General features: G+C 49.8%; 2 protein-coding genes across 26 annotated transcripts in view; both read right to left on the reverse strand.

The window, feature by feature from the left end:
* EVL (Enah/Vasp-like) overlaps positions 1-75,370 on the reverse strand; it is a 136,843-nt gene extending 61,473 nt beyond the window's left edge. For 8 of the 16 annotated variants that reach the window (XM_077474680.1, XM_077474678.1, XM_077474677.1 and 5 more), the window contains exons 1-3: positions 47,162-47,322; positions 12,522-12,690; positions 10,622-10,799 (exon numbers count right to left, since the gene is read on the reverse strand). In XM_077474680.1, the coding sequence (XP_077330806.1) occupies positions 10,622-10,799; positions 12,522-12,690; positions 47,162-47,184 (370 nt within the window). In that variant the 5' untranslated portion in view covers positions 47,185-47,322. Of the gene's footprint in view, positions 1-7,834; positions 8,020-10,621; positions 10,800-12,521; positions 12,691-23,300; positions 23,448-47,161; positions 47,323-74,285; positions 74,428-74,607; positions 74,837-75,217 lie in introns of those variants that run through there. The other 8 variants (XM_077474685.1, XM_077474684.1, XM_077474683.1 and 5 more) reach the window with 6 other exon arrangements.
* Positions 75,371-86,166: 10,796 nt separating this feature from the next.
* On the reverse strand, positions 86,167-243,284 carry EML1 (EMAP like 1). 10 transcript variants are annotated; one of them, XM_077474694.1, is made up of 24 exons: positions 243,168-243,284; positions 159,045-159,227; positions 146,458-146,590; positions 138,836-138,886; positions 136,223-136,357; positions 132,779-132,807; positions 131,104-131,130; positions 124,931-125,060; positions 122,246-122,395; positions 120,277-120,346; positions 117,234-117,344; positions 116,216-116,311; positions 114,881-115,015; positions 105,582-105,681; positions 102,660-102,811; positions 99,621-99,746; positions 98,380-98,511; positions 98,242-98,309; positions 95,018-95,106; positions 90,996-91,093; positions 90,829-90,916; positions 87,954-88,049; positions 87,502-87,632; positions 86,167-87,148 (listed from the first exon to the last, which is right to left on the reverse strand). In XM_077474694.1, the coding sequence occupies exons 1-24, from the start codon at positions 243,193-243,195 to the stop codon at positions 87,023-87,025; spliced, it is 2,484 nt and encodes an 827-aa protein (XP_077330820.1). In that variant the 5' UTR covers positions 243,196-243,284; the 3' UTR covers positions 86,167-87,022. The 10 variants fall into 10 exon arrangements, with proteins under 10 accessions (XP_077330820.1, XP_077330816.1, XP_077330817.1 ...); XM_077474690.1 differs by lacking the exon at positions 243,168-243,284 and adding an exon at positions 216,554-217,328; XM_077474691.1 differs by lacking the exon at positions 243,168-243,284 and adding an exon at positions 172,005-172,145.
* Between the last annotated feature and the right edge of the window lie 26,181 nt (positions 243,285-269,465).

Here is a 269,465-nt window from a genome sequence, read left to right on the forward strand (position 1 = left end):
GGAGGTATGAGATGTAGGAGGTATGAGATGATGTAGGAGGTATGATATGATGTAGGAGGTATGAGATGTAGGAGGTATGAGATGACGTAGGAGGTATGAGATGACGTAGGAGGTATGAGATGATTTAGGAGATATGAGATATGAGATGTAGGAGGTATGAGATGATGTAGGAGGTATGAGATGTAGGAGGTATGGGATGATGTAGGAGGTATGAGATGTAGGAGGTATGAGATGTAGGAGGTATGGGATGATGTAGGAGGTATGAGATGTAGGAGGTATGGGATGATGTAGGAGGTATGAGATGTAGGAGGTATGGGATGATGTAGAAGGTATGAGATGATGTAGGAGGTATGAGATGATGTAGGAGGTATGAGATGTAGGAGGTATGAGATGATGTAGGAGATACGAGATGATGTAGGAGATACGAGATGATGTAGGAGATACGAGATGATGTAGGAGGTATGAGATGATGTAGGAGATATGAGATATGAGATGATGTAGGAGATATGAGATGATGTAGGAGGTATGAGATGATGTAGGAGGTATGAGATGATGTAGGAGGTATGAGATGATGTAGGAGATATGAGATCATGTAGGAGATATGAGATGATATAGGTGGTATGAGATCATGTAGGAGATATGAGATATGAGATGATGTAGGAGGTATGAGATATGAGATGATGTAGGAGGTATGGGATGATGTAGGAGATACGAGATGATGTAGGTGGTATGAGATGATGTAGGAGGTATGAGATATGAGATGATGTAGGAGATATGAGATGATGTAGGTGGTATGAGATGATGTAGGAGGTATGAGATGATGTAGGAGATACGAGATGATGTAGGTGGTATGAGATGATGTAGGAGGTATGAGATATGAGATGATGTAGGAGATATGAGATGATGTAGGTGGTATGAGATGATGTAGGTGGTATGAGATGATGTAGGAGATACGAGATGATGTAGGTGGTATGAGATGATGTAGGAGGTATGAGATATGAGATGATGTAGGAGATATGAGATGATGTAGGAGGTATGAGATATGAGATGACGTAGGAGGTATGAGATGTAGGAGGTATGAGATGTAGGAGGTATGGGATGATGTAGGAGGTATGGGATGATGTAGGAGGTATGGGATGTAGGAGGTATGGGATGTAGGAGGTATGGGATGATGTAGGAGGTATGAGACATACAATGTTAGGCCGCAGTATACATAAAATCAGGGAATCGCCATCTCATTTTTAGATACAAGTACCATTTGCAGGACGATTCCAATCAGCTGAAACATGTGAACCGCAGCGGTCCGGGTAAAAGGTTGGAAGTTCTGCAGACAGTGGGCCACTGCCCACGCTTCTGACCTGATCTATGGTGAGTGTCCCCAACCCTGGTGACACTGACACCCAGCCCTCCTATAGAATACTCCCCGGCAGTGTCGGGACAAGGTCATCCACCTCCCAGTGCAAAGAAGCCAAACTGCACCCCCTTATTATGTGTGAGCTTAGGGGGTGCTACCCCCAGCAGTCATTCACTTATAAAAATGCCTTGTATCAGAATGAGCTCACTGGTGCCCCCATTCATAAAGCAAACTGCTGAGCCTAAAGGCAGCAACCCCCCCCCCCCTGTACACCTCCTGTCCTGGCCCTGCTCCATGGTGATCCTGCCAGAAGGTCTCTGCTCAGTCAATTCCTCAACCAAATCCACCCCCCCCCCACTACAAATTCTCTTCTCCCCCATCCTTCACGCCAGCTCAATTCTCACCCCTTCTCACCTCCCTCCCGGCAAAAATCCCTCCAATCCTCCCTCCCGGCACAAATCTCTCCAATCATCCTTCTCGGAACAACTCCCTCCAGTCCTCCCTCCTGGCACAAATCCCTCCAATCATCCTTCTTGGAACAACTCCCTCCAGTCCTCCCTCCTGGCACAAATCCCTCCAATCCTCCCTCCTGGCACAACTCCCTCCAATCCTCCCTCCTGGCACAACTCCCTCCAATCCTCCCTCCTGGCACAACTCCCTCCAATCCTCCCTCCTGGCACAACTCCCTCCAATCCTCCCTCCTGGCACAAATCCCTCCAATCCTCCCTCCTGGCACAAATCCCTCCAATCCTCCCTCCTGGCACAACTCCCTCCAATCCTCCCTCCTGGCACAACTCCCTCCAATCCTCCCTCCTGGCACAACTCCCTCCAATCCTCCCTCCTGGCACAACTCCCTCCAATCCTCCCTCCTGGCACAACTCCCTCCAATCCTCCCTCCTGGCACAAATCCCTCCAATCCTCCCTCCTGGCACAAATCCCTCCAATCCTCCCTCCTGGCACAACTCCCTCCAATCCTCCCTCCTGGCACAACTCCCTCCAATCCTCCCTCCTGGCACAAATCCCTCCAATCCTCCCTCCTGGCACAACTCCCTCCAATCCTCCCTCCTGGCACAACTCCCTCCAATCCTCCCTCCTGGCACAACTCCCTCCAATCCTCCCTCCTGGCACAACTCCATTCAATCCTCCCTCCTGGCACAAATCCCTCCAATCCTCCCTCCTGGCACAACTCCCTCCAATCCTCCCTCCTGGCACAAATCCCTTCAATCCTCCCTCCTGGCACAAATCCCTCCAATCCTCCCTCCTGGCACAACTCCCTCCAATCCTCCCTCCTGGCACAACTCCCTTCAATCCTCCCTCCTGGCACAAATCCCTCCAATCCTCCCTCCTGGCACAAATCCCTCCAATCCTCCCTCCTGGCACAACTCCCTCCAATCCTCCCTCCTGGCACAACTCCCTCCAATCCTCCCTCCTGGCACAAATCCCTCCAATCCTCCCTCCTGGCACAACTCCCTCCAATCCTCCCTCCTGGCACAACTCCCTCCAATCCTCCCTCCTGGCACAACTCCCTCCAATCCTCCCTCCTGGCACAAATCCCTCCAATCCTCCCTCCTGGCACAAATCCCTCCAATCCTCCCTCCTGGCACAACTCCCTCCAATCCTCCCTCCTGGCACAACTCCCTCCAATCCTCCCTCCTGGCACAACTCCCTCCAATCCTCCCTCCTGGCACAACTCCCTCCAATCCTCCCTCCTGGCACAACTCCCTCCAATCCTCCCTCCTGGCACAAATCCCTCCAATCCTCCCTCCTGGCACAAATCCCTCCAATCCTCCCTCCTGGCACAACTCCCTCCAATCCTCCCTCCTGGCACAACTCCCTCCAATCCTCCCTCCTGGCACAAATCCCTCCAATCCTCCCTCCTGGCACAACTCCCTCCAATCCTCCCTCCTGGCACAACTCCCTCCAATCCTCCCTCCTGGCACAACTCCCTCCAATCCTCCCTCCTGGCACAACTCCATTCAATCCTCCCTCCTGGCACAAATCCCTCCAATCCTCCCTCCTGGCACAAATCCCTCCAATCCTCCCTCCTGGCACAACTCCCTCCAATCCTCCCTCCTGGCACAACTCCCTCCAATCCTCCCTCCTGGCACAACTCCCTTCAATCCTCCCTCCTGGCACAAATCCCTCCAATCCTCCCTCCTGGCACAACTCCCTCCAATCCTCCCTCCCGACACAAAGCCCTCCAATCCTGCCTCCCGGCACAAAGCCCTCCAATCCTCTCTTCCGGCACAAATCCTTCCAATCACAAATCCCTCCAATCCTCCCTCCCGGCACAACTCTCTCCAATCCTCCCTCCTGGCTTTCGGTGGGATCGTCCTTCATGGTGCTCTCTTGGCAGGATGGAGATCGTCCTTCGGGGTGCTCTCGATGGGATGGAGATTGTTCCTCGTGGTGCTCTCGGTGGGATGGAGATCGTCCTTCGTGGTGCTCTCGGTGGGATGGAGATTGTCCCTTCGTGGTGCTCTCTGTGGGATGGAGATTGTCCCTCGTGGTTCTTTCGGTGGGATGGAGATTGTTCCTCGTGGTGCTCTCGGTGGGATGGAGATTGTTCCTCGTGGTGCTCTCGGTGGGATGGAGATTGACCCTCTTGGTGCTCTCGGTGGGATGGAGATTGTTCCTCGTGGTGCTCTCGTTGGGATGGAGATTGTCCCTCGTGGTTCTCTCGGTGGGATGGAGATTGTCCCTTCATGGTGCTCTCTGTGGGATGGAGATTGTCCCTCGTGGTTCTTTCGGTGGGATGGAGATTGTCCCTCGTGGTTCTCTCTGTGGGATGGAGATTGTCCCTCGTGGTGCTCTCGGTGGGATGGAGATTGTTCCTCGTGGTGCTCTCGGTGGGATGGAGATTGACCCTCTTGGTGCTCTCGTTGGGATGGAGATTGTTCCTCGTGGTGCTCTCGTTGGGATGGAGATTGTTCCTCGTGGTGCTCTCAGTGGGATGGAGATTGTCCCTCGTGGTGCTCTCGGTGGGATGGAGATTGTCCCTCGTGGTGCTCTCGGTGGGATGGAGATTGACCCTCGTGGTGCTCTCGGTGGGATGGAGATTGTCCTTCGTGGTGCTCTCGGTGGGATGGAGATTGTCCCTCGTGGTTCTCTCGGTGGGATGGAGATTGTCCCTTCATGGTGCTCTCTGTGGGATGGAGATTGTCCCTCGTGGTTCTTTCGGTGGGATGGAGATTGTCCCTCGTGGTTCTCTCTGTGGGATGGAGATTGTCCCTCGTGGTGCTCTCGGTGGGATGGAGATCATCCTTTGTGGTGCTCTCGGTGGGATGGAGATCATCCTTTGTGGTGCTCTCGGTGGGATGGAGATTGTCCCTCGTGGTGCTCTCAGTGGGATGGAGATTGTCCCTCGTGGTGCTCTCGGTGGGATGGAGATTGTCCTTCGTGGTACTCTCGGTGGGATGGAGATCATCCTTTGTGGTGCTCTCGGTGGGATGGAGATTGTCCTTCGTGGTGCTCTCGGTGGGATGGAGATTGTCCCTCGTGGTTCTTTCGGTGGGATGGAGATTGTCCCTCGTGGTTCTCTCTGTGGGATGGAGATTGTCCCTCGTGGTGCTCTCGGTGGGATGGAGATCATCCTTTGTGGTGCTCTCGGTGGGATGGAGATCATCCTTTGTGGTGCTCTCGGTGGGATGGAGATTGTCCCTCGTGGTGCTCTCAGTGGGATGGAGATTGTCCCTCGTGGTGCTCTCGGTGGGATGGAGATTGTCCTTCGTGGTGCTCTCGGTGGGATGGAGATCATCCTTTGTGGTGCTCTCGGTGGGATGGAGATTGTCCTTCGTGGTGCTCTCGGTGGGATGGAGATTGTCCCTCGTGGTGCTCTCGTGGGATGGAGATTGTCCCTCGTGGTGCTCTCGGTGGGATGTAGATCGTCCTTCGTATAGCTCTCCGGGCGGAGATCAGGGAATATTCATTACAGGTACAATGTAACCTTTCAGTAAAAGTGACATGTGAGACGCGGCGAGGATCCGCAACTTAGAAACAAATGAATCTCACTCCGAGATCGAATGTCACCGACTTCATGGAGGAACATTCTGTAAACACAGGGATGGGGGAGGGGCTGATTCTAAGCTGCTGGAGGAGTGACTGTTCCGGGCCAAACTCAAATACTTACCGGCTGTGGCTCTTCCCGCTCTCACAGGACACAGAGGCAGCAGGAAAGTCATTGGCTGCTGCCACTGTCAGTCAAATCCTTTGAGGAGGGAGCGGGGGCGGGGCCAAGCTGTGCTGTGTGTCTATGGATGCACACAGCCTGGCTTGAGAGTGTGCCTGCATGTGGGCCACCACAGCACATGGATTTCCATGGGGGCGCCCAGAGAAGTGGAGAGCGCTGTGAAGGGACCCCCAAAGAGGGAGATGGGAACAGCTCTGTGCAATATCATTATATGAAGCAGGTAAGTATAAAAAGTTTGTGTGTGTGTGTGTGTGTGTGTGTGTGTGTGTGTGTGTGTGTGTGTGTGTGTGTGTGTGTGTGTGTGTGGGGGCATGATGTATAAATGTCCACCAAATGTCCCTCTGCAGTCATACTGAAAAGAGCTCCGCCCACCCCATCCTCCAATGACAGTTGTACGAATACAGGAAATGATGAGATTGTATGCTTGTAATGTTTCCCCCGATGGCCGCCATTGGAGGGCGCCCTCCACTAGTGAGTATTTGTAGTGCAGCGCTGATTCCGGGTATATCGCTTATGAAAACGTGAATAAAATGAGAACATTTCTAGGATGGAATTTCCTTTGGTGTATAGAAGACCGACTCTGATTGGATGACATTTACTTTCCTGAACCATCACACAATTACTGATACAGTTGTGCTCATAAGTTTACATACCCCGGTGATTTTGGCCTGATAACATGCACACAAGGTGACACAAAGGGGTTTGAATGGCTATAAAAGGTCCCCATCCTCACCTGTGATCTGTTTGTAATTAGTGTGTGTGTATAAAAGGTCAATGAGTTTCTGGACTCCTGACAGACCCTTGCATCTTCCATCCAGTGCTGCACTGACCTCTCTGGATTCTGAGTCATGGGGGAAAGCAGAAGAATTGTCAAAGGATCTGCGGGAAAAGGTAGTTGGACTGTATAAAACAGGAAAGGGATATAAAAAGATATCCAAGGAATTGATAATTCCAATCAGCAGTGTTCAGACTCTCATCAAGAAGTGGAAAATTAGGGGTTCTGGTGAAACCAAACCACGGTCAGGTAGACCAACTAAAATTTCAGCCACAACTGCCAGGAAAATTGTTTGGGATGCAAAGAGAACCCCACAAATACCTTCAGGTGAAATACAGGACTGTCTGAAAACATGTGGTGGGGATGTTCCAAGATGCACAATAAGGAGGCACTTGAAGAAAGATGGGCTGTATGGTCGAGTCTCCAGAAGAAGCCATTACTACACAAATGCCACAAAGTATCCGTTTACAATACACCAAACAGCACAGAGACAAGACTCCAACCTTCCGCCACAAAGTCATTTGGAGAGATGAGACCAAAATTCAGCTATTTGGCCACAACCATAAACACTACATTTGGAGAGGAGACAACAAGGCCTATGATAGGTCCACCATCCCTACTGTGAAACACGGCGGTGGATCGCTGATGTTTTGGGGATGTGTGAGATACAAAGACGCAGGAAACTTGGTCAATATTGATGACAAGATGAATGCAGAATGTTATCAAATAATACTGGAGGAACATTTCATTCCTCAGCCAGGAAGCTGTGCATGGGAGGTACTTGGACATCCCAACATGACAATGACCCAAAACACAAGACCAAGTCGTCCCGTCATTGGCTACAGCAGAATAAAGTGAAGGTTCTGGATTGGTCATCTGTCTCCTGACCTCGATATCATTGGGCCCCTCTGGGGAGATCTCAGACGTGCCGTTCATGGAAGACAGACCGAGAATTTCCAGGAACTGGAGGACTTTTACCAAGAGGAACATCTGAGAAGATAAAGAGCCTCATCCACAAATACCACAGAAGACTCCAAGGGGGCAACACAGGGTATTAGGAACCGGGGTGTGTAAACTTTTCATCAGGGGCATTTGGGGAGTTTCTGTTGTGATATAAAAAGAGTAAATACAGATGATTGATAAGAAATGGCTTCAGCCAATCACTGACCACGAGTGAGGAAAGATTTTAGCATTCATATTCTCTGAAAAATGGCCAAGAAACCATCAATTCTGCCCCCGGGGTGTGTAAACTTATGAGCACAGCTGTGTACTAGGACTGCTTTTCATCCTCAGAGCTGCTGATCTCCTGCAGCCTCTTTGCAGGCACTTCCTGTCTCCATACACTCCAGTGATAAGTGTGTGGGGGGGGGGGCATACATCAAGTTTAGGAGGGGGGGAGGGGTACTTACAGTTTTTTTGGGGGGGGGGGTATGGCACACATCCAGTTAAGGGGAGATACTTCCAGTTTAGGAGGGGGCAGGGCACACATCCATTTAACAGGGGGGGGGGTACTTACAGTTCAGCCTGATAGCAGTGACTCTTCTTCGGGGGTTGGGCTGGTCCCGGTGGTCCGCCATATTGCGGTCGGAATGGCACCATGGAAAGGCGCGCTCGGTTTGCCACACACATTACCTGGATGACTCCATAGATTGTAAGCTCTGCAGCCTAATCCCAGCATGTGAGAACCTCCATTGAAGCGGAGCCAGGCGGAGACTCCATGGAGGTATTTTGGTTGGGAAGTCATCCAATCAGAGCGGCCGGGGGCTGCACACCATATATGTATAGAGGAAGCCGGGAGCTGAAACCAGATCCCGGCCCGGATCCGGCTCTCCCGGCATCGGGTGTCACCTGTCAGGGAAAATACGGCTCCTCGGGGACAGCAGACTGAAATGTTAAAGATGGACTCCAGACCTACAGATGACATTCATGGAGGGGGGGGGGGATGTGTCTGTCCATCCAGTCCTGAGACTTACACAGCTCTGCCACACAGTACAGCTCTGAGACCAGATCAAAAACACACCCAGGTCTTGTCACTCCCCCGTCCTGTGATTGGTCTCTAACCTCATTGGGATTCCAATGAGTCATTGGGGGCGCTACGTCCTGCCCCCGCTCTGTGACTCCGCTACTTCCCGAACCCAGCTCTGCGACTCCACTACTTCCTGCCCCCCGCTCTGCAACTCCACTACTTCCTGCCCCCCGCTCTGCAACTCCACTACTTCCTGCCGCACCGCTCTGCAACTCCACTACTTCCTGCCCCCCGCTACTTCCTGCCCCCTCTCTGTGACTCCGCTACTTCCCGTCCTCCACTCTGCGACTCCGCTGGTTCCCCCCCTGCGACTCCTCCACTTACTGCCTGCCCCCGCTCCCGCTCTGTGACTCCGCTAATTTCCACCCCCAGCTCAGCGACTCCACTACTTCCCGCCCTCCCCTCTGTGCCTCCGCTACTTCCAGCTCCCCCGCTCTGTGACTCTGCTACTTCCTGCCCCCAGCTCTGCAACTTCCTGCCCCGCTCTGCGACTCCACTACTTCCTGCCCCCTCTCTGTGACTCCGCTACTTCCCGTCCTCCACTCTGCGACTCCGCTGGTTCCCCCCCTGCGACTCCTCCACTTACTGCCTGCCCCCGCTCCCGCTCTGTGACTCTGCTACTTCCTGCCCCCAGCTCTGCAACTTCCTGCCCCGCTCTGCAACTCCACTACTTCCTGCCCCCGCTACTTCGCTACTTCCTGCCCCCCTGCTCTGCGACTCCGCTATTTCCTGCCCTCCGCTCCTACATTCAGCACAAGTCCATATAAACTTGCCTGCGAGTCCGCCCCGTCTCTTCCTCGTGTTATGTGTGTGGAGTGTCGGTCCAATCAATATCAAGAGGCAATATAGAGATCCGGATGGAACATTTCTATATATTATTAATATGGACTTTATATGATAGAAAATATTCACATGGCTGCTTCTGATAAGCTTTTGTCGCAGCTCCCGATCCGATCGTTTTATTCCTCCTCACCACTCAGCGATCGTTTTATTCCTCCTCGCCACTCAGCGATAGTTTTATTCCTCCTCGCCACTCAGCGATCGTTTTATTCCTCCTCGCCACTCAGCGATCGTTTTATTCCTCCTCGCCACTCAGCGATCGTTTTATTCCTCCTCGCCACTCAGCGATCGTTTTATTCCTTCTGACCACTCAACGATCGTTTTATTCCTCCTCGCCACTCAGCGATCGTTTTATTCCTCCTCACCACTCAGCGATCGTTTTATTCCTCCTCACCACTCAGCGATCGTTTTATTCCTCCTCACCACTCAGCGATCGTTTTATTCCTTCTCACCACTCAGCGATCGTTTTATTCCTCCTCACCACTCAGCGATTTTTTTTTTCCATCCTCACCACTCAGCGATCGTTTTTTTCCTCCTCGCCACTCAGCGATCGTTTTATTCCTCCTCGCCACTCAGCGATCGTTTAATTCCTCCTCGCCACTCAGCGATCGTTTTATTCCTCCTCGCCACTCAGCGATCGTTTTATTCCTCCTCGCCACTCAGCGATCGTTTTATTCCTCCTCGCCACTCAGCGATCGTTTTATTCCTCCTCGCCACTCAGCGATCGTTTTATTTCTCCTCAGCACTCAGCGATCGTTTTATTCCTCCTCGCCACTCAGCGATCGTTTTATTCCTCCTCGCCACTCAGCGATCGTTTTATTCCTCCTCGCCACTCAGCGATCGTTTTATTCCTCCTCGCCACTCAGCGATCGTTTTATTCCTCCTCGCCACTCAGCGATCGTTTTATTCCTCCTCGCCACTCAGCGATCGTTTTATTCCTCCTCGCCACTCAGCGATCGTTTGTGTGGCCTGACATAGGCGGTGGATTTGTTGGGATCTGGCGGCGTGTTCATCGATCGTCGATCTCCATGTTGTTTCTGTTGTTGCACTTTTTACATTGTTTTGTCTTCAAAGATAATTCTTTTTGAAAACGTCACGTGAATATTTGCGATTTTCTGCGAGTTGCATTTGGTCACACAATCTGATTATTGATTATTGATATGGTCAGTATACGTCCGTTTCATGTCTCTGACAGGCACAGTGTATACAGCTGATATATCTTCTCTAGTCCATATATATTGCGTCTTTCACCGTGAATTATCATCTAAGGCGATCCGCATTCAGAATCGCATTCTCAGAGGCTTTTTGTGGATTTTATACATTCTTAGCACTACATGTTTAGTTACAAGTGTCTACTGTTACCCTGGCTATCCAGAACTCTGTAATAAAGAGGGAGGCGGCTGAGAAGGACCGCCTTCGGTGGGCGGGGTTTCTTACCTCCATCCTGGGAGTTCATGATGTTGAGGGCGAAGAGCATGGCGTTGGAGAAGGCGGTGGCCTCTTCCTTGCTGGCAAAGTTCAGACCGTACACCTGGCGGGCGTCCCTCCATTGGTGGAAGGTGGGCGTGGCCTGATTGTACTTCAATCCTTTCACCAGCGAATAGTTAATGACGACCTGAAAAGGAAAGAAATGAGAAATCATTACCCAAGAAAGTCACCAAGACCCCCCAGAGACTTCCACAGAACATCGGACCCCAACGCCCCTTCACACCAAGCCCAGAGTGTAGTGCCCCATCATTGGTATCAGTGGGAGGGGGGGGGGAATACTGCCCCATCATTGGTATCAGTGGGAGGAATAGTGCCCCATCATTAGTATCAGTGGGAGGAATAGTGCCCCATCATTGGTGTCAGTGGGGGGAATAGTGCCCCATCATTGGTGTGAGTGGGGGGAATAGTGCCCCATCATTGGTGTCAGTGGGGGGAATAGTGCCCCGTCATTGGTGTGAGTGGGAGGAATAGTGCCCCATCATTGGTGCCAGTGGGAGGAATAGTGCCCCATCATTGGTGTCAGTGGGAGGAATAGTTCCTCATCATTGGTGTCAGTGGGAGGAATAGTGCCCCATCAATGGTTTCAATGGGAGGAATTGTGCCCTATCCTTGGATTCAAAGGGAGGAATATTGCCCCATCATTGGTGTCAGTGGGAGGAATAGTGCCCCATCATTGGTGTCAGTGGGAGGAATAGTTCATCATCATTGGTGTCAGTGGGAGGAATAGTGCCCCATCATTGGTGCCAGTGGGAGGAATAGTGCCCCATCATTGGTGTCAGTGGGAGGAATAGTTCATCATCATTGGTGTCAGTGGGAGGAATAGTGCCCCATCATTGGTGCCAGTGGGAGGAATAGTGCCCCATCATTGGTGCCACTTGGGATGCTCTGTAGAAGTGGATTGTTATACAGACGTGGGACATACATGTGGAAAGGTCGGTCTGTGTGGGTGGCAGAGCTCAGATCTGGGGGAACATTTGGATTTTTTGGGTGAGCGTCGCCCACCATAGAGAGAGATACACCCAGAAGTATTGGGACACCTTTACATTACCTTTAGTGACACCCCAGTCTTAGTCCGGAGGGTTCAATATTGAGTTGGTCCTTTGCAGCTATAACAAGCTTCACCTCTTCTGGGAAGGCCGTCCACAATGTTTAGGAGATGTGTCTATGGGAATGTCTGACCATTCTTCCAGAAGAGCATTTGTGAGGACAGGCACTGATGTTGGATGAGAAGGCCTGGCTCACAGTCCGCACTCTAATTCATCCCAAAGGTGTTCTATGGGGTTGTTTTAGATTGAACATTCACATCAGTCCTGCCATCAAGGAGCTGACAATCGAAGGTCCCCAACTCACTTTCATATAGTGGGGCCAATTTAGACAGGAGACCCACGCATGCACACGGAGAACGGGCAAACTCCAGGCAGTTGGCATCGTGGTCGGGATTTGAACCAGCGATTCTTTTCACTGCTGGGTGAGAGTGCCAACCACTCCTCCACTGTGGGGCCCGATTGGGACCAGTGCACAAAGCGAGGTCCATAAAGACATGGATGAGTGAGTTTGGGGTGAAGGAACTTCACTGGCCTGCACAGAGTCCTGACCTCAACCCCACAGAACACCTTTGGGATGAATTAGTGCAAACTGCGAGCCAGGCCTTCTCATCCAACATCAGTGCCTGATCTCACAAATGCTCTTCTGGAAGAATGGTCAGACATTCCCATAGACACCCTCCTAAACCTTGTGGACGGCCTTCCCAGAAGAAGACTGGAGGGTCATTAAAGGTCATGTGCGTGATACCATCTGGCGGCCCCACCCCCCCCGTCCCCGTCCCCCCAGATCTGTGCTGGGAACTCACTTGCTGATCCTGAAGTTTGACTCCGACGACCCGGAAGGTGTTGTTGGTGGTGTTGTGGTAAATGTTGATGCGGCTGAACCCCTGCTGGCCCGGCTTGATCGGCACCCACTTCTTGCTGGTGTCATCATAGATCATGACGGACGCCCGCGCCTGACAAATACTCTGCTCGCTGCAAAGGAAAAGGAGAGCGGCGTCACACCCAGGAGGCCATACAACACACAGCGACCACCAGTGCTACCTACCTGCCCATTCCTAAATATAGACTGAAATATACAGACCTCATATCAGGAGAAATATACGGACCTCATATCAGGAGAAATATACGGACCTCATAGTGACCCCATATCAGGATAAATATACGGACCTCATAGTGACCTCATATCAGGAGAAATATACGGACCTCATATCAGGAGAAATATACGGACCTCATAGTGACCTCATATCAGGAGAAATATACAGACCTCATAGTGACCTCAGATCAGGAGAAATATACGGACCTCATAGTGACCTCATATCAGGATAAATATACGGACCTCATAGTGACCTCATATCAGGATAAATATACGGACCTCATAGTGACCTCATATCAGGAGAAATATACGGACCTCATATCAGGAGAAATATACGGACCTCATAGTGACCTCATATCAGGAGAAATATACAGACCTCATAGTGACCTCAGATCAGGAGAAATATACGGACCTCATAGTGACCTCATATCAGGAGAAATATACGGACCTCATAGTGACCTCAGATCAGGAGAAATATACGGACCTCATATCAAGAGAAACATACGGACCTCATAGTGACCTCATATCAGGAGAAATATACGGACCTCATAGTGACCTCAGATCAGGAGAAATATACGGACCTCATAGTGACCTCATATCAGGATAAATATACGGACCTCATAGTGACCTCATATCAGGATAAATATACGGACCTCATAGTGACCTCATATCAGGAGAAATATACGGACCTCATATCAGGAGAAATATACGGACCTCATAGTGACCTCATATCAGGAGAAATATACAGACCTCATAGTGACCTCAGATCAGGAGAAATATACGGACCTCATAGTGACCTCATATCAGGAGAAATATACGGACCTCATAGTGACCTCAGATCAGGAGAAATATACGGACCTCATAGTGACCTCATATCAAGAGAAACATACGGACCTCATAGTGACCTCATATCAGGAGAAATATACGGACCTCATAGTGACCTCAGATCAGGAGAAATATACGGACCTCATAGTGACCTCATATCAAGAGAAACATACGGACCTCATAGTGACCTCAGATCAGGAGAAATATACGGACCTCATAGTGACCTCATATCAAGAGAAACATACGGACCTCATAGTGACCTCAGATCAGGAGAAATATACGGACCTCATAGTGACCTCAGATCAGGAGAAATATACGGACCTCATAGTGACCTCATATCAGGAGAAATATACGGACCTCATAGTGACCTCAGATCAGGAGAAATATACGGACCTCATAGTGACCTCATATCAGGAGAAATATACGGACCTCATAGTGACCTCAGATCAGGAGAAATATACGGACCTCATAGTGACCTCATATCAGGAGAAATATACGGACCTCATAGTGACCTCAGATCAGGAGAAATATACGGACCTCATAGTGACCTCATATCAAGAGAAACATACGGACCTCATAGTGACCTCAGATCAGGAGAAATATACGGACCTCATAGTGACCTCATATCAAGAGAAACATACGGACCTCATAGTGACCTCAGATCAGGAGAAATATACGGACCTCATAGTGACCTCATATCAGGAGAAATATACGGACCTCATAGTGACCTCAGATCAGGAGAAATATACGGACCTCATAGTGACCTCAGATCAGGAGAAATATACGGACCTCATAGTGACCTCATATCAGGAGAAATATACGGACCTCATAGTGACCTCAGATCAGGAGAAATATACGGACCTCATAGTGACCTCAGATCAGGAGAAATATACGGACCTCATAGTGACCTCAGATCAGGAGAAATATACGGACCTCATAGTGACCTCAGATCAGGAGAAATATACGGACCTCATAGTGACCTCATATCAGGAGAAATATACGGACCTCATAGTGACCTCATATCAGGAGAAATATACGGACCTCATAGTGACCTCAGATCAGGAGAAATATACGGACCTCATAGTGACCTCAGATCAGGAGAAATATATGGACCTCAGATCAGGAGAAATATATGGACCTCATAGTGACCTCATATCAGGAGAAATATACGGACCTCATAGTGACCTCATATCAGGAGAAATATACAGACCTCATAGTGACCTCAGATCAGGAGAAATATACGGACCTCATAGTGACCTCAGATCAGGAGAAATATACGGACCTCATAGTGACCTCATATCAGGAGAAATATACGGACCTCATAGTGACCTCAGATCAGGAGAAATATACGGACCTCATAGTGACCTCAGATCAGGAGAAATATATGGACCTCAGATCAGGAGAAATATATGGACCTCAGATCAGGAGAAATATACAGACCTCATAGTGACCTCAGATCAGGAGAAATATACAGACCTCATAGTGACCTCAGATCAGGAGAAATATACGGACCTCATAGTGACCTCAGATCAGGAGAAATATACGGACCTCATAGTGACCTCATATCAGGAGAAATATACGGACCTCATAGTGACCTCATATCAGGAGAAATATACGGACTTCATAGTGACCTCATATCAGGAGTAATATACGGACCTCAGATCAGGAGAAATATACGGACCTCATAGTGACCTCATATCAGGAGAAATATACGGACCTCATAGTGACCTCAGATCAGGAGAAATATACGGACCTCATAGTGACCTCAGATCAGGAGAAATATACGGACCTCATAGTGACCTCAGATCAGGAGAAATATACGGACCTCATAGTGACCTCAGATCAGGAGAAATATACGGACCTCATAGTGACCTCAGATCAGGAGAAATATATGGACCTCATAGTGATCTCAGATCAGGAGAAATATACGGACCTCATAGTGACCTCAGATCAGGAGAAATATACGGACCTCATAGTGACCTCAGATCAGGAGAAATATACGGACCTCATAGTGACCTCAGATCAGGAGAAATATACGGACCTCATAGTGACCTCAGATCAGGAGAAATATACGGACCTCATAGTGACCTCAGATCAGGAGAAATATACGGACCTCATAGTGACCTCAGATCAGGAGAAATATACGGACCTCATAGTGACCTCAGATCAGGAGAAATATACGGACCTCATAGTGATCTCAGATCAGTGGCTGAGTGGTTGGCACTTCCACCTGACAGCACTGAGGTTGTCGATTCAAATCCCAACCACGGCACTACCTGCCTGGAGTTCAAATGTCCTCCTTGCGCCTGTGTGGGGTTCCTCCTGGGACTCCGGACTCCTCCCACAAAGACATCCTGGGAGGTTAGTGGCCCCGGTATGTGTATTAGATTGTAAGCTCCTTGGGGGAAGGACTGATTACAATATATATGGAAGTCCCTGAAATAAAGATTGGTAAATGTCAGAGTTTTCGGGGAACAGAGTTGATGGAAATCCTCACCGCCCTCTACTGTCCCACCGCAGAGCCGCCAATCCTCTACTGTATACAGTATATATAATCAGAAATGTTGGGCCCCCCGAGCCTGACCACCCCGGGACTTGCCCAAGGCCATCCCACCGAATCCTCACATCGGCCACTTCACCTGTATGCACTCAGCCCCTCCCAATCATGTATACATGTAAGCCCCCCCAATCATGTATACGTGTCACCCCCCAATCCTGTATACGTGTCAGCCCCCCCAATCCTGTATACGTGTCACCCCCCCAATCCTGTATACGTGTCACCCCCCCAATCCTGTATACGTGTCACCCCCCCAATCCTGTATACGTGTCACCCCACCAATCCTGTATAGTGTCACCCCCCCAATCATGTATACGTGTCAGCCCCCCCAATCATGTATACGTGTCAGCACCCCCAATCATGTATACGCGTCACCCCCCCAATCCTGTATACGTGTCACCCCCCCAATCTGTATACGTGTCACCCCCCCGATCATGTATATGTGTCAGCCCCCCGATCATGTATACGTGTCAGCCCCCCCAATCATGTATACGTGTCAGCCCCCCCAATCATGTATACGTGTCACCCCCAATCATGTATACGTGTCACCCCCCAATCATGTATACGTGTCACCCCCCCAATCCTGTATACGTGTCACCCCCCCCAATCATGTATACGTGTCACCCCCCCCAATCATGTATACGTGTCACCCCCCCAATCATGTATACGTGTCACCCCCCCAATCATGTATACGTGTCACCCCCCAATCCTGTATACGTGTCACCCCCAATCATGTATACGTGTCCCCCCAATCCTGTATACGTGTCACCCCCCAATCATGTATATGTGTCACCCCCCAATCATGTATACGTGTCACCCCCCCCAATCATGTATACGTGTCACCCCCCAATCATGTATACGTGTCACCCCCCCAATCCTGTATACGTGTCACCCCCCCAATCATGTATACGTGTCACCCCCCCAATCCTGTATACGTGTCACCCCCACAATCCTGTATACTGTCACCCCCCCAATCCTGTATACGTGTCACCCCCCCAATCATCTATACGTGTCACCCCCCCCAATCCTGTATACGTGCCAGCCCCCTCACTACAAGAAGAACCCCGTACTACAAGAAGAGCACCGCACTACAAGAAGAACCCTGCACTACAAGAAGAGCCCGCACTACAAGAAGAGCCCTGCACTACAAGAAGAGCCCCGCACTACAAGAAGAGCCCCGCACTACAAGAAGAGCCCCGCACTACAAGAAGAGCCCCGTACTACAAGAAGAGCCCCGCGCTACAAGAAGAGCCCTGCGCTACAAGAAGAGCCCCGCGCTACAAGAAGAGCCCCGCGCTACAAGAAGAGCCCCGCGCTACAAGAAGAGCCCCGCGCTACAAGAAGAACCCCGTACTACCCCACTACAAGAAGAGCCCCGCACTACAAGAAGAACCCCGTACTACAAGAAGAGCCCCGCACAACAAGAAGAGCCCCGTACTACAAGAAGAGCCCCGCACTACAAGAAGAACCCCGTACTACCCCACTACAAGAAGAGCCCCGCACTACAAGAAGAACCCCCCCACTACAAGAAGAACCCCCCCCCACTACAAGAAGAACCCCCGCAGTACAAGAAGAACCCCCCCCACTACAAGAAGAACCCCCCCCACTACAAGAAGAACCCGGGCACTACAAGAAGAACCCCGCACTACAAGAAGAACCCCCCCACTACAAGAAGAACCCCCGCACTACAAGAAGAACCCCCGCACTACAAGAAGAACCCCCCCACTACAAGAAGAACCCCGCACTACAAGAAGAACCCCCCCCACTACAAGAAGAACCCCCGCACTACAAGAACCCCGCACTACAAGAAGAGCCCCGCACTACAAGAAGAACCCCCCCACTACAAGAAGAACCCCCCCACTACAAGAAGAACCCCCGCACTACAAGAAGAACCCCGCACTACAAGAAGAGCCCCGCACTACAAGAAGAACCCTGCACTACAAGAAGAGCCCCGCACTACAAGAAGAACCCAGCACTACAAGAAGAACCCCCCACTAAAAGAAGAACCCCCCAGTACAAGAAGAACCCAGCACTACAAGAAGAACCCCCCCCCCCCTACTACAAGAAGAACCCCACACTACAAGAAGAACCCAGCACTACAAGAAGAACCCCCCCCCCCACTACAAGAAGAGCCCCGTACTACAAGAAGAACCCCGCACTACAAGAAGAACCCCGCACTACAAGAAGAACCCCGCACTACAAGAAGACCCCCCCACTACAAGAAGATCCCCCGCACTACAAGAAGAACCCCGTACTACAAGAAGAACCCCGCACTACAAGAAGAGCCCCGCACTACAAGAAGAGCCCCCGCACTACAAGAAGAGCCCCCGCACTACAAGAAGAACCCCGTACTACAAGAAGAGCCCCCGCACTACAAGAAGAACCCCGTACTACAAGAAGAACCCCCGCACTACAAGAAGAGCCCCCGCACTACAAGAAGAGCCCCCGCACTACAAGAAGAGCCCCCGCACTACAAGAAGAACCCCGTACTACAAGAAGAACCCCCGCACTACAAGAAGAGCCCCGCACTACAAGAAGAGCCCCGCACTACAAGAAGAACCCCGCACTACAAGAAGAGCCCTGCACTACAAGAAGAGCCCCGCACTACAAGAAGAACCCCCGCACTACAAGAAGAGCCCCGCACTACAAGAAGAACCCCGCACTACAAGAAGAACCCTGCACTACAAGAAGAACCCCCCCACTACAAGAAGATCCCCGCACTACAAGAAGAGCCCCGCACTACAAGAAGAACCCCCCCCCACTACAAGAAGAACCCCCCCCACTACAAGAAGAACCCCCCACTACAAGAAGAGCCCCGCACTACAAGAAGAACCCAGCACTACAAGAAGAACCCCCCCACTACAAGAAGAACCCCCCCACTACAAGAAGAGCCCCGCACTACAAGAAGAACCCCGCACTACAAGAAGAACCCCGCACTACAAGAAGAACCCCGCACTACAAGAAGAACCCCGTACTACAAGAAGAACCCCCCCACTACAAGAAGATCCCCGCACTACAAGAAGAGCCCCGCACTACAAGAAGAACCCCCCCCACTACAAGAAGAACCCCCCCCACTACAAGAAGAACCCCCCACTACAAGAAGAGCCCCGCACTACAAGAAGAACCCAGCGCTACAAGAAGAACCCAGCGCTACAAGAAGAACCCCGTACTACAAGAAGAACCCCGTGCTACAAGAAGAGCCCCGCGCTACAAGAAGAACCCCGCACTACAAGAAGAACCCCACACTACAAGAAGAACCCCGTGCTACAAGAAGAACCCCGCGCTACAAGAAGAACCCCGCGCTACAAGAAGAACCCCGCGCTACAAGAAGAACCCCGCGCTACAAGAAGAGCCCTGCGCTACAAGAAGAACCCTGCACTACAAGAAGAGCCCCGCACTACAAGAAGAGCCCCGTACTACAAGAAGAGCCCCGCACTACAAGAAGAGCCCGTACTACAAAAAGAGCTCCGCACTACAAGAAGAACCCCGCACTACAAGAAGAACAACCCCCGTACTACAAGAAGAACCCCGTACTACAAGAAGATCCCCGCACTACAAGAAGAACCCCGCACTACAAGAAGAGCCCCGCACTACAAGAAGAACCCCACACTACAAGAAGAGCCCCGCACTACAAGAAGAGCCCGTACTACAAAAAGAGCCCCGCACTACAAGAAGAACCCCGCACTACAAGAAGAAGAACCCCCGTACTACAAGAAGAACCCCGTACTACAAGAAGATCCCCGCACTACAAGAAGAACCCCGCACTACAAGAAGAACCCCGTACTACAAGAAGAGCCCCGCACTACAAGAAGAACCCCGCGCTACAAGAAGAGCCCCGCGCTACAAGAAGAACCCCGCACTACAAGAAGAGCCCCGCACTACAAGAAGAGCCCCGCACTACAAGAAGAGCCCCGCACTACAAGAAGAGCCCCGCACTACAAGAAGAGCCCCGTACTACAAGAAGAACCCTGCACTACCCCACTACAAGAAGAGCCCCGCACTACAAGAAGAACCCCGTACTACCCCACTACAAGAAGAGCCCCGCACTACAAGAAGAACCCCGTACTACAAGAAGAGCCCCACACAACAAGAAGAGCCCCGTACTACAAGAAGAGCCCCGCACTACAAGAAGAACCCCGTACTACCCCACTACAAGAAGAGCCCCGCACTACAAGAAGAACCCCCCCACTACAAGAAGAACCCCCCCACTACAAGAAGAACCCCCGCACTACAAGAAGAACCCCCCCCACTACAAGAAGAACCCCCCCCCACTACAAGAAGAACCCGGGCACTACAAGAAGAACCCCGCACTACAAGAAGAACCCCCCCACTACAAGAAGAACCCCCGCACTACAAGAAGAACCCCCGCACTACAAGAAGAACCCCCCCACTACAAGAAGAACCCCGCACTACAAGAAGAACCCCCCCACTACAAGAAGAACCCCCGCACTACAAGAAGAACCCCGCACTACAAGAAGAGCCCCGCACTACAAGAAGAACCCCCCACTACAAGAAGAACCCCCCCACTACAAGAAGAACCCCCGCACTACAAGAAGAACCCCGCACTACAAGAAGAGCCCCGCACTACAAGAAGAGCCCCGCACTACAAGAAGAGCCCCGCACTACAAGAAGAACCCCGCACTACAAGAAGAGCCCCGCACTACAAGAAGAACCCCCCCACTACAAGAAGAACCCCCCACTACAAGAAGAACCCCCGCACTACAAGAAGAACCCCCGCACTACAAGAAGAACCCCCCCACTACAAGAAGAACCCCGCACTACAAGAAGAACCCCCCCACTACAAGAAGAACCCCCGCACTACAAGAAGAACCCCGCACTACAAGAAGACCCCCGCACTACAAGAAGAACCCCCCCACTACAAGAAGAACCCCCCCACTACAAGAAGAACCCCCGCACTACAAGAAGAACCCCGCACTACAAGAAGAGCCCCGCACTACAAGAAGAACCCCGCACTACAAGAAGAGCCCCGCACTACAAGAAGAACCCCGCACTACAAGAAGAGCCCCGCACTACAAGAAGAACCCCGCGCTACAAGAAGAGCCCCGCACTACAAGAAGAACCCCGCACTACAAGAAGAACCCCGCACTACAAGAAGAGCCCCGCACTACAAGAAGAGCCCCGCACTACAAGAAGAACCCAGCACTACAAGAAGAACCCCCCCACTAAAAGAAGAACCCCCCCAGTACAAGAAGAACCCAGCACTACAAGAAGAACCCCCCCCCCCCTACTACAAGAAGAACCCCACACTACAAGAAGAACCCAGCACTACAAGAAGAACCCCCCCCCCACTACAAGAAGAGCCCCGTACTACAAGAAGAACCCCGCACTACAAGAAGAACCCCGCACTACAAGAAGAACCCCGTACTACAAGAAGAACCCCGTACTACAAGAAGAACCCCCGCACTACAAGAAGAGCCCCCGCACTACAAGAAGAGCCCCCGCACTACAAGAAGAGCCCCCGCACTACAAGAAGAGCCCCCGTACTACAAGAAGAACCCCGCACTACAAGAAGAGCCCCCGCACTACAAGAAGAACCCCGTACTACAAGAAGAACCCCCGCACTACAAGAAGAGCCCCGCACTACAAGAAGAGCCCCGCACTACAAGAAGAGCCCTGCACTACAAGAAGAACCCCGCACTACAAGAAGAACCCCGCACTACAAGAAGAACCCCGTACTACAAGAAGAACCCCGCACTACAAGAAGAGCCCCCGCACTACAAGAAGAACCCCGCACTACAAGAAGAACCCCGCACTACAAGAAGAACCCCCGCACTACAAGAAGAGCCCCGCACTACAAGAAGAACCCCGCACTACAAGAAGAACCCCCCCACTACAAGAAGAACCCCCCCACTACAAGAAGATCCCCGCACTACAAGAAGAGCCCCGCACTACAAGAAGAACCCCCCCCCACTACAAGAAGAACCCCCCCCCACTACAAGAAGAACCCCCCCACCCACTACAAGAAGAACCCCCCACTACAAGAAGAGCCCCGCACTACAAGAAGAACCCAGCACTACAAGAAGAACCCAGCACTACAAGAAGAACCCAGCGCTACAAGAAGAACCCCGTACTACAAGAAGAACCCCGTGCTACAAGAAGAGCCCCGCGCTACAAGAAGAACCCTGCACTACAAGAAGAGCCCCGCACTACAAGAAGAACCCCGTGCTACAAGAAGAGCCCCGCGCTACAAGAAGAACCCCGCACTACAAGAAGAACCCCACACTACAAGAAGAACCCCACGCTACAAGAAGAACCCCGTGCTACAAGAAGAACCCCGCGCTACAAGAAGAACCCCGCGCTACAAGAAGAACCCCGCGCTACAAGAAGAGCCCTGCGCTACAAGAAGAACCCTGCACTACAAGAAGAGCCCCGCACTACAAGAAGAGCCCCGTACTACAAGAAGAGCCCCGCACTACAAGAAGAGCCCGTACTACAAAAAGAGCCCCGCACTACAAGAAGAGCCCGTACTACAAAAAGAGCCCCGCACTACAAGAAGAAGAACCCCGCACTACAAGAAGAAGAACCCCCGTACTACAAGAAGAACCCCGTACTACAAGAAGATCCCCGCACTACAAGAAGAACCCCGCACTACAAGAAGAGCCCCGCACTACAAGAAGAACCCCGCACTACAAGAAGAGCCCCGCACTACAAGAAGAGCCCGTACTACAAAAAGAGCCCCGCACTACAAGAAGAACCCCACACTACAAGAAGAAGAACCCCCGTACTACAAGAAGAACCCCGTACTACAAGAAGATCCCCGCACTACAAGAAGAACCCCGCACTACAAGAAGAACCCGTACTACAAGAAGAGCCCCGCACTACAAGAAGAACCCCGCGCTACAAGAAGAGCCCCGCGCTACAAGAAGAACCCCGCACTACAAGAAGAACCCCGCACTACAAGAAGAACCCCGCACTACAAGAAGAACCCCCCACTACAAGAAGAACCCCCCACTACAAGAAGAGCCCCGCACTACAAGAAGAACCCTCAGGACTACAGAGGAGGAGGAGAATTTCAGAGAAGAGGAACACTCGCACATTTATAGAGAAATAATAATAATAAATGTGGCATGTGAAAGCGGTACGTACCCGGGCGCCATGGCGGTGTGACGGGGCGCTCAGTGCTCGGCGTACATGACAGCTTGGCTCTGGAGGATGCAGATTGTATGAAGCTGAACTACATGTACACAGGAAAAGGAAGTCTTCACAGGAAGCTGGTCTTGGTTAGGTTGTAACTTGTAGCAATGAGAACCGAAACACAGCGGCGCCGAGGTTCACATGTGGGACGCTTCAGTACAAACACAGCTTTAACCCTTTCTGTGCTTCGCAGCATTTACTACCTATGATCTAACTGCCGGGCCCGTTCTGACAGCCCGGGCCCTTCTGACAGACCAGGAGCCCATTTGACAACTCGGGGGCCCTTCTGACAGCCTGGGGGCACGTGTTATATACTAGAAGGCGGTTCTACTTTGTGCAGATTTTCAGGACTGAAACTATTTTCTTTGCTCCTTTGTTTTGTAAAAAGTCTGTTCACAGAACTCAGAAGCTCAAGCTGAAGTTTCCATACAGGGGTGAATGTAGGGAGGCAGCTAAAGCATTGATGACCCGTAAAGCGTGTAATAGAGTGAATGTTGAGTCAAAGGCACTTCTTCTAGTTCTGGATAGAGTAGTGAAGGGTTAGGCCCCTGTCAGGTTTTTACTGCTATCTGAGGCTCCACCACATAAATTTACCATCACTTCCTGTCCTTATAACAACAGTTTCACCAGACAGGAAGTGAAAGGAAAAGGGTCACAATCTAACCGGATTCTAGTCTTTCCCTTCTCCAAGAAATGAATGTTTTCTCAGTCTGTGTTATGCAATGTAACAGTAGTTTAAGCTTACACAGCACTTTGGTGGGATTTGTCAGCAGAGCAGGGTGCCTGATTGGCTCATAGAGCCACCACTCCCTCTTCCAGTCTGAGTGCTGCTGTACAGGAATCACAGGAATTGAATGTTTGATCTGCTTGGAGTTTGACTTTAAAGTAGAACTTCGGGATTTGGTCAGTGCGGTATTATTTTGAGCCCAGGATGCTGAGGACACACCCCCAGACAGCGGGTTCATGACAACCTGGTCTCAGAGGAAGTGGGATGAATGATGCTGGCTGTCAATCAACTGAGAAGAATGGGAAAATCCAATGTAGGAGAGGAATCTTTGCAGGGGGGGGGGGGGGGGCGGCCCCAAATAAAGATACTGCCATTATTTTTGGACTCTATTTTCACACAAGAAGTAGAAAAAAAAGCTTTTAAAAAATATAAAAATGAAGGAACACTAGTGTCATTTAAATGTTACAAGGAATATAACAGAATATGTAAAAAGGAAATCAAGGATGCAAAAATTCAAAATGAAAGACAGATTGCAAAAGATAGTAGGACAAACCCCAAAAAATTCTTCAAATATATTAATAGTAAAAAGGTCAAGTCTGAGCATGTAGGCCCTTTACACAATAATCTGGAGTGGGTGACTGGGGACAAAGAGAAGGCTAACTTATTAAATACTTTTTTCAGCTCTGTGTATACAAAGGAGCATGGGGGAGCTCATGTCTATAATGGGGGTGGTAGTGACGCAGCCCCAAATCCACAATGGCTCAAAAGTGATCTGGTCCAGAAATTTTTGGACAGAATAAAGGTGGATAAAGCGCCTGGACCTGATGGCATCCACCCACGGATCCTAAAAGAATTGAGCTCTGTAATTTCAAAACCATTGTATTAAATTTTTAGGGACTCATTAATGACGGAATAGTACCACTGGATTGGCGCCGGGGCCAATGTGGTGCCTATATTTAAAAAGGGAACAAAGTCTTTACCAAGAAACTATAGACCTGTTCGTCTAACTTCTATAGTTGGGAAGATACTGGAGGGATTAATAAAAGACCACATAGACGAGTTCTTGCAGGAAAAAAATATTTTACGCAACAGACAGCATGGATTCATGAAAGACAGAAGTTGTCAGACAAACCTGATTTCTTTTTATGAGGTGGTAAGTAAAACCTTGGACAGAGGGGTGGATGTGGACGTGGTATACTTGGACAGAGGGGTGAAGGTGGACGTGGTATACTTGGACAGAGGGGTGAAGGTGGACGTGGTATACTTGGACAGAGGGGTGGCGGTGGACGTGGTATACTTGGACAGAGGGGTGGCGGTGGACATGGTATATTTGGACAGAGGGGTGGCGGTGGACGTGGTATACTTGGACAGAGGGGTGGCGGTGGACGTGGTATACTTGGACAGAGGGGTGGCGGTGGACGTGGTATACTTGGACAGAGGGGTGGCGGTGGACGTGGTATACTTAGACAGAGGGGTGGCGGTGGACGTGGTATACTTGGACAGAGGGGTGGCGGTGGACGTGGTATACTTGGGCAGAGGGGGGCGGTGGACGTGGTATACTTGGACACGGATCCACACACAGACACTCATGTGTAAGGTAAAGTCTACAGACTTGGAAATATCAGTTTGTAAATGGATAGAAAACTGGCTAAAAGACGTAATTCAGAGAGTCGTGGTTGATGATTCTTACTCTGAATGGTGTAAGGTTATCAGTAGTGTACCCCGAGGTTCAGTGCTGGGACCCTTACTTTTTAATATCTTTATAAATGATATGGGGTCTGGGATCAAAAGTAACATTTCCGTCTTTGCAGATGACACCGAGCTATGCAGTGGAATAACGTCCTTACAGGGTGTCTCCAATTTACAAGCCGACCTCAATGCTCTGTCTAATTGTGCGACTATATGGCAGATGAGGTTTAATGTTGAGAAATGTAAAGTTCTGCACTTGGGGCTAAGAATATTCATCATACATACTAGGGGGAGTACAACTGGGGGAATCCATAGTGGAGAAGGATCTGGGGGAGTCCATAGTGGAGAAGGATCTGGAGGGCTCCGCAGTGGAGAAGGATCTGGGGGGATCCATAGTGGAGAAGGATCTGGGGGATCCATAGTGGAGAAGGATCTGGGGGGATCCATAGTGGAGAAGGATCTGGGGGGATCCATAGTGGAGAAGGATCTGGGGGGATCCATAGTGGAGAAGGATCTGGGGGGATCCATGGTGGAGAAGGATCTGGGGGGATCCATGGTGGAGAAGGATCTGGGGGGGATCCATGGTGGAGAAGGATCTGGGGGGAGTCCATGGTGGAGAAGGATCTGGGGGGAGTCCATGGTGGAGAAGGATCTGGGGGGAGTCCATAGTGGAGAAGGATCTGGGGGGAGTCCATAGTGGAGAAGGATCTGGGGGGAGTCCATAGTGGAGAAGGATCTGGGGGGAGTCCATAGTGGAGAAGGATCTGGGGGGCTCCGTAGTGGAGAAGGATCTGGGGGGCTCCGTAGTGGAGAAGGATCTGGGGGGCTCCGTAGTGGAGAAGGATCTGGGGGGCTCCGTAGTGGAGAAGGATCTGGGGGGCTCCGTAGTGGAGAAGGATCTGGGGGGATCCATAGTGGAGAAAGAACCGGGGGGATCCTTAGTGGAGAAGGATCTGGGGGGATCCATAGTGGAGAAGGATCTGGGGGGATCCCTAGTGGAGAAGGATCTGGGGGATCCATAGTGGAGAAGGATCTGGGGGGATCCCTAGTGGAGAAGGATCTGGGGGATCCATAGTGGAGAAGGATCTGGGGGGAGTCCATGGTGGAGAAGGATCTGGGGGGATCCATGGTGGAGAAGGATCTGAGGGGAGTCCATAGTAGAGAAGGATCTGGGGGAGTCCATAGTGGAGAAGGATCTGGGGGGAGTCCATATTGGAGAAGGATCTGGGGGATCCATAGTGGAGAAGGATCTGGGGGGCTCCGTAGTGGAGAAGGATCTGGGGGGATCCATAGTGGAGAAGGATCTGGGGGGATCCATAGTGGAGAAGGATCTGGGGGGATCCATAGTGGAGAAGGATCTGGGGGGATCCATAGTGGAGAAGGATCTGGGGGGATCCATAGTGGAGAAGGATCTGGGGGGATCCATAGTGGAGAAGGATCTGGGGGGATCCATAGTGGAGAAGGATCTGGGGGGATCCATAGTGGAGAAGGATCTGGGGGGATCCATAGTGGAGAAGGATCTGGGGGGATCCATAGTGGAGAAGGATCTGGGGGGAGTCCATGGTGGAGAAAGATCTGGGGGAGTCCATGGTGGAGAAGGATCTGGGGGGAGTCCAAAGTGGAGAAGGATCTGGGGGGAGTCCATAGTGGAGAATGATCTGGGGGAATCCATAGTGGGGAAGGATCTGGGGGAATCCATAGTGGGGAAGGATCTGGGGGTTTTGGTAGATCATAAGCTCAATAATAACATGCAATGCCAAGCTGCGGTTTCCAAAGCGAGCAAAGTCCTTTCCTGTATTAAGAGAGGTCTCCAGACAGAGAGATATCATTTTGCCCCTGTTCAAATCATTAGTAAGACCTCATCTGGAATATGCAGTTCAGTTTTGGGCACAAGTTCTCAAAAAGGATATCGGGGAACTGGAGAAAGTGCAGAGAAGGGCAACCAAACTGATAAGAGGCATGGAGGAACTCAGATATGAGGAAAGATTAGAGGAACTGAATTTATTCTCTCTTGATAAGAGGAGATTAAGGGGAGATATGATCACTATGTACAAATATATAAGGGGTCCATATAGTGAACTTGGTGTCGAGTTATTCACTTTACAGTCATCACAGAGGACAAGGGGGACTCTTTACATCTAGAGGAAAAGAGCTGTGAAAATGTAGAATAGACTCCCTGCAGAGGTGGATCTGGCCAGCTCAGTGGATTGCTTTAAGAAGGGCCTGGATTATTTCCTAAATGTACAGAATATAACGGGGTACTGACATTTATAGGGAAAGTTGATCCGGACAAAATCCGATTGCCTCTCGGGGGATCAGGAAGGATTTTTTTCCCCTGATGTAGCAAATTGGATCATGGCTCTGCTGGGGTTTTTTGCCTTCCTCTGGATCAACTGTGGGTATAGAATTGGGTATATGGGATTGTATGATATATATATATATATATATATATATATATATATATTTTTTTTTTTTTTTGTGGTTGAACTGGATGGACTTGTGTCTTTTTTCAACCTGACTATGTAACTATGTAAGTTCTTCTTTAGGTATTGGTCTGGCAGAACGAATGAAATGCGAATGTTAGAAGATGGATGCAACATTTCCACCAAAATGTCTGTAAAGGTCGCTGCGATAAATGAGAGCAACACCAAAAACCACACAGTGAGAGGATATCCTCCCGGGGCCCGAGCTCAGAGCAGGGGAAAAAGTGACCGGGTGATGAGTCAAGGAACCCGGACACATCAGGTAAGCGCCCGGGTGATGGGGATGTCAGGAGGAATGCACTAGACTTGTTAGTGTCCAACAAAAAAGATCTTCATTTATTTCTGTGTTCAGGGGAAAAAAGAAAAATACACTTTGGGGTTCAGGGGGCTTTTATCAGGACTGCAAATTATTGAACTGATTGATCTGCTCCATGTAGTTCTACAATGCTTATCCTGATTGGTCCTTACTAACTAGAGTCCTCCTGAAATCTGCAACCTCCCGGAGCAAAGATCTTCCTGGACAATTTGAGGTCTACATTGAGGAGAGATCAGCCTGTAACTTGTACAAAGTGGCGAATACTTGCCCTCTCTGTGAAGGGGTTATGTGTGCCCAGGGTATGTGCCCCAGGATCTATGCCTCCAGGGTCTGCACCTCTAGGGTCTGCGTCTCCAGGTCTGGACCTTCAGGGTCTGTGTTTCCAGGTCTGGGGTTCAGCAGTCTGCACCTCCAGGGTCTGCATCTCCAGGGTCTGCGCCTCCAGGGTCTGCGTCTTCCCGGGCGTGCACTTCCAGAGTTTGCGTCTCCAGGGTCCATGTCTCCAGGGTTTATGTCCTAAGGGTCTGTGTCACAAGGGTCTGCATCTCCGGGTCTGGGCCTCCAGGGTCTGCATCTCCAGATCTGGGCCTCCAGGATCTGTGTCCAGGTCTGGGCCTCCAGCCTTTGTGTCTCCAGGATCTGTGCCTCCAGGATCTGCGTCTTCAGGGTCTGTGCCTCCAGGATCTGCTTCTCCATGGTCCGTGAAGGTCCGTGCCTCCACAGTCCACATCTCCAGGGTCTGTGCCTCCAGGGTCTGTGCCTCCAGGTCGGTGTCTCCAGGTCGGTGTCTCCAGGTCGGTGTCTCCAGGTCTGGGCCTCCAGGGTCTGTGTCTCCAGGGTCTGTGTCTCCAGGGTCTGCGTCTCCAGGGTCTGGACCTCCCAGGGTCTGCGTCTCCAGGGTCTGCGTCTCCAGGTCTGGGGTTCCACGGCCTGCACCTTCAGGGTCTGCATCTCCAGGCTCTGTGCCTCCAGGGTCTGTGTTTCCAGGTCTGGGGTTCAGCAGTCTGCACCTCCAGGGTCTGCGCCTTCAGGGCCTGTGTTTTCCAGGGTCTGCGTCTTCCCGGGCCTGCGCTTCCAGGGTCCATGTCTCCAGGGTCTGCATCTCCAGGTCTGGGCCTACAGGGTCTGCATCTCCAGCTCTGGGCCTCCAGGGTCTGCATCTCCAGCTCTGGGCCTCCAGGGTCTGCATCTCCAGCTCTGGGCCTCCAGGGTCTGCATCTCCAGCTCTGGGCCTCCAGGGTCTGCATCTCCAGCTCTGGGCCTCCAGGGTCTGCATCTCCAGCTCTGGGCCTCCAGGGTCTGCATCTCCAGCTCTGGGCCTCCAGGGTCTGCATCTCCAGCTCTGGGCCTCCAGGGTCTGCATCTCCAGCTCTGGGCCTCCAGGGTCTGCATCTCCAGCTCTGGGCCTCCAGGATCTGTGTCCAGGTCTGGGCCTCCAGCGATTGTGTCTCCAGGTCTGGGCCTCCTGGGTCTGTGCCTTCAGGGTCTGGACCTCCAGGGTCTGCGTCTCCAGGGTCTGCGCCTCCAGGGTCTGGACCTCCGGGGTCTGCGTCTCCAGGGTCTGCGTCTCCAGGGTCTGCGTCTCCAGGGTCTGGACCTCCAGGATCTGTGTTTCCAGGTCTGGGGTTCAGCAGTCTGCACCTCCAGGGTCTGCATCTCCAGGGTCTGCGTTTTCCAGGGTCTGCGTCTTCCCGGGCGTGCGCTTCCAGGGTCTGCGTCTCCAGGGTCCGTGTCTCCAGGGTTTGTGTCCTAAGGGTCTGTGTCTCAAGGGTCTGCATCTCCAGGTCTGGGCCCCCAGGGTCTGCGTCTCCAGCTCTGGGCCTCCAGGATCTGTGTCCAGGTCTGGGCCTCCAGCCTTTGTGTCTCCAGGATCTGCGCCTCCAGGATCTGCGTCTTCAGGGTCTGTGCCTCCAGGATCTACTTATCCAGGGTCCGTGAAGGTCCGTGCCTCCACGGTCCACGTCTCTAGGGTCTGTGCCTCCAGGGTCTGTGCCTCCAGGTAGGTGTCTCCAGGTCTGGGCCTCCAGGGTCTGTCTCCAGGGTCTGCGTTTCCAGGGTCTGGACCTCCAGGGTCTGCGTCTCCAGGGTCTGCGTCTCCAGGGTCTGTGTTTCCAGGTCTGGGGTTCCACGGCCTGCACCTTCAGGGTCTGCATCTCCAGGCTCTGTGCCTCCAGGGTCTGTGTTTCCAGGTCTGGGGTTCAACAGTCTGCGCCTCCAGGGTCTGCGTCTTCCCGGGCCTGCGCTTCCAGGGTCCATGTCTCCAGGGTCTGCATCTCCAGGTCTGGGCCTCCAGGGTCTGCGTCTCCAGCTCTGGGCCTCCAGGATCTGTGACCAGGTCTGGGCCTCCAGCGATTGTGTCTCCAGGTCTGGGCCTCCAGGGTCTGCGCCTTCAGGGTCTGCGTCTCCAGGGTCTGCGCCTCCAGGGTCTGCGCCTCCAGGGTCTGCGCCTCCAGGGTCTGCGTCTCCAGGGTCTGGACCTCCAGGGGCTACGTCTCCAGGGTCTGGACCTCCAGGGTCTACCTCTCCAGGGTCTGCCTCTCCAGGGTCTGCCTCTCCAGGGTCTGCCTCTCCAGGGTCTGGACCTCCAGGGTCTGTGTCTCCAGGGTCTGCCTCTCCAGGGTCTGCCTCTCCAGGGTCTGCCTCTCCAGGGTCTGCCTCTCCAGGGTCTGCGTCTCCAGGGTCTGCGTCTCCAGGGTCTGCGCCTCCAGGGTCTGCGCCTCCAGGGTCTGCGCCTCCAGGGTCTGCCTCTCCAGGGTCTGCCTCTCCAGGGTCTGCCTCTCCAGGGTTTGTCTCTCCAGGAAATGTGTTGGGGGAAGTGTCCTTAATTTAGAATATTATATTATGTAAATTGTAGCGGGGTGCCTGTGAAACAGATTAAAATGACAGGAAAAGTTATTGATAGGATATATGTTCCCTCACGGATTCTTAGACTTGCAATCTAAGGTAATACCAGCAAATATTTCATGGTAAAGATAATTCCCCACCCTGTGTTAGTAAAATCCGTTCCAGGACTGGTTTTACTGGGAGTCTGATAGAGCTCTGGGTGGGACAGGCGCCCAATTCCGGGGACCGCAGTTTGATGATTTCTCTCTAGGCCTTGATTAAGGCAGCCGGTCCTCGATCTCAGAGAGAGTTTCCATGTGAGGAGGTGACCAGGAGCACGGCTGCTTATCCCTGAACTTGGGTACAATTGTTTGTAAAGGACACTTACCTTCAACCAAGGACTGGCCGAACTACGGACACAGCAAGGCTCGTGGAGCAAGAAGTTTACTTTTGTTTGGCAAGAATCTGATGGAGATCTGATGAGGATCTGATGGGGATCTGATGGGGATAGTGATGGTAATCTGATGAGGATAGTGATGGGGATAGTGATGGGGATCTAATGGAGATAGGGATGGGGATCTGATGGAGATAGTGATGGGGATCTGATGGAGATAGTGATGGGGATCTGATGAGGATAGTGATGGGGATCTGATGAGGATCTGATGGGGATAGTGATGGGAATCTGATGAGGATAGTGATGGGGATCTGATGGGGATAGTGATGGGGATCTGATGGGGATAGTGATGGGGATCTGATGAGGGTAGTGATGGGGATCTGATGGGGATAGGGATCTGATGAAGATAGTGATGGGGATCTGATGGGGATAGTTCTGGGGATCTGATGGGGATAGTTCTGGGGATCTGATGGAGAAAGTGATGGGGATCTGATGGAGATAGTGATGGGGATCTGATGGAGATAGTGATGGGGATCTGATGGAGATAGGGATCTGATGAAGATAGTGATGGGGATCTGATGGGGATAGTTCTGGGGATCTGATGGAGAAAGTGATGGGGATCTGATGGAGATAGGGATGGGGATCTGATGGAGATAAGGATGGGGATCTGATGAGGATAGTGATGGGGATCTGATGAGGATAGTGATGGGGATCTGATGAGGATAGTGATGGGGATAGTGATGAGGATAGTGATGAGGATAGTGATGGGGATCTGATGAGGATAGTGATGGGGATCTGATGAGGATAGTGATGGGGATCTGATGAGGATAGTGATGGGGATCTGATGAGGATAGTGATGGGGATCTGATGAGGATAGTGATGGGGATCTGATGAGGATAGTGATGGGGATCTGATGGAGATAGTGATGGGGATCTGATGGGGATAGGGATCTGATGGAGATAGTGATGGGGATCTGATGGGGATAGTGCTGGGGATCTGATGGGGATAGTGCTGGGGATCTGATGGGGATAGTGCTGGGGATCTGATGGGGATAGTGCTGGGGATAGTGCTGGGGATAGTGATGGGGATCTGATGGAGATAGTGATGGGGATAGTGATGGGGATCTGATGGAGATAGTGATGGGGATCTGATGGAGATAGTGATGGGGATCTGATGAGGGTAGTGATGGGGATCTGATGAGGGTAGTGATGGGGATCTGATGAGGGTAGTGCTGGGGATCTGATGGAGATAGTGCTGGGGATCTGATGGGGATAGTGATGGGGATCTGATGGGGATAGTGATGGGGATCTGATGGAGATAGTGATGGGGATCTGATGGGGATAGTGATGGGGATCTGATGGGGATAGTGATGGGAATCTGATGGAGATAGTGATGGGGATCTGATGGAGATAGGGATGGGGATCTGATGAGGATAGGGATGGGGATCTGATGAGGATAGTGATGGGGATCTGATGAGGATAGTGATGAGGATCTGATGGGGATAGTGCTGGGGATCTGATGGGGATAGTGCTGGGGATCTGATGGAGATAGTGATGGGGATCTGATGAGGGTAGTGCTGGGGATCTGATGAGGGTAGTGCTGGGGATCTGATGGGGATAGTGCTGGGGATCTGATGGGGATAGTGCTGGGGATCTGATGGGGATAGTGCTGGGGATCTGATGGAGATACTGATGGGGATCTGATGAGAATAGTGATGGGGATCTGATGAGGATAGTGATGGGGATCCTGATGGAGATACTGATGGGGATCTGATGGGGATAGTGCTGGGGATCTGATGGGGATAGTGCTGGGGATCTGATGGGGATAGTGCTGGGGATCTGATAGAGATAGTGCTGGGGATCTGATGGAGATAGTGCTGGGGATCTGATGGAGAAAGTGATGGGGATCTGATGGAGATAGGGATGGGGATCTGATGAGGATAGGGATGGGGATCTGATGAGGATAGTGATGGGGATCTGATGGGGATAGTGATGGGGATCTGATGGGGATAGTGATGGGGATCTGAAGGAGATAGGGATCTGTCATATTCAGCTGTTCAGGAATGTGATAGGGCATCACTCTGGGTTGTGGGTGGAGCTCTCCACGGGAAATGGAGGCGAGTTGGGAGGAGATAATCTCTATTAATAGGACAGAGAAGACTCGGAGGACATGTGACCGATGTCCTCTTCACACTTCTATTTCGGGGAGATCCCCGGAGTACGACGCTCAGGATCCATCTGTAGAGGAACTCGGAACCACAACAAGCCGATCACACCAAATTAATCTTCTTGCGTACAATCGCCGATATCTGAACCCGATCACCGAAACCTCCAACAATCCAGAATGTTCTACAGTAAATGTGGTTTTCAATATTTTTAAAATTAATAAAATAATCCCTGGTGATCCCGCCAGGACGGTTCTTGTTCAGGCACTTCCTGTCATAGGGTGACACCCAGTGGTGGCTGGTGTCTGCCAGACAGGCCCCGAACTTACCCCATCTCATGGGAAGCGTGGAGGGCAGCTTCTCTCCGGGCTGCTCTGTATCTTCTCCCTCCTCTCCTCCGTGCTTCTCCTGCCGACCAATCGGGTGACGGGTTGGGCGGGAGGAGATTCAGTGTCACAACAGCGAACATTCATTCACTATTGTAACACAACTGGGCGGGCTCAGGGTGCAATGCTCTGCCCACCCTATTTTGAATCCAATTAGAGCCTGCATAGGGGGATCTGATGGGGCCTATCCAATCACTAGAGAGCGATGACATCACTGAGAATGCAGCCTATCCAATCACTAGAGAGCGGTGACATCACTGAGAATGCAGCCTATCCAATCACTAGAGAGTGGTGACATCACTGAGAATGCAGCCTATCCAATCACTAGAGAGCGGTGACATCACTGAGAATGCGGCCTATCCAATCACTAGAGAGCGATGACATTGCGAGCCCTGGCAGTATCGGCTGACCTGTAGTAACCCTGAGAACACATGCGCAGCCTCGGACACGCCATTAAAAAACAATGGGCCCCCCGGGGGTGGGGGAATTATCGGAATGATGTCACACAGCGAGGATCCCTCACCATTCTAATTATCTCCTTCATCTGCAGAGGAGCTGAGGCCCCGCCCCTGAGGAAGGATAGACAAGCAGGTGCAGGTGAGGAAGGGATACAAACGTTTACATTTTAGTAATGGAGGGACTCCGGACAGAGTTGCTGAAACTGAACACACTACATGAGTCCCTCCACCTACAACTTTCCATAGAACCTCTGCCAGGTTTTTACTGCCATCTTCTCATTACAGAGCTTTGTAAACTTCCTGCTGTGTCCCTAGGACAGGAAATTAAGTAAGAGTCTCTTCGGTAGTTGGACTATTCCCCTCCCCCATCGCCTCCCTGCCCCCCATCTCATATTATTCTTATTCACATGGAGGGGGGGCTTGTTGTCTGAGGGCTGCGTTCACATTGGGGGGAGGGTTAGGCCTGTCTGAGGGCCGCATTCACATGGGGGGGGGGGGATAGGTCTGTCTGAGGGCTGCGTTCACATGGGGGTAGGCCCATCTGAGGGCTGCATTCACATGGGGGGTAAGCCTGTCTGAGGGCCACGTTTACATGGGGGGGTAGGCCCGTCTGAGGGCCGCGTTCACATGGGGGGGTAGGCCCATCTGAGGGCCGCATTCACATGGGGGTAGGTCTGTCTGAGGGCCACGTTCACATGGGGGGGGTAGGCCCATCTGAGGGCCGCGTTCACATGGGGGGGTAGGCCCATCTGAGGGCCGCATTTACATGGGGGTAGGTCTGTCTGAGGGCCGCATTCACATGGGGGTAGGTCTGTCTGAGGGCCGCATTCACATGGGGGGTAGGTCTGTCTGAGGGCCACGTTCACATGGGGGTAGGCCCGTCTGAGGGCCGTATTCACATGGGGGGTAGGTCTCCCTGCCCCCATTGATGGCATTCCTCGGAGTGGGTTCCCCTGTCTGGGTAATGTGTGCTGAGGGGCGCTTGTAGTTTCCAAGTACAGGGTGACAACTGGGGACAGAGCGTTGTCATCCGATAAAAGGAAGTGTCTGGAGAAGAACTTCCATGGCGGGATCACTGAGATTATTATAATGAGAGCCTGCTGGGGGGTGGGGAGGCGCAGAGTAACCGAGTACAATGTGATAACGGGGGATGGAAAGCTCTGCTCACCAGGAAGGAATCTGCAGCATTTGTTTGTCTGGATCTTCGCTGAGCTCCATTCCCAAATATGTCCTCCGACTTCCCTGAGGGGGAAGGGGAGGGAGACTGTATATATGTATACAGGGAGGGGGTGAAGTCAGGATCCAGTCAGACGGGTGTATGGGGTGGGGCAGCACCTGTATACAGTGCCTGGAAAAAGTATTCACACCCCGTGAAAGTCCCCACATTTTGTTACAACCAAAACCATAAATGTATTTTATTGGGATTTTATGTGATGGACCAACACAGGGAACTTCTCATAGTGTAATAAATGGAAATTCTCTTACAAACGTTGGAATAAAAGTGGCATGGATAGCCGGCCGGCTTGTGCATGGCCGCTCGCTCAGAAGATCAGGCGCGATGACGTCAGCACGTCCTGTCCACCCTCGGCCGTTCACCGGCTATCCATGCTACTTTTATTCGTATGTTTGTAGGGGAATTTTTATCACAGACACAGAGCTTCTAGCAGACAGCGCAGAGGTTGTGGGTTCCGATCCCGGTCCTGACAACTAATGACCAAACACACAGAATGTGACCCTCTCAATCCGGAATATTCTCTTCCTTCCTTACATACAGTTCTTTGTATAGACAGCCAGGGAAGCCTCTGCAGTCTGGCCATATAACCAATCCTCGCCAATCCCAGCTACTCCTCAGGGGTGGGTCCATTTGATGAGCTCTGCGCTGGGCTCCACCCCGGGGGTGGGTCCATTGGATGAGCTCTGCGCTGGGCTCCACCCCGGGGGTGGGTCCATTGGATGAGCTCTGCGCTGGGCTCCACCCCGGGGGTGGGTCCATTGGATGAGCTCTGCGCTGGGCTCCACCCCGGGGGTGGGTCCATTGGATGAGCTCTGCGCTGGGCTCCACCCTGGGGGTGGGTCCATTGGATGAGCTCTGCGCTAGGCTCCACCGCGGGGGTGGGTCTATTGGATGAGCTCTGCGCTGGGCTCCACCCCGGGGGTGGGTCCACTGGATGAGCTCTGCGCTGGGCTCTACCGCGGGGGTGGGTCTATTGGATGAGCTCTGCGCTGGGCTCCACCCCGGAGGTGGGTCTATTGGATGAGCTCTGCGCTGGGCTCCACCCCGGAGGTGGGTCTATTGGATGAGCTCTGCGCTGGGCTCCACCCCGGAGGTGGGTCTTTTGGATGAGCTCTGCGCTGGGCTCCACCCCGGGGGTGGGTCTATTGGATGAGCTCTGCGCTGGGCTCCACCTTGGGGGTGGGTCCATTGGATGAGCTCTGCGCTGGGCTCCACCCCGGGAGTGGGTCTATTGGATGAGCTCTGCGCTGGGCTCCACCCCGGGAGTGGGTCCATTGGATGGAGCCCAACACCTCACAAGACTCTCTGTCACTTCTCTGCGATCGCTCTGAGTAGGGAAGTAAACCCGATGGCATTCCGGTTTATAAAGCTTCGGTAACATCGACAACGGCCACCGTATTTGTGTATAAAATAAAGTTTTCTGGGTTTGTTTTTTATTTTTATTTTTTTTCATCCTTTGTTACATCTGCTGATCTCCTGCAGCCTCTGTGCAGACACTTCCTGTCTATATAATGATGGGGACCATGTCTGAGAAACGTGTGTTCAAACGATCACTATAGGCAGCCCATGTGACGGGGTGACAACACTGGAGCACAATTGGGAGACGGGACACAGGGTTGTCACCCGAAAACAGGAAGTTCCCGGACAAGGACCCCCCATGGCGGGATCACCAATGATCGAGTCTGCAGACCTGAAGGTATTGATGATGACGAGTCTAGAAATGAGAAGCGATTGAACTGATCGGGTCACTCCCCACACATTAACACCCGAGCCGGGCGACATCTCCGATCATCACCCCTCCCCCTCACAGATCGTTATCAGCTGATGATTGCCAAGTTCTAATTCCAGTATCATGAGCTACACAACCGACGTACCCGGCATACCTCCAGAGGAGGGCGCGAGTGACCCACGACACCCCCCTCCCCCACCCCGACCACAACACCCCTCCCCCTCACCACAAGACCCCCCCCACCCTGACCACAACACCCCCCCTCACCACGACACCCCCCTCCCCCACCCCGGCCACAACACCCCCTCACCACACCACCCCCCTCACCACGACACCCCCCCTTCCCCACCCCGACCACAACACCCCTCACCACACCATCCCCCCTCACCATGATACACCCCCTCCCCCACCCCTCCCACAACACCCCTCCCCACACCATCCCCCCTCACCACGATACACCCCCTCCCCCACCCCGACCACAACACCCCTCCCCACACCACCCCCCTCACCACGACACCCCCCTCCCCCACCCCGACCATAACACCCCCTCACCACACCACCCCCTCCCCCACCCTGACCACAACACCCCCCCCTCACCACACCACCCCCCTCACCACGACACCCCCCTCACCACGACACCCCCCTCCCCCACCCTGACCACAACACCCCCCCCCCCCCCCCCCTTACCACAAGACCCCCCTCACCACGATACACCCCCCACCCCCACCCTGACCACAACACCCCCCCTCACCACACCACCCCCCTCACCACGACACCCCCCTCCCCCACCCTGACCACAACACCCCCCCTCACCATGATACACCCCCACCCCCACCCTGACCACAACACCCCCCCCCCCCCTCACCACAAGACCCCCCTCACCACGATACATGCCCCACCCTGACCACAACACCCCCCCACCACGACACCCCCCTCCCCCACCCCGACCAGAACACCCCTCACCACACCATCCCCCCACACCACGACACCCCCCTCCCCCACCCTGACCACAACACCCCCCTCTCACCACAAGACCCCCCTCACCACGATACACCCCCCACCCCCACCCTGACCTCAACACCCCCCACCCTCACCACGACACCCCCCTCCCCCCACCCCAACACCCCCTCACCACACCACCCCCCTCACCACGACACCCCCTCCCCCACCCCGACCACAACACCCCTCACCACACCATCCCCCTCACCACGACCACAACACCCCCTCACCACACCACGACACCCCCCTCCCCCACCCAGACCACAACACACCCTCACCACGATACACCCCCCTCCCCCACCCCGACCACAACACCCCTCACCACACCATCCCCCCTCACCACGACACTTCCCTCCCCCACCCTGACCACAACTCCCCCCCCCCTCACCACACCACCCCCCTCACCACACCATCCCCCCCTCACCACGACACCCCCCCGACCACAGCACCACCCTCACCACAAGCCCCCCCTCACCAACACACACCCCTACCACAACACCCCTCTCACCACGACCCCCCCTTCCACCACAAGACCCCCTCACCACACCATCCCCCCTCACCACGACACCCCTCCACAAGACCCCCCCTCACCACAACGCCCCTCCCCCTCGCCACAACATCCCCCACTCCCGACCACAAGACCCCCCCACCACACTATCCTCCCTCACCACGACACCCCCCTCCCCCACCCCGACCACTACACTCCCCACCCCGACCACAAGACCCCCCTCACCACAGCACCCCCGTCACCACAAGAACCCCCCCGACCACAAAACCCCTCCCTCACCACAACACACCCCCCTCACCACAAGACCCCCCTCACCAACACACACCCCCACCACAAGACACCCCCCGACCACAAGACCCCCCCTACCACAAGACTACCCTTCACCACAACACCCCTCTCACCACGACCCCCCCTTCCACCACAAGACCCCCCCACCACACCATTCCCCCTCATCACAAGAACCCCCCCGACCACAACACCCCCCCTCACCACGACACCCCCCCACCCCCGACCACAACATCCCCCCTCTCCACGACACCCACAAGACCGCCCCCTTCCCTCACAGATCGTTATCAGCCGATGATTGCCAAGTTCTAATTCGAGTATCATGAGCTACATAACCGACGTACCCGGCATACCTCCAGAGGGCAGAGGAGGACGAGACCACAGACCACAACCCCCCCTCACCAAAACATCCCCCCACCACAAGACGACCCCCCCCCCCCTGACCACAAGACTACCCTTCACCACAAGACCCCCCCCTCCCCTTCGACCAAAATGGGCAGACCATTCTTGATGACCAGCTGAGGGAAGGCATTAACCCCCCCCCCCATCAGCCTTGCATAGGTGTAGTGGATCCTCCCCTCTGATGTCACCGCACACTGTCAGCTTCTCACCATGTGCATTAGAAGCTGTAGCCAGTCAGAGCCCCGCCTGATTTTGTGGCTGGAGGACGTCCAGCATCATCTAGCACTTTCCTCCCCAGCCTGACTGTCCCTGGCCCCACCCCTTTTATTCATTGGATTTCAGTTCTGTCAATCATGGAGGCTCAGCATCACATGCGGGCGTTACCTATGCAAATACATCCTGCCTAGCACCACCCACTCCTCCAGACTGACAATAAATACAAGTCACCGCCAATCAGCAAGCGTTGCATTTTCCTCTGCGGCCAATCAGCAGTAATCACTCCTGTTACTGGATACATTCTCTCTGGAATCTGGCACAGATCCGGTGATTCCCGTCCAGCCCACATCCGAGCCGCTCTCTGGAATCTGACCGCCACAGATCTGGAGATCCCCATCCAGCCCACATCCGAGCTGCTCTCTGGAATCTGACAGCCACAGATCTGTTGATCCCCGTCCAGCCCACATCCGAGCCGCTCTCTGGAATCTGACCGCCACAGATCCATTGATCCCCGTCCAGCCCACATCCGAGCCGCTCTCTGGAATCTGACCGCCACAGATCCCTTGATCCCCGTCCAGCCCACATCCGAGCCGCTCTCTGGAATCTGACCGCCACAAATCCGTTGATCCCCGTCCAGCCCACATCCGAGCCGCTCTCTGGAATCTGACCACCACAGATCCAGTGATTCCCGTCCAGCCCACATCCGAGCCGCTCTTTGGAATCTGACCGCCATAGATCTGGTGATCCCCGTCCAGCCCACATCCGAGCCGCTCTCTGGAATATGACCGCCACAGATCCGGTGATCCCGGTACAGATCCGGAGATCCCCATCCAGCCCACATCCGAGCCGCTCTCTGGAATCTGACCGCCACAGATCCGGTGATCCCCGTCCAGCCCACATCCGAGCTGCTCTCTGGAATCTGACCACCACAGATCCGGTGATTCCCGTCCAGCCCACATCCGAGCCGCTCTCTGGAATCTGACCTGAATGAGTGTCCCTCTGGTCCTGAACATGAAAGCGAAGATGGGGGATTTCATGGCAGGAGGTTGGTCTTCAGATCAGAGGATCCCGCCACAACAGAAGTGTGCAAATATAAAAAGAGGGTCAGTGTTGGGGTAGAGGGAGGGTCAGCGTTGGGGTAGAGAGAGGGTGGGGTTGATGGAGGGTCAGCATTGGGGCAGATGGAGGGTGGAGTTGGAGGGTCAGCGTTGGGGCAGATGGAGGGTCAGCATTGGGGCAGATGGAGGGTCAGCGTTGGGACAGATGGAGGGTGGAGTTGATGGGGGAGTCAGCGTTGGGGCAGATGGAGGGTCGGGGTTGATGGAGGGTCAGCATTGGGGCAGATGGAGGGTGGAGTTGGAGGGTCAGCGTTGAGGCAGATGGAGGGTCAGCGTTGAGGCAGGTGGAGGGTCAGCGTTGGGGCAGGTGGAGGGTCAGCGTTGGGGCAGGTGGAGGGTCAGCGTTGGGGCAGGTGGAGGGTCAGCGTTGGGGCAGGTGGAGGGTCAGCGTTGGGGCAGGTGGAGGGTCAGCGTTGGGGCAGGTGGAGGGTCAGCGTTGGGGCAGGTGGAGGGTCAGCGTTGGGGCAGAGGGAGGGTCGGGTAGATGGAGGGTCAGCGTTGGGGCAGATGGAGGGTCAGCGTTGGGGCAGAGGGAGGGTGGGGTTGATGGAGGGTCAGCGTTGGGGCAGATGGAGGATGGGGTTGATGGAGGGTCAGCGTTGGGGCCGAGGGAGGGTCAGCGTTGGGGCCGAGGGAGGGTCAGCGTTGGGGCCGAGGGAGGGTCAGCGTTGGGGCCGAGGGAGGGTCAGCGTTGGGGCAGAGAGAGGGTCAAGGTTGGGGCAGAGGGAGGGTCAAGGTTGGGGCAGAGGGAGGGTCAGCGTTGGGCCAGATGGAGGGTCAGCGTTGGGGCAGAGGGAGGGTGGGGTTGATGGAGGGTCAGCGTTGGGGCAGATGGAGGATGGGGTTGATGGAGGGTCAGCGTTGGGGCAGATGGAGGGTTGGGCAGATGGAGGGTCAGCGTTGGGGCAGATGGAGGGTCAGCGTTGGGGCCGAGGGAGGGTCAGCGTTGGGGCCGAGGGAGGGTCAGCGTTGGGGCCGAGGGAGGGTCAGCGTTGGGGCCGAGGGAGGGTCGGGTAGAAGGAGGGTCAGCGTTGGGGCAGAGGGAGGGTGGGGTTGATGGAGGGTCAGCGTTGGGGCAGAAGGAGGGTCAGGCAGAGGGAGGGTCAGCGTTGGGGCAGAGGGAGGGTCAGCGCTGGGGCAGAGGGAGGGTCAGCGCTGGGGCAGAGGGAGGGTCAGCGCTGGGGGCAGAGGGAGGGTCAGCGCTGGGGGCAGAGGGAGGGTCGGGTAGATGGAGGGTCAGCGTTGGGGCAGAGGGAGGGTGAGGTTAATGGAGGGTCAGCGTTGGGGCAGACGGAGGGTCAACGTTGGGGCAGATGGAGGATGGGGTTGATGGAGGGTCAGCGTTGGGGCAGATGGAGGGTCAGCATTGGGGCAAATGGAGGGTCAGCGTTGGGGCAGAGGGAAAGTCGGGTAGATGGAGGGTCAGAGTTGGGGCAGATGGAGGGTGGGGTTGATGGAGGGTCAGCGTTGGGGCAGACAGAGGGTCAGCGTTGGGGAAGAGGGAGGGTGGGGTTGATGGAGGGTCAGCGTAGGGTCAGCGTTGGGGCAGAGGGAGGGTCAGCGGTGGGGCAGAGGGAGGGTCGGGTAGATGGAGAGTCAGCGTTGGGGCAGATGGAGGGTCAGCGTTGGGGCAGAGGGAGGGTCAGCGTTGGGGCAGAGGGAGGGTCAGCGTTGGGGCAGAGGGAGGGTCAGCGTTGGGGCAGAGGGAGGGTCAGCGTTGGGGCAGAGGGAGGGTGGGGTTGATGGAGGGTCAGCATTGGGACAGAGGGAGGGTCAGCGTTGGGGCAGAGGGAGGGTCAGCGCTGGGGCAGAGGGAGGGTCAGCGTTGGGGCAGAGGGAGGGTGGGGTTGATGGAGGGTCAGCGTTGGGGCAGAAGGAGGGTTGGGCAGATGGAGGGTCACGTTGGGGCAGATGGAGGGTGGGGTTGATGGAGGGTCAGCGTTGGGGCAGACGGAGGGTCAGCGTTGGGGCAGATGGAGGGTGGGGTTGATGGAGGGTCAGCGTTGGGGCAGAGGGAAAGTCAGGTAGATGGAGGGTCAGAGTTGGGGCAGATGGAGGGTCAGCGTTGGGGCAGATGGAGGGTGGGGTTGATGGAGGGTCAGCGTTGGGGCAGAGGGAGGGTCGTGTAGATGGAGGGTCAGCGTTGGGGCAGAGGGAGGGTGGGGTTGATGGAGGGTCAGCGTTGGGGCAGAAGGAGGGTCGGGCAGATGGAGGGTCAGCATTGGGGCAGAGGGAGGGTCAGCGTTGGGGCAGATGGAGGGTGGGGTTGATGGAGGGTCAGCGTTGGGGCAGACGGAGGGTCAGCGTTGGGGCAGATGGAGGGTGGGGTTGATGGAGGGTCAGCGTTGGGGCAGACGGAGGGTCAGTGTTGGGGCAGATGGAGGGTGGGGTTGATGGAGGGTCAGCGTTGGGGCAGATGGAGGGTCAGCGTTGGGGCAGACGGAGGGTCAGCGTTGGGGCAGACGGAGGGTCAGCGTTGGGGCAGACGGAGGGTCAGCGTTGGGGCAGACGGAGGGTCAGCGTTGGGGCAGACGGAAAGTCGGGTAGATGGAGGGTCAGAGTTGGGGCAGATGGAGGGTGGGGTTGATGGAGGGTCAGCGTTGGGGCAGACGGAGGGTCGCGTTGGGGCAGACGGAGGTTTGGCATGGTCCATGCCCTTAGTAGATGAAACTCCAGGTTTTTTCCTGAAGAAGCCACATGGTGAAACATGTAGACTGATGAACGTGGATACAGGGAATCAATATTACCAATAAGGTGTCTTCATACACCTATGGATACGGATGTATTGGATGCATTGGTTTTATGATATTGTTCATTTAACCCCTTCAATACTGGGCACTTACCCCCCCCCCCCCCCCACCTTCCTGCCCAGGCCAATTTTCAGCTTTCAGTGCTGTCACTTTTTAAATGACAATTGCGCGGCGGTGCTACAATGTATCCAAACTAAAATGTTATCATTTTTTTCCCCACAAATAGAGATTTCTTTTAGTGGTATTTCATCACCTCTAGGGGGGGGGTTTAGTTTTTTCTAAACTAATAAAAAAAGACCAAAAAAAAGTTGAAAAAAAAGTTTTTGTTTGCTTTGTTATAAAATTTTGTAAATAAATGTTCTCCTTTACTGATGAGCAGTGATAGGCGGCACTGATTGGCACACCTGGCGGCAGTGTTTTCACTGATTGGCACACCTGGCGGCACTGATTTCACTGATTGGCACACTTGGTGGTCCAGTGTGGTGGCTTCTCTCTGCTGGTCCTGGACGGGCATCCGCAGGGGGGGGGGGGCTACTCTGATAAACAATCACCGCAGACCCCCCTGTCAGAGAAGCAGCTGATTGGCTCTCCTCAGACACAAGTGAAGAAAAGCTGATTAATGGCTCTTCCTGTTTACATTGTGATCAGCTGTGATTGGACGCGACTGATCACCTGGTAACAAGTCTGTCAGACGGACACGTCGCAGTGACCATCTCCCGATGCCCGCCCCCAGGGAAGAGACCGGTGTCTGATGGGGAGAATAGATTGTCAGCTCTTCTGGGGAAGAGACCGGTGTCTGATGGGGAGAATAGATTGTCAGCTCTTCCGGAGAGGGGACCGGTGTCTGATGGAGAGAATAGATTGTCAGCTCTTCCGGGGAAGGGACCGGTGTCTGATGGGGAGAATAGATTGTCAGTTCTTCCGGGGAAGGGACCGGTGTCTGGCGGGGGAGAATAGATTGTCAGCTCTTCCGGAGAGGGGACCGGTGTCTGATGGAGAGAATAGATTGTCAGCTCTTCCGGGGAAGGGACCGGTGTCTGATGGGGAGAATAGATTGTCAGTTCTTCCGGGGAAGGGACCGGTGTCTGGCGGGGGAGAATAGATTGTCAGCTCTTCCGGGGAGGGGACCGGTGTCTGATGGAGAGAATAGATTGTCAGCTCTTCCGGGGAAGGGACCGGTGTCTGATGGGGAGAATAGATTGTCAGCTCTTCCGGGGAAGGGACCGGTGTCTGATGGGGAGAATAGATTGTCAGCTCTTCCGGGGAAGGGACCGGTGTCTGGCGGGGGAGAATAGATTGTCAGCTCTTCTGGGGAGGGGACCGGTGTCTGATGGAGGGAATAGATTGTCAGCTCTTCCGAGGAGGGGACCGATGTCTGATGGGGAGAATAGATTGTCAGCTCTTCTGGGGAAGGGACCGGGGTCTGATGCGGAGAATAGATTGTCAGCTCTTCTGGGGAAAGGACCGGTGTCTGATGGGGAGAATAGATTGTCAGCTCTTCCGGGGAAGGGACCGGTGTCTGATGGGGAGAATAGATTGTCAGCTCTTCCGGGGAAGGGATTGGTGTCTGATGGAGAGAATAGATTGTCAGCTCTTCCGGGGAGGGGACCAGTGTCTGATGGAGAGAATAGATTGTCAGCTCTTCCGGGGAAGGGACCGGTGTCTGATGGGGAGAATAGATTGTCAGCTCTTCCGGGGAAGGGACCTGTGTCTGATGGGGAGAATAGATTGTCAGCTCTTCCGGGGAAGGGACCGCTGTCTGATGGAGAGAATAGATTGTCAGCTCTTCCGGGGAGGGGACCAGTGTCTGATGGAGAGAATAGATTGTCAGCTCTTCCGGGGAAGGGACCGGTGTCTGATGGGGAGAATAGATTGTCAGCTCTTCCGGGGAAGGGACCGGTGTCTGATGGGGAGAATAGATTGTCAGCTCTTCCGGGGAAGGGACCGGTGTCTGATGGGGAGAATAGATTGTCAGCTCTTCCTGGGAAGGGACCGGTGTCTGATGGGGAGAATAGATTGTCAGCTCTTCTGGGGAGGGGACCGGTGTCTGATGGGGAGAATAGATTGTCAGCTCTTCCGGGGAAGGGACCGGTGTCTGATGGGGAGAATAGATTGTCAGCTCTTCCGGGGAAGGGACCGGTGTCTGATGGGGAGAATAGATTGTCAGCTCTTCCTGGGAAGGGACCGGTGTCTGATGGGGAGAATAGATTGTCAGCTCTTCCGGGGAGGGGACCGGTGTCTGATGGGGAGAATAGATTGTCAGCTCTTCCGGGGAGGGGACCGGTGTCTGATGGGGAGAATAGATTGTCAGCTCTTCCGGGGAAGGGACCGGTGTCTGATGGGGAGAATAGATTGTCAGCTCTTCCGGGGAAGGGACCGGTGTCTGATGGGGAGAATAGATTGTCAGCTCTTCCGGGGAAGGGACCGGTGTCTGATGGGGAGAATAGATTGTCAGCTCTTCCTGGGAAGGGACCGGTGTCTGATGGGGAGAATAGATTGTCAGCTCTTCCGGGGAGGGGACCGGTGTCTGATGGGGAGAATAGATTGTCAGCTCTTCCGGGGAAGGGACCGGTGTCTGATGGGGAGAATAGATTGTCAGCTCTTCCTGGGAAGGGACCGGTGTCTGATGGGGAGAATAGATTGTCAGCTCTTCCGGGGAAGGGACCGGTGTCTGATGGAGAGAATAGATTGTCAGCTCTTCCGGGGAAGGGACCGGTGTCTGATGGAGAGAATAGATTGTCAGCTCTTCCGGGGAAGGGACCGGTGTCTGATGGGGAGAATAGATTGTCAGCTCTTCCGGGGAAGGGACCGGTGTCTGATGGGGAGAATAGATTGTCAGCTCTTCCGGGGAAGGGACCGGTGTCTGGCGGGGGAGAATAGATTGTCAGCTCTTCCGGGGAAGGGACCGGTGGCGGGGGTTGTGTGAAGAAATGCTCAGCGATGCCCCCTCCCCCACAGATATGATCACCGGCGTTCTTCGACATGAAATCCCGTCTGACCCACAAATGTCAGATCTGCCGGATGAACAATGGATGGCGCTAATTGTATCACCAGCTGCAGCCAATCAGAAGGCTGACATTCCCTGTCTGAAGGACAAGCAGAAAATGCAATCCTGGAGGGTGGGCGACCTACCTGAAATCCTCCACCGCCAACATGGCCTGCTCCCGGCTCTGCTCGCCGCTCCTGGGGGGTCACAGCGAGGATTGCTGCATTGTCAGGAGGAGGATGAGCGAAGAGAGGATGCAGCATGCAGAGCGAGGAGAGACCCAGCTCTACCCAGCTGCAGAGCAACTCGTCATGTGATCAGGGGGGAGGGGGGAGCGAGCCATACAATCCACAGCAATCCAATCACAGCTCAGACAGCCACATGAAACTTCAAGCTGATTGGCTGCCGGGACTGACAGCACTTTATACATTTCACTGCATTACCGAAGAAGTCATCATAGCACCAACATATACCATGGTGCAGTACAAACCCTCATCCGGGGTATTTCCTTGTAAAAAGGATTCATATGGCACCAACATCCGCCATCACGCTGTACAAAATACACATTTACCTGAGCTTTGATTTCTAGAGTGCCAACATCAGCCATGGCGCAGTACAACAATCGCCAACCAACATATCTACAGAGAGGGGAAAGTATTCGATCGGCTGCTGATTTTGTACGTTTGCCCACCGACAAAGAAACGATCGGTCTGTAATTTTATTGGTCGGTTTATTATAACAGTGAGAGACAGAAAAACAATAAATATCCAGAAAAACACATTTCATAAAAGTTATAAATTGATTCGCATTTTAATGAGTGAAATAAGTATGTGAACCCCGATCAATCAGCAAGATTTCTCCCTCCCAGGTGTCTTCTATACAGGTAAAAAGCTGAGATTAGAACTCTCTTAAATGGAGTGCTCCTAATCTCAGCTTGTTACCTGTATAAAAGACACCTGTCCACAGAAGCAACCAATCAGATTCCAATCTCTCCACCATGGAGACCAAAGATCTGTCCAAGGATGTCGGGGAGAAGATTGGAGACCTACACAAGGCTGGAATGGGCTACAAGACCATCGCCAAGCAGCTTGGTGAGAGGTGACAACAGTTGGTGGGATTATTATTTACAAAATAACGATGGATCTCCTCGGTCTGGGGCTCCATGGAAGATCTCACCTCGTGGAGGATCAATGATCAGGAGAACGGTGAGGAATCCGCCCAGAACTACACCGGAGAATCTTCTCCATGATCTCAGCTGGGACCATAGTCACCAAGAGAACAATCGGTAACACACTACACCGGGAGGGACTGAAATCCTGTAGCCCCCGCAAGATCCCCCCGCTCAGGAAATCACATGTACAGGTCCCCCCGCTCAGGAAATCACATGTACAGGTCCGTCTGAAGATCACTAATGAACATTGAATGATTTCTGAGGAGAACCGGGGGAAAGTGTTGTGGTCAGAGGAGACCAAAATCCAGATCTTTGGCATCAACTCAACTCACCGTGTTTGGAGGAGGAGGAGGAATGCTGCCTATGACCCCAAGAACACCATCCCCCACCATCATACATGGAGGACCTATGACCCCAAGAACACCATCCCCCACCGTCATACACGGAGGACCTATGACCCCAAGAACACCATCCCCCACCATCATACATGGAGGACCTATGACCCCAAGAACACCATCCCCCATCGTCATACATGGAGGACCTATGACCCCAAGAACACCATCCCCCACCGTCATACACGGAGGACCTATGACCCCAAGAACACCATCCCCCACCATCATACATGGAGGACCTATGACCCCAAGAACACCATCCCCCACCGTCATACACGGAGGACCTATGACCCCAAGAACACCATCCCCCACCATCATACATGGAGGACCTATGACCCCAAGAACACCATCACCCACCGTCATACATGGAGGTGCTATTACCCCAAGAACACCACCCCCCACTGTCATACATGGAGGACCTATGACCCCAAGAACACCATCCCCCACCGTCATACATGGGAGGTGGAAAACTTATGCTTGGGGGGTGTTTCTCTAAGAGGAGAGGACAACTTCACCACATCAAAGGGATGATGGGCGGGGCCATGTACCATCAAATCTTGGGTGAGAACCTCCTTCCCTCAGCCAGAACATTGAAGATGGGTCATGGATGGATCTTCCAGAATGACACTGACCCAAAACACACAGCCAAGGCAACAAATGAGTGGCTTAAGAAGAAGCACAATAAGGTCCTTGAGTGGCCTAGTCGGTCTCCAGACCTTAATCCCATAGAAAATATGTGGCGGGAGCTGAAGGTTACCAAATGTCAGCCTGGAAACCTTGATGACTTGGAGAGGATCTGCAAAGAGGGCAAAATCCCTCCCGAGATGTGTGCGAACCTGGAGGCCAACTCCAAGAAACGTCTGACCTCTGTGATCCCCAACAAGGGTTTCTCCACCAACTACTAAGTCATGTTCTGTGAAGGGTTCACATACTTATTTCACTCATTAAAATTCAAATCAATTTATAATTTTTTTTTTGGATATTTTTGTTGTTGTTCTCTCACTGTTATAATAAACCGACCAATAAAATTATAGACTGATTGTTTGTCAGTGGGGCGAACCTACAAAATCAGCAGCCAAATACTTTCTTCCTTCACGGTGTGTGTGTGTGTGTGTCATATATATATATATATATATATATATATATATATACACACACTGTATAAATTATTATAGATATGAATCGCCAACATCCGCCATGGCGCAGTACAACACAGCAGAGCAGAACATACGGCGAGCTCCATAGAAGTAATATAGAAAACAGAGCAGACCCCGGATTGGAGGAAATCCTTTCCTGACCGACCACCATCTACAGATATACGATTGTTCTTCACACTAAGCTCCACCCATTATCATGGACCAGCAATCCCTGAGCTAGGCTGGGATGATATCATCAGTCTGCTGCGAGGGCCTAGCATGGTGCAGGTTCATGAATGGACAGAAAAGGGGGCGGTGCCTAGCACTGTGCAGGTTCATGAATGGACAGAAAAGGGGGCGGTGCCTAGCACGGTGCAGGTTCATGAATGGAGAGAAAAGGGGGCGGTGCCTACAACGGTGTAGGTTCATGAATGGACAGAAAAGGGGGCGGTGCCTAGCACAGTGCAGGTTCATGAATGGACAGAAAAGGGGGCGGTGCATAGCACGGTACAGGTTCATGAATGGACAGAAAAGGGGGTGGTGCCTAGCACGGTGCAGGTTCATGAATGGACAGAAAAGGAGGCGGTGCCTAGCACGGTGCCGGTTCATGAATGGATAGAAAAGGAGGCGGTGCCTAGCACGGCGCAGGTTCATGAATGGATAGAAAAGGAGGCGGTGCCTAGCACGGCGCAGGTTCATGAATGGACAGAAAAGGGGGCGGTGCCTAGCACGGCGCAGGTTCATGAATGGACAGAAAAGGAGGCGGTGCCTAGCACAGTGCAGGTTCATGAATGGACAGAAAAGGGGGCGGTGCCTAGCACGGTGCAGGTTCATGAATGGACAGAAAAGGGGGCGGTGCCTAGCACGGTGCAGGTTCATGAATGGACAGAAAAGGGGGCGATGCCCAGCATGGTGCAGGTTCATGAATGGACAGAAAAGGGGGCGGTGCCTAGCACGGTGCCGGTTCATGAATGGACAGAAAAGGAGGCGGTGCCTAGCATGGCACAGGTTCATGAATGGACAGAAAAGGGGGCGGTGCCTAGCATGGCGCAGGTTCATAAATGGACAGAAAAGGTGGCGGTGCCTAGCACGGCGCAGGTTCATGAATGGACAGCAAAGGGGGCGGTGCCTAGCACGGTGCAGGTTCATGAATGGACAGAAAAAGGGGCAGTGCCTAGCATGGTGCAGGTTCATGAATGGACAGAAAAAGGGGCAGTGCCTAGCATGGTGCAGGTTCATGAATGGACAGAAAAAGGGGCAGTGCCTAGCATGGTGCAGGTTCATGAATGGACAGAAAAGGAGGCAGTGCCTAGCATGGTGCAGGTTCATGAATGGACAGAAAAGGGGGCAGTGCTTAGTGCTGTGCTCTTACCTGCCCCATAGGAATGCCCATAAATTGGGCTTCAGTCTGGGGTGGAGCTGGTAGCCAGCAGGAAGAAAAGAAATGTGAATAGGACGAGGTGGGGACAGGAGGACGTGTCCTGGTGGAATCACATCGACTGTTCGGCGCATTCCGTGTGCGATGAGTGGAGGAGCGCAGGTGAGCTCTCCTGGAAGATGACGCCAGCGGCCGCTCCTCAGGACTGCGCCGGAATGTCTGACGCAGAATTTTCCGATTGTCAGGCACAGTGAGAACGGTGCTAATTCATTTGAGATGAAACGCGTCGCTCCACAGACCGACATTCACGTATAACTAAAGGCAAAGGTTTTTCTTGGTATTAGGTGGAGGGGGAGACCCCCTGTCAGTTGTTTATTGCTGTCTGTGTCCCTGGTAAGGAGATTCATCCTCCTCTATTTCTCCTGTTTATTGTTATCACTGGGAGGGAAAGGAAACCCCAAATTTCAGGGTTTTGGCAGAACAGGAATAGAGGGGAATCTTCCGATGGGGACACTAGTAGTGACCTGGGGGGGGGGGGGGTCTGGTAATTTGCAGGGATTTCCTCTCACTTCCTGTTGGGCTTTGGGACAGGAAGTGAAGAGAAATCTCCCCAATGGGACAAGGTGAAAAAAATAAAATCAAACTATCCCCCCCCCTTACTCTATCCAAAATGGAAAAAAAGTTCCCCCTGGAGTTGTACTTGAACAGATCAGCGATTGTCACACAATGACTAAAATCCCATGATTTCCCCGAGCTGCTGAGATCACAAGAAACCCCTTTTATCCCAGAGGATGGGGTGGGAATATTCTGGGATTGGGGACAGGGGTGAGACTATCCCAAGATAGGGGACGGGGAAGATCCCGGGATAGGGGACAGGATGGAAAGATGGTGGAAAGATCCCGGGATAGGGGACGGGCGGGAATATTCCGGCATAGGGGACGGGGCGGGAATATCCCAGGATAGGGGACGGGGAAATATCCCGGGATGGGGCCAGGGCGGGAATATCCAAGGATAGGGGATGGGGGAAGATCCTGGGATAGGGGAAGGGGTGAGAATATCCAAGGATAGGGGATGGGGGAAGATCCTGGAATAGGGGAAGGGGTGAGAATATCCTGAGATAGGGGATAGGGCGGGAATATCCCGTTATAGGGGACAGGGGAAGATCCCAGGATAGGGGACGGGGGAAGATCCCGGGATAGAGGACGGGGGAAGATCCCGGGATAGGGGCGGGAGAGAAATAGCCCGGGAAGATCCCAGAATAGGGGACGGGGCGGGAATATCACGGGATAGGGGACAGAGAAATATCCCGGGATAGGGGCCAGGGCGGGAAGATCCTGGGATAGGGGAAGGGACGGGAATATCCCAGGATAGGGGACAGGGAATATCCCACGATAGGGGACGGGGTGAGAATATCCTGGGATAGGAGATGGGGCGGGAATATCCCAGGATAGGGGACAGGGGAAGATCCTGGGATAGGGGACAGGGGAAGATCCTGGGATAGGGGACGGGGCGGAAATATGCCGGGATAGGGGATGGGGCGGAAATATGCCGGGATAGGGGACGGGGCGGGAATATCCTGGAATAGGGGACGGGGTGGGAATATCTTGGGATAGGGGACGGGGGAAGATCCTGGGATAAGGGATGGGACAGGATTATCCCGGGATAGGGGATGGGTGGGAATATCCCGGGATAGGGGACAGGGGAAGAGCCTGGGATAGGGGATGGGGTGGGAATATCCCGGGATAGGGGAAGGGACAGGAATATCCTAGGATAGGGGATGGGGAAGGAAGGTCCCGAGATAGGGGACGGGGTGGGAATATCCTAGGATAGGGGATGGGGAAGAGCCTGGGATAGGGGACGGGGAGGGAAGATCCCGGGATAGGGGATGGGACGGGAATATCCCAGGATAGGGGACGGGGAGGGAATATCCCGGGATAGGTGATGGGACGGGAATATCCCAGGATAGGGGACAGGGAATATCCCACGATAGGGGACGGGGTGAGAATATCCTGGGATAGGAGATGGGGCGGGAATATCCCGTTATAGGGGACAGGGGAAGATCCCAGGATAGGGGACGGGGGAAGATCCCGGGATAGGGGACGGGGGAAGATCCCGGGATAGGGGCGGGAGAGAAATAGCCCGGGAAGATCCCAGAATAGGGGACGGGGCGGGAAGATCCCGGAATAGGGGACGGGGTGGGAATATCACGGGATAGGGGACAGAGAAATATCCCGGGATAGGGGCCAGGGCGGGAAGATCCTGGGATAGGGGAAGGGACGGGAATATCCCAGGATAGGGGACAGGGAATATCCCACGATAGGGGACGGGGTGAGAATATCCTGGGATAGGAGATGGGGCGGGAATATCCCAGGATAGGGGACAGGGGAAGATCCTGGGATAGGGGACAGGGGAAGATCCTGGGATAGGGGACGGGGCGGAAATATGCCGGGATAGGGGATGGGGCGGAAATATGCCGGGATAGGGGACGGGGCGGGAATATCCTGGAATAGGGGACGGGGTGGGAATATCTTGGGATAGGGGACGGGGGAAGATCCTGGGATAAGGGATGGGACAGGATTATCCCGGGATAGGGGATGGGTGGGAATATCCCGGGATAGGGGATGGGTGGGAATATCCCGGGATAGGGGATGGGTGGGAATATCCCGGAATAGGGGACAGGGGAAGAGCCTGGGATAGGGGATGGGGTGGGAATATCCCGGGATAGGGGAAGGGACAGGAATATCCTAGGATAGGGGATGGGGAAGGAAGGTCCCGAGATAGGGGACGGGGTGGGAATATCCTAGGATAGGGGATGGGGAAGAGCCTGGGATAGGGGACGGGGAGGGAAGATCCCGGGATAGGGGATGGGACGGGAATATCCCAGGATAGGGGACGGGGAGGGAATATCCCGGGATAGGTGATGGGACGGGAATATCCCAGGAAAAGGGATGGGACAGGAATATTCCGGGATAGGGGACGGGGTGGGAATATCTCGGGATAGGTGATGGGACGGGAATATCCCAGGATAGGGGATGGGACAGGAATATCCCGGGATAGGGGAAGGGACGGGAATATCCTGGGATAGGGGACGAGGAAGAGCCCGGGATAGGGGATGGGGAGGGAAGGTCCCGAGATAGGGGACGGGGCGGGAATATCCTAGGATAGGGGATGGGGAAGAGCCTGGGATAGGGGACGGGGCGGGAATATCCTAGGATAGGGGATGGGGAAGAGCCTGGGATAGGGGGCGGAAGATCCCTGGATAGGTGATGGGATGGGAATATCCCAGGATAGGGGATGGGACAGGAATATCCCGGGATAGGGGATGGGGAGGGAATATCCCGGGATAGGGGATGGGGAGGGAATATTCCGGGATAGGGGAGGGAATATCCCGGGATAGGGGACGGGGAGGGAATATCCTGACGGGGAAGAGCCTGGGATTTGGATGGGTGGGAATTTCTCCGGGGTCTCTCAGAGGAGATTTATCATGGCGGTGGTCGCAGTGTAGAGGGAATAAGATGATGAATTGTTGAGAAATGAAACAAGATTTATTTTCGATGACCTCTGCCTGACCCCAGAATATTATTACCCCTCCCCCAACTAATGGCTGGAATGACAAATCATACAGGAAATCCCCCCAGATGCCCTTCCTGGGGTCCTCCTGTAGGTGTCCTCATCATTGCCTGCAGAATGTGGGTACTTCCTATTGGCTCCAGGGGGCGGGGACAGGAGCCCAGGCAGATAAGGAGGCGGGATAAATGTCCGGTCGGCTCATAAAGGAACTGTGACTCCATTACAGGATGGATTTTCGGGGGTATTTGTGGCCCCTGGGCTCTCTATCCCTGTGAGGTGGTCCCACCTTGTCGGGGGAAGGGCGCTGGTTGGGGGACACTCAGCAGGAGTGAAGAAGTGGGGGTTTAGTGATATGTCAGTGGTTGGGAAGGTCCCCCGAGGGCACCTACCATGGGGGGTCCTCATTCTGATGGACTGGACCTGAGACCACTGGGAAGGCCTTGTGAGAAAAGTGTCATTAATGACTACTGGGGGGCCAAAGAGGTGCCGAGAACCTGAGTCACAGCCTAGGGCCACCCCCCCCCCCCCCGGAAAGAGGATGTGTGGGCCCCACCCACCACCCCGGCAACTATGATGTGTGGGTCCCGCCCACCACCCCGCCAACTATCCCATGTGGGCCCCACCCACCATCCCGGCAACTATGACGTGTGGGTCCCGCCCACCACCCCGGCAACTATGACGTGTGGGTCCCGCCCACCACCCCGGCAACTATGACGTGTGGGTCCTGCCCACCACCCCGGCAACTATGACGTGTGGGTCCCGCCCACCACCCCGGCAACTATGACGTGTGGGTCCCGCCCACCACCCCGGCAACTATGACGTGTGGGTCCGGCCGCTCCGCCAACTATGATGTGTGGGTCCGGCCCACCGCCCCGGCAACTACATTTTGGCACTGCCCACCCTGCAACTATGATGTGTGGGCCCCACCCACCACCCCGGCAACTATGATGTGTGGGCCCCGCCCACCACCCCGGCAACTACATTTTGGCCCTGTCCACCCTGCAACTATGACGTGTGGGCCCCACCCAACACCCCGGCAACTATGACGCGTGGGCCCCGCCCAGGATCAGGCTTAAAGTAACTGTGACCCCTCCCCTTGCATAACAATCCATTCAGTATAAAACAGAAATGAAAGGAAAATATTTGTGTATAGAGGTGGAGGGAGGGGGAGAGGAGGGGGGAGGGGGGGGAGGGGAGAGGAGGGGGGAGGGGAGAGGGGGAGGAAGGAGATTAGGGGGGGGAGAAGAGGGGAGCGGAGGGAGGAGGGGGAGAAGAAGGGGGGAGGGGAGCAAGGAGAGGGAGGAGGGGAGGGAGGAGAGGGGGAGAGAGGGGAGGGGGAGAGAGGGGAGGGGGAGAAGAAGGGGGAGAGGAGAGGAGGAGGGGGAGGGAGAGGAGGGGGAGAAGGGAGGGGGAGAAGGAGGGGGAGGGGTGAGGAGGAGGGAGGGGAGAGGAGGGGAGAGGAGGGGAGGGAGGGAGAAGGAGGGGAGGGAGAAGGAGGGGAGGGAGAAGGAGGGGAGGGAGGGAGGGAGAAGGAGGGGAGGGAGGGAGGGAGAAGGAGGGGAGGGAGGGAGGGAGAAGGAGAAGGAGAAGGGGGGAGAGGAGGATGGGAAGAAGAAGGGGGGAGAGGAGGAGGGGGGGAAGAAGAAGGGGGGAGAGGAGGAGGGGGGAAGAAGAAGGGGGGAGAGGAGGAGAGGGAATAAGAAGGGGGGAGAGGAGGAGAGGGAATAAGAAGGGGGGAGAGGAGAGGGGGATGGGAGAAGAAGGGGGGAGAGGAGGAGGAGGGAGAAGAAGGGGGGAGAGGAGGAGGGGGAAGAAGAAGGGGGGAGAGGAGGAGGGGGAAGAAGAAGGGGGGAGAGGAGGAGGAGGAAGAAGAAGGGGGGGGGGAGAGGAGGAGGAGGGAGAGGGGGAGGGGGTAGCACAGACATTAAGCGGCACACCCACCCAGCACACATGTGAAGAGCTCTGGGGAATCTGGCTGCAGTGGATTACGAGATAAAGGTGATCTGATTCCTTTCAGCGATCGATTCCATTGGAAAGCACACGGCATGGTCTCTCCCTGGAAGCGATCGATGTGGGAAGATATCGGAGTCACGGCGGTGATATTGAAGAATTCGCATGGCTGGTTTCCATGGAAACTGATTTTTCTATAGAAGGCGGTGGGCGGAGGGAAGGAATGCTCTCGGTGACGGATTTCAGGATTTGACCTCAGAGAGACCTTCGTCCAAACCCAATAAAAGCGACATTCTAATTGGACGAAAGTTTTTAAGGTTTTATTCAATTCTAATGTGCCGGACTGTCTCAGGGATGGTCTAACACTGGCTACATGCTTGCAGGCAGCTCCTGAGAAGCGTCATGTATGTGTCATGTATGTTGTCGCCCTCTTCTATCTCTAATGTCTGGATCGTTCGTCTTTCTTCGATTGTATGACCGATATACTGGAGGAGAAGGACGGCCAATCAGAGAAGAGGCTTTTCTGGTGATGGAGGGCGTGCTGCGGATCTTTGGGTGATCATACAAGTATTGATCTGTGATCAGTTTAGGTCTGAGCGATCGTAGATGAGACTATAAAATATTGAACACACTTTGTGATCATCTGACATGATCAATACATTAATAAATGTAATCCGATTGTCAATCAACTCATCGCTACAATCGATGGGATAGAACGATCGGTTTCTGATTCTTTTATTCTATCAGTTTAGTGGCATTGAATGATTGATTATTGATCAGACAACGATCCCTGAAAACTCCTCCCTTCAGGGACGCCCATCCCCCCTCCACCTAAAAACTGAACTTTTCCCTCAGCCCATCCCCCGCTGGTATTACCTTTTGTATTAGATTGTCAGCTCTCAGGGCGAGGGCTCGCCTACCCCTTCGGATCTGTACTGTCTGCTGAATATTATTAGGAAGAGCAGCGTCTACAAACGATCGGTGCGGCACATTTTCCTGCATCAGTTCGATGACTTTTATCGTCACATAAATCCTAGATTGAGAATTGATCGAGCCTTTTGGTCAAACGATCGGAATTCTTCTCATCATTCACAAACCAATACAATGGATCATTCTGTGGATAGGGCGGGGGGAGGGCTGGATCCTCTATCAGCACCCCCGCTCAGATATTTCTAATATTCAGTTCATTCCGGTAAGATCGATACATAAAGCCAACGCATTTCGGGTTGTGTATATATATACCTGCGCTGCACCCATACCTCAACTACGTCCGTACCCACGTCGCATTCATTCCTGCACCATACCCGCGCTGCACCCATACCTCAACTATATCCGTACCCGGGCCACATTCATACCTGCGCCGCATTCATACCCACACCGCATCCATACCCGGGCCACATTCACACCCATGCCGCATTCATACCCGCACCATACACACGCTGCGCCCATACACACGCCGCATTCATTTCCGCACCATACCCGCGCTGCACCCATACCCCAACTACGTCTGTACCTGCTCCACATCCATACCTGCGCCGGATTCATACCCGCACCATACCTGCACTGCACCCATACCTCAACTACGTCCGTACCCATGCCGCATTCATTCCCGCACCATACCCGCGCTGCACCCATACCCGCGCCACATTCACACCCGTGCCACATTCATACCCACGCCACATCCATACCCGCACCATACCTGCACTGCACCCATACCCCAACTACGTCCGTACCCATGCCGCATTCATTCCCGCACCATACCCGCGCTGCACCCATACCCCAACTATATCCGTACCCGCGCCGCATCCATACCCGGAACATACCTGCGCTGCACCCATACCCCAACTACGTCTGTACCCGCGCCGTATCCATACCCGTGCCGCATTCATACCCCAACTACGTCCGTACCCGCGGACCCCAATGGAGTCACAAACAGGAATATAAAATAAAAACTTTCCTCACTTATAGGCTTGCCATACACTATACAATCTTCATTTATACAAAGATCTTTACAGAAATAGAACTCAATATACAGATATTATTCATTACCCATATACAGCGTGTGCGGGAAACGCCCAACAAGAGGGACTGTGCGCCCTTCAGACTCCGCACAGATCTACCAACAGGGACTCTTAGGAGGCGAGAGCGTATAAAACGCACAGCGCCCATACGCCAACTACTTCCGTACCCGCGCCGCATCCATACCCACGCTGCACCCATACGTCAACTACTTCCGTATCCGCGCCGCATCCATACCCCAACTACATCCGTACCTGCGCCGCATCCATACCCCAACTACTTCCATACCCGCGCCGCATCCATAACCGCGCTGCACCCATACCCCAACTACATCCGTACCCGCGCCGCATCCATACCCGCGCTGTACCCATACCCCAACTACATCCGTACCCACGCCGCATCCATACCCCAACTACATCCGTACCCGCGCCACATCCATACCCGCGCTGCACCCATACGCCAACTACTTCCGTAACCGCGCCGCATCCATACCCCAACTACTTCCGTACCCGCGCCGCATCCATACCCCAACTACATCCGTACCGGCGCCGCATCCATACCCACGCCGCATCCATACCCCAACTACATCTGTACCCGCGCCGCATCCATACCCCAACTACATCCGTACCGGCGCCGCACCCATACCCGCGCCGCATCCATACACCAACTACATCTGTACCCGTGCCGCATCCATACCCCAACTACATCCATACCCGCGCCGCATCCATACCCCAACTACATCCGTACCCGCGCTGCATCCATACCGGCGCCGCACCCATACCCCAACTACATCCGTACCCGCGCCGCATCCATACCCGCACTGCACCCATACCCCAACTACATCCGTACCCGCGCCGCATCCATACCCCAACTACTTTCGTACCCGTGCCGCATTCATACCCGCGCTGTACCCATACCCCAACCTCTATCCGTACTCACGCCGCATTCATACCTCAACTACGTCTGTACCCGCGGCGCATCCATACCCCAACTACATCCGTACCCGCGGCGCATTCATACCCGCACCATACCTGCGCTGCACCCATACATCAACTACGTCCATACCTGCACCGCATCCATACCCCAACTACGTCCGTACCCGCGCTGCATTCATACCTGCGCTGCACCCATACCCCAACTACTTCCGTACCCGCGCCATACATCAACTACGTCCGTACCCGCGCCGCATCCATACCCACACCATACCTGCGCTGCACCCATACCCCAACTACGTCCGTACCCGCGCTGCATTCATACTCGCACCATACCTGCACTGCACCCATACCCCAACTACGTCCGTACCCGTGCCGCATCCATACCTGCACCGCATTCATACCCACGCCACATCCATACCCGCGCCACATTCACGCCCATGCTGCATTCATACCCACTCCACATTCATACCCACACCATACACACGCCGTATCCATACCCACCCCGCATTCATTCCCGCACCATACCCGCGCTGCACACATACCCCAACTACGTCCGTACCTGCGCCACATCCATACCTGCACCGGATTCATACCCGCACCATACCTGCGCTGCACCCATACCTCAACTACGTCCGTACCCACGTCGCATTCATTCCTGCACCATACCCGCGCTGCACCCATACCCCAACTATATCCGTACCCACGCCGCATCCATACCCGCACCATACCTGTGCTGCACCCATACCCCAACTACGTCCGTACCCGTGCCGCATCCATACCCGCACCATGCCTGCACTGCACCCATAACCCAACTACGTCCGTACCCGCGCCGCATCCATACCCGTGCCACATTCATACCCACTCCGCATTCATACCCTCCCCATACATGCGCTGCACCCATACCCGTACCATACCTGCGCTGCACCCATACCTCAACTATATCCGTACCCGGGCCACATTCATACCTGCGCCGCATTCATACCCACGCCGTATCCATACCCGTACCACATTCACACCCATGCCGCATTCATACCCACTCCGCATTCATACCAGCACCATACACACGCTGCACCCATACCCACGCCGCATCCATTCCCGCACCATACCCGCGCTGCACCCCTACCCCAACTACGACCGTACCTGCGCCACATCCATACCTGCGCCGGATTCATACCCGCACCATACCTCAACTACGTCCGTACCCATGCCGCATTCATTCCCGCACCATACCTGCGCTGCACCCATACCCCAACTATATCCGTACCCGCGCCGCATCCATACCCGGACCATACCTGCGCTGCACCCATACCCCAACTATGTCTGTACCCGCGCCGCATCCATACCCGCACCATACCTGCGCTGCACCCATACCCCAACTATATCCGTACCCGCGCCGCATCCATACCCGGACCATACCTGCGCTGCACCCATACCCCAACTATGTCTGTACCCGCGCCGCATCCATACCCGCACCATACCTGCGCTGCACCCATACCCCAACTACATCCGTACCCATGCCGCATTCATTCCCACACCATACCCGCGCTGCACCCATACCCCAACTATATCCGTACCCGCACCGTATCCATACCCGGACCATACCTGCGCCGCATTCATACCCCAACTATGTCCGTACCCGGGCCGCATCCATACCCGCACCATACCTGCGCTGCACCCATACCCCAACTACGTCCGTACCCGCGTCGTATCCATACCCGCACCATACCTGCGCTGCACCCATACCCCAACTACGTCTGTACCCGCACCGCATCCATAACCGCACCATACCTGCGCTGCACCCATACCCCAACTACGTCCGTACCCGTGCCGTATCCATACCCGCACCACATTCACACCCGTGCCACATTCATACCCACGCCGCATTCATACCTGCACCATACCTGCGCTGCACCCATACCCGTACCATACCTGCGCTGCACCCATACCTCAACTATGTCCGTACCCGGGCCACATTCATACCCGCGCCGCATTCATACCCACGCCGCATTTATACCCGCACCATACCTGCGCTGCACCCATAGCCCAACTATATCCGTACCCGCACCATACCTGCACTGCACGCATACCTCAACTACGTCCGTACCCGCGCCACATCCATACCCGCACCATACCTGCGCTGCACCCATACCCCAACTACGTCCGTACCCGTGCCGCATCCATACCCCAACTACGTCCGTACCCGTGCCGCATCCATACCTGTGCCACATTCATACCCGCACCCATACCCCAACTACATCCATACCCACGCCACATTCACACCCGCGCCACATTCATACCCGCACCATACCTGCGCTGCACCCATACCCGCGCCGCATTCATACTCGCACCATACACGAGCTGCACATATACCCACTCCGCATTCATACTCGCACCATACACGTGCTGCATCCATACCCACGCTGCATTCATTCCCGCACCATACCCACGCTGCACCCATACCCCAACTACGTCCGTACCCGTGCCGCATCCATACCCACGCCACATTCATACCCGAGCCGCATTCATATCCACACCATACACGCACTGCACCCATACCCGCGCCTCATCCATACCCCAACTACTTCCATACCCGCGCCGCATCCATACCCATGCCATATCCATACCTGTGCCGCATTCATTCCTGCAGCACATTCATACCCGCGCCATGCATGTGCTGCACCCATACCCGGACCGCACCCATATCCCATACATTGTCCTGGAGACAAAACTTCTGAGAACTCCTAAAAGTCCAAATAAATCCTTCCAGAAGGACGATAGTCCAGGAAAATTCCAGAACATATGAAGAGAATTTGAAGCAGGAAGGTCACATCTAGAACAAGCAATTCTTGAACCCAATCCCATACGGACCACTTTGGCTGGAGTGTGGGTTAAGTCAGCGGTTCTCACCTCCTGACCTCGGGACCCACTAACAGGCCAGGTTTGCCGGATAACTGAAATCCATCCCAGGTGATCTCATTGGCTGCTCAGTGATTGCCGTATTCTAGTCTGTATCTCCCCCAAGGTAATACAGAAAAACTGGCCTGTCGGTGGGTCCTGAGGACCGGAGACGAGACCACTGGAGGAAGTTGGGACTAAACCTACAATGAATGAACTGATTACATCCTGAAAGCCTCTTCCCAGTCCTCCTCAGAAAGCTCAGGCCATAGCAACAGCCATTTGTGATAAGAATTCAGGAAGGGGTCAGCCCCAGAAAACTGAAGACAACCATAAAAACTTGTTACTAGTTTGGAGACTTCAGGATAAAACAATAGGCCTTCAATGGAAGATTCCATGAGCTCTATCCTCACAGTCCCAAACTGCGTCTGAATGGCATGCCACAATTTATTATCAATGTCACATCTATTTCTTAGGGGTTTCGAAGGGCACAAAAATGTTATCAGGTAAGTAATATACACTATACAATCTGATTGTACAATCTCTGCACAATTTATTTTAAGGTTACCAAAACTAACCCCAATCCAACAATCACTAACCTGAGTGTTCGATATTCTGGTCCATGTCTGCAGCGTTTGAGTTAGTGTTCTGGATTTTTATAACTGAAATTTCCTGTACTGAGCTTCTAACTTCCTGTACTCAGCTCCTAACTTCCTGTACTCAGCTCCTAACTTCCTGTACTCAGCTCCTAACTTCCTGTACTCAGCTCCTAACTTCCCGTACTCAGCTTCTAACTTCCCGTACTCAGCTTCTAACTTCCCGTACTCAGCTTCTAACTTCCCGTACTCAGCTCCTAATTTCCCGTAATCAACGCCTAACTTCCCGTACTCAGCTCCTAACTTCCCGTACTCAGCTCCAAACTACCCGTACTCAGCTCCAAACTACCCGTACTCAGCTCCAAACTTCCCGTAATCAACGCCTAACTTCCCGTACTCAGCTCCTAACTTCCCGTACTCAGCTCCTAACTTCCCGTACTCAGCTCCTAACTTCCCGTACTCAGCTCCTAACTTCCCGTACTCAGCTCCTAACTTCCCGTACTCAGCTCCTAACTTCCTGTACTCAGCTCCTAACTTCCTGTACTCAGCTCCTAACTTTTTGTACTGAGCTCCTTATTGTCTTACGATTGATGGTAGATGTAAACAAAAATTCCTGAAGGGACAAAGTACAAATCATTTTTCGTAGATGAACAGAACGAATGATTTTTGGGTTAATATCGATCGCTTTTGTAGGAAATGAATGACTGCGCATGATCAGAAACCATAAACCACAGAAAAGTCTTTGTCCTACGAGAATTTTCCTACATCATTTCCTTCCTCGGTCCCGACTTGCTGTGAAACAAAGAAAATCAGACGATCGTTCGCCCGATTTTCTCATAGTGTATGACCGGCCTTAATTTAAGCTTTAAAGTCGTTAGAAAAGGGCTCAAATGTCAGTTATATAAATCAAATGCTGCAGATATGGAAAATCCAATGCTCAGGTTGGCAACTGTCGGATCGGCAATAGGCTTCGGGTGGATCTCTGGAAATGTATTCTTTAATATGGTGACAGCAGGACGCCATCATAGGTGTCGCAGTGTGCCATCTCTCCGACGCGTTTTACCCTTGACCTTGCTGTATTCCATTTCTAGAAGGAACACCTCATTGCTGGCAGAGTATTTATACCGGCCCCTCCCCCTCACTGTAAAACATTGGAAAACTCTTGGAGTTCTGCCCGGACGCTCTTGGCCACGAGCTGCACTTCGGGGATTAAATGCGCTCTATAAATCTTCTGAGTAACGGCGCCCTTTGCCACATTATAGTAGCAGCTGCCTGTTTTACCACAGGAGTGCGCCACACAAGTGCCCTGCCACCTGACTGCCAGGTGAGAACATAAAGAGCTTAAAGCTCAATTTCACCCCAAAAAACTAAGTGTATGTCAGGACAGAAAAAATCCCTACAATACATTTCCATTTCCCCATGATGGTCCAGGAGACATCCAGTGTGCTCCTTATTTCCTGCACTCGGCTGCTTACTTCCTGCACTCGGCTCCTCACTTTCTGTGCTGAGCTCCTCACTTCCTGCGCTGAGCTCCTCCCTTCCTGCGCTGAGCCCCTCACTTCCTGCGCTGAGCCCCTCACTTCCTGCGCTGAGCCCCTCACTTCCTGCACTGAGCCCCTCACTTCCTGTACTGCGCTCCTCACTTCCTGTGCTGAGCTCCTCACTTCCTGCGCTGAGCTCCTCCCTTCCTGTGCTGAGCTCCTCTCTTCCTGCGCTGAGCTCCTCACTTCCTGCACTGAGCTCCTCACTTCCTGTACTGAGCTCCTCACTTCCTGCACTGAGCTCCTCACTTCCTGCACTGAGCTCCTCATTTCCTGTTCCGAGCTCCTTGCTTCCTGTACCGAGCTCCTCACTTCCTGTACCGAGCTCCCAACTTCCTGTATGCAGCTCCTAACTTCCTGTACTGAACTCCTCACTTCTTGTGCTCAGCTCCCACCTTCCTGTACCGAGCTCCTCGCTTCCTGTACTGAGCTCCTCGCTTCCTGTACTCAGCTCCTCACTTCCTGTACTCAGCTCCTCACTTCCTGTACTCAGCTCCTCACTTCCTGTACCGAGCTCCCACCTTCCTGTGTACTGAGCTCCTCGCTTCCTGTACTCAGCTCCCAACTTCCTGTACGCAGTTCCTCACTTCCTGTACTGAACTCCTCACTTCCTGTGCCCAGCTCCCACCTTCGTGTACCGAGCTCCCAACTTCCTGTACTGAACTCCTCACTTCATGTACTGCAGGGTTGCCCCATCCTCTTCCTGTGGCTGGACTTCGGGCACACAGAGGGTTAATAGCTTTGGGTTCCAAACTGACCAATGATGGGACTCATCCCCTTCTCCTCCAATGAGGAAAGGTGATGTCCCTGCCTGTAACACAATCTGTGAATGGAGGAGGGAATCCCATGACATGATCAGTAGCTCAGCCTGGAGCCACCCTGTGTGCCAGACAGCCAATCACAGGAAAAGGACGGGGAATCCCCGCAGGGAAGATTCCTCACAGATCCGGCTGTCTGCAGGACGTGGGACAACCTCCCTTACAGATAAGTCCCAGGTAAGTCCCAGAGCAAAAAAACTAGACTTCAGCTTTAATAGCCATAATCATCTCTGTACCTTATTACTTCCATCCGTCATCGCTCTGCACTGCGTTCTTCTCATACAATCCCCCCGATGAAAGACGAACGCAACAGCTGTGCCGCCAGCGAGGAGCTTCCACTGACCCCTCCCCCGCCACAGACTCCCACAATGTTGTTATACAGATCCGTCTATAATACAGCACCGATATAATGTATACAGGAGGGGTATACGGGGCGTGGAGGAGGAGTCACCGACGGGCCCCGGATAACCCTTTTGTAGTAGTGCCACTTCACACCCCATAGTGCTTCTTTTGATGCGTTAGAACCAACAGGCACCCACTTTGAGTAACTTCAGACCAGACTCAGAACGGTTCATACAACTTTTACTGAAGAAAGGTGGCAGAACAGTTCAATATGAGCAATGTCTTTCCTCTAACCCTAACTATAGTAGCGTGGCTGCCCAGGCATACCTCCAAGAGTCCAATATTGCATTGTCTATGGCTGGATGTCTTCTGAAAACCCCGGTACCTTCAACAGCACCAGATAATTCCACTCACAGGTAATACTGGAAGCCCCCAGAACACGGGCACTGTGTTTTTATATTACAGGTGGGCCGGCTAGGGCCAAAAGCCTGGGAACTGAGCTTGCAGCACTTAACCCTTTCCCCAGCCTGGGCCAATCGCTGATTTACTAGAACTAAACACAGTCCAACCTGCCTACAGATTACAGATGCCTGCCCTAGTAAAGCTTGGTAAATCCCGGTCAGGATTCCAGGAGACCGGAGCTTTGCTAAAGCCTAGCCAGGATTCCCAGAGTCGAGAGGTTTTGTAAAACCTGCTCAGGGTTACAGAGCCAGGGGGTTTGTAAAGCCTGGTCAGGATTCCTGAACCCTGGAGGTCGGTCAGGACTGCAAGGGGCCAGAGGTTTGGTAAAGCCTGGTCAGGGTCCCGGAGCTCAGAGGTTTAGAAAAGCATGGTCAGGGTCCCAGAGCTCTGAACGTTTAGAAAAGCCTAGTTAGGGTCCCGGAGCTCGGAACGTTTAGAAAAGCCTAGTTAGGGTCCTGGAGCTCGGAACGTTTAGAAAAGCGTAGTTAGGGTCCCGGAGCTCGGAACATTTAGAAAAGCCTAGTTAGGGTCCTGGAGCTCGGAACGTTTAGAAAAGCGTAGTTAGGGTCCCGGAGCTCGGAACGTTTAGAAAAGCCTAGTCAAGCTCCTGGAGTCTGCGGGCCTAGATAAAGACTTGGGAGAGATGAAGTCTCCAATTCTGAGTCCATGTTTTGGGGGTTCCCAGTACCTTCTGACTTTGCACAGCCCCTCTGGGGTTGGGGGCCGGGGGCCCTCCCTTCTCACCCTCTGACGGGGCAGGATAATGGAGGGTCTGCCGGGGGGGGGGGCAACCTGTCAGGGGTCAATTTTTTCATGGAGTTCAGCTTTAAAGTTCATTCTGCCCAAGCTCAGACAGTGTCGTATTTCAGTCACTGGGGGTGGGAGGTATATATATGTATATGTCAGGGGGCGGGACTGTGACACACAGACTGTCTGCCCCGGAAATGAAAACATTTCATACTTCAGCAACATTGGAACACATTTTGGAAGTGGTCATGTCCCAGTTCCACATACTGAGGATCCCGGCAGATCAGAGCAATGTATATATATATAGCGGCTGCTGCCAGCGAGCCGAATGTAAACCGCTATAAATCAGCGTATAAATACGCGGAAGGTCGCACTTCGTTTTCTGGGTGTTCTGCAAAGCTGAGTTGCCAAAATGATGTTTATGGAAGGAATTGGGTGAGATGTTCCTTCCTTGAAAGGAAAAAGTTTGTAGGAAAAAATTTCAACAAAATATTTCCCAATGATGACTCTGGGAACATTCATAATGGATGAAATATGGAGGCCAGGCTCCGCCCACACAGGGCACACGTTCACCTAACATCCAAATCTGGTTGCTGCGGCTCAATCCCCAAAACCCAGAAGTCCCGGGAACTTGCCTTCCCTCGGTATCACCTAAACTGGGAGAAGCAAAGGGTCACTTTAATGGGACCCCAAAACTGGAAAAGAAGAGACTGAACACTTTTCCGCTGCCCTTCGCCACCTTTGTGCCACTCAGGAGAAATGTCCCCGCAGAGTTCAGTGTCCCTTCAGCCGACCTCCACATCACCGCCACCCCCTGCATGGATGTGGAGGATCTGCTGAACGTTGCTGGGATCAGAGTGATCAACACTCCCAGCAGAAGATTGTTCTAGAATGGGGTGGTGCCCTGGTGGCATGGAACCCCTCTCTCCACCTTCCATGACTATTTGTCAATCACAAGGATAAACCAATAGCAAAGTACGAAAAACAAGAAGAAGCTGAGCCTGACTACAATTCCAGGTTCCTACTTGTATATTAGAGCACCCCTCAGGGTTCCCGAGAGACTCTACAAGATACCCAATCGTTGTCTTATAGAGAGGACCACACACTGCAGACTTAGGAAGGAAAGTCGTTATTTGCATATTGGGGTCACCACCCACTTTAAGGAATATCAGGAGAAGAATTCAGGGAGACGTATAATAATGGTCTTGTCTGCCCCCAGAAGCCTTGGACAGAGGATGGTGGGATTTGAAGACGGATTCCAGGAAATAACAGGAGAAGAATAAACGGTCCTTATTTATAGGGAAGGCAATACATAAACAGTTGGGAAAGATCCCTTTAAATAGAAGTCAACCCAGGAGGGGGCCACAAACAAACCCAGTGTACAAACTAAAGTAGAACTGAAGGGTTGGGTTTTTTTTTCATTTTGGATGGAGCTAAGGGAGGGTTGTAACCCCTGTCAGTTTTTGCTGTCTGTGCCCCATAGAGGAGCTTTCCATTTACTTCCTGCCCCATAGTGAAGACAGGAAGTGAGACGAAATCCCTCCAAAGTGAGGGAATCCTGATTGTCACCAGTGGAAGATGTCCACACTATTCATGTTAACGTGACAACCCAAAATTTGGCATTTTATATTATTTTCACTTTTGATGATAACAGTAAACAGGACAGATAGAGAGGGCAAATCTCTCAAATGGGGGCACAGAAGCCAATAAAAACCTGTATATAGAGCATCTCTGGTCACAGGACTACGTATCCCACGATACCTTGCAGATTCCTGTACTGACTCCACCTCCTGAAACTCCTCCCCCTCAGAAGGCGGGCTCTGTGAAATGTGTGGCACAGCCGTGCCTCCTCACAGGGCTTTCTGACTCGTGTCACAGAATTCCAGGAAGTCCATGTCTGGGGTCTTCACAAGGTAAGTTCTATACACTGAAGATACTCAGAGGTGGATATAGCTTCCACCTGGTGATCCCGCCAGTAACACACTTCCTGTGCTCAGGTAACAACGCTCAGTGTACTGTATCTATGGAGGAGCAGTGTCTCTACTTATCCGAGGCAGAACCCCCAACATCACCTCTTCAGCTGTCAGACATCTGACTGGTGTGACGTGGCCCATCCTACGTCCTGACTGGTGTGACGTGGCCCATCCTACGTCCTGACTGGTGTGACGGGTCCCATCCTACGTCCTGACTGGTGTGACGGGACCCATCCTACGTCCTGACTGGTGTGACGGGACCCATCCTACGTCCTGACTGGTGTGACGGGACCCATCCTACGTCCTGACTGGTGTGACGGGACCCATCCTACGTCCTGACTGGTGTGACGGGACCCATCCTACGTCCTGACTGGTGTGACGGGACCCATCCTACGTCCTGACTGGTGTGACGGGACCCATCCTACGTCCTGACTGGTGTGACGGGACCCATCCTACGTCCTGACTGGTGTGACGGGGCCCATCCTACGTCCTGACTGGTGTGACGGGGCCCATCCTACGTCCTGACTGGTGTGACGGGACCCATCCTACGTCCTGACTGGTGTGACGGGACCCATCCTACGTCCTGACTGGTGTGACGGGGCCCATCCTACGTCCTGACTGGTGTGACGGGGCCCATCCTGCGTCCTGACTGGTGTGACGGGACCCATCCTACGTCCTGACTGGTGTGACGGGACCCATCCTACGTCCTGACTGGTGTGACGGGACCCATCCTACGTCCTGACTGGTGTGACGGGGCCCATCCTACGTCCTGAATGGTGTGACGGGGCCCATCCTACGTCCTGACTGGTGTGACGGGGCCCATCCTACGTCCTGACTGGTGTGACGGGACCCATCCTACGTCCTGACTGGTGTGACGGGACCCATCCTACGTCCTGACTGGTGTGACGGGACCCATCCTACATCTGACTGGTGTGACGGGACCCATCCTACGTCCTGACTGGTGTGACGGGACCCATCCTACGTCCTGACTGGTGTGATGGGGCCCATCCTACGTCCTGACTGGTGTGATGGGGCCCATCCTACGTCCTGACTGGTGTGATGGGGCCCATCCTACGTCCTGACTGGTGTGATGGGGCCCATCCTACGTCCTGACTGGTGTGATGGGGCCCATCCTACATCTGACTGGTGTGATGGGGCCCATCCTACATCTGACTGGTGTGATGGGGCCCATCCTACATCTGACTGGTGTGATGGGACCCATCCTACGTCCTGACTGGTGTGACAGGACCCATCCTACGTCCTGACTGGTGTGACGGGACCCATCCTACGTCCTGACTGGTGTGACGGGACCCATCCTACGTCCTGACTGGTGTGACGGGGCCCATCCTACGTGGCCAGCTCACTCCCGGGGTCTAGGTGTTGCCAGCTCACTCCCGGGGTCTAGGTGTTGCCAGCTCACTCCCCGGGGTCTAGGTGTTGCCAGCTCACTCCCCGGGGTCTAGGTGTTGCCAGCTCACTCCCCGGGGTCTAGGTGTTGCCAGCTCACTCCCCGGGGTCTAGGTGTTGCCAGCTCACTCCCCGGGGTCTAGGTGTTGCCAGCTCACTCCCCGGGGTCTAGGTGTTGCCAGCTCACTCCCCGGGGTCTAAATGTTGCCAGCTCACTCCCCGGGGTCTAGGTGTTGGCAGCTCACTCCTCGGGGTCTAGGTATTGGCAGCTCACTCCCGGGTCTAGGTGTTGGCAGTTTCTCCTCGGGTCTGGGTGTTGGCAGCTCACTCCTCGGAGTCTAGGTGTTGGCCGCTCACTTCCCGGGTCTATGTGTTGGCAGCTCACTCCCGGGTCTAGGTATTGCCAGCTCACTCCCCGGGGTCTAGGTGTTGCCAGCTCACTCCCGGGGTCTAGGTGTTGCCAGCTCACTCCCCGGGGTCTAGGTGTTGCCAGCTCACTCCCCGGGGTCTAGGTGTTGCCAGCTCACTCCCCGGGGTCTAGGTGTTGCCAGCTCACTCCCCGGGGTCTAGGTGTTGCCAGCTCACTCCCCGGGGTCTAGATGTTGCCAGCTCACTCCCAGGGTCTAGGTGTTGGCAGCTCACTCCTCGGGGTCTAGGTATTGGCAGCTCACTCCCGGGTCTAGGTGTTGGCAGTTTCTCCTCGGGTCTGGGTGTTGGCAGCTCACTCCTCGGAGTCTAGGTGTTGGCCGCTCACTCCCCGGGTCTATGTGTTGGCAGCTCACTCCCGGGTCTAGGTGTTGGCAGCTCACTCTCGGGGTCTAGGTGTTGGCAGCTCACTCCCCGGGGTCTAGGTGTTGCCAGCTCACTCCCCGGGGTCTAGGTGTTGCCAGCTCACTCCCCGGGGTCTAGGTGTTGCCAGCTCACTCCCCGGGGTCTAGGTGTTGCCAGCTCACTCCCCGGGGTCTAGGTGTTGCCAGCTCACTCCCCGGGGTCTAAATGTTGCCAGCTCACTCCCCGGGGTCTAGGTGTTGGCAGCTCACTCCTCGGGGTCTAGGTATTGGCAGCTCACTCCCGGGTCTAGGTGTTGGCAGTTTCTCCTCGGGTCTGGGTGTTGGCAGCTCACTCCTCGGAGTCTAGGTGTTGGCCGCTCACTTCCCGGGTCTATGTGTTGGCAGCTCACTCCCGGGTCTAGGTATTGCCAGCTCACTCCCCGGGGTCTAGGTGTTGCCAGCTCACTCCCGGGGTCTAGGTGTTGCCAGCTCACTCCCCGGGGTCTAGGTGTTGCCAGCTCACTCCCCGGGGTCTAGGTGTTGCCAGCTCACTCCCCGGGGTCTAGGTGTTGCCAGCTCACTCCCAGGGTCTAGGTGTTGGCAGCTCACTCCTCGGGGTCTAGGTATTGGCAGCTCACTCCCGGGTCTAGGTTTTGGCAGTTTCTCCTCGGGTCTGGGTGTTGGCAGCACACTCCTCGGAGTCTAGGTGTTGGCCGCTCACTCCCCGGGTCTATGTGTTGGCAGCTCACTCCCGGGTCTAGGTATTGCCAGCTCACTCCCCGGGGTCTAGGTGTTGGCAGCTCACTCCCGGGGTCTAGGTGTTGGCAGCTCACTCCCCGGGGTCTATGTGTTGCCAGCTCACTCTCGGGGTCTAGGTGTTGGCAGCTCACTTCTCGGGGTCTAGGTGTTGCCAGCTCACTCTTCGGGTCTAGGTGTTGGCAGCTCGCTTCTCGGGGTCTAGGTGTTGGCAGCTCACTCCCAGGGTCTAGGTGTTGCCAGCTCACTCCTCAGGGTCTACAGTGACCCCGCAGCTTTAGCGACCCCTGGATCTACAGCGACCCTGCAGCTACAGCGACCATGCAGTTACAGCAAGCCCCAGATCTACAGCAACCCCGGAGCCACAGCAACCCCGCAGCTACAGCAACCCAGATTTACAGTGACCCCCAGATCTACAGTGACCCCTGGATCTACAGTGACCTCCAAATCTACAGTGACAGCAGATCTACAGCGACCCCAAATTTACATTGACCTCTGATCTACAGTAACCCCGGATCTACAGTGAGCCCCGGATCTACAGCGATCCCCCCAAATCTACAGCGACACAGCAGCTAGTGACAGCAGATCTACAGTGACCCTGCATTTGCAGTAACCTCAAATCTACAGTAACCCCAAATCTACAGTGACAGCAGATCTACAGCGACCCCAAATTTACATTGACCCCCGGATTTACAGTGAGCCCCAGATCTACAGTGACCACCGAATCTACAGTGACCCTGGATCTACAGCGACCCAGATTTACAGTGACCCCCGGATCTACAGCGACCCGCAGCTACAGCAACCCAGATTTACAGTGACCCCCAGATCTACAGTGACCCTGGATCTACAGTGACCCCCGGATCTACAGTGACCCCCAAATGTACAGTGACAGCAGATCTACAGCGACCCCAAATTTACATTGACCCCTGATCTACAGTGACCACCGGATCTACAGCTACCCCCCCAAATCTACAGTACCCCCAAATCTACAGTCACAGCAGATCTACAGCGACCCCCGAATTTACATTGACCCCCGGATCTACAGTGAAGCCCAGATCTACAGTGAGCCCCAGATCTACAGTGACCCCCAGATCTACAGTGAGCCCCCGATCTAGAGTGACCACCGGATTTACAGTGACACTTGATCTACAGTGACCCCTGGATCTATGGTGACCCCCGGATCTATAGTGACCCCCAAATCAAACCCCAGATCTACAGTGGCTCTTGGATCTACAGTGACCCCAGATCTACAGTGACCATGGTTCTATAAAAACCACGGATCTAAAGTGACCCCAGATCTAAGTGACCCCGCATTTACAGTGACCCCAGATGTAAGTGGCCCCCGGATCTACAGTGACCTTGGATCTACAGTGACCCCGGTTCTATAGCAACCCCGGCTCTACAGCTCTAACCCCAGATGTAAGTGACCCCGGATCTACAGCGACTCCAGATCTAACCCCAGATCTAAGTGACCCCTGGATCTACAGTGACACTGGTTCTATAGCAACCCTGGATCTACAGTGACCCCGCTTTTACAGTGACCCCAGATCTACAGTGATCTCAGATCTCAGACCTACAGCGACCCTGGATCTACAGTGACCCCAAATTTATAGTGACAGCAGATCTACAGTGACCCCAGATCTAACCCCATATCTATAGACAACAACCCCAAATCTATAGTGACCCCCGGCTCTATAGTGACCCCCAGATCTAGCCCCATATCTACAGACAGCGACCCCAAATCTACAGCAACCCCCAGCTCTATAGTGACCCCGGATCTACAACGACCCCGGTATTATAGCAACACCGGATCTACAGTGACCCACAGCTATAGCAGATCTATAGCTGTAACATAGTGACAATGTGTCCATCCAAGTGCAACATATTCTTGTTAACCAGCTTTTCTAATCTGATCGTCCCCCATCACCCGGTCCTGATACCCTCGGGGCCGGTATTTTATATATATATATGGGCAACCAAGCAACCAATCAGGACATCGCCTGCAAAACTATTTTACTCATCATATTCATTATCCGATCCGTATACTGCAGTTCTATATACATCTCTAATGACAGCCATCTGTACAACCCCAACTGTCTTCTCCTCCGACCTCTTCCCACAAATGTAACATCTTCATCATCATCCTCATCATCAACATCCTCCTCATCATCTTCATGATCAACATCCTCATCATTATCATCATCTTCATCATAATCATCCTCCTTATCATCATCATTATCATCTTCATCATTTTCATCCCCATCATCATCATAACAATAATAATATTTATGTCGCCTTCTGAGTCATAGTAACAGATACAATCCCCCTCCCCCATTCAATGTGTATATACAGTATATATATATATATATATATATATATATATATATAGAGATGATGATGTTGCTGACTTACTGTAAAAGCATATCTGCCGATGTCCTCAGCACTGCACGGCGCCGAATGATGTCATTGTGAGGGCAGCACTACATTGGTTTGCTGGAATGACGTTTTTTTATATTATTAACCCTTTCCCAGCCAGGGAGCCAAGGACAACCCACCGAGCGAGGGGGGGCACATTCTGCTGTCAGAGGGTTAAATCTTCTCCACTCCCCCGCTCACACAGCCTATGGATGGGGCTGATGTGGAAGGGGTTAATGGAGATAATAGCCCCCCTCCCCCTGGTGGTAGTGAGCAGAATCACACCCTGTGTACCCCCCACTTCCCCCTCCTGTCATACCTCATGCTTGCAGGTCTCCTGTGTGTCTCTGGCTGTCAGATTTCAGGCTGATCATTCATGAGCTGCTGCTGCAGGGCGCTGATGATCTCCTGTCCTGCTGATAGACTGGGTGCAGGCTGCTGGGAGGCTCATGTTTGGTCCAGGCTAGAGATGATCCTTCCCTGCTGACAGCTGATCCAGAGGTCCTGCCATCTTCTCCAGGCTGCAGCACTACATACAAAGACAGTTTTAGCTCTGCTGCCCCCAGAGCCAACCACTGGTACTACATACAAAGGCAGCCTGAGCTCTGCTGCCCCCAGGGTCAACCATTGGTACTACATACAAAGACAGCCTGAGCTCTGCTGCCCCCAGAGCCAACCACTGATACTACATACAAAGACAGCCTGAGCTCTGCTGCCCCCAGAGCCAACCACTGGTACTACAGCCTGAGCTCTGCTGCCCCCAGAGCCAACCACTGGTACTACATACAAAGACAGCCTGAGCTCTGCTGCCCCCAGCGACACCCACTGGTACTACATACAAAGACAGCCTAAAGCGGGATTCCGCTGACCTATCGTTTTTTTTTTCCTGTGTCATTGTAATTCGTTTGTCATGTAATTCTAGTACTCACTACTTGTAGTTTTAGTCTTCCTGGCTTGCCGCTTTCTTGCGCAAATGTAAGTTATAAAACTTCCTCCCGGGTGTTTCCATTTTGCTTTTGGGCATTTGAAGCCCACAAGCATTTAGTTCCGAGATGCGGTGAATGCTGTGCTCCCAGCATTCACCACTCGATCCTGCGCATGCTCATTGACACCAGCGAGCAGCGCCATAAGATTTCGGGTTGCCATCACAACGGGCGGCGGTGGCGGAAGTTCCCGCCCTGTTATGATGGCAACCAAATAAATACTTGCCTGTGTAGTGTCATATTTTGCTCCCCATCATAGAATGCTCCGGAAGTGACATTGCGGCCAGAAATTTTGCACTGCGCCTGCGCGATGCGTTCTAAATCCTTGCACCGTGCGTTCCAGAGGATTTCCGACAATGTAGTTCAGTGAAACCGTCAGATAATGTCACGGGAGTGAGGGGAGGTAATCGTGACATTAACTTTAGACAGATCAGAGAGCGGCGGAGAGAAAGCGGGTAACTGTGGCTCAGGGAGGGGATTACCTCCCCTCACTTCTCTGACATTATCTGACGTTTTCACTGGTCTGCATTGTCGCAAATCATTTGGAACGCATGGCGCAAGTGTTTGGAACGCATCGCGCATGCGCAGTGCTAAATTTCTGGCCGCAACGTCACTTCTGGAGCATTCTATGATGGGGAGCAAAATATGACACTACACCTGCCCACTTCTAAAATGGCTTTTTCTGACACGCCCTCGTCACGTGACCGGCGTCTTGGTTCCGAAATCTCACGAGATTTCGGCATGACGCCGTTCCCCACTGATTCCTGGGAAGACTCTAACAAAGCTCCCAGGGGGCTTTGCGAGGCCGGGGAAAGGCGATAAACACGCCTACTCCCACGGGAGGAGAGCCCGGAAGTCAGGAAACTAATTACTACTAAAAGGTAATTACAGCATTATTATTTTTTTTAAAGGTCATTTGAGTATCTATGGTACTAAGGGAATTAAATTATATCAACTTGAAAAATTGAGTACAAGACCGCTGCCCCAGTGCCAACCACTAGTACTACAGCCTGAGCTCTGCTGCCCCCAATGCCAACCACTGGTACTGCAACCTGAGCTCTGCTGCCCCTAGTGACGCCCACTGGTACTACATACAAGGACAGCCTGAGCTCTGCTGCCCCCAGGGCCAACCACTGGTACTACAGCCTGAGCTCTGCTGCCCCCAGCGACGCCCACTGGTACTACATACAAAGACAGCCTGAGCTCTGCTGCCCCCAGGGCCAACCACTGGTACTACATACAAAGACAGCCTGAGCTCTGCTGCCCCCAGTGACACCCACTGGTACTACATACAAAGACAGCCTGAGCTCTGCTGCCCCAAGTGCCAACCACTGGTACTATATACAAAGACAGCATGAGCTCTGCTGCCCCCAGCGCCAACCACTGGTACTACATGCAAAAACAGCCTTAGCTCTGCTGCCCCCAGTGCCAACCACTGGTACTACATACAAATGCAGTCTGTGCTCTGCTGCCCCCAGCGCCAACCACTGGTACTACATACAAAGGCAGCCTGAGCTCTGCTGCCCCCAGCGCCAACCATTGGTACTACATACAAAGACAGCCTGAGCTCTGCTTCTCCCAGCGCCAACCGCTGGTACTACAGCCTGAGCTCTGCTGCCCCCAGCGACGCCCACTGGTACTACATACAAAGACAGCCTGAGCTCTGCTGCCCCCAGGGCCAACCACTGGTACAACAATACAAAGACAGCCTGAGCTCTGCTGCCCCCAGGGCCAACCACTGATACTACATACAAAGACAACCTGAGCTTTGCTGCCACCAGAGCCAACCACTGGTACTACAGCCTGAGCTCTGCTGCCCCCAGCAACACCCACTGGTACTACATACAAAGACAGCCTGAGCTCTGCTGCCCCCAGCGCCAACCACTGGTACTACATACAAAGGCAGCCTGAGCTCTGCTGCCCCCAGGGCCAACCACTAATATTACATACAAAGACAACCTGAGCTTTGCTGCCACCAGAGCCAACCACTGGTACTACATACAAAGACAGCCTGAGCTCTGCTGCCCCCAGGGCCAACCACTGGTACTACATACAAAGACAGCTTGAGCACTGCTGCCCCCAGAGCCACCCATTGGAACTACATACAAAGACAGCCTGAGCTCTGCTGCCCCCAGAGCCAACCACTGGTACTACATACAAAGACAGCCTGAGCTCTGCTTCCCCCAGCGCCAACCACTGGTACTACATACAAAGACAGCCTGAGCTCTGCTGCCCCCAGCGCCACTCACTGGTACTGCATACAAAGACAGCCTGAGCTCTTCTGCCCCAGCGCCAACCACTGGTACTGCATACAAAGAAAGTCTGAGCTCTGCTGCCCCCCGAGCCAACCACTGGTACTGCATACAAAGACAGCCTGAGCTCTGCTGCCACCAGAGCGACACCCACTGGTACTACAGTCGATCGTATCCCCCCTTATGTATTTATACATGGAAATCATATCCCCCTTATGTATTTATACATGGAGACCATATCCCCCCTTATGTATTTATACATGGAGATCATATCTCCCCCTTATGTACTACAGAAGGGGGTGGAGACAAGACCAGTCCCCCTGCACAAGGGGGGAGGGCAGCAGTAGGCGGTCTTTATTACAGGAAGTCTCACACGGGATGACTGCACAGATCTGGGAGGAGTCACATGACAGATTTATTATCCTGGAGATCAGATTTAATGAAAATGTTACCATGGCGTTGGTTGGAGTGCCTCTTTAAGCTTTAAAGCTTTCCACATGAAGTGCGTCTCCAGGAGCTTTAAATAGCGCCCGGCGTTCCCAATCCGGGACAGAAATCTGATTGGAAGGCCTCAGGAAGCAATATTTCCATAGAATAAAAATGTGATCCATAGGACATCATCCTAGCCTGGTGAGGGACGTGTTACCCATAGCAACCACATTCTCTGCTCTCTTTGGCTGCAGCCATATGCAAGATATTTTCAGTGCAGCAGATTCGATTGCAGACCACAACCCCCACCCCTCCCTATATACTTTCCTGGCCCCTCCCTATTTATTCCTCCACCCCTCCCCATCTACTCTCCCGACCCCTCCCTATATACTGCTCCACATCTCCCTATACACTCCCTGACCCCTCCCTATACTCCCCCACCCTCCCTATATACTCTTCCACCCCCTCCCTATATATTCTCCCGACCCCTCCCTATATACTCCTCCGACCCCTCTCTATACCCCTCACCCCTCCCTATATACTCTCCCGACCCCTCCCTACATACTCCCACAACTCCTCCCTATATACTCCCGACCCCTCTCTTTACTCCCCCACCATATACTCCTCCACCCCTCCCTATATACTCTCCCAACCCAACCCTATACTCCCCCAGCCCTCCCTATATACTCCTCCGACCCACTCTCTATACTCCCCCACTTCTCCCTATACTCTCCCACCCCTCACTATATACTCCCCCAACCCCTCCCTATATACTCCTCCGACCACTCTCTTATATACTCTCCCGACCCCTTCCTATACTCTCCGGAACCCCTCCCTATATGCTCCTCCACCCCTCCCTATATAGTCCCTCAACTCCTCCCTATATATTCCCCCCACCCCTCCCTATATACTCCTCCGACCCTCTCTATATACTCCCCCACCCCTCCCTATATACTCTCCTGACCTCTCCATATATACTCCTCTGACCCCTCCCTATATACTCTCCCAACCCCTTCCTTTTATGCTCTTCCAACTCCTCCCTATATACCCCCCCACCCCTCCCTATATACTCCTCCACCCCTCCCTATATACTCTCCCAACTCATCCCTATACTCTCCCACCCCTCCCTATATACTCCAACTCCTCCCTATATACTCTCCCGACCCCTCCCTATACTCCCCCGACCCCTCCCTATACTCCCCACCTCTCCCTATATACTCCCCCGACCCCTCCCTATATACTCTCCGGACCCCTCCCTATATATTCCTCCACCCCTCTATATATACTCCCCTAACTCCTCCAATTCAGCCCTATATTCTCCCTGTCCCCCCTTCAGTCCTATATACTCTGAACCCTCCCCTTCAGTCCTATATACGCCCCCACCCCTCCACTTCAGTCCTATATATTCCCCCAACCCCTCCCCTTTAGTCCTATATACTCCTCACCCACCCCTTCAATCCTATATACTCCCCTGACCCCTCCCTTTGAGTCTTATATACTCCTCCAAAACGCTCCCCTTCAGTCTTCTATACTCCACCACCCCTCCCCTTCAGTCCTATATTCTCCTCCCGCCACCCCTCCCCTTCAGTCCTATATACTGCCCCACACCCCTCCCCTTCAGTCCTATATACTCCCCCACACCCCTCCAGTTCTACATACTCCACCACCCCTCCCCTTTAGTCCTATATACTCCTCCCCACCCCTCCCCTTCAGTTCTATATCCCCCCCCCCCCCATCCCCTCTTCAGCCTTATATCCTCCCACTGTCCCATCCCCCCTCCAGTCTTATATTCTCCCCCTGTTCCATCCCCCTTCCAGTCTTACATCCAGCAGTGCCTATCAGTGCTGACTGGGGGAGGGCCATGACGGGCATATTACAATACAGAGGACGATGCTTCCACTGCTGTTTCATCATAAAATCGGACAGGTCGCCAAATCTAACGGAGGTGACACTCTGTCTCCGCCATCTTGGTACACCCCGCACTCCTCCACAGTAAGGATTTGGAGAAGGGAGCAAGTGGACATCTTACTACACCCACCGGAGTCTTCAAATTTCACACTTATTTACTTACACCTTATATAGTGACATTCAGGATTTTGAAATCCCTCAGACTGTTTTGATGTTGATTTTTCAAAGCAATGTTTTGTGAGATCTGCAAACTCACCACTGCTTTTTAAATTCCACATCTAACAGTCAGATTTCTAAATCCTCCAAAGCACTATATAAGGTCAGTTTAGTGGTAAAAAGAAGTGTGAAATACCAGACTCCGGTGGGTGTAACAACATGTCTGCTTGTCCCCTTCTCACCGTATCCTTACTATAGAGGGTGTAGCAAGATGGCGGTGACGGAACGTCACTTCTGTTACAAATTCTGACGAATTAACGGCCAGCAGGGGGAATTTTCATGTACATTGGCTGTGGATCTGATAAGATCTTATAATAGGCCGGGTGTGGCCCATGGCCCGTAACTTGGAGTTCTTCTTTAACTTGGTGCGGATTCTGCCTTTCCTCCAATCAAACAAGAACACCGAGGACTTCATAGCAAACATGATATTTATTTCTCTCCATAGATTCCAACAAACAATGCATTCAAGACTTTTCTTAACAATCAGATGGAATAAAGTTTTATTGAATACAATCTCTCCTATTAAACATATAAAGCGACCACACCTCCAGAGCGGAATATGGCGAGATTCCAGGACATCTGTCTTCAAGTTCCTTCCATGCAAATGTAATATTAATATTAAAAAAGACCTTACATGCATTTTGTACCTTTTAGAATACAAATATAGAAGATCACAGGAGTAAAAATACAAAGAGGGACAAAGCCGGGCTTTACCCTTCAACATGCTAGATAGAAGCTCGAGAGGAAAGCTCGGGGCGGGGTAAGCTCGGAATAGGGAAAGCTCAGGGCGGGGGAAGCTCAGAATAGTGAAAGCTCGGGGCGGGGGAAGCTCAGAATAGTGAAAGCTCGGGCGGGGGAAAGCTTGTGGAGGGGAAGCTCGGGGCGGGAGAAGCTTGGGGTGGGGGGAAAGCTGGGGGCAGGGGAGGCTCGAGGCGGAGGGAGAAAGCTTGGGGTGGGGTAAGCTCCTAACAGGGGAAGCTTGGGTGGGAGGGAAGGCTCAGGGCGGGGGAAAGCTTGTGGAGGGGAAGCTCGGGGGGTGGGGGTTGGAAGAAGCTCGGGGGTGGGGGAAGGCTTCGGGCAGGGGAAGGCTCGGGGCGGGGGGGGAGAAGCTCGGGGTGGGGTAAGCTCCGAACAGGGGAAGCTCGGGGTGGGGGGAGGCTCGGGGCGGGGAAAGCTCCGAACAGGGGAAGCTTGGGGGCGGGGGAAGGCTCGGGGCGGGGGAAGAAGCTCGGGGTGGGGTAAGCTCCGAACAGGGGAAGCTTGGGGGCGGGGGAAGCTCGGGGCGGGGGAAGGCTCGGGCGGGGATAGGCTCGGGGCGGGGGAAGCTCCGAACAGGGGAAGCTCGGGGGGGGGGGGGGGGGGGGGGCTTGGGGAAGCTCGGAATAGTGAGAGCTTGGGGTGGGGAAAAGCTTGAAACAGTATTAGTAACAAAGTAGCCGTCTTCTAATTACAAGGGTCAGTCCACCCAAATTGGATTTTTCAGGGCTGGGTGAAGGCGGGAATGCTGGATCCAGCCTTCTTCTTCTTTTTCCACCAGATTTGTCATATCTCCTGGCTCCACCCACTTGTATTGACAGATCAGTATGTGGGCGGAGCCAGGATCTCCAGTGTGGATAGTGGACTAGAGGAAATAGTGGATAGTGGACCGACCCTTCAGCAGCGTCATTCCTTCATCAGATTATTGCAATAATTTATTCTTCCAAAGCTTAATTCTCAAAGTGCTGCTGGAGAAGACACAGGAAGACACGGAAGGCACTTGGCTGTAATCTACACGCACATCGTCATTAACAACTCAGTGTAAACTTTGAATAAGCCGCTGACGTCTGCATTGGAAGTCTTTACATAGTAGATCAGAATAGGATGAAAAGACAAGGCTGTGCCGTAACCCGTAGCAACTAGACACCATTTTAGGTTACTCTTGATGACTTCTGGGCAGATCCTGGCAGGCTGAGGCCTTGGTCACACTATGAATCCTCACCCCACGTGAGCACCAGGTTTACCTGCACAGGTGTTCTGCATCCCGCCCCATTGATATCCCATGGGACACACCCACCGCTTCCAATGCGGCATCTCTGCGGGTAAACATGCCCTTCACGTGGGGCACAGGGTCATACTCCCCGTGTGAACACTAAATCACCCACATGATTCTCCTACCGTCACATGACGTGAGGCATTGGATTGCCCACTTATGCAGTAACTGCAGAGTCTTCTTCCATCCTGCATGCATTACATAATGAATTCAAAATTTAACTGGGAAATTAAGACTAATAATGGCTGCAGTGAACCTCAGATGCAAAAGGCCCAGATTAAAATAAGAAACCGCCCATCCAAAGCAGACCTATCAGATTTGTTTAAAGATGGGGACAACTTGGTTAACCGTGCAGCAGCAGGAAGCAGCAGGTGCAATTCCCCCCGAGGAGGAGGAGGGGATGTAGTGTGTGGCTTTCCCTGGGTGAGTCCAAAAACCAGACCGCAGAGAGGCCGGCCATGAAGGTCCATATATGTGACTCCATCATACAAGATCCCTACAGTGGGGGAAATAACGATCGTCTCCCCTGCAGATGGTGTAAGTTTTGCCCACTTACATAGAAATGAAGGTCTATAATTGTTATCAGAGGTGTATTTTATATGATAGAGACAGAATATCAACCAAAATCCAGAAAAATCACATGATACAAATGTAATAAATGGAGTAAAATAAGTATTTGATCCCCAACCAACCAACAATAATCCTCCCCCCACAGACTGGCTCCAGTAGGTGCTCATGTGGTACACAGATTAGTCCTGTCAATGTAAGAAGGTTCTCCTAACGACAACTCGTTATGTGTATAGAAGACGCCTGTCCACAGAATCCCTTCCATCTAAATGATTCAGAGAAGTATCGGGAGAAAGTTCTGTGGTCAGATGAGACCAAAATTCAGCTCTTTTGGCTTGACGCCCCGTGTTTGGAGGAAGAAAATGGTGATTATGACCCTAAGAACACCATCACCTACAGTCACACACGGAGGTGGAAACATGAACACCATCCCCTACAGTCACACACGGAGGTGGAAACATGAACACCATCCCTACAGTCACACACAGAGGTGGAAACATGAACACCATCCTACAGTCACACACGGAGGTGGAAACATGATGCTTTGGGGCTGTTTCTCTGGTACAGGCCGACTTTGCCACATTGAGGGGCCAATGGACGGGCCATGTATTGTAAGATCTTGGATGAGAACCTTCTTCCCTCATCCAGAACACTGAAGATGGGTCATGGATGGGTCTTCCATCATGACAATGACCCAAAACATACCGCCAAGCCAACAAAGGAGTGGCTCAAGAAGAAGCACATTAAGGTCATGGAGTGGCCTAGCCAGTCTCCAGACCTTAATCCTATAGAAAACGTATGCAGGGAGCTGAAACTTTGAGACCTTAAGGATTTAGAGAAGATCTGTAGAGAAGAGAGGACCAAAATCCCTCCTGAGATGTGTAGAAACCTCATCACCACCTACAAAAACGCCTGACCTCTGTGATCACCAACAAGGTTTCTCCACCAAATACTAAGTCATGTTTTGCTTGGAGATCAAATACTTATTTGACTTTTGTATCATTTGTTATTTTTTCTGGATTTTTGGTTGATATTCTGTCTCGATCATATAAAATACACCTATGATAAAAATTATAGACCTTCATCTCTCTGTAAATGTGAAATCTTACACAATCTGTAGGGGAGCAAATACTTATTCCCCCCACTGTGTATCTGACTCCATCCACACATTGTAGCAAACTGGCTTTCTTAAGGGAGAGCTCCAGGGAAAACACAAAGCTGTCAGTTGCCTTGCATATGATTGGATCTGTACTACATGAACCGTTATTGTTAGTTATTTAGGGGTTGTCCGGTGGTCATGATTCCATTCCAGGGAATATTTGTGGCCAGCACACCATGGATCATCATTGACCCATAAGTCATGGGTTCACTTCAATAAATCTCTGGGCTAGATGAGGTGGATGACAGCAGTCTCTGCTGTGTGGATACTTGTTGTAGCTGGGGCCGCCCGCTTCTTCCACCAGGCACTTCCTCCACCCTCTTCTTCCAGGCACTTCCTCCACCCTCTTCTTCCAGGCACTTCCTCCTCCCTCTTCTTCCAGGCACTTCCTCCTCCCTCTTCCTCCATCCTCTTCTTCCAGGCACTTCCTCCACCCTCTTCTTCCAGGCACTTCCTCCAGGCTCTTTCTCTGCCCTCTTCTTCCTCCAGGCTCTTCCCCCACTCTCTTCTTAATCTTCCTCCACCCTTTTCCTCCCAGGAAGGAGAATATTCTGGCGACAGGTTTCCAATCCACTGCAGGTTAAATGGGGGTAAGGGTTTAACTGTCCATCAAAGCTAACATGCGGTTCCCACGGCTGAGGCTCTGGAGGTTGTAAGTAAAACCTTCATTTACAGACTGGAGATTTGGAGAGGAGCATATTCTTCCCAAGTAGGAAGGAGGTGTCAGTAAGTGACTATTTATTGTGCAAAGGTGGAGAACCATCTTGTTTTCCCCGGAGCTCTTCCCTAAGAATCCACTTGCCATTGAACACAACTCAGCACCTTATGAGGTGACACTAACACAGGTACAAGAGCAGCAAGTTCCACTGAGTACGAGCTTAGACGGGACTTCTGCACTTTACTTCCCCTCCTTCTGTCTACTAACACGTTCCTCAATCCTTATGACCTCCAATAAAGCCAGACTCTTCCCCACCTCAGCAACTATAACTAGGCTGACAACAGGGGGCGCCCTCCTGAAATCAAGACAAACCAAGACTCTGATACTTAGAAAGGACCTGTGGGGATGAACCTTTACAATGTTACTCAATGACCCAAGGAGGGACACCCAACTTCCATGGCTGCACACCAGATCTGGTCTGCGAAGTACAAATGCAAAGGTAAAAGCTTGAACCTTTAAACACAAGTCAGTGATGGCAGCCCCCTTAATGCTATGCTTACAGGTCTGCTTTGTAAATAGATTTAATTGTATAACACCAACAAAACAAACTGCTCCCCCTCATGAATTTTACTCCAAATCTATGATTGAGTTCCATGTGGAGTGAAATGCGTTAGCAGAAAGAGCTTGTTCGGTTGGCATGATACAAAGGAAGCTACATGAGAACCCAAGTGTGGTACCTGCTGAATTTGTGCATGTTCGTCCAGAAGGGACAGTGGAGGGCCGACACCCATTGTGGAGGAGGTGTAGCACAGAGGTGTACTGAGCGCCGTTACATCGGGACTTTTTTATCCCCAATATCATTAATTGATAGGATGTTCACTGGTCCCACCCACAAAATGGCTGCCTCCCCTACGGGTGATCTCAGATGTGTACTAATCTTTATTTTTATTTGCACAGGATCTGTAAGGATGAGGTCATGTGACACTGCGAGGTGGGTCTCAGTAGAGCGATTTTCACACCTTCGATGAAAGATGATGAAGAATGTTAGCAAACTTCATATAAAGCATTTAAAGTGCTTTAAAAACACATCATAATGGGCGGGGAACATCAGTTATGCACAATACCTTACAACTGGACTCTATGATGTGGTTCAAAAAAAAAAAAACACCTTTCTAACCTCGCCCCAAAGGTGACCCCCCCCCCCCAGAAGGTGACCACGCCCCAAAGGTGACCCCCTCCCAGAAGGTGTCCTCGCCCCAAAAGGTGACCCCCCTCCCAGCAGGTGACCTCGCCCCAAAGGTGACCCCCCTCCCAGCAGGTGACCTCGCCCCAAAGGTGACCCCCCTCCCAGCAGGTGACCTCGCCCCAAAGGTGACCCCCCTCCCAGCAGGTGACCTCGCCCCAAAGGTGACCCCCCTCCCAGCAGGTGACCTCGCCCCAAAGGTGACCCCCCTCCCAGCAGGTGACCTCGCCCCAAAAGGTGACCCCCCAAAAGGTGACCCCCCTCCCAGAAGGTGACCTCGCCCCAAAGGTGACATTTCACTTCACCAATTACTGTTAGCACCCAGTGAAAAATAAAAAAAAGATTAAAAACATTATTGCAATTTAAACTGCCCTCCCCCAACCGATACAAACAAATGCCTGGAAATACATTCTGTGGAAAGAAAACAGTCACAATGCCCAGATATCTGAATATTATTATGATCTGCAATGTGGATATGACTGACCAAGAAATACGCGAGAAGCTGGAACTGATACAGAACACCAATAGAACATTGACATCGATCGATTCTAGGATGGGTGAGCGCCTGTAATGTACCCATGGATCTTCCCATCCTGGACTGAATACTGTCTGCGGTGAAAGAAGAGGTGTGATTAGGATGCGGGAAAGGTTATAGGGCGTTATAGACGGAGGACGTAACATCTAGATAGAAGACCTTCAAGCTGATCGAGTTATGGTGCAAAGCATGAGACTATACACCGGTGGTGAGCCAACCACCCGGGTTCCTAGATACAGTACACAAGTAGGGCATGAAAATTGAGTGACAGAAAAAAGAAAATTGTTTAGTGTTATTCTTCATCAAATTGTAAGTGAACTGATGAATCTCTAAATGCAACTCTAATAAATGAAGGCCGGGCACCTTCCTGACCGCTGCAAGCCTGTGAACAACGACTGCACTGAATTAGCCAGCAGCACAAATACAACCATTGCAGCTTCTCCTTCCATTCTCTGATCCACCGTCACATCTTTGTGTTACTGGATAGAATAAAAGAAAAACATTAACAAGACTTATTTTCCTACTAGGGCCACAAGGGCCCCCACGGTTGGGCACCACTGGGATGGATCCTTCCCCTTGTGGAAGGTGATGTTGGGGGGGGGGGGGGGGGGGGGAGTCAGGTGACCAGTGGAGGGGGTGTTGGTTTCCTGAGTTCTTTTAGAGGTCCCAACACACAAACAGCCCACATCAAACTCGAGAAGGCAAGCGGTGGTGTGGATCTTCTCCTGGAGCAATCTCCAAGGCTGCCGGTGGCATCAGAGAAGACGCCATTGCATGATACTCATGTCTTTCCCTCCGGTAGAGATCAAGTGGCTGTCCTCATGTAAAAAGGTCACATTTGTGACGTGGCTGCTGTGCCCACCATAAGCGTGGCTGGATGCCTGAGGAGATAAAAGACCGACAATTAGTTGCCACCTTCATCTAGTAATGGGGAATCCTGGGGTTGAAGTCTGAAGTCGAATTCCTACCAGGGATTCTAAGTTAGTTTGGATGTCCTTCATGGGGTCCAGCTTCCTTTCACCACCCAAAAAAATATAGTGGTAGGTCAACTGACTTCTGACCAAACTGGCCCTAAAAGGCATCTATTGTTGTGGAAGTGATGAACTCCTCAGGGGCGGGGCTTGCATAATATGGGAAAATATCACTAGAAATGGGAAATTGCCACCATGTAATTGTAGAGTTCTAATTCCAGACTCACTTTAGACCACAATAGTAGCTAGTATACATAACGTACCCGGAACTGCGAACAAGGATATGAGAAGAGATGGACTTTTCCAAAATCATCCCCTGTGGCCAAGAGCTTCTGATCTCCAGATCTGCAGATGGCATTGAGGTCTGTTCCGTCTGAACCTTCAGGCCACACCCCTGCGGGAGGATAAAACATGGGGGGTCAGAAGGGGAAGAAGCGGGGGGGGGGGTTTGGCTCCCTTTTAAAACTGATATTTTCAAAAGTCATTTTTGTCTGCAGGCAAGCTGAAAATGTTCTGTGTATTCTCTTGGAGATGTTGGAGGGGGAGGGGGGGCTAGACACGCAGTCACATAAGGCGCTGTACTCACCATATGCTACAAATATGGAAGCTTTTTGGAAGGCATTCAATTCATTCAAATCACATTTTAAGTTCCTGGAAGAACTACAAAAGACGGTCTTCAAAAGAAGAAAAAGTTTTGAAAAGAAGGCAGACTTACCGAAAACCTGGAATCCCAGGGTGCAGGTGTAGGTGGCCCATTCCAGATCCCTCGTGGTCTCCACACTCACCACTTGCTTGCAGGCCGTTGGGATCCCTGGAAGGAAAAGCAGCAAGTGAATTGCAATTCAAAAGGCAACTCCAGATGCTGTACATAGAAAGATGGAAGAGCAACCCCCCCAAGAAAGACCAAAAATCGAGGGGGAGAACAATCAGCTAGAATACGTACCCCATTACCTCCCCCCATGGACTTCCCAGATGACTGCCAGATGGCCAAAGTTGCCATGCTTTTCTGCATCTCTGTTTACAGACTTCCTGATGTCATCACACACAATGGAGGACCGGCAGCCCCGCGTTGTATGTGAGGGCATGGAGGACCGGCAGCCCCGCGTTGTATGTGAGGGCATGGAGGACCGGCAGCCCCGCGTTGCATGTGAGGGCATGGAGGACCGGCAGCCCCGCGTTGCATGTGAGGGCATGGAGGACCGGCAGCCCCGCGTTGCATGTGAGGGCATGGAGGACCGGCAGCCCCGCGTTGCATGTGAGGGCATGGAGGACCGGCAGCCCCGCGTTGCATGTGAGGGCATGGAGGACCGGCAGCCCCGCGTTGCATGTGAGGGCATGGAGGACCGGCAGCCCCGCGTTGCATGTGAGGGCATGGAGGACCGGCAGCCCCGCGTTGCATGTGAGGGCATGGAGGACCGGCAGCCCCGCGTTGCATGTGAGGGCATGGAGGACCGGCAGCCCCGCGTTGCATGTGAGGGCATGGAGGACCGGCAGCCCCGCGTTGCATGTGAGGGCATGGAGGACCGGCAGCCCCGCGTTGCATGTGAGGGCATGGAGGACCGGCAGCCCCGCGTTGCATGTGAGGGCATGGAGGACCGGCAGCCCCGCGTTGCATGTGAGGGCATGGAGGACCGGCAGCCCCGCGTTGCATGTGAGGGCATGGAGGACCGGCAGCCCCGCGTTGCATGTGAGGGCATGGAGGACCGGCAGCCCCGCGTTGCATGTGAGGGCATGGAGGACCGGCAGCCCCGCGTTGCATGTGAGGGCATGGAGGACCGGCAGCCCCGCGTTGCATGTGAGGGCATGGAGGACCGGCAGCCCCGCGTTGCATGTGAGGGCATGGAGGACCGGCAGCCCCGCGTTGCATGTGAGGGCATGGAGGACCGGCAGCCCCGCGTTGCATGTGAGGGCATGGAGGACCGGCAGCCCCGCGTTGTATGAGGACATTGAGTCCCTGACCCACCATCCTCTCGAGCATCAGCGCGAAGAATGGAGGCGCTCCGCTAGAGGAAGCAGAGCCGATGCTTCCTGTATAGCGCCGGTTCCGTCACAGGCAGAGTGATACCAAATGTACTGCGCCTGTAACAGGAAGCATCCGCTCTGCTCTCTACTGCAGCCACATGCTTCTGTCACAATTATGCTCGGGGGTGGCAGGTCGGGACACAGGAACCCACAATCTGGGACACCAGCCACCAGTACCAGCCATCCGTACCAACCACCAGTGCAAGCCATCCATACCAGCCACCAGTACCAGCCAGTATTACCCGCCCTCAGTACCAACCAGCAGTACCAGTACCAGCCAGTATTACCCGCCCTCAGTACCAACCAGCAGTACCAGTACCTGCCAGTAGTACCCACCAGCATTACCAGTACATGCCAGCAGTACCAGTACCAACCAGCAGTACCAGTACAAGCTGGCAGTACCAGCCCTGGAGGAGAGCCAGCAGCAGCCACCAGCCAGACCCGCCTGGGGGCAGGAATTAGCGATATCGGTTGAGGTTCAGGTACCGCAGTACATCAGTGGGAAGCAGCCTTAGCCCCCTTCACACGATCGGTGCGATTGGGTCCGCCTGTCTGTTTTTCAGGTGGACTCAAACGGACTCTCCAATCACCTCTATTGGTAGATGTAAATAGGCTTGTGCGCGTTTACATCCGCCTATCTCCAATCCGATCTGATCTGATTAAAAAAAACAGAAGAAGGAGATCTGTCCTCTTCCATCAGGCGGATCGGAGGGCCCTTAGGGTAGAGCGGGCTGCATCCGTGTCTGCGTCCATGTTCATGTCCACGTCCGTGTCTGCGTCCGCTCTACATATGCGGAGGGGACACAGACCTGCCACCCGCCCTTTAGGCTCATTGTGGCCGGCGATCGATTACCAAGTCACTAAAGTGGCCCTCGCTCTTGAGAAGGTTGGACACCCTGCTGGAGATGATAACTTACCCCAACCTAGAACTGTCCTTCACAGCAAGGAGCTCATTAGAGGGCAAAACAAACAAATCCCAGCCAGCCCTCCCCGCACTTCTAATATATAAACAAATAAACTTCCAGACGATATCCACACACATCAGAGCCGATCGATTCCTTCAAAGCCAATGCTCCTTTGCACACTGGTAGTGAGTAGTATTCCACGGTTTCTTCTTCCTCATTGGCTGGCCTCCCTGGTTGCCATAGACACATACATTGTACCGTTATACACATGATAGTAAAGTAGATATCAGTCCTGAGTAGATGACAGGTGGTTTCCTCATTCATGGCGGGCCCTATACAGCCGCCATGTTTTTCCATCAATTTCATTTTGCTGCTGATCTCCTGCAGCCTCTTTCAGACACTTCCATCTCCATTCCCTCTCGCACATCATTGCTCTGGACCAGCTTCCAAACGGTGACACCGGCAGACAATATCAGGGCAATGAGCATCAGTCTCCACCAGGACATCATGTGACAGGGTGACACCACTCACAGCCCGGGGTCACCCTATAACAGGAAGTGCTCAGATATACTCACAGGGTGGGGTCACCCTATAACAGGAAGTGGTCAGATATATTCACAGGGCGGGGTCACCCTATAACAGGAAGTAGTCAGATATACTCACAGTATAAGATTTCATAATCTCCAGAATTGGACATCAGATACTGGGAGGTGACGGACCAGTCCAGGTGGGTGATGAAGCTGGAATGGCCCTGGGTGGGGAAATGACATGTTCACTTAAAGTGGAACTCCAACCCAAGCTAAATCTTCTTCTGTGCCTTTAAAACTCACCGAACATTTACCAATCCGACTGTATTTCCTTCCATTCTCATTAACAGCATAAATATAGATGTAGTTGTCATGGGAACCGATCGCAAGGAAATTTCCATCTATTCAGAGAAAAGAGAAGATTAGTCAGCAAAAACAGAGAGCGATCCGAGAGACGTCACAGCGATCGTCTCCAGATATAACCTTCAATTCACACCAGAGACACACATAATATAACACTACAGGAGATGATCAGAGACTGCAGACATGGTACAGGAGATGATCAGAGACTGCAGACATGGTACAGGAGATGATCAGAGACTGCAGACATGGTACAGGAGATGATCAGAGACTGCAGACATGGTACAGGAGATGATCAGAGACTGCAGACATGGTACAGGAGATGATCAGAGACTGCAGACATAGTACAGGAGATGATCAGAGACTGCAGACATATTATAAGGTGGTATTGAAGAGACAATTCCTTCACCAAATCAATAATTCCACAATTGTTCTTAATACCGACTCCCTAAAAATAATTTGCGGTACATTAAATATTTCTCTCAGCCAATTATAATTAATCCAAAGAAATAAAATACATAAAAATAAAATGGATGGACGGCTCAGAAACAAACTTTTCATGGCTTTGGGAAGGAACACACACAGCAAGGGCCCCTGAGGGCCCCACACTGAGTGCCGAAGGGCTGGCCGGGCCCCGGGGTTCCGAGTGCTTCAGTGATTAGCTGCTCTTTAAATATGTGGATTTTTGGGAGCCATCTGCCGGATTTCTGAAAATTCTCATTATATTTGATGACGTGACAAACACCATTCTAAAGTACTTCTACATTTCTTTCGCTTTTAACATTTGATTTTGGATCATTTACTGTTAGAAACTTTTGCAGAAATCTTCCATCCTTCGGATGTCCTGATCACTGCAGTAGAAAATGAATGTTTATCTGACCACACGAATGATTCAAAAACTGAACGAATGTTCTTAAAACAAACATTTGTGAATGAAAGTTTTTTTTCAGGTGAGGTCAGTGAAAGGGAAGGAGGAAGTCCAGGGCAGTGCAATGAGCCTAGGCTGATAACCATTTTCCTGGCTACCGCCGGTGACACAAAGGCACACGGCATTAATGAGGAAAACCAAATTCAGCATTTATCAGTGCAACAGCCCTAAAGACCTTCCTTTGTGATGAAACATATTGGGCGGAGTTGAGTGGCAGATACCACCACGCTTGCTTGGAGTTCCTATTTGGTGCCGTTTATAATAAAACTGTGTGACCAGATTGTACTGCGAGTGTCCTTGTCCTCTCTCCATCGTCCATTTATGACTTCAGGAGTCTCATCTGACTGTTCTTATGCGTTTATGGCCGTTACTGTATATTGGAGGTCTGATATCTCCGGTCAGAGGCTGTGTGTGGTGTTGGAGGTCTGAAATCTCTGATTGGAGGAGAAGTCTGGGGTTGGAGGTCTGATATGTCTGATTGGAGGTCTGATATCTCTGATTGGAGGCGGAGTCTGGAGTTGGAAGTCTGATATCTCTGATTGGAGGCGGAGTCTGGAGTTGGAGGTCTGATATCGCTGGTTGGAGGCGGAGTCTGGGGTTGGAGGTCTGATATCGCTGGTTGGAGGCAGAGTCTGGGGTTGGAGGTCTGATATCGCTGGTTGGAGGCAGAGTCTGGGGTTGGAGGTCTGATATCGCTGGTTGGAGGCAGAGTCTGGGGTTGGAGGTCTGATATCGCTGGTTGGAGGCAGAGTCTGGGGTTGGAGGTCTGATATCGCTGGTTGGAGGCAGAGTCTGGGGTTGGAGGTCTGATATCGCTGGTTGGAGGCAGAGTCTGGGGTTGGAGGTCTGATATCGCTGGTTGGAGGCAGAGTCTGGGGTTGGAGGTCTGATATCGCTGGTTGGAGGCAGAGTCTGGGGTTGGAGGTCTGATATCGCTGGTTGGAGGCAGAGTCTGGGGTTGGAGGTCTGATATCGCTGGTTGGAGGCAGAGTCTGGGGTTGGAGGTCTGATATCGCTGGTTGGAGGCAGAGTCTGGGGTTGGAGGTCTGATATCGCTGGTTGGAGGCAGAGTCTGGGGTTGGAGGTCTGATATCGCTGGTTGGAGGCAGAGTCTGGGGTTGGAGGTCTGATATCGCTGGTTGGAGGCAGAGTCTGGGGTTGGAGGTCTGATATCGCTGGTTGGAGGCAGAGTCTGGGGTTGGAGGTCTGATATCGCTGGTTGGAGGCAGAGTCTGGGGTTGGAGGTCTGATATCGCTGGTTGGAGGCAGAGTCTGGGGTTGGAGGTCTGATATCGCTGGTTGGAGGCAGAGTCTGGGGTTGGAGGTCTGATATCGCTGGTTGGAGGCAGAGTCTGGGGTTGGAGGTCTGATATTTCTGGGGTTGGAGGTCTGATATCTCTGGTGTTGGAGGTCTGATATCTCTGGGGTTGGAGGTCTGATATCTCTGGTTGGAGGCGGAGTCTGGTGTTGCAGGCGGAGTCTGGTGTTGGACGTCTGATATCTCTGGTTGTAGGCGGAGTCTGGTGTTGGAGGTCTGATATCCCTGGTTGGAGGTCTGATATCCCTGGTTGGAGGTCTGATATCCCTGGTTGGAGGTCTGATATCCCTGGTTGGAGGTCTGATATCCCTGGTTGGAGGTCTGATATCCCTGGTTGGAGGTCTGATATCCCTGGTTGGAGGTCTGATATCTCTGGTTGGAGGCAGAGTCTGGGGTTGGAGGTCTGATATCTCTGGTTGGAGGGGGAGTCTGGGGTTGGAGGTCTGATATCTCTGGTTGGAGGTGGAGTCTGGTGTTGGAGGTGGAGTCTGTTGTTGGAGGTCTGATATCTCTGGTTGGAGGGGGAGTCTGGGGTTGGAGGTCTGATATCTCTGGTTGGAGGGGGAGTCTGGGGTTGGAGGTCTGATATCTCTGGTTGGAGGCAGAGTCTGGGGTTGGAGGTCTGATATCGCTGGTTGGAGCAGAGTTTGATGTTGGAGGTCTGATATCTCTGATTGGAGGGGGAGTCTGGGGTTGGAGGTCTGATATCTCTGGTTGGAGGCAGAGTCTGGGGTTGGAGGTCTGATATCGCTGGTTGGAGCAGAGTTTGGTGTTGGAGGTCTGATATCTCTGATTGGAGGGGGAGTCAGGTGTTGGAGGTCTGATATCTCTAGTTGGAGGGGGAGTCAGGTGTTGGAGGTCTGATATCTTTCGTTGGAGGGGGAGTCAGGTGTTGAAGGTCTGATATCTCTCGTTGGAGGGGGAGTCTGGGGTTGGAGGTCTGATATCTCTGGTTGGAGGCAGAGTCTGGTGTTGGAGGTCTGATATCGCTGGTTGGATGGGGAGTCAGGTGTTGGAGGTCTGATATCTCTCGTTGGAGGGGGAGTCTGGAGTTGGAGGTCTGATATCTCTAGTTGGAGGGGGAGTCAGGGGTTGGAGGTCTGATATCTCTGGTTGGAGGCAGAGTCTGGTGTTGGAGGTCTGATATCTCTGGTTGGAGCAGAGTCTGGTATTGGAGGCCTGATATCTCTGGTTGGAGGGGGAGTCTGGTGTTGGAGGTCTGATATCTCTGCAATGTACTATTGTGAAAGGTTCTTGGTTTGGTTTCCCTTTAAATCGGCAGTGCTAGGAATGTGTAGAGTCAATGTGAGGGACGAAAGGGACACCTACCTGGTGAATATCCCATGGCGGGACGAAAGGGACACCTACCTGGTGAATAGAACATGGCGGGATAAAAGGGACACCTACCTGGTGAATAGCACATGGCGGGATAAAAGGGACACCTACCTGGTGAATAGCAAATGGCACGATAAAAGGGACACCTACCTGGTGAACAGTACATGGCGGAATCAAAGGGACACCTACCTGGTGAATAGCACATGGTGGGATAAAAGGGACACCTACCTGGTGAATAGCAAATGGCGGGATAAAAGGGACACCTACCTGGTGAATAGTACATGATGGGATGAAAGGGGCACCTACCTGGTGAATAGCACATGGCGAGATGAAAGGGGCACCTACCTGGTGAATAGCACATGGCGGGATGAAAGGGGCACCTACCTGGTGAATAGCACATGACGGAAAGCTGCTCGTTGCCGTCTGTATGAACCGTCACCAGATCTTTGGTCTCGGTGTCCAACACAAACCACCTGTCAGAAGAAGAAGATCTCCAATCAGATAAGTGCAGTGTCGAGAACATTCATCACTGCAATGTACAGACGGGGAACATCTGCCATCAGATCTCCTCATCTCTACTCATAGGGAATCACTCACAACAAAAGGCTTAAAAGGGACAGTACACTGTATTTACACCAATGAACTTTGTAACTTTTGTTGATGTGAAAAAAAATGTAAATTTCACAAATTTGCTGTTCCATATTTCCATGATGGCATTACAGATACAGAATTTTGGTAATCATTCCAGCCGACTGCTGAGAGAGACCGTTAAGTCCCAGGATGGAAGAGTAAAGCGCAGTCACCGCAGGAAAGAGAACCAATGGTTGTATGGCTGCTGAATGTTTTTGGACAGCCGACCATCACACCCCTACAGTATACAAGTGTGTTGGACATTCTATTCCAAAACCATGAAAAATAATACGGTGCGCTCTCATTGGATGGCACGGCACTGTGCCCAGTGATGGGGGGATGGAGGCCGATACAGGGTCGGGGGTATAAAGGAGAGATTAGAAAAAAACGATATTAGTGCTCCTCAATTATTCGGTGTTGGAATTTGTTCTGTGTGGAGGTCGGCACTTCTATAATGTCAGTGACACGTCCAGTCCACGTATGACATCATCATGTTGTAATGTGGAAAATATCCACGTATGACATCATCATGTTGTCATGCAAATAATAAAATACAATATGTGAAGAATTGTAGCTGCTAAAGTCACACAGCTCAGCCAAGCCGGTGACACCACCACTTTTTGTAGCTTCCGGTGTCACTTCACATCCTTCGGCAGGTAGGTTTATCTCAGGGTTTGATTTAGGGGTCGACCAAGATCGTTTTCTTCTGCCGCCTTTCAGGCCAATACCCGATAACAGGTGACGATATACATTACATTTCAAGGTTTTACTTTTTCACAGTCCTTTAGGCTGGGCTCACACTGCAGCAGTTTATGAGAACGGATGTGATTCGCACCGCACTGCAGTGCAAATCACATCCGATCTCTGTGCGACGCGAGTTCAGCCATACAGATAGTATGGCCGAATTTGCATCGCACACGGCCCAAACTCGCACAGGACCCTTTTTTTGTCCGCAGCAGAATCGGATCGCATGGGTGTTCACACCATGCGATCCGATTCCTGTCCGAGTTTGCAGATCGCATTGTTATACGCGAACTCATCTGGGGGTGTCATTAACGTTTCACTGACACTCCCAGCAGTTCGCATAGGGCAGTGTGAACTGCCGCCGGGAGGTATGCGATGCGGGAACCCGCCGCGGATTTGCGGCATTCCCGCATCGCTGTAATGTGAACCTAGCCTTAAAAAAATAAAATAATATTCTGATCACTTTTATTACTGTGAGAAGGAATGTAAACATTCCATGTGACAGTAATAGGAGGTGACGGGTCCTCTTTATGGAGAGATCCGGGGTCTATAATGAATGTAAACATCCCATGTGACAGTAATAGGAGGTGACGGGTCCTCTTTATGGAGAGATCCGGGGTCTATAATGAATGTAAACATCCCATATGACAGTAATAGGAGGTGACGGGTCCTCTTTATGGAGAGATCCGGGGTCTATAATGAATGTAAACATCCCATGTGACAGTAATAGAGGGTGACGGGTCCTCTTTATGGAGAGATCCGGGGTCTATAATGAATGTAAACATCCCATGTGACAGTAATAGGGGATGACGGGTCCTCTTTATGGAGAGATCCGGGGTCTATAATGAATGTAAACATCCCATGTGACAGTAATAGAGGGTGACGGGTCCTCTTTATGGAGAGATCCGGGGTCTATAATGAATGTAAACATCCCATGTGACAGTAATAGGAGGTGACGGGTCCTCTTTATGGAGAGATCCGGGGTCTATAATGAATGTAAACATCCCATGTGACAGTAATAGGAGGTGACGGGTCCTCTTTATGGAGAGATCCGGGGTCTATAATGAATGTAAACATCCCATGTGACAGTAATAGAGGGTGACGGGTCCTCTTTATGGAGAGATCCGGGGTCTATAATGAATGTAAACATCCCATGTGACAGTAATAGGGGATGACGGGTCCTCTTTATGGAGAGATCCGGGGTCTATAATGAATGTAAACATCCCATGTGCCAGTAATAGAGGGTGACGGGTCCTCTTTATGGAGAGATCCGGGGTCTATAATGAATGTAAACATCCCATGTGACAGTAATAGGAGGTGACGGGTCCTCTTTATGGAGAGATCCGGGGTCTATAATGAATGTAAACATCCCATGTGACAGTAATAGGAGGTGACGGGTCCTCTTTATGGAGAGATCCGGGGTCTATAATGAATGTAAACATCCCATGTGACAGTAATAGGGGGTGACGGGTCCTCTTTATGGAGAGATCCGGGGTCTATAATGAATGTAAACATCTCGTGTGACAGTAATAGGAGGTGACGGGTCCTCTTTATGGAGGGATCTATAAGACCCCTCCTCTGCACTTCTAAGTATTTAAGACGTCAAAATCGATGTTTAATACTTTGTATTTTCAAAAACTGGCGCCATTTAGGGCGGCACAGTGGTGTAGTGGGGTGGCACAGTGGTGGAGTTTGCATGTTCTCCCTGTGCCTGTGTGGGTTTCCTCCGGGTACTCCGGTTTCCTCTCACACTCCAATGACATGCAGGTAGGTTAATTTGCTTCTGTCCAAAATTGTCCCTAGTATATGAATGGGGACCTTGGATTGTGGCTCCTTGAGGGTAGGGAGCGATGAGAGTGCGATGTACAGGGATAGGGACAATTGTAGACACTCACGCAGGTTGAATTGGATGGACTGGTGTCTTTATTCAACCTTACTAACTATGTAACTATGTAGAATATCCGTAAAGTGGAAGTGATGTCACTAGATCTGAGACTCAATCAAAGCCAATCGGCTGCTTTAGTCGCATCGATTGTTTCAGTAGAAGAAAGCCGCCCGCCGGCTCTACAGATACAACCGCTTGGAGCAAGATCCGCAATATGAGTACGTTTTGGACCGATTATTTGAAATATTGTGAATATCGGCCCTAATAATGGGCCGCTCCGATAATCGGTCGATTCTTAGTATCATCACTGTATAATACACTGGGGTACTAACCTCAGGAGGTCACCTACCTCCCTGTAAGAGTCCCAACTGCTACCACAGACCCATTAGGATGAAATCCAGCAGACTGGGCCGGGTCCTGAAAGAGAACCGATCCCATTACAATCGTCTGAATCAAACCAATCACCCCATAGGAAATGGCTACTTACCTCTAGAACTTTGTTCCAGACTGGGCGATGGCTTGTCGAATCCCATAACATGATCTGCTTGTCATGGCCACAGGTCAGGAACTGGGACTTCTGGGAATGCGCACTCAACCCCCACAGTTCATCGGTATGGCCCTGAATAATAAAACATGGACAATGGTAGGTGGATGGAGCAGAGAGGAGCCCAGGTCCCTGGCATGACCCTCTGTGGGGTCCCTGGCATCACCCTCTGTGGAGTCCCTTTCTAGAAGACCTGCTGAATATCGTGTGGCTCTCGCACGACCCCCATGGTAGCCATAAAGCTGAAGTGTGATTTATCCATATAATACCCATTATACCCAGTGGTGGCTGGTGCTCAAACAAATTTTTTTTTTGGGGGGGGGCAAACAGAGTGAAAAATTCAGAAAAAAAAAACATCAATTGCAGCCTCACTGTGCCTATCAAACGCAGCCACTGGGCCCATTATGAGGGGTTCCCACCATCCCTGTGCCGAGTTCCCGGGTCTTTACACCCGCTGTGCCCATTATGAGGGGTTCTCACCATCCCTGTGCTGAGTTCCCGGGTCTGTACCGCCGCTGTGCCCATTACGAGGGGTTCCCACCATCCCTGTGCTCAGTTCCAGGGTCTGTACACCCGATGTGCCCATTATGAGGGGTTCCCACCATCCCTGTGCTCAGTTCCCGGGTCTGTACACCCGCTGTGCCCAATATGAGGGGTTCCCACCATCCCTGTGCCGAGTTCCTGGGTCTGTACACCCGCTGTGCCCATTATGAGGGGTTCTCACCATCCCTGTGCCGAGTTCCCGGGTCTGTACACCCGCTGTGCCCATTATGAGGGGTTCCCACCATCCCTGTGCTGAGTTCCCGTGTCTGTACACCCGCTGTGCCCATTATGAGGGGTTCTCACCATCCCTGTGCTGAGTTCCCGGGTCTGTACACCCGCTGTGCCCATTATGAGGGGTTCCCACCATCCCTGTGCTGAGTTCCCGGGTCTGTACACCCGCTGTGCCCATTATGAGGGGTTCCCACCATCCCAGTAGCAGGTTATACATTCTATGATGTAGAGGCGACAGTCGGGGATTGTGACAGACATTTTCAGGTGGACTGCTCCTTTAATTTTACAAGGTAGCAGCGGTTGTATCTCTGCCCCTTGCTAGTAGGTCAGAGGGAGATTTCATTACTCTTCTTCTGACAATTTCTCTCTGTTACCCGCATCGTCACCAATGAAACCTCAGAAGTACCTACCTGGGTGATGGTGGTGAAGTTTCCGGATAAAGTACCCTGAAGGACAAAGTTTCTTGTGGTACCAATTAACACAACGTCCCCTTTTCCTTCCGCCACCGTCCGCACGGGTCCAAACTGTTCCGGAATCTTATGGGGTAAAAATTGAACATAGTGAGTGTCGGAAATGCTGTGACTGACCACAGCACCCCAACCACATTCATATCTACAGCACCCGACCCCTGACTCTACAAACACCCCAACATTCATATCTACAGCACCCCAATCCCTGACTCTACAAACACCCCAACATTCATATCTACAGCACCCCAATCCCTGACTCTACAAACACCCCAACATTCATATCTACAGCACCCCTGACTCTACAAACACCCCAACATTCATATCTACAGAACCCCTGACTCTACAAACACCCCAACATTCATATCTACAGCACCCCGACCCCTGACTCTACAAACACCCCAACATTCATATCTATAGAACCCCAACCCCTTACTCTACAAACACCCCAACATTCATATCTATAGAACCCCAACCCCTGACTCTACAAACACCCCAACATTCATATCTACCGCACCCTGATGCTACAAACACCCCAACATTCATATCTACAGCACCCCGGCCCCCGACTCTACAAACACCCCAACATTCATATCTACAACAATAAATATTTCTGTAAAAATTAACGTTAAAAGAAGGGTTTTGGATTATAAAAAACAAACCTTTATACTCGCCTAGATGGCTGCAGCACTGACCTGAAACCAACCCGTGATTGCAGGAAAGAAATTTGTCTATGGCCTGCATAAGAACTGAACGATTAAACACTGCTAATTGTTCAACCTGCAGAGAGAAGAGACTGTTGGTTTCCGGCTCTCTGCTCTCCCCTCCAGCACTCTCTGGATCTCTGGGCTGTGAAGGGGGTGGGAGGGGCTGGTTCAGTCTTCCAGCTGCTGGTCCAGGCATCTGGGTGGATCTTTTCTGGGCCTGGACCGGCTGAGTAACATTGCGACAGAACCAACCAGGACAGCAGGGCAGCCTCTTGCCCAATGACGATGGTCCCTGGCTTTTTAGGGGTCTCTATCCATTGGAAGGTGTGTGCTTGGGGGAACTTAGGCGTGATCTTACTTTGGATTCGGGTCCATGTCTCCCCAAAACACACAGACTCTGGGAACATAGGACCTGGATACAGATTTGGGGCCTCTATGCCCCAACCAGCATTGATCTAGAATCAGGGTAAATGTTAATATAGTCGGCTCATACGGACCCTGATGCTGGGGGAGAGAAATGTGGAAAATTTCAAGGGGTGCGAATACTCAAGGCACTGTAAGTAACACTGCATGTGATCACCCTGAGGCCCTACAGACCAGAGCTTCAGGGAGAGAAGGGCCGTGCCAGAGCCAGCTGCAGCAAGGAATGTAGACCAATATGGAGCAAAGAACCATTTTGTGGGGGTTTATATACAGTGGGGAGAACAAGTATTTGATACACGGCCACTTCTGCAGGTTTTCCTCCTTACAAAGCATGTACAAAAGCAAAACTTGGTGCAGAGACCTTGTTTGGCATTACAGAGATCAGACGTTTCCTGTAGTTCTTGGCCTGGTTTGCACACTCCAGCGGGGATTTTGGACCTCTCCTCCATACAGACCTTCTCCAGATCCTTCAGGTTTCGGGGCTTTGAGACTGTGGTTGGTCCCAGATCTCTTCAGGTCATTGACCAGGTCCTGCCGTGTAGTTCTGGGCTGATCCCTCACCTTCCTCATGATCATTGATGCCCCACGAGGTGAGATCTTGTATAGAGCCCAAGACCGAGGGAGACTGACCGTCATCTTCAACTACTTCCATTTTCTAATAATTGTTTCAACATTTGTTGTCTTCTTACCAAGTTGCTTGCCTATTGTTCTGTAGCCCATCCCAGCCTTGTGCAGGTCTACAATCTTATCCCTGATGACCTTACACGGCTCTCTGGTCTTGGCCCTTGTGGAGAGGTTGGCGTCTGAGTGTGTGGACAGGTGTCTTTTATACAGGTAACGAGTTCAAACAGGTGATGAGTGGAGAACAGGAGGGGCTTCTTAAAGATAAAATAACAGAGTCGGAATTCTTACTAGTTGGTAGGTGATCAAATACTTATCTCATCCAATAAAATTTGAATGGTTTAAAAATCATACAATGTGATTGGTTTAGATTCCGTCTCTTACAGTTGGAGAACCTGTGATAAAAATGACAGATATCTACATGCTTTGTAAGGAGGAAAACCTGCAAAATCCTCCCTGTATCAAACACTTGTTCTCCCCACTGTGTATATATTGGGGGTGCAACGGATCGTCGCCGATCCGTGATCCGAACGGGTCACGCCGCTCAGATCGGTACAAGCCGCGATCCGCGGTCTCAGCCTTAGGAAAGGCCGCAGCTTCGGCCTAGCTCAGAAGCGGCGGCCATCTTTCTACACCCAGGCCGTTTACAATGTGATCGCTCCGTCAAATGACGGAGCAATCACTTGTAAACAAACCGGCGTCATGTGATGATGCCGGTTCCTCTCTCCCCTCTCTGGAATGATCTGTACAGTGGAGGGAAGAGATCAGATGGAAGCAGCTCTGTTCTGTGACAGCCATCCCGCCATACTCTGCAGTACCCTGCCAATACCCAGCAATACCCAGCCATAACCTGCCAATACCCAGCAATACCCAGCCATAACCTGCCAATACCCAGCCATAACCTGCCAATACCCAGCCATGCTCAGCCGTACCCAGCCAATATTACAGTGGGGATTATATGGCGGTGGAATTTTCACAGGTTTTTGCAAATTCAATTATTATTTTCTGATCTGAAAAATGATCCGTGACTCTGAAACGAGGAACGATCCGTGAGTTTTTTGATCTGTTGCACCCCTATTGTATATATAAATATATATACACATACACACTAGACTGACTATATATCTCCAATACTTGTTCTCCCCATTGTACCAGTTAAACTGAAGACGGTGATGAAAATGGCACACTTTTTGCTGTGTATGATATATGTATGTATGCTACGATCTCTCACCTCCACCATGCTGAGTCTCTGATAATTTCCATCCCAGGATAGAAGTTTGCGATCTTTTCCTCCAGAAACCAGCGTTCCGTCTCTCTGCATGCACAGCGCGAATATCCCGCCCTCGTGGGCTCCCTGCACAGCGTGGCTGATCCTATTCATCCCTATAGAAATACAAGACCTCATCACCACATTGAAATGCTCTCCCCCCACTGCGCACCCTACAATGTCTTCCCCACCACTCACATACCGATCCCAGCGCACACTAGAATGTCTTCCCCCACCATTCACATACCGATCCCAGCGCACCCTAGAATGTCTTCCCCGCCACTCACCTACCAATCCCAGCGCACACTAGAATGTCTTCCCCCACCACATACCAATCCCAGCGCACCCTAGAATGTCTTTCCCCACCACTCACGTACCGATCCCAGCGCACCCTAGAATGTCTTCCCCCGCCATTCACATACCGATCCCAGCGCACCCTAGAATGTCTTCCCCGCCATTCACATACCGATCCCAGCGCACCCTAGAATGTCTTCCCCGCCACTCGCATACAGCGCACCTTAGAATGCCTTCCCCCACCACTCACCTACCAATCCCAGCGCACACTAGAATGTCTTCCCCCACCACATACCAATCCCAGCGCACCCTAGAATGTCTTTCCCCACCACTCACGTACCGATCCCAGCGCACCCTAGAATGTCTTCCCCCACCATTCACATACCGATCCCAGCGCACCCTAGAATGTCTTCCCCGCCACTCACATACAGCTCACCCTAGAATGTCTTCCCCCACCACTCACATACCGATCCCAGCGCACACTAGAATGTCTTCCCCCACCAATCATATACCGATCCCAGCGCACACTAGAATGTCTTCCCCCACCACTCACATACCGATCCCAGCGCACACTAGAATGTCTTCCCCCACCACTCACATATGATTTCACATCAGTGCAGCTTATCTCCCATTACCCACTTTGTCCTCTACCTCTTCTGTGCACGTTTATATATCATAAACGGTAAATTAAACCGTCATTCACCATCACCACAATTAACGTGTAATTAAATATCCTCCACCATGCTGAAAAATATTTAAAATTAAACCGCTGGAATGGATCTATCTGGCCGGGTTCACACTGGTATGAGAAATGCTCAGACATTGGGCGCTCATGTCACATGACGTGTGTAAATCAAGGATTCCCTATGGGAGCCGTCTTAAGCGGTCCGACTTTGAAAATGCTCCCTGCACTACTTTGATCTGACTTCAACCCTTTGAATATCACAGAAGTCAGATCGCGATCTTAACTGATCTGACTCTGGCATGCGACTTGTACTCCGATGATCTTGAAGGGGAACCCCACACCAAAATTTAAAAAAAAAAAAAAAAAAAAAAAAAAAAAACACAAAAAAAATGGCAAGACCATACCAGACCCTTCGGCCTGGCATTCATTTTAAGGGTTCCTCCCCCCAAAGTCCATACCAGACCCCTATCCGAGCACGCAGCCCAGAAGGTCAAGAAAAGGGGGTGGGGACGAGCGAGCACCCCCCCCAACCGTACCAGGTTGCATGTCCGCAACATAGGGGGTGGGTGCTTTGGGACAGGGGAGCCTCGCGCCCCCCACCCTAAAGCACCTTGTCCCCATGTTGATGAGGACAAGGGCCTCTTGCCGACAACCTTGGCCGTCACGGTCTGCAGGCGGGGGGCTTAGCTGAATCTGGAAGCCCCTTTAATAAGGGGGCCCCCAGATCCCGGCCCCCACCCTATGTAAAGGAGTATGGGGTACATCGTATCCCTACCCATTCACCAAAAGAAAAGTGTTAAAAATAAAATCGCAGTACACAGGTTTTTAAAGTAATTTATTAAGACAGCTCCGGGATTTCTTCCAACTTCTTCTCCCTTCTCTGTTGACGTCTTCTGCCTCTGCCGGTTCTTCTCCCTCTGTCGGGTCTTCTCCGCTGTCTTCTCCCTCTGTTTTTCCGATTTTGACTCAGCGCACCCCCCCTCTTTAATGCCGGGTACGCGGTGTGCCACTACTTATATTGGCATGGGGAAGGGGTCACAGGTGACGTCATGCGGAGGCCCTGGCCCCTTATGTCACTGCCCCATCATGCCCTGGGCAGAGACGTCACCCGTGACTCCTTTCCCATGCCAATATAAGTAGTGGCACACCGCGTACCTGGCATTAAAGAGGGAGGGAGTGCTGAGTCAACATCGGAAGAAGAACAGAGGGAGAAGACAGTGGAGGAGACCCGGCCAAAGAGTGAGAAGACAGCAGAGAAGACCCGGCAAAGGGAGAAGACAGAGGGAGAAGAACCGGAGAGGGAAGAAGAAAATCGGAAGAGACGCCGGAGCGGTCTTAATAAGTTACTTTAAAAACCTGTGTACTGCGTTTTATTTTTGACACTTTTTTTTGATGAGGGTCTAGTATGGATTTTGAGGGGGGGCCCATGCCGTTTTTTTTTTGGTGTGGGGGGTTTCCCTTAAAATCAATGCCAGTCCGAAGGGCTTGGCATGGTCCTGGAGGGGGAACCCATGCAGATTTGATTTTTTTCCCATTTGCCATGGAGTTCCCCCTAAACATTCATACCAGACACAAAGTGCCTGCATTGTGGGGATCAAAGTCGTATCCCCGTTTATTGAAGTCGGACTTCAAGTCGCAGGGCAAAGTCAGATCCTCATTCATACGACTGTCCCGCTGTACCAGTGTGAACCCGGCTTCATGAAAACAGCACAGGGAACCAGAATATAAAACAATTGGCAGCAATCAGCATTCGCTTTAACAGTCAGTTATTACAGGTTTTGACACATCTAGAAAAGATCCGTATTCCAGCTTTTATAGCATTTTTAATTGTAGTTTTTTTTAACCTTTTCAAGATTCTACAGCACACAACAATAATAATAATAATAATAATAATAAAAAGTTTTGACCTTTTCCCCAAACCAGAAGGTTCCCGCTCGAGTCTCCTGTGATGGTGTCCCCATTCTCAGAGAAGGTGACGCACAACACAAACTTTGGTTTTTCTTGTTTCTGTGGAATGATAAAAAACGCTTCAGACATCATCCTTATACAAAGTGCATAAAAAAAAAAAAAAAAGAGGACAGTTCAGGCCACAGGCTGGATATTCACAGGTTATAGACTTGTACTTTCATCTGATTGGACATGTCCCCCCTGGGCGTACCCCTACAACTCTACCCACTACTTTAGTGCTATAGCCAACAGCACCGATCGATCAGGAAAAACCTGACATGGTGGTTGTACAAAAGTTTGGAAGACCGACTGCCCATACATAAATCAAAATTTGTCCGGTCCCTGCTGAAACAGCTGAATTTTGATCAATGTATGGATGGCTTTAAAGTGCTGGAGATGTCGTATTAGAGTGTAAGCTCTTAAGAATTGTCTCATCAACCTGGCAATCATGGATTTTGAGGAAGGATGTCCTTTGTGGGGCTACGATGACAAAAGAGAATCCGACTGTCTTAGAGAGTCCCGTGCCTTTTAGATAAATGCTGCTATGTCTGACAATGCCCAGACAACGAAGAACAATCTCATAAGGGGGTTCAAAGCAGGACAGGGGAGGAAGGGCCAGGACAGGGGAGGAAGGGCCAGGACAGGGGAGGAAGGGCCAGGTAGAGGGAAGGACCGGGTAGAGTGAAGGACCGGGTAGAGTGAAGGACCGGGTAGAGTGAAGGACTGGGTCTTCATTAAGGAGGAAGTTGGATACCACCTTGGGAGGACGATAGACTACTTTGTTGGAATGGCTCCTCATTACTACTAAGACCACTTTGCAGAAAAGATCATCTAAAGAGTTCCCAGATGGGTTCAAAAGGCAGTTTCTACAGAGAACTATATCAGGATCCCAAGGAAGCACAGCGTGCTGCAAGAGTGGCCTGATCTGAGAAACAAATTAAATTAAGGTTTTATAAGGGAAAATCAAGCTAGAGATTTTGTAACGTGATAGACAAGGCCAGAACCTGCCCCTTAGGGGTGCTTAAAGTGTTAACCTCATCATGCAGGTCTATGCCAGTCCCTCTATTAGAGCCTGGCGTAGCACACTGTACATGTCCTTTTATAAAAGCAAGCCTTGTAAATGCCTGTGTTGAGCAGTCTTCAGGCCGGTCACATGACTTGCGGCCACTGTACAGCTCCGATGGATGGCTTCTGCAGGAGGGGCCGTGATCTTCCTCTGACATCAGCCAGTGAGATCACATGGCCGCTCAGCCCCTCCTGCAGTAGCCATGGAAAATGTTAAAGAGTAATGTGAGCGGCCTGAAGATCGCGCTACACAGGTATTTATAACATTTGTTTTTATAAAAGAATAACACAGTGTGCCATGTCTACCTATAATACAGAGCTGGCAGTAATATTTTTTTATTTTACAAATAGTGGTGGGGGTGGGGGTGGTGGGCGGAGACCCGAGACACACAACAAAGTTGCTGACAGGCAGAGAGGAGGGGTGAGGGGGAGAGAGGAGAGCTGCGTATGATGGAGGGATGCAAACTGACCACGGTGGTCAGGGTTCAGCAGTCCTGATTATTGTGGTCAGTACAGTGAGGGGGGTACAGGAAGTGGCAGGATCAGCCAGGTTTTTTACAGTTTAGAGAGGGGCAGATTACACAGAACAAGCACTGTGCTGTTTAATCTGCTTTAAGGCACCAGTATCTGTATTTTTTATTTTTTGGTTAACAAACATAATAAGGCCAAATGCTGGTCAAGTCTTGATTGTTGGAAGGAAAGAATGCAAGGCACAGAGAATTCTCTGGGATTGAATTGCCCGTGTTCACACCAGGCAAAGAAAGATTTCCAGGTATGATAACACATTTCTCTGAAAGTCACTTATTAATCTGGAGTTCCCCATTTCTGACATAGGTGATTGAACCGGTCAGGATGAACAGCTCATCAGTCCCCTTGGTCCAGGTGGTGACAGCTGAGGGAAGTCAATTGTCTACTCCTGGAATGAGCAGCAGAGAAGGCAGCACAGGGTTTCTCCTCCCATGCATAGATCAGACTTACTTTCATTAGGCTGCATGACTTCAGGTACTCCCTTGGTGGTTAATAAAGGGCCACATCTGTGATGTTGTCTGATTGAACCCTGAAGAAGAGGGGCCCAGTGATTCAGAGTTGGCTTTATTGCTTTGAGCTCCAGGATGTTGATAGGGAGCGTAGCTTCCCTGTGTGTTCATATTCCCTAAACTGTGCAGGATTGGAACACTCCTCCCCAACCTGAGAGGCTGGCATGTCTCATTATCACCCTCAATTTAGTGTTAGAAATGACTTCTCCATTGTCAAGGCTGGATTGGAAATTCATCAAGCTATTGAGTTCCTTGCTTGGCTAGAGGCAAACAGAGAATGAGAAAAGAGAGCAAGCTCGTTTCAGGCCAAGAAAATATTGCACTGGAAAGGCCTTAAAAGGAATTAAGAAAGGGGTAGGTCCTCGAATGAGGCTACCATAAGGCCCAGAACTCTTCTAAAGAATCACTGAGGGATGTCTCTTGGATCTCAAGGCTGGAGCCTGAAATCCTAGAGAGGTTTTATTTTCTGGAAGAAAAACCTTGGCCTGGGCTGTGTCCAGAATGAGGCCCATGTGTTATTTGGAGAAGTGAAGGCTGGAAGGTAGACTTTTGAAAGTTGATTACCCAACTGAAGGTCTGAAGCATCTGAGTAGTCCATAGAATACTTATAGACAGATCAAGGGGAGAGAAGTTCGTCTTGTTACCCCATTGCCAGAATGCCCTCCGTTCATACGAGGGCAAAAAGTAGTAGATGTCCCTTTACTCTGGGTGCAGGGGCACGGCAGGATGGTAGAGCGACAAGGTGAAAGTGTAGAACGTTCTGGTGAGGTGAGTAGATAATATATAGATAAGTGTCTGTCTACTAATGCAAAGTATCCCCTTGTCTCAGAGAGTTAATAACTGACCTTGCAGATTCAATATTTCAAAAGTGAAAAGTACTTGTTTTGGGATTTTAGGTCCAGGATAGCACAAATATCCCCGTTTGAGATTTGACACTAAACAGATTTGAATAGAACCATTTGAACCTGTCCTCCGGAGGACCAGAACAGTCACCTCCTGGCACAAAAGATGGTTCAAGACCGTCTGCAGATCTGACTGTTCGAGAAGATTTCTGTTGGTTTCAAAGAAGAAAATGATGAAGTGATCGTGTTTTGAACTCTATTTTGTATGCCTTTGAAGCCACCGACTGAACCCACAAATCTGGGACATCTTAGACCCACAGAAAGGCAAACGGTTACAATACGTCCCTCCAACTCTTAGAAGTAAGGGTACCCCTTCATCGTGAAGAGGCTGTTGGGGTGGACTTGGTAGGTTTTGTGTTCCAAGTCTTGCACAGAAAGGAATGGACTGGGTTTTGGCTTTGAAGATGAAGCCAGAGGAGAGCGATGGGCACTCTTCTTTCTCAGGAGGTAGAAGCCCTCGGAAATTGGGTTTAGGAACCTTCCCTATGTGGAAGAAGTATGTCTCTTCCTGTGACATCTTTGATGAATTGGTCGTGGGCCTCACCAAACAGATGTCCTCCTTCAAAGGGCATGTGAGGCTATGTTGGTAAACACCTTTTGGCTTTTTACCATAACATTCTGTGAAAATGGATAGAAATAAGAGCTATTTTCTGGAGAAGTGGGATTACTTGTTCTATCTATGCCATCAACAAGCGTAAGGCAGAGGGCAGTGTTGGTAAGTGCTCTGGCAAGGTTCAATCCTGGAACATGGGATCCTGCTGGTTGTTGCCCTTAGTTCAATTGGCTTCATTCTGGCAAACAGAAATTGCAGCAATCTCTGGTTGCAGAGCTGGGCCTGTAAAGTTAAAGAGAACTTTTACAAGCGCCTCTAATATTTTGGCAGCAGAATCCCTAAACAAAGGAGCATCTTATATAGGCACAATAAGATGAACAGTCTACTACCAGAACAGACTACCTTTTAGTGGATTCTTCCAAGGCATACCCTCAAACTTGGGACTCTGATCTTCTGAGCTTGTTTTTTTGGAGCAGAGCATACACTTTACCTACACTTTAACCACTTGAAGGAGAAGTTCAGCCTGAGCGTTTTTAGTCCGGGCTTCTCCTCTGGGTCACAGGAGTGCAATTAGTTTGGTACTCCTGTGAACCGTTTTCAGCGGAGAGCAGTTTTAAGTCCGCTCTCCGCTGATGTCGCCAAGTTCATTCGAGGCATCGCATCATCCCGACTTCCGAAGTTTGGATCCACCAGCTGCCTTGATTGATGGCAGTCTCAGCATGCCGATCCCCACCCCTCCACAGCTCACTGCTCCAATGAGTAGAGAAGCAGAGAGGAGAGACGCTGACTTACAGTCTGCAGCTCTCCTCTCAGTGATCTATGAGAACCAAACCATCGGCAATGTTTAGTGGCTCGGTTCTCAGTGCATAGATACGATATAAAGAGTAAACCGCGCTATTCAAAAAAAATTAAAAAATATAAATAAATAGATTCCCTACAAGCAGCAACCCTAATCGTAATACTCCGATATTAGACTAAATAGGTGAAAACAGTGAGCTGCACTTAAACTCTAATCAAACAAAATGTATCTAATCACAAAAATTCATCAGTAATCACAAGGAAAAAATAGTGACAAAAAGGGATACAAACAATTAACTTAAAAAATTAAAGAAAATGAATTATATCAGTGAGTAATATCTTTTAAACATATAAGTGACAAAAAAATGTAATCAGTGCCCATAATATAGTTAGCATAAATTGCATACCCCTTATATATAAATCACATAAATTGTCAGTATTAAAGAAAATAAACCGACACACCCCCCAAATTAGTTGTAATAAATGAACAAAAAAACCCAACAAAAAAAATTATTTTGTTAAAGAAAAAAAATCAGAAAGAGTCCCAGAAATAATATCCAAAGGATAGTGTTGATTCTTCCAAAGTGAAAATATGGAATTAGCACCCACAATGTTCTGTGTTAAAGAGAATCCAAGCAATCACCTCCACCAGTGAGAAGGGGGGCCGCTTACCAGAATTATAGATCTCAGTGTCAATGAGATCAACAGGGCAAAAGCACAGGAGTTCTGGATGAACTGTCACATGAGCCACACAGCCTTTATCCTTGATGCAAAGCCTCCAGACGAGGAACGAGGATATCGTGGATCATATAAAAAATCTGAAAGGCACTCGCATAGCGTAAAACCTCTTATTTTAATGGAAATTAAAAAATAAACAATATTGCACTCACATGTACACAGAAGAATACGATCGTATAATACAGAAAAACGAGCCGGCCGGGTCTCGTATGCCGCCCACACTTCCTAGTTGGGGCGTAGAACGCGGTGACGTCAGAACGCCTACCTCCCTATGCGCGTTTCGTGACGAACGGACCCGTGAACACGTCCGTTCGTGACGAAACGCATGTGAGTGCAATATTGTTTATTTTTTAATTTCCATTAAAATAAGAGGTTTTACGCTATGCGAGTGCCTTTCTGATTTTTTTCTTTAACAAAATAATTTTTTTTGTTGGGTTTTTTTGTTCATTTATTACAACTAATTTGGGGGTGTGTCAGTTTATTTTCTTTAATACTGACAATTTATGTGATTTATATATAAGGGGTATGCAATTTATGCTAACTATATTATGGGCACTGATTAAATTTTTTTTGTCACTTATATGTTTAAAAGATATTACTCACTGATATAATTCATTTTCTTTAATTTTTTAAGTTAACTGTTTGTATCCCTTTTTGTCACTATTTTTCCTCAGTGCATAGATGGCAGGGGACAGCTGCAGCATCAGTCTGATGCTCCATCCACATAGGTAAGTATGAATAAAAAAATAAACTCATACTTCTCTTTTAAGGACTGTTCCACGTATATTTACTGAGGCAGGGTGGCTCTTAAAGTGTTACTAAACCCAGTAATATGAAAATAGTTCACCCCCCCCCAGCTTATAAATCTTCTTTTTACATTAAGATAACTGTCACTATATACCTTTTTGGCGGCTGATCTGTGTACCACAGTCACAGTGCTGAGAGTTCAGGAGGGAGGAGATTTTCACTTCAGCCTGTATACACGCCCACATGTATGATGATGTCAACATCATGTGACCTGACTAGCTCAGAGAACAAGTAAATGTTCTCTCCAGAAAAAAAAAAAAAAAAAAAAGACACAACTGAGCATGTGCTACCCTGCCTGTGTTAGCTGGCCTTCCCCAGATAGACAGTGCAGGAGGAGGAGGATCTGTGCATACAGAATCAAACAGCCTTTTTACACAATGCAGAGGATTAACCCTTAAGTTCCACATTGAGTATAACAAGCATGTTGTGCTGCATATACAGACTGATTTTACTGTTGTGGGTTTAGTAACACTTTAAGCCCAAAATCACTAGCCTGCACGTGATTCCATTTGTTGGCTCTGGGATGCGCGTGCGCCGACAGAGCCGCACTCCCTCTGCGATTGGACACAGCAGAAGCTAATCAGCGGATCTGGCAGCCGCAATGGCCGCCGGACACGCTAATTGTTCAGAGAGGCAGAACGGTGGTCTGCCTATGAAAACAAGGCAGACCGCAGTTCTGTCACAGAGTAAGAGATAGATCTTGTGTTCCTGCTAATCAGCAACAGTGGTCACTCTTCCTTTAGTCAGCCCATCCCCCACACAGTTAGAAAGCATTCCCTAAGACCACACTTAACCCTTTAATTGCCCCTGATGTTAACTCCTTCCCTACCAGTGTCATTTATACAGTTAGAGTGCATTTATTTTTTATTTTTTTTTAGCACTGACTGCATTAGGGCTCATTTACACTCGCTTCGGCATCAACACACATTAAGGGCTAGTTTACACTGGCTTCAAAACAAGGCTTTGGACATGCTTTGTTAAAGCTCTCTGAATGCCGTCACTAAATAAAATGGTTAGCTTACAGTCCTGTTTACACCTTGCTTCAAAAATGATCCCCCATGTTGCTTTAGTGATGCTTCAACATGCCTTCAAAGCCTCCATAGAAGTCTATGGCGAAGCCCCACGAAGCCTCACCAGAGGCTCATTGAAGCCACACCAAAACACCAAAGGCTCATCGAAGCCACACCAAAGGCTCATCGAAGCCACACCAAAGGCTCATCGAAGCCACACCAAAGGCTCATCGAAGCCCCACCAAAGGCTCATCGAAGCCCCACCAAAGGCTCATCGAAGCCCCACCAAAGGCTCATCGAAGCCCCAAAGGCTCATCGAAGCCACACCAAAGGCTCATTGAAGCCACACCAAAGGACCAAGCAAACACAAGATGTAAACAGGACTGTAAGCCAATCATTGTATTTAGTGACAGGAGCTTTGATTGGCATTCAGAGAGCTGTAACAAAGCCTGTCCAAAGCCTTATTGAAGCAAAGTGTGAACTACCCCTCAGTAACAGTGGTCCTCAAAAAAATGTCACTTAGGCTCAGATTTGTCTACTGCAATGTCGCAGTCCCGCTAAAAATTGCTGATCGGCGCCATTACTAATAAAAACAATAAAAAATATATAATAATTAGTCCATAAATATATCCCATAGTTTGTAGATGCGATAACTTTTGTGCAAACCAATCAATATACATGCTTTTTAGGATTTTGTTCACCAAAAATATGTAGCAGAATGCATATATTGGGATAAATTGATGAAAAATTTTTTCTTTAAAAAGAAATAAATGTATTGGATGTTTTATAGCAGAAAATAATAAAAAAAATATTTTTTTTTTTCAAAATTGTCGGTCTTTTTTTGTTTATAACGTAAAAAAATTAAAAACTACACGTACGTCACACAACTGCGCAATTGTCAGTTAAAGCAACGCAGTGGCGTATTGCCAAAAATGGGGGTAAAACTTTCCGGTGTTGAAGTGGTTAAAGGGCTTGACATACTCCTACCACAGTCTGTATAGCCAGTCCTCCCAAAGAGAAAGATGCCCTAAAGAGGGCCTCTAACCTTCATTTGTCAAGTAGGGAATATCCGGGTCAACATGCGAGGAAGCCCGTTATTTGCTGAATTCCTCCTCCATGGTGAAGAAAATGGTTCGGAAGGGAAAACCCTTTTCTGGGTGAGCCCAACTAGCATACATCCCTTCTCCCAATGGAAAGGATTTAGGATTATTGGCAGCAGAGATTCAGAAGGAATCTGACTCTTTTGGGAGCCAATGAACTTTGCAGGGGCTCCTCCGTACCCCATCGTCCCTTCCCCCCATCTCTCTGCTTGCGTTAGGTATGGGGCGGTGTCAGTAGTTTACTTTTATGTATTTATTTTTTTGCAATAACATTTTTTTTTCACTGTTTTTTGGGGGGAGGAGTTGGGGCAGTGTTGGTAGGGCATGGGGGAGTGGTGTCAGTAGTTGCATTGTATTGCATTTTTTTTATCAGCCCTGTTGGGGGGCTTTGGTGAGATATCAGCGTCTGAACAGACCCCTGACATCTCTCCTTTGAGACAGAGAAAGAGACTGAGGACACAGATTCCCCAATCCTTTTACCTGCAGCCTCAGCATTGAAGATCAATAAACAGGAGACAGCGGCTGCTCCCCATTCATAAACTGAAGCAGAATAAACCATTTCCTCTGCTCACTTATCACAGGACACACGAGTGATCGGTAGCGATTCAGAAAGGGAAAGTGCTGGTAAATCAGATTTCTTGGCCACTTGCTCCACTCTCCCGGCTGCGGGGGACAAGGGGGAGGACAGTGGGCAGAAGGAGCACATGGGGGGGGAGACAACGGATGTGTGCAGTGAGGGTCACACTGAACACATGGATGATACTGCCACGGTCTCCAATGCTTCAGAGGCACTCACTATCCACAGCTACAATACCAGAATTGGGGGGGTTGGAGTGCACCCTGCAAGCCCTTCAGGGACATAACTCCCTCCAAGGGGGATCACTGCCAGGACCTGTAGGGACCTCTATTAGTGAGGTCACTGGATACACCGTACCCCAGAGATTCCAGCACCAAGTGCCGGTCATTACAGGCTTTCCCTGCTCTTGCATGCAGGGTCCGGGTACAGGACCTCCTGGCTGTAATGACCAATCCGGGTCTAGAACACCTCTGCCCACCAGGGGGGATAAGGACCAGGCCAGGAGCTATGGGAAAAGCTCTTCAGAGAGAATCCTCCATCAACTAAGGAACAGCTGTGGCCACTTGCTGATTGGCTGTTCGATTGTTCCACAATGAGACACTTTTCAGGTTACATAGAAAAGTTTTCTCCTAAAAGAAAAGTAACTTTTCAGAAAACGATGAGCGATCGTACTTCAAACAATCCTTGCTTCTTAATCAGAGAGTTTCCTTCCAGCGTCCAGAAGTAAAGGTGAGATTTTCCGCAGGTCACGATAATGTTTGTGTCAGTCGGATGGAAGTCTGCTACAAAAACCGCTTCATTGGAACACTGCAAAGGACAAGAGGAAAGCGCTGAAATAAAACGCAACCAAAAACTGGATTTTCCTAAATAAACTCCTATAGAGAAATAAAACCATCACAAAGAACAGGAATACATCGGTTACCCAACGACATCCAATGTAAGGGGAGATTTCCCACCCCATGTAAGGGGGAGATTTCCCACCGACATCCAATGTAAGGGGGAGATTTCCCACCGACATCCAATGTAAGGGGGAGATTTCCCGCCGACATCCAATGTAAGGGGGAGATTTCCTTCCGACATCCAACGTAAGGGGCAGATTTCCCGCCGACATCCAACGTAAGGGGCAGATTTCCCGCCGACATCCAACGTAAGGGGCAGATTTCCCGCCGACATCCAACGTAAGGGGCAGATTTCCCGCCGACATCCAACGCAAGGGGCAGATTTCCCGCCGACATCCAACGCAAGGGGCAGATTTCCCGCCGACATCCAACGTAAGGGGGAGATTTCCCGCCGACATCCAACGTAAGGGGGAGATTTCCCGCCGACATCCAACGCAAGGGGCAGATTTCCCGCCGACATCCAACGCAAGGGGCAGATTTCCCGCCGACATCCAACGTAAGGGGGAGATTTCCCGCCGACATCCAACGTAAGGGGGAGATTTCCCGCCGACATCCAACGTAAGGGGGAGATTTCCCGCCGACATCCAACGCAAGGGGCAGATTTCCCGCCGACATCCAACGCAAGGGGCAGATTTCCCGCCGACATCCAACGTAAGGGGGAGATTTCCCGCCGACATCCAACGTAAGGGGGAGATTTCCCGCCGACATCCAACGTAAGGGGGAGATTTCCCGCCGACATCCAACGTAAGGGGGAGATTTCCCGCCGACATCCAACGTAAGGGGGAGATTTCCCGCCGACATCCAACGTAAGGGGGAGATTTCCCGCCGACATCCAACGTAAGGGGGAGATTTCCCGCCGACATCCAACGTAAGGGGGAGATTTCCCGCCGACAGCAAACTCAAGGGGGAGATTTCCCGCCGACAGCAAACTCAAGGGGGAGATTTCCCGCCGACAGCAAACTCAAGGGGGAGATTTCCCGCCGACATCCAATGTAAGGCTTCTTTAATGCTAATTATAATATATCTATGATGTCATAGTGCACAGGCCTCAGATTCTACACTTGGAGCATCTTGAGGTTTGCTTTCACAGATAAAGAGAAGCTGTTACCTTCACATCGGCTAGCTTCTCCTCCTTCTGCCAGTCCCACATGGACAGCACGTGGTCATTGGAGTCATCCACCGCACACAGGCTTCCTCCACCATTCTAAACAAAGAAGAATATTATCTGAAGTCCCGGCCACAAAAGAAGGAGAGCATTAGATACCCGGTGCAGGTCATCAGTGAGGGTGTCATATTGCAGCTTGCCTGTCCTTAGATATGGTGGCTGTATTTGTTTTCCCTTTTTTAGGCTATTATCATCTGGTGATCCTGCCAGTAACACACTTGCAATCGTAGGGTGACAACACTCACCATATTGTATCTATGGAGGAGCAGCATTATCACCATAGTGCAGGAAGTGTGGTAGGACTATGGAACACCTCCCTCGCTGCATAATGTGAAGGGGATGTTCTGTAGTTCTAAGGGATGACCTGGGCAGAGCTGATAACACTTCACTCGCTCACTAAATTACTGGCAGAATCAACAGATTTTTGGGGTTTTCTTTCCATCATGTCACACAAATCTACAAATGGTCTTCTGTACGGACAGAAAGCGATAGGAACTCCGCACACAATCTCCTTCCTGGATTCCAGCAGGAGCCGCTTCTGTTCAGAGGAAGTCCTGTGCCTAGTAGGAAACATGTCAGGACAGAACCGGCCCCTGAGGGCCCCTATAATAAAGGGAGGTTATTATTCTGCACCCCTCATGTTACGGATACAATTGATGGATTCAGAGTGTGGAGTCCGATCTCTCTGGGAGATCCATGTCAAATACAAGCCTGTTATCTGGGGATTTACATGGCCACGCCCACTTCTCTATGCTGCATAAAGAGACCTTTATTATTATATGGATCTGCATTAGAAGAGATGAGGGATAAAGGAAGAGACAAAGTATACAAGATCTTTTGTAAAGACATTTAAGGTGTTCCACAGGAAACCATTACAAACACCATTAGTGTGATCAGTCATCACACGCGGCCTTCAAGAAAAAAAAAACACAACAAGACATCAGCTTCTTCCATAACTTACAGATTTGGAAAACGCCACACAGGTGACAGCGCGATCAAAGTAACCCATGCCGATGACGTGTAACGTGTTGAGGGTTACAGAATCCCAAACGCGGACATGTGGCGGCAATTGCTGGAAAAAAAAAATGATGATAATGACTCCCCTGATCAAAACCAATTCATAAAGGAGCATCATGGAAACATTTATGGTTAATCTATACATATTCTTCCCTATGCACAGAGGAAGTATTTTCACCATGTTACATTATCAGCAGGAATGGGCACCAGCTGGAAGGGCCATGCAAAATAGAATTCCTTCTATTAATGGGCGGCTGAAGAACTCATCAATCCCATCCCAGAAGAAACCCGACCATTCCCTCCAAATACCACCACCATGAATCCTTCCATTCCCTCCAAATACCGCCACCATGAAGCCTTCCATTCCCTCCATGTACCAGCACCATGAAGCCTTCCATTCCCTCCACATACCGCCACCAGGAAGCCTTCCAATCCCTCCACATACCGGCACCATGAATCCTTCCATTTCCTCCACATACCGGAGGGAATGGAGGGTATCCTTCCATTCCATTCCCCCCATTGGAGGGAATCCTTCCATTCCCTCCACATGCCGGCACCATGAATCCTTCCATTCCCTTCACATACTGGCACCATGAATCCTTCCATTCCCTCCACATACCGCCACCATGAAGCCTTCCATTCCCTCCACATACCGACACCATGAAGCCTTCCATTCCCTCCACATACCGACACCATGAAGCCTTCCATTCCCTCCACATACCGACACCATGAATCCTTCCATTCCCTTCACATACCGGCACCATGAATCCTTCCATTCCCTCCACATACCGCCACCATGAAGCCTTCCATTCCCTCCACATACCGACACCATGAAGCCTTCCATTCCCTCCACCTACCGCCACCATGAAGCCTTCCATTCCCTCCACATACCGACACCATGAAGCCTTCCATTCCCTCCACATACCGGCACCATGAATCCTTCCATTCCCTCCACATACCGGCACAATGAATTCTTCCATTCCTTCCACATACTGGCACCATGAATCCTACCATTCCCTCCACCGCCTGGCACCATGAATCCTTGCATTCCCACCACATACTGGCACCATGAATCCTACCATTCCCTCCACCGCCTGGCACCATGAATCCTTCCATTCCCTCCACATACCGGCACCATGAATCCTTCCATTCCCTCCACCTACCGACAGCATGGAGCCTTGCATTCCCTCCACCTACCGGCACCATGGAGCCTTCCATTCCCTCCACATATCGGCCCCATGAATCCCTTCATTCCCTCCACACACCAGTGCCATGAATCCTTCCATTTCCTGAAGCTTCCAAACTTTCCAGATTCAAATCCCGGCACCAATTCATCTCCCTCCAGACCCCCCACCCCACTGTACTCTTCTAATTTAATCATTCCATGGACCCCCTGGGCTCCCTTTACCCCCCCCCCCCCCAAATTCTGAAAGAAGATCAATTTTTCAGACACATTTCTGGGATCTGCATTGTACTGAATGACGATTCTTTGTATAGGAGGAAGCTGCCATATGATGTACCGATGTCTCCTAAAAACTCACACTGTCCCCTCTTTTCTTATTTTTCTATCACTATCAACACGTGTACTCTACTGTCAGCTGTCCCTCTGCCCCATCGCCCGCGCCTCAGCTGCCCCATCGCCCGCGCCTCAGCCACCCCTCCACCCCATCACCTGCGCCTCAGCCGCCCCTCCACCCCATCACCCGCGCCTCACCCGCCCCTCCACCCCATCACCCGTGCCTCACCCGCCCCTCCACCCCATCACCCGTGCCTCACCCGCCCCTCCACCCCATCACCCGCGCCTCAGCCGCCCCTCCACCCCATCACCCGCGCCTCAGCCGCCCCTCCACCCCATCACCCGCGCCTCAGCCGCCCCTCCACCCCATCACGCAAGAACAGATTGTGTCTGGAAAAGAATGCACAAAGCAGACGCATGAACCTCTAGGAGCCGCATTCACAGAACGTCTAATAAAAAATATCACTCTAAAATGTTTGTTGATAATATTTTAATGAACAGATAGAAATGTAAATCTCTGCACAGTAGTTGTCTGGCAAGAAATGTGTATAGAATCGCATGGGCCCCAGCTCCCTACAAATACAGCACCACCGCCTGTGATCACAACCTACCTCCATGAAGTGTGGTATGAGGGGTGATCAATTGGGGACACTTCCTATAGACATTCCCTATAATCCTGAGACGCTCCCTATGAACCTGGGACATACTATTCTGCAGAACACTTGAGCACTCACCCCCAAGGGTCCTCTTTGAATACAAGGCTGCTGCAGAATCGGACTGTAAACACCCCCCCCCTCCCAGAATCGGTCAGCAACCCCTCCTCCCAGAATCGGTCAGCAACTCCACCCACCCAGAATCGGTCAGCAACCCCTCCCACCCAGAATCGGTCAGCAGCCCCTCCCACCCAGAATGGGTCAGCAGCCCCTCCCACCCAGAATGGGTCAGCAGCCCCTCCCACCCAGAATTGGTCAGCAGCCCCTCCCACCCAGAATTGGTCAGCAGCCCCTCCCACCCAGAATGGGTCAGCAGCCCTTCCCACCCAGAATCAGTCAGCAACCCCTCCCACCCAGAATCGGTCAGCAACCCCTCCCACCCAGAATCGGTCAGCAACCCCTCCCACCCAGAATCGGTCAGCAACCCCTCCCACCCAGAATCGGTCAGCAACCCCTCCCACCCAGAATCGGTCAGCAACCCCTCCTACCTAGAATCGGTCAGCAACCCCTCCTACCCAGAATCGGTCAGTAACCCCTCCTACCCAGAATCGGTCAGTAACCCCTCCTACCCAGAACCGGTCAGTAACCCCACCCACCCAGAATCGGTCAGTAACCCCACCCACCCAGATCGGTCAGTAACCCCTCCTCCCAGAATCGGTCAGTAACCCCTCCTCCCAGAATCGGTCAGCCTCCGGGTCTCTGCAGGAAGAGGAGGTAATGCCAGGGAGAGCTGATCTCACTTTATTGGAATCACTTACTTTGCCATCCTTGGATGTCCCGGCAACCTGGCCTGTTGCTATGGTAATTTTATCAGGATGGACCGCAAGGCTAAAAGAGAAAAGAAAAAAAAAAAAAAAAAAACTTCTGCAGACTTCAGCGAGGTTATTAATAATGAATGTAGAGAAGATGGCAGGCGGGCGGGCGAGTCACTGTCTGCCTGGCGCGGAGCCCTTTCTTCTCCGCTCCATAGAGGAATATTAACCCTTTCCCACCATGTGAACAGTGACCAATGTTTGCAGAGAACTACTACCCCCAGCATGATCTACCAGCTGGAAGTTGCCATTGTTTTTGGTAAATCTTTATTACGTGCCGAGCTAAAGATTATCATTTTACTTTTAGACAATTATAAAATATTAACAAGAAAGTCAAAAAAAAATGAAAAAGCTCCCCCATCTATACATACGATATGTGCTTCTCATCTATGACAACCAGAGGCTATCAAATATTGCCTTAAATTATACAATTTTCCTTTAGATTTACCAAAATCATATCATATCATATGAGGTCACACCCAATCACTTAATATATATACAATCAGGCTGGCTCTTACACTACATAGTCAAAGAGGTAAATCTGAAGAAAATTGTATAATGTATGACACCTAAGGTCTGACACCCTCGTGACTCAGCAGGGAGCAGGAGCTTTGCACAATGGAGGGTTGTGACTCACAGCTGACATCCAGGACCACAGCAGAGAGGACACTGCTTACTCAGAGAGCACAGTGGCCTGGCTCTGCTGTGACTTTGAGCTGCTTTACCATCTATTGGAACAAGAAGGTTCTGCTCATTTACTATTAAAATGCAATATGTGGCTATGGGAAGCTAAGGGTAGTATGAGCGGCTATTGGCAGTATGGGCCAGCTATGGACGGCTATGAGCAGAATGGGCAGCTATAGGCAGTATGGATGGCTATAGGTGGCTATGGGCAGTACAGGCAGCTATGGGCAGTATGGGCAGCTATAGGCAGTATAGGCAGCTATAGGTGGCTATGGGCAGGACGGGTGGCTATAGGTGGCTATGGTCACTATGGGCAGCTATAGGTGGCTATGGGCAGTATAGGCGGCTATGGGTAGTATGTGTGGCTATGGGTGGCTATGGGCAGTACGAGCAACATAGCTGGCTATAGGCCAGCTATGGGCAGTATGGGTGGCTATGGGCAGTACAGGCAGCTATATGTGACTATGGCCAGTACGGGCAGCTATAGGTGACTATGGGCCTGCTATGAGCAGTATGGGAGACTATAGGCAGTATGGGTGGCTTTAGGCGGCTATGGGCCTTCTATGAGCAGTATGGGCGGCTATAGGTGGCTATGGGTAGTATGGGCGGCTATGGGTAGTATGGGCGGCTATGGGCAGTATAGCCAGCTATAGGTGTCTATGGGCAGGCTATGGGCAGTATGGGTGTCTATGGGGAGTGGATCTTTGACAGTGGTGGGCTTTAGGGGTTTATACATTTTTAAGACCTCTCTGACCATCTTTTTTTATACTTGCCAGTCTTCTGGCTACGCTCTCTTCTCCGGTCTGGACGCTCCTTGATAAAGTGTTGATATAATGATGTCAGCGCCACTCTCACTGAATCACTGTACTATGAGTGCACATCGCCATGGAAACACACTTCCAGGGGAGGGGCCATGACACCCTGCATTCACAGGAAGTGTTCTGAATGACTCTGGGTGTCATTCAACCATACAGAGGAGTTAGTCTGGATCGCAGAGCAGCCAGCCCACAAAGGTCGGCACCGGAGAAGAGAGGAGTATCGCAGCGAGAGCGGCTTTACCAGTTTTTATATTTGCTGAGCAACTAATTATAAAAACAAACTAGAATGGGGCTTTAAACTGACGGCAAAGATTTATTTTACTATATATAAATCTTTCCTGCACTTGATCTACATTTTCTTGAGATCAATCCCCGGTGATACCAAGCTCGGAGGGGAGTAATGGCGGACTCACCACTTGACGTCATCGTTGTGACCCGTGTAATGGCGTTGCAGCTGTTCTTCTACATTATACAACACAACAACAGAAGCTATAAAGTAAACCGTTTCTCCGGTGGGTAAAAGGTACAGATTGGTGCGGCAGTCTCGCCCGCGATAGCCGTAGCTGGAATATTGGTTAAGGAAGCTCCAAGTCTCACAGAACATTTTCTAAAGAATATCGGAGGTTGGGGAGGTGGCACCTGCAGGGCCAAGCTCGCCATGCACAGAACACCTGACTGGGCCGAATGTGCCCATTCATGCTAATGGAGAAGAGGAGATGAGCAGCATGGCGGGCACTGCCAAGACTACTTACCCTACAGGAAGAACAGCTTAGAAACGTACCTCTCATTTCTGCCCCAGACAGCGGCTGACCAGCTTGTAACATTCCTAGGAAAGAACTAGAACGCACTGCCAGTGGAAACATGTGTGGCCTTCTTGTGGAATATATTGAGAACTTCATGCAGTGACACCAGAAGCTCACGTGTGTCACAGGACAGGAGACCCTGAAGAGCTACAAAGTCCTTCAGGGGGAGCAAAATAAAATAGCTTGTTTTCCACTACAATGAAATCATCTGCCCAATTCCGAGTGTGAATAACAAACTGGGAAACTGATGAAGGACCAAAACACCCTTCCATGACATTCCAGGAAGGTAGCAAGTAATGTATGTAAAGCGCTGTGTATACAGTCTGTGCTACATAAATAATAGGGCAGAGCTAGGGTGGTGGTGGTGGTGGGTGGGATCTGAGAAGAGGGTGGCAACCTCCTCTGTATGAAATGCGGCGATAGGCCGGGTATGTTAGGTGGGGAAGGTATCTGTCCCCATAGACTGCATCAATCTCCTGGGCATTGGGGGAGTTAGTAGGTGGAGGTGGTGGGCACACGGTGGAAGATGTGAAAAAGAGGTGGGGGCAGATCTGTGTAGGGTGAAGTCTTGCAGGAATTTGGTTTTATGTCACAGTCGCTCATCAGCACAGCTACCTCGTCCACCCCAAACTCGCTCATCCATGTCTTTATGGACCTTGCTTTGTGCGCTGGTGAGCAGTCATGTTGGAACAGGAAGGGGCCGTCCCCAAACTGTTCCCACAAAGTTGGGAGCATGAAATTGTCCGAAATGTCTTGGTATGCCCACGCCTTAAGAGTTCCCTTCACTGGAACCAAGGGGCCAAGCCCAACCTCTGAATAACAACCCCCACACCATAATCCCCCCTCCCCCCACACCATAATCCCCCCTCCACCAAATTATTTGGACTAGTGCCCAAAGCAAGGTCCATAAAAACATGGATGAGTGAGTTTGGGGTGGAAGAACTTGACTGGCCTGAATGGAGTCCTGACCGCAACCTGATAGAACACTTTTGGGTTGAATAGAGCAGACTGCGAGCCAGGCATTCTCGTCCAACATCAGTGCCTGATCTCACAAATGCTCTTCTGGAAGAATGGTCAAACACTCCCCATAGACACCCTCCTAAACCTTGTGGATGGCCTTCCCAGAGGAGGTGAAGCTGTTATAGCTGCAAAGGGCCAACTCAATATTGAACCCTCCGGACTAAAGCCTTGTACAAACGATAGGATTTTCCGACAACAAAATCCATGTTTTTTTTCCTGACGGATGTCGGCTCAAACTTGTCTTGCATACACACGGTCACACAAAGTTGGTCGGAAATGCCGAATGTCAAGAACGTGGTGATGTACAACACGTACGAGGAGCCGAGAAAAATTAAGTTCAATAGCCAGTGCAGCTCTTCTGCTTGATTCTGAGCATGCGTGGCACTCTGTGCATCGAAATTGTGCACACACGATCGGAATTTCCGACAACGGATTTTGGTGTCGGAAAATTTGAGAACCAGCTCTCAAATTTTGTGTGACGGAAATTCCGATTGAAAATGTCCGATGGAGCCTACACATGGTCGGAATTTCCGACAACAAGCTCCTATCATTTTCCGTCTGAAAATCCTATTGTGTTGTGGCATTAGACCGGGATGCCATTAAAAAGTTCATGTGGAGTAATGGCAGGTGTCCCAATACTTGTGGCAATATAGTGTATGTATATATACTATTGATTTATACATTTTATAAATTCCCTGCATCCTTGTATTATAGAAAATAAGGAGTCCAAGCTGTACTCACCCTTTCCAGGCTCTAGCGAAGTCCTCAGCTCAGTCGGCCCTCTTTGGACAGAACGCCAATCATGTTATTCTATCCATTTCCGATGGGCGGAGCTTGTTGTTCACACATGCTATGAGGGTACATCATCACGCGGGCTCACAGTACTTCAGGACCGAGTGGCACTTCCGTGTCATTCCATGAGCATCGCTCAGTCCAGACGGAAAGCCCACCACACCACCACCCAGGAAGGAGAGGGTGGTGACACCTTGATGTCTTGGGGGAGGGGCTATCAAAGGCGGGGTGTTGGCATGGGGCGGTGTGTTTTGTGAATGGAGAGACAGGCATGATCATAGCGCTAGGGTTTATGAGACCTGCAGAGCTTACATCCAAGTATGGAGAGAGCTATGCTAAACCCCGCGGGTGAAGAGGATTTGTAGAAGGTAAGACTCCTCTCGGGAAGATGCTGGATTGTTGACCTGATTTAACCAAAGTAAGAATATTGTGGCCTGGGGGCCAGACTTGAAGTTCATGGTGGACGCCATCAGTAAAGGATACACCCATTCCAGTTTGAGCCGCTTGGTCGGGAGCTCCACCTTGGCCTCCAGGTTATAGGATTCCACTTGGTCTTTGGGCATGTACATGGTGACCGGCCGCCCCCTCAGGAACATCTTCACATATCCTTCCTCTAGAAAAAAGGAAAGAGAAAAATTTTCTTCCAGAATCAAGAACAAAGGTGAAACGCGCCAACTTGTGAGATGAAGTGTTAGAGGAATAAGCGTGAAAAAGGAAAAAAGAAAGAAAACACGAGACCAGGTCAGCAAGTTTAGTAATTCTTTAATAAAATGAGTGACAACATGCAGAGATCACAACGTTCTCCTACAGATGAAGAAAGATACAAAGAAAAAGATGAAGAAATGGGAAGCATACAATCTCTGTCATACGATCGCTCCATGGAGGTGTGTGGGTGGAGCACTGGACCATGGAGAAGACCAGATCTGTAGTTAGGCTTCAACGTCTAGAGGGATCTCTCTGTCCCTGGGGTGTCCCATGGGGTCCCTGAAGTATTAGGGTGAGAGCCGGCACAAAGCTAGAAAAAGTCCAAAAAATCCAACACATTTCAGGGCTCAGAAGTCCCTCTTCATGAGGGCCAAGTAACAAGATACTATAAATGAATGAGCTGAGGACCTCACTGGACTCTCATCCCTCTACGTGTCTCCATACAAGCTCTCAATGGCCCCCCAGTAAGAAGGTGCCCCCCTGGCAATACAAGCTGGATGCCTCATTCCAGGAGCCTTAGCCCTCCATAGGATTGCAGGCAATTAGTGATTTCATGATATGCAATCCCTGTTCACTTGGATAAGAGTGGTGTCAAGTGTCCCAGCTGTTCACCATGCATGCTCATAGGACCTGCTGCTATCTGTATTCGGGTCGGGTTAGCACTTGGGAAATACGGGACACAATACTACATCTATTCTGTACCAATGAAGCAGAGCTGGAGAATCATTAGAAGGGTAGTTCTTTAATCAGAAGTCCATCTACACCCACAGTTCTCTCCCCGTGAAGATCCTGCCAGTGAAGTCCTCCTAATGCAGATTCCTGGGGTGGGGGTGACAACTCTGTTCCTCCAACACAATTTTCACCCACATGTAGTCTGAGTTCTTCAGCTACAATGGGAGGGGGCGTGGCTGCATCTGGTCACACCCAGCACCACCTCTTTTATTGAACCCCTCCCACTTTGAGCTGCAGTGTCTGGGTGGGGGAGTGTGTGAGACCCATGGGGGGAGGGGGGGCGTATATAAGTGACGGGATTGGTTTAGAGGGCGATCTAATGTGAAGTATGGGAGGATTCTGGTGGACGTGTTCATCGATAAGGTGACCTGTCTGTGTGGAGCATATAGGTGGCATGACAGAGATTGTACAAACCCGCTAAAAGAAGCCATACACAATACATGAGAAATCAGGAGAGGTTACCATGCAGAAAAAGAAAACAGTTAATAGCAAAGCTGGAAGTAGCTGCTGGGGGACTTGGGGTTTCTGAAGCTGGGCGATCGGGGGAAGGGCACGCTTGGACTGTTAGTCAGCGGCAGTGACATGTTCTTGTCCAATGAGAACTGCCCGCTCTCGGGACTGGGCAGTTCCTGTGTCAGCTGGTCAATGGATTCAGCCTGGCTCTTATAGGCGTCAAGCAGTTGCGAAGCCATCAACACCTGAACGGTTACTACAGAACACGGCACATACCAAAGAAAACACAAAAAAAGGAGGGGGAGGCGTGAGGTCCATGGTAATAGAATAAACAAAAAGAAATAAAAGGGTTTTCTCTTTATTGTGTGGGGGAGATATTATGTGCTGCACCAATATTTCTCTAAATAAACCTGAATGTCTAATGGGTCAGTCCACCCAAAACTGATATTCAATTTTCCATTCCTGTTAAGGAAGCAAACCAATCAATAGTTTCTTCTGTTTTTTGGGGACTCCCAAGTTTCCGGGTCTGTGCGCAGCCACTGTGCCCATTATGAGGGGTTCTCACCATCCCTGTGCTGAGTTCCCGGGTCTGTACACCCACTGTGCCCATCATGAGGGGTTCCCACCATCCCTGTGCCAAGTTCCCGGGTCTGTATACCCGCTGTGCTCATTATGAGGGGTTCCCACCATCCCTGTGCCGAGTTCGCGGGTCTGTACACCCGCTGTGCCCATTATGAGGGGTTCCCACCATCCCTGTGCTGAGTTCCCGGGTCTGTAAACCTGCTGTGCCCATTATGAGGGGTTCCCACCATCCCTGTGCTGAGTTCCCAGGTCTTTACACCCGCTGTGCCCACTATGAGGGTTTCCCTCATCCCTGTGCTGAGTTCCCAGGTCTGTAGACCTGCTGGGATGATTAGGGGTCCTGTCTTTGCTGATGAGGCCACCCACCAGGCTCTGCCTAAAAACGATAATACCACTTTTGGATGGATTGACCCCTTCAAGGACAACTCCTCAGAGGCTACACCAGTGGAAAGTTGTGATGAGTTCAGTCAGCAGTTGCTTTCTGACATTAAAATCCAACAAGTTTGGGGACTCATCAGGCGGGATCTCATACAGAATGTGTAGGGAAAGCAGACAAGCTGTGCCATTGGACCACTGACGGGTAGAACAGCGACGAGTCTAATGCAACGTTTATCCTCATCACCAACACATTCTATGGGGAGTTGTCCTTTAAAATGCTACAAAGCTGCCAAAAAAACTTTTATCCTAAAACTCCCCTGAAGAGACATGCAAAGAGAAGTAACCAAATGTGGGCGTACACCGCGGACATCCCGCCACGGCTTCATCGGTAATTGGATGTTTGAGACTATGGCAATATGTAGCATTAGCCCATTCTGGGCTGATATTTCACCAATACAATGCAGAGAAGACTGAACCATTCCCATCAGTAGAAGGATCTGGACTTCAAAGTCACAATCATGGCCACACACACACACACACACACACACACACACACCAAAGCTTATGTAAAAACATGACAAAAAAAGTTTAATACTGTAACTGTATCAGACATTACAGTATTAAAGAGATAAACTGCCAACTTCAGGCTGAATAAAGCCTGCATATGGCCACTATGCCACAGTTGACAGTGATCACATGATCAGGAACCTCTCCGATTGGTTCTGATTGTTAGAGCAAGTAAAAAGCATCATATTGGACCGTGTGCTAGTAGAAAAGGAACGTTCACCCGTTTCCATCCAAGTCTTCTATAAGATGCCCAGACTCCATTTTTACTAACAGAGGGCCTTCTATTTAATATGAAGCCGGTTTATCTTTACCAGTCAGTGATTGGTTGAAGTAGTACGGAGTCTCATCTTCCGGGGGAGGAGGAGGAGGTGGAGGTCACCACCAGAGACATCACATGGTTTGTAGATTCTCCTTTACGATGGCTTCCTCCCTCCATCCACCCAGATACCAGTGGGCCAAAGGCCTTTACTGAGTGTGACTGGTAGAAACATTAGAACGTAAGCTCCTGTGGCCACAAGGACTGCTGTGAATGGTTCAGTCTCTGCTGTGAAGTGTCAGCACCATAGAAATGAATGGGTGTCGCAGATGGAAACTTCTTTCTTCATACAGAGAGGAGTTTTAAAATAATTGAGGTTTTAGCAGCGCCTTCAGGTGTCACCATTAAAATAATTATTTACAACATAAAATCTTTATTACAAATCTAACCAAGATGACCGGTTGGTGTATAAAATCCTACAATTAGAACTATAATAATGCAACAAGCCGACATACAGCATTTCAACTTTGTGGGGGTTGGAGCTCCAAGAGCCGGCCAATCAGGAACACAGAACTGACCCCTCCTAGGGAGGGAAATGTCATGAATGTACTAAGAAAGGAATTCTAAAGTCTGGAACTACAGAGCGGCCAATAGATTTTCAGCAATGAGTTGGATGTGCACCTAGTGACAGTGAGGGGGATGGGTGGGCGACTCATAGCGGAATTCTGCGATACATTTGGATAAAACATTTTTCTAGGTTTCTCTTTTTTTTCCTAGTTAACTTTTTGTATATAAGAGAACCTCTGAGTTCTCCAATTCGGACATCTCAGTCCTGGTTTGTTCCTCCGCTAACCCTGTAACTATTCAGAGACATCCAGGCCATTCCTTTTCCTGGAGCTGGAAAGCTTCTTCACCACTACGAGAGGTCCAATCCATTCCAACAATTCCCTTTCCCTAGAAAGCTTCCCCACCACTACGAGAGGTCCAATCCATTCCAACAATTCCCTTTCCCTAGAAAGCTTCCCCACCACTACGAGAGGTCCAATCCATTCCAACAAGTCCCTTTTCCTAGAAAGCTTCCTCGCCACTACGAGAGGTCCAATCCACTCCAACAAGTCCCTTTTCCTAGAAAGCTTCCTCGCCACTACGAGAGGTCCAATCCATTCCAACAATTCCCTTTTCCTGGAAAGCTTCCCCACACTACGAGAGGTCCAATCCATTCCAACAATTCCCTTTCCCTGGAAAGCTTCCCCACCACGAGAGGTCCAATCCATTCCAACAATTCCCTTTCCCTGGAAAGCTTCCCCACCACTACGAGAGGTCCAATCCATTCCAACAAGTCCCTTTCCCTAGAAAGCTTCCTCACCACTACGACAGGTCCAATCTAGTCCAACAAGTCCCTTTCCTGGAAAGCTTCCTCACCGCTATGAGAGGTCCAATCCATTCCAAGTCCCTTTCCCTGGAAAGCTTCCTCACCACTACGAGAGGTCCAATCTATTCCAACACATCCCTTTCCTGGAAAGCTTCCTCCCCACTACGAGAGGTCAAATCCATTTACTTCAAGTCCCTTTCCCCAGAAAGCTTCCTCACCACTATGAGGAGGTCCAATCCATTCCAAAAAGTCCCTTTCCTGGAAAGCTTCCTCACCAGTACGAGAGGTCCAATCCATTCCAACAAGTCCCTTTCCTGGAAAGCTTCCTCACCACTACGAGAGGTCCAATCTAGTCCAACACGGAACCAACTGTGTTCTCACAAGGAGCCAATAAGATCTATTGTATTGTACAGAAAATTTTCCACCATAAGAAAATGTACTGAAAATTCTGACGCTTTCTTTGAAGGAACATCATGGCTATGTCCCAACACCGGAATGCCGAACACTTGGTCGTGAAATTAATTTTGTTATGGGATTTTTGATATCGGCTGAACGTTCCATTTCAAATTTTATGAATCTTACCCCTTCAAAGTTAATGTGCCCCCAATATATCTAAACAACATATAATCTTCAATCTGGGCCCCCCTGTTTTAAGGAACACCCCACTTTTGTTGGGAGCAGCCTTAGTGCAATTTGATTTGTCTACTGAACCGAATCCAGCTCTTCGTTCTACGTTCCATATTTTCCATTGCTGTCTGGGCCCCTGGATGGGAGTATAAATTAAATTTCCTTGGCAACGGTGGTCAGAGTGACAGAAAGTATGGGGGGCTCCCTACAACTGGGACATAAAACAATATTTAGTATAGGAGGATTAGAACCTCTGTCAGGTGTTTACTATTTCCATCCCCACTGATGGTGGTGAAAGCAGAATCTTACCCAAGAGGGAAACAGTAATAACTGACCAGGGTTCTAACCCCTTCCCCCACGCCATACAAAACACCAATTGGCTGGAGGGACACTCAATGAGAGAGAGACAGAAAATTAGCCCATTCTGGAGGTTAGCAATGGCAGCTCCCCGATGGTCTCCTAGAGGCCACCATATTAGAGATTCATAGGGAGATGACAATGAAAAGGTTGAGTGGTGAAATGCTGTATGCTGGCCAGACATTGGTGAGAATCAAGCCTTGTGAGGTCAGTGTGGATTATAACATAATTTACTGAGCAAAATCAAAAGCAGCAGATGCTAAACGCTAGCTAACGGCTACAAGCGCTAAGCTACGGGTCTACACACGAGACGTCACACAAACAACGTGGCTGCACAAGCAACATCTCTCCAGTGCCAAGATATTCCAGGATTTGATTTCTGGATGGCAGGCTTTATTCACATACTGGAAACAACGTACATGAAGAAACTCGCCATAGTCTCGCTTTTCCACAAAAAACAAGGTCACCATTCTGTCACCAAAAACCCCACGACAGGGTCATGGTTATCAACCATCCAATGCCTCGATTTGGGGCTGAGTGACAGTAATGGCGCCGAGCGAAAACTCCTGATCACCTTGGCAACAGTGTGGTTTACAGCGTGCACCAAGCCTAACGTAGCAATCATACCTTTGCAGTGTGTCACTCTCCGCTTCCCTTGTGATTACAGAAACAGAAAGAGAATTCTGGGTAAAGATGTGTTTACAGCACCGTGGTCACATACTGACTGCCCCACCCCCAAGGTGGTCACATACTGGCTGCCCCACCCCCAAGGACCTCACATACTGGCTGCCCCACCCCCAAGGACCTCACATACTGGCTGCCCCACCCCCAAGGACCTCACATACTGGCTGCCCCACCCCCCGTGTACAAAGCCATCTCCATAAATAAATGACTGTGCCCCGCCCCCATTGTACAAAGCCAGCTCCATAAAGACATGACTGTGCCCCCCCCCAGGTACAAAGCCAGCTCCATAAATAAAATGACTGTGCCCTCCCCCATTGTACAAAGCCAGCTCCATGAAGACATGACTGTGCCCCCCATGTACAAAGCCAGCTCCATAAAGACATCACTGTACCCCCCCCCCCAGTGTACAAAGCCAGCTCCATAAAGACATGACTGTGCCCCCCCGGGTACAAAGCCAGCTCCATAAAGACATGACTGTGCCCCCCCCTTGTACAAAGCCAGCTCCATAAAGACATGACTGTGCCCCCCCCAGTGTACAAAGCCAGCTCCATAAAGACATGACTGTGCCCCCCCCGTGTACAAAGCCAGCTCCATAAAGACATGACTGTGCCCCCCCAAGTACAAAGCCAGCTCCATAAAAACATGACTGTGCCCCCCCCCCCCCAGTGTACAAAGCCAGCTCCATAAAGACATGACTGTGCCCCCCCCCCCCCAGTGTACAAAGCCAGCTCCATAAAGACATGACTGTGCCCCCCCCTCCCCCCCCCCATGTACAAAGCCAGCTCCATAAAGAAATGACTGTGCCCCCCCCCCCCGTGTACAAAGCCAGATCCATAAAGACATGACTGTGCCCCCCCCCAGTGTACAAAGCCAGCTCCATAAAGACATGACTGTGCCCCCCCCCCCATGTACAAAGCCAGCTCCATTAAGACATGACTGTTCCCCCCCTGTGTACAAAGCCAACTCCATAATAACAGGACTGTGCCGCCCCCCCCCCCCCCCTCGTACAAAGCCACCGCCATACATAAAGACATGGTGTGACCAGCTTGGTGTGGAGAACTCAAGTGTCCTGTACAGAGTCCTGACCTCATCCCTACTTTTATAATACCTTTGGTATAATGTCTTCTCATTCAACATCAGTACCTGCCCTTAACCCTATGGAACACTTTTGGAATGAGATCTTCTCACCTAAAGGTGTTCAGTAGGTTTGAGGTCATGAAGGAACTAGAGTGTCCTGTACAGAGTCCTGACCTCAACTCTATTGAACACCTTTGGGATGGATTGGAACGTTGAAAGCAATTCAGGTCTCTTTTTCGTGCCCAATGTGTGAGCCAGGTCTTCTCATCCAACATCAGTACCTGATGTCCTCCTGAGAGTGGACACTGATATAGCCACATAAAGAGGGGCAACTCCATATTGATGACCATGGGGGGAGGGGGGGGGGGGGCAGCTCCATGATAATGGCCATGGGGGGAGGGGGAGACAGCTCCGTAATAACAGCCATAGTTTTGGAACAGAATGGCCAACAAGTCATATGGGTTGAAGTGGGAACACAGTGTAGGAGACTCCCAAGAATTGGGAATATACGAGACATAAAGGAAGGGAAGTCCGTACTCACCAGCACTGAAGACGGGATCTTTGGGTTTGCTGAAAAACAATGGAAGACGAGTTATTGTGGAACATGGAATGTGACATTTCTGTAGAGGAGATGTGAGCGCCCCCTCGAGGAACGGAACATATCCTCACACCTCAGGAAATGTTGGGGGACATATTCTGTCACCTTGGTTGGGTTCCCTCACCCTACATCAATGGATTTCTATGGGAGATCATATCAGTGTGGGGGCGGGTGCAACATGAAAAACGTACAACCAGCCTGCCCATACATGGATGGAAATTGGGGCGATCATGTATCATGCGACCTCCTCCCTTCCCCCATTGCACGGTGTATTCACAGCCAACAGCCGGCATCTGTCATCCCACACAGAGCCGACTTCCTGAAGAGATCCGACCAAAACAATCTCCGAAGCCGGAAACATCCGACTAAAAATAATATTCAGGAATTCATAAACATTCTACAAGAATCCTGCGCAACGTCTCTGCGTGGCGGCTCCTCATACAGATCAAATAACTCCAGATCAAGAGAGGTCGCGCATCGGGGGGAGGCCGCGGATCAGAGGGGAGGCTGCGGATCATGAGGGGCCATGGATCGGGGTGAGGCCCCGCAACAGGGGGGGTGCGCATTGGGAGGGCCATGAATTGGGGAGGCCATGCTTCGGGGGGCCCATGCATTGGGGGGCCATGGATCGAGGAGGCCGCAGATCAGGGGGGTCATGGAGCGAGGAGGCCGTACATGGGGGGGGGGGGGGGGGATGGATCGGAGGAGGCCACGCGTTGGGTGGGCCATGGATCGGGGGGAGGCCACGCGTTGGGTGGGCCATGGATCGGGGAGGCCACGCGTTGGGTGGGCCATGGATCGGGGAGGCCACGCGTTGGGGGACCCATGGATCGGGGAGGCCACGCGTTGGGGGACCCATGGATCGGGGAGGCCACGCGTTGGGGGACCCATGGATCGGGGAGGCCACGCGTTGGGGGACCCATGGATCGGGGAGGCCACGCGTTGGGGGACCCATGAATCGGGGAGGCCACGCGTTGGGTGGGCCATGGATCGGGGAGGCCACGCGTTGGGTGGGCCATGGATCGGGGAGGCCATGGATAGGGGAGGCCACGCGTTGGGTGGGCCATGGATCGGGGAGGCCACGCATTGGGGGGCATGGAGTGGGGAGGCATGGAGTGGGGAGGCCGTACATTGGGGGGGGACCATGGATCGGAGGAAGCTGCGCTTCGGGGGAGGCCATGGATCAGGGAGGCCCGGGGATCAGGGGGGACCATGGATCAATGAGGCCGTGGATAAGGGGGAGCCATTGATTGGGGTGAGGCTGCGGATCAGGGGGGCCATGGATCAGGGGGAGGTCATGGATCAGAGGGGAGGGGCCATGGATCAGGGGGAGGTCATGGATCAGAGGGGAGGGGCCATGGATCCGGGGGCCGTGCATGGGGGGGGGGCATGGATTGGGGGGGAGGCTGCAGCCACTGCAGGAGATATAAACCCACCTGGAAGTAATTTCTCCAGTCACAGCGCTGTATATAATGACAGCTGGATCGGTTCACCTTCAGTAACCAGCTACACCCGGATTTGGGGTGCAACATGATCCTATACAGCCCCCACTCACCCCCCACCCCCCTGCAGTGGCTGTGCGGGGATTTCGGACGTTCTCCAGCTATAAACCTCCTCTGGGGACCCCGATATTAGAACTGTGGGGTCTCCTGACACACAGTGTTTGATTCTATTGAGTGGCCCAAATTATTTCCTGGGTAATAACTCGGCTCAGAACGCTTTTTACTCAACCAACTGCTGGGTCATCATCCATATGGGGGCATCTTTCCATGTATGGCGGTACTAGGAGGGGTGCCCTCCCCCGCCAGAACGCCAATGTCAGAGGGTGTATGTCCTCCCCCGCCAGAACCCAGATGTCAGAGGTTGTATGTCCTTCCCCCTCCAGAACCCGATGTCAGAGGTTGTATGTCCTCCCCCTCCAGAACCCGATGTCAGAGGTTGTATGTCCTCCCCCTCCAGAACCCGATGTCAGAGGTTGTATGTCCCCACCCTCCAGAACCCGAGGTCAGAGGTTGTATGTCCTCCCACTCCAAAACCCGATGTCAGAGGTTGTATGTCCCCCCCCTCCAGAACCCAATGTCAGAGGTTGTATGTCCTCCCCCTCCAGAACCCAATGTCAGAGGTTGTATGACCCCCCTACCCCGTCCAGAACCCCGAGGTCAGAGGTTGCATGTCCTCCCTCCCCCTCCAGAACCCCGAGGTCAGAGGTTGCATGCAGACCATAGGCTTCAGTACTTAGACTCAGGCACTCCCTTATTGCTGGGGTTCGGGTTCTCTCTGGTTTTGGAGATTTCTTCGGGTTTCGAGTCAGTTGGAATAAATCCGGTGCTTCCCCTCGGCAGTTTCTCTGCAGGCGGTTCCCAAATTCCGCTCCCTTTGCACACTTCAATTGCCAATAAAGTTTTTCCTCTTATACAGAGACTGAAAGACTGTCTGGGGACTTGGAAGACCTTACCCCCTGACCGGAGAGCCCGCCCCTTCCTGGCAGATCCACCATTCACAGAGGCCATTGTACAGCTTGAATGACACAGGATCCCTGAATGCATGGGTGGAGCTATCACCCGCCCATCCCCCCACTGTGTGTCATTCATAGAAGGCATAGTACGGCCATCATGAATGGTGGATCTGCCAGGAAGGGGCGGGCATAGTTGGGTTCCCTTGATAACAACTCCTGACACACCAGAAGATTGCATGGAGGGGGTGGGGTAGGACAGAGGAACATTTCTACAGAAACAAGAAGAATCAGCACAAGGGACACATACTGACTGGAAGACAAACCGCTGTCCCTTGTGCTGATTTTTCTGTTATTCATTTTTAGTCACAGCTGTGTTCTCATCCAAACAAACAAAGTGACAGAATGACAGAAACCGCTCAGCTTCACTCAGCAAAAGGAATGAGGCCAAATACCAGACAATTCCTGAACCCAAACTCCTACTGGTGCCCAACCCCCTACGAGTGCCCCACCGGCCCCAACCTCCTACTATTGCCCAACCTCCAACCGGCCCCAACCTCCTACTAGTGCCCAACCCCCTACAAGTGCCCAACCTCCAACCGGCCCCAACCTCCTACTAGTGCCCAACCCCCTACAAGTGCCCAACCTCCAACCGGCCCCAACCTCCTACTAGTGCCCAACCTCCAACCGGCCCCAACCTCCTACTAGTGCCCAACCCCCTACGAGCGCCCAACCTCCAACCGGCCCCAACCTCCTACTAGTGCCCAACCCCCTACAAGTGCCCAACCTCCAACCGGCCCCAACCTCCTACTAGTGCCCAACCTCCTACTAGTGCCCAACCTCCAACCGGCCCCAACCTCCTACTAGTGCCAAACCCCCTACGAGCGCCCAACCTCCAACCGGCCCCAACCTCCTGCGAGTGCCCAACCTCTTACCTTTCACTGTTTTTCTTGCTGCTGGAAGAGCTGCTGGTAGATCCGGCACGATTCCGGCTACTTTTGGCATCACCAGTGCTTTCTCTTCGGCCTCCAGGTGAAACCCGTTCAGTAGAGTTTGTTCTTTTAACATTACTAAAAGAAGGTAATAAATAGCCTGAAATCAAAAGGGGGGTGAGGGCAGCACGATCTATAGACAGTATTATATACATACACAGTGCTATCTGTATACAGTATATATACACACACACACACACACACACACACACACACACACACACACACACACACACAGTGCTATCTATACACACATACACAGTACTATCAATATACAGTATATATACACACAGTGCTATCTATATACATATAGATGCATCTCAGAAGATGAAACGATTACATAAGAGCAATAAAAAAAAAAAAAAAAAAAAAAAAAAAAAGGATATTCAATACAGAAATGTTGGCTTAGTGAAAAGTATGTCATGTACAGTATAGTACAGCATGTCCTTGTACAGTATAGTACAGCATGTCCATGTACAGTACAGCATGTACAGTATAGTACAGTCTGTCCATGTACAGTATAGTACAGCATGTCCATGTACAGCATGTCCATGTATAGTATAGTACAGCATGTCCGTGTACAGTATAGTACAGCATGTCCGTGTACAGTATAGTATGCATTCAATACTTGGTCAGTGTTCCTTTGGCAACAATTATGGCATCAATGAGCGTGGCATGGAGGAGATCAGCCTATGGCACTGCTAAGGTGTTATGGAAGCCTAGGTCCTTCAGCTGGTCAGCATTGTTGGGTCTGGTGTCTGATCTTCCACAGATTCTCTATGGGGTTTAGGTGAGGCACGTTTGCTGGCTAATCAAGCACAGTGATTCCATGATCATGTGACCAGGTATTGGTAGTTTTGGCAGGGTAGGTGCCAAGTCCTGCTGGAAAATGAAACCAGCATCTCCATAAAGCTGGTCAGCAGAGAGAAGCATGAAGAGCTCTAGAATGTCCTGCTAAAGGGCTGCGCTGACTTTGGACTTCATAAACCACAGAGGACCAACACCAGAGGACACAGCTCCCCAAATCATCACTGACTGTGGAAACTTCACACTGGACCTCATGCAACTTGTATTCTGTGCCTCTCCACTCCTCCTTCAGGCTTTGGGACCGCGATTTTCAAATGAAACATTTTCCCTGCAGTCCGTGATGATGCATGGATGGAGACATGGAGCAATGGATGGAGACATGGATGGAAGGATAGCTGGAGGGAGGGATGAAGGGCTGGAGACATGGATGGAGGGCTGGAGACATGGATGAGGGATGGAGGGCTGGAGACATGGATGGATGGCTGGATGGATGGAGGGCTGGAGACATGGATGGATGGAGGGCTGGAGGGATGGATGGAGGGCTGGAGACATGGATGGATGGATGGAGGGCTGGAGACATGGATGGAGGGATGGATGAAGACATGAAGGGATAGGTGGAGGGATGGACACATGAATGGAGACATGAATGGAGGGATGAATGGACACATATGGAGACATGGAGGGATGGATGAAGACATGAACGGATGGATGGAGGGATAGACACACAGATGGAGGGATGGAGACATGGATGGATGGACACATATATGGAGACATGGATGGATAGATGGAGACACGGATGGAGGGATGAGTTTGCTTTGAATATTAGTTTGGTTGGTGGTGCTCAGATACAGTACAGTGGCACTTTAAGGACAGCAGTACGCTTTCTGGTATGTGAGGTGTCTAGACACTCGTGTAGCACTACATCTGCAGTGTGAGATCATCTAAAGCAGTGTTTCTCAACCCTGTCCTTAAGTAACCCCAACACAGGCCATGTTTTGGGAATTTCTCTTAGTTAAAATAGCTGTCCAAAATACCAAACCATTGACTGATTTAAAGCACCTGTGCAAGATAAAGGAAAACCTGCAAACATGGCCTGTTGGGAGTACTTGAGGACTGAGAACCAGTGATCTAAGGCACTACCACCTCTGACTGCTGGTCTCAGGAGATTTGGTGATTTCACTTCTGTTCTGCTCACGGTTCTCCTTGCTGGAGGATTTGACATAAGGAAGAAAAGCCCCACCTCTACCAAGATGGCCGCCCCATACAGACACATCAAGGAAAATAGCGAAAAGATCTTCTGCAGAGAGACCGCTGACTACACTGGGGACCAGTACTTTGTGTGCACAGTTCAGTGCGGAGAATGTAACGAGCAGTCTGGAGGATTGTGTTTAGTGAACTCAGGATGTATTGAGATCCAATTGGCCGTATCCGCTGTCCAATGAGGTCACCTGCTGAGAATCCATCATGGAGTCCCAGTGCATTTTCAGTTTTGTAGAAACACCCTACAGTCCATCTAACCTGGTTTCCTATGGGTCTTTTTCACATCTGTGGAAAAGAAAGGTTATGAAAAGGGCCAAGGACTTTTTTCTGGCTTTTGGTTCCATAGACTTCAATGGATCAAAAATGTGAATTGAAAAAAGCAAAATGCACCCGGAATATGCAACCTGCATAGGTGTGACTGGCCTCAGATGATGAACATCGGTAAAGAGTCACAATTATGGAAAGGAAAGTAATGAAAAAGGCATTTACCTGGACGTGGCTTTAGTTATTTTACATGTATTCACGAGACGCACAGACTTGCTAGAGCCAGAATGATGCAGGAAAGAAGCAAAGTGTAAATGAGTGCAAAGACAGATCAGCAGACGAGACAGAAGGACACACAGAGCTATCCCAACATTACAAGAGATCTACAAAACAATACAATGACCAGTCTGAAGACAAGAGGACAGAAACACAGCTACAAATATATAACAAAACAACATTATAAAAATCCTATTTATCAGGACTTTTTTAAAACAGCTTACCTGTAAAATCCTTTTCTTGGGGTACATCATCTGACACAGGGCCTTAAGTAATTACTTAATGGGTTATAAGCCACCTTCAGGTGATGGACACTGGTTACACCCAATCCAGGAATTCACTCCCTATATAACCCCTCCTCCTTCCAGAAGCACATCAGTTTTTGTAGCAAAGCAATATACTTAAATCCCCAAAAAAAGAGGGGAGGGACCTCTGTGTTCCCTGATGTACTCCAAGAAAAGGATTTTACAGGTAAGCTTCTATAAAAATCCTATTTTCTTTATTGTACATTACGGAACACCGAGCCTTAATAACTTAATGGGATGTCCCATAGAAATGCTACTGGAAGGGAGGGAGACAACCTGCGGGGTACCCCCAGACTTGAGGACTTATACTGCTGCCTGCAGCACACTGCGCCTGAAGGAGATATTCTCATACCTCCTTACATTCACCTCATAAAATGTTGTGAATGTATGCCCTGAAGACCAAGCTGTGGCCTTACAGATCTGAGCCATGGAGGCCTGGTGACACACTGTCCAAGAAGCACTAACCGCCCTGGTAGAGTGCGCCTTAACTTGACACGGGGGAATCTTACCCCTTAAATCATAAGTTTTCACTTGCCAAATCCACTTAGCGACAGTGGATTTAGACACTGCCTGTCCTTTCTTAGGCCGCGTACACACGGGCGGACTGTTCGCCCAACTTTGTCTGCTGAACAGTGTTTCAGCGGACAGTCCGCTCGTGTGTGGGCTTCAGCGGACAGTTTCAGCGGACAGTCTGACGAACAAAGTTTTTCGGAATTTCCGTAAGACAGTCCGCCGAAACTTGGTTTTGTCCGTCCAAACTTGGTTTCAGCGGACAGTCCGCTCGTGTGTAGGCAAGTTGGACGGACTAAGTATCGCGCATACTCAGAAAGGGTTTACACGGCCGAAGGTTGCATTGCAGTGTATAGGACGTCGTTTTTCTAGTCCCGTCGTACGTGCTGTACACGTCATCACGCTCGTTTTCAGCGGACTGTTCGTTCATCGTGAGTGGTCAAGTCCGTTCATGCAAATTTTGAGCGGACTGTTTGTCGGATTGTTTGACGAACAAAGTTGGGCGAATAGTCCGCCCGTGTGTACGCGGCCGTAGGATCCTCTGGAAGAATAAAAAAGGCATCAGTCTTACGAATCTGAGCAGTTTTCTTTAAATAGATTTTCACTGCTCTCACCACATCAAGACAATGTAGTGACTTTTCTTACCTGGAACATGGTTTGGGGAAAATGATGGCAGGACAATATCTTGTTCAGGTGAAAACCTGAAACCACTTTTGGTAAAAAGTCTGGAGGAGGTCATAACACCACTCTGTCCTCATGAAAAATCAAATATGGCTCTTTGCAAGAATAAGCAGCCAATTCCAAAACCCTCCTTGCTGAGGATATAGCAACCACAAATACCAACTTCCTTGTCAGAAGGACTAAGGAAATATGTTGTATTGGTTCAAATGGCTGTTTTTGTAACAGACAAAACTAAATTCAAGTCCCAAGGGTTCAAGGGAGGTTTGACGGGTGGTTTAAGCTGCGTTACCCTTTGTATAAAACCACAGACTAAAGAATGAGTAGCAAGTGGTCTTTGAAATAAGACCGATAAAGCTGAGACTTGGCCTTTAATAGTACTCAAGGCCTATTAAATTTCTACCCCTAATTGTAGAAAGGCAAGAATTCTGCCTATGATATATCTCCGAGTGTGTCAACCCTTGGATTCACACCAGGAAACATAAGCCTTCCAGACCCTATAATATATAGTTCTGGAAGATGGCTTCCTTGCATTAATCAGGATAGAGATAACTGACTCGGAAAGCCCCTGTTTCTTCAGAACGTGGGTTTCAATAGCCGAGCCGTTAAATTTAGAGACCGCAAGGAAGAATCGAATATTGGTCCCTGTGAAAGCAGATCTGGTCATAGTGGGAGGGACGATGGGCCCTCCACTGCCATATTTACGATTTCTGCATACCATGACCTTCTGGGCCATGCTAGTGCTATCAGAATTACCAGATTCTTTCCAGCTTGATCCTGCCAAGAATTTGAGGAGCAACTGGATAGGGGGGGAATGGCGTTGTCGGATTGGATCCTGACAGGACAATCCCGTAACCTGAAAGTCCAGGCCTTTAGAGTGAGACATACTGCCCAAATCGCTAGGGTATTGATGGGCAATGGTTCTTTCGGTTCTTGACCACTGTCCCATGGACAGTTGTCTCTTCTAGTACCGCTCTCCAGCTTCAAAGGCTGGCATCTGTCGTTACCACTTTCCAGATAACTGAACTAAAGCATTTTCCTTTCAGCAGATTCTGGGTTAGTAAACACCAAGTGAGGCTTTGGGACACTCTTGGGGACAGCCACATTGGCAAGTCTAAAGCTTGAATTGTTTTGTTCCAAGCAGACAGGATACCCTTTTCCAACAGTCTTGAATGAAACTGGGCCTAGGGAACTGATTCGAATTAAGCCACCAGGGTTCCTAGCAACCTCATGCAAAGGCGAATGGAGGGATCGCCATTTGACCTGACCCTCCTCACCATCTCTCTTATGGAGTTAATCTTTGCTGAGGCTAGAACACCCTTTCTTGGGCTGTGTCTATGATCAGACCCAAGTACTCCAGCCTTTTTAGCGGTATTCAGGAAGATTTCTCTAGGTTGAGAATTCAACCCAAACTTTTCAGATAGTCTGTTGTAGTGCGTACGCTTTGCTCCAAACGAGCCACCGACTGATCCTTTAGTAACAAGTCATCTAGGTACGCTACACCTGTTATGCCCTGTGCCCTTAACGTGGCTAGAGGTGGGGCGAGCACCTTGGTGAACACCTGGGGTGCTGTGGCTAGCCCGAAGGGCAGGGCTACAAAATGAAAATGCTGCTGTTCTACTTCGAACTGCACAAACTTTTGGTGAGCGGGAAATCTAGGGACAGGTAGATATGCATCCCTGATGGCAACGGATGCCAGGAGTTCTCCTACTAGAAGGATAGAAACTACTGACCTGATCGTCTTCATGCGAAAGGAGCAGATCTTCAGGAACGGATTTCGATTTTTTTTAGACCTAGAATGGGTCTGACATCTCCATTTGGTTTCGGTACCATAAAAAGGTTTGAATAAAACCCCAGAACTTGTTCTTTTGCGGGGATCTGTATGATCACCCCTTGAGAAATGAATGGTCTAGTGCCTGAAAGAGATTGTCTTTTCTCTGGATCTTTGGGAACGCTTGACTTCAGAAAACGAGACGGTGGAAAGTCCCGAAATTCCAGCTTGTACCCCAGTTTTACCGGGGAGATGACCCATCTGTCCAGAATTTCCTCTTGCCAGACTTCTGAAAACTGCAGAAGTCTTCCCCCTACTTTGGTGAGGGGGGTTGCCTCTTCATGATGAGTCTTTAGGATTCTGCTTTGCAAGTTTCCAACCCCAGGACTTCTTTTCAGCTTGGGTCTGACTGACTTTCCTCTAAAGTCTGACTGCCGTCGATACTGCCTAGAGGAAGAAGCCCCTAGCGTAGGAGAAAGAGCCCGTTTAAATGAAGGGCGTTTATACTTTCTTTTGACTGGCAAAATAGTACTTTTCCTACTAGAAATTGTTTGGATATATTTTTCCTAGTCTTCTCCAAATAGTTGCTCACCATGAAAAGGGACTCCGGTTAGGAAGTTTTTACATGGTGCTTCAGCTGACCAATTTTTTAACCACGGGATTCTACACATATGTACAAGCGTAAGGCGGGACACCTGGTGAATAGAGTTCTTTAATGGCATCTATGGCAAAGCATTTTGCTTTTGGTAGTTCAGCCAATTCCCGGCTTGTTGTGCAGGAACCTCTTTAAGGGCCTGTCTAAATTGGTTCTTTAGGGATTGACAGATGCCTGTTGCACCGACTGTAGGCTCAGTAACTGCACCTGCCATGGAAAAGGCAGATTTTAACAGGGATTCAAACTTTTTATCTGTTGGATCCTTAAACATCTGTGCATTGTCTACAGGACAAGTTAGGTTATTATTCACATTGGAAAATCGCATAAACTGCTGGTATTTTCCATCTTTTGGAGAATTTCTCCTCCAGGGGATAGAGAACTGAGAATCTCTTAGGGGGGAGAAAATGCTCATCCGGGCGATTCCATTCAGCAAAAATAAGCTGTTCTAGTAATGCATGGACAGGAAACTCATGCAAAGGCTGAAAAGGTTTTAAGGAACCCAAGGAAGAAACCAAGCTTTCAGGAGACTCCATTATTGGTAGCATGAAAGTGGAACGAACCATCTCTGTAAGAGATTGTATCAGCAATTGCTCAGATCGTGAGGCTGAAAAAGTTTTATCCACCGTTGTTTCCTCCACAGAAGAATCATCGGTTTGTTTTTCCTCCTGATCGCCTGAGGGTAACACCTCACCCTGAGCCCACTGTTCCCCTTGCAAAGGTTCTGAAGTGGGGGAGGGTGATCTAGCACACTCCCAATCCATTTGAATGGAGGATGCGATTAAAGCCACTAATCTTTCTTCCAGACCCTGCAGGGAAGAGAAAAGGACAGGAAAGGACATCTTCAGTCACGTATACAGGGGCTGAGATGTGAGAAGCAGTTGCACCATCAGTTTGTTCCAATGGCTCACCCTGGGCTGCCATAACTGGTAATTCAGGCGAGGATAACAGCGTGGAAATGCGACTCAGGATCCTAGCGCCTCGGGTGAAACCTTTACTTTTTTGTGGTGTCTTTTTTGGTAGGCATAGTCCCAAGTACAAAAACAGACGCACTTTACAAATTGCACTTAATCGCTGAATATAGTCATTATAAATAAAGCCGATATAAAGTTCAGCCTAGTGCTGGCAAAAAGGTGTCCTTCCTGTTATCAGGAATGCCAGTTAGCAACCCTCACGTGTCCCACAGCTCCTGTGACCGTGTGTGCAGACTGCTTGCTTCCTCCTCTTCAGCCGAGTAAAGACTGTCACAGCTGTAGCTTTATCTGTTTTTAGCCTGCCGTGCGTCCTCGTGGACGTTCACGGAACCGCGCTTAGGCCCTGCCCCTACGAGAAAAATTCCGCCCCTTTTACATTTAAAATGTTCCCACGTTTGTGCGCAGCGTTTTCAGGTCCACAGATCCAAAGGGGGGGGGGGAGGCAGAGACCCGTCCAGCGGCAGGCACAAACAGTAAAATCAGCCAGCAGTAATAAGTTTACTGGTAATAGCGGGACCTCCGCACCCCCTCCGGTGGGGGTAATGTAAGCGGGTACAGCGCTGATGTCCCCCTAACCCTCCGATTCCTTCAGGGGGGAGAAAGAAAACATTTTGCAGATTTCTTTTACCTTGAAAAAACCTCCCTGCACAAGCTGCTGCAACCGCACACAGACTGAGCTTTACAGTGAAGACAAGAGAGTAAGGTATGTGCATAGACTCCCTCTAGTGGAGAATTAAGGCATGACAACATGTTTTCACTAATGGAAGAATACATAGGTGTTTTTAATACCCAAGTTTCTTGCCTTACCTTAACCCCGCTGCAGGATTTGCTGAATTAATAGACAATCCAACCTTCACCCATCAAGGCGGGCTGCGTTTAGCAAACCTACCAAAGACCAGGTCCCTAGATATTGGGGTTCCAACTCCCTTGGACCTGTAAAGCACCCCACCAGGAAAGCTAGGTAATGTAGAATAACATGGAGAGGCGTTTTTAAGTAAGACCAAAGCCCTGGGTTCCTGGGGTCCAGCTCTGCAAAGAGAGGAGTTACATGCAAAACCACGTGCTTCGGATATGAGGCCCCAGGTACCATCCTTTTAGGCCCTAGTGGCACTTTGGATGGATCTGGTCTTTATAGAGGCTATTTAAATCCAGCCTGGATTCCTCCAGTGGAGCTCCTTACAGCACATTTTTGCTCATGACCAACACCTTAGACACCGGTGAAAAAACTGATGTGTTCCCGAAAGGAGGAGGGGTTATATAGGGAGTGAACGTCCTCGATTGGGTTTAATCAGTGTCCATCACCTGAAGGTGGCCTATAACCCATTAAGTCATTACTTAAGGCTCTGAGTCAGATGATGTACCCCATCCCATGATGTACAATAAAGAAAAAAATATTTTAGACAGTAATAGGCAAAACTGGACTCCTCCACTCATTACTCCCACCCACGAGGAAGTCAGAAGAGCCTCTCGTAACCCCCTAAATGCTGCACTACCCTGCCACAACCCCATGCACTGAGTGCTTGCAGTACAGTCTCATGTTCGGCAGACAATAGTGCCCACCAAACGTGACAGGGGATAGAATGCCCACATTGAAGCAAAGCATCACACCCCCAGCACACCATGCCCTCAGCACGTCTACACCCCCAGCCGCCACCTTTCCAGTGAAAGGTGGAGCAGTTAAAAAGGAACTTTATTTTCTGACAGACTGAGGCCGGCCCCTTCTGCAGGTATAGATAGGGAAAACAAGGAGTGTCTACACTGTGTAAAATCCGGCAAACAACACACCACTTTGTTTTTTTGTTTTTTTTTCCCCATTTTGGCATGGGGGTCCTTTTCAAGATCCATTCCAGACTCAAAAGGGCCTGGTTGGGTCGGGGGGGGGGGGGGGACCCCATGCAGTTTTTTTTCTTAATTTTAGCATGGGATTCATTTTCAAGATCCTCGGTGCACAAGTTGGATCAATTCATTCAAATCAATAGGCTGAAAGTCGGATCAGTTAAGACGGCTCTCATAGGGAACCATTGATTTTGACATGCCAAAAAACAATTGAAGCGTCAGATGTTTATACAGCTGTAATGCCAGTCCTGAGAACGTGCTGGCCCTGGGGGGGGGGGGGTTCAGATTATAGACACCTCTACCACTTACAGCTCCTGAAAGCCTTTGTGTACATGGACACATAGAATAACATGGAGAGGTGTTTTTAAGCTGAAAAAAAAAAAAAAAAAAACCATCTGGCGCTAGCAGAAGTGGCTGTAAAAACACTGTGTGCATGAGGCCTTATGATTTACTCCTGCTCAGGGGCTCTGGGATTCAGCAAAATGGTCCCCTCTGACAAGGAGGAACAGGAGCAATGCTGGAGGCAATGTACCGCATACACTAGTGTCGGTAGCAGAATTATTAATGTGGAATGGATGTTCTTTGCTAGAGAACATTATTTTTATTAAGTTGTTATGGGTAAAGTTCAGCTTTAAGGGGTAGTAATAACGAGGCTCAACTGCATGGTTCCTTCCGCCCCCCCTTCGGTACTATAAACGAGCCTTTATACAGCAGTATCTGGATGACAAGTTTGCCATCACAGTCCCAACCAAGGAAACACAATGAGTTTGGGGTGAATAGTGCTGGAGCCTCAGAGATGACAAAGCTGAGGCCATGGATCAGGATCTCCAGCCTCGGACACTTACCTTTTGGATGTTAGCGGAACAATGTCTTTCCGGGTCCCCGAAGGTGAAGGGAGAGAGCCAGTAGGTTTCTTTGGTAAGATGGTCTCGCTGTTTACGGCAGTCCTCATTGGCAGTCCCTGGCCCAATGGGCGAGCTGTAGAATCAAACAAATAGATCAAATGTTCCGTCTGCCTCTAGATTCAGAATGACAAGCATGCGGTTAGCTGGCTTCACAGAATGCAAATATTAGGGGTGGCACAGATACCACGTCTTTAGGACCGAGTATCAGTCGTTTTTTATTTTTATATTTTTTTCTTTTCACAATTTTATTTTTTACAATTTATATTTTTTCTGTTTTTTTTTTTACGTTTTCTTCTTTTTGTCATTTTGTTTTTTTTATTTTAATTAGTTCACAATTTACTCTTTAAAACATTTTAAAAAAAATTTTTTTATCAGCCCTGTTGGGGGGCTTTGGTGAGATGTCGGGGGTCTTAATAGACTCCTGACATTTTCCCTTTGAGACATGAAAAGGGACTGAGATTCCCCAGTCCCTTTCTCAGCAGCCTCAGCTTCACTGAAGACAAATGGACAGGAGACAGAGGCTCCTCTTCATTCATAAACTGAAGCAGAGGAAACAGTTTACGATGCTCAGTTATGATTGGACAGTCAGTGATCACAGACTGTGCATTCAGAAAGGGAAGGAGCCGGTAAATGACAGATATACCAGCCCCTTCCTCCACTCTCCATCCTGACAGATCCTGGACAAAGGAGGGGGACCGAAGGACGACACGGAGAGCCAGACAGACAGAGGAGGACACGGAGAGCCAGACAGACAGAGGAGGACACGGAGAGCCAGACAGACAGAGGAGGACACGGAGAGCCAGACAGACAGAGGAGGACACGGAGAGCCAGACAGAGGACCTGGGAGCCAGGAGGACACAGAGGAGGGCACAAAGAGACGGACGGAGGAGACGGGCACAAAGAGACGGACGGAGGAGACGGGCACAAAGAGACGGACGGAGGAGACGGGCACAAAGAGACGGACGGAGGAGACGGGCACAAAGAGACGGACGGAGGAGACGGGCACAAAGAGACGGACGGAGGAGACGGGCACAAAGAGACGGACGGAGGAGACGGGCACAAAGAGACGGAGGAGACGGAGAGCCATAAAGATGGAGCAGGAGACGGAAAGCCGGGAGGAGGATACGGAGAATATAGAGGAGAGTATTTCTCCCCATATAGAGTATATTTCTGCACATATAAAGGAGAGTATTTCTCCCCATATTAGAGGAGTGTATTTCTCCCCATATTAGAGGAGTGTATTTCTCCCCATATTAGAGGAGTGTATTTCTCCCCATATTAGAGGAGTGTATTTCTCCCCATATTAGAGGAGTGTATTTCTCACCATATTAGAGGAGTGTATTTCTCCCCATATAGAGGAGAGTATTTCTCCCATGGTTCAGAGAAGAAGGATCTTCCATTCTTTGGATAGTGGAGGACCCCCTGATAGTGGGGTACTTTGACGCAGTAAGTGGGCTTAGCACCATATAGTAATATAACGTGACCAAATCCCCATATTTTTTGATAATGTTCTGGTGTTTTAAATAGCCTTGCAGGAGGTAAATGTTTTGTGTGTGCGCTGTAATATTTTGTCCCCTTTAATATGCAAGTTCAAAAACAGACAGACATTCTAAAAAGGCACAAAAGTGATTTTTTTTTTTTTTGGACCAAGAAGCAGCAAGAACGATCCAAAAATTATTTAGAATTATCCCAAAAAAAAAAAAAAAAAAAAAACAAACAAACACACACACACACACACACACACACAACACTGTCGGGACTCTCGGGACTCATGCAATATGGGAGCCATTCTGTTAGTGCTGCACAACACAAGAAGAATTTAATCGATGACGATGATGAAGCATTACCTTTTTGTTTCTCTTTCCCAGCAAAGGGCGCTGTATACAGAACAGAGAACACCTGACATTTCTATTGGGTTTACAATTCTCATTTCAATTAAAAAGAAGAGACTGAATATGAGAGAAAATTACTGCCGCTGCCCCCATTGTGGGAACAGCCCTCACTTCCTGTTCCAGAACACAAAAGGTGACAACAGGGTCAAAAAAACAAAAAAAAAAACAAACACACACACTTCCCCTCCCTCCATGGCATGGGCTGATATGTCGTCTTTGCGGTGGTGGGCCGATCCCTCCCTTCCCTTCCCTGGCGGTAGGCCGATCCCTCCCCTCCCCTCAGCGGCGGTGGGCCCGATCCCTCCCCTCCCCTCAGCGGCGGTGGGCCGATCCCTCCCCTCAGCGGCTGTGGGTCGATCCCTCCCTTCCCCTCAGCGGCTGTGGGCCGATCCCTCCCCTCCCCTCAGCGGCTGTGGGCCGATCCCTCCCCTCCCCTCAGCGGCTGTGGGCCGATCCCTCCCCTCCCCTCAGCGGCTGTGGGCCGATCCCTCCCCTCCCCTCAGCGGCTGTGGGCCGATCCCTCCCCTCCCCTCAGCGGCTGTGGGCCGATCCCTCCCCTCCCCTCCCCTCAGCGGCTGTGGGCCGATCCCTCCCCTCCCCTCCCCTCAGCGGCTGTGGGCCGATCCCTCCCCTCCCCTCCCCTCAGCGGCTGTGGGCCGATCCCTCTCCTCCCCTCCCCTCAGCGGCTGTGGGCCGATCCCTCTCCTCCCCTCAGCGGCTGTGGGCCGATCCCTCCCCTCCCCTCAGCGGCTGTGGGCCGATCCCTCCCCTCAGCGGCTGTGGGCCGATCCCTCCCCTCCCCTCAGCGGCGGTGGGCCGATCCCTCCCCTCAGCGGCGGTGGGCCGATCCCTCCCCTCCCCTCAGCGGCGGTGGGCCGATCCCTCCCCTCCCCTCAGCGGTGGTGGGCCGATCCCCTCCCCTCCCCTCAGCGGCGGTGGGCCCGATCCCTCCCCTCCCCTCCCCTCAGCGGCGGTGGGCCGATCCCTCCCCTCCCCTCAGCGGCGGTGGGCCGATCCCTCCCCTCCCCTCAGAGGCTGTGGGCCGATCCCTCCCCTCCCCTCAGCGGCTGTGGGCCGATCCCTCCCCTCCCCTCCCCTCAGCGGCTGTGGGCCGATCCCTCCCCTCCCCTCAGCGGCTGTGGGCCGATCCCTCCCCTCCCCTCCCCTCAGCGGCTGTGGGCCGATCCCTCCCCTCCCCTCCCCTCAGCAGCTGTGGGCCGATCCCTCTCCTCCCCTCAGCGGCTGTGGGCCGATCCCTCCCCTCCCCTCAGCGGCTGTGGGCCGATCCCTCCCCTCCCCTCAGCGACTGTGGGCCGATCCCTCCCCTCAGCGACTGTGGGCCGATCCCTCCCCTCCCCTCAGCGGCGGTGGGCCGATCCCTCCCCTCAGCGGCGGTGGGCCGATCCCTCCCCTCCCCTCAGCGGCGGTGGGCCGATCCCTCCCCTCCCCTCAGCGGTGGTGGGCCGATCCCCTCCCCTCCCCTCAGCGGCGGTGGGCCCGATCCCTCCCCTCCCCTCAGCGGCGGTGGGCCGATCCCTCCCCTCCCCTCAGCGGCGGTGGGCCGATCCCTCCCCTCCCCTCAGAGGCTGTGGGCCGATCCCTCCCCTCCCCTCAGCGGCTGTGGGCCGATCCCTCCCCTCAGCGGCTGTGTACAACACAATCTAGTTTACATTTTTAACTGCAATGTGTTTTGGCGTCATTCCCCCGGTTATCACAGGGCACAGTCCATATACATGGGACGCTCTACAGCCGTCCATCAGGGATGGTTCCGGACTGCGTATCCATACCTTTAACATCACCGCATCCATTTCCTCATTGAAATATCTGTTTTTTCATCCATTACCTTCTATTATATACCGACATTATCCTCTGGGTTTTTTTCAAACGCAGCCAGTTAACGTCTCACACTGTTCATCAGTCAATCCCATCCCCCTCTTTCCATCAGAGCCTTGTGGACTGGAGCCTTCCAGAGACCTCTGAGCAGATGCCCATGCCATATTTTCTACATTATTATAAAACAAATCTTTAAACAATGCATTAGTCGTGGCATGGACATCCACGCATAGAATTTTGGCACCCGGACGATCGTTTATGTGTTTTATTTGTAGTGTTTGTCTTGTGTTGTGTGTTGCCACATTTGACGCAGTGGCCTTTGGATATATGTCATGTTTTTGTGTCTCAACTACTACCTCCCACTGGGGAGTTTAATGAATTTTTAACTTATTAATAAATGTCATATTTTCTACCTATCCCTACATTGTATATTGTGTCTCTCATTTGGTCCTCTGGTTCCCTTCAGTCTTGAGGAGGACAAACCCATAAAATAGAGAAAAATACTTATTAATGAACTACAAATATAGTGCGCTCCTACCTGACGAAAATCCAGAGCACGCCCACCTTCAACATAAAGTCCCTCAACACAGGTGACAGGAAGAAGAAAGGCCACCTTGCAAGTCATGCCCAAAACATGTCCTTACAATGGTACAAAAGCGGCTTTTGAAGACTCAAGAAAACCAGAATAGGGTCCCAAAGAGACACAAGAGAAACGTGGGACCCTAAATAAGGTCTCAGCTAGGGAGTGGGAGGCCAAGTGTTACTCAATCACAATGGTCAGGACCGAGATTTATCCTTTGATGCATCTGGTTTTGCATACCATCAACGGACAAATCCTGGTCGTTCTATACTGGTACACAGCAGCCTGGAGACAGGACCGAATACATCCCATGGAGTATGACGGTAGACTGCAACAAAGTCCAAATCCAAAAGCCCCGTCGCTCAGGATTGTCAGCCATGCCCAAAGGTTTTGAAAATGACACAAATAATAATTTCCACAAATTCTGCTGCTTAAAGCGGGAGTTCCGCCGTTTTTTTTTTTTAAAGCCAGCAGCTACAAATACTGCAGCTGCAGCTTTTAAAATAAGGACACTTACCCGCCCAGCGCGCCCGCGATGTCGGCACCCAAAGCCGATCTCTCGATCGTCTCTCGGGTGCTGCCGCCGCCATCTTGGGTATGGGAATCAGGAAGTGGAGCCTTGCGGCTTCATTTGCCGGTTCCCTACTGCGCATGCGCGAGTCGCGCTGCGCATTAAGGATGGTCCCCGCTGTCTCTGGGATCCGTGTGTTTCCCAGCAGACAGCTGGGGACCTGCGGAAAGGGGCGTAGATTCTGCGGAAAGGGGCGTATATTCTGCAGATATCTATGCCGGAAGTGGGTGCAGATACCTGTACTGTACAGGTACCTGCACCCCCCTCCCCCCTTAAAGGTGCCAATTGTGGCGCCGGAGGGGCGGGGTTCCAATGAGCGGAAGCTCCACTTTAGGGTGGAGCTCCGCTTTAATCTTTTTCTCAAATAGTTCTGTGGGTTACTGAAGTATAATTACAAGCATTTTATAAGGGTCAGAGGATCTTATTGACAATTACGTTAAAGTAGAAGTCCACTCTAACAATAAAATCTATCCCTGCAAAGAAGAAATCCATATACATACCTTTTTTGAAGGTGCTCCAGGCCCGCCTCCAGCGGGGGAAGCTCTGCAGAGGAGACAACGGTTAGGAAATGAATGGGGAGTGACGTCATCCATAGACTTAGAAGGGGCTCCCATTGTCGGCTGCCTCTTCTGCACCCACCTTCACCGAGAAGCCGCCACTGACAGCTCAGCGCGGGACCGAAGCGGCTTCAAAAAATGTATGTATAGCAATTTCTTCTTTACAGGGCTAGACAGGTTAGTCTTAGATCGTGGATGCCCGGAGATTTCGAGATTTTAGTGTTAAGGTGGACTTCTATTTTAAGTTTATGCTAAGAGTCAATATTTGCAGTGTTGACCATTCATTTTCAAGACCTCTGCCATCCGCCCCGGCATGCTGTCAATCAACGTCTGGGCCACATTCTAACTGTTGGCCGCCCTCCATTCTGGCATAATCAATGCTTAGAGTTTGAAAGAATTTGTGGATTTTTTTTGTTCACCCGTCTCTTGGTGATTGATCACAAGTTCTCAAAAGGGATTAAGGTCTGGAGAGTTTCCTGGCCATGGACCCAAAATTTCCATGAATGGTCTCTGGATGCTTTACTGTTGGCATGACACAGGACTGATGGTAGTGCTCACCTTTTCTTCTCTGGAAAAGGCTTTTTCCAGATGCCCCAAACAATGGGAAAGAGAGAAAATGACTTTATCCCAGTCCTCAGCAGTCCAATCCCTGTATCTTTTGCAGAATATCAGTCAGTCCCTGATGTTTTTCCTGGAGAGAAGTGGCTTCTTTGCTGCCCTTCTTAGTACAAGGTCATCCTCCAAAAGTCTTCTCACTGGGCATGCAGATGTACTCACACCTGCCATTTCTGATCCTCCCATCCCCCTGCACTGATGATGCCCCGATCCCGCAGCTGAATCAACTGTAGAAGATGGTCCTGGCACTTTCTGGACTTTCTTGGGTGCCCTGAAGCCTTCTTCACAACAATTGATCCTCTCTCCTTTAAGTTCTTGATGATCTGATAAATGGTTGATTTAGGTGCAATCTTAATAGCAGCAAAATCCTTGCCTGTAAATTCCTTTTTGCGCAAAGCAATGATGACTGCATGCGTTTCCTTGCAGATAACTGTGGATAAAAGCAGGAACAATGATTTCAAGCACTACCCTCATTTTAAAGTTTCCCGTCTGATATTCTAACTCAATCAGAATTATAGAGTGATTTCCAGCCTTGTCCTTGTCAACACTGACACCTGTGTTACCGAGCGAATCACTGACATGATCTCAGCTGGTCCTTTTGTGGCGGGGCGGCAGTGGAAATGTGTTTTGTTTTTTTTGATCGAGTTAATTTTCATGGCAAAGAGGGACTTCATTCATCTGATCACTCTTCATAGCATTCTAAAGTATATGCAAATTGCCATCATAAAAACTGAGGCAGCAGACTTTGTGAAAATTAATATGCATGTCATTCTCAAAACTTTTGGCCACCGTTGTAGCATCAACAGCTAATTGACCTGTTAAGACCAGGAAGCAAGCTGGAACACTGGCCCTTGGGCAGAAGATACAGACAGACAACCCGGAAGAGCCCACAGAGTCTGCAAAGAGCTTGAATATGTCCAACTACAACCTTGTTTTTTCGGCGTAGGGATTCCCCTTTAAGTCCATACCAGGTGACGGGGCCAGCGATGCCTCCTTCGCTGGTTCTGGCTACCTGAAGCCACGCTCAAAATAAGTGGACTTTCCTCCGTGTGTGTGGGCGAGTCCATTCATTTCACTTTAGGCCACTTTAGGCAGAATTCCCGGGTCCATTTTAAAGACTATGCGGTCCAAGAAAATCTGACAGAAAGGGGTTCCGATTGATAGGGCCTCTATCTCGCAGACCCTTTTGGCTGTAGTAATTGCTACAAAGATTGCTTTAAGGGTCAGCATCTTCAAGCTGCAATTTTTTTTAATGGTTCAAAGGGGGTCTGCTGTCATAGTTTGCAACACTAATGACAGGTCCCACTTTGGAAAGGCTGTACTCTGTGTCGGCCTCTGTCTGCTCACAGATTTAAAGAGTCTGATTATCCATGGATTTGAAGCTACACTTCTTTCCTGGTAAACCGACAGTGCTGACACTTGACTCCAACGTACTGAGACTTAGTCCTTTATCTACCCCACTCTGTAGAAACTCTAAAACTGACAGTGAGCTTTGTGTTTTGAAGTTGTTTTCTGTGCGCCATCTGCCAAAACATTTCCATACTTTCTGGTAGATAGTACATGTCTCGACCTTCCTGCTTTTCAGCAGTGTTTCTATTAAACGGCTTGAGAACCCTTTTGCTTTTAGCAGCTGCTCCTCAGATACCAGGCAGCTAAGTTCCACCTGGGGGCAGTACACCGAGCCCTGGGAGAGTAGATCTTCCTGGATTGGTAGCAGCCGGGGGGGGGGTTCTATGGCGAGTTATTTGAGCATAGAGAACCACAGTCTCCTGGGCCAGTGAGGTGCTATGAGAATCAGTGATGTGTTCTCTGTACGCAGTTTTCTTATCACCGCTGGTAGTAGTACTGCTTTCCTGCTTTCTTTCGAAGCAAATAAGTCCACCTGAGGCGTTCCCCACGTTTGTGTAATCTGGTCGAACATCTCCTGTTTTAGTACCCAATCGCCTTCTCTCACTTTCTTCCTGCTAAGTAAATCTGCCACTTTGTTTAAATCCCCTTTTATATGGACTGCTGACAAAGAGTACGTTTTCTCTGCCCATTTCAAGATTTCTTCTGCTAAAGACCAGAGCTCCGCTTCTGGTTCCCCCTTGTCTGTTTATGTAGGCAATTACCGACAAGTTGTCAGACCTGATCTGTACATGATTTCCTCTCAACTCTCTCTGGAAGGACTGAAGCGCAAACTATACTGCCTTCAACTCCTTCCAATTGGACGACCTCATCCTCTCCTCCTTCTCCCAAGTCCCTTGTGTTATCTGGGAATCTAAATGTGCTCCCCACCCTACACCGCTTGTGCCTGTGGTTAGGATTTGGGAAATGGGTAGGATCCATAGCCGTCCTTTGTTTATATTTTCTGCTCTTCACCACCATAGGGTCCCTTTTACCCTTGCTGGTATTAATACGTGTGTATCCAGAGACTTCTGCCTGTGATCCCATATCTGTAATAGGAACATCTGCAGTGGCCGAAAATGTAGGCTTGGCCATTGTACCGCTGGGATTGCAGATGTTAGCAACCCCAGCGTGGACATTCATTTTTCCTATTGAACATGGTATATTGGCCTGTATTGTTTTTATTTCTTTTTGAATTTTTCCTATTTTCTCCTTGGGTAGGAGCACTCTTTGTTGGACTGAGTCTATTACATATCCTAAATACTTTATCTGTTGCGTGGGTTGTAGGTTGGATTTTTCTGCATTTACCAACCAACCTAGATTTTCTAAGAATGTTCGTGTGTATTTGAGGTTTTCTAACAATCTCCCGGGAGATTTTGCAAAAAGGAAAAGATCGTCTAGATAGGCAATGATGGATATGCCTTTTAGTCGCAATGGTGCCAGAGCTGCAGTCAGGATTTTTGTAAAATTTCTCGGCGAAGATGATAGGCCGAAGGGTAGAGCTCGGAATTTAAGGTGTATGGTTGACAAATTTGATGTATCGATATGTGTAGGTACTCGTCTTTTAAATCTAGTGAAGTCATATAACAGTTTGGGGGATAACAGAGCCTTCACTGAGTATATGGAATCCATTCTGAATCTCTTGTAAGTTATGGATAGATTTAAGGGTTTGAGGTTGATTATTGGCCTGACCTTTCCCGAGGGTTTTTGTACTCCGAATGTGTGGGAGTAGAAGCCCTGCCCTCTTTCTTCCTTTGGTACCTTGAGGATTACACCTTGTTTTCGGAGATCCTTTATGGACCTCATTAACCCTCTGGCCTTTTCTCTGTTCTTTGGAAGCTTGGTGGTGTAAAGCCCGCTTGGGGGTGATTTTTGAGAACTCTAGAAAAAACCCATCTCTTATTGTACTCAAAATAAACTCATTAGAGGATATCCTCCTTTCCCATTGAGAGAGGAAGGCCCCCAGTCTTCCTCCCAATGAGACTACTTTGTTTATTGCGGGTTTGCTCAGGAGGGCAAAAAAAAAAAAAAAAAATCGCTCCTCCCTTCTTTTTCCCTCTCTGGATCCAAGGTTTTTTCTGGTTATCCGCCTTGGGAGCTGAAAAACTGGATTTTGTGCCCCCTCTTTGCCACCTTTTATTTTGCTGAGGCTGACTCCAGGTTATTTTGTGTTTCAGCGGAAAAGCCTTCTTTTTGTACGGTCCAGCACTTTCTCTAATCCTGGCCTGAACAGCAGGTCCCCTGTAAAAGGGATCCCGCAAAGTTTTTCTTTAGATGCGTAGTCCCCCTGCCATGTCTTTAGCCATAGGGCCCTTCTTGTAGAGTTGGCTAGAGCCAAGGATCTAGCTGCCACACGTACCAGCTCTGCTGATGACTTCCACAATATAGGCAATGCCTCGCAGAAGAGTGGGAAAAAGAGGATAAAATCTGCTCTTTTGCAGTTCCTTCCTCAATATGTGCCTGAATCCAGTTCAACCAGAACTCTACATTTCTGTGGAGTCCCATGACTTTTAGTAGAGGGTCCATCTTCTTATCCATTGCTTCAGATAAGACCCCCATATCCTCAGAAACAAAATCCGTGTGCCTCGAAACTTGCGAGAAGGCCACATCTAGCTTTGGGGTTTTGTTCCATACTGATGAAAATGGAAACCATCTTTTTAAGACCTTAGAAAATAATGGTTTTCTTTCTGGTTCCTGCCATTCGTTTTTAATTGCTTCTATTAGAACCTTATGGACAGGAAAAATTTTATTTTCCTGTTCTCCTAAACCCTCATACATTTGATCATGTAGGGATAGAGGTTTCTTTTCAGTTTGTATACCTAATGTGGTACGAATGGCTCCCAAGAGCTGGTCGACCTCTTCTAATGAGAGCTTGTATCGGGAAGATTTTCTGGAATCCCCTTCCAGAGCTTCACCCTCTGGTTCTTGGGAGCCGGACGCTGCGCTGTCGGGCTCCTCTTCTGCCTCCTCCTCCTGCACTAGTGGAGGGTAGTGCTTGTGTTTTTGGTAGTGCCAGCTGTATTGAGGGAGGAGCAGTCTGCAGCTGTGGGATCTGAAACCCTTCAAAGAAGGTCTTAAAATGATTCAAAGGTACTGGATAGTTCCTTAACAGATGGCGCCAAGTCACGGCCCTGCTCAGTGGAATGTTCCTGTACTAGTTTGTTAATACATTCCTTACACAATGCTGAATCTTTAAGTGTATTTTTACAAGGACACCTCCTCTTTGAGTTGTAAGAGGGCCTGGTTTTGTCTGTTTTCTGAAAAGACAAAAAAGAAACCCCACAATATTAACACTACCATAAACCTTCCCCGCAAAGTGCAGGTGCACAGCCCCTCTCATGTGGCCTTACCTCACCAGGGGCCCCATGAACCACCCTCTGACACCAGAGGGACCTTGCCTACCCCCCTCCCCCCCTTCCATGTACTCCCTGGGGGGGGGGGCAGGGGAGTTCCACCCTAGGTTGCCCCTTACCTTAACATGGCTGGTGCTGGTCTCTGCTGGAGCAGTCTGGTCCCTTCCTTCTGCTTCCGACATGATGTTGTCACCACCGGAGCCTTTGTGCCTGGCTCCTTTTCAAGATTCGTGGCGGGAACGCCACCGGTGCCGTGCGGTCCCAATACCCAGCGTGGTTTACACTGCTGAGGGTATGGGACGGCTGGACGTGCACCTCTTGCTACCGCACTCAGAGCTGAAAAGGAGCCCCCCCCCCCCCGACCTCCGCCTGCACGCAGAGATGTGGGGGTGACAAACCTTCCAGGTTAGTCTTTTCCCTGGTCTGCCCAAGGAGTCTCTTCTGCCTTTTAGGACATCTGCCTGAGCCTCCTGACTCTCCTGGCTTGGTTCCACTGGTGTCTCCCCTCTGGAGGAAACACAAATAACCCAAGAGCCAGCAGAGGAGGAGGAAATTTATAAAAGGCTGGTGTGATGTTTCCTACAGAGGGGAGGAGCCAAGGTCTCTTAGGTGGCTATCCTGAAAGACGATAAGGGGAAAAGGGGTTTAACCTTAAACTACGTAGAGGATTCTTTACTGTAAGAGTGGCAAAGATGTGGAATTCCCTTCCACAGGTGGTGGTCTCAGCAGGGGGAATCGATCGTTTCAAGAAACGATTAGATAATCACCTGAACAACCACAGGGATATACAATGTAATACTGACATATAAACACGCACATGGGTTGGACTTGTGTCTTTTTTCAACCTCACCTACTATGAATATGTAACTGGCTGAGGACTGGGAAATCAGTGAGGCTGGAAGGAGGAGGAAATGTGTGCAATCCTGATCCCATTCCTTAGAAGCAGAACGTTCATCCATCTCCTCCTCAGGTAATGTGTCTACCTGAAGGGCAAAGTCTCAACTGTGGCGTACTGGGCATGCAGCCATAGTGACACAACTGAAGGTGAGGAGGTGCGGGCACAGCGAGCGTCTAAGGAATGCAGCTGCAGTAAACACTTGGGTACTAGGGGCCACAAGTGCGAGGGTGCGCAGATGCACCAATACAAAATATTATGCCAAGGAACCTTGGCGCTCTCAGATCACAGGCACAACCACCAGAAGAGTGGTCACCACACAACCTAAGGAGGTATGGATCCTCACATGCAGGATAAACAATGGGAATACCCCATGCTGGCTTTGATGGGCATCCCTCCCGCAGGGTTCTTCAGGGGCTCTACTACTGGCAGACGAAGCATTGGGCTGTAAAGCAAGATCACTCCATGCCAAGGGAAATGCCTACAGCAGCACTGAATGCATGTCCACAATATTGCAGGCCAGCCCCATTCCTAGAATCTGGTGGGCTTGGGGTACAGCCCCCCAAAGATCTGCTGAGCAGTCAATCAATGGAACCCCAATGGAGCAGGAAGGGAGAGAAGCTTCTCTAGAGAAAAGAACGCAGGCTGGCTGGGAGTAGGAGGGGTTATAAAGCTGGGAGTGGGAGGGGTTATATAGTGGTATGTCTCTGCAGCCTTCTCAGTGCCCAATCACCAAGAAGTAGCTACATATAACCCAACAGCAATAATTAAAAATCCAAAAACACACAGGCAGGGGCTGGGCTACACCTGGTGACCACAATGGATACACAGTGACACTAACGCACCTTTGGTGGGTCCCTTCCGGTTCTGTAGTGCCTGCTGCTCCTCCGACGCATTCAGCCTCCTCACTACATCAGCCAAGGCTGACTTCAACAGCTGGATCTCATCCTCCTGGATCTGCACCCGCTGCTCCAGGGACGCGATGCGGTCCGTCACCTCCATGCTGCTGGACGCCGAGGCGCTGTCATCTGAAACAGAAGCATTCAGGACAGAGTCAGGCAATGAATTCTCTCCACCCAAAACTCACATTATAAAAGACATCCTGGGAGAGATTTACTGGAGAGTCCAGCCAATCAGCTTCTAACTCGACAAGAAATCCTGGAAGCTGATTGGCTCCCACACAGAGCTGCACCACATTCTACACTCTCCAGTAAATCTCCCCCTCAGTTCTGGACAACCGTCTTCCCTAGCAATGGCTCAGAGTCAGAAGAACACGTATAGTTTATGAGGGTGTCAGGAAAAGGAGGTCTATATTGTATATGGAGACCCACAGATGTTCCTTTACCAGCGGGTATAGAAGGAGAGAGGGAAGGGTCACTGGCGGGTATAGAAGGAGAGAGGCGACAGGTCACCGGCGGGTATAGAAGGAGAGAGGTGACAGGTCACCGGCGGGTATAGAAGGAGAGGGGAAGGGTCACCGGCGGGTATAGAAGGAGAGGGGAAGGGTCACCGGCGGGTATAGAAGGAGAGGTGACGGGTCACCGGCGGGTATAGAAGGAGAGGGGGAAGGGTCACCGGCGGGTATAGAAGGAGAGGGGAAGGGTCACCGGCGGGTATAGAAGGAGAGGGGGAAGGGTCACCGGCGGGTATAGAAGGAGAGGGGGAAGGGTCACCGGCGGGTATAGAAGGAGAGAGGTGACGGGTCACCGGCGGGTATAGAAGGAGAGGGGAAGGGTCACCGGCGGGTATAGAAGGAGAGGGGGAAGGGTCACCGGCGGGTATAGAAGGAGAGGGGAAGGGTCACCGGCGGGTATAGAAAGATTTATTGGAGGAAAGGAGACACAAAGGCAGGACTCTTCACACATGGACTTTATTCTGATTGGTGGATGAAGAGGTGCTGGTTTTATTTGGTGAAGATCATTGGCAGAAAGTTTTCTAGGTGCTGGCTGTATATATTACATAGTTAGGTTGAATAAAGACACCAGTCCATCCAGTTCATCCTGAGTGTCTACAATTGTCCCTATCCCTGTACATTGCACTCACATCGGTCCCTACCCTCAAGGAGCCACAATCCAAGGTCCCCATTCATATACTAGGGACAATTTTGGACAGAAGCCAATTAACCTACCTGCATGTCTTTTAATGTCTTTGTGACTTATAAAAGTAGAGAAGTCGCAGATTTGCAGCCAATTGGTGACCAGCAATGACCCCTCCCCTGGGTTTCCTGGGATCTCTCCTCTGTGGGCTCATACTAGGAGTTTGGATCGCACAGAATCGCACAAAGCTTTGTTTTCAATGATGTCCATCATATCAATGCGACTTTGGGGAAGGCTCCTGTGCTACTTTGTGGCTCATAGAGTGGAGTTAAAACTTATAAAAAATGCATGCGATTTTGGTGGATTTTTGGCTGAACTAGTCTAGTAGTAATCATAGTCCCATGAACATCGCATAAATCGCAAAGCACCTGAAATCGCATTCAGAACTCATCGTACACCTGGGAGCCGGGCCAATTATCGCAGTCTTACACTTAGGAAAGTATCTGTTTGCTTCTCCATATTTTTCTCTTACTGTAATATTTGATATATATTTGTATATTAGCCACTAGAGGGAGCTGGTAATGTCCCCTTCCTGTATAATAAATGTGGAGACATTCAGGGCTGGAATTGTAGGAAGGCACAACTATTGTGCAGCACGGCCTCGTAGAAGGGCTCAGGAGATGTGATCAGCAACGGCCGCCATGTACAACGATCACTAGAAACAACGAGAAGAAAAGTGCGACATCATCCGATCGATAACACCCAGAAATAACTGGAGTGACTGGAAGTGTGATGGAGGAACGAGGCGCGGCAAAGGAGGAGATGAATAAATTATGATAATCATGAAATCAGACCGAGAATGAAACTCCAGCCTCTGCGAGTATATAATCCAGTCTATCATACATTGTATATACAGTGTCTGGAAAAAGTATTCACACCCCTTGAAATTCCCCACATTTTGGCACAACCAAAACTATAAATGTATTTTATGTGATGGACCAACACAAAGTGTCACATAATTTAGAAGTGGAAGGAAAATGATACAAATAAAATGTGTGTGTGTGTGTGTGTGTGTGTGTGTGTGTACGCATTTGTATGGCGCCGCCTGGAGTCAATACTTTGTAGAACCCCCTTTCTCTACAATTACAGCTGCAAGTCTTTTGCAGGCTCTAATGCCACGTACACACGACTGGACTTTTTCACAGCAAAGGTCCGTTGGACAATTCGATCTTGTGTGGGCTCCATCGGACCTTTGCTTGCCAAAAATCCAGCGGACTTTACAAATAGAACATGTTTAAAATTTTTCCACCGGAACTCCGCCGGACCAAGAAATCCGTTTGTGTGTGTGCTAGTCCAACAGATGAAAACCGGCGCGAGGGCAGCTATTGGCTACTGGCTATGAACTTCCTTATTCTAGTCCGGTCATACGTCATCACGTTCGAATCCGTCGGGCTTTGGTGCGATTGTGTGTGGCCGAGTCCGTTCATTCAGAAAGTCCGTCGGAACTCCACCGAAAGTCTGTCGGAAATACCGTCGGACCTAGTCCCTCGAAAAGTCCGGTCGTGTGTACGCGGCATTACAGGTTTTCTTGTAAGATTGTCCTGTATTTGTCTTCATCCATCTTCCCATCAACTCTGACCAGCTTCCCTGTCCCTGCTGAAGAAAACCATCCCCACCACATGATGCTGCCACCACCATGTCTCACGGTGGGGATGGTGTGTTCGGGGGATGGGCGGTGTTAGTTTTCCCCACACATAGCGTTTTACTTTTAGGCCATAAAGTTGAATTTTGGTCTCATCTGACCAGATCACCTTCTTCCACATGTTTGCTGTGTCCCCCACATGGCTTCTCACAAACTACAAACAGGACTTCTTATGACTTTCTTTCTCCAATGTCTTTCTTCTTGTCACTCTTCAAATAAAGGGCAGATTTGTGGAGAGACTCCTAATAGTTGTCCTGTGGACAGATTCTCCCCCCTGAGCTGTGGATCTCTGCAGCTCCTCCAGAGTCACCATGGACCTCTTGGCTCTTCTCTGATGAATGCTCTCCTTGCCCGGCCCGGTCAGTTTAGGTGAACAGCCGTGTCTTGGTAGGTTTGCAGTTGTGCCATACTCTTTCCATTTTCCGATGATGGATTGAACAGAGCTCCGTGAGATGGTCAAAGCTTGGGAGATTTTTTTTTTTTTTTTTTTTTTTTTTTTTTAATAACCTAACCCTGCTTTATACTTCTCCACAACTTTATCCCTGACCTGTCTGGTGTGTTCCTTGGTCTTCATGATGCCGTTTGTTCACTAAAGGTTCTCTAAGAAACCTCTGAGGGCTTCGCAGGACAGCTGTATTTATACTGAGATTACATGACACACAGGTGGACTCTATTTACTAATTAGGTGACTTCTGGAGGCAATTGGTTCCTCTAGATTTTAGTGAGGGGTATCAGAGTAAAGGGGGCTGAATACAAATGCCCCTCCCCCTCCACACTTTTCACATATTTATTTGTATCATTTATCATTTTCCTTCCACTTCACAATTATGTGACACTTTGGGCTCCTAATCTAGATGAAGGTACGCTGTGCACAAATTTAGGTTCATCCTATTATCTACCCTTCATCTATCTATTTTTTCTTTTACCCTTTGTCTCATTCGCTATAGCCTTTGGTCTGCTGTTCTTTTCCCCACCTCCTGAGGGGCATTATCTTATTTTATGCTACTGGTACTATTAGGCTGCATTCACACCTGAGCGTAGCGTGTTTGAACGTTTTAACCGGCGTTTTGTCGCGCGACAACGAGCGTTTTGTCACACTACAACGCGCGACAACGAGCGTTTTTTAACTTCGGCGTTTTTTTTCAGCCAATAGGAAAAATATTTTTCATCTGCTTATTTTTTCTTGAGCAGATACAGCGTCAAAACGCCCGTAGAAACGCTCGTTGTCGCGCTAAACGCTCGAATCGAGCGTTTCCATTAGTTTCTATGGGAATGAAAACGCCCAAATCAGCCCAATTCGCGCGACAAAAAAGGGTCCGGAACTTGTTTGAGCTTCAGGCGTAGGGCTTCAGGCGACATGGAGTGGAGATGTGAACCATCTCCATTGAGAATAATGGATTTTTTCCCCTCCAGCGTTTTGTAGCTTCAGGCGTAGGGCTACAAAACGTTCAGGTGTGAACGGGCTGTTAGTGTATACATATGGCCGGCATGGGGCTGTACACTCATTGATGCTATCTATTCTTCACAAGTATTTGATAAATATTTGGGGTCACTTGAGGGAGATAATATAAACCCAGTAGAGGCCAAAGTAATCCAAACAGAGGTAAGCGCCAATAGCCCATACAAATACTCTAAATAGCCACGGACTTCTAGGTATTAAAGGGCGGCAGCAACCTTAACGTTTTTTTCCCCTCCTTCCTAAGTGCGGCTACCTGTACACACATCTTCTATGTGACACTTTGTGTTGGTCCATCACATAAAATCCCAATAAAATACATTTACGGTTTTGGTTGTAACAAAATGTGGGAAATTTGAAGGGGGTATGAATACTTTTTCCAGGCATTGTATAATACTATCACACAAATCAAAAGTATTATTTAGAGAAAAAAAAAAAAAGAAAAAAAAGCCCCCAAGATCAAAAGGTGTGCCCGGATTAGTGTTAGGGTCAAGGTCAGGGGCAAAGGTCGAGGTCAGCATATTTTGGTTACAGGTGTCAGTTCGGGTCGGATTATTGGGCCGCACTTCTGGTACAAACACTGACTAATACACATACCGTAAGCGATATCGCTGCGATTGCCACGACAAATGATGATAATCACATGAGATATAAAGCTACATTAAAAAAAAAAAAAAGTGAAACCAGTTTTTCTTTAATAATAATTAAAAAAAAAAAGAAAACGTAAAGAGATGTCCGTCACCAATTACCACCCAATAAAAGCCCAACTTGTCCTGAAAAAATAAATAAATCGCGCTATAATCCCCCTGGATACAAGACGCAGTGGAGATGATCTGTGCGATTTACTAACACGAGTCAAAGTCACAAAATTGTGCTGAGGCATGTCAATTTGTTTTACCCTGGAGGAGGGGAACTAGAAAACCATTTTTGTTAATTGTCAAACAGCCAAAATGTGAGAAGTAAATTCCCTGCCGACAAAGTTCATCGACCTATCCGGGGTCAGAGGTCAGCTATTGGGACGTTCCAAAGATCACTGCGTGCAACCCGACAAATCCCCCCTCCCCCCCGATCAGAATGTACAACCAATGAAGACGTTCTCCCCTCACCCTCCTGGCTGCGCTGTGCCCAGTGATTGGCTCACAGATCATCATTGTCAGGACACCTTTTTATAAATTACAATAAATGGATTTATATTTTCTAATATAATCAGTTGAAGTAAGGACTCTGAGCGGGGATCGACTTCTTGTAGTCCGGTGCAGCACAAGGAGCCAATCAGATCAGGTGCTCAGAAGGGACATACCTGATAGGAGGAGAGAGCAGAGAGAAGCTCATCAATCTGCACTCACCCAACCCATAAAATGGAGGGAACATTTGTACCCCGATACCGGAGCGCTTCTCCTTACAATCATTTCCTGATCCTTTATGAGCAGCGAAGGGTTTTAGTTTTGCTCATGTACGAACGTTTGCCCTAAACTCCAACCATCCCCGAGAATGAATGAAGGTCGGAGTCTTCCCAGGCAGAGAACATCTTACTCACCCGGAACGCGCTGCACTATCTTTAGGTCAGAGGAATTTGGCTTCCATTTCAGAGAGTGGAAAATCTGTAACCTTTCTGTATACAGAGGAAGCGACTGGCGGGATTGTGGATGCCGATGATGTCATGCGGAGCTCTTCCTCCTCGGGGTTGGTGTGTGGTCATCCAGTGAGGGGGATGAAGATTTTAGGATCTTCAGTGGAAAAATCAGAATATTAAAGTCAGATTCAGACTTTGTATCCAGAAAAATGTCCAAAAATAAATAGAATACTTCTGTATTGAACGTTCAGTCCCTGAGACCAGGACCCGGCCAGAGGATCGCCATCTACACAACTTCCACCATTCCTGTGAAGAATAGAATACTTCTGTAATGAACGTTCAGTCCCTGAGAGCAGGACACGGCCAGAGGAACGGCATCTACACAACTTCCACCATTCCTGTGAAGAATAGAAGACTTCTGTATTGAACGCTCAGTCCCTGAGACCAGGACCCGGCCAGAGGAACGGCATCTACACAACTTCCACCATTCCTGTGAAGAATAGAAGACTTCTGTATTGAACGCTCAGTCCCTGAGACCAGGACCCGGCCAGAGGATCGGCATCTACACAACTTCCACCATTCCTGTGAAGAATAGAAGACTTTTGTATTGAACGCTCAGTCCCTGAGACCAGGACCCGGCCAGAGGATCGGCATCTACACAACTTCCACCATTCCTGTGAAGAATAGAAGACTTCTGTATTGAACGTTCAGTCCCTGAGACCAGGACCCGGCCAGAGGATCGGCATCTACACAACTTCCACCATTCCTGTGAAGAATAGAAGACTTCTGTATTGAACGTTCAGTCCCTGAGACCAGGACCCGGCCAGAGGATCGGCATCTACACAACTTCCACCATTCCTGTGAAGAATAGAAGACTTCTGTATTGAACGCTCAGTCCCTGAGACCAGGACCCGGCCAGAGGAACGGCATCTACACAACTTCCACCATTCCTGTGAAGAATAGAAGACTTCTGTATTGAACGCTCAGTCCCTGAGACCAGGACCCGGCCAGAGGATCGGCATCTACACAACTTCCACCATTCCTGTGAAGAATAGAATACTTCTGTATTGAACGTTCAGTCCCTGAGACCAGGACCCGGCCAGAGGATCGGCATCTACACAACTTCCACCATTCCTGTGAAGAATAGAATACTTCTGTATTGAACGTTCAGTCCCTGAGACCAGGACCCGGCCAGAGGAACGGCATCTACACAACTTCCACCATTCCTGTGAAGAATAGAATAATTCTGTAATGAACGTTCAGTCCCTGAGACCAGGACCCGGCCAGAGGAACGGCATCTACACAACTTCCACCATTCCTGTGAAGAATAGAAGACTTCTGTATTGAACGCTCAGTCCCTGAGACCAGGACCCGGCCAGAGGATCGGCATCTACACAACTTCCACCATTCCTGTGAAGAATAGAAGACTTCTGTATTGAACGTTCAGTCCCTGAGACCAGGACCCGGCCAGAGGATCGGCATCTACACAACTTCCACCATTCCTGTGAAGGACATCAGAAAGAACTAAAGAGAGTTTCCAATCGGGAAGTCCACCTTCACTTTTCTCCAGAGTTCCTCTTTAAGCTCTCAGAGGAGAAAGAAAAGGTGAAATGTTCTGCAGACTTTCTGTGATAGAAGCGAGCTGCGCATGCGCGACTACCATCGCAAAAAAAGAGAAATTCAAACCCACAGAGCTTAGATCATTCCAGAACAAATCTGAGTGAGAAAAGTTCACTTTTCAAACTTTCTTTTATTGACAGATAATTCTTCTCTAGGAGCGGAAAAATGCATTTCAGGGGCTCAACATTGCTTTTCATCAAGAAAAATAAAATTTCCTTAGGTCACCAGTCATTATTTCCCAGACGGAGGAGTGCAGAGCCTCTGAAACGCGTTGGCTTTTCCTCTCATTGCAATCTTTAGGGGACCCCCCCACCTCTCCCAAGGGAAACCCCTCTAATATATTGCTGCCTAGAAAATCCAGATCCAAAAACCTCATCCCTCCTGTTTTTGGGTCCAGCCCTCCACCAACACACCTTTTAAAAAGGAACATGTCCTCCTACCCTGTTTCCCCTAAAATAAGACCTAGCGTGATTGTCGACGATGGCTGCAATATAAGCCCTACCCCCCAAATAAGCCCTAGTTAAAGTCCTTCTATGTCTTACTCTCAGGGTAAGGCTTATTTTCGGGGAAAGAGGGTGGGGTTTATTTGGGGGGTAGGGCTTATATTGCAGCCATCACCGACACTCATGCTAGGTCTTATTTTAGGGGAAACAGGGTATTTACGAAAGCAGAAAAGACTCGTATAACGGTCAGTGTCATGAGTGATGTCTGAGAATACTGTACTCCCGGCATGTCCCCAGACTACCGGCCCTCTACCGTACTCCCGGCATGTCCCCAGACTACCGGCCCTCTACCGTACTCCCGGCATGTCCCCAGACTACCGGCCCTCTACCGTACTTCCGGCATGTCCCCAGACTACCGGCCCTCTACCGTACTTCCGGCATGTCCCCAGACTACTGGCCCTCTACCGTACCCCCGGCATGTCCCCAGACTACCGGCCCTACCGTATTCCCGGCATGTCCCCAGACTACCGGCCCTCTACCGTACTCCCGGCATGTCCCCAGACTACCGGCCCTCTACCGTACTCCCGGCATGTCCCCAGACTACCGGCCCTCTACCGTACTCCCGGCATGTCCCCAGACTACCGGCCCTCTACCGTACTCCCGGCATGTCCCCAGACTACCGGCCCTCTACCGTACTCCCGGCATGTCCCCAGACTACCGGCCCTCTACCGTACTCCCGGCATGTCCCCAGACTACCGGCCCTCTACCGTACTCCCGGCATGTCCCCAGACTACCGGCCCTCTACCGTACTCCCGGCATGTCCCCAGACTACCGGCCCTCTACCGTACTCCCGGCATGTCCCCAGACTACCGGCCCTCTACCGTACTCCCGGCATGTCCCCAGACTACCGGCCCTCTACCGTACTTCCGGCATGTCCCCAGACTACTGGCCCTCTACCGTACCCCCGGCATGTCCCCAGACTACCGGCCCTACCGTATTCCCGGCATGTCCCCAGACTACCGGCCCTCTACCGTACTCCCGGCATGTCCCCAGACTACCGGCCCTCTACCGTACTCCCGGCATGTCCCCAGACTACCGGCCCTCTACCGTACTCCCGGCATGTCCCCAGACTACCGGCCCTCTACCGTACTCCCGGCATGTCCCCAGACTACCGGCCCTCTACCGTACTCCCGGCATGTCCCCAGACTACCGGCCCTCTACCGTACTCCCGGCATGTCCCCAGACTACCGGCCCTCTACCGTACTCCCGGCATGTCCCCAGACTACCGGCCCTCTACCGTACTCCCGGCATGTCCCCAGACTACCTGCCCTCTACCGTACTCCCGGCATGTCCCCAGACTACCTGCCCTCTACCGTACTCCCGGCATGTCCCCAGACTACCGGCCCTCTACCGTACTCCCGGCATGTCCCCAGACTACCGGCCCTCTACCAAACTCGCGGCATGTCCCCAGACTACCGGCCCTCTACCATACTCCCGGCATGTCCCCAGACTATCGGCATGTCCCCAGACTACCGGCCCTCTACCGTACTCCCGGCATGTCCCCAGACCGTATTACCGGCATGTCCCCAGACTACCGGCCCTCTACCATACTCCCGGCATGTCCCCAGACTACCGGCCCTCTACCGTACTCCCGGCATGTCCCCAGACTACCGGCCCTCTACCGTACTCCCGGCATGTCCCCAGACTACCGGCCCTCTACCGTACTCCCAGCATGTCCCCAGACTACCGGCCCTCTACCGTACTCCTGGCATGTCCCCAGACTACCGGCCCTCTACCGTACTCCCGGCATGTCCCCAGACTACTGGCCATACCGTATTCGCGGCATGTCCCCAGACTACCGGCCCTCTACCGTACTCCCGGCATGTCCCCAGACTACCGGCCCTACCGTATTCGCGGCATGTCCCCAGACTACCCCCCTCTACCGTACTCCCGGCAAGTCCCCAGACTACCCACCCCCCCCACCATACTCCTGGCATGTCTCTGGACTGAGTCCTCCAGGCGGCCCCCTCCCCTGTACTCCCAGCAGTTCCCCACATTGAGTCCTCCCAGCAGACCTCACAGCTGTACACAGGATACATCTATACCAGAGAGGAGCACATGTGGGATTTATCAGAGCCGCTACAAGCTGAACTGAAGCCAAGTAAATGCCAAAACAGACCCATCTCAGAGGGAGACGAGTCTACTGATCCATTAAAGTTCCGGATTTCCTTTTCCTTGGATCAATAATAACGGAGGTCAATCCATCGGTGGAATCCACAATAACGGAGATCAATCCATCGGTGGAATCCACAATAACGGAGATCAATCCATCGGTGGAATCCACAATAACGGAGATCAATCCATCGGTGGAATCCACAATAACGGAGATCAATCCATCGGTGGAATCCACAATAACGGAGATCAATCCATCGGTGGAATCCACAATAACGGAGATCAATCCATCGGTGGAATCCACAATAACCGAGATCAATCCATCGGTGGAATCCACAATAACCGAGATCAATCCATCGGTGGAATCCACAATAACCGAGATCAATCCATCGGTGGAATCCACAATAACCGAGATCAATCCATCGGTGGAATCCACAATAACCGAGATCAATCCATCGGTGGAATCCACAATAACCGAGATCAATCCATCGGTGGAATCCACAATAACCGAGATCAATCCATCGGTGGAATCCACAATAACCGAGATCAATCCATCGGTGGAATCCACAATAACCGAGATCAATCCATCGGTGGAATCCACAATAACCGAGATCAATCCATCGGTGGAATCCACAATAACCGAGATCAATCCATCGGTGGAATCCACAATAACCGAGATCAATCCATCGGTGGAATCCACAATAACGGAGATCAATCCATCGGTGGAATCCACAATAACGGAGATCAATCCATCGGTGGAAACCACACACATAACCTAGAATGAGATTGTCATCATCCGCTCACTTACGGGAAATCACTTCGCCCAACAACCTACAATAAGGATGCAAGTACTGAATGAATGAAAGATGTCCTCAGCACCCAAAGCAACCACTAGAAGTGTGAAGAGTACAGACCTCCACTCCCTCCCACCGCTTCCCCACCATAGGAGGGTCAGTGGATAGAATACAATGAAAAATTACTTCCTTCTCACCCCCCCCCCCCCTCCTCCAGTACAGATCTCCTACAAATGTTAGATCCCCCCCCATGCTAGATTTACCCCCACTCAATCTAGTCAGTAAACATATTCAGCCCCCCAGTACACCACCCCCAATACAGATCTCCCACAAATGTTAGATTCCTCCCATACAGATCCCCTCCAGTACAGATGCCCCCCATATAGATCTCCACCCCCCTATCCCCCCCCCCCCAAGTACACATCTCCCCCCCCAGTACAGATCTCCCCCAGTACACATTTCCACCTCCCCCAGTACAGATCCCCCCAGTACACATCTCCACCCACCCCCCCCGTACACATCTCCCCCCAGTACACATCTCCACCCCACCCCCGGTACATATCCCCCCGTAAACATCTCCACCCTCCCAGTACACATCTCCTCCCCACCCCCCAGTACAGATCTCCCCATACAGATCTTCCCTCCCCCCCAGTACACATCTCCACACTCAGTACAGATCCCCCCAGTACACCCCCCCATGCAGATCTCCACAACCTCCCCATGCCCCCCCCAGTAAACATCTCCACACCCCCCAGTACAGAACTCCCCCAAATTTTAGATCCCCCGCCAACAGCACTAATCTTCCCCCAATACAGACCAACCCCCCCCCCCCCCCAAGTACACATCTCCACTGACCCCCCCCCCCCCAAGTACACATCTCCACTGACCCCCCCCCCCCCCCCCCCCGCAATACAGATCCCCCAAATTTTGGATTCCCCGTACAGAGGAGGGGGCTAAGAAGGGCCTTTTCTCACCCTAATCCGTCTTTACTCAGCTCGCTCCTTCTGAACTGCCGATATTGGAGGGGTGACGGGTGTCGTTGCTTGCTGCTACTCCACTGACTTTTTGTCTCCCCCCTATTTACCACCCTGCTGGTTACTGAATCCATCCATCCCAAGACATGGTTAGATGAGGACGTTCCATACCTTCAGCTCCTGACACCAAATATTCTGTGACACCAAATACAATGACACCATATACAATGTATTCTGTGGCACCAAATATTCTGTGACACCAAATACAATGTTATCTGTGACGGTTGTAGAAGATCCTTTATGCAGCTCATAGTGAACACAATGAAGGGTCATTGATTGACCTCCTGATGGCGCTCTCCATGGGGAATATTATCAAATCAGGAGAGGTCATTAGGAAATGCATTGAGTGTCTGATTGGTCAAGGTTTATAGTGAAGGGTGATTAATGGTGATCTATGCGGCCGTTCATTCCGCCATGACAGCAACTCTACATTTCATCTTCCTGATTGCTCTCCATTAGTCCAACACAGGAAATGAGAAACCAACCGAAACCTGCATGGAAATCGATCAAAACGACTCAAAAGAAATACGAAACTCTGAGGTTGAAAGCTAAAAATCTCAGAAATTAATTAAATCACCAGCAGAAGGTCTAACCCCACCCCCAAAGGTCTCACCCCACCCCCAAAGGTCTCACTCCACCCCCAAAGTCAACCCCAACACCAATCAAACCCCAACACCAACACCAACACCAACCCCAGAGCAATGTCACACAGCTGGGTGGGGGGGTCACGCCGTCTGCTGGGGGAATTTGGAGGCCAAGTCAACACTCCCAACTCATAGTGGAGTTCCTCTATTGCTCCTTCTTCCAGTTCTGAGGGCGATTGTTGGCTCTGTGACCATGAACTTCAGGGAGAACATGTTCTCTGATATCTCCCTTCCAGTGTCGCCGGTCATAGCGTTGTGGCTGATGGGGGGGGGGGGGGAGAATACAGACACACATACCGGACCGAGCACCCCTCCCCCTCCCGGTACTCACCGTGACAGAAGGAGAAGAGCGGGGCGGTGTCATACAGAGCGGAGTATCCGTCCTCCATACTGCCCGATCCTCACCACACCCCCCTCTGTTACCATGACAACCGCCAGACCGACTACCGCCCGCCACCGGAGGAGACACGCTGACACCCCGCCCCGGGCCCCGCCCCCTCCATCAACCCTTCCCGCCCCTCCATACCGAGCTGGATTATTACCGCCCGGCTCATTATTCTCCTCCAATCCCCAATAATGACAACCGGAGAAAAATCCGAGAGAAACCGGAGAGGAATCTCTGCAGATGTATCACAAAGAAAAAAAAAAAAAATATATATATATATATATATATATATATATATATCAGACTCCGCCCACCACCGACTCCGCCCATCTACAGAACTATCACCGACTCCGCCCATCTACAGAACTATCACAGACTCCGCCCACCATAGACTCCGCCCACCATAGACTCCTCCCATGTACAGAAGTATCACAGACTCCGCCCATCTACAGAACTATCACAGACTCCTCCCATATACAGAAGTATCACAGGCTCCTCCCAACACAGACTTGTCCCATCACAGACTCTCACATGTACACAAGTATCACAGACTCCTCCCATGTATATAAGTATCACAGACTCCTCCCACCACAGACTCCTCCCATCAAAGACTCTCCCATGTATATAAGTATCACAGACTCCTCCCATATACAGAAGTATCACAGGCTCCTCCCACCACAGACTCCTCCCATGTATATAAGTATCACAGACTTCTCCCACCACAGGCTCCTCCCATGTATATAAGTATCACAGACTCCTCCCACCACAGGCTTCTCCCATGTATATAAGTATCACAGGGTCCTCCCACCACAGACTCATCCTATGTATATAAGTATCACAGACTCCTCCCACCACAGGCTCCTCCCATGTATATAAGTATCACAGACTCCTCCCACCACAGACTCCTCCCATCACAGACTCTCCCATGGATATAAGTATCAGACTGCGCCCACCACAGACTCCTCCGATGTACAGAAGTATCACAGACTCCTCCCAACACAGACTCCTCCCATCACAGACTCTCACATGTATATAAGTATCACAGACTCCTCCCACCACAGACTCCTCCCATCACAGACTCTCCCATGTACATAAGTATCACAGACTCCTCCCATGTACATAAGTATCACACGCTCCTCCCATGTACACAAGTATCACAGACTCCTCCCACCACAGACTCCTCCCATCACAGACTCTCCCATGTGCATAAGTATCGCAGGCTCCTCCCATGTACATAAGTATCACAGGCTCCTCCCATGTACAAAAGTATCACAGGCTCCTCCCATGTACAAAAGAATCGCAGGCTCCTCCCATGTACAGAAGTATCACAGGTTCCTCCCACATACATAAGTATCACAGGCTCCTCCCATGTACACAAGTATCACAGACTCCACCCACCACAGACTCCTCCCATCACAGACTCTCCCGTGTACATAAGTATCGCAGGCTCCTCCCATGTACATAAGTATCACAGGCTCCTCCCATGTACAAAAGTATCACAGGCTCCTCCCATGTACAAAAGTATCACAGGCTCCTCCCATGTACAAAAGCATCACAGGCTCCTCCCTTGTACATAAATATCACAGGCTCCTCCCACGTACATAAGTATCACAGGCTCCTCCCACGTACATAAGTATCGCAGTCTCCTCCCACGTACATAAGTATCGCAGGCTCCTCCCACGTACATAAATATCGCAGGCTCCTCCCATGTACAGAAGTATCGCAGGCTCCTCCCACGTACATAAGTATCGCAGGCTCCTCCCATGTACATAAGTATCACAGGCTCCTCCCACGTACATAAGTATCACAGGCTCCTCCCATGTACATAAGTATCACAGGCTCCTCCCATGTACATAAGTATCGCAGGCTCCTCCCACGTACATAAGTATCGCAGTCTCCTCCCACGTACATAAGTATCGCAGGCTCCTCCCTCGTACATAAATATCGCAGGCTCCTCCCACGTACATAAGTATCGCAGTCTCCTCCCACGTACATAAGTATCGCAGGCTCCTCCCATGTACATAAGTATCACAGGCTCCTCCCATGTACATAAGTATCACAGGCTCCTCCCATGTACATAAATATCACAGGCTCCTCCCATGTACATAAGTATCACAGGCTCCTCCCACGTACATAAGTATCACAGGCTCCTCCCACGTACATAAGTATCACAGGCTCCTCCCACGTACATAAGTATCACAGGCTCCTCCCATGTACATAAGCATCACAGGCTCCTCCCACGTACATAAGTATCACAGGCTCCTCCCATGTACATAAATATCACAGGCTCCTCCCATGTACATAAGTATCACAGGCTCCTCCCACGTACATAAGTATCACAGGCTCCTCCCATGTACATAAGTATCACAGGCTCCTCCCACGTACATAAGTATCACAGGCTCCTCCCATGTACATAAATATCACAGGCTCCTCCCATGTACATAAGTATCACAGGCTCCTCCCACGTACATAAGTATCACAGGCTCCTCCCATGTACATAAGTATCACAGCCTTTGCTCAATACTTTGGTGAAGCTCCTTTGGCCTCCAGTCTTGGTGAGTATGAGGCTACAAGCTCGGCACTCCTATTTTTGGGCAGTTTCTCCCATTCTTCTTTGTAGGACCTCTCAAGCTCCATCAGGTTGGATGGGGAGGGTCGGTGCACAGCCATCTTCAGATCTCTTCGGAGATGTTCAATCGGGTTCTAGTCCGGGCTCTGGCTGGACCACTCAAGGACATTCCCAGAGTTGTCCCGGAGCCTCTCCTTTGTTATCATGGCTGTGTGCTCGGGGTCGCTGTCCTGTTGGAACCCTAAGGTTTTCATCAAGGATGTCTCTGTACATTGCTGCATTCATCGTTCCTTCTATCCTGACTAGTCTCCCAGTTCCTGACGCTGAAAAACATCCCCACAGCATAATGCTGCCACCACCATGCTTCACTATAGGGATGGTATTGGGCAGGTGATGAGCGGTGCCTGGTTTCCTCAGGACATGACACTTGTCATTCAGGCCAAAGAGGTCAATATTTGTTTCATCAGACCAGAGAATTTTGTCTCTCATGGCCTGAGAGTCCTTCAGGTGCCTTTTGGCAAACTCCAGGTGGGTTGTCATGTGCCTTCTACTGAGGAGTGCCTTCCTTCTGTCCACTCTACTGTACAGGCCTGATTGGTGGAGGGCTGCAAAGATGGTTGTTCTTCTGGAAGGTTCTCCTCTCTCCATAGAGAATTGCTGGAGTTGTGTCAGAGTGACCATCGGGTTCTCGGTCACCTCCCTGATGAAGGTCCATCTTCCAGATTAAATAATACTTATTCCATCCACTCCAACACTTCTTTCCATTGATGTATTGGGGAATTAAAGAAAATCAAAAAACAGAAGTATTCCCTTCAGACTGGGAGTCTTGTAGATGTCATCAGCTCTCAGTCCCTCACCCACATTTGCCATTGTCAAGGGACTCTCTTTAGAAGAAATTCACCAATTGGAGGAAATGGATTTATGAAACGCTCCTGTGCAGCCGGACGAATATATAGGCAAACTCAGCTTCTCTGCGTTATCTCACATCATTAAAGCAATTTTCACATGCCAACACTGAGCCCACAGGACCGTTCCATTCTCTAAATTGGACAAGTAGGAGACTGATGATGTGACCGGAAATGGGAACATCCACTCCAATGACAGCATCTTGACCACCCAAGAGAAGCGGAAGACCTGCTATGAGGAGCTCTTCCAGAATAATGCTGGGAGGATTGAGGAGGTCTGGATCTGTTGCCTGGAGGATCAATCGCTTCTCTTGGGCTTCTTTGGGTTAAAATATGTGCCTGTCACTAGATGGCAGGTGGTTGATGTCCCACTGTGACCTCACTACTGCCCCAAGAGGAAGAGAGAGGAAAGTAAGAGCAGAAGAGGCAATGCTGCCATATTGGAAAAGGTAATCACAACCAAATGCTGAAGTACAGACCAGAAAAAGGCATTTAGGCGCTAACAGCCCATCTGGAACCCAAAGAAAGAGGACTTACTGCTGGATTAAGGTAAGTACATGGAGTGAGGGAGAATTAGTGAACACTGATAGGGAGGTCTGAGTCTATTTTATAAGATAGGGTGGTTCTAATTGAGGGTCAATTAGTGAAGCTTACCCAGTACTATGCGGACACGAGGAGACCAGGAAAATATGTGTAGCACTGACCCCTGAAGGAGCTACTGGTTTTATTGGGCTTACCGTCACCTTCTTGATTGCTTCTCCATCTAGGGGTTCCCGTGGAAGATGGCCCAAAGAAATATGGAAACTGACACTGAATCTTCTTTTGGGTTATTTATTTGAACCAGAAACAGAGTCTCTCAGTTTAGGGTGGAGGGTTAGGAGTAAGTTCAGGTACTTTAGACTGCAAAAAATTATGAAGTCTCTTATAATAAAAATCCAGAGAATAATAACCGTTTCACAGCTGGATTTTACAACCCCCAGATAGACCTCCTCTCACTAGGCCCAGCAGCCAATAGGGTGTTAAGTAAAGTCTCTGCCACAGACTTGAGGCCCACTTACATTTTGAGTGTCCCATCAGCACCCCCTTACATCAGAGTGTCCCATCAGCACCCCCTTACATCAGCACCCCCCTTACATCAGCACCCCCCTTGCATCAGAGTGTCCCGTCAGCACCCCCTTACATCAGCACCCCCCTTACATCAGAGTGTCCCATCAGCACCCCCCTTACATCAGAGTGTCCCATCAGCACCTCCCTTACATCAGAGTGTCCCATCAGCACCCCCCTTACATCAGAGTGTCCCATCAGCACCCCCCTTACATCAGAGTGTCCCATCACCAGCCCCCTTACATCAGAGTGTCCCATCAGCACCCACTTACATCAGAGTGTCCCATAACCAACCCCCTTACATCAGAGTGTCCCATCAGCACCCCCTTACATCAAAGTGTCCCATCATCAGCCCCTTTACATCAGAGTGTCCCATCACCAGCCCCCTTATATCAGAGTGTCCCATCAGCACCCCCTTACATCAGAGTGTCCCATCAGCACTTCCTTACATCAGAGTGTCCCATCACCAGCCCCCTTATATCAGAGTGTCCCATCACCAACCCCCTTATATCAGAGTGTCCCATCAGCACCCCCTTACATCAGAGTGTCCCATCAGCACTCCCTTACATCAGAGTGTCTCATCAGCACCCCCTTACATCAGAGTGTCCCATCACCAACCCCCTTACATCAGAGTGTCCCATCAGCACCCCCCTTACATCAGAGTGTCCCATGAGCAGCCCCCTTACATCAGCGTGTCCCATCAGCCCCCCCTTACATCAGCATGTCCCATCAGCACCCACTTACATCAGAGTGTCCCATCACCAGCCCCCTTACATCAGAGTGTCCCATCACCAGCCCCCTTACATCAGAGTGTCCCATCAGCAGCCCCCTTACATCAGAGTGTCCCATCAGCAGCCCCCTTACATCAGGTTGTCCCATCAGCACCCCCTTACATCAGAGTGTCCCAAGAGCAGCCCACTTACATCAGAGTGTCCCATCACCAGCCCCCTTACATCAGCGTGGCCCACTGAGCCATCGGGCCACCGGGAAACTCCCGGTAGTCCTGATGGCCAGTACATGCCTGGCTACATATGTTTCTTGCCTAAAATTGCACATAAACGGAATAGATATAAACACACAACGTCTGCTTGCACCCATCATTGTCCGCCAATTAAGAAACAGACACAAACCATTTCCATTTTTTCTGACCTAAACAGACTGGGATCAGTGGCGGTCCGTCTATACGGGGTGCAGAGGCACCGCCCCCCTAATCCATGCGCCCGGCCCCTAATCTACATGCAGGGTGCCGGACGCATGGATTCCAATGGGGTTTAGGACTCCCTAGCGAGTCAGGTCTCAGGACACACTTCCTGTTCAGCTGGAAGGAGAAGCAACTGCCCGGCTCTTCCTTCCCCCTGACTCCTAAGTTAAAATCAATCTCCCACAGGGGTAGCTCATACATCTAACACGGGGGGTGGGGTAGGGGGGTGCTTTCGGTGATTGTTGACCACCAATGTAAGGGACATTCTTCCCACTGACCACCAATGTAAGGAACATTCTTCTCACTGATCACCAATGTAAGGAGCATTCTTCTCACTGATCACCAATGTAAGGAACATTCTTCTCACTGATCACCAATGTAAGGAACATTCTTCTCACTGATCACCAATGTAAGGAACATTCTTCTCACTGATCACCAATGTAAGGGACATTCTTCCCACTGACCACCAATGTAAGGAACATTCTTCTCACTGATCACCAATGTAAGGAACATTCTTCCCACTGATCACCAATGTAAGGAACATTCTTCTCACTGATCACCAATGTAAGGAACATTCTTCTCACTGATCACCAATGTAAGGAACATTCTTCTCACTGATCACCAATGTAAGGGACATTCTTCCCACTGACCACCAATGTAAGGAACATTCTTCTCACTGATCACCAATGTAAGGAACATTCTTCTCACTGATCACCAATGTAAGGAACATTCTTCTCACTGATCACCAATGTAAGGAACATTCTTCTCACTGATCACCAATGTAAGGAACATTCTTCCCACTGATCACCAATGTAAGGAACATTCTTCTCACTGATCACCAATGTAAGGAACATTCTTCTCACTGATCACCAATGTAAGGAACATTCTTCTCACTGATCACCAATGTAAGGAACATTCTTCCCACTGATCACCAATGTAAGGAACATTCTTCTCACTGATCACCAATGTAAGGAACATTCTTCTCACTGATCACCAATGTAAGGAACATTCTTCTCACCGATCACCAATGTAAGGAACATTCTTCTCACTGATCACCAATGTAAGGAACATTCTTCCCACTGATCACCAATGTAAGGAACATTCTTCTCACCGATCACCAATGTAAGGAACATTCTTCTCACTGATCACCAATGTAAGGGACATTCTTCCCACTGATCACCAATGTAAGGGACATTCTTCTCACTGATCACCAATGTAAGGAACATTCTTCTCACTGATCACCAATGTAAGGAACATTCTTCTCACTGATCACCAATGTAAGGAGCATTCTTCTCACTGATCACCAATGTAAGGAACGTTCTTCCCACTGATCACCAATGTAAGGAACATTCTTCTCACTGATCACCAATGTAAGGAACATTCTTCTCACTGATCACCAATGTAAGGAACATTCTTCTCACTGATCATCAATGTAAGGAACATTCTTCTCACTGATCACCAATGTAAGGAACATTCTTCTTACTGATCACCAATGTAAGGAACATTCTTCTCACTGATCACCAATGTAAGGAACATTCTTCTCACTGATCACCAATGTAAGGAACATTCTTCTCACTGATCACCAATGTAAGGAACATTCTTCCCACTGATCACCAATGTAAGGAACATTCTTCCCACTGATCACCAATGTAAGGAACATTCTTCCCACTGATCACCAATGTAAGGAACATTCTTCCCACTGATCACCAATGTAAGGAACATTCTTCCCACTGATCACCAATGTAAGGAACATTCTTCTCACTGATCACCAATGTAAGGAACATTCTTCTCACTGATCACCAATGTAAGGAACATTCTTCCCACCGATCACCAATGTAAGGAACATTCTTCTCACTGATCACCAATGTAAGGAACATTCTTCCCACTGATCACCAATGTAAGGGACATTCTTCTCACGATCACCAATGTAAGGAACATTCTTCTCACTGATCACCAATGTAAGGAACATTCTTCTCACTGATCACCAATGTAAGGAACATTCTTCCTACTGATCACCAATGTAAGGAACATTCTTCCTACTGATCACCATTGTAAGAAACGTTCTTCCCCACTTAATTTAGAACACCTGTTATTATTCATTATTTACAGACATTATATATTCGCTCCTGATGAGTCGCTCAACCGATGAAACGCGTCGAGATATTGAGGATGCAATCCCTCACATTTTCATCATTTTTTACAACATTGTTATGAATTATATTGTATATTATTACTGTACTATTTCTTTGAAATTTGTATAAATCTTTTTCCCTCTTATGATTATTAAGTTTTTTATCATGTTTACTTGGTTGTCATGTCTGTACATGTATTGAACACTCATTGGTCACATAGAAACACTCCCTTACATTCAAGTATAATTAATAAAAAAAATTCTACTCTTACATTGTTTTTGAGCCTGCCTCATTTAAAGTCCCATACTCGTTTTGTCTTTTGACATTCTTCCCACTGATCACCAATGTAAGGAGTATAACCCTAAACCTTATACCATAATCCTAACGCTAGCCTACTCCAACCCTAGCCATAACCCTAACCCTAAGGCCATAACCCTAACTCTAGCCATAACCCTAAACCTAACCTTAAGGCCATAAACCTGACTTTAGCCTAACCCTATTCATAACACTAACTCTAACCCTAGCCATAAACCTAACCCTACCCATAACCCCAACCCTAAGGCCAAAACCCTAACACTAACCCTAGCCATAACCTCAACCCTAAGGCCAAAACCCTAACTCTAACCTAACCCTAGCTAAAACCCTAACTCTAACCCTAGCCATAGCCCTAACCATAGCCATAACCATAACCCTAACCCTTAGGCCATAACCCTAACTTTAGCCTAACCCTAGCCATAATGCTACCTCTAACCCTAGCTATAACCCTAAGGCCATAACCCTAACTCTAAGCCCATAACCCTAGCTCTAACTATAACCCTAACCCTAAGGCTATAACCCTAACCCTAGTTATAACCCTAAATCTAGCCTAACCCTAACCATAACCCTAACCATCTATAACCCTAACTCTAGCCTAACCCCAGCCATAACCCTGACCCTAAGGCCATAACCCTAACCCTAACCCCAGTCATAACCCCGACCCTAGCTATAACCCTAACCCCAGTCATAACCCTAAATCTAAACATAACCTTAACACTAGCAATAACACTAAAGAGGAACAAGACGTGACAGGAAAAGGAAATGCGTCACACCATGTATGTTAATTTTGGTCAAAGCCAAAGTCGCATCAAGTTGCACTGTAAAGTCGCAATGGAATTGGCACCATTTTGAAGTTGCACAATTGTGAATGGAGTCTTAAGGTCATGCAATCACGTGCAATCAATGAGACTTTCTGCCATTTTTGTTCAGGCCTTTAATCACCAATAAAACTTGGGGGAGTGCTCGCCTGAACATTGTGAGTTCTCCAAGTCACACAAAGAAGCCACCAATTTCAGATGTCGGGGCGGGGGATGGGATTTCTATGCTTTGATGTGATGCACTGGAGCGTTGCACCCTCCGGATTATCGCTGAACTAAGAATTGAACTTTCCCAGATAAAGAAAGTTCTTCCACAGCAAGAATCCATTCCATTGGATGACATTCCACTCGTGGAGTTATTTTCAACTTCCTCAGTTTGGGAAGAATCCTCATTTATTTCCCGGGAAGGTGGGAATAGATTTAGTATTCCTGTCAGGTCCAGGAAGTGTCAGAAATAATGCATGGACATTCGATCAGCGTTCCGGGATACAAGATCCGCATGACCCCCCCTCACCCACTGAAACCCAAGATGAGAACTGGATTCCTTTTCAGAATGAACCAGAATGGGAGGGGGGGGGGGGGCACGGGGGTGGAGGCCTGGGAACTGCCTGGGGCTGATGTGTGTCATAGAGAAAATCCTTTGTGGGGCTTACATGACGGAAGCAATGGCTTATCCTATAATAACTTCATCCCAGAAAGTCTGTGGCCTGGAAAATGAACTCACTCAGGCCTTTGTGACCGGGAAAGTCACACGTTTTCTAAAGCTGACAACACACATTACAATCTGATTGTATGAATTCAAGCAACCAGCCAACAACTCTGTAATAGAAAATACATGGAATGAACCTCTAGATGTGGATGGGGGAATCATCCACGCTGTGCGATTATATTCTGATAGTGGGGGGGACTTCCCCGCTTTTGGAATACACGGCTGTCTGACCGAGTCCTCTATGTAAGGTGCTTCCTTCCCACTGACCACACTAGACATGTGCATGACCAAAACATTTGTTTCCTCAAATTCAATTGATTTGTTCAATTTGTAATCTGGGTTCATATTCAGGATTCGTATTCGGGGTTCACCTAGATCCCTCACCTCAGAGACAGTACTCCTCCAATTTATCACCTAGATCCCTCACCTCAGAGACAGTACTCCTCCAATTTATCACCTAGATCCCTCACCTCAGAGACAGTACTCCTCCAATATATCACCTAGATCCCTCACCTCAGAGACAGTACTCCTCCAATATATCGCCTAGATCCCTCACCTCAGAGACAGTACTCCTCCAATATATCACCTAGATCCCTCACCTCAGAGACAACACTCCTCCAATATATCACCTAGATCCCTCACCTCAGAGACAGTACTCCTCCAATATATCACCTAGATCCCTCACCCCAGAGACAGTACTCCTCCATTATATCACCTAGATACCTCAGCTCAGAGACAGTACTCCTCCAATACATCACCTAGATCCCTCACCTCAGAGACAACACTCCTCCAATATATCACCTAGATCCCTCACCTCAGAGACAGTACTCCTCCAATATATCACCTAGATCCCTCACCTCAGAGACAACACTCCTCCAATATATCACCTAGATCCCTCACCTCAGAGACAGTACTCCTCCAATATATCACCTAGATCCCTCACCTCAGAGACAGTACTCCTCCAATTTATCACCTAGATCCCTCACCTCAGAAACAGTACTCCTCCAATATATCACCTAGATACCACAGCTCAGAGACAGTACTCCTCCAATTTATCACCTAGATCCCTCACCTCAGAGACAGTACTCCTCCAATATATCACCTAGATCCCTCACCTCAGAGACAGTACTCCTCCAATATATCACCTAGATACCACAGCTCAGAGACAGTACTCCTCCAATATATCACCTAGATCCCTCACCTCAGAGACAGTACTCCTCCAATATATCACCTAGATCCCTCACCTCAGAGACAGTACTCCTCCAATATATCACCTAGATCCCTCACCTCAGAGACAGTACTCCTCCAATATATCACCTAGATACCACAGCTCAGAGACAGTACTCCTCCAATACATCACCTAGATCCCTCACCTCAGAGACAGTACTCCTCCAATATATCACCTAGATCCCTCACCTCAGAGACAGTACTCCTCCAATATATCACCTAGATCCCTCACCTCAGAGAGAGTACTCCTCCAATATATCACCTAGATACCTCACCTCAGAGACAGTACTCCTCCAATATATCACCTAGATACCTCACCTCAGAGACAGTACTCCTCCAATACATCACCTAGATCCCTCACCTCAGAGACAGTACTCCTCCAATATATCACCTAGATCCCTCACCTCAGAGACAGTACTCCTCCAATACATCACCTAGATCCCTCACCTCAGAGACAGTACTCCTCCAATATATCACCTAGATCCCTCACCTCAGAGACAGTACTCCTCCAATATATCACCTAGATCCCTCACCTCAGAGATATTACTCCTCCAATATATCACCTAGATCCCTCACCTCAGAGACAGTACTCCTCCAATATATCACCTAGATACCTCACCTCAGAGACAGTACTCCTCCAATATATCACCTAGATACCTCACCTCAGAGACAGTACTCCTCCAATTTATCACCTAGATCCCTCACCTCAGAGACAGTACTCCTCCAATACATCACCTAGATCCCTCACCTCAGAGACAGTACTCCTCCAATATATCACCTAGATCCCTCACCTCAGAGATATTACTCCTCCAATATATCACCTAGATACCTCAGCTCAGAGACAGTACTCCTCCAATATATCGCCTAGATCCCTCACCTCAGAGACAGTACTCCTCCAATATATCACCTAGATACCTCAGCTCAGAGACAGTACTCCTCCAATATATCAGCTAGATCCCTCACCTCAGAGACAGTACTCCACCAATACATCACCTAGATCCCTCACCTCAGAGACAGTACTCCTCCAATATATCACCTAGATCCCTCACCTCAGAGATATTACTCCTCCAATATATCACCTAGATACCTCAGCTCAGAGACAGTACTCCTCCAATATATCACCTAGATCCCTCACCTCAGAGACAGTACTCCTCCAATATATCACCTAGATACCTCAGCTCAGAGACAGTACTCCTCCAATATATCACCTAGATCCCTCACCTCAATGACAGTACTCCTCCAATATATCACCTAGATACCTCAGCTCAGAGACAGTACTCCTCCAATATATCACCTAGATCCCTTACCTCAGAGACAGTACTCCTCCAATACATCACCTAGATCCCTCACCTCAGAGACAGTACTCCTCCAATACATCACCTAGATACCTCAGCTCAGAGAAAGTACTCCTCCAATACATCACCTAGATACCTCAGCTCAGAGAAAGTACTCCTCCAATATATCACCTAGATACCTCAGCTCAGAGACAGTACTCCTCCAATATATCACCTAGATCCCTCACCTCAGAGACAGTACTCCTCCAATACATCACCTAGATCCCTCACCTCAGAGACAGTACTCCTCCAATTTATCACCTAGATCCCTCACCTCAGAGACAGTACTCCTCCAATACATCACCTAGATCACTCACCTCAGAGATATTACTCCTCCAATATATCACCTAGATATCTGAGCTCAGAGACAGTACTCCTCCAATATATCACCTAGATCTCTCACCTCAGAGACAGTACTCCTCCAATATATCACCTAGATCCCTCACCTCAGAGACAGTACTCCTCCAATATATCACCTAGATACCTCACCTCAGAGACAGTACTCCTCCAATATATCACCTAGATACCTCACCTCAGAGACAGTACTCCTCCAATTTATCACCTAGATCCCTCACCTCAGAGACAGTACTCCTCCAATTTATCACCTAGATCCCTCACCTCAGAGACAGTACTCCTCCAATATATCACCTAGATCCCTCACCTCAGAGATATTACTCCTCCAATATATCACCTAGATACCTCAGCTCAGAGACAGTACTCCTCCAATATATCGCCTAGATCCCTCACCTCAGAGACAGTACTCCTCCAATATATCACCTAGATACCTCAGCTCAGAGACAGTACTCCTCCAATATATCAGCTAGATCCCTCACCTCAGAGACAGTACTCCACCAATACATCACCTAGATCCCTCACCTCAGAGACAGTACTCCTCCAATATATCACCTAGATCCCTCACCTCAGAGATATTACTCCTCCAATATATCACCTAGATACCTCAGCTCAGAGACAGTACTCCTCCAATATATCACCTAGATCCCTCACCTCAGAGACAGTACTCCTCCAATATATCACCTAGATACCTCAGCTCAGAGACAGTACTCCTCCAATATATCACCTAGATCCCTCACCTCAATGACAGTACTCCTCCAATATATCACCTAGATACCTCAGCTCAGAGACAGTACTCCTCCAATATATCACCTAGATCCCTTACCTCAGAGACAGTACTCCTCCAATACATCACCTAGATCCCTCACCTCAGAGACAGTACTCCTCCAATACATCACCTAGATACCTCAGCTCAGAGAAAGTACTCCTCCAATACATCACCTAGATACCTCAGCTCAGAGAAAGTACTCCTCCAATATATCACCTAGATACCTCAGCTCAGAGACAGTACTCCTCCAATATATCACCTAGATCCCTCACCTCAGAGACAGTACTCCTCCAATACATCACCTAGATCCCTCACCTCAGAGACAGTACTCCTCCAATTTATCACCTAGATCCCTCACCTCAGAGACAGTACTCCTCCAATACATCACCTAGATCACTCACCTCAGAGATATTACTCCTCCAATATATCACCTAGATATCTGAGCTCAGAGACAGTACTCCTCCAATATATCACCTAGATCTCTCACCTCAGAGACAGTACTCCTCCAATATATCACCTAGATACCTCACCTCAGAGACAACACTCCTCCAATATATCACCTAGATCCCTCACCTCAGAGACAGTACTCCTCCAATTTGTCACCTAGATCCCTCACCTCAGAGACAGTACTCCTCCAATATATCACCTAGATACCTCACCTCAGAGACAGTACTCCTCCAATTTGTCACCTAGATCCCTCACCTCAGAGACAGTACTCCTCCAATACATCACCTAGATCCCTCACCTCAGAGACAGTACTCCTCCAATATATCACCTAGATCCCTCACCTCAGAGATATTACTCCTCCAATATATCACCTAGATACCTCAGCTCAGAGACAGTACTCCTCCAATATATCACCTAGATCCCTCACCTCAGAGACAGTACTCCTCCAATATATCACCTAGATACCTCAGCTCAGAGACAGTACTCCTCCAATATATCACCTAGATACCTCACCTCAGAGACAGTACTCCACCAATACATCACCTAGATCCCTCACCTCAGAGACAACACTCCTCCAATATATCACCTAGATCCCTCACGTCAGAGACATTACTCCTCCAATTTATCACCTAGATCCCTCACCTCAGAGAGTGTACTCCTCCAATATATCACCTAGATACCTCACCTCAGAGACAGTACTCCTCCAATTTATCACCTAGATCCCTCACCTCAGAGACAACACTCCTCCAATACATCACCTAGATCCCTCACCTCAGAGACAACACTCCTCCAATATATCACCTAGATACCTCAGCTCAGAGACAGTACTCCTCCAATTTATCACCTAGATCCCTCACCTCAGAGACAACACTCCTCCAATACATCACCTAGATCCTTCACCTCAGAGACAGTACTCCTCCAATATATCACCTAGATCCCTCACCTCAGAGATATTACTCCTCCAATATATCACCTAGATACCTCAGCTCAGAGACAGTACTCCTCCAATATATCACCTAGATCCCTCACCTCAGAGACAGTACTCCTCCAATATATCACCTAGATACCTCACCTCAGAGACAGTACTCCTCCAATTTATCACCTAGATCCCTCACCTCAGAGACAACACTCCTCCAATACATCACCTAGATCCCTCACCTCAGAGACAGTACTCCTCCAATATATCACCTAGATCCCTCACCTCAGAGACATTACTCCTCCCATATATCACCTAGATACCTCAGCTCAGAGACAACACTCCTCCAATATATCACCTAGATCCCTCACCTCAGAGACAACACTCCTCCAATACATCACCTAGATCCCTCACCTCAGAGACATTACTCCTCCAATATATCACCTAGATACCTCAGCTCAGAGAGAGTACTCCTCCAATATATCACATAGAACCCTCACGTCAGAGACAGTACTCCTCCAATATATCACCTAGATCCCTCACCTCAGAGACAACACTCCTCCAATATATCACCTAGATCCCTCACGTCAGAGACATTACTCCTCCAATTTATCACCTAGATCCCTCACCTCAGAGAGTGTACTCCTCCAATATATCACCTAGATACCTCACCTCAGAGACAGTACTCCTCCAATTTATCACCTAGATCCCTCACCTCAGAGACAACATTCCTCCAATATATCACCTAGATCCCTCACCTCAGAGACAGTACTCCTCCAATATATCACCTAGATACCTCAGCTCAGAGACAGTACTCCTCCAATACATCACCTAGATCCCTCACCTCAGAGACAGTACTCCTCCAATTTATCACCTAGATCCCTCACCTCAGAGAGAGTACTCCTCCAATATATCACCTAGATACCTCACCTCAGAGACAGTACTCCTCCAATTTATCACCTAGATCCCTCACCTCAGAGACAACACTCCTCCAATACATCACCTAGATCCCTCACCTCAGAGACAGTACTCCTCCAATATATCACCTAGATCCCTCACCTCAGAGACATTACTCCTCCCATATATCACCTAGATACCTCAGCTCAGAGACAACACTCCTCCAATATATCACCTAGATCCCTCACCTCAGAGACAACACTCCTCCAATACATCACCTAGATCCCTCACCTCAGAGACATTACTCCTCCAATATATCACCTAGATACCTCAGCTCAGAGACAGTACTCCTCCAATATATCACATAGATCCCTCACGTCAGAGACAGTACTCCTCCAATATATCACCTAGATCCCTCACCTCAGAGACAACACTCCTCCAATATATCACCTAGATCCCTCACATCAGAGACATTACTCCTCCAATTTATCACCTAGATCCCTCACCTCAGAGAGTGTACTCCTCCAATATATCACCTAGATACCTCACCTCAGAGACAGTACTCCTCCAATTTATCACCTAGATCCCTCACCTCAGAGACAACACTCCTCCAATACATCACCTAGATCCCTCACCTCAGAGACAGTACTCCTCCAATATATCACCTAGATACCTCAGCTCAGAGACAGTACTCCTCCAATTTATCACCTAGATCCCTCACCTCAGAGACAACACTCCTCCAATACATCACCTAGATCCTTCACCTCAGAGACAGTACTCCTCCAATATATCACCTAGATCCCTCACCTCAGAGACAGTACTCCTCCAATATATCGCCTAGATACCTCACCTCCGAGACAGTACTCCTCCAATTTATCACCTAGATCCCTCACCTCAGAGACAGTACTCCTCCAATATATCACCTAGATCCCTCACCTCAGAGACAGTACTCCTCCAATTTATCACCTAGATCCCTCACCTCAGAGACAGTACTCCTCCAATTTATCACCTAGATGCCTCACCTCAGAGACAACACTCCTCCAATACATCACCTAGATCCCTCACCTCAGAGACAGTACTCCTCCAATATATCACCTAGATCCCTCACCTCAGAGACAGTACTCCTCCAATATATTACCTAGATCCCACACCTCAGAGAGAGTACTCCTCCAATATATCACCTAGATACCTCACCTCAGAGACAGTACTCCTCCAATATATCACCTAGATCCCTCACCTCAGAGACAGTACTCCTCCAATATATCACCTAGATCCCTCACCTCAGAGACAGTACTCCTCCAATATATCACCTAGATCCCTCACCTCAGAGACAGTACTCCTCCAATATATCACCTAGATACCTCACCTCAGAGACAGTACTCCTCCAATTTATCACCTAGATCCCTCACCTCAGAGACAGTACTCCTCCAATATATCACCTAGATCCCTCACCTCAGAGACAGTACTCCTCCAATATATCACCTAGATACCTCACCTCAGAGACAGTACTCCTCCAATTTATCACCTAGATCCCTCACCTCAGAGACAGTACTCCTCCAATTTATCACCTAGATCCCTCACCTCAGAGACAGTACTCCTCCAATATATCACCTAGATACCTCACCTCAGAGACAGTACTCCTCCAATATATCACCTAGATCCCTCACCTCAGAGACAGTACTCCTCCAATATATCACCTAGATCCCTCACCTCAGAGACAGTACTCCTCCAATTTATCACCTAGATCCCTCACCTCAGAGACAGTACTCCTCCAATTTATCACCTAGATCCCTCACCTCAGAGACAGTACTCCTCCAATTTATCACCTAGATCCCTCACCTCAGAGACAGTACTCCTCCAATATATCACCTAGATCCCTCACGTCAGAGACATTACTCCTCCAATTTATCACCTAGATACCTCAGCTCAGAGACAGTACTCCTCCAATATATCACCTAGATACCACAGCTGTCAGGGTCGTTACCTGGATGGTCGCGGTGCTGCCCGTGTTGGTGTGCGCCGATGTCCTGCGGTGCGTGCTGTGGTGCGTGTTCCTGTGCGCGCGGTGTTGCGCGCTCCTGTGGGCGCTGGTGCGCGTCGGTGTGTGCCCTTGCGTGCCTCACCTCAGAGACGGTACTCCTCCAATATATCACCTAGATCCCTCACCTCAGAGACAGTACTCCTCCAATTTATCACCTAGATCCCTCACCTCAGAGAGAGTACTCCTCCAATATATCACCTAGATACCTCACCTCAGAGACAGTACTCCTCCAATTTATCACCTAGATCCCTCACCTCAGAGACAACACTCCTCCAATACATCACCTAGACCCCTCACCTCAGAGACAGTACTCCTCCAATATATCACCTAGATCCCTCACCTCAGAGACATTACTCCTCCAATATATCACCTAGATACCTCAGCTCAGAGACAGTACTCCTCCAATTTATCACCTAGATCCCTCACCTCAGAGACAACACTCCTCCAATACATCACCTAGATCCCTCACCTCAGAGACAGTACTCCTCCAATATATCACCTAGATCCCTCACCTCAGAGATATTACTCTCTGCAATTATTGCTCCCACCACCGAACTGACCAGGCAGGGTACCCGATTCTCTTGGACCCCTGAGGCTCAGCTGGCCTTTGAAAGACACATCCGGATCCAGCCTTACCCTTCGTTCTTGAGGTTGATGCTTCAGAAATCGCTGTGGGGGCGGTGCTCTCCCAGCGGCAGGGTGCCAAGGCCCTTCTTTTTCCGGTGGTGTTCTTTTCTCGCAAACTGTCGTCATCCGAAAGGAACTATGATGTTGGGGACGAGAACTTCTGGCCATTAAGGCGGCTCTGGAGGAATGGCGTTATCTATTGGAGGGTGCTGCACATCCCATCCTGGTCTACACTGACCATAAAAACCTGGAATATTTGAGAACTGCCAAAAGACTTAGACCTCGGCAAGCCAGATGGGCTCTTTTTTTTTCCCGGTTTCAATTCCACATCACCTATAGACCTGGTTCTAAGAACGTCAAGCCGGATGCCCTGTCACGTATGTTTTCTAACCCTGAAAAGACTCGGCCTCCTGATACAATTCTTCCTTCTGGGAACTTCCTGCTCCTCCAAGGGGACCTTATCTCCCGGATCAGACAGGCTTCTGTTGGAATGCCCCCGAGCCCTGAGGTCAGCTGTAGTGAGGGGTTGTTCTGGCACAAAGGCAAAATTGTGGTTCCTGAAGCCTTGAAGGTGAACGTGTTGGAACTCTGCCACGACCATAAGATGGCCGGACACTTTGGTACCTTGAAGACTGCCGAACTGGTTCAGCGCACCTTCTGGTGGCCTCAACTTCTCAAGGATTGCAAGGACTATGTGGACTCTTGTAGCACTTGTGCCCGAAGTAAAAACAGCCGGACACGGGCTTGGGGTCTACTGAAACCTTTGCCTGTCCCTGAAAGACCGTGGAAAATGATTTCGATGGACTTTATCGTGGAACTTCCCCTATCCGAGGGGTTCTCTACTATCTTTGTTGTTGTAGATAAGCTGTCCAAAATGGCCCACTTCCTCCCGATGAAGGGCACTCCCTCGGCAATGGAGACGGCCAAGATTTTTATCAAAGAAATTGTAAGGCTGCATGGGGTCCGGGCAAGTTTTGTTTCCGATCGAGGTGTCCAATTCACTTCAAGGTTTTGGAAAGCGCTCTGCGGGTCTCTTGAAATTGAATTGGCCTTTTCTTCCGCTTATCACTCCTAGACAAATGGACAAACGGAAAGAACCAATCAGTCCCTGGAGCAGTACATCCGCTGTTTTTCTTCTTTCTCGCAAGATGACTGGGTCTCGCTACTACCTATGGCGGAGTTCGCATATAACAACTCCTTGCATTCCGCCATCAACCAAACACCGTTCTTTGCCAATTACGGCTTCCACCCAGCTTTTTTACCCAGCTCAGTCCCTGAATGCTCTGTTCCGGCAGTTTCCGAGACATTGGACTTCTTCTCTAATAACAACAAACTCCTAAAGGAGACTATGGCCCGGTCCCAGGAATGCTATAAACGGGCGTTTGACAAGAAGAGACGTGGAGAACTTGTTCTGGCGCCCGGCAGCCAAGTATGGTTATCCACAGCTAACCTAAAGATGGCCTGTCCCTCCAGGGAGTTAGGCCCTAAATTCATGGGCCCTTTAACAGTAAAGAGGAGGATAAATGAAGTTGCCTATGAACTTAACCTACCTGACTCTTTTAGAGTGCACCCGGTCTTTCACGTGACCTTACTGAAACCCGTTACTCCAAATCCCTTTGCTGACCGCACTACTGGCCCACCCGAACCTGTTATAGTGGACAATGAAGAAGAGTTTGAGGTCGAAGCAATCCTTGATTGTAGGAAGAGGGGTAATGTAACCCAGTACCTCATCAAGTGGAAGGGGTATGGCCCTGAAGACAACTCCTGGGAGCCCGAGGACAATCTACATGCTCAAGAACTTTTGCGGACCTTCAAGAACCGCCAGGTTTCCAGATCGGCTCACCTGGGCAGCCGGAGTCTGCCCTTAAGGAGGGGGCACTGTCAGGGTCGTTACCTGGATGGTCGCGGTGCTGCCCGTGTGGGTGTGCGCCGATGTCCTGCGGTGCGTGCTGGGGTGCATGTTCCTGTGCGCGCAGTGTTGCGTGCTCCTGTGGGCGCTGGTGCGCGTCGGTGTGTGCCCTTGCGTGCCCCTGCTGGCGCCGGTGCGCGTCGGCGCACGCCGGTGCGTGCTGTTGTGGGCACTTCGGGTGCCGCTGGTGTGTCTGCTGGCGCCCGGGTGCGCGCGCGTCGGCGCGCGCAAGTGCGCGGTGCTTGGCGCCAATCAGCCTATTTAGGCCTGCTGCTGTGACCATTCAGGTGCTGCCTGATCAACAGCTCCTCGGTTCCTGTCCCGTTGTCTGTATCCTGCGTTCCTGTTTCCAGATCTCCTGACGACCCGGCTCTTCTTGGACACCTCTGACCTCTGCCTGCACCTGACCTCGGCCTGTTTGACCTCTCTCTTGCCTGCTCCTTCTGTACCTCTGCTGCCCGCCTGTTGCCAAACCCTGCCTGAACCCGGACCTGCCTGCTCTGCTCCTGCTCCATACCCAGTTTGCCTGTGTCCTACCTACGCACCTGCTGCTGGAAGTTTCCTGCAAGTTCTTGCTCCTGGAGCCATACCACAGGCTCTCTTACCACTCCGCACTCTCAGCCACCTGTCTGCTCTATCAGGGGTTGTAAGTCAGACACGTACGGGAGACCACCCTCTGCCCAAGCGGACTCACCAGTTCGGTAAGTGCCAGTCTGACAACAGCTCAGAGACAGTACTCCTCCAATATATCACCTAGATCCCACACCTCAGAGAGAGTACTCCTCCAATATATCACCTAGATACCTCACCTCAGAGACAGTACTCCTCCAATATATCACCTAGATCCCTCACCTCAGAGACAGTACTCCTCCAATATATCACCTAGATCCCTCACCTCAGAGACAGTACTCCTCCAATATATCACCTAGATACCTCACCTCAGAGACCGTACTCCTCCAATTTATCACCTAGATCCCTCACCTCAGAGACAGTACTCCTCCAATTTATCACCTAGATCCCTCACCTCAGAGACAGTACTCCTCCAATATATCACCTAGATACCTCACCTCAGAGACAGTACTCCTCCAATTTATCACCTAGATCCCTCACCTCAGAGACAGTACTCCTCCAATTTATCACCTAGATCCCTCACCTCAGAGACAGTACTCCTCCAATATATCACATAGATCCCTCACCTCAGAGAGAGTACTCCTCCAATATATCACCTAGATCCCTCAGCTCAGACAGTACTCCTCAAATATATTACCTAAATCCCTCAGCTGAGAGACAGTACTCCTCTAAAATGTCCACTATTATTCTCATTCAAGATATGATTCAGTGAATAAAGTCCCATCTTCCCATCTATCAAATATTTTATAACTTTTTGCTGGAATAACCTTTGAGTTTTCAGGGCTGGGCCCAGTCTTTCCTTTTCTGTGCTGGCCGCTCAGCTGTCCGCTAATTGCCAGCTCCAATCTCTCCACAGTGACTCACCTGTTTATGATATCCTGCTCGTCAGTCCTGCCTACTTAAGCCGTCCAGCACAGATGATCTCTGCCTTCACATTGGTCACATCTCTAGAGACGCTCTCCTGCGTTCCTGTTAAATTACATTCCTTCTGGCTCCAGATCCTGCTTGCTGTTCTGGCTATGTTTTGACTATGTTTACTCTGTTTACCTTTCTTTTATTATTATTAAAGAGGAAGTAAACCCTGATGGGTTTACTTCCTTTTTGTCTCCCTGCAAAGGTAAAGCATAATGGGCTACTATGCATCGCATAGTAGCCCATTATGTGTCACTTACCTGACACAGGAGCCAGCAATGTCACCGCTGTCCCCTGTAGCATGGAGCGTCCTTCTTCCGGGTATCACTGGTCTTGCCGCTCACCGCACTGGAGCAGCGATGACGTCACTCCCGCGCATGCGCACAGGAGCCGCCACTAACGGCATATCATCATTAGCAGCAGTATGCTTGGTGCGCCGCAGACATGCGCCGTAGACAGCGGTGCCTGTAGTTTTGTAAATATCTCCTAAACCGTGTAGGTTTAGGAGGTATTTATTGGACCTACAGGTAAGCCTTAATATAGGCTTACCTGTAGGTCAAAGTGGTTTGTAAGGGTTCACAACCACTTTAAACAAGTGAGATTTAACTGTATTTCTGTCTAATTCATGGTTTCTGACAGGGTTCCCCCATAAGGGCCAGGTAGTGCAAGTTCTCTAGTTTATTTTCCTTTTTCTGACTCTGTATACCCGCTGTGCCCATTATGAGGAGTTCCAACCATCCCTGTGCTGAGTTCCCAGGTCTGTACACCCGCTGTGCCCATTATGAGGAGTTCCAACCATCCCTGTGCTGAGTTCCCGGGTCTGTACACCCACTGTGCCCATTATGAGGGGTTCCCACCATCCCTGTGCTGAGTTCCCAGGTCTGTACACCCGCTGTGCCCATTATGAGGGGTTCCCACCATCCCTGTGCCGAGTTCCCAGGTCTGTACACCCACTGTGCCCATTATGAGGAGTTCCCACCATCCCTGTGCTGAGTTCCCGGGTCTGTAGACCCACTGTGCCCATTATGAGGGGTTCCCACCATCCCTGTGCTGAGTTCCCAGGTCTGTACACCCGCTGTGCCCATTATGAGGGGTTCCCACCATCCCTGTGTTGAGTTCCAGGGTCTGTACACCCGCTGTGCCCATTATGAGGAGTTCCCACCATCCCTGTGACGAGTTCCCAGGTCTGTACACCCGCTGTGCCCATTATGAGGGATTAATTTTGTTTATTGAAAATCTTACAAACAACAACTTATATACAATAAAACCATAATAAATAAATAAAACATATTTACAAAATAATTGAATATAATTATACAAACTAGAAAGAACAAGAACAAAATAAACGGTGCAAACTAAATTGCGCACAACATAATCCCTATGGGAGAGCCAGACTAAGGAGCATCACCGTCACCATGCATGGAGCCTTCTATCAAAATTTAATTGGATCTGAAAATCTAGGGGAGTGAAAGAAAAATACAAAAAAAGCCGCACACCCCGAGATCAACAAGCAGCAGCTACAGAGTCCTGATATTCCTCCACGCCTTTATCCAGGCCTCCTGCTGCCACCTGTCTTTCTCAAGACCCTGAATCTTCCCAACCTCACCTAGAATGTTCTGCATCACCACTTCCACAGGGAGGATTTTACTCCGTAAGGATACCTGACACTGTGCACTCCACGTGAAATAACGGACTACTAAACTAACTAAAAAAAGTTTTTCCAAATCATAATCCCGACGAGTCTGGAAAGCCCCATACACCCACTCTGCATAACTCATATGGGGGAGGAAGGGTATACTCAGAGCCCTCCCCACCCTCTTGTACACCTCTATATTAAAAGGGCACTGAAGTAGTAAGTGATCCATGGACTCCACCACTCCTCCACACTCCACTTTCGGGCAGCCCCGATTACTCATGGAAAGAAACTTCAAGTTGCCCTTCACATATAGTTTTCCATGAAAGGCAAGCCAAGTCTGATCCCTAAACTTCATTGGGATTCTCTCCAAATTAATCAATCACAGACCCACCCCTAAAACCAGGCTTGGGCAATCCCTCAAGGCCAGTGGCTCACAAAAAGCAGAGCTCATGATCCGCTTCTCAAGAAGTTTCCTTGGAAGAGATCTGGCTTCTCCTGCTGTTACTTGCCACTGCCAAAGTATTTTCAAACAAGGAGCAACATAAGCCGGGAGCTTATCATGCTTGACCCTCAGGCTTTTCACTGGCCCACCATTTTCCCAGTCTCGCAGAAAGGGTCTAAACCAGGACGGGAAAATACCAACCCACCCAGGCGGTCTCTCTGCCAATATGTTACCAAGATTGTACTTCACAAACATCAGAGAGAAAAAGACTACAGGGTTGATCATCCCTAGACCACCCTCCCGCCTAGAAAGGTAAGTCACATTCCTTTTGACAAGGTTTATTCTGTTCCCCCATAACAGCTGGAAGAAACAAGTATAGACCCTGGCATAGAGAGAAGCTGGCAAAATGCAAACAAAACTGACATACAGAAAAATCGGAATCAGGTAAGTCTTGATGAGATACCTTTTCCCTCAAGGAACGCCACCAAACTTTCCAGCTTGCCACCTTGGCATTTGCATTCTCTAGCGTGTTCACCCAATTTGCATGACCATAGTCACCTGGGCCAAATTCAATGCCTAGAACTCAAATTTTTTGCTGGGGCTCTGGGACGTCACCCGCGAGAACAAAGCTGTCACCTTCCACGCCCATCCAGAAAGCTTCACACTTGTCCTGGTTGACCTTGGAACCTGATTCCTCTGAATACTGCCTTATCACTGAGACCACCTCTTGCGCCTCCCCAGTCCCAGAGACAAAAACAGAAACATCATCAGCATAGGTCACAACCTTCAAAGGAGGCTCACCAGCGATGCCCAAAGGTACTCCACACAATGCTTAACTCTCTAGCCTAATGAAGGGGTCGATTGCAAACAAATATAGCAGGGGACTCATTGGACACTCCTGATGCACACCCAAGCTAACCACACGGGGTTGCCCAACCCAACCATTAACCGGAAGAAAGCTTTCAGCCCCTTTGTAGAAAATCTTGAGCCAGTCAATGAAACCCCCCTCCAGGCCATATCTGCCAAGAAAAAGCCATAAGTACTCATCATTAACCCTATCAAAGGCCTTAGCCGGATCCAATGTCAGAAAAAATTTACCCCAACCAGCAGCCCTACACCACTCCAAGGCCTTCCAGACAGCTAACACTGCTGAAAAAGTGCTTCTACCCTGGACCGTGGAGTGCTGATGATGGGATAACAAACTGCCTGCCACTGGTGATGATCGCCAGAAAAAAATTGTTGCCAGTATCTTTCTATCGACATTAAGAATACTAATTGGGCGCCAATTCCCAATCATCGAAGGATCTTTACCCTTTGACAGAAGGATCACTGCAGATTGCATCATAGAGGGAAAGAACCCTCATACAAACAGCCATTAAAAACCTCTGCAAGGTAGGGAGCCCGGATCGTCTTAAAACATTTATAAAATGTGGCTGTCAAACCTTCTGGCCCTGGCGTTTTCTTGATGGCCAGTTTATCAATAGCCTGGACTACCTCATCTGCAGTGATTTCATCCTTCAAATTCATCAAAGGAACATTACTTTCCAGTCCTGGTGTAGAGTCCAAAAAAGCCAACATCCTTGTGCGATCAAGGTTCCTTCCTCCCAAGAGATCGGCATAGTATGACCAGAACAACCTCCAGGATCCCTGACCTAGACTTCATCAGAGAGCCTGTACTGTCCTTCAGGCCACTGACCATCTTAACTGCTACGCTTTGTTTACAGTTCTAGTAAGGGTCAGGTATTTCCCGTAATCCCTCTCTTGAACCAAAGAGGCGTGCCGGTCATATTCATTTCTCCTAAGGAGGAGCTTCACCTCAGAGATCGCCCCAGAATCTCCTCCATTTGAAACAAGGTGGTCAAGTTTCCTCTATAAACGCTGGTAGGCAATATACATATCTTGCTGCATCCTTCTTCCTATGGCCTTGAAAAGCCCAACAGTCCGTGGTATGTCTGAGGCATTCAGAGTCACAGATAGAATACAGTGATCGGAAAACTCCACTGCCTGACACACAGGTGCCAAAAAGCAGAGTCTCCCTTTACAAAAAAAAAACCTATCTATCCTACTCTGACTACTACCTCTCTGAAAAGTGAACCCCGTGCTGTCTGGGCAGCACTTAATGTGCGCATCTAGCAGACCTGCTTCCCTAACTATTGCATTGAAAAAATGGGTGTCATAGCCAGGGCCGTCTTTAATATGTATTGGACCCTTGGCAAAAATTTTCTCAGGGCCCCCACATGCAATTTCACTCTCCACCTGCTCTGAGACATACAATACATAGCAGCTAGACTTAAAATCAGTTTACTGTATCAGATCAGGCAGAAATTGCAATTGGCTGCCAGCAGTTACAGCATATCATTACTGCTTACTGATTGGTTGCTAGAGGTTACAGCACACACTACGGCTCACTGGTTAGTTGCTAGAGGTTACAGCACATCATCTCCTCAGTGCAGGGGAGCATGATATACATACAAATGCTGCCTTTATTTACATATCAATGCCACCGGCCGCAGCTATTTACTTAGTAATGATGCTGCTATTTACATATGAATGCCAGTTATTTACATGTAAACACAGGGTCTGCAGGTGAGTCAACTGTACACAACAATAGGACAGAGCTGGGCAGCATTAGTATCAGCTCTTCAAACTGAGATATCGGGACACAGCACAGGACTAATTCTTCAAGGGACAAGGGAATTAAACTGGGATAGTTGGCAAGTATGAGGCACTGCTTTGGGCCCCACAACAATGACAGGGCCCAGGGCAGCTGCCCCTTTTACCCTGCCTTAAAGACGGCCCTGGTCATAGCCCAGCTTATCTCTGAAACCTCTCCTGTCTTTAGACCTAGTAATGGTGTTGAAATCACCTCCAAAGATAACCTGCAGGGCCATAAAAAGAAAAGGCTTAATCTTTGTAAAGAGGCATTTCCTGTCGCACTTTGTCTGGGGACCATAGATGTTAATCAGGCGCAGGTCCTGCCCCCTCACAGAGACGTCCAAGACCATGCATCTCCCAATCTCTACCTTAATTACCTGCCCTTAATGTCAGCATCAAACTCACTGAGCAAAAATAAGGCCATATGACGAGCGCTTACTGATCTTAAGCTGGCAACATTAATGGTTGTCACTTTTAACGGAGTGGGAACTGCCATTAGGGTAGTTGAGGCAGACGTTTCTTAGCCCGACTACTCCCTCTTTCTGGAGAACCAGCACGCTTTGTTGCACCCTGGGACTCATCATCCATAGAGGATGAGGAACTGAACGAGTCCCAATCATCATCATCATCATCGTCCGACAGAACCTTAAACTTATTTGCCAAAGGCAAAACCTTAGGACTTAAGGTAACCAAAACCCTTTTTTTCTTCTTTCTTTTGCTCCTCCTCCAACCACTCCATATCATCCTTGGACAAACCGGAATCAACAGCTTCCCCACTCCTATTCTCCCCTTTACTCCCCTCCCCCCACTCTCCCTTCCCATACCTACCATTGGGCCAGCCTCTTCACCATCCTCCCCACTCCTCTGCACCCCACGATCCTTAACATAAACTCTGCAGCATCGAGGGGGGGGACTGGCACTGCCCTTGATTCACCTGCCTCAGCGCCTCTTGCTGCCTCTGCAACTTTAGAAGACACAGAAGGATTGGACACATTCTCGGTAACTGATACCTTACATACAGACTGGGAAGACGCGGGCACACTAGGTAAAAACATACACCGGGGCACCACAGACTGGGAAGACACAGACATATTGGGCACAGACTCAGATGGAATCACAGGCCCTCCAGCTGCTGAGCTCTGAGCATCCTCCATGTCCAGGCGGAAGAACTCTCTCATGAGCTCCAGCTTGTTGTGCATTGCCTCAGGACACTGACTGTAAGGATGTCCCACCGCATTGCACAGATTACACCTGATGATATTACAGTCCTTTGCCAAATGCCCTATACCCTGACACAGAGAGCACTTCATCACTGGATAGGAGGAGGCAAGATGCCCTTTATCTCCACACTTGTTGCAGAGCTTTGGCTGGCCCGGGTAGAAGATGGTCAGCCTGTCCCTCCCCAGGAAAGCTGAGGATGGCAGATGCTGGACAACATTGTCAATGATTTTTAACTTTAACTGTACAGACCATCCCCCCATCCATATTCCCCAATCATCCAAAATCTTCTTTAGGGGGCTCAGGACATCCCCATACCTCCTCAACCATACAGATAAATCCCCTTGTGGTATGGATTCATTACGGACAAGAACTGTCACCGCTCGTAATGAGCAGACTTTTCTCCGGGCGGGAAAAGTCCGCTCATTTCGAAAGTACAGCGGACTGGCACACACACGGGCGGACTGTCCGCTCAAACCAAGTTTGGACGGACAATCTTACGGAAATTCCGTAAGACTTTGTTCGTCAGACTGTCCGCTGAAAAAGTCCGCTGAAGCCCACACACGAGCGGACTGTCCGCTCAAATGTGTTTCGGCGGACTAAGTTGGGCAGACAGTCCGCCCGTGTGTACGCGGCCTTACTCTCACCAGTTTCATTTAAATCTGGTGATCATGGGTTAGGGTGAGTTAGGGATAGATGGGTTAGATGGCTTAGATGAATTAGGGTTACATGGGTTAGAGTTAGATGGGTTAGGGTTACATGGTTTAGGGTTATGGTAAGATGGGTTAGGGTTACATAGGTTAGGCATAGATGGGTTATGGATACATGGGTTAGATGGGTTATGGTTACATGGTTTAGGGTTCACATGCGTTAGGGTTACATTGGTTAGATTGATTAGGGCTGCACCAGTTAGGGTTCCATGGGTTAGACGAGTTAGGAATAGATTGGTTAGGATTAGGTGGGTTAGGGTTACATGGGTTAGGATTAGATGGATTAGGGTTGCATGGGTTAGGGTTAGAGTTAGGTGGGTTAGGGTTACATGGGTTAGAGTTACATGCGTTAGGGTTAGGGTTACATGGGTTAGGGTTATACGGGTTAGGGTTAGGTGGGTTAGGGTTAGGTGGGTTAGGGTTACATGGGTTAGGGTTACATGGGTTGGGTGGGTTAGGGTTACACGGGTTAGGGCTAGATTGGTTAGGGTTACGTGGGTTGTGTGGGTTAGGGTTACATGGGTTAGGATTAGATGGATTAGGGTTGCATGGGTTAGGGTTAGAGTTAGGTGGGTTAGGGTTACATGGGTTAGAGTTACATGCGTTAGGGTTAGGGTTACATGGGTTAGGGTTATACGGGTTAGGGTTAGGTGGGTTAGGGTTAGGTGGGTTAGGGTTACATGGGTTAGGGTTACATGGGTTGGGTGGGTTAGGGTTACACGGGTTAGGGCTAGATTGGTTAGGGTTACGTGGGTTGTGTGGGTTAGGGTTACACAGGTTAGGGTTAGATGGGTTAGGGTTACATGGATTAGATGAGTTAGGGATAAAGTTAGGTGGGATAGGGTTGCATGGGTTAGGGTTACATGGGTTAGAGTTAGATGGGTTAGGGTTACACGGGTTAGGGTTACACGGGTTAGGGTTACATGGGTTAGGTATGGGTTACATGGGTTAGGGTTTCATGGGTTAGGGTAAGGGTTAGGTGGGTAAGGGTTACATGGGTTAGGGTTAGATGGGTTCGGTGGGTTAGGGTTACAGGGGTTAGGGTTAGATGGGTTAGGGTTACACGGGTTAGGGTTACATGGGTTGGGGTTAGATGGGTTAGGGTTAGATGGGTTTGGTGGGTTAGGGTTAAATGGGTTGGGTGGGTTAGGGTTAGATGGGTTATGGTTACATGGGTTAAAGTTACATGGGTTAGGGTTAGATGGATTAGGGTTGGATGGGTTAGATGGGTTGGGTAGGTTAGGGTTAGATGGGTTGGGTGGGTAATGTTAGATGGGTTAGGTGTGTTAGGGTTACATGGTTTAGGGTTAGATGGGTTAGGGTTACATGGGTTAGGGTTACATGGGTTGGGTGGGTCAGGGTTAGATGGGTTGGGAGGGTTAGGGTTAGATGGATTGGGTGGGTCAGGGTTACATGCAGATCAAAAGTGCTGGTGAAGGAACTTGGAAAAGATATGCAGCTCATAGATATAAAGTATATAAAATGTGTTTTCATTGTGTCAGATGCTGTGTGGTCGGAGTTCTGCCATAGAATCTTTCTATTTTGCCTTGTGAATGGATGAAATCTGAAGATTTTCTATCATTTCACTGAGATTCTTCCATTGAACTCAAACTGGTTCTTCAGCCTGAACTGGTCCGGCAGCACCGAAGAATGATGGGAAGCGTCCAGATTCATCGTCAGGTGAGAACTGGCGTGAAAATATTCATCTAAAAATAAATCCTGCTTTATACAAACAGCAAGTGTCATATTTCATCCATCGCAGTGCCTCGTACCTCTCACCCGCCAGTGCCTCGTACCTCTCCCCCCAGTGCCTCGTAACTCTCACCCGCCAGTGCCTCGTACCTCTCACCCCCCAGTGCCTCGAACCTCTCACCTCCCAGTGCCTCGTACCTCTCCCTCCCAGTGCCTCGTACCTCTCACCCCCCAGTGCCTCGTACCTCTCCCCTTAGTGCCTAGTACCTCTCGCCCACCAGTGTCTCGTACCTCTCCCCCCAGTGCCTCGTACCTCTCACCCCCCAGTGCCTCGCACCTCTCACCCGCCAGTGCCTCGTACCTCTCCCCCCAGTGCCTCGTACCTCTCACCCACCAGTGCCTCGTACCTCTCACCCCCCAGTGCCTCGTACCTCTCACCTCCCAGTGCCTCGTACGTCTCACCTCCCAGTGCCTCGTACCTCTCCCCCCAGTGCCTCGTACCTCTCACCTCCCAGTGCCTCGTACCTCTCACCTCCCAGTGCCTCGTACCTCTCCCCCCAGTGCCTCGTACCTCTCACCCCCAGTGCCTTTTACCTCTCCCCCCAGTGCCTCGTACCTCTCACCCGCCAGTGCCTCGTACCTCTCACCCCCCAGTGCCTCGAACCTCTCACCTCCCAGTGCCTCGTACCTCTCACCTCCCAGTGCCTCGTACCTCTCCCTCCCAGTGCCTCGTACCTCTCCCTCCCATTGCCTCGTACCTCTCACCCCCCAGTGCCTCGTACCTCTCCCCCCCAGTGCCTTGTACCTCTCGCCCACCAGTGTCTCGTACCTCTCTCCCCAGTGCCTCGTACCTCTCCCCCCCCAGTGCCTCGTACCTCTCCCCCCAGTGCCTCGTAACTCTCACCCGCCAGTGCCTCGTAACTCTCCCCCCAGTGCCTCGTACCTCTCACCCCCCAGTGCCTCGTACCTCTCACCCCCCAGTGCCTCGTACCTCTCACCCCACAGTGCCTCGTACCTCTCACCCCCCAGTGCCTCGAACCTCTCACCTCCCAGTGCCTTGTACCTCTCCCTCCCAGTGCCTCGTACCTCTCACCCCCCAGTGCCTCGTACCTCTCACCCCCCAGTGCCTAGAACCTCTCACCTCCCAGTGCCTTGTACCTCTCCCCCCAGTGCCTCGTACCTCTCACCCCCCAGTGCCTCGTACCTCTCACCCGCCAGTGCCTCGTACCTCTCCCCCCAGTGCCTCGTACCTCTCACCCACCAGTGCCTTGTACCTCTCCCCCCCAGTGCCTCGTACCTCTCACCCCCCAGTGCCTCGTACTTCTCACCCCCAGTGCCTCGTACGTCTCACCTCCCAGTGCCTCGTACCTCTCCCCCCCAGTGCCTCGTACCTCTCACCTCCCAGTGCCTCGTACCTCTCACCTCCCAGTGCCTCGTACCTCTCCCCCCAGTGCCTCGTACCTCTCACCCCCCAGTGCCTTTTACCTCTCCCCCCAGTGCCTCGTACCTCTCACCCACCAGTGCCTCGTACCTCTCACCTCCCAGTGCCTCTTACCTCTCACCTCCCAGTGCCCCGTACCTCTCACCTCCCAGTGCCTCGTACCTCTCACCTCCCAGTGCCTTGTATCTCTCCCCTACCTGTGCCCCGTACCTCTCACCTCCCAGTGCCTTGTACCTCTCACCTCCCAGTGCCTCGTACCTCTCACCTACCTGTGCCCCGTACCTCTCACCTCCCAGTGCCTCGTACCTCTCACCTACCAGTGCCCCGTACCTCTCACCTCCCAGTGCCTCGTACCTCTCACCTACCTGTGCCCCGTACCTCTCACCTCCCAGTGCCTCGCACCTCTCACCTCCCAGTGCCTCGTAACTCTCACCTCCCAGTGCCACGTACCTCTCACCCCCAGTGCCTCGTACCTCTCACCTCCCAGTGCCTCATACCTCTCACCTCCCAGTGCTTCGTACCTCTCCCCTCCCAGTGCCTCATACCTCTCACCTACCTGAGCCCCGTACTTCTCACCTCCCAGTGCCCCATACCTCTCACCTCCCAGTGCCTCGTACCTCTCACCTACCTGTGCCCCGTACCTCTCACCCCCCCAGTGCCCTGTACTTCTCACCTCCCAGTGCCTCGTACCTCTCACCTCCCAGTGCTCCGTTCCTCTCACCCCCAAATGCCTCGTACCTCTCACCTACCAGTACCACGTATCTCTCACCCCCCAGTGCCCCGTACTTCTCACCTCCCAGTGCCTCATACCTCCCAGTGCCTCGAACCTCTCACATATTGAAGACACATTTTCTCCAATGTGTCTAAAATGTGTCCCCAAGGTGTCCCCTATGTGTCTCCAATCTGTCTCCTGTGTGCCCCGAATGTGTCCCGAATGTGTCCCCAATGTGTCTCCAATGTGTCTCCTATGTGTTTCCTATCTGTCCCCAATGTGTCTCCTATATGTCCCCAATGTGTCTCCAATGTGTCTCCAATGTGTCTCCTATGTGTCTCCTATCTGTCCCCAATGTGTCTCCAATGTGTCCCCAATGTGTCTCCTATGTGTCCCCAATGTGTCCCCAATGTGTCTCCAATGTGTCCCCAATGTGTCTCCAATGTGTCTCCTATGTGTCTCCTATCTGTCCCCAATGTGTCTCCAATGTGTCCCCAATGTGTCTCCTATGTGTCCCCAATGTGTCCCCAATGTGTCCCCAATGTGTCTCCTATGTGTCTCCTATGTGTCCCCAATGTGTCCCCAATGTGTCCCCTATGTGTCTCCTATGTGTCTCCTATGTGTCCCAATGTGTCTCCAATGTGTCTCCAATGTGTCCCCAATGTGTCTCCTATGTGTCTCCTATGTGTCCCCAATGTGTCCCCAATGTGTCTCCTATGTGTCTACTATGTGTCCCAATGTGTCTCCAATGTGTCCCCAATGTGTCCCAATGTGTCTCCAATGTATCCCCAATGTGTCCCCAATGTGTCTCCTATGTGTCTCCTATGTGTCCCCAATGTGTCCCCAATGTGTCTCCTATGTGTCTCCTATGTGTCTCCAATGTGTCCCCAATGTGTCTCCTATGTGTCCCCAATGTGTCCCCAGTGTGTCTCCTATGTGTCTCCTATGTGTCCCCAATGTGTCTTTAATGTGTCCCCAATGTGTCCCCAATGTGTCTCCTATGTGTCTCCTATGTGTCTCCAATGTGTCCCCAATGTGTCTCCTATGTGTCCCCAATGTGTCCCCAGTGTGTCTCCTATGTGTCCCCAATGTGTCCCCAATGTGTCTCCTATGTGTCTCCAATGTGTCCCCAATGTGTCTACTATGTGTCTCCTATGTGTCCCCAATGTGTCCCCAATGTGTCTCCTATGTGTCTCCTATGTGTCTCCAATGTGTCTCCAATGTGTCCCCAATGTGTCTCCTATGTGTCTCCTATGTGTCCCCAATGTGTCCCCAGTGTGTCTCCTATGTGTCTCCTATGTGTCCCAATGTGTCTCCAATGTGTCCCCAATGTGTCTCCTATGTGTCTCCTATGTGTCCCAATGTGTCCACAATGTGTCTCCTATGTGTCTCCTATGTGTCCCCAATGTGTCCCAATGTGTCTCCAATGTGTCCTCAATGTGTCCCCAATGTGTCTCTTATGTGTCTCCTATGTGTCTCCTATGTGTCCCCAATGTGTCCCCAATGTGTCCCCAATGTGTCTCCTATGTGTCTCCTATGTGTCCCCAATGTGTCTCCTATGTGTCTCCTATGTGTCCCCAATGTGTCTCCAATGTGTCTCCAATGTGTCTCCAATGTGTCGCCAATGTGTCTCCAATGTGTCCCCAATGTGTCCCAAATGTGTCTCCTATGTGTCTCCTATGTGTCCCCAATGTGTCTCCAATGTGTCCCCAATGTGTCTCCAATGTGTCCCCAATGTGTCTCCTATGTGTCTCCTATGTGTCCCCAATGTGTCTCCAATGTGTCCCCAATGTGTCTCCAATGTGTCCCCAATGTGTGCCCTATGTGTCTCCTGTGTGACTCCAATGTGTCCCCAATGTGTCTCCTATGTATCTCCTATGTGTCTCCAATGTGTCTACAATGTGTCTACAATGTGTCTCCAATGTGTCTCCTATGTGTCTCCTATGTGTCCCCAATGTGTCCCCAATGTGTCCCCAATGTGTCCTCAATGTGTCCCCAATGTGTCCCCAATGTGTCCCCAGTGTGTCTCCAATGTGTCCCCAATGTGCCCCAATGTGTCTCCTATGTGTCCCCAATGTGTCCCCAATGTGTCCTCAATGTGTGCCCTATGTGTCTCCTGTGTGTCTCCAATGTGTCCCCAATGTGTCTCCTATATATCTCCTATGTGTCTCCAATGTGTCTACAATGTGTCTCCAATGTGTCCCCAATGTGTCCCCAATATGTCTCCTATGTGTCTCCTATGTGTCCCCAATGTGTCCCCAATGTGTCTCCTATGTGTCTCCTATGTGTCCCCCATGTGTCTCCAATGTGTCCCCAATGTGTCCCAATGTGTCTCCAATGTATCCCCAATGTGTCCCCAATGTGTCCCCAATGTGTCTCCTATGTGTCTCCTATGTGTCCCCAATGTGTCCCCAATGTGTCCCCAATGTGTCTCCTATGTGTCTCCTATGTGTCTCCAATGTGTCCCCAATGTGTCTCCTATGTGTCCCCAATGTGTCCCCAGTGTGTCTCCTATGTGTCTCCTATGTGTCCCCAATGTGTCTTTAATGTGTCCCCAATGTGTCCCCAATGTGTCTCCTATGTGTCTCCTATGTGTCTCCAATGTGTCCCCAATGTGTCTCCTATGTGTCCCCAATGTGTCCCCAGTGTGTCTCCTATGTGTCCCCAATGTGTCCCCAATGTGTCTCCTATGTGTCTCCAATGTGTCCCCAATGTGTCTACTATGTGTCTCCTATGTGTCCCCAATGTGTCCCCAATGTGTCTCCTATGTGTCTCCTATGTGTCTCCAATGTGTCTCCAATGTGTCCCCAATGTGTCTCCTATGTGTCTCCTATGTGTCCCCAATGTGTCCCCAGTGTGTCTCTTATGTGTCTCCTATGTGTCCCAATGTGTCTCCAATGTGTCTCCAATGTGTCCCCAATGTGTCTCCTATGTGTCTCCTATGTGTCCCAATGTGTCCACAATGTGTCTCCTATGTGTCTCCTATGTGTCCCCAATGTGTCCCAATGTGTCTCCAATGTGTCCTCAATGTGTCCCCAATGTGTCTCTTATGTGTCCCCAATGTGTCCCCAATGTGTCCCCAATGTGTCTCCTATGTGTCTCCTATGTGTCCCCAATGTGTCTCCTATGTGTCTCCTATGTGTCCCAATGTGTCCACAATGTGTCTCCAATGTGTCCTCAATGTGTCCCCAATGTGTCTCTTATGTGTCCCCAATGTGTCCCCAATGTGTCCCCAATGTGTCTCCTATGTGTCTCCTATGTGTCCCCAATGTGTCCCCAATGTGTCCCCAATGTGTCTCCTATGTGTCTCCTATGTGTCCCCAATGTGTCCCCAATGTGTCCCCAATGTGTCCCCAATGTGTCTCCTATGTGTCTCCTATGTGTCCCCAATGTGTCCCCAATGTGTCTCCAATGTGTCTCCAATGTGTCTCCAATGTGTCGCCAATGTGTCTCCAATGTGTCCCCAATGTGTCCCAAATGTGTCTCCTATGTGTCTCCTATGTGTCCCCAATGTGTCTCCAATGTGTCCCCAATGTGTCCCCAATGTGTCTCCAATGTGTCCCCAATGTGTCTCCAATGTGTCCCCAATGTGTCTCCTATGTGTCTCCTATGTGTCCCCAATGTGTCTCCAATGTGTCCCCAATGTGTCTCCAATGTGTCCCCAATGTGTGCCCTATGTGTCTCCTGTGTGACTCCAATGTGTCCCCAATGTGTCTCCTATGTATCTCCTATGTGTCTCCAATGTGTCTACAATGTGTCTACAATGTGTCTCCTATGTGTCCCCAATGTGTCCCCAATGTGTCCTCAATGTGTCCCCAATGTGTCCCCAATGTGTCCCCAGTGTGTCTCCAATGTGTCCCCAATGTGCCCCAATGTGTCTCCTATGTGTCCCCAATGTGTCCCCAATGTGTCCTCAATGTGTGCCCTATGTGTCTCCTGTGTGTCTCCAATGTGTCCCCAATGTGTCTCCTATATATCTCCTATGTGTCTCCAATGTGTCTACAATGTGTCTCCAATGTGTCCCCAATGTGTCCCCAATATGTCTCCTATGTGTCTCCTATGTGTCCCCAATGTGTCCCCAATGTGTCTCCTATGTGTCTCCTATGTGTCCCCCATGTGTCTCCAATGTGTCCCCAATGTGTCTCCTATGTATCTCCTATGTGTCTCCAATGTGTCTCCTATGTGTCTCCTATGTGTCCTCAATGTGTCTCCTATGTGTCTCCAATGTGTCTCCAATGTGTCCCCAATGTGTGCCCTATGTGTCCCCTATGTATCCCCAATGTGTCTCCAATGTGTCCCCAATGTGTCTCCTATGTGTCCCCTATGTGTCTCCTATGTGTCCTCAATGTGTCTCCAATGTGTCTCCAATGTGTCTCCAATGTGTGCCCTATGTGTCTCCTCTGTGTCTCCAATGTGTCCCCAATGTGTCTGCTATGTATCTCCTATGTGCCTCCAATGTGTCTACAATGTGTCTCCAATGTGTCCCCAATGTGTCCCCAATGTGTCTCCTATGTGTCCCCTATGTGTCCCCAATGTGTCTCCTATGTGTTTCCAATGTGTCCCCAATGTGTGCCCTATGTGTCTCCTGTGTGTCTCCAATGTGTCCCCAATGGGTCTCCTATGTGCCTCCAATGTGTCCCCAATATGTCTCCAATGTGTCCCCAATGTGTCTCCTATGTGTCTCCAATGTGTCTCCAATGTGTCCCCAATGTGTCCCCAATGTGTCTCCTATGTATCTCCTATGTGTCCCCATTGTGTCTACAATGTGTCCCCAATGTGTCCCCAATGTGTCCCCTATGTGTTTCCTATGTGTCCCCAATGTGTCTCCAATGTGTCCTCAATGTGTCTCCAATGTGTCCCCTATGTATCTCCTATGTGTTCCCAATGTGTCTACAATGTGTCTCCTATGTATCTCCTATGTGTCCCCAATGTGACTACAATGTGTCTCCAATGTGTCCCCAGTGTGTCTCCAATGTGTCCCCAGTGTGTCTTCAATGTGTCCCCAATGTGTCTCCAATGTGCCCCCAATGTGTCCCCAATGTGTCCCCAATGTATCTCCAATGTGTCCTCTATGTGTCTCCTATGTGTCTCCAATGTGTCTACAATGTGTTTCCAATGTGTCCCCAATGTATCTCCAATGGTCCCCAATGTGTCTCCAATGTGTCTACAATGTGTTTCCAATGTGTCCCCAATGTGTCTCCAATGGTCCCCAACCCAATGTGTCCCCAATGTGTCTCCAATGGTCCCCAATGAGTCTCCTATGTGTCCCCTATGTGTCCCCAATGTGTCTCCTATGTGTCTCCAATGTGTCTCCAATGTGTCCCCAATGTGTCCCCAATGTGTCTCCTATGTGTCCCCTATGTGTCCCCAATGTGTCTCCTATGTGTCTCCAATGTGTCCCCAATGTGTCCCCAATGTATCTCCTATGTGTCTCCAATGTGTCCCCAATGTGTGCCCTATGTATCTCCTGTGTGTCTCCAATGTGTCCCCAATGTGTCCCCAATGTATCTCCTATGTGTCCCCAATGTGTCCCCAATGTGTCTACAATGTGTCTCCAATGTGTCCCCAATGTGTCTCCAATGTGTCCCCAATGTGTCTCCTATGTGTCTCCTATGTGTCTCCAATGTGTCTTCAATGTGTCCCCAATGTGTCTCCTATGTATCTCCTATGTGTCCCCATTGTGTCTACAATGTGTCTCCAATGTGTCCCCAATGTGTCCCCTATGTGTCTCCTATGTGTCCCCAATGTGTCCCCAATGTGTCCTCAATGTGTCTCCAATGTGTCCCCTATGTATCTCCTATGTGTTCCCAATGTGTCCACAATGTGTCCCCAATGTGTCTCCAATATGTCCCCTATGTGTCTCCAATGTGTCTCCTGTATGTCCCCTATGTGTCACCAATGTGTCTCCTGTATGTCCCCTATGTGTCTCCAATGTGTCCCCTATGTATCTCCTATGTGTCCGCAATGTGTCCCCAATGTGTCTCCAATGTGTCCCCGATGTGCCCCCTATGTGTCTCCTATATGTCCCCTATGTCTCCCCTATGTGTCCCCAATGTGTCCCCAATGTGTCCCCAATGTGTCTCCAATGTGTCTTCAATGTGTCCCCTATATATCTCCTATGTATCTCCTATCTCTCAATGTGACTTTGGGGACACATAGGGCACACATAGGAGACACATTGGGGACTCATTGGAGACATATTGGAGACACATAAAAGACACATTGGGGACACTCTGGGGACACATTTGAGACACATTGGGGACACATTGGAGACACATTGGAGACACATAGGAGACACATTGGGGACACATAGGAGACACATTGGGGAGTGGGATGCATTGGAGACACATTGGAGACACATAAAAGACACATTGGGGACACTCTGGGGACACATTGGAGACACATAGGAGACACAATAGGGACACATTGGAGACACATAGGAGACACATTGGGGACGCATAGGAGACACATTGGGAAGTGGGACACATTGGAGACATATTGGAGACACATAGGAGACACATTGGGGACACTTTGGGGACACATAGCAGACACATTGGGGACACAGAGGAGACACATTGGGGAGTGGGACACATTGTAGTCCCTTATGTATCCCCTATTTGTCCCCAATGTGTCCTCTATGTATCTCCAATGTGTCCCCTGTGTGTCTCCTATATGTCCCCTATGTGTCCCCAATGTGGCCTATTTGTGTCCCCAATGTGTCTCCAATGTTTCCCCAATGTGTCCCCTATGTATCTATGTATCTCCTATCTCTCAATATGACATTGGGGACACATAGGGCACACATAGAAGACACATTATTAGACACATTGGGGACATATAGGAGACACACAGGGGACACATTGGAGATACATAGAGGACACATTGGGGACAAATAGGGGATACATAAGGGACACATAGGGGACAAATTGGGGATACATTGGGGACACATAGAAGACACATTATTAGACACATTGGGGACACATAGGAGACACACAGGGGACACATTGGAGATACATAGAGGACACATTGGGGACAAATAGGGGATACATAAGGGACACATAGGGGACAAATTGGGGATACATTGGGGACACATTGGTGACACATTGGGGACACATTGGGGACACATAGGAGACACACAGGAGACACATTGGAGATACATAGAGGACACATTGGGGACAAATAGGGGATACATAAGGGACACATAGGGGACAAATTGGGGATACATTGGGGACACATTGGGGACACATTGGGGACACATAGGAGACACATTGGGGACACATTGGAGACACATTGGAGACACATAGGAGACACATTGGAGACACACAGGAGGCACATTGGGGACACATTGGGGACACATAGGAGACACATTGGGGACACATTGGGGACACATTGGGGACACACTGGGGACATATAGGGGACACATTGGGGATACATAGGGCACACATAGGGGACACATTGGGGACACATAGGAGACACATAGGAGACACACAGGGGACACATTGGAGATACATAGAGGACACATTGGGGACAAATAGGGGATACATAAGGGACACATAGGGGACAAATTGGGGATACATTGGGGACACATTGGTGACACATTGGGGACACATTGGGGACACATAGGAGACACATAGGAGACACATAGGAGACACATTGGGGACACATTGGAGACACATTGGAGACACATAGGAGACACATTGGAGACACACAGGAGGCACATTGGGGACACATTGGGGACACATTGGGGACACACTGGGGACATATAGGGGACACATTGGGGATACATAGGGCACACATAGGGGACACATTGGGGACACATAGGGGACACATTGGGAACACATAGGGGACACAGGGCACACATTGGGGACACATAGGGCACACATTGGGGACACATTGGAGACACATTGGGGACACATTAGGGATACATAGGGCACCCATTGGGGACACATAGGAAACACATTGGAGACACAAAGGAGACACATTGGGGACACAAAGGAGACACATTGGGGACACATTGGGGACACATAGGAGACACATTGGGGACACATAAGGGACACATAGGAGACATATTGGGGACACATTGGGGACACATAGTATACACATTTGGGACATATAAGGGACACATTGGGGACACATAGGGGACACTTTGGGGAAAAATAGGGCACACATAGGGGACACATTGGGGACACATAGGGCACCCATAGGGGACACATAGGGGACAAATTGGGGATACATTGGGGACACATAGGAGACACATAGGGGAAACATTGGTGACACATTGGGGACACATAGGAGACACATTGGGGACACATTGGGGACATATTGAGAACACATTGGGGACACATAGGGGACACATTGGGGACACATTGGGAACACATAGGGGACACATTGGGGACACATAGGGCACACATTGGGGACACATAGGATACACATTGTGGACATATAAGGGACACATTGCGGACACATAGGGCACACATAGAGGACACTTTGGGGACACATAGGGCACACATAGGGGACACATTGGGGACACATAGGGCACACATAGGGGACACATTGGGAACACATAGGAGACACATTGGGGACACATAGGGGATACATAGGGGACACATTGGGGACACATAGAGCACACATAGGGGACACATTGGGGACACATAGGGGACACATTGGGGACACATTGAGGACACATAGGGCACACATTGGGGACACATAGGATACATATTGGGGACATATAAGGGACACATTGCGGACACATAAGGGACAAATAGGGCACACATAGAGGACACTTTGGGGACACATAGGGCACACATAGGGGACACATTGGGGACACATAGGGCACACATGGGGGACACATTGGGGACACATAGGGGACACATTGGGGATACATAGGGGACACATTGGGGACACATAGGGGACACATAGGGCACACATAGGAGACACATTGGGGACACATAAGGGACACATAGGAGAGTACTGTTTACTTCTAGGAGCAGAAACATAAATATAAGGTAAAACTGCGTCTAGGAGCATTTTTTGAAGTGAGTGTGCATGGAGCCGGATGTGGCAATAAATCGTTCTGCATATCGATCCCAGAAATGTTTTTACATTTATTTTAGAGATCAGATCACATAATTCTACTTGTAGGTAGTCGCATGGCAATGGAAACCTCCTCCATAGACACAAAGCTAGTACTGCCCCCTGCTGGTTGTTTTTTGAAGCCTTAAAGTAGAACTATAGGCAAAATAAAATTTTCCATGTTGGATTGGGTAAGGGAGTGTTATAACCCCTGTAAGGTTTATTTTTGCCATTGTCCCATTGAGGAAATTTACCTTAACTTCCTGTCCTATAGCCAAACAGGAAGTGGGAGGAAATCCCTGCAAAGTAAGAGAATCTCTTGGGGACCCCCAAGTCATCAGAAGTAATGTCACCATTGGACTTCCCCTCTAAAAAATGTGGGATTTCCTTTTACATGCACTTGTAATGATCATGGCAAACAGGACACATAGAGAGGATGAATCTCCCTACAGGTGATCCTAGATTAAGGCTTTCTTCTAGGTACCTTGAATATCTCCTAAATTTGCACCGTTCAGGAGATATTCAGTATATGCGCTGCTGCTGATGTCATTGATGCATGCGCACCGAAGTAATGGCAGCTGTGCCATTTCTTCAGGAGTCGTGCCGTGAGCCGGCGTGCAAGCCCAGAGTTGAGCTTTAAATGTTGCTGCAACTTGGACTGTAGCTGATAACTGCTGTGGAACGTCTTCCTTTGTTGCTGCTGTATTATGCTTCTGCACTATGGACAGGGTTAAACAGAATATTCATTAATGCAGAAGTGCAGCAGCCATTAACTACTTCAGCCCCGGAAGAATTTACCCCCTTAAAGCGGAGTTCCACCCACTTAAATTCAGCAGCTACAAAAAGTGTAGCTGTTGACTTTTAATATTCGGACACTCACCTGTCCCACAGTCCAGGGATGCAGGTGTACAAAGCCCCGCTCCTCACCACCTCCTCTCCGCAGTGCCAGAATTCTAACTGTGATCACACACTGCGCATGCGCGAGCCGCGCTGCACGCTGTGAATGGCCAGACAATCTTCTGGGACCTGTGACGTGGAGGGAAGGGGGGAGAGGTGATCTTCCTTTTGGCACCGCGGTGCCAGGGGAGGAAGTGGGAGCTGGGTGCCTGTAAAAACAGGGTACCCACTCCCCTCCCCCAAAAAAATGACATGCCAAATGTAGCATATTAGGGGGGTCTCTAACACTTAAATCGGAAGTTAAATTTTTGGGTGGAACTTTTTTTGGGGCGATTCGGCACTGCGTCGCTTTAACTGAGAAGTGCGTGGTCGTGCGACGCTGTACACAAACAAAATGTATGTCCTTTTTTCCCCACAAATAGAGCTTTTTTTCGGTGGTATTTGATCGCCTCTGCTAATTTTATTTTTTGTGCTATAAACAAAAAACGTCAGACAATTTAAAAAAAAAAAATAATAATTTTTCTATAACAAATATCGCAAAAAAGAAATAAAAAAAAACAAATTTCTTCCTCAGTTTAGGACGAAACGCATTCTTCTACAGTTGTTTGGTAAAAAAAATCGCAATAAGTCTTTATTGATTGGTTTGCGCAAAAGTTATATCATCTACAAAATAGGGGATATATTTATGGCATTGTTATTATATATATATTTTTTTACTAGTAATGCCAGTGATCAGCGATTTTTAGCGGGACTGCGACATTGCAGCAGACAGATTGGACACTTTTAACACTTTTTTGGGCCCATTAACATTTATACAGCGATCAGAGCTAAAAATAGCCACTGATTACTGTATAACTGTCACTGGCAGGGAAGGGGTTAACACTAGGGGCGCTCAAGGGGTTACATGTTCCATAGGGAGGTGTTTCTAACTGTGGGGGGAGGGGACTGACTGGAAGTACTGAGAGATCGCTGTTCCTGATCACTAGAAACAGACGATCTCTGTCTACTCTCCTGTCAGAACGAGGATCTGTTTGTTTACATTGACAGATCCCTGTTCTGGCTCTCTGAGGAGTGATCACGGGTGGCCGGCAGACATCAGCTCTGGCGATGCCCCTACGGTGATTCACGCAGTCGTGCCAACCTGCCGCTGTATAATGACAGCTGTAATGGCGGCTGGTCGGCAAGTGGTTAAGTAGGTCACTTTGCAAAGCTCATCTATGGATTTTCTCCAGTGCAGGGAGTGCAGTGAACTACATACAGGGTGCGGAAAGTATGGATGGATTTTTTTTGAAGCACGTGATTAGAGCCAGAGGCTCTAGTGGGCTTCAAAAAAGGGTGGGCTAGGGGTGCAGAGCACTGTGCCCCAATCCCACCCAGTCGTGTGGCAATAGCGAATTAATATTTGCCATCACCACACTGATCCTCCTCCTCCCGGACAATCAGGAAGTGAGTCTTGAGACCTGTCACCTAATTGGCTGAAAGGACAGGTGATCCTATTGGATGCCTAGGAGGAGGGGGGAGGAGCCGCATGACGGAAGAGGACACAGGAGCCGCTGCCCGCCACCCGTAGGAGTCCGCTGGAGCTCGTTACCCACCACTCCCCGTAGGTGCCCACAACCCGACCACTGCCCGCTGCCCATAGATGCCCATATACCCACCCCCAACCTGGATGGGGTAAGTGCCGGGGGGCGTGACACAATCCGACCAACCAATGGGAGATGGTTATTTGTTGCCACCCTAAAAAGAAAAAAAACCACCAGCCGCCACCACAGAGTAATATTGTCTTATTGAATGCCTATGTACATTGCTTCTCTTCTAGGCTATGCTTGGCCTAATAAATTCTTTGAAATCCCTCAAGTTGTGTCAGTAAGTGCTGGGTGAGCGAGGTGCTGAGAAATCAGGAGACAATTCAGCGCCTCCTCTAGGGGGAGCTCTACACTACAGGAAAACCTGAGGAGGTGTCGGGCTTCCTGCAACCAAACTCCTAATCAATACAACTTTCTTCTGTGAAGTCAGCGATCGCTCAAAACTGAAGCATTCTACATTATTTCAATCGGTTCTACAATAATGTGAAAGAATTGCTACAAAAGGAAATGTCATCACATGCGGTATTGGAAGAGAACCTCCTCTGGGGTAGAACCCAACATCTCCCCTCCCCTCCAGCAATATCTACAACCAGCAAACAAAGAGAAGGAAAGTCTAATGACCTGCTCGTCCCTCCGGCCGTCCGCTGGGACTGTTCTGCAAGGGTTCCTCCGGAATGGACTTCATGCTGGTCCTAGCTGGGTCATCCACACCGACTGGCTGAGCGTTCACACCGATCGTACTCCAAGCGAGGGACTGGCTGAGCGTTCACACCGATCGTACTCCAAGCGAGGGACTGGCTGAGCGTTCACACCAATCGTACTCCAAGCGAGGGACTGGCTGAGCGTTCACACCGATCGTACTCCAAGCGAGGGACTGGCTGAGCGTTCACACCGATTGTACTCCAAGCGAGGGACTGGCTGAGCTTTCACACCGATCGTATTCCAAGCGAAGGACTGGCTGAGCGTTCACACCGATCGTACTCCAAGCGAGGGACTGGCTGAGCGTTCACACCGATCGTACTCCAAGCGAGGGACTGGCTGAGCTTTCACACCGATCGTACTCCAAGCGAGGGACTGGCTGAGCGTTCACACAGATCGTACTCCAAGCGAGGGACTGGCTGAGCGTTCACACCGATCGTACTCCAAGCGAGGGACTGGCTGAGCGTTCACACCGATCGTACTCCAAGCGAGGGACTGGCTAAGCGTTCACACCGATCGTACTCCAAGCGAGGGACTGGCTGAGCGTTCACACCGATCGTACTCCAAGTGAGGGACTGGCTGAACGTTCACACCGATCGGACGCCAAACGAGGGACTGGCTGAACGTTCACACCGATCGGACGCCAAACGAGGGACTGGCTGAACGTTCACACCGATCGGACGCCAAACGAGGGACTGGCTGAACACACACCTGTTCAATGGAGTAATTCTTCTTTAAAGCCCCGGTGTTACGGTGATGTCATTAAAGCAGATTAGGATTAGAAGGTCGTTGGAGCTATTTAAATAATATCACTGATCTCATTTGCATGACAAATCTCGGCAGTCATGTGGGCCGGGTGTTTGCTGGGAGGGCTGTGCGGGAGACGTATAGAATAATGAACTCATATAGAACTTTTATGTTTATTGTGTTCAGAACAGCGTTCATTTCGTTGACTAAAATACGACAAAAACAAAAACAATTGAGATGACTAAAATACGACTAAAATTAAATTTGATGTCAAAATGATCACTGGTCCGTAGTGCATGTTCATCCCTAAATACTAACCTATCCGATGTCTCGCTGCAGCCGTGTACAGCCGCCCCCCCGGATACAGGACAGTCGGAACTGGTACATTTTGTAAGTGTAGCTCTAGCCAAAAAAATCTATTTTTAAGCTTTTTGGAAAACATAGGGAAGGGTTATCACCCCTGTAAACTTTGTTTTGCTGTCTGTGCCACTCTTCAGAAGATTTCACCTCACTGTCTGTCCCAATGACAAATAGATTTTGAAAATTTGAGGTTTTTAGTAAAACAAGGATTGGGATAAATCATCAGTGGAGAGGAGACTCGTTTTTCCCATATCAACTCTTACAGGAGAGAATTTCCCTTCCTAGGGGGAGATTTCCTCTCACTTTCTGTTATCTCCTTCCGTTTGTAGGTCGGGGACCATCTGTAATGGGTTTGGAAATTGTAGAGAAATAATAAATAATGCATTACAATTTAATTACACCCAATAGATTTGAGTGCCAAAATTCTACCAAAATGAACACTGGTTCAGAACTAAAATCTGCAAATACTATATATATATATATATATATATATATATATATATATATATATATAATATATACGGTATGTGACAAAAGTAAGTACACCCCTCAGTCACATTTGTGTAAATCTTTTCTTCTCTCTTTTTATGTGACAACACTGAAGAAATGACACTTGTCCACAATATAAAGTAGTGAGTGTACAGCTTGTATAACAGTGTAAATTTCCTGTCCCCTCAAAATAACTCAACACACAGCCATTAATGTCTAAACTGCTGGCAACAAAAGTCAGTACACCCCTAAGTGAAAATCTCCAAATTGGACCCATTTAGCAATTTTCCCTCCCCAGTGTCATGTGACTCGTTAGTGTTACAAGGTCTCAGGTGTGAATGGGGAGCAGGTGTGTTAAATTTGGTGTTATCGCTCTCACTCTCTCATAATGGTCACAGGAAGTACAACATGGCACCCAATGGCAAAGAACTCTCTGAGGATCTGAAGATAAGAATTGTTGCTCTACATAAAGATGGCCTAGGCTATAAGAAGATCGCCAAGACCCTGAAACTGAGCTGCAGCACGGTGGCCAAGACCATACAGCGGTATAACAGGACGGGTTCCCCTTAGAACAGGCCTCGCCATGGTCCACCAAAGAAGTTGAGGTCACGTGATCAGCGTCATATCCAGAGGTTGTCTTTGAGAAATAGACGTATGAGTGCTGCCAGCATTGCTGCAGAGGTTGTAGGGGTGGGGGGGTGGGGGGGTCAGCCTATCAGTGCTCAGACCATACGCCACACGCTGCATCAAATTGGTCTCCATGGCTGTCATCCCAGAAGGAAGCCTCTTCTAAAGATGATGCACAAGAAAGACCACAAACAGTTTGCTGAAGACAAGCAGACTAAGGAGATGGGTTACTGGAACCATGTCCTGTGGTCTGATGAGACCAAGATAAAGGTATTTGGTGTCAGATGGTGTCAGGCGTGTGTGGGGGCAACCAGGTGAGGAGGACAAAGACAAGTGTGTCTTGTCTACAGTCAGGCATGGTGGTGGGGGTGTCATGGTCTGGGGCTGCATGAGTGCTGCCGGCACTGGGGGGCTACAGATCATTGAGGGGACCATGAATGCCAACATGTACTGTGACATACTGAAGCAGAGCATGATCCCCTCCCTTCAGAGACTGGACCGCAGGGCAGTATTCCAACATGATAACCACCCCAAACACACCTCCAACACCACCACTGCCTTGCTAAAGAAGCTGAGGGTAAAGGTGATGGACTGGCCAAGCATGTCTCCAGACCTAAACCCTATTGGTCATCTGTGGGACATCCTCAGACGGAAGGTGGAGAAGGGGAAGGTCTCCAACATCCACCAGCTCTGTGATGTCATCATGGGGGAGGGGAAGAGGACTCCAGTGACAACCTGTGAAGCTCTGCTGACCTCCATGCCCAAGATGGTTAAGGTAGTGCTGTAAAATAATGGCGACCACACAAAATATTGACACTTTGGGCTCAATTTGGACATTTTCTCTTTTGTTGCCAGCAGTTTAGACATTAATCCAGACCGGCGCACACCGATGTACGTCCCTACTATGAGGACGGATATCGTTGTTATGGCAGTACCTAGTGTCACACAGTCTTTGCAAAACTATGGCCATTAATGTGACGTCTTCTACACAAAGAGTAAGAGACATTCTCTAAGCATGCTGGCAAAGGACAGGCTTTAATACTCAGGCTGAAGCTGCTTAGGATTAAATTGATAAAGAATGATGTGGTCCAAGGCACCAAAAGTAATTGACCTCCATCCCAAATTTATAGACGATATAACTTTCATGCAATCGATATACACTTATTGGGATATTTTTACCAAAGATGGAGCAGAATCCATTTTGGCCAAAATTTAAGAAGAAATTCGATTTCATTGGATATGTTTTATAACAGAAAGTAGAAAAGATTGTGTTTTTTATTCAAAATTTTCTGTCTTTTATATATAATAAAAAATGAAAACCCAGAGAATAAGAAGAATAAGGGGGATATTATAATTCCTTTATAATAGTTAAAATTCTCAGTTTGTGACAAGTTCACTTTCAGAGAGATTTTATCCAACAATAAAAATATTTATCATTCAAACAACTAAGGCCGCGTACACACGCGCGGACTGTTCGCCCAACTTTGTCCGTCCAACAGTTTCGGCAAACAGTCCGCTCAAACTTAGCATGGACGGACATGGCCACACACGACGGACGAACAGTTTGCTGAAACCGTGCGCGATGACGTGAACGGCACGCACGACGGGACGAAAAATACGACGTCCTATACACTGCATTATAGCTTTCGGCGTGAAAATCCTTTCTGAGCATGCGCGCAACTTTGTTTGACGAACAAGCCTACACACGAGCGGACTGTTCGCTGAAACAAGGTTTCAGCGGACAGTTTTACGGAATTTCCGAAAAACCTTGTCCGTCCAACTGTCCGCTGAAACTGTCCGCTGAAAGCCCACACACGAGCGGACTGTCCGCCCAAACACTGTTCAGCGGACAAAGTTGGGCGAACAGTCCGCGCGTGTGTACGCGGCCTAAGAGCTAAAGCAGTTCATTGTGAAAGCTGTACAAACCCCCGGGGCCCCCAAGTAATACTCAATCAACCTTCTGTCCCCCAGCAACACCTAATCACCTTTCTGTCCCCTTGCAACACCTAATCACCCCTCTGTCCCGAGCAACACCTAATCACCCTTCTGTCCCGAGCAACACCTAATCACCCCTCTGTCCCGAGCAACACCTAATCACCCTTCTGTCCTCGAGCAACACTTAATCACCCTTCTGTCCCCGAGCAACATCTAATCACCCTTCTGTCCCCAAGCAACATCTAATCACCCTTCAGTCCCCGAGCAACACCTAATCACCTTTCTGTCCCAGAGCAACACCTAATTACCCTTCTTTCCCCGAGCAACACCTAATTACCCTTCAGTCCCCGAGGAAAAACACCTAATCACCCTTCTGTCCCCGAGCAACACCTAATCACCCTTCTGTCCTCGAGCAACACCTAATCACCCTTCTGTCCCCGAGCAACACCTAATCACCCTTCAGTTCCCAAGCAACACCTAATCACCTTTCTGTCCCAGAGCAACACCTAATTACCCTTCTGTCCCCGAGGGAAAACACCTAATCACCCTTCTGTCCCCGAGCAACACCTAATCACCCTTCTGTCCCTGAGCAACACCTAATCACCCTTCTGTCCAGTCTTATAACAGGATTACACTGTTATTTAAAAGGATGGCGGCTGACAGATGGAGGAGCGGGTATAATGCCTCCAATATCCAATACAGACTACACACGCCCGCAGCTGGAGCATTTATTAAGTAATACTGTCAGATGCCATTAGCATTATTGGATACAAGATAAACCCTTCTGCTTTGTGTTTAGTTATTTCCTACAATAGCTAACAGAGGAACCCCAGTTACAATGAAAGAAAACGAAAAATAATATATATATATATATATACACACACATACTTTATTTTATCTGCCTTGTATCCAGTACTTTGTGTACAGAGCACTTCTGAATTTTCATCCCCCTGCTCATGTGATTGCCTCACGTTTTTTTTTTGTTCTGTACGGACCTTGAAGCCAAATTGCATGCATCCCCCGCATACCCAATGAGTCTTTGGTTAGGTACATAGCAAGCCTCATGTATGAGAAATAGAAAGAATCCTATGAATGCAACTTTTACAACACTGAGACTGATTGGGTGGTTAAAGTAAAGGCAGAACCTTCTGTGATGAGTCATATTGGGCGGGGGGCTTGTGGAACCCACATTACCTTGAAGAGCTCTGGAAACTCCTTGTCCAGCTCAGCTGGCCCCTCCTATGTGTAAATTACCCTGTGTCTATTAAGGGCACAGGGTGACCGAGAACCTCAGTCTGATCTGCCCTAATCAGACTCACCATACAACCCCACCGGACTCTGCATTTCCTTTTACCCCTGTTAGCCCATGTTCTATATGTGTGGTTTGTGATGAAAGAATGAAGGGGTTAACAGGGGTATTAGAAGCTAGAGGGGAGGGGGGAGAGATATTGTCACGTACCTAGTCGTGAGCCTGGAATGCAGAAGGAGACCTTTCTTGCGTCCCCGCCTCGCAGCCCCTGATAGTGGAGACAGGAGGCACAGGAGTCTAAGGTAGCACAAGTGCCTAGCAGGATCGACAGCCGCAAGATAGATCAGGCAGTCTTCAGGAAACTGTAGCTGGATAAGCAGACCTTAGCGGCAGCGGACAGGAACCAACCGACAGCAGGAAACACACAGGAACAGATAGGTCGCTCTGGAGCAGGCACACAGAAGAGTCAGGCAAGCCAGGTCAAACCAGACGGTCAGTGCAGGAACAGATGCAGAAGGCAGAGATGGGATCGTGGAGCAGGCAGGGTCGGTAACAGATGAGCATGGATGGACCATAGGATGAGGCAGATGCAGAGTCATAGTCAAGCTGGAGGTCAGAGGCAGGCAGAAGGCAGGGAAGGTCACAGGTCAGGCCGGGTCAACACAAGATTAGATTGGGTCAGAAGATAAACTCAGGAACACTGTAGATCAAGCAGCAAGGTCTGAAAGGAGAACTGGGTTTAAATAGCCCACCTGGCGCCAGTAACCGTGCGCGTGCGAGCACCCGGGTGCACACGCGTTGCCATGCCTTGGCACCTGCGCACACGCACAGACAGGTGATGAACCACTGTCCCCAGCCAGCCTTTACAAGGGGCAGCCTCCGGATGCCCAACCGGGCCATTTTTCAGGATGGGATCTCTTGAAGGCTTGACTCAGATGCTTGGCATGTATGTTACTTTCAGGCTCCGAGTTTTCATCAGAACCGTAGCACTTCCATTTGATGAGATATTGAACACGGTTATTTCTCTTCCTGCAATTCATTATTGCTTTTTTATCAAAAGTCTCTTTGTTAAGTCCTTGTGCTCTGGTCATGGTTTCCTGCAGCAATTTATTATTGGTACTGAAAAAATCCACAGTCTTGAGAACAGCTGGTAGAGAACATTCGGGAACAGAGTTAGGCAGAAATGATGGGTGGTAACCATAATTGGCTAAAAACGGGGTCTGCTTGATGGTAGAGTGGGTAGAATTGTTAATGGCAATTGCCAATGGCAACAGAGAGAACCAGTCGTCCTGAGAAAAGGAGGGAAAACAGTGAAGGTACTGCTTGAGAGTCTGGTTCATTCTCTCTGTTTGCCCATTCATCTGAGGGACATATGCTGAACAAAAAGATAACTCGATACCAAGGGAACTGCATAGTGCTCTCCAGAACCGAGAGGTAAATTGAACCCCCCTGTCCAAAATTATGTCGGCTGGTACTCCATGAAGTCTGATGACTTCCCTAATAAAAATGTATGCAGTTTCCGGTGCCAAGGGTGTTCCTTTCAAGGGGATGAAGTGTGCCAACTTGGACAGCCAATCCACTACCACAAAGATGGCAGTATGGGCTTCTGAAGGGGGAAGCTCAACAATAAAGTCCATGGAAATTCATTTCCAAGGCCTCTCTGGAGCAGGTAATGGTTTCAGCAAGCCCTGGCCTTATTACCTTTGTTGCGAGTACAGATGGTACATGACTCCACGTATCTTTTGCAGTCCTTTGCACCTTGCGGCCACTAGAATGTGCGTTGCACTAGATCAGAAGTTTTTGAAACACCGAAGTGCCTGGCTAGTACATGATCGTGGCAGAGCTCGAGTATGGTGACCCGAGATTTTCTGGAATAAAGATTTTGACATCGAGCCAGAACAGACCATCTTTCGCTAGCAGCCCTGCTTCTGCGGGAGGGGGGTTTTCACTGGAAGCTTGCTTAATCCGACTTAAAAGATCTTCTTGTAGTAGGAGAAAGTTTTCTGCCGACAGAATAGTGTTCGGAGAGGTAGGCACTTTGGGGTCATTAAACATGTGGGACAAAGCGTCCGGTTTGGTGTTTTTAGACCCTGGTCTGTAGGTAACATGGAAAGCAAACCTGCAAAAGAACAGTGCCCACCTGGCTTTATGTGGCTTTAACCTTCTTGCAGATTTCAGGTATTCTAGGTTTTTATGGTCCGTATAGATCAGAATCGGGTGAGCTACTCCTTCCAGAAGGTACCGCCACTCCTCCAAAACCGCTTTTTTTGCTAATAGTTCTCTGTCCCCCACTTCGTAATTTCTTTCACGAGCAGTTAGCTTGCGTGAAAAGAAGCCAAGGGGAAACAGGAGAGCCTTGGGACCTTGTCGTTGTGAGAATACTGCCCCAACAGCGACTTTGGATGCATCGACCTCCAAGACAAACTGGAGAGCCGGGTCAGGGTGTTTCAGCACAGAAGTGGAAGTAAAAAGTCTCTTGAGGGTGTCAAAAGCAGTTTGGACTTCGGGAGTCCAATGGAAACAAACTCCCTGCTTGGTCAGCTGGGTAATAGGGGAGATGATGGCCGAAAACTCCTTTAATAAATTTCCGATAAAAGTTTGAAAAGCCCACAAACCGCTGAACCCCCTTTTTATCCACAGGAGCAGGCCACTCAAGGATAGTGGAAATTTTCTGGGGGTCCATTTTGATGCCTTCAATTGAGTCCCAAAAACTGTATGCTTTGTTGTTCAAATTCACATTTCTCAGACTTTGCATAAAGGCCATGTTGTCGGAGCTGCTCTAACACACACCGGACGTGTTGGCGATAGCTATTGATGGAAGCAGAAAAGATCAAGATGTCATCTAGGTAGATGATGACGAATAAGTCCAGGTAGTCTCTGAAAATGTCATTTATAAAATGTTGGAAGGTGGCAGGGGCATTGCAAAGCCCAAATGGCAAGAGATTCGAAATGTCTGAATCGGGTGCGAAAAGCTGTCTTCCATTCAGCACCTTTCCTAATGCGGACCAAGTTATAGGCCCCTCAAATGTCTAATTTAGTAAAGATGACTGCCGCACCTGTCTCTGGAAAAGTTCAGGTACCAAGGGGAGAGGGGAACAGTTTTTAATGGTCACCTTATCCAGCTCCCAATAATCGACACACAGCCGAAGGGTATGGTCCTTCTTTTCCACGAAGAAAATGCCAGCGCCTGCTGGGGATGTAGATGAGCGGATAAATCCTTTCCTAAGGTCATTATCAATATAGTCTTTAAGTGCTGCCAGCTCCAGTTCAGTTAAAGGGAAAATCCTTCCAAAAGGTACTTTGGCCCCAGGAAGTAGCTCGATAGGGCAGTCATAGACCCGGTGAGGGGGAAGAGTCTCTGCACCTTTCTTACTAAAGACATCCATGAAGTCGTGGTATGCCTCGAGGACTAATTGGCGAGCTTCGGTATCCAGGCACATCAAAGCTGCAGACTGGTTGGAGGTCTTTGGAAGGCAATGTTGAAAACAGTATGGAGAAGGGAAGGTAACTTCTCTGGTAGTCCAGTCAATGCTACAGGGGTTGTGGGTCTTGAGCCAGGGCATACCCAGGATAACTGGAAACAAGGGCGAAGAGATGATATTGAGGCATAAATGTTCCTGGTGAAGATTGGATATGCTGGCAGAAATAGGGATGGTTTCCTGAGTGCCTGGACCAGACCAGATGGCAGATCCGTCGACAAGATGTATAAGTAGTCCTTGGGTCTTGGAACATAAAGGAATGCAGTGTTTTGCGGGGATCAACGATAGCGGGAACCTGCATGTTCTTTCTGGGGGGCTGCAACAAAATGGAAAGAGCGAGGTGAGGGGAAGCGTTGGTGACTGCAAGGATCTGATCAGCAGAAAGATCTTGGCGGGGCAGGATCTCACGTAATGCTCAGGTTCCCCACAATCCATTCATGTGGCAACATTGACGTTCTTCAGGTGTAAGTACAGTGCCTTGCAAAAGTATTCACCCCCTTGGCATTTTTTGTGTTTTGTTGCCTCACAACCTGGAATTAACATGGATTGTTTGAGGATTTGCATCATTTAATTTACAGAACATGCCCACAACTTTGAAGATGTTTATTTTTTTTTTTATTGTGAAGCAAACAACAAATAGGACAAAATAACAGAAAAAGTCAATGTGCATAACTATTCACCCCCCTAAAGTCAATACTTTGTAGATTCACCTTTTGCAGGTATCACAGCTCCAAGTCTCTTTGGATAAGTCTCTATGAGCTTGCCACATCTTACTACTGGGATTTTTGCCCATTCCTCCTTGCAAAACTGCTCCAGCTCCTTCAAGTTGGATGCTTTGCACTTGTGAACAGCAATCTTTAAGCCTGACCACAGATTTTCCATTGGATTGAGGTCTGGGCTTTGACTAGGCCATTCCAACACATTTACATGTTTCCCCTTAAACCACTCAAGTGTTGCTTTAGCAATGTGTTTTGGGGTCATTGTCCTGCTGGAAGGTGAACCTCCATCCTAGCCTTAAATCACACACAGAGTGGTGCAGGTTTTGCTCAAGAATATCCCTGTATTTAGCACCATCCATCTTTCCCTCAACTCTGACCAGTTTCCCAGTCCTAACTGCTGAAAAACATCCCCACAGCAGGATGCTGCCACCACCATGTGGTCACGGTGGGGATGGTGTTCTCTGGGTGATGTGATGTGTTGGTTTTGCGCAAGACATAGTGTTTTCTTTGATGGGCAAAAAGTTCAATTTTAGTCCCATCAGACCAGAGCACCTTCCTCCATACATTCTGAGAGTCTCCCCCATGCCTTTTCGCAAACCCCAAACGTGCCATTTTGGTTTTTGCTGAAAGTAATGGCTTTCTTCTGGCCACTCTGCCATAAAGCCCAACTCTATGGAGCGTACGGCTTATTGTCGTCCTATGTACAGATACTCCAGTCTCTGCTGTGGAACTCTGCAGCTTCTCCAGGGTTACCTTAGGTCTTTGTGCTCCTCTCTGATTAATGACCTCCTTGCCCGGTCCGTGAGTTTTGGTGTGCAGCTGTCTCTTGGCAAGTTTGCTGTTGTGCCATATTCTTTCCATTTGGTTATGATAGATTTGATGGCGCTCCTAGGGATCATCAAAGATTTGGATATTTTTTTATAACCTAACCCTGACTTGTACTTCTCAACAACATTTTCCCTTACTTGTTTGGATAGTTCCTTGGTCTTCATGGCAGTGTTTGGTTAGTGGTGCCTCTTGCTTAGGCGTTTCAGCCTCTGAGGCCTGTCAAAAAGGTGTGTATATGTAATGACAGATCATGTGACACATAGATTGCACACTGGTGGACATCATTTCACCAATTACGTGACTAATGAAGGTGATTGGTTGCACCAGAGCTTTTTATGGGCTTCATAACAAAGGGGGTGAATACATACGCACATGCTAATTATCAGTTTTTTATTTCTGAAAAATAGTTTTTTTTTTTTTGCTCCCTGATTGTGGCTTGCATGTGGATTTTGTGAACACAAGTGGATTTTTTGAACTAAAGTGGAGAGTTAACAACCAGGAGTTGTGCTTTGACTGCTTCTGCTTGACTGCTTCTGCTTGCAAGTGTTGTTTTTGGGGGTGTTTTATTTTCTCCCCTCCTTTATTTGATACATTTGCTAGCAGTTTTTAAAAGACCTTTTTTCTGACACTTTTTAAACAGCATTTTTTTTTCCCCCTCTTTCTTCCTGTCAAATTAGGGGAGGGGTTAATTGTTCACAGGTGTATAAAGGTAGTTATACAAACTCCTCCAGGAGCTTGCTCCCTGATTGTGGCTTGCATGTGGATTTTGTGAACACAAGTGGAGAGTTAACAACCAGGAGTTGAAAACAGGAGTTAAGACAGGAGTCTCTAACCTCTATCCTACCTCCATCCTCCCCTCCATTTTAAAGATCCCACTGCAAGGGGCAACCAGACAGCTTTCCAGAAACGTCAGGCTGACAGCAAGCCAGATTCACCGGAACCAGAGTGTTTAAAGGGGACAACCGCAGCCAGGTAAGCTCGCACCTCCACTCCCCCCCCCCCCCCAGTGATTGTTCCAGGGACTCCGTCCGACCGCCTACGGGGGTCAGGAAGGAATTTTTGCCCCACTGGTGCGTTTGGCTGCTACTGTCAGGGGGTTTTTCGCCTTCCTCTGGAACAACCATAGGTTAGCATACCCCTACCTCCGGCCTCCTTTCCATTTTTTACGCTATCCTAGGACGACTATTCCAGATCACAGCCAGACTTCTTTTCTGAGCGGAGACCTCCACCTTAAGTAAAGGTAGCTGGAACAGCCAGCAACCGAATACAACAACTCCTTCCGCATCCATATAGGCATCCCCTGATCAACTTGCGCGCTAATAGCCTCAAGCACGGCGGCAAGTCTGATACCTAGCCCCACCTCAGGATCAATACCCTGATCAGGATCATCATCTTAGGCCCATAGTACCAGCAACAGCATCCACAAACCATGTGCTACTTCAAATACTCAGCTGAAGTTCTGCACAGACTAAGGAACATCAACACCACATTGCCATCTTCCATTCAAAAAATACTTCAAAGAGAACAACTATTAAAAACCGGACGACAAGCAGCTCCCAACCACAGGAAGACATCTACTCGACCACTACAATTAGATTGCGCCTTGATTAACACCAGGTCTGCAGTCAAACATAGACTGGAAGTACACGACTTCATCATCGAGAACAATGTAGACTGCCTCTTCATCACCGAAAGCTGGTTAACCTCTGACTGCAACACCATCCTCACCGAATTGGTGCCGGAAAACTACAGGATCCTAACCGAACACCGGATAGGGAAAAAAGGAGGAGGCCTAGCAGTGATCTTTAAAGGTCACCTGGATCTCACTAAACCATCATCTCAGAACCCAGTTCCTTTTATGGAAACCCTGACGCTACATCTTCAACCAACACCCCATGACACCACTCATATTCTACTGTGCTACAGACCACCGGGACCAAAGTCCAATCTTCTTTCACCCCTCACGGAATCCTTTGCAATGCACACCCTAAAATTCAAAAATTTCCTGGCACTCGGAGATTTCAACCTTTGGGCAAACGAGCCTAAAGACCCCACCGCGACTGCCTGCATCAATCAACTAGAAGAACTGGGTCTACAGCAACTGATAAAGACTCCCACGCATGGGTCAGGACACACCCTGGACCTCATTTTCAAACAGAACATCGACGTCAACATACTCGACAACATAACTCTGCCATGGACGGATCACCACGCCATTAAATTCAAAATCGCTACCAACATCACCAACGCCAAACGGAAACCTGTAACAACGCACTGGACCAGATCGCATAAAAAACTGTACTCCGAAGCCTTCAAAACCACTCTGTCCAAAAAGATATCTACAATAACCTTAAACCACTCTACGGAAGAAACACTCAACTCCCTGAACAAGGCATTACTGCAATCAGCAGACTCGGTAGCACCAAAACGCAGGGCACTCATCAGGAAGAAAAATGCTGGATGGTTTAATAGCTCCCTCTCCGTACTAAAGCAAGAACGCAGAAGAGCGGAAAGAACATGGAGAAGAAATCCCACCGAGGAAAACCTATTTAACTACAAAGGTCTCACAGAGAATTATCGGAAAGCAATCTTCAAAGCCAAAAAGGACCACTTCTCATATACAATCTCAACGGCCGCAAACCAACCACGGGAACTGTTTAAACTGGTTAATCAATCAATGAATCCGGTGTGCCTAGAACCCCCAGAAAGCGAATCCCAGGATTACTGTGACAAACTGTCGGATTTTTTCATCGATGAAGTCAAAACCATCAGGGAAACAATTTGTCAGAAGAAAACATCCAACCCCAGCCAGCAAATACATAAAGCGGATGTCTGCACCAACATTACGCAACCGCCAAAATTTTCACTATCCCCAATTACCGTAGACACCGCAAAAAACATCATTAATAAACTGCGTGACAGTACCTCACCTATTGACATCATCCCCACAAAACTACTGAAAGAATGCTCCGACATCGTGGCTCCAACCATAACCCACCTCATAAACCGATCATTCCACGAAGGGATTGTTCCCAGCATCCTCAAACAAGGCATCGTCAAACCTCTACTCAAGAAACCAAACCTGGACCCTCAGGATCCAAACAACCGTAGGCCAATTACAAGCCTCAACACCATTTCTAAGATCATGGAGAAAGCTGTAGTACATCAGCTACAACTTCACCTGGATACTCACAAACTCCTGGACCCGCTGCAATCAGGCTTCCGCCCGGGTCATGGAACAGAAACAGCTCTCCTCAAGATTTGGGATGACGCCCTCGAAGCAGCAGATGACGGAGAGCCGTGTCTCCTCGTACTGCTAGACCTAAGTGCAGCGTTTGATACAGTAGATCACAATACTCTACTCGTCCGCCTCACAGAAGTAGCCGGAGTCCAAGACATAGATCTCCAATGGTTCGCATCCTTCCTAGGAAATCGGTCACAGACAGTGAAACTAGGAAAATTCCTCTCCGAAACTCGGGCAGTCACCTGCGGAGTCCCTCAAGGCTCTCCGTTGTCACCCGTTCTCTTCAACATTTACATTCGCCCACTCCTTCAAATCATCAGATGCTCAGATCTCTGCTTCCACTCTTACGCTGACGACACGCAACTTTATTTCCGGATCAATGGAAAAAAAGATCACCAACAACAACTTGAAAACTGCCTCAAATCAATAGAGGACTGGATGACCACCAACTCCCTCCAGCTGAACCAATCAAAGACAGAGCTTCTTATCTTACACCCAAATCATAAGCCCGCAACCAAAACCTCCTGGTCTCCACCAACCGTCTTTGGGCAGACTATCTCCCCAAAGACCAAAGCGAAGAGTCTCGGGGTTATTTTAGACGCACAAATGTCAATGGATGCGCAAATAGGATCTGTAGTCAGTCGATCTCACCATCTGCTGCGCATGCTTCGCAGACTCCTCCCTTTTATCCCAAAGAATGACAAAGCAGTGGTAGTTGGAACAATCATTAATTCACGACTGGACTACGCAAACTCGCTTTACATAGGATTACCACAATATCAATTTGCGTGATTACAACTGATCCAAAACACGGCGGCAAGGCTGATAACAGGAAAAAAAACCTGGGAATCCATCTCTCCTTCACTGAGGAGCTTACATTGGCTAACCGTAAAAAATCGGATCACGTTCAAGACCCTTTGTCTCACCCACAAATGCGTGCATAGAGAAGCTCCGCAATACCTAATGGAGAAAATAAATCATTACACACCAAACCGCAGTCTTCGATCAGCAAACAAAAACCTCCTCCTCGTGCCCAAAGCCCGGTATAAATCCAAGGGTGATCGGAGATTCGCTGTCCAAGGGCCTCGGCTATGGAATGCTCTACCAATCAACATCCGCCTGGAAGAAAATCACCTGGCTTTTAGGAAAAAACTCAAGACCTTCCTCTTTTAGCAGATGATCAAGGCTCGCCACGGCGCCTAGAGGCGATTCAGTTCGCATTGTGCGCTATACAAGTATTTCATTCATTCATTCATTCAAATTTTACTTCACCAACTTAGACTATTGTGTTCTGATCCATCACATATAATTCAGATTAAAAAAACATTGAACTAAAGGCTGTAATGTAACAAAATAGGTAAAAAGCAAAGGGGTGAATACTTCTGCAAGGCACTGTATAGGGCATAGCATACCCAGCTGCCTAAGCTCCGGCACATCTGAAGTAAGGGCAGGCTGAGCTGGTGGCATAGTATTGGAGTAGCTGGGCACTCTTGGCAACATCCAGGTTTGACGTGTCTGACCTGCGGTTCTCTCCGACCTGCGTCCACGTAGGCATCTATCGATCTGTATGGCTAGGTTAATAAGTCCATCCAAGGTCTGAGGAACCCCTACTGGGGCATTTTTAAGGGGGTCAGACAGACCCAACTGGAACTGGTAGCGGAGGGCAGGTAGCAGAGGGTATCTGCACTCCAATGCCTGAACTCTGCAACATAGTCCTCTGCGGCCCTGCGGTCTTGTTGAAATGCATGGAGAACAGCTTCTGCTTTTGCCGAGGGTCCTTATAGATTCGGGCCATAGCATCAAAGAATGTGGTCAGGTTGGAAAGTTCATCAGCTTTTCGTTCAAGAAGGCGATGCGCCCAGAGCTGTGGCTCATCTGAAGCAAGGAGATTACAAAACCCACTTTGGTCCATGGCTGAAGAGCAAAGTAGAGCACACAGGAATTGCGAAAGGTCCTGAATTTGCTGCGTTCACCAGAAAATCTCTCAGGCGTAGGCACTCGAGGTTCGGAGGGTAACATCACTACTGCTGGTGGAGCAGGCATGTTGGCAGAAGTGGGTGGTGACCCCTGGGTAGTAGCAGAGAGAGCTTGAACACGTTCCTCCAGACGGGAGTAGCTTTCTTGGAGACTCTTAACTGCCTGGGTCAGGCTCGCCAAATAGTTCATCCAACGGAGCGGCTCCCTGGCCAGACTCAGACATGGCTGCTTGATACTGTCACCTACCTAGTGGTGAGCTCGGAATGCAGAAGGAGACCTCTCTTGCATCCCCAACTCGTGGCCCCTGATAGTGGAGACAGGAGGCAAGGGAGTCTAAGGTAGCACGAGTGCCTGGCAGGATCAACAGCCAGAGGATGGATCAGGCAGTCTTCAGGAAACTGTAGTTCTTGCACACGCACATGCGCCTAGTGACAGGTGATGGACCACTGTCCCCAGCCAGCCTTTCCTGACAGATTTCTCCAGGAGCCCCCCCTAAAGACGGTCTAGTGTTGGAAATTTGAATACACCTGTGTGTCATGTTACTGGAGGAGGTTTGCCCCGCCCCCTGTGTCATTATACAAAGAATGGGGGATTGTCCTGATCTAGATCTAAGTCTTCAGTTTTCCAGCCTGGAATATATTGCGGTGATATTCTCACAGCAGGAGCTCCAATAGACAAGTATCTTGTAATTCATCCAGCCCATGGTTTGGATTCCCCCCACTCCCCATAGAACATATGTGTTAAACACAAAGGCCGGGGGTCCACTAGGCCATTTCATGCGGCCCTCACAGCTCTCCTGCAGCTGCGGCACCCCCTTGTCACCGCCCCCACCTCAGAAGCAGAGAGGAGGACAAAACTCTTTCTACAGATCCTGCAGCCACACACCCCTATCATCATTCAGCAGACTCTGGCAGTGGACTCCAGCTCTCCTCTGGTCCTCTTCCAGACCCTGCACTTTCTGCTTCTCAGCTCCGCCCCTCACTTCTTCCTGGAAGCAGCACAACGTAAGGGGTGCACTTTGATGTAATCTAATATAAGGGGTTTCAGTTTTCTGGACATCTGGTATTACAGCTACAACCGGCCCTTTAAGGGCCACCATAATGCTGATGTGGCCTGCAATGAAATTGAGTTTGACACCCCGGCCATAGAAGACCATCCGCTCCCACAATTCCTACAGGGAACTAGATGACTGAGAAGGAGCCTCTGATTTGTGGGGCTCCTGGAAAAGATTAAGGGGTCCAATCCTACTCAATTCTTTAATTCTCACCCCCCCCCCCCTACCATCATCTGCCCCCACCTGGATAGTCCACCATCCAGGACACGATCCATAATCCTATTCCAGAATACTCCCATTGCCATATACTAGGACTTGCCTGGAGCTACAAACACAAAAGGCAAAGTTCTGGAAAATGAAATGTCATCTCCGGGACCCCCCAAGACTCAGTGTCACCGAGGATGAGGATGGCCGCCCCTTTTCCTTACCCGGTGGCTGGAACAGTGTGACCCCCTCATTGAGGCTCCACCTAAAATCATCACTGTCCTTGCCAGTCCCATGTGTCCCACCCTGGGCTCCTGTCCGGCCCCATCTGGAACTATGCATTTGTAAACATCTCTATTCAAAGTGGCTGAAAATAGCTAGATTGGACTAGATTGGACTAGTAGATTGGACTAGACTGGACTAGATTGTACTAGGCTGTACTAGACTGGACTAGATTGTACTAGACTGGATTAGTAGATTGTACTACTAGACTGGACTAGTAGATTGTACTAGACTGGACTAGATTGTACTAGACTGGACTAGTAGATTGTACTACTAGACTGGACTAGTAGACTGTACTAGACTGGACTAGTAGATTGTACTAGATTGTACTAGACTGAACTAGTAGATTGTACTAGATTGTACTATATTGTGCTAGACTGGACTAGTAGATTGTACTAGATTGTACTAGACTGTACTAGACTGGACTAGTAGATTATACTAGACTGGACTAGTACACCGTACTAGACTGGACTAGTAGATTGTACTAGGTTGTACTAGACTGTACTAGACTGGACTAGTAGACTGTACTAGACTGTACTAGACTGGACTAGTAGACTGTACTAGACTGGACTAGACTGGACTAGAAGATTGTACTAGACTGGACTAGTAGATTGTACTAGACTGGACTAGTAGATTGTACTAGACTGGACTAGTAGATTGTACTAGACTGGACTAGATGACTCATGTCTTTCTATGTGTGTGATCAGCACATGGAGGGACTATGAGTGTGTCCCTGCAGATAGTCTCCCATACACAGGGATGGTCGTACAATCCGGCTATGCGTTGGATTCACACCAATGGTAGAAGCGGGAATGTGCGTGCGTTTGCTGCGTTCACGATTTCTGATGCGCCAATCTCACTACATGTGGGTTACAAAGGGCGGGACATTGTACAAAATGGTCTGCACTGACACGCCCACATACTCCCCTAGTCATTGTTCCATTGGTTGAGATTTGTATAACTCCTCCTTGAATGAATGCCTGGCCTTGATTGGCTGAATAGTCCTGTAAATGAACTTCTCTCCGATTGTCACCCAGAACAGCGGCCGTGTCTCACAATGCTTTATATAGAAGAGCTGAAAAGTGCGCATATTAGCGCAAGAGAAATTGATTACGCAGATCACATATTTGAATTTCCCCGACAAAACTAGAGAGATTGAACAAATCGCTCGCTATAGGGAAAGCTACACAAGTGGTGTGTAGTATTGATCGATTCTACTCACTCATCTTCTGATTTGCACATTAGGGATCCATTTGTTCCATTTGAAGGATCAATCTGAACTCTTCGTGAGAAATCCCCGGCGCTTTTAGTAAGATGATGGAGCAGCTTAAAGTCGCCTACCACCCATCCCCCACCCTGCACTTGATGGAGTTTGGATCATCTCAGCTCATAACAGATTGGAGACCACGGGGGAGGGGGAGGGGTGGTTAGTGACACATCTAAGCCATTTTGATGTGTTAATCTATTGTTAATTCAGTTTAAGATTTTCATCAGGTTACTGCTAAAAAAGCATCGAGCTTCCAGTCCTGAGATCCGATCGATCAGTTCTGTCCAATAATCATTGTTATGTCACAGATCTCTGCAGAGAGACCACTGCTTCCACACAGAGTGGACAGAGGGATTCTGGAGATGACTTGATGGATGAAGGACCTACTCTGGCACCCCATCAGGGAGGATGGGAGAAGAAGATGGAGGCTCGGGGTGACAGTTGCAGTGACGTTGTCCTCTACAATGGTCTTCCAGGACTTCCTATAATGGACAATCTGGCAGATGCTAATCTCAGACTTTGCTGTACAGTGCACCTCACAGCAGCCTCAGGACAGAGAAGAGTCATCCGAATAGAAAGAGAACAAGCTGAGGTCTAACAGAGCATGCGCAGCAGCTTTGCCTTTTTTAATTCCTGGGGTGTAAAAGTAAAGTGTGACTGAGATCTAACCACTTCAGCCCCGGAAGGATTTACCCCCTTAATGACCAGGCCATTTTATTTACGATACGGGACGGCGTTACTTTAACTGACAATTGCGCGGTCGTGCGACGCTGTACACAAACAGAAGCGACGTCCTTTTTCCCACAAATAGAGATTTCTTTTGGTGCTATTTGATCACCTCTGTGGGTTTTATTTTTTGCGCTATATACAAAAAAAGATAGACAATTTTGGAAGAAAACAATATTTTTTATTTTTTGCCATAATAAATATCCCCAAAAATATAGAAAAAAACGAATTCATCAGTTTGGGCCAATATGTATTCTTCTACATATTTGTGGTTAAAAACAAATTGAAAGAAGCGCATATAGTGATTGGTTTGCACAAAAATGATCACGTGCCTTCAAAAGCCAGTACATCGATTGGCGCAGCCTCGCCAACTTGCCGCAGTATAACTGCATTGGCTGGTCGGTAACTGGTTAACCAAAGCTGACATTAGAAATCCTCCCTTCTGTCGGTCTCTTAGCCCGGCTTGGCCTTTCTATGTCTCCCCCATAGGCGGCACATAAACACAGAGGTTGAGTTACATCCACTAATCCATCACTTATTTAAAGCTTCCATAATCTGCTGATGTTCAGGAAGTGGAAGGGAAGACGACTCCCAGACATTGGCAGAAGATTTACAGTGCCTGGAAAAAGTATTCATACCCCTTGAAGTTTCCCACATTTTGTCATGTTACAGCCAAAAACATAAATGTATTTTATTGGGATTTTATGTGTGCAGCACCCTCTGCATAGTTGCCAACTGTCCCCAATTTCCCGGGACATTCCCTGTAGCGCCGCCCACCCCCTCTGCTAGTGTGTGTTTGTGTCAGTGTAAAGGGCGGTGGGCGGCGCCACAGTTAAATGTCTCCACGCGGCCACGACGGCATGTCGGGCACCAGTCTGTCAATGTGGATGTCGGGGGCCAGTGACAGTCATGGTATGTGGATGTCGGGGGCCAGTGACAGTCATGGTATGTGGATGTCGGGGGCCAGTGACAGTCATGGTATGTGGATGTCGGGGGCCAGTCTGTGAATGTATGTGGGGGCCAGTGGTATGTCGGGGGCCAGTCTGTGAATGTGGGGGCCAGTCTGTGAATGTGGGGGGCCAGTCTGTGGATGTTGGGGGCCAGTCTGTGAATGTGGGGGCCAGTGGTATGTCGGGGGCCAGTCTTTGAATGTGGGGGCCAGTCTGTGAATGTCGGGGGCCAGTCTGTGAATGTGGGGGCCAGTCTGTGGATGTGGGGTGCCAGTCTGTGGATGTGGGGGGCCAGTCTGTGCATGTGGGGGGCCAGTCTGTGCATGTGGGGGGCCAGTCTGTGGATGTCGGGGGCCAGTGGTATGTCGGGGGCCAGTCTGTGGATGTGGGGGGCCAGTCTGTGGATGTGGGGGCCAGTTGTATGTCGGGGGCCAGTCTGTGGATGTTGGGGGCCAGTGGTATATCAGGGGCCAGTCTGGAGATGTGGGGGCCGGTCTGTGGAGTATGTGGGGGCAGGTCTGTGCAGGATGTGGGGGGGGGCGGTCTGTGGGGGGGGGGCGGTCTGTGAATGTCAGAGGGGCACCAGATGTAGGGAGGGGCTCCACTGATGGACACAGATGTGAGGAAGGTACCTCTGATTGGGCACCTGATGTAAGGACAGACTCCGCTTGGGACACCTGATGGCATCTGGTGGCAGGCAACGTGGCTAGTGACGCGCTCATGGCTCCCACTGATTCTGCATTATGGTGAGTTGAATGATTTCATTTTATATTACAATGTGATAATAGAAATAATGCGCTTCAATCATCCTGACACCATAACAATCATGGCGCCGGGATGATTGAAGCGCCAACACCAGGTATTTGGAGTATCTTTATCTGCTGATTGTCAGACTCTGGAAAACACATATTGCTATTGTGGTGTAGGATCAGGGGGGCTGTTGTCCCTCCTTTCCCTCTCTCCATCCCCCTCCTTTCCCTCTCCATCCCGCATTCATCTCAGACTCTAACCACACCCCTTTGAGCCATGCCCCATGTAAGCCACACCCACTATTTTGCGTACACCACGCCCATTTTCCGCCACGGCGCGCCACATTTTTGCCCTTTCCTATGCCACATCTATAAACGCATGCCCCGCCCCCTAATTATACCACGACTCCACCTACTACCAAAAAAGTGTCCAAAATTTTTTTTTTTTACAATGTTGGCAACTATGCCTCTGCCAATAGGTAGGTGCTACTAATGGAGTTTTACTAGGAACTGTCAGCACAGGTAAATTTAGGCAGGCATATAGTGCAAGGTAGGCCTGTCTGTTTTGATCTGGGGGGCTGGGAGTGGTCAGAGTAGCAGTGGGTGTGATCATCTGCTTCTAGGGAGAATGTTCTAGAAGAGGGGCAGGGCCTGGAACTGGAGTGGCAGGCAGCTTATGCTTATCCCCAACTGGTATTGGCAGGGGGCATATATATATATATATATATATATATATATATATATATATATATATATATAAGCTGAGGAGGGGGAAGTCGGCTGAGTGAAGTGGAGGATGGCATGCTAGGCAGCAGCAGGAGGGCACCCCCATCTGAGGGGGTGGGGTGCATCGATCGCAGGAGGAGGCCCAGGGATAGCTGGGAAGGAACTTTGCCTCTACACAGTCATTGTCAATGCCTTTACAATCACACGGTCGTTGGTAAAGAACTCCTGAAGCAGAGGGGCAGGGAAGAAACTCCCCCTGAAAGTCGGGGGAGGGGGTGGACATGGCCTTCTGGCTTAGTTCGCCCTCTTCCTTAGGGTTGGGGTCTCCCTTCGGGGGAGCCTCACCTAGTATTTGGGTGGGTCTGTTTCGCAGACCTTCCAAAGAACGGGGTCTGCCTAGTTTCCGCCAGAAAGACCAAGTTTTAAGTGTCCTTGTCCCTGTCAGGAGCCCAACGCCCCGGGGGATTCAGGACAAGGCCCTCTGATTTTAGAGGACTTGTGTACCCGTCTGCACTTTTCTGTGTCACTCTTTATGTGAGTGCACATTTTTTATGCACCGAGTGAAGTTTTTTTGAGTCTGTTTAGCACGCCACAGGCTTTCAAAAAGAATATGCTTATTTTGAGGATTTTCTAAGACATGATGGCAATCGAATTGTACCATGGGCATCCCATATACCCTTTCCCATCCAAATCGTACCCCCTCAATAAAACAAAAAAAAAAAAAGCAAAAGGACTGTTCATTGTCTTTGGAAGTGATGTATGGAAGTCTGGCAGCGGGGTGAATTGGTGGATCATCTGTTACTAGTGGCAACTACACCGCTACATGTGATGGACCAACACAAAGTGTCACATAATTGTGAAGTGGAAGGAAAATGATAAATGATACAAATAAATCTGTGAAAAGTGTGGGGGAGGGGCATTTGTATGATGCCTCCTTTACTCAGATACCCCAGGCCACCTCCCCCGAGAGGATCAAACAGGCTGCCCTGAAGGAACAATTTGTTTCAAGTGCCCCCTGCGCTCCGACAGTGGGTGTGGGAGCGAAAACCTGCCATCCTAGAGGAAGCTGTAGCCTTAGCGGATGAGACCCTCTTGATCAAAACACAATGGCGGAAGCCCCCCACTGAAGCACCCCGAGTTCCCAGGGTGTCCAGCTCCACCTCATACCTCCCCATTGTCGGATGAACCCCAGACAGCATCAACCCCCCCCCGGGTCCCACTACGACACCACCTGATCCCCCCACAGCGGACCGCAACACCCACCTTGAAAAGCCATTGTTTTGGCTGTGGGCAGCCTGGTCACTATCAGGACAGCTGCCCTGCCAGAACCAAGACTCTCTGACCTAGCCTTGGCATGCCAGTACATTATGTGAATCTGTACCAAGCTCCCGAGGACCTGCCGCCACCCCCTCCAGACTAGTGTTCCTCTTCTGTCGACTGGGACACCCTTCCATGAGTCTTTGGCTTACAAGCTGAGGCCCCTACATCGCTTCTCCAAGGAAAGCACCTACAAGAGGTCACCGTAGATGGTCAAAGCAGTGGGTCACCACAACGCAGTGTAAAAGAGGGTTTTGGGTCTCTGTATTCTCACTCTTCTCTTACTGACATGCATCTTTTCATATAAAGATGGGATTGCCTTATCTGTTTCCTAATCCAAACATATATATAAGCTTTACATCCCATCCCATACATTCCATCCATCCTATCCATCCCATACCCATACATTCCATCCATCCCATCCATCCAAATCAACCGTCCCATCCATCCCATACATTCCATCCATCCCATACATACACCCCATCCCACCCATCCATCAATCACATTCATCCCTCCCATACATTCCATCCATCCTATCCATCCCATACTCATCCATCCCATCCATCCAAATCAACCATCCTATCCATCCCATCCCATACATCCCATCCGTCCCATCCATTCACCCATCACATTCATCCCATACCTTCCATCCATCCTATCCATCCCATCCAGCCATCTCATCCTTCCACCCCATTCCATACATCTATCCATCACATTCATCTGTCCCATCCATCCCATCCATTCCATCCATCTTATCCATCCTATCCATCCCATCTTATCCATCCATCCCATACCATACATCCCAACCAGCCATCCCATCCATCCCATACATTCCAACCATCCCCTCCCATCCTTCTCATACATTCCATCCATCCCATACATACACCCCATCCCATCCATCCATCAATCACATTCATCCCTCCCATACATTCCATCCATCCTATCCATCCCATCCATCCCATACCCATACATCCCATCCATCCAAATCAACCATCCCATCCATAAAAATCAACCATCCTATCCATCCCATCCCATACGTCCCATCCATTCATCCATCACATTCATCCCTCCCATTCATCCCATACATTCCAGCCATCTCATCCTTCCACCCCATCCCATACATCTATCCATCACATTCATCTGTCCCATCCATCCCATCCATTCCATCCATCTTATCCATCCCATACCCATCCATCCCATACATCCAAACCAACAGTCCCATCCATCCCATACATTCCATCCATCCCATACCATACATCCCAACCAGCCATCCCATCCATCCCATACATCCACCCCATCCCATCCATTCATCCATCACATTCATCCCTCCCATTCATCCCATACATTCCATCCATCCTATCCATCCCATCCAGCCATCTCATCCTTCCACCCCATCCCATACATCTATCCATCACATTCATCTGTCCCATCCATCCCATCCATTCCATCTTATCCATCCCATCCATCCCATACCCATCCATCCCATACATCCAAATCAACAGTCCCATCCATCCCATACATTCCATCCATCCATACCATACATCCCAACCAGCCATCCCATCCATCCCATACATCCACCCCATCCCATCCATCCATCCATCACATTCAACCGTCCCATCCATCCCATAAATTCCATCCATCCCATACCATACATCCCAACCAGCCATCCCATCCATCCCATACATCCACCCCATCCCATACATCCATCCATCACATTCATCCGTCCCATCCATCCCATCCATCCCATACATTCCATCCATCCCATCCATCCCACCCATCCATCCCATACATTCCATCCATCCTATCCATCCTATTTATCCCATCCATCCCATACCCATCCATCCCATACATCCAAATCAACAGTCCCATCCATCCCATACATTCCATCCATCCCATACCATACATCCCAACCAGCCATCCCATCCATCCCATACATTCCATCCATCCCATACATCCACCCATCACATTCATCCGTCCCATCCATCCCATACATTCCATCCATCCCATACTATACATCCCAACCAGCCATCCCATACATCCACCCCATCCCATACATCCATCCATCACATTCATTCATCCGTCCCATCCATCCCATACATTCCATCCATCCTATCCATCCCACCCATCCATCCCATACATCCTATTTATCCCATCCATCCCATACATCCAAATCAACAGTCCCATCCATCCCATACATTCCATCCATCCCATACCATACATCCCAACCAGCCATCCCATCCATCCCATACATTCCATCCATCCCATACATCCACCCCATCCCATACATCCATCCATCACATTCATCCCTCCCATACATTCCATCCAAATCATCCGTCCCATCCATCCCATACATTCCATCCATCCTATCCATCCCATCTAGCCATCCCATCCATCCCATACATTACATCTATCCCATACATCCACCCCATCCCATACATCCATCCCATACATTCCATCCATCCTATCCATCCCATCCATCCCATACATCCCATACATCTAAATCAACCGTCTCATCCATCCTATACATTTCATCCATCCACCCTATCCATCCCATCCCATCCATCCCATCCATCCACCCCATCCCATCCATCCATCACATTCATCCATCCCATACATTCCATACATTCCATACATTCCATCCATCCTATCCATCCCATCCATCCAAATCATCCGTCCCATCCATCCCATACATTCCATCCATCCTATCCATCCCATCTAGCCATCCCATCCATCCCATACATTACATCTATACCATACATCCATCCCATACATTCCATCCATCCTATCCATCCCATCCATCCCATACCCATACATCCCATCCATCCAAATCAACCGTCTCATCCATCCTATACATTTCATCCATCCATCCTATCCATCCCATCCCATACATCCCATCCATCCCATACATTCCATCCATCCATCCCATACATCCACCCCATCCCATCCATCCATCACATTCATCCGTCCCATCCATCCCATACATTCCATCCATCCTATCCATCCCATCCATCCTATTCCCATACCCATCCATCCCATCCATCCAAATCATCCGTCCTATCCATCCCATACATTCCACCCCATCCCATCCATCCATCCATCACATTCATTCATCCCATACATCCCTGACCTCCTCCTGAAAATGTAATCTGCCTGGCTGCCATGCTGATTCTCTGACCTGCCCATGTATGTATATGGGAATCTCTGCCTTCACCTGCCGCATGCTTATTCCTGGTCAGTGACTCAGAAATCAGACAAATTACAGAACAGAGTCAGCAATGGTGAGCCACCTTTCATGACCTAACAGTCTTCATGGGACCCCGTGTAATAAGGGAACTGCTGCACCCCTTTCCTGTGTGTATTCCCTAATGGATCCCTGCTCCTGTCTGCTGTATTCTGAACAGGCCTGTGTGGTGCTGACATACGCCCTGAGTAGAGCTGCAGAGGTGGGGGGGTAATGTGAACCATCCATAGAGGGGGGGGGGGGTAATGTGAGCTGTCCATAGAGGGGGGTAATGTGAGCTGTCCATAGAGGGGGGGGTAATGTGAACTGTTCATGTAGGGTTAACATGAGCCATCCATAGAGGTATAAATAAATCCTCTGACTTACCCACAGCTAGCCCCTCGCTGTCCGACATTCTGGGAATGGGATTGTGGAAGAGTTCCAGGCTGGAGGTCCCACCGTCTTCTGACTTCTAATGGGACGGAGATAAGGATGAATCCTGGCAGGCGACCACAGCTGTGATTGGAGGATATAATTTGATCTGCCCTCCCCCTGATATCTCCCTCCGGACGCTCCCACATACAATATTTATAATGCGCCTTCTATGTTTTATTGATAAATTTCATCTGGCTCAGCATTCTGGGACAGCCGCCCCCCTCAGCGCGTCTCTAATGGAATCTATATCCCTTTCATTGACATTTACTTTTATCTCATCAAATCTAGTATATAGTATATAAAGCGGAATCCACCGTATACAACCCGGGACTTTCCATGTACCCCGAGAGGAAATCATCCAACCTCTCATAGCAGTTCCAAAAACACGCTTTATTCATTATCTGCCTCATTATGAAATAACCAATTAAAAAAACTGTTCATCCATTACATGAAAACATCAATTGTTTAGAAATCAACACTGCAAGATATAATGTGTTAACATAATATATATTTACTTGGAGATTATACACCCACCGACCACCTTATTAGTAGTGGGTTGATTACGATTTATAGTATATAATCAGTTCTGATATTCTCACCTCTTGTGGAGATATGGTCGGTGGTTCAGAGTCATGCCAGGAACAACAACAAGTTGGCAGCAGTTTGATGGTAATAAAATGTGTACAGTAACATAAGGGGAGTAAAAAAAAACGATTAACCACAAGGAGGCAGCAAAATGATGGTAATATTATGTGTATAGTAGCACAGGGACAGTTATACCAGATTCAACCACAAGGTCTTAGCAGAGAGACTGTAATATTATGTGTATAGTAGCACAGGGACAGTCATACCAGATCCAACCACAAGGAGGCAGCAGAGTGACGGTAATATTATGTGTATAGTAACACAGGGACAGTCATACCAGATCCATCCACAAGGCGGTAGCACAGAGAGGGTAATAGGTGTATAGTAAATAAGAACCTGACCAGGTGCCTCCATACACACAAGCAATATTCACCCATGGGACATTAAATGAGGCATAATGCAGACATCATCAAATATCAATTGATTGGACACATAAATGTATAAAATACACATGGAAAATGTTTGGCATATGAAGCCGATAGGGGTCACATGTAACAATATATAATGTACATCATGCTGATATATTTCTAAGTCCACACTTTACATAACCAAGATGATTGCATAGAGAAGAGGAATGCATCTTGTAACTCAACGCGTTTCGTGGATACTTTCACTTCTTCAGGAGTAGATAATCCAACAATAGAACCCCATGCTAAAATACAGATACATAAATTATATTAAAAGAGGGGGGTAAGGCCCCTTTCACATGGGACGGATCAGTAATGATCCGCCCCGTGATTATCCGCTTGCTCAGCGGGGATCGCTCCGTTGTCCCCGCTGAGCCGGCGGATAACAGGGCGGTCCCGGCACACTGTGCCGGGACCGCCCTGTCAACTCTCCGCTCTCCTCTATGGGGGATTGTCTGTCCGTGTTCATCCGATCCGCTCGGCAGACGGATAGAAAAATAGGATTTTCCTCTGTCTGCAGAATCGGACCATAGCGGAGGTGGACAATAGCGGGTGTCTGCGGATGTTCATCCGCAGACACCCACTATCCCATAGGGGTGCATGTATGTCCGTATTTCATCTGCAAACGGATGGATAAAATATGGACATAATGTTTGCATGTGTGAAAGGGGCCTTATACATTTTGATGTTCTAAAAAGGGACTTACAAACAGATTGAAACTTGATAAAAGATAGCGCCTCCAAATGGTGACCGCTGCTTAATGTCTGACATGGGAATGTTGGAAGGGGACCAAGACACCCAATGGGAGAACTAATGAGCTGGCACAAGAGAGTTCACGTCTGTGGTAAAAAATACCAAAAACCAACCTGAAAAAAAAGGGGAGAGAGTGAAAAGAAGTGAGAAGTGTATTATGTACCTCCAGGTACTGTTACTATAGACTGGTGTGTCTCTCTCAGGTCATGTTTTCAGGCCTCCCATTATTTTGCATGGGTGATTTGATCATTTCCGCTGCCTTAGTAATTAGCACAGCCATTTTATATAAGGTTAATCCTGAAAACATGACCTGTTGGGGCACCTTGAGGGTTAGAGGTGTTGAAACATTGCTATAGACAGGAAAATGGTCTCAATGTGACAAGTGAGATTAATGTGTACGCTGAGGAGAGACTGGACTAAATGTGTGTTGAAAATAGAAACTGAAAATGTAAAAAAAGTATAATAGAGGAGGAAAAATGTCTGAAACCTCAATATGAGCTCTGATTGGACATAAAAATAAACCCATAGAAATATGTAGTGCGAGCCAAGAAACTTGCCACCAGGGACAAAACGTTACCTAGTTCCCAGGGTAAGTGATGATTCTCCAACCAAATAGATTAGGATCACAAACGAAGAGAAACGCCTTCAATTTATCCTTAGAGGAAAATCTAGCCCTTCCCAGCACCATGTTGGCCGGCAGCAAATGGGGACTAAGTCCCACCACCCATGCTCCATCCCTCCATTATAGGTGTATATGGGGGGAGTCATACCAGGATCAACCACAAGGTGGCAGCAGAGTGTTGGTAATATGTGTATGATAACATAGCGGGGGTGATACCAGATCCAACCAAAAGAGGGCAGAGTGACGGTTATATGATCTGTATAGTAACACAGGGAGAGTTATACCAAGATCTGCCACAAGGAGGTAGAAGAGTGCCGGTAATATTATATGTATAATGGAAATATTAAGTGCAGAGCTAATCCATATTATGTGTATATATTAAAAATAGTGCAAGTATACAAACAGTAAGTATAACACATTGACTGTGTAAAATAAATAAAGTGCTAGTTGCAAACGCCAATAAATGAATATAAATACAATTCATAAATAGACATTACTAAATTGTCCATATATGTGAACTGGCATTGTGAATAAATGACCCGTGAGGGACAAACAAAAAACAGTCCAAATGGGTGAAAATGAAATCGCAAGTGTTTAGGTCAAATATTATATAGAAAGATGGGAAGAGTCATACCAGGATCAACCACAAGGCGGTAGCAGATTGATGGTAATAAAATGTGTATAGTAATCTAAGGGAAGTAAAAATAAGATTAACCAGAAGGAGGCAGCAGAGGGTCGTGAATATCATATGTATAGTAATACAGGAGAGTTATACCAGCAACAACCACAGGGGGCATCAGCGTACTGCTGATATTTTATGTGTGATATGATAGGTAGTGTCCTACCAAGTCCAACCACCAGGGCCTTACCGTGTTGTGAACACCACTGCACATGCTTGTGCTGTCTTTTTGCAGTGGGAAAAATTGTGATGTGCTTCAAGAAGATGGCGGCCGCAGCAGACAGGTTTCAGGCGATGTTCGCAGTTTATCGGAACACTCAGGAATGGTGCGAATGTTTTCTCATAGCAGGGAACAACCTCACACCCAATTAAGTCTTGCATTTCACACGTATTTTTACCAAAACTGAACTTATATCGTGACATACAGGATTTAGAAGTCCGTGACACATGTTTTGATGTTGAATTTTAAAATCAGCAGTCTTTTGTCAGATCAGAAAACCTGTGAGATCAGCAGGTTTGCCGCTGCTTTTAAACATCAAAACAGTGTAACGGACTTCTAAATCCTGTATAACGCTAACCACAAGGGGGCAGAGTGACGGTAATATTATATATATATATATATATATATATATATATATATATATATATATATATATATATATAGTAACACAGGGGGAGTCGTACCAGATACAACCACAAGGGGGCAGAATGACGGTAATATTACATGTATAGTAACACAGGGGGAGTCGTACCAGATCCAACCACAAGGGGGCAGAATGACAGTAATATTACATGTATAGTAACACAGGGGGAGTCATACCAGATCCAACAACAAGGGGGCAGAGTGACGGTAATATTATATGTATAGTAACACGGGGGGGGGGGTCATACCAGATCCATCCGCAAGGGGGCAGAGTGGCGGTAATATTACATGTATAGTAACACAGGGGGAGTCATACCAGATACAACCACAAGGGGGCAGAGTGACGGTAATATTACATGTATAGTAACACAGGGGGAGTCATACCAGATACAACCACAAGGGGGCAGAGTGACGGTAATATTATATATATATAGTAACACAGGGGGAGTCATACCAGATCCAACCACAAGGGGGCAGAGTGACAGTAATATTATATGTATAGTAACACAGGGGGTCATACCAGATCCATCCGCAAGGGTGCAGAGTGACGGTAATATTACATGTATAGTAACACGGGGGGAGTCATACCAGATACAACCACAAGGGGGCAGAGTGACGGTAATATTACATGTATAGTAACACAGGGGGAGTCATACCAGATACAACCACAAGGGGCAGAGTGACGGTAATATTATATGTATAGTAACACAGGGGGAGTCATACCAGATACAACCACAAGGGGGCAGAGTGACGGTAATATCATATGATAAAAATAAGTGTAAAATGCAAAACTCCGGTGGGTGTAACAAGATGTCCGCTTTCCCCCTTCTCAGAGTATGCTTACTGTGGAGTGCTAGGTGTAGAAAGATGGCGGCGATGGGGGCCTGGGGGTGACTAGGGGGATGGAATGGGGGTGATGGAGGTCTAGAGATATGTATTGAGAGAGTAGGGGATTGGAATAGGGGAGATGAGGGCCTGGGTGGTGTATGGTATGAATAGAGGGATGGAACATTGGTGGGGAGGAAAAGGGGGATAGAATGGGAATGATGGGGGTATAAGGGATATATTTGGGGATGGAATGGGGGGATTAGAGTCTGGGTGTGTATGGGGGGACTAGTCGGGTGGAAGGGGGAATATATATATATATAGTAACACAGGTGAGATATACCAAGTCCAACCACAAGGGGCAGAGTGACAGTAAATTTATACAATTTATACATGGGGAGTCATACCAGATCCAACCACAAGGCGACAGAGTGACGGTAATATTATATGTATAGTAACACAGGGGGAGTCATACCAGATCCAATCACAAGGGGGCAGAGTGACGGTAATATTATGTGTATAGTAACACATAAGAGTTATTCCAGGTCAAACCAAAAGGCGACAGTATAACAAGTGTTATCTTCTTATTTTCGACTGCGCATGCCTGAGCCGCCATTTTTTATTATACCATCTTCAGTGGTCCTCAACAAGATGGCGGTGTTTTGTCAGGTTCGGCGACCCGTCAGAATGTTTAACGGAACTGACGTTCATTCACCGCCATCTTACCACACCCCGTACTCCTCCATAGTAAGGATACACTGAGAAGGGGAAGCGGGCATCTTGTTACACCCACCGGAGTTTTGCATGTTACACCTATTTTTAACATTAAAGTGAGTTTATATAGTGAAATACAGGACTTAGAACTGTACTGAACTGTAGACTAGTTAGATGTTAAAAGATGTTAAAAGCAGCTGCAAGCCTGCCAATCTCACAGGTTTGCTTACCTAACAGAAGATCGCTGCTTTTAAAATTCAACATATAACCAGTTAGACGGAGTTTAAAGGCCTGTATTTCACTATATAAGCTCACTTTAAAGTTAAAAATAGGTGTAAAATGCAAAACTTCGGTGGGTATAACAAGATGTCCGCTTTTCCCCTTCTTACTATAGAGGAGTGCTGGGTGTAGCAAGATAGCGGCGATAGACGTTACTTCCGATACACATTCTGACGGGTCGCCTAATTTGACGAAACATTGGTCCTCAATAAAATGGCGGACTGGTCGTACTATAGAGCCCACTTCTCGTAGCTCTGGGGTCATTATGTGAAATTAATCTCCATGCGGGTCGGTTTCTCTATAATAAAATAATGTCCAGCTCTAAGTCTAAAAAACATTATAAATTGTTCAGTTAGATTGTTGGGCGGAGCCTGGCCACTTACACCGCCTTTGTAAACCACGGCCGCTGGACATGGTCACGCCCACCGCACAGTGATTGGTGCTCCATATTCTACAAAACGGCAGCAGAGCCTGACAGGGAAATCTGACTGTATGAGGAAAATGACCAGGACGGCCGCCATAATACCGAAGACCAGAGTATTATCCCGCTCGTTATAATGGCAGCTGCTCTGGTCATGCGCAAAACATTAAACAGAAAAATCCTCATCGCCGCCATTTTCCTGAGGATTATATATAATGGCGGTGGACTGGGTATGCGCTATATGTCATGCAAACACTATGCTGCCACCTACTGGCTTATCCTGGTAGCGCTCACACTGATTTTCTATACACGGAATATAACTGGTACTCTGTCGCCGCCTTGTGGATGAATGTGGTATCACACTATATGACAGTAAAATACTGTCATCTGGTGTCTGAACGTGGTATGACTTTCTCTGAAGGTCCTGCATAGAATATTAGATTTCCCCAACACAATCCGGGCCGGGAAGAAGCACAATGTGTCGCGTCCACCGCAAAAAAAAAATACTTGAGGATCTGCTTAGTTTACAAGCAATAGGAGAAGAACTTGCTGTTCGTAGAAGCTATTATTCTGGGATGTCTGCGGCCGCCATCTTGTTGAAGACCAATGCATTCACACCGGAAGTAGGATTGGGGAAGTTGGTGATATGGGGGATTAGGGGGAAGGAATGGGAGTTTATTGGGGGAGATGGGGAGTGGAGTAGGGGTGATGAGGGCATGGAGTAGATATGTGGGTAATAAGGGGAATGAAATGGGGGTCTGAGGGTGTGGATGGGAGGAGTAGGGGGATGTAATGGGGGCCTGGGGGTGTATGGGAGGGTGACATGGGGGTATAAGGGGATAAGAAGATGAAAAAGGGATCTGAGGGGTTTATGGGGGATAGGGTGATGAAATGGGGGTAATAAGGGGATGGAATAGGGATCTGGGAGGGTTTATGGGGTAATAGGGGCATGTGATGGGGGGGGGGGGTCTGGAGGTATGTATGGGGAGAGTAGGGGGGTGGAATAGGGGAGATGGGGGTTTAGGAGGTGTATGAGGAGAGTAGAGGGAAGTAATGGGGGTCATGAGGAAGGGGGGTTATGTGGGGGGAGTTGGGGAATAGAATAGAGTGATGGGGGTCTGAGGGGTGTATGGGTGAAGGGCGGTGTATGGATGGAATAGGGGTAATAGTGGGGGGTGTATGGGGGAAGGGGGTGATGAAATGGGGGGGGGGGGTTGATGGTGGCTGGGGGGGTGTATGGAGGGAAGGGGTGGATGGAATGGGTGTGAAGGGTGTATACAGTGTATCCTAACTATGGAGGAGTGCTGGGTGTAGCAAGATGGCGGCGATGAAACGTCACTTTCGTTACACATTCTGACGGGTCTCCTAATCAGACAAAACACTAGTCCTCAATAAAATTGTTGACTAGTCGTTATATAGAACCCACTTCTCGTAGCTCTGGATTCATTAGGTGAAAATAAACTGCATGCAGGTCATTTTCTCTATAACAAAATCATTTCCGGTGTCCTATCACATACAGTCCCCCATCGGATAGTGTCCGCTGTGCACTGCGCATGCGCAGTACACAGCGCACACAGATTCCGAAAATAGCCGAGGATGAACGGCGCCTGTGCCGTGAGTCCAGGTTCTAGCCCCACCATCCAAGTGGACATAGAGTAGGAATATAAAAGAGCCGATCGCAGCGAGGCCAAGCCCACAGCAAAAAAATGTTTTTGAGGATCTGCTTAGTTTACAAGCAATAGAAGAACTTGTTGTTTGTAGAAGCTATTATTCGGTGATGTCTGCGGCCGCCATCTTGTTGAACACCAATTCATTCTTCTCTACTGTCCACTATGACAGCTCTGTGATCACACCGGAAGTAGGATTGGGGAAGTTGGTGATATGGGGGATTAGGGGGAAGGAATGGGAGTTTATATGGGGAGTGGAGTAGGGGTGATGAGGGCATGGGGTAGATATGTGAGTAATAAGGGGAATGAAATGGGGGTCTGAGGGTGTGTATGGGAGGAGTAGGGGGATGTAATGGGGGCCTGGGGGTGTATGGGAGGATGACATGGGGGTGTATGGGGGAATGTGGGGGATGGTGGCCCGGGGGGGTGTATGGGTGAAGGGCGGTGTATGGGTGAAGAGGGTGATGAAATGGGGGGGTTGATGGTGGTGGGGGGTGTATGGAGGGAAGGGGTGGATGGAATGGGTGTATACGGGGAAATAGAGGGATATAATGGGGTAGGGGGGTTATATGGGCGAGTTTAGAGATAGAATGGAGTGATGGGGTCTGAGGGGTGTATGAGGGAATGTGGGTGATGGTGGCTGGGGGTGTATGGGTGAAGGGCGATGTATGGATGGAATAGGGAGGATGGTGGGGGGGGGGGGGTGTATGGGTGAGGGGGTTGATGGTGGCCAAGGGTGTATGAGTGATGGATGGATAGAATGCGGTTGATGGGGCTAGGGGGTGCATGGAGTAAATGAGTGGATGAAATGGGGGGGTAGATGGTGGCTTGGGGGGTGTATGGAGGGAATGGATGGATGGAATGGGGGGTGATGGTGGCCAGAGGGTGTATAGAAGGAATGAGGGGGTGATGGTGGCTGGGGGGTGTATGGCATGAAGGTGGCCAGAGGTGTGTATGAGTGAAGGGGGTCATGGAGGGATGAAATGGGGTTGATGGGGCCAGGGGTTGTGTATGGAGAGAATTGGTGGATGAAATGGGTGGATGACAGTGGCCGGGGGCGTAATGGAAGGAATGGGTGGATCAAATGGGGTAATGGTGGCCTGGGGGGTGTATGGGGGAGTCAGGTTATGAGTAATGGCGTTGTCTGTAGAAAAGTCTGGAATGTAATCACCAGCACTGCATGGTAATAATACAGAAATAGGAGATTTATTGCCCCTAGATAGTGTGCCATCTCAGGTCCCCGAGAACCCTTTTCTCAGGCTGCACTGACAATGTTTGCTGGATAATAAATGTTGTATATTTGTATTTCTACAATGGTGGGCTGGAGATAGTTTGTATTTTCATGGGACTCCCAGAATGTCCTCCATCACACACTCACTGCTCATCTTTAATTCTAAGACTTCTGAATTACTGTGAAGTGTACTCTCTGCAGCAAGCAAGCTGCCAGTGAAGTCAGAACAGTTGGGAACGTTGTCCATATTCAGAGAGATGAGTGGGAAGTACTTTGTCTGTAAAAATAAAACTGGACTGGGAACCATTAAACCATCACTGTTGAGTCTCACTAACTGTAAATAATACTCTCTTTGCAGCAGAATGAAGGAACAACCTGAGGAGAAAATCTACAGTGACACCATAAGACTGACCCCCCGACTGCAGCATCAAGATGGATAGAAGATCTTCTGCAGGAGATGGAGCAGTGGCTGGTATTATATATTAGAGGGGGCTAGATGGGATGGGGTTGTAGGGTACCTCCAGACATAGGACAGTGAGATAGAGGGTTGGGATCGGGGTGTAGGGTACCTCCAGACATAGATGGACAGTGAGATAGAGGGAAGGGATGGGGTGTAGGGTGCCTCCAGACATAGATGTACAGGTGAGGACAGTGAGCTAGAGGGGAAGGATGGGGGTGTAGAGTACCTCCAGACATAGATGTACAGGTGAGGACAGTGAGATAGAGGGGAGGGATGGAGGTGTAGGGTGCATCCAGACATAGATGAGGGAGAGGGGATAGATGGCAGATGAACAAGCATGGAATAAGAAGTGGTCCTGCAGTGCTGACACTTGTGTATTGAAGCCAGGTGTTATTATTTTAGTCTTCAGCCAGTAAAGTAAGAATAATCTGCATTTTTTGGGTTAGAGGCTCTGGAATTAGGGAATCCAGTCCTTTGGAGATGATAGCCTTTGATAGCCAGGAGGCAGCAATTCCAGACTCTGTGTTCAGCTTTTTTCTGTTCCCTCAGGGTAACTGGGTCTTATGATGGTTTTCTCTGACCCAGAATACTGTCATCTTTCAGATGGTCTGTGGAGTGAAGAACCTTCTGAGGACAGAGAAGAAAGAAGCTGTGATGTGCCTTCCTTGCCAGATGTTAAGGCATCCCATCATCTACAGAGGATTTCTTCTGGATTGGACTATGGGAGGAGGTGAAGGAGCACCAAGGACACCCTGTGATGTAAGGTAGGATGATTTTACCACCACATATCAGATACCGGCCTCCTCGCTGCTGATATTCCTGAACTAGTAATGGGACTGTGCAGCAGCTAGGATGTTGTCTCTGACTCAGCCACACTCACACATTCACACTATACAGGGGGACTTCCCCCTCCCCGACAGAATACACTGAGCAGCATTTTCAGCCATTGGTTGCTGGTTCTCCAGCATGTTCCTTCGTCAGACAGCTGTACACATTGACAGATAGTCGGACAGTTCATCAGGAACTGGGCGATTTCCTGCCAATGTGTACCCAGCTTTACTCAGCAACACACACACTGGAATAGCAGCCTCTTCACTGCTTTATCTGAAGAATGAGGACTGTGCATCCGCTAAGACGTTGGTTTGTGCGTTTTGATGGTGTGTGCTGTTTGTGGGCTTGTGGTTTTTGATTGTTGTTCTTTTTGCTTTTTGTTGGTTAGAATTTTGGTATTAGTGTTTCCATAGGTCTTGGGTTGAGGGGTTAGTAGGGTTACCTAATTTATCCTTCAGTATGGTAACTCCTCTTTCTCTCTTTTCTCTTATCCCTGCTTCTCCTCGACCATCACTCATCATTCTCTCTCCTTCTCCCCTAGTATGGTAGCTTATCCTTCTCCCTGCTCCCCCAGAATGATAGCTTATTCTTCTCCCTGCTCCCCCAGAATGATAGTTTATCCTTTTCACTGCTCCCCCAGAATAGTAGCTTATCCTTCTCCCTGCTCCCCACAGAATAGTAGCTTATCCTTCTCTCTGCTCCCCCAGAATGATAGCTTATCCTTCTCCCTGCTACCCCAGAATGATAGCTTATCCTTCTCCCTGCTCCCCCAGAATGGTAGCTTATCCTTCTCCCTGCTCCCCCAGAATGATAGCTTATCCTTCTCCCTACTACCGCAGAATGATAGCTTATCCTTCTCTCTGCTCCCCCAGAATGATAGCTTATCCTTCTCTCTGCTCTCCAGAATGATAGCTTATCCTTCTCCCTGCTCCCCCAGAATGATAGCTTATCCTTCTCTCTACTCCCCCAGAATAATAGCTTATCCTTCTCTCTGCCCCCCCAGAATGATAGCTTATCCTTCTCCCTACTACCGCAGAATAATAGCTTATCCTTCTCTATGCTCCCCCAGAATGATAGCTTATCCTTCTCCCTACTACCGCAGAATGATAGCTTATCCTTCTCTCTGCTCCCCCAGAATGATAGCTTATCCTTCTCTCTGCTCCCCCAGAATGATAGCTTATCCTTCTCTCTGCTCCCCCAGAATGATAGCTTATCCTTCTCCCTGCTCCCCCACAATGGTAACTTATCCTTCTCTCTGCTCCCCCAGAATGATAGCTTATCCTTCTCTCTGCTCCCCCAGAATGATAGCTTATCCTTCTCCCTGCTCCCCCACAATGGTAACTTATCCTTCTCTCTGCTCCCCCAGAATGATAGCTTATCCTTCTCCCTGCTCCCCCAGAATGATAGCTTATCTTTCTCCCTGCTCCCCCAGAATGATCACTTATCCATCTCCCTGCTCCTCCAGAATGGTAGCTTATCCTTCTCCCTGCTCCCCCAGAATGATCACTTATCCTTCTCCTGGCTTCTCCAGTATGGTTGATTATCCTTCTCTCTGCTCCCCCAGAATAGTAGCTTATCCTTCTCTCTGCTCCCCCAGAATAGTAGCTTATCCTTCTCCCTGCTCTCCCAGAATAGTAGCTTATCCTTCTCCCTGCTCCCCCAGAATGGTAGCTTATTCTTCTCCCTGCTCCCCCAGAATAGTGGCTTATCCTTCTCCCTGCTCCCCCAGAATGGTAGCTTATTCTTCTCCCTGCTCCCCCAGAATAGTGGCTTATCCTTCTCCCTGCTCTCCCAGAATGATAGCTTATCCTTCTCCCCCAAAATGGTACCTTATCCTTCTCCCCGCTTCCCCAGAATGATCACTTATCCTTCTCCCTGCTCCTCCAGTATGGTTGATTATCCTTCTCCCTGCTCCCCCAGAATAGTAGCTTATCCATCTCCCTGCTCCTCCAGAATGATAGCTTATCCTTCTCCCTGCTACCCCGGAATGATAGCTTATCCTTCTCCCTGCTCCCCCAGAATGATAGCTTATCCTTCTCCCTGCTCCCCCAGAATGGTAGCTTATCCCTCTCCCTGCTCCTCCAGAATGGTAGCGTAGCCTTCTCCCTGCTTCCCCAGAATAGTAGCTTATCCTTCTCCCTGCTCCCCCGGAATGATAGCTTATCCTTTTCCCTGCTCCCCCAGAATGATCACTTATCCTTCTCCCTGCTCCCTTAGAATAGTAGCTTATCCTTCTCTCTGCTCCCCCAGAATGGTAGCTTATCCTTCTCCCTGCTCCCCCAGAATATTAGCTTATCCTTCTCCCTGCTCCCCCAGAATGATCACTTATCCTTCTCCCTGCTCCCCCAGAATTTTTGTTATTATACACGATTTATATAGCGCCAACAGTTTACGCAGCGCTTAACAATCTATAGGGGGGGAACAACACAATTACAGTACAGTTCAGTACAAAAGGTACAGGAGGGCCCTGCTCGTAGAGCTTACATTCTAAAGGGAGGGGGTGGTGGTACAAAAGGTAATAGCTGCAGAGAATTATTTGATTCTCCCTGCTCCCTCAGAATGGTAACTTCTCCTTCTCCTTGCTCCCCCACAATGGTAACTTATCCTTCTCTCTGCTCCCCCAAAATGATAGCTTATCCTTCTCCCTGCTCACCAGGAATGATAGCTTATCCTTCTCCCTGCTCCCCTAGAATGGTAGCTTATCCTTCTCCCCGCTCACCCAGAATGATCACTTATCCTTCTCCCTGCTCCCCCAGAATGATCACTTATCCTTCTCCCTGCTCCTCTAGTATGGTTGATTATCCTTCTCCCTGCTCCCCCAGAATAATAGCTTATCCTTCTCCCTGCTCCCCGAGAATGGTAGCTTATTCTTCTCCCTGCCCCCCTCAGAATGATCATTTATCCTTCTCCCTGCTCCTCCAGAATAATAGCTTATCCTTCTCCCTGCCCTCCTCCCCCAGAATAGTAGCTTATCCTTCTCCCTGCTCCCCCAGAATAGTGGCTTATCCTTCTCCCTGTTCCTCCAGAATGGTAGCTTATTCTTCTCCCTGCTCCCCCAGAATAGTAGCTTATCCTTCTCCCTGCTCCCCCAGAATGATAATTTATCCTTCTCCCTGCTCCTCCAGTATGGTTGATTATCCTTCTCCCTGCCCCCCCCCCCCCAGAATAGTAGCTTATCCTTCTCCCTGCTCCCACAGAATAGTAGCTTATCCTTCTCCCTGCTCCCCCAGAATGGTCACTTATCCTTCTCCCTGCTCCTCCAGAATGAAAGCTTATCCTTCTCCCTGCTCCTCCAGAATGGTAGCTTATCCTTCTCCTTGCTCTCCCAGAACGATAACTTATCCTTCTCCCTGTTCCCCCAAAATGGTAGCTTATCCTTCTCCCTGCTTCCCCAGAATGATCACTTATCCTTCTCCCTGCTCTTTCAGTATGGTTGATTATCCTTCTCCCTGCTCCTCCAGAATGATAGCTTATCCTTCTCCCTGCTACCCCAGAATAATAGTTTATCCTTCTACCTGCTCCCCAGAAAGATAGCTTATCCTTCTCCCTGCTCCCCCAGAATGATAGCTTATCCTTCTCCCTGCTCCTCCAGAATGGTAGCGTATCCGTCTCCCTGCTTCCTCAGAATAGTAACTTATCCTTCTCCCTGCTCCCCCGGAATGATAGCTTATCCTTCTTCCTGCTCCTCCAGAATGGTAGCCTATCCTTCTCCCTGCTCCCCCAGAATGATCACTTATCCTTCTCCCTGCTCCCGCAGAATAGTAGCTTATCCTTCTCCCTGCTTCCCCAGAATAGTAGCTTATCCTTCTCCCTGCTCCTCCAGAATGGTAGCTTATCCTTCTCCCTGCTTCCCCAGAATAGTAGCTTATCCTTCTCCCTGCTCCCCCAGAATGGTAGCTTACCCTTCTCCCTGCTCCCCCAAAATGGTAGCTTATCCTTCTCCCTGCTTCCCCAGAATGATCACTTATCCTTCTCCCTGCTCCTCCAGTATGGTTGATTATCCTTTTCCCTCCTCCACCAGAATAGTAGCTTATCCTTCTCTCTGCTCCTCCAGAATGACAGCTTATCCTTCTCCCTGCTACCCCAGAATAATAGCTTATCCTTCTCCCTGCTCCCCCAGAATGATCACTTATCCATCTCCCTGCTCCTCCAGAATGGTTGATTATCCTTCTCCCTGCTCCCCCAGAATAGTAGTTTATCCTTCTCTCTGCTCTCCCACAATTGTAGCTTATCCTTCTCCCTGCTCCCCCAGAATGATCACTTACCCTTATCCTTCTCCCCTAGAATAGTAGCATATGCTTCTCCCTGCTCCCCCAGAATGGTAGCTTATCCTTCTCCCTGCTCCCCCAGAATGATCACTTATACTTCTCCCTGCTCCCGCAGAATGGTCACTTATCCTTCTCCCTGCTCCCCCCAGAATAGTAGCTTATCCTTCTCCCTGCTCCCCCAGAATGGTAGCTTATCCTTCTCCCTGCTCCCCCAGAATATTAGCTTATCCTTCTCCCTGCTCCCCCAGAATAATCACTTATCCTTCTCCCTGCTCCCCCAGAATTTTTGTTATTATACACGATTTATATAGCGCCAACAGTTTACGCAGCGCTTAACAATTTATAGGGGGGAACAACACAATTACAGTACAGTTCAATACAAAAGGTACAGGAGGGCCCTGCTCATAGAGCTTACATTCTAAAGGGAGGGGGTGGTGGTACAAAAGGTAATAGCTGCAGAGAATTATTTGATTCTCCCTGCTCCCCCAGAATGGTAACTTATCCATCTCCATGCTCCTCCAGAATGGTAGCTTATCCTTCTCCCTGCTCCCCCAGAATAGAAGCTTATCCTTCTCCCTGCTCCCCCAGAATGATCACTTATCCTTCTCCCTGCTCCTCCAGTATGGTTGATTCTTCTCCCTGCTCCCCCAGAATAGTAGCTTATTCTTCTCCCTGCTCCCACAGAATAGTAGCTTATCCTTCTCCCTGCTCCCCCAGAATGATCACTTATCCTTCTCCCTGCTCCCCCAGAATAGTGGCTTATCCTTCTCCCTGCTCCTCCAGAGTGATAGCTTATCCTTCTCCCTGCTCTCCCAGAATGAAAGCTTATCATTCTCCCTGCTCCTCCAGAATTTTAGCTTATCCTTCTCCCTGCTCTCCCAGAATGGTAGCTTACCCTTCTCCCTGCTCCCCCAAAATGGTAGCTTATCCTTCTCTCTGCTCCCCCAGAATGATCACTTATCCTTCTCCCTGCTCCTCCAGTATGGTTGATTATCCTTCTCCCTCCTCCCCCAGAATAGTAGCTTATCCATCTCCCTGCTCCTCCAGAATGATAGCTTATCCTTCTCCCTGCTCCCCCAGAATAGTAGCTTATCCTTCTCCCTGCTCCCCTGGAATGATAGCTTATCCTTCTCCCTGCTACCCCAGAATAATAGCTTATCCTTCTCCCTGCTCCCCCAGATTGATCACTTATCCATCTCCCTGCTCCTCCAGAAAGGTTGATTATCCTTCTCCCTGCTCCCCCAGAAAGATAACTTATCCTGCTCCCCCAGAATGGTAGCTTATCCTTCTCCCTGCTTCCCCAGAATAGTAGCTTATCCTTCTCCCTGCTCCCCCGGAATGATAGCTTATCCTTCTCCCTGCTCCCCCAGAATGATCACTTATCCTTCTCCCTGCTCCCCCAGAATTTTAGCTTATCCTTCTCCCTGCTTCCCCGGAATAGTAGCTTATCCTTCTCCCTGCTCCCCCGGAATGATAGCTTATGCTTCTCCCTGCTCCCCCAGAATTTTAGCTTATCCTTCTTCCTGCTCCCCCAGAATGATAGCTTATCCTTCACCCTGCTCCCCCAGAATGATAGCTTATCCTTCTCCCTGCTCACCCAGAATGATAGCTTATCCTTCTCCCTGCTCCCCCAGAATGATAGCTTATCCTTCTCCCTGCTTCCCCAGAATGATCGCTTATCCTTCTCCCTGCTTCCCCAGAATGATAGCTGATCCTTCTCCCTGCTCCCCCAGAATAATAGCTTATCCTTCTCCCCCAGAATGATAGCTTATCCTTCTCCCTGCTCCCCGAGAATGGTAGCTTATGCTTCTCCCTGCTCCCACAGAATAATAGCTTATCCTTCCCCCTGCTCCCCCAGAATAATAGCTTATCCTTCTCCCTGCTCCCCCAAAATTATAGCTTATCCTTCTCCCCAGAATAGTAGCTTATTCTTCTCCCTGCTCCCCCAGAATAGTAGCGTATCCTTCTCCCTTCTTCCCCAGAATAGTAGCTTATCCTTCTGCCTGCTCCCCCAGAATGATAGCTTATCCTTCTCCCCGCTTCCCCAGAATGATAGCTTATCCTTCCCCCTGATCCTCCAGAATAATAGCTTATCCTTCTCCCTGCTCCCCTAAAATGATAGCTTATCCTTCTCCCATCTCCCCAGAATAGTAGCTTATCCTTTTCCCTGCTCCCCCAGAATGGTAGCGTATCCTTCTCCCTGCTTCCTCAGAAAGGTAGCGTATCCTTCTCCCTGCTACCCCAGAATTATAGCTTATCCTTCTCCCTGCTCCCCCAGAATGATATCTTATCCTTCTCCCTGCTCCCTCGGAATGATAGCTTATCCTTCTCCCTGCTCCCCCGGAATGATAGCTTATCCTTCTCCCTGCTCCTCCAGAATGGTAGCCTATCCTTCTCCCTGATCCCCCAGAATGATCACTTATCCTTCTCCCTGCTCCCGCAGAATAGTAGCTTATCCTTCTCCCTGCTTCCCCACAATAGTAGCTTATCCTTCTCCCTGCTCCTCTAGAATGGTAGCTTATCCTTCTCCCTGCTCCTCCAGAATGGTAGCTTATCCTTCTCCCTGCTCCCCCAGAATGATAGCTTATCCTTCTCCCTGCTTCCCCAGAATAGTAGCTTATCCTTCTCCCTGCTCCCCCAGAATGGTAGCTTACCCTTCTCCCTGCTCCCCCAAAATAGTAGCTTATCCTTCTCCCTGCTCCTCCAGTATGGTTGATTATCCTTTTCCCTCCTCCCCCAGAATAGTAGCTTATCCATCTCCCTGCTCCTCCAGAATGACAGCTTATCCTTCTCCCTGTTACCCCAGAATAATAGCTTATCCTTCTCCCTGCTCCCCCAGAATGATCACTTATCCATCTCCCTGCTCCTCCAGAATGGTTGATTATCCTTCTCCCTGCTCCCCCAGAATAGTAGCTTATCCTTCTCTCTGCTCTCCCACAATGGTAGCTTATCCTTCTCCCTGCTCCCCCGAATGATCACCTACCCTTATACGTCTCCCCTAGAATAGTAGCTTATGCTTCTCCCTGCTCCCCCAGAATTTTTATTATTATACATGATTTATATAGCGCCAACAATTTACGCAGCGCTTTACAATCTATAGAGGGGGACAACACAATTACAGTACAGTTCAATACAAAAAGTACAGGAGGGCCCTGCTCGTAGAGCTTACATTCTAAAGGGAGGGGGTGGTGGTACAAAAGGTAAGGGCTGCAGTGAATTATTTGATTCTCCCCGCTCCCCCAGAATGGTAACTTATTCTTCTCCTTGCTCCCCCACAATGGTAACTTATCCTTCTCTCTGCTCCCCCAGAATGATCACTTATCCATCTCCCTGCTCCCCCAGAATTGTAGCTTATCCTTCTCCCTTCTCCCCCAGAATGATAGCTTATCCTTCTCCCTGCTCCCCCAGAATAATAGCTTATCCTTCTCCCTGCTCCCCCAGAATAATAGCTTATCCTTCTCCCTGCTCCCGCAGAATGATCACTTATCCATCTCCATGCTCCTCCAGAATGGTAGCTTATCCTTCTCCCTGCTCCCCCCAGAATAGAAGCTTATCCTTCTCCCTGCTCCCCCAGAATGATCACTTATCCTTCTCCCTGCTCCTCCAGTATGGTTGATTCTTCTCCCTGCTCCCCCAGAATAGTAGCTTATTCTTCTCCCTGCTCCCACAGAATAGTAGCTTATCCTTCTCCCTGCTCACCCAGAATGATCACTTATCCTTCTCCCTGCTCCCCCAGAATAGTGGCTTATCCTTCTCCCTGCTCCTCCAGAGTGATAGCTTATCCTTCTCCCTGCTCTCCCAGAATGAAAGCTTATCATTCTCCCTGCTCCTCCAGAATGGTAGCTTATCCTTCTCCCTGCTCTCCCAGAATGGTAGCTTACCCTTCTCCCTGCTCCCCCAAAATGGTAGCTTATCCTTCTCTCTGCTCCCCCAGAATGATCACTTATCCTTCTCCCTGCTCCTCCAGTATGGTTGATTATCCTTCTCCCTCCTCCCCCAGAATAGTAGCTTATCCATCTCCCTGCTCCTCCAGAATGATAGCTTATCCTTCTCCCTGCTACCCCAGAATAATAGCTTATCCTTCTCCCTGCTCCCCCAGATTGATCACTTATCCATCTCCCTGCTCCTCCAGAAAGGTTGATTATCCTTCTCCCTGCTCCCCCAGAATAGTAGCTTATCCTTCTCCCTGCTCCCCTGGAATGATAGCTTATCCTTCTCCCTGCTACCCCAGAATAATAGCTTATCCTTCTCCCTGCTCCCCCAGATTGATCACTTATCCATCTCCCTGCTCCTCCAGAAAGGTTGATTATCCTTCTCCCTGCTCCCCCAGAAAGATAACTTATCCTGCTCCCCCAGAATGGTAGCTTATCCTTCTCCCTGCTTCCCCAGAATAGTAGCTTATCCTTCTCCCTGCTCCCCCGGAATGATAGCTTATCCTTCTCCCTGCTCCCCCAGAATGATCACTTATCCTTCTCCCTGCTCCCCCAGAATTTTAGCTTATCCTTCTCCCTGCTTCCCCAGAATAGTAGCTTATCCTTCTCCCTGCTCCCCCGGAATGATAGCTTATGCTTCTCCCTGCTCCCCCAGAATTTTAGCTTATCCTTCTTCCTGCTCCCCCAGAATGATAGCTTATCCTTCACCCTGCTCCCCCAGAATGATAGCTTATCCTTCTCCCTGCTCACCCAGAATTATAGCTTATCCTTCTCCCTGCTCCCCCAGAATGATAGCTTATCCTTCTCCCTGCTTCCCCAGAATGATAGCTGATCCTTCTCCCTGCTCCCCCAGAATAATAGCTTATCCTTCTCCCCCAGAATGATAGCTTATCCTTCTCCCTGCTCCCCGAGAATGGTAGCTTATGCTTCTCCCTGCTCCCACAGAATAATAGCTTATCCTTCCCCCTGCTCCCCCAGAATAATAGCTTATCCTTCTCCCTGCTCCCCCAAAATTATAGCTTATCCTTCTCCCTTCTCCCCAGAATAGTAGCTTATTCTTCTCCCTGCTCCCCCAGAATAGTAGCGTATCCTTCTCCCTTCTTCCCCAGAATAGTAGCTTATCCTTCTGCCTGCTCCCCCAGAATGATAGCTTATCCTTCTCCCCGCTTCCCCAGAATGATAGCTTATCCTTCCCCCTGATCCTCCAGAATAATAGCTTATCCTTCTCCCTGCTCCCCTAAAATGATAGCTTATCCTTCTCCCATCTCCCCAGAATAGTAGCTTATCCTTTTCCCTGCTCCCCCAGAATGGTAGCGTATCCTTCTCCCTGCTTCCTCAGAAAGGTAGCGTATCCTTCTCCCTGCTACCCCAGAATTATAGCTTATCCTTCTCCCTGCTACCCCAGAATTATAGCTTATCCTTCTCCCTGCTCCCCCAGAATAATAGCTTATCCTTTTCCCTGCTCCCCCAGAATGATCACTTATCCTTCTCCCTGCTCCTCCAGAATGGTTGATTATCCTTCTCTCTTCTCCCCCACAATGGTAGCTTATCCTTCTCCCCTAGAATAGTAGCTTATGCTTCTCCCTGCTCCCCCAGAATTTTTATTATTATACATGATTTATATAGCGCCAACAATTTACGCAGCGCTTTACAATCTATAGAGGGGGACAACACAATTACAGTACAGTTCAATACAAAAGGTACAGGAGGGCCCTGCTCGTAGAGCTTATATTCTAAAGGGAGGGGGTGGTGGTACAAAAGGTAAGGGCTGCAGTGAATTATTTGATTTTCCCTGCTCCCCCAGAATAGTAGCTTATCTTTCTCCCTGCTCCCCCGGAATGACAGCTTATCCTTCTCCCTGCTCCCCCAGAATGATCACTTATCCTTCTTCCTGCTCCCCCAGAATTTTAGCTTATCCTTCTCCCTGCTCCCCCAGAATAGTAGCTTATCCTTCTACCCCAGAATGATAGCTTATGCTTCTCCCTGCTTCCCCACGATAGTAGGTTATCCTTCTCCCTGCTCCCCCAGAATGGTAGCTTACCCTTCTCCTTGCTCCCCCAAAATGATCACTTATCCATCGCCCTGCTCCTCCAGTATGGTTGATTATCCTTCTCCCTGCTCCCCCAGAATAGTAGCTTATCCTTCTCTCTGCTCCCCCACAATGGTAGCTTATCCTTCTCCCTGCTCCCCCAGAATGGTAGCATATCCTTCTCCCTGCTCCCCCAGAATAGTAGCTTATCCTTCTCCCCTAGAATAGTAGCTTATGCTTCTCCCTGCTCCCCCAGAATTTGTATTATTATACATGATTTATATAGCGCCAACAATTTACGCAGCGCTTTACAATCTATAGAGGGGGACAACACAATTACAGTACAGTTCAATACAAAAGGTACAGGAGGGCCCTGCTCGTAGAGCTTATATTCTAAAGGGAGGGGGTGGTGGTACAAAAGGTAAGGGCTGCAGTGAATTATTTGATTTTCCCTGCTCCCCCAGAATAGTAGCTTATCTTTCTCCCTGCTCCCCCGGAATGACAGCTTATCCTTCTCCCTGCTCCCCCAGAATGATCACTTATCCTTCTTCCTGCTCCCCCAGAATTTTAGCTTATCCTTCTCCCTGCTCCCCCAGAATAGTAGCTTATCCTTCTACCCCAGAATGATAGCTTATGCTTCTCCCTGCTTCCCCACGATAGTAGCTTATCCTTCTCCCTGCTCCCCCAGAATGGTAGCTTACCCTTCTCCTTGCTCCCCCAAAATGATCACTTATCCATCGCCCTGCTCCTCCAGTATGGTTGATTATCCTTCTCCCTGCTCCCCCAGAATAGTAGCTTATCCTTCTCTCTGCTCCCCCACAATGGTAGCTTATCCTTCTCCCTGCTCCCCCAGAATGGTAGCATATCCTTCTCCCTGCTCCCCCAGAATAGTAGCTTATCCTTCTCCCCTAGAATAGTAGCTTATGCTTCTCCCTGCTCCCCCAGAATTTGTATTATTATACATGATTTATATAGCGCCAACAATTTACGCAGCGCTTTACAATCTATAGAGGGGGGACAACACAATTACAGTACAGTTCAATACAAAAGGTACAGGAGGGCCTTGCTCGTAGAGCTTACATTCTAAATTGAGGGGGTGGTGGTACAAAAGGTAAGGGCTGCAGTGAATTATTTGATTCTCCCTGCACCCCCAGAATGGTAACTTATTCTTCTCCTTGCTCCCCCACAATGGTAACTTATCCTTCTCTCTGCTACCGCAGAATGATCACTTATCCATCTCCCTGGTCCCCAGAATGATAGCTTATCCTTCTCCCTGCTCCCCCAGAATGATAGCTTATCCTTCTCCCTGCTCCCCCAGAATGATAGCTTATCCTTCTCCCTGCTCCCCCAGAATGGTAGCTTATCCTTCTCCCTGCTCCCACAGAATAATAGCTTATCCTTCTCCCTGCTCCCCCAGAATGTTAGCTTATCCTTCTCCCTGCTCCCCCAGAATGATCACTTATCCTTCTCCCTGCTCCCCCAGATTTTTAGCTTATCCTTCTCCCTGCTTCCCCAGAATAGTAGCTTATCCTTCTCCCTGCTCCTCCAGAATGGTTGATTATCCTTCTCTCTGCTCCCCCACAATGGTAGCTTATCCTTCTCCTCTAGAATAGTAGCTTATGCTTCTCCCTGCTCCCCCAGATTTTTTATTATTATACATGATTTATATAGCGCCAACAATTTACGCAGCGCTTTACAATCTATAGAGGGGGACAACACAATTACAGTACAGTTCAATACAAAAGGTACAGGAGTGCCCTGCTCGTAGAGCTTACATTCTAAAGGGAGGGGGTGGTGGTACAAAAGGTAAGGGCTGCAGTGAATTATTTGATTCTCCCTGCTCCCCCAGAATGGTAACTTATCCTTCTCCCTGCTACCACAGAATGGTAACTTATCCTTCTCTCTGCTACCCCAGAATGATCACTTATCCTTCTCCCTGCTCCCCCAGAATAGTAGCTTATCCTTCTCCCTGCTCCCCCAGAATTATAGCTTATCCTTCTCCCTGCTCCCCCAGAATGATAGCCTATCCTTCTCCCTGCTTCCTCAGAATAGTAGCTTATCCTTCTCCGTGCTCCCCCAGAATGATGGCTTATCCTTCTCCCTGCTCCCCCAGAATGATAGCTTATCCTTCTCCCTGCTCCCCCAGAATGATAGCTTATCCTTCTTCCTGCTCCCCAGAATGGTAGCTTATCCTTCTCCCGACTCCCCCAGAATAATAGCTTATCCTTCTCCCTGCTCCCCCAGAATGATAGCCTATCCTTCTCCCTGCTTCCTCAGAATAGTAGCTTATCCTTCTCCCTGCTCCCCCAGAATGATCACTTATCCTTCTCCCTGCTCCTCCAGAATGGTAGCTTATCCTTCACCTTGCTCCACCACAATGATAGCTTATCCTTCTCCCTGCTCCCCCAGAATGGTAGCTTATCCTTCTCCCTGCTCCTCCAGAATGGTAGCTTATCCTTCATCCGGCTCCCCCAGAATGGTAGCTTATCCTTCTCCCTGCTCCCCCAGAATGGTAGCTTATCCTTCTCCCTGCTCCCCTAGAATGGTAGCTTATCCTTCTCCCTGCTCCCCTAGAATAGTAGCTTATGCTTCTCCCTGCTGCCCCAGAATGATCACTTATCCTTCTCCCTGCCCACCCAGAATGATCACTTATCCTTCTCCCTGCCCCCCCAGAATGGTCACTTATCCTTCTCCCTGCTCCCCCAGAATGATCACTTATCCTTCTCCCTGCCCCCCAAGAATGGTCACTTATCCTTCTCCCTGCTCCCCCAGAATGATCACTTATTCTTCTCCCTGCCCCCCCAAAATTTTTATTATTATACACGATTTATATAGCGCCAAAAGTTTACACAGCGCTTTACAATCTATGGGGGACAACAAAATTACAGTACAGTTCAATACAAAAGGTTCTTATCCTTCTCCCTGCTCCGCCAGAGTAGTAGCTTATCCTTCTCCCTGCTCCCCCGGAATGATCATTTATCCTTCTCCCTGCTCCGCCAGAATAGTAGCTTATCCTTCTCCCTGCTCCCCCAGAATGATCACTTATCCTTCTCCCTGCTCTGCCAGAATAGTAGCTTATCCTTCTCCCTGCTCCCCCAGAATGATCACTTATCCTTCTCCCTGCTCCTCCAGAATTTTTATTATTATACACAATTTATATAGCGCCAACAGTTTACGCAGCAGGGCCCTGCTCGTAGAGCTTACATTCTAAAGGGAGTGGGTGGTGGTACAAAAGGTAATAGCTGCAGAGAATTATTTGATTCTCCCTGCTCCCCCAGAATGGTAACTTCTTCTCCATGCTCTCCCACAATGGTAACTTATCCTTCTCCCTGCTACCACAGAATGGCAACTTATCCTTCTCCCAGCTACCCCAGAATGATCACTTATCCTTCTCCCTGCTTCACCAGAATGGTAGCTTATCCTTCACCCTGCTCCCCCAGAATGGTAGCTTATCCTTCTCCCTGCTCCCCCAGAATGGTAGCTTATCCTTCTCCCTGCTCCCGCAGAATAGTAGCTTATCCTTCTCCCTGCTGCCCCAGAATGATCACTTATCCTTCTCCCTGGCCCCCTAGAATGGTCACTTATCCTTCTCCCTGCTCCCCCAGAATGATCACTTATCCTTCACCCTGCTCCCCCAGAATTATCACTTTTCCTTCTCCCTGCTCCTCCAGTATGGTTGACTATCCTTCTCCCTGCTCAGTAGTCGCTGCACTCCATCAAGGGGACTTCCTGGCGTCCTTGGACATTCAGGATGCCTACCTTCACATACCCATATGCCATTGGCATCAAAAGTTTCTGCATTTGGCAGTCGGGGAAGCCCACTACCAGTTTGTGGCTCTTCCTTTTGGCCTGGCATCAGCCCCCCGAGTCTTTACCAAAGTACTGGCTCCAGTGTTGGCCTTGTTGAGACAACGTGGGATCACAATTGTGAGTTACCTAGACAATTCTCCTGAGAGCTTCTTCCGCCTCAGAATTAGAGGAGGATGTGGCGATCACCATGCAGACCCTGCAAGCATTTGGGTGGCTGTTAAACCTAAAGAAGTCGGTGGTGGTACTGACTCAGCATCTGGAGTACCTGGGGTCACTATTGGACTCCAGGGAAGCAAGGGTTTTTCTCCCCTCAGACAAATTGCTGACTCTCAGATCTGCGGTCAAACTACTGATGAACCACAAGTGGTCATCACTCCGCTTTTGCATGTGGGTGCTGGGGCTCATGGTAGCCTCCTTCGAGGCAGTGCCTTATGCTCAGTTCCACACCAGAGTCCTGCAGAAGGAGATCTTGACAAAATGGGACAAATCTCCATTGTCCCTGGATCGGCAGATCCAGGTGAGCCAACCAGTCCGGGACTCCCTGATCTGGTGGTTGAGATCCCCGGTGATTCAGTCTTGAAAATCGTTCCTTCCTCTGAAATGGACGGTGGTCACTACGGACACCAGTCTTTCTGGCTGGGGTGGAGTGATGGGGATTCAGTCAGCTCAGGGCCTCTGGTCGACGGAAGAATCCAAGTTGCCGATCAATCTGCTTGAATTGAGAGCGATCGGGCTGGGCATGATCGACATGTCTTCAAGGGCGTTCGACCAGGATACAGTCAGACAACGCCAGGGCTGTGGCGTACATAAATCACCAAGGGGGAACAAGAAGCTCAGCCGCTGCTCGTGAGGTCACTCACAGAGTTCGGTGGGCAGAGCAACACGTTCTGGCCCTGTCAGCCATTTACATCCCGGAGGTGGAAAATTGGCAGGCGGTCTATCTGAGTCGACAGATGCTGCACCCAGGAGAATGGGCATTGCATCTGGAGATATTCAGGCTGCTGTGCCTGAAATGGGGCACACCAGATGTGGATCTATTGGCCTTCCGGCTCAATCAGAAGGTGCAGAGATTCGTGTCCAGGACAAGAGATCCGTGGTCAGGCACGTCAGACGCGCTGGTTGCTCTGTGGGATCAGTACCAGCTGATCTACGCCTTTCCTCCGCGGAAACTGTTGCCACGTCTGCTTCGCAGAATGGAAGCCGAGGGGATTCCAGTAGTCCTGATTGCCCCAGATTAGCCTCAGCGGGCCTTGTACGCAGACCTGGTGCGCCTGGTGGCAGACGCTCCCTGGCGACTTCCGTTGAGAGAGGACCTCCTATATCAAGGTCCAATCCTTCACCCTGCTTTACCATCACTGGCTTTAACGGCCTGGCTATTGAAAGCCAGGTATTGAGGAACCGGGGTCTGTCAGACTCGGTGATTCCAACTATGCTGAGGGCACGGAAATCTTCTTCCAGGAAGATATACCATCGTACTTACATGGCCTACATCTCCATGTGTGAGGAGAAAGGGTGGCATCCTTCTCTATTTCCAGGATCCTGCTGTTGATTTAGCAAGGTGTAGACCAGAGGTTGGCATTGAGCACCATCAAGGGGCAGATTTCAGCTCTGGCTGTCTTTTTTCAAAGACCCCTGGCGTCTCAAGCATTAGTAGGTACCTTTGTGCAGGGGGTGCGACATGTTGTCCCTCCGGTGCGTCTTCCGTTACCTCCGTGGGATTTGAACCTGGTGTTGTCGGCGCTTCAGAAGCCGCCGTTTGAGAATATCAGGGAGATTCCTCTGCTGACCCTTTCACAGAAGGTGGTCTTTCTAGTGGCCATCACGTCGGCCAGGAGGGTTTCGGAACTGGCGGCTTTGTCCTGCAAGTCGCCTTATCTAGTCATCCACAGGGAGAAGGTGGTGTTGCGTCCGCAACTGTCCTTTCTACCGAAGGTAGTTTCGGCCTTTCATATCAATGAGGATATTGTAATGCCATCATTGTGTTCTAAGCCGAAGCACCCCAAAGAAGTGGCCCTTCACGCTCTAGATGTTGTT

The sequence above is a fragment of the Lithobates pipiens genome, unplaced genomic scaffold, assembly GCF_037356315.1.
Source record: "Lithobates pipiens isolate NorthernLeopardFrog02 unplaced genomic scaffold, aLitPip1_a1.2 Scaffold_120, whole genome shotgun sequence".
NCBI classification, from domain to species: Eukaryota; Metazoa; Chordata; class Amphibia; order Anura; family Ranidae; genus Lithobates; species Lithobates pipiens.

Coding starts and splice junctions, on each gene's coding strand:
- EML1 (XM_077474690.1), bottom strand. CDS start 216,617: ATGAAGTCCATTCCGGAGGAACCCTTGCAGAACAGTCCCAGCGGACGG. Junction 138,887..146,457: donor GTTCCGCTAACATCCAAAAG/GTAAGTGTCCGA, acceptor TTCTGGCTCTAG/CAAGTCTGTGCGTCTCGTGA. Junction 98,310..98,379: donor TCTGGAACAAAGTTCTAGAG/GTAAGTAGCCAT, acceptor GTTCTCTTTCAG/GACCCGGCCCAGTCTGCTGG.